The following is a 236,418-nucleotide window of genomic DNA, read 5'->3' on the forward strand; positions in this document are numbered from 1 at the left end:
AGCATATCTTTTAAAACTGTAATCTGGAGAATTAGAAATATCTATATCCCTAACAGAAATGCACCTTCAACCTCACTGAGGTAAGTTAGTTGTTATTGTGTTGTGTATCGGCCATTTCTCTTCTCACCTACAGAAGATATTATTTATGAATTAGTTTGAATATTAGCTGTAACATTTTACTTTAATTAGGCTAGGAAACACAGAATAAAAGGCATGCTCTTTTATTGATTGTTTATTATATCACATATCACAGCCAGCCTCCCCTCATCGCTGGATCCTCTACAGTTTGCTTATCGTCCCAACTGCTCTACGGAGGATGCAATCTCCACCACACTGCACACAGTTCTCTCTCACTTGGACAACAAAGACACTTATGCCAGAATCCTGTACATTGATTTCAGTTCAGCGTTCAATACCATCATCCCTCAGAGACTAGTGAAGAAACTGTCGCTGCTTGGCCCTAACACTGCCATGTGGCACTAACATGCCATTCTGGATTTCTTGACAGAGAGACCACAGTCAGTCCGTGTTGGCAGGAACATCTCTGACTCCATCACACTGAGCACTGGATCCCCACAAGGCTGTGTGCTTAGCCCATTGCAGTTTACACTGCTAACACATGACTGTGCAGCCAGATTCAAGGAGAACCTGATCATTAAATTTGCTGATGATACCACAGTGGTGGGGCTCAGCAGCAAAAATGATGAAACAATGCAGAGGGAGGAGGTCAAACACCGAGAGAGCTGGTACAGTGACAACAACTTGATGCTTAATGTCACCAAAACCAAGGAGATGATCGTCGATTTCAGACGGTCTCAGCCTGAGCACACACCCCTCAGCATCGGCGGCATCAAGTTCCTTGGGGTGCAGATCTCAGACAATCTCACCTGGTCCAGGAACACCACTGGGATTGTGAAACGAGCCCAGCAGAGATTGCACTTTCTGAGGAAACTTAAAGAAGCAACACTCCCCATTAACATCTTAACTACATTCTACAGGGGCGTGGTTGAGAGTGTACTGACCTTTTGCATCACAACCTGGTACTCCAGCTGCAGTGGTGCTGACAAAAAAGCCTTGCAGAGGGTGGTTAGGGGAGCAGAGAAGGTTATTGGGGTCTCCCTACCTTCTGTCCAAGACCTCTTTCAGAGTTGATGCCTCCAGAAGACATGGTACATCATTAAAGACCCCTCACACCCTCTCCATGATCTGTTTGTTCTTCTGCCATCAGGTAGATGCTACAGGAGCATCAAAACAAAAGCCACAAGGTTACTAAACAGCTTCCTCCCACAGGCAGTCAGACTGCTAAATAGCTGTTCTACCTGACTCTGCTTTGGACACTTTTAACTTGCACTGGACACTTTTAACTTGTTTTTAACTGACATGTGGCTGTTGTGTTTTACTATTTATTGTTATGTTTATTATTTAGTGTTGGTTTGTTATGTTATGATTGCACTGCTCCTGGGAAACACTGTCTCATTCTGTCCTGCAGAGCTAATGTACGGTTAGAATGACAATAAAGTTTTTGAATTTTGAATCTTATTAACAGCTAAAGCATAGTTCAACAGTCTATTAATCCCCCTGTAGACAGACATACTTTATTGATCCCAAGGGAAATTGGGTTTCGTTACAGTCGCACCAACCAAGAATAGTGTAGAAATGTAGCAATATAAAACCATAAATAATTAAATAATAATAAGTAAATTACACCAAGTGGAAATAAGTCCAGGACCAGCCTACTGGCTCAGGGTGTCTGACACTCCGAGGGAGAAGTTGTAAAGTTTGATGGCCACAGGCAGGAATGACTTCCTATGACGCTTAGCGTTGCATCTCGGTGGAATGAGTCTCTGGCTGAATGTACTCTTGTGCCTAACTAGTACACTATGGAGTGGATGGGAGTCATTATTCAAAATGGCATGCAACTTGGACAGCATCCTCTTTTCAGACACCACCGTCAGAGAGTCCAGTTCCACCCCCACAGCATCACTGGCCTTACGAATGAGTTTGTCGATTCTACCCTGCTGCCCCAGCACACAACAGCAAACATGATAGCACTGGCCACCACGGCCTCTTAGAACATCCTCAGCATTGTCCGGCAGATGTTAAAGGACCTCAGTCTCCTCAGGAAATAGAGATGGCTCTGACCCTTCTTGTAGACAGCCTCAGTGTTCTTTGACCAGTCCAGTTTATTGTCAATTCATATCCCCAGGTATTTGTAATCCTCCACCATGTCCACACTGACCCCTTGGATGGAAACAGAGGTCACCGGTGTCTTAGCCCTCCTCAGGTCCACCACCAGCTCCTTAGTCTTTTTCACATTAAGCTGCAGATGATTCTGCTCGCACCATGTGATAAAGTTTCCCACCATAGCCCTGTACTCAGCCTCATCTCCCTTGCTGATGCATCCAACTATGGCAGAGTCATCAGAAAACTTCTGAAGATGGCAAGACTCTGTGCAGTAGTTGAAGTCCAAGGTGCAGATGGTGAAGAGAAAGGGAGACAGGACAGTCCCCTGTGGAGCCCCAGTGCTGCTGACCACTCTGTCTGACACACAGTGTTGCAAACGCACGTACTGTGGTCTGCCAGTCAGGTAATCAATAATCCATGACACCAGGGAAGCGTCCACCTGCATCACTGTCAGCTTCTCACCCAGACAGACAGACAGACAGACATTCTTTATTGATCCAGGTCACTGGTGCCTTAGCCCTCCTCAGGTCCACCACCAGCTCCTTAGACTTTTTCACATTAAGCTGCAGATGATTCTGCTCACACCATGTGACAAAGTTTTCCACGGTAGCCCTGTACTCAGCCTCATCTCCCTTGCTGATGCATCCAACAATGGCAGAGTCATCAGAAAACTTCTGATAGGATCCCCCTTCTTATAATCCCCCTTCTGCAGTTTTATGAAAACAATTGGGTTTATTCATGAAAACTAAACAGATCAGAGATTGTCTTAGACCAAGAGGAAACTCTTTGATCTTGATCGACTACATACCGCAACCAACACAAATGGAAATAATTCATTATTCCATTTAATCTTCTGGCTTCATGATTGGATATCACATCATTTCTTTTGAGGAAGTTTTGATAGTTTCAAGCATTGGCTAAAAGGCCCTATGCTTCCCCCAAGCAGCTCTCATTGCCATCACCTTGCCCTGGAGTGCACTGTTGTATGGACAAACAAATGACTACCAGACTATGGCTTTAATTAATTCCTAACTTCCACCGCAGAGCCAAAATCTAAGCACCACCCTTCAAACAGCAGATTAACTTTCACACTTCTGAGGAAAAAAAAACACAAATCCCCCCCAAGAGAGAAAAAGTAAATTCCTATCTTATCCCTACAGTCCAAGTGGAGACACAGCTGGCCTCTGTTGTTCATTATAATGTTCATTAAACATCTACCTGCTTTAATAATGTGTATGTTTTAGTTTATAAATGGAAGTATGATGGAGTTCTATTTCTTTTCTTAAAGTGGTATTGTTTCTGGAGAAGCTGTGCAAAGTTGTAAAATAAATAACCATTTCACACCAGGAAAATCATCACACTTCATTAATTAGTTACATGAGAAATTATGTGAAGTAAAAAAGCACATTTCAGTATTCTTTGACACACATCTCAATGGATGGATGAGCAATTCTAATTGTTAGATATAGTTCTCCAGCAGATGGCACTCCAGAGCTTCTAGAAACTCAACTTTTAACCATATTCAATCATTTATTTACATATTTAATACTCTAGCTATTGCATGATGAGGGTTTTCTATGGGTTTGCAGTATCACAGTAAAAAATATTAATAAGAACAGAAAATACTGTTCACACCCAGTAGCATCTAACAAGGTTATCATTTCAGGTCAAAAATCCTTGATTAGAATTGGGAAAGTAACTCTCTTTGCACAGATGCTGCCTGACTTTCTCTGTGTTTTCAGCATTTCTGCTTTTGTTTCAGACTTCTGCGGGATCTTAACACCAGAATATTTATTTTCTTAATAATATACAATTTTGGATACAGTTTTAAAATGCCAGTACAATTTTGATGTTTTGATGCAAAAATAAACTCCTGGAGGAACTCAGCAGTTCAGGGAACATCCCTGGAGGTAAAAAGATCGTCGACTTTTTGGTCAAAAAGCTGGGAGGTTATAAGTGGAAAACGTAAAGGGCTGCAGAAGAAAGTATCTGATAGGAGTGCAGAGTGAACCATGGGAGAACTGGAGGGAGGAGGGGCACCAGAGGGAGGTGATGGATGGGTGAGGAGAAGATAAAGGATAAGGAGCCAGAAAAAGGAATGGAAAAAGAGAGAAGAGGGAGGGGAGTAATTCCCAGAAATTAGAGGAATCGATGTTCATGCCATCAGCTTGGAGGCAGCTCAGACAGAATATGAGGTATTGCTCCTCCAACCTGAAGGCAGCATCATCGTAACTATAGACAAGGCCATGGACTGAAATGTCAGGATGGGAATGGGAAGTAGAATTAAAATGGAAGCACCACCTTTTGTGGTGGATGGAGAAAAAGTGCTCAACAAAGCGGTTCCCCAATCTGCACAAGGTCTCATTGATGTTGAGGATGCCTAGGGCACAGTAGCTGATCCCGACAGACTTGCAGGTCAAGTGTCATGAATGTCTCCCAGGGATGAGGCGTAGGGGGAGGTGTAGCATTTGTCTCCAGGGATGAGTGCCAGGACGGAGATCAGTGGGGAGGGATGAGTGGGCCAGGGAGTCATATAGAGAGTGATCTCTATAGAAAGTGGAGAGTTATGCAGGGGGGAAAGCTGTGTTTAGTGGTAGGTTCCCATTGAAAATGGTGGAAGTTACAGAGAATGAAGTGGAGGCTGTTAAGGTGGTAGGTAAGGACAAGGGAATTCTATCGCTGATATGGTACTGGGAAGATGGGGTTAGGGCAATGTCCAGGAAAAGGAGACGACATCAGTGAAAAAGGAGATTGCCTCTGATGTTCTGGAATGCAAAGCCTCATCCTAGGAACAGATGTGGTGGAAACGGAGGAACTGAGAAAAGGAAATGGCATTTTTACAAATGACAGGGTGGGAAAGTATTGTTGAGATAGCTGTGAGAGGCAGTGGGTTTATATAAGATACCAGTAGACAGTCTTATCTCCAGTCTTATATGGAGACAGAGAGATTGAGAAAAGGGAGAGAGGTGTATTTACTTGTTAAAATGGTATTTAAAAGCAAGGTAAAAGGCTCAAAGGTTCATTTTATTGTCAAAGTATGCCTATAGAGTACAATTCTGCTATTTGTCTACTCCAGATTGCCATGAAATAAAGCAGACCATGGATGCTGATGAAAGAAAAGACATCAAATCCCTCCCCAGCACGAAAAAGAAACAAAACTCGCAGACCCAGAAATCCACCCCCACACATAAAAAAACAGCAACAATATCCCCTGACCCCCTCACTCACAGAAAAGAACAGCAGCAGTAACACCAAATCCTCACCCCCCCCCCAACACACACACAAAAATGAACAGAACATCGTCCCAACAACTGGCCACAAGAAAGAAAACACTGAGAAACGGAATATTATTTAATAATTTATTTAGGCCAATTTCTAAATAGCATACAGTAGATCATAAGACAATCAGAAGAAGACATAGATGGACCACAGATTCTAAGACATAGCAGCAGAATTAGGCCAATCAGCCCATCAAGTCTGTTCCAGCATTCGATGATAGCTGATTTATTATCCCTCTCAACCCCGTTCTCGTGCCTTCTCCCTGTAACCTTTGACGCCATTTCTAATCAAGAACTTATCAAACTCTGCTTTAAATATATTTTAAATATAAAAATGACTTAAAAATGACACAGCCATTTGTGGTGATGAATTCCACAGATTCACTACACTGTGGCTGAAGAAATTCCTTCTTATCTCTGCTCTAAAGGGACACCCTTTTTGTTCTGGGGCTGTGCACTCTGCAGTCTCTTTTATCATACACAAAAGTTGTCTTAAGGAAACAACAGTTCCCATATTAATAAAAGAATACTGTATTAATTCTGAAAATTAAAGGCAAAGTCTTAAAAATGATATACTCTCCAAAACAAATATCAATAGTCTTTATCCAGTTAAAAACTAATTCTTCTGGCACTGCTTCCATCTGTATAAAGCAGAACAGTGATGAATGTGAAAATTGCTCCTGAAATGAGTTGTTGAGGCAAATATCAAAGATACATTGTTGGGGAAATTGAATAAACACATGAAGAAGAAAGGAATAGGAAGGAACAGTTTTCACAAGTGGAAAAGCCTTGAATGAGGGAACATAATTTCAGGAAAGAACCCAGGTACCTAGAGCTTTCTCCTATGGAGAGTTTTCTACCCCAGAATGATTGGGATATTTGAAGTGGAGGTGGATAATTTTTGGAAAGATTAGGGGATTATCAACTATGGGGATCTGGTTCTGATGAGGCACTGAGGTCTGGGTTAGGTTATCCATGAACGTATTGACTAGCAGGGTAATCTAGGAAATCAGGTTGCCTATGCTTGCTCCTATCTTCTTGTGTTCTTATTCTACTGATGGGATTAGATGAAGGTTAGAAGGGGGTTTGTGTACAAGATAAAGACCAATATAAATCATTTGGAGAGAATGGTCAGTTCAGTTGCTGTGCATTGCATGTAAGAAGAAAGTTTTCTTAAAATGTAAACTTTGAACTTGTAAAAATGAGGTATTAATTTACATATTTTGCCCTCTTTTTGGGCCTCAACTGTTGTTTAGTAAATAGAATGAACATTAACATTTTACAACAGAGTGTCTTATTGGTTAGAAAAGTTCTAGTTATTAAAGCTTAGATCTAAAAACACCCAGGGTCAAACTGTCCACTTTTTTTAACCTCTTGCATTCCTTTTTGTTTGATTTACTGCTATGGTTGATTGGGAAATGTACAAATCAGTAAAGATCACATGGATAACTTCTCAAAAATATGTTTATTCCAACATATTGAGAGGATTTGCATGGTACTAAGTTGCATTTGATCGTATTTTCTAGTTCTTTCCTTTGTTAATGAGAATTTTTAATTTGTGTATCAATATTATTATTAAACTATACTCTTCATGAAGCTCATAACAAAGAAGAACAGTTTATAAGAACACTACCATGATATGCTTTTTAAACATATTTTCGACTAAATTCCTTTTGAGCAGGAGTTCCCAACCTGGGGTTCATGGACCCCTTGCTTAATGGTATTGGTCCGTGGCATAAAAAAAGGGTGGGAACTCCTGCTTTATTGGAATGCAGGTGCTGATTAAAAAGAATCCGTTATTAAAAAAATATTCCCAGTTAAAAATCTTACATAGTAAAAAAAATGAAATTTCAAACTATGACCTTAAATGTTGTTTTCTTTTTATATTATTACATAGACAATTAGAATTTTCAATTCACTGAAACCGCACTCACCACCAAGCATCCACTTACACTAATCAGACATTAATCTCATTTTATTCTCACCACTTTCCCATCAGTTCCACCCAGATTCAATCACTAACCAAACTCATCTACACAGCAGGACCAATTTTCCCAACCCCAAGTCTTGGCATAAAGTAGGAAATGAGAGTTCCTTGAAGAAACTTGCACAGTCATGGGAAAAACATGCGAACTTCACACAATCGGTATTGGAGTTCAGGTTGCAGGACCTGTGAAGCAGTAGCGCTATCAGCTGTGCAATTGTGTTACATAGATTAATTAGACTTCACAAACACCAGAAAGTCTGCAGATGCTGGAAATTAAAAAACAACACACACAAAATGCTGGAGAAACTCAGCAGGTCAGGCTACATCTATGAAAAAGAGTAAACAGCTGACATTTTGGGCCAAGACCGTTCTTCAGGACATTAGTTGTTTTCATCATGAGGAATGTATCTGACCTAAAAGCAATGTTAACTCTAATTTGCTCCAGATTCCAGTTAATCCGTCTCTCATGTGTGCTAAACATAATTTGAGTAGTTTTAGTTACTTTAATATGTTATGCAGTATGTAACTTCATAAATTTATCTTCTATTTTAATAATTTCCACACATCTACTTCAGTTCAATTGGCACGATCATTTGTTTAATAATCCAGGGAAGGCAACGTACAGCCATGATCTATTTTATAAGCAGTTGCATAAGCTTTGCACACAGTAATGCCTAAGAATTTTGGGTCTACTTTTACTAGTGTGAAACATTACAGCTGGGTGGCTTGAGCCTTAAACTACAGGTGAAATCACATTATCAACAACGTTAGCAGAATAACAGTCTTGCTTAATCTTGTGCAGGTTGAACAGCTGCTTTTACATTAAAAATAATGCAAATTATTGCATTCAAATATTTTCTTACCACACTGAGGAAGGTCAGTTTCTGTCTTGGCTTCATCACATAAATATTTATTGTTCTCAATGCAATGTCCAAAATGTTCATCTCTGCACACATATTTACTGTACTTGGCAGTAAACGAACAAAAATTGGATCTTTGCAGTGTGTATGGTCCATTAACATAAGTAATCCTGCTTTTGCTGCCAAGAAATGTGCAATTAGTTCTTTCACATGGGGGCCCTTTTTCTCCAAACTAACTGGAGGAAGTAACGCGGAGCATACACATTCAATGACTAAAGATAATAAGATGTTCGAGGGAGTTTTCAAATCATTCATTGCAAGTAATTGCTCAATAAGAGAGAATTTCTTTCCCCTTTTCAGAAACATCCAACTTCTTTATAGAAGACATTTGTTACTGAAATGTTTAAATGAGCATTAGTTTAATTCTGAGCTAAATATCAAGGAGCTGAGATTTTAAATACAAGAGATTCTGCAGATACCAGACATCCAGAGTAACACACACAAAGTGCTGAAGGAACTCAGCAGGTCAGACAGCATCTATAAAGAGTTGATGTACTGTTGGTACGAGATCCTACACCAAGACCCGAGATTGTATGACTTTTCATGACAAGTTTTGAATCTTATTAAGTTACTATCCAAGAGGACTTTAGAGTCAGTCACTAACTACATTGAACGCAGAATCAACAGCAGATAATCAAAAGAAAACGTTGTGTTGTGAACCCATATGACCAATTTGTCACTGAAGACTGCAGTCCCTGACTCTTCATTCTAGTTATAAAAAAACAAGCGGTGGAGTTACTCAGCAGGCCAGGCAGCACCCGAGAGAAACATAAAGCCTTGGTTTCAGACCGATGATACTTCTTCAGAATCTGCTTTGACATGTTTTTGCAATGCATCTGTAGATCACATGGAGCATGATGTTCCAGTGATAGAGGGAACTGATGTACCTGGCAGTCCTGTGCAGAACAAAACGGGCAACGATAAGTTGGAATCAGTTTGCAACACATTTGGACTTCCACACTGAGACTGGACTCATCACTGACGTATTGAGCTGATGATTTGAATACACTACACATTTGGCCTTTTGTTAAAAGGGCAAAAGCAGGAAAATGGTTTATTTCCCTTTCACTGAAGTTATTTTTTAAAATTATTAAGACTATTTTAACTGCTTTAAAATTACTCTGACAGTTCAAGGAGCAATGATACTGATGAATTTTCAAAGTGTTTTGGGGGCTAGGGTTGGAAGGAGAGGTTGCTCAGGATCCATGATTTGAGATCCATTTAACTTTGTGGAAGGGCTTTTAATGATAGACAGTTTGCTCAGTTGGACTTCTGCCCAGATCAGGATAATGCAATCAGACTAATTTGCTGGTTGGCCTGTGTGCCAGTTATGCCATCTGTTTTGTGTTGGATGGGTTGAAAGTTGCTTGAGGTACACTATTGCTAGGTAATTGGTAAGCATTCCATCATCGTCTTAACATACCTTGTAGCTGATGGACCCACTTGAAAGTCAAATTATGAGGAAGTAGATATTGGATAGACTTGCTCTTGCAATGACTATATCTGTATGACTGTTTAGATAAATTATTGGTCAATATTGGCCAATAAGAGATTGTGACCTCAGTGATGGTAAGTAATGTCAAGGAATATGAAGGAAGGTGAAGAGATTCTGTTGCTGAAGATGGTTATTACCTACTATTCGTGTATCAGGTTTCTTGCCAGTGAAAGACAAAGTTGTCTATATTTCATCAAATGTAGGTATAAACTGCTTCATTTTCTAAAGACTTGATACGGAATTGAACTCATCAGTCACTGAGATGTTCCAGCTGTAATTGAAGATAACCCATTGATGAAACAGTTGAAGGTTGTTGAGGCAAGGGAAGTATTTTAAGGGATTCCTGCAGTAATGATGGGATGAGATGATGATGCTTGAACAACATTGTTTTATTTGTGCTAGGTAAGATTCCAGCTGGTGAGGTGTTTTTTTTCATGTCTCTCTCAGTTTCATTGGGCATCAAATCAAAATGATTTTTTAATTCACAGTTTGAATTCCATGTGGTTCATTGTTCATTACCAGCTCTTTTGTTCATGTTTAGATCAAAGTTGTATTGAGGTCAGGAGCTGAAAAACCCATTAAACGGCAGTTTGCTGGAAAGTTGCCCAGTCACAGCAATAAACCTTGCATCACTCTGCTGATAACTGAAAGTAGACGATTGAGGGGGTTGTTAGCCAAACTGGATTTTTGAAAAATAGAACATACCTGGACAATTTTTCTTTCACATTACCACATGGGTGGGATGTGGTGTAGTGGTTAGCACAATGCTTTACAGTGCCTGGGGTCAATTCCTGCCATTTTCTGTAAGGAATTTGTACATTCTCCCCATGACAGCAGTTTCCTCCCACATTCCAAAGTTAGGGTTATGGCTAGTGAGTTGTGGGCAGGCTATGTTGGTGCCAGAAGCACAGGGATAGGTGTGGGTTGTCCCCCACTGCTCTGTTAAGCGTTGAAGCAAATGACACATTTCACTGTATATTTTTATGTACATGTGACAAGTAAAACTAATCCTTAAAATTTTGTAATTGTACTGGACTGGTCTGCCTGCAGATGTAGATAGTTGTGGAGTGCAAGTCTTCCAGGAACACAGCTGGAATGTTTTTGTATCCAGCACACTCAGACATAGCTGGGCATCATATGGACTGAATGAAATTTGCTGAAACTTGGTTTCTATGATGGCAGGAACATCAGATAGAGGTTTACTTCTAATTCTTGCACTAATTTTCATATTGCCAAGTTTTCCAACTTATGCCGTTAGTAACAACATGTAACCCAACTTCTGGATGTTCACCCTCCCCCTTTAAAATGTTGTGGACTTGATCTGAGACATCCCTGACCTTTGTGAGGCAACATATTATAAGATCATAAGATATAGGAGCAGAATTGAGCCATTTGGCCCATCTAATCTGCTCTGTCATTTCCCCTGATCCAATTTTTCTCTCAGCCCCAATCTCCTGCTTTCTCCCCATATCCCTTCATGCCCTGACCCATCAGGAAACTATCAACCTCTGTCTTAAATATACATAAAGACTTCAGCTTCACAGCTGCTTGTGACAAAGAATTCCACATATTCACCACTCTCTGGCTAAAGGAATTCCTCCACATCTCTGTACTAAAAGGACACTGTTCTGAGGCTGTGTCCTCTGGTCTTAGAATCTCTGACAATAGGAAACATCCTCTCCACATCCGCTCTATCAAGGCCTTTCACCATTCACTAGGTTTCAATGAGGTCACCCTTCATTCTTCTGAAGTCCTGCAAATACAGGCCCAGAGTCATCAAATGCTCTTCATATGACAAGCCATTCAATCCTGGAATAATTTTTTGTGAACCTCCTTTGAATTGTCTCCAGTTTCAGCACATCTTTTCTAAGATAAGGGGCCCAAACCTGCTCACAATACTTCAATTGAGTTTTCCCAGTGCTTGAAAAAGTCTCAACATTACATCCTTGCTTTTATATTCTAGTCCTCTTTAAATGAATGCTAGCATTGCATTTGCCTTCCTCACCTGAGACTCAACCCAAAAATTAGCCTTTAGGGAATCCTGCACAAGGACTTCCAAGTCCCTTTGCACCTCAGTTTTTTGTATTTTCACTCCATTTAGAAAATAATCAACCCTTTCACTTCTTCTACCAAAGTGCAAGACCATACACTTCCTGACACTGTATTCCATCTGCACAGAATCTACTGTCCTGTTGTCTAACTAACAAATTCTTTTTCACTACTTCACACTTCATTTCTTCCCTTCCCTTCTGAGCCACAGAATCAGACTCAGTGCCAGAGACCTGGTTGCTGCAGCCTTCCCTGTTAGGTCTCCCCTTCAAATATTATCCAAAGAGGTATGCTTATTATTGAGGAGAATGACCTCAGGGGTACTCTGCAAGGGCTGCCTATTCCTTTTACCTCCCCTGACAGTCACCCAGCTGCCTGCCTCTTGTAACTTAGGGGTGAAGACCTCCCTGTAGCTCAATTCTATCACCTTATCATTCTCCCATATGAGCCAAAGGCCATTCAGCTGCAGGTCCAGCTCCCTAACATGGTTTGTAAGGAGCTGTAATTGTATGCACTTTGTGCAGATGTGATAATCAGGGAAACTAGAGGTCTCCCAGAGTTCCCACATCTCACAGAAAGCACGTACCACTGGAGAGGCTATTTCCTGTGGTGGGGGTATCCAGAACTAGAAGGCGCAGCTCAAAATTGAGGGCAACCCTTTAGGACAGAGGTAAGGAGGAATTTTTTTTTTGGCCAGAGAGTAGTGAATCTGTGGGATGCTCTGCCACAGACTGCGGGGGAAGCCAGGTCTGTGGATATACTTAAGGTGGAAGTTGATCATTTCCTGATTGGTCAGGGCATCAAAGGACATGGCGGGGAGGCAGGTGTATGGGGTTGAGTGGGATCTGGAATCAGCCATGATGGAATGGCAGAGCAGATTTGATGGGCTGAATGGCCTAATTCTGCTCTTATGTCTTATAGACCCTGGACCCATTCTCATGGCACTAGCTACGTACTAATAGACAAAGAAAGACAAAAACTTACCTCAAGCCTTCACCCCTTCTCACTTAAGTCTCTTGAGCCAAAGCCTGTACAACTCTAACACTGGCCCACTCACACTATGGTCACTCTGCTTAGAACCTGACTTCTTTGTATTGGCATTAGCTAAGTGCCTAATAGAGTGTTATGGTTATGATTATTATAAAATAATAATAATAATAAAAGGAATGCCTAAATTTTAAATTGGGAAAAGAAAATGATAGGTCTTCCTTCACTCTAACAACAGCTTTAACCCCCTGAAACTTGTGTGAAGGATTTGTGGAATGCATACTTACTTCCACAATCTTTGTTTAGAACTGGACTCCCCAGACTCTTCCTAACCACATGAGGACTGATTCTAAGGACTGTTTGCTTGTAGCATCATTTGGTGCAATTGTCTGTATTCCCCAATTGAAGCAAAGTAGAACAACGGAATGGAATAACAGCAAAGGAGAAATAATAGATGATAATGTGTCTGGCTTTCCTTCCTACAGAGATTCAGCAAACAATTCACTCTTCTTTTACGTACACAATGCTATGCGTCAAAACATTAAATGTAAACGTATTAAGTACCTTACACAACATAATTCATTCTTGAGAGATGAGCCACCGTAATTCATGACCACTTAGTTACAGTAACTAATAGATCACTGAATATGATTATTATAATTTAAACTGTGGAAAAGAAGGTGACACATCTTGCTTCAGCATTACTAACAACAGCATTAGCTCCCTGAAATTTGTGTGAAGGATTTCTGGAATGCTGATGAAGGGTCTCAGCCCGAAATATTGACTAATCTCTTTTTCATAGTTCCTCCTGTATTGTGTTGCTTGGATTTCCAGCTTCTGCAGATTTTCTCATTTGCAGTTACAGTAATCAGTGTTATTATCTAGGTATAAATGGTGGTCAATTTATGCACAAGGGCCCAGAAATGTCAAAGTAATAGCAAGGCCAATAACTTGTAAAATAATTTGATCTTAATGCCACAGCAAATTCAGAAGAGAATACTTAGACAACTAATTGCTTCTAACTTTTTCTGCCTGAGATATGCTGCTCCACTGCCTGCTTTAATCAAATGCAACCAACTATGTAAAGTTCATAAGTTACTGTTATTGTGCCTTGAGTTGTTGCAAAAATTCAAATCGTTTCATTTCAGGTATCATATTATTAACAAACATCCAATACGGCATTACATTTATCATTTTCAACATTGCTTGTTTGGGTTGGGTGCTGTTAATTTCAAAGTCCTTCAAGTGGAAGAAATTGGTCATTAGTTGCTCAATTGACTTTGGTCTCAGATACTCTATTTCTATGTCACATTTTCAACACTGGCTGTACAAACCTTATGGTGGTTAAATAGGCATGGACACCTCCAACCAAAGGTAGAAGCTATTCATTGGACAATGACAAAATTTAAAGTGAATTTATTATCAATGTACATATATGTCACCATATACTTTTCTGAGATTCAAAACAAAGAAACACAAAGAGAAACTACACACAAAGGCCAAAAACAACCATTGTGCAAAAGACAAACTGTGCAAATACAAAATAATATTAATAACAATAGATAAGCAAATTAATAATACTGAGAACATGAATTGCAGAATCCATGAAAATGAGTTGATAGGTTGTGGAATCAATTCAGTGTTGAGGTGTGAGGTGAAGTTATCCACACTGGTTCAGGAGACTGATGGCAGCTTCTCACCAGATTCCTTGATGAATGAACTGTTAATAATGCTTTGATAGTGACATCAGAGGATTAAATCTTGGCCAGAATGCAGTTGGGGAAGAGGAGTGGGAAGTTTGAACTACTTAATTTGAAAAGCTGCAGTTGGAACTTTAATGATGACTAAAGAGAGAGATAAAGTCTCTGTTTAACAAGCAGGCAGAAAGGTAGCAACAAGTGACAATCTAACACTTAACTGGTCTGGATTAAGATGCTCAGATCCTGGTGGGTGGGGGTGGGCAATTGAAACTTGTGACTCAGAGGAAAGTTTACTCTTAGCTGAGCTATGCAGTCACTTCTCTTGATGTGGTAATGCCTGCAAAAAATTTTACATCTCTAATGTATGGCTTGAAAACTACAAAATAGCATTAAGCATAACAGAGAAGAGTACATGAAATGTTAACTCATCAATTGTCTTCTAAAGCACATTTGAAACTACATTGCGGTTGTAATTAATGATGCAGTGATAAAACATTTGCAGTTGAAATATGCTTCTTGTTAAAAAAAAGACCTTCAACAACTCCATCTGTTTTTACTTACTTGATGGTATCTTTGCCAGCAGTAACAGAGGGAAGTTATTAAAGTTCATGCTACACATGAAAAATGTTTTCTGTCTGTTTGGCACATAGTAATCTCTAGAATGCTCTGATACACACAATTCCAGCATATCACAATCTGTATGCATGTGTCAATTTGAGCAGGCGTTATTATGGTTAATTTTTTAACAGTTAATATGGTTTGACTAGTCACATTTCACCTTTATGTTCATGTTAATTGGTCTCAATTACCCTTAAATGAGTCCTTTAAATACTTCAATTAAGCTACAGTTTAGTGAAACCACCCTGCAGATAACAGCATGATTTTAATCAAAGTTGAGTTACCAAAATAATCACTGATTTTTATCCCTATTGGCACTGTACTCCATTGAATCTAAATGCTAGTGGCGTTTGTGGCACTTCTCTCTGTAATGCTGACTCAATGGTTATTTGACTGAGCTACATGATGCTTTATAGGCTCCATCATTTGGTAACTGGAAACGACTCCTGGTTGTCTGTGCACAGATGACTCAGATTTAAGTATTAATTTTTCCATACCTTAGGTCATTAATTAGCACATAATTAGTCATCTCTTTTTAAGATAGGCAGATATAATATCTTAAAGCTATTTACAAAATACGCAGATGTGGATTTTATTTAATGTCTGTTGCTTTGCCTCATTTTCTTGTATGCTAGTGCATTCTTGCCACATTTCTACATTTACACATGGGGAGCAGCTGTACTTCTAAATTAATTCTGGGAAGTTCGACAAGTGATCATCTACACATGCACACGTACTGTAGATACAGATGACACCACTGATACTTTGGATGGTCTGCGTGGTTGAACAACTTGCTTGCACCGTAGGCAAGTCCTGTTTATGATATCAAAATGGTCACTGCTGATCTCCAGTAACTGTGGCTTTTTTTGGACTATCAATTACTGGAAGAATTTTAGGGGTGCTAACGCATGCAATTGCTCTGAGTTGAGAGAGGTAAACATCAGAATCAATGTTCTATTTCACATGCATATATAGTAAAGGAGCAGTTATTTCAGCTGCTATCTCCAAACTGAACCCTTCCAACAGTCACTTCCCTGGGTTTCTTATTTTCCATCCACTAAAGCGAGATTCACGTAGCTTTCTGCTCCTCATGTTATCTTTTTTGTCCCTCCCCTCCACTACCATGCCAACATTGACTTCTAGTTCTTTATCTTGGTACTTCCAAGCTCTACAAAATCTCCAAGCTCTTCCAGCTTTGGCCAAGTGATTCAGACCTTAAGCACTTCCTCCCTGGATTTCCATTGGTAAACTTTTTTCACTGTTCTGTCCTCTTACAAGTCTTTGTTCTCGTCCAAGAACCACAGAAATTATAAGATCAGCTGATCCAGCTCATTGTCAGGTGACACACTGAATTAAGCATTGGTTCCTTATTTTCTCACAGTTGCTATATTCAGATACAACCAGAATGTCTAAAACGTGCAAATCAGCACATTACTACTCTTTTACAACTTACACAAAATGCTGGAGGAACTCCATATGTCAGGCAGCATTTACGGAGGGGAATAAATAGTCAACATTTCAGACCAAAACCCTTCATCAGCGTAGGAAGGCAGAAGAAACCAGAATAAGAGGTGGGAGGAGGGGAATGTGTACAAGCTTGTAGGTGATAGGTGGAACCAGGTGAAGGGGAAAGTAGGTGGGCGATGAAGTCAGAAGCTTGGAGGTAATAGGTGGAAGAGGCAAAGGGGTGAAGAAGAAGGAATCCGATATGAGACGAGAATAGACCATGAAGGAAAGGTAAGGAGGAAGGGCCACAGAGGGGAGTTAATGGCAGGGGAAGAGGAGTAAGATGGGAGTCAGAATGGGGAATAGAAAAAGGGGGAATGGGAGAAATTTCTGGAAGCTAGAGAAATCAATGTCCGTGCCTGAGTCTATTCAGGAAATATGAGGTGCTGTTCCTCCAGCCTGAGTGTGACCTCATTGTGGTTGTAGAAGAAGCTATGGACTGACAAGTCAGAATAGGAAGTTGAATTGTAATGGGTGACCACCAGAACATCCCGTCTTTTGAGTTGGACAGAGCAAAAGTGCTTGAAAAAGCGGCCCATCAATTTATGTCAGATCTCACCAATGCTGCACTGACTCAGACATACTCACAGGTGAAGTGTCACCTCAGCTGGAAGGACTGTTTGGTGACCTGAATGGTGGTGAGGGAGAAGGTGAAAGGGTAGGCACAAGCATTTCTTCCACTTGCAGAAATAAGTGCCAAGAGGGAGCTATACTCCAGATATGGGCAGCATAGTGGCACAGTAGTTCAACTGGCTGCCTCACCACCACAGTGACTCAGAAATTCTGACCACAGTTGGTACCTGTGTGGAGTTTGCAACATCCTTCCAGTGACTGCATGAAATTTAACCCTTGGGTAGGTAAGAGTGAATAACCTGCAGAACTACTGAAAGTAAGAGCATAAGAAGGCGACGGATGAGATCTCTCCTGGGAGCCAACATGGCCCTAAATGGGCTGAATGGCCTCTCTTTCTGTTATTACAACCAAGTAACATGGATTTGTAAAGATGACTCAAATCATTTTGGTGTTGAATACCTGTCCAGACTAACAGTGGATGCAATAGTTGTCAACTGGAACTTCAAGGTTCAGCAGGGCATAATGATTATTCAATTCCACATCCAATCAATAACATTGATCCTCTTATTAACAGCTCCTCTTGACATACCTTTATCACCATTGTTAGCCAACATATGTGCCACTCTTTCATGTTCTCTCCAAAACTTAAACCTTCCCTTTTGCTTTTCCCAACTCTCCCTGCTTCCTCTGCAGCTTAAAGCTCATTTCAATCCTAACTTAAAACAGATCAGACTGAAAAGGCTGCTGACAAAACATTAAATCTGCTTCTCTCTCTCTCTACAAATTCTGCCTGACCTGTTGAATATCTCAAGAATTTTCTGTTTTTATTACATTGATAGGTTAAGTTTTGTGACATAAGAGACAGAGGATGTTAATACTATCACATGTGGTGAAGCTTTCATTTACTGTATGTTTGTGGTCAAAGACTATCACAAACAGCAATCAGCCCCTTTACTCTATCTGTAGCCCTCTACATGTGTGACAGGTTTATACATGAAGAGTGATGGATGAATAGCAGTGATGTACATTGGCATGCAATGCACTTTTGTTGTCATTTCAATGAAACAATGAATCCCAGTCCTCGGGGTCGCGTTGCCGATGGCTGTTGGCGGGGCCGTCTTAATACGCTCAGCAGGAGATGGTACTCGGAGAAGCTGTGTCAGAGGAGATGGTCAGAGGCTCAGAGGTTCGACGGACTCGGAGTCCGCTGCGATCAGGTTGCTTTCATTGTCTGCTGCGTCTGCAAGGCTGAGCCGGGTGGCGCAGTGGAAGTCCATAGCGGGAGTATTCCCTTCTGCCATCAGCGTGAGATGACGAGTCTATTGGGACCCTGAAGACTTCTAGAAATTGTGTGGTGGTTTCTTTCAAACTTATAGTCTTTTAACATCTTTGGACTATTTTTCCTTTGCCCATGGTCTGTTTTTTTTTATCAATTATACTATTGTTTGCACTGTTGTAACAATATGTTGTAATTATGTGGTTTTGTGCAGGTCTTGTAGCTTTAGTTTTTGGTCTTGTTTGTCTGGTGGGATTGGAGCTCCTTTCCAGGGAACACACTAAGGTGGTAGCGCGATATTAATACGCAGCAGCCTCTCCGGTCTCTGGATTGGGGATTGCCAAACGTTATGTGGATTTTCTGGTGTAGTCTGTTTTGTCATGCATTTTTGTGATAACATTCTAGATGAACGTTGTCTCATTTTTTAACTGCATTGCATTTGTGGTTTCTGAATGACAATAAACTGAATCTGAATGTTACAATTCAACTCATCCCACTGACTGCAATTTTGCCGAATCAGAATCAGTTTAGCATCACCACACCGGCATTCGTCATGAAATTTGTTAACTTAGCGGCAGCAGTACAATGCAATATATGATATAAATAAATAAATAAAGTGCAGTAAGTACATGTAAGTATATTAGTGGAAAAATTATTTTGCCTCTGCTTGTAAACCAACAGGCTTAGTCCAATTACTCTGGTTCCCATCTCCCTGCCAAATTAGTTTAGACCCTCCCCAATAGCTCTAGCAAACCTGCCTGCAAGGATATTGGTCCCCCTTGGGTTCAGATGTACCGTGGAGAGCATTCTAACTGGCTGCATCAATACCTGATATGAAGGAGCCATTGAACATCACAGGACTGGAAAAAACTGCCAAAAGTTGTAAACTCATCCAGCTCCTTCATGGGCACTAGCCTTCCCGGCATCGAGGACACCTTCAAAAGGCAATGCCTGAAAAAGGTGGTATCCATCATTAAGGATCCCCATCACCCAGGAAATGCCCTGTCCCATTGCTACCATCAGGGAGAAGGTACAGGAGCCTGTAGGCACACACTCAAAAATTCAGGAACAGCTTCTTCCCCTCTGCCATCAGCTTTTTGAATGGACATTGAACCCATAATCACTACCTCACTACTTTTGTCTGCACCATTTATTTAGTTTAACTTTTATATATACTATATTTTTACTGTAATTCATTGTTTTAATTGTTAGGTATAGCAATGTACTGCTGCCACAAAAACAACAAATTTCATGACAAACACAAAATGCTGGGGAAGCTCAGCAGGTCAGGCAGCATCTATGGAAATGAATAAACAGTCAAGATTTCAGGCCAAGACCCTTAAATGTCAACTGTTTATTCATTTCTTTAGATGCTGCCTGACCTGCTGATTTGTGTGTCTTGCTTTAGATTTCCAGCATTGGCAGATTTTCTCTTGTTTAAAATTTCACGACATAAGCCGGTGATTTTAAACCTGATTCTGACTCTGATAATTCTGAGATTACTACCTTGGTGGTCCTCCTCTTCATCCTTTTCCCTAACTTTGTATACTCACTGCATGGGATCTCTTCCCCCCTTTCTACCCTTGTCATTGGTGCCAATGTGCACCATGATCTCTGACTGCTCACTCTCCCTCTTGAGAATATTCTGCAGCCGCAGAGGAAATGGAGGCAACACACCATCAAGGCATCATTTATGTGACCACGGAATCTCCTGTCAGTTCCCCAACGTTCCCTTTATTTTTTCACATCTGCGCAGACCAACTATTGCTCTGAGCAGGAAATTTTTATATGGCACTTTAAATGTTTTTTTTCTCTGTAATATGCACGTCAAACAAATACAAACCACAACTCACAAAACAAGTAAATGATGTCAGGCAGTCAAAGGACTGACAAGTACAATGGCTAAAGTAAAATGTTTTGACTAGTTGGCATTGGCATTCAGCAGACCAAGGGTTTATTAACAATGAGCTACCAACTTCCATTCTGTGTTTATTGTTACAATTTTTAAGTGTTGTAACTTGAAACACTGACAATGACAATGACGCTCTAAAATGGTACACTTATTGTATAGAAAATTCATGATTTATATTCATTAACACATAATTACTTACAGGGCATTTCATAATGATAGAGTGGCATGAAAAAGTTTGGGCAATCCTGGTTAAAATTTCTGTTAAAAATTTCTGTTAAACCTGGTTAAAACTAGTTAAGTGAGGAGAAGATGAGCTGATCTTCAAAAGTCATAAAGTTAAAGATGAAACATTCTTTTCAACATTTTAAGCAAGATTAGTATATTATTTTTTGTTTTGTACAATTGTAGAGTGAAAAAAAGGAAAGGAGCACCATGCAAAAGTTTGGGCACCCCACGAGATTTGAGCTCTCAGATAACTTTTACCAAGGTCTCAGACCTTAATTAGCTTGTTAGGGCTATGGCTTGTTCACAGTCATCATTAGGAAAGGCCAGGTGATGCAAATTTCAAAGCTTTATAAATACCCTGACTCCTCAAACCTTGTCCCAACAATCAGCAGCCATGGGCTCCTCGAAGCAGCTGCCTAGCACTCTGAAATTAAAATAAATGATACCCACAAAATAGGGGAAGGCTATAAGAAGACAGCAAAGCATTTTCAGGTAGCTGTTTCCTCAGTTTGTAACATAATTAAGAAATGGCAGTTAACAGGAATGGTGGAGGTCAAGTTGAGGTCTGGAAGACCAAGAAAACTTTCTGAGAGAGCTGCTCATAGGATTGCTAGAAAGGCAAGTCAAAACCCCTGTTTGACTGCAAAAGACCTTCAGAAAGATTTAGCAGACTCTGGTGCAGCGACATCTGCATAAATATGACCTTCATGGAAGAGTCATCAGAAGAAAACCTTTCCTGCATTCTCACCGCAAAATTCAGCATCAGAAGTTTACAAAGGAACATCTAAACAAGCCTGATGCATTTTGGAAACAAGACCTGTGGACTGATGAAGTTAAAAGAGAACTTTTTGGCTGCAATGAGCAAAGATATGTTTGGAGAAAAAAGGGTGCAGAATTTCATGAAAAGAACACCTCATCAACTGTTAAGTATGGGGGTGGATCGATCATGTTTTGGGCTTGTGTTGCAGCCAGTGGCACGGGGAACATTTCACTGGTAGAGGAAAGATAGAATTCAATCAAATACCAGCAAATTCTGGAAGCAAACATCACACTGTCTGTAAAACAACAGCTGAAGATAAAAAGAAGATGACTTCTACAACAGGATAATGATCCTAAGCGCACCTCCAAATCCACAATAGACTACCTCAAGAGGCACAAGCTGAAGGCTTTGCCATGGCCCTCACAGTCCCCTGACCTAAACATCATCAGAAATCTGTGGATAGACCTCAAAAGAGCAGTGCATGCAAGACGGCCCAAAAATCTCACAGAACTAGAAGCCTTTTGCAAGGAAGAATGGGCAAAAATCCCCCAAACAAGAACTGAAAGACTCTTAGCTGGCTACAGAAAGCATTTAGAAGCTGTGATACTTGCCAAAGGGGGTGTTACTAAGTACTGACTATGCAGGGTGCCCAAACTTTTGCTTCGGGCCACTTTCCTTTTTTGCTGTTTTGAAACTGTAAAAGATGGAAATAAAAAAGTAATCTTGCTTAAAGTATTAAAGGAATGTGCCATCTTTAACTTTATGCATTTTGGAAATCAGGTCATCTATTCACAGTAACAGAGATTTTGACCAGGGGTGTCCAAACCTTTGCATACCACTGTATTAATATACGATTTCAAAATTATATGAGCATAATTTAAAGAATATATTAACATAATTTGAAAATTATATCAACATTATATATAAGAAAATTCCAACTGTGCGGCAACAAAGGTTCTGTGCGTGGGAGCATTTCAGCTGGGCACCTGTGCAGTGTAGGGGGAACAGTGCCACTCCCCGAACTATCAAATCTCCTCTCACTATTGCACTACTTGACTTTATACTTCCCTGTTGAGACTCAGAGCTGGTCATGGTGCCACTAGTCTGGCTGCTGCTGTGCTCTGAGAGATCATTGCCCCCCTGTAGTATTAAAAGGGGTATATTTGTCTCTGAGGGGAATGGCCACAAAGGAACTTTGCTCTAACTGCTTGCTCCCCTTATTACACCTGGTGGTTACTCATCTACTATCAGAAGCTTGCACTCTAGGTGTGACCACTTCAGTGAAAATCTTATCTATGAGGTTTTCAGCCTCCGGGATGGTTCTGAGTACACCCAGCTCCATCTCCAGCTCTAGTTCCTTGATGTCATCAGTCAGGAGCTGAAGTTGGGTGCAACTTCTGCAGATGTAGTCATCAGGGAGATTGTTAGGTACCCTGTGCAATCCCATATCTTCCAGGAGGAGATTTCACTATCTTAACTACCATCCTGCCTACACTAGTTATACCTTTGGCTCTAACTTCTTATACTTAAGTTGTACAATCAACAAGATGACTCCAAAAGTCTCAGCACTTTTAGCCTGCACCTGTTCTCACCCAAGCCCATTGAGCCAAAGCTTGATCACTCAAACACTGGCCCACTCCACAACAACCATTCCCACAACAGCCAACTACACCTCCTTTCTTTTTATTGGCTCAAGTAAGATTCATTCCTGACATGACGCTGTTTTCAAGTAACTTCTGCTCTGCAAGATGTTGCTCCCTCACTTGGTACTTCAAACAATGACAATTGCATGTGTTTAGGATGAACAGAAAATCCAGGAAAGTTTATAACTTCACAATTTCAGGAGTGGCAAATTCTGGGAAATGTGTGCCTACATTATCAGTCTGTATTCTGGGAGGTTGAGATTCTCCACAGTGCAAAAACTCACAGTATCTCTTCATATCCCTGTGCACCTGCGCATTGTCTCTGCTGCTGGCTGCGGCTACCTGCAGTCACCTTCACCTAACAAAGTCTGTTGTACTGGCTCTGACTTTTTAGTCTATTATTGCTTAGTGGCAATAAAAGATCTCAAAGCAAATGTCAAATTAATTTGCAACATCAAAGCTTAACTCACTTAATAAGAATTATTTCATCGATAGCCTTGATGGGCCAAATGGCCTAATTCTGCTCCAATATTTCATGGTCTCGTATTTTGAATGTTTTTGATTTGCGCTGCAAATTCTTTTGAGAAAAGGTAATAGATTTTTAATGGATATATTGAAAGTAATCTGAGCATTTTATGCATGAAGGAGTAAAGGTCTCAAGCTGTATTTAAATTGCTCAGTCATATTGTAAAAAATAGAGGAAGTCTAAAAATATTATACATGTCTGTCCATCAGTTACTTTACACACCTAATCCAAAGGAAACGATGGGAATCATGAATAAAAATTCAGAAATATTTGATCTTAGATTGGGCTTTTCATCCAATCCAGACTCAGATATCTTTTATATCCTGAGGACAATTCAAAGACTCAGTGGCTAATTCAGTATGTACGTAGTCCAGTCACATTTAGCTTCACAGTCTGGATACTAGATAAATTATGATCTTGGGTACCCCACTAGAAAATTACATGCAAGAATTAAGTCAGTTGGGCCTCGTAAGAAAAGCTTGTTGGACCTGTTATTTCGTAATAACAAGATGCTCGTTGAAAAGTCAGTCACAGAACACAATAACTAACACCAATATGGCAAATCCCAGGTTGGACTACAATGGAAAACATTTGAATTTAGAAAGGAGTTAAAACATCAGATAGAAGCAAACAGCATGGACAGAACTGTTATAAATAACATCTTGTGAATAGCATTGGGAAATAGTGTTCATGAGAATCCAAAACAGATAAACACCATAAGACATAGGAACAGAACTAGGCCATTCAGACCACTGAGTCTGCTCCGCCATTCCATCATGGCTGATCCCGGATCCCACTCAACCCCATACACCTGCCTTCTCGCTATAACCTTTGATGCCCTGACTGATCAGGAAAACTATCAATTTTGCTTTAAATATACCCATGGTCTTGGCCTCCACAGCTGTCTGTGGTAGAGCATTCCACAGATTTACTACCCTGTGGCTAAAAAAAAATCCTCATTACCTCTGTTCTAAAGAGTTGCCCATCAATTCTGAGGCTGTGCCTTTTAGTCCTGGATGTCCATACCACAGGAAACATCCTCTCCACATCCACCCTATCAGGTCCTTTTAACATATGGTAGGTTTCAATGAGATCCCCCCGCTTTCTTCTAAGCTCCAGTGAGTACAGGCCCAAAGCTGCCAAATGCTCCTCATATGTTAACTCCTTCATTCCTGGAATCATCCTCGTAAACCTCAGCTGGACTCTCTCCATTGACAACACATCCTTTCTGATATGTGGGGCCCAAAACTGTTGATAATACTCCATGCAGACTAGTGTCTTATAAAGGCTCTGCATTATCTCCTTATTTTTATATTTTTTTCTGTAATTTTTTTATTTAAGTTCATCGAACAAACATTTTCATAAGATGTATTCCAGACATTGTACATATATATCATATAATCATATATATCACAAAATCTCCACAAAGTATTTATCTGGAGTATACACTTATAGAAAAGAGTGGAAAGAAAAAACAAGCAAAAGGAAAGAACTATGTACAAGTAGAGAGTGATCTTTTTTTTAACAACAGATTCATTAATTCATGAGAATAAAATCAGGCCGATGAGGCATTATGTAGTTAAACCATTTTTTCCAGTATGAATCAAATTGTTCCAGCTTATGATTAACAGCTGCTGTTATTTTTATATTCTATTCCCCTTGGAATGAATGCCAACATTGCATTTGTCTTCTTTACCATAGAATCAACCTGCAAATTAGCCTTCTAGGAGTCTTTCACAAGGAGTCCTAAGTCCCTCCTTATCTTTGATGCTTGAACTTTCTCCCTTTTACCAAAATGCATTATCATACATTTCCTAACACTGTATTCCATCTGCCACTTTTTTGCCTATTCTTCCAATCTAAGTCCTTCTGCAATCGCATTGCTTCCTCAGCACTACCTACCCCTCCACCAACCTTCCTATCATCTGCAAACCTTGCCACAATGACATAATTTCCACTATGTAAACCATTGACAAACAATGTGAAAAGTAGCAGACCCAATACTAACCCCTGAGGAACACCACTAGCCACTGGCAGCCAACCAGAAAAAGCCCCCTTTATTCCCACTTGCTGCTCCGACTTGTCAGCCATTCCTCTATCTATGCTAGTATCTTTCCTGTAACCATGCAATTCCATGAGGACGATAAATTAAAAAAAGTGAAAACCAATTGGGAAAAAACCTGCAGTAAATGAGTACAATGAAAAAATCGATTGTTAATAAATTATAAAATTATGAGGGGTTGTGATGAATATGGTTGAACATAGAACTATACAACACAGGAATAAGTTGACGGCCCACAACGTTGACTTGAATTGATCAAACTAGTAATTAAAATCCTAACTAAACTAGTTCCTTCTACCTACACAATGTTCATGTCCCTCCATTTTTTGTATAATCATGTACCCATCATGTGCCATACAGGTAGAATCGGTGGTGAGGAAGGCAAATGCCATGTTAGCATTCATTTCAAGTGGATGAGAATATAAGAGCAGGGATGTGATGCTGAGGCTTTAGAAGGCCCTGGTCAGGCCTCACCTTGAGTACTGTGAACAGTTTTGGACTCCTTATCTCAGAAAAGCTGTGCTAACATTGGAGAGTAATTAGAAGAGATTTCCAAGGATGATCCCAGCAATGAAAGAGTTATCATTTGAGAAATGTTTGATGGCTCTGGATCCGTACTCGCTGGAATGCAGAAGGGTGAGGGGGGATCCCAATGAAACCTTTTGAATGTTGAAAGGCCTAGACAGAACAGATGTGGAAAGGATGTTTCCCTGGTGGGAGAGTCTAGAAAAAAAAAAGAACACAGCCTCAGGATAGAGGGGTGTTCATTTAAAACAAAGATGCGGAGATATTTCTTTAGCCAAAGGGTGGTGAATTTGTGGAATTTTTTACCATAGGCAGCTGTGGAGGCCATGTCATTGAATGTATTTAATGCGGAGATTGACAGGTTCTTAATTGTGCACAGCATCAAAAGTTATGGGGAGAAGGCCAGGGAATGGGGCTGAGGAGGGTAAAAAAGCGATCAGCCACGTTCGAATGGCAAAGCAGACTTGATGGGCCAAATGGCCCAATTCTGCTCCTATGTCTTTTGTTCTTAAGGTCTTATCTAAGAGCCACTTAAATGTGTCTTTATTGGATTTGCTCCACTACACCTAGACAGTGCATTACGGGAATCCACCATTCCCTGTGTTTAAAAAAAACTTTGCCCCACGTCTTTAAATTTACACCCCTCACATTAAATGCATGCCCTCTGGTATAAGACTTCTTGTCCCTGTGGAAAAGATATCGACTGTCTATCTATGTCTCTCATAAGACCATACGACTATAATACACACGAGCAGAATTAGGCCACATGGCCCATCAAGTCTACTCTGCCATTCCGTCATGGCTGATTTATTATCTCCCCTCAACCCCATTCTTCTGCCTTTTCCCCACAACATATGACACCCTGATTAACCAAGAACCTATCAGCCTTCACTTTAAATATACCTAATGACTTGACTTCCACAGCATTCTGTGGCAATGAATGAATTCCACAGATTCACCACACTTAGCCAAAGAAATTCCTCCTCATCTCTGTTCCAAATGGAGATCCCTCTGATCTGAGGCTGTGACTTTTGGTCCTAGACTCAGCTACTAAAGGAAACATCCTCTCCACATCCACTTGATCAAGGCCTTTCAATATTTGATAGGGTTCAATGACATTCCCTCCAATTTTTCGGAACTCCAGCAAGTACAGGCCTAGAGCGATCAAATGCTACTCATTCTCGTGGACGTCTCTGAACTATCCCCAATGCCAGCACATCTTTTCTTAGATAAGGGCTCAGAACTGCCCAAAATACTCCAAGTGCAGCTGACCAATGCCTATAAAGCCTCAGCATTACATCCATGCTCTTATATTCTAGTCTTCTCAAAATAAATGCTAACATTGCATTTGTCTTCCTTACCACTGACTCATTCCTGCAAGTTAAGCGTAAGGGAATCCTGCACAAGGACTCCCAATTCCCTTTATAACTCTGACTTTTGAATTTTCTTCCCATTTAGAAAAAATTCTACACCTTTATTCCTTCTGCCAAAGAGCATGACCTTACACTACCCTACACTACATTCCATCTGTTACTTCTTTGCTAATTCTCCTAATTTGTCCAGTCCTTCTAGAGAAAAAAATAATAAATAAAATAAAACATAATAATAAGTAAACAAGTAAATCAATTACATATATTGAATAGATTATTTAAAAATGTGCAAAAACAGAAATACTGTATATTAAAAAAGAGAGGTAGTGTCCAAGGGTTCAATGTCCATTTAGAAATCGGATGGCAGAGGAGAAGAAGCTGTTCCTGGATCGCTGAGTGTGTGCCTTCAGGCTTCTGCACCTCCTACCTGATGGTAACAGTGAGAAAAGGACATGCCCTGGGTGCTGGAGGTCCTTAATAATGGATGCTGCCTTTCTGAGACACCAGTTTCTAAAGATGTCCTGGGTACTTTGTAGGCTAGTGCCCGAGGTGGAGCTGACTAGATTTACAACCTTCTACAGCTTCTTTCGGTCCTGTGCAGAAGCCCCTCCATATCAGACAGTGATGCAGCCTGTCAGATGCTCTCCACAGTGCAACTATAGAAGTTTTTGAGCGTAATTGTTGACATGCCAAATCTCTTCAAAGTCCTAATAAAGTATAGCCGTTGACTTGCCTCCTTTATGACTACATCAATATGTTGGGACCAGGCTAGCTCCTCAGAGATCTTGACACCCAGGAACTTGAAGCTGCTCACCCTCTCCACTTCTGATCCTGCTATGAGGATTGGTATGTGTTCCTTCGTCTTACCCCTCCTGAAGTCCACAATCAGCTCTTTCATCTTACTGACGTTGAGTGCCAGGTTGTTGCTGCGACACCACTCCACTAGTTGGCATATCTCACTCCTGTACACCCTCTTATCGCCACCTGAAATTCTACCAACAATGGTTGTATCGTCAGCAAATTTGTAGATGGTGTTTGAGCTATGCCTAGCCACACAGTGAAGGGTATACAGAGAGTAGAGCAGTGGGCTAAGCACACACCCCTGAGGTGCACCAGTGTTGATCATCAGCAAGGATGATATGTTATTACCAATCCACACAGACTGTGGTCTTCCGGTTAGGAAGTCGAGGATCCAATCGCAGAGGGAGGTACAGATGCCCAGGTTCTGCAACTTCTTAATTAGGATTGTGGGAATGATGGTATTAAATGCTGAGCTATAGTCGATGAACAGCATCCTGGTGTAGGTATTTGTGTTGTCCAGGTGATCTAAAGCTGTGTGAAGAGCCATTGAGATTACATCTGCCGTTGACCTATTGTGACGATAGGCAAATTGCAATGGGTCCAGGTCGTTGCTGAGGCAGGAGTTACCAACATCTCAAAGCATTTCATCACTGTAGATGTGAGTGCTACTGGGTGATAGTCGTTAAGGCAGCCCACATTATTCTTTGGCACTGGTATAAATGTTGACTTTTTAAAACAAGTGGGAACTTCTGTCCATAGCAGTGAGGGTTGGAAATGTTCTTGAATACTCCTGCTAGTTGGTTGGCACAGGTTTTCAGAGCCTTACCAAGTACTCCATTGGGACCTTCTGCCTTGCGAGAGTTCATTCTCTTTAAAGACAGTCTAACCTCGGCCTCTGAGACAGAGATCACAGGGTCATCAAGTGCAGCAGGGATCTTCACAGCTGTAGTTGTGTTCTCCCTTTCAAAGTGGCATAGAAGGTGTTGAGTTCATCTGGTAGTGAAGCATCACTGCCATTCATGCTGTTGGGTTTTGCTTTGTAGTTAGTAATGTCCTGCAGCCCCTGCCAGAGTTGCCGTGCATCTGATATCGCCTCCAACCTCATTCAAAATTGTCCCTTCGCCCTTGAAATCACCCTCCGCAAATCATACCTGGTTTTCTGGTACAGGCCTGGGCCACCAGACTTGAATGCCACAGATATAGCCTTCAGCAGATGACGTACCTCCTGGTTCATCCACGGCTTTTGGTTTGGGAATGTACAGTAAGTCTTTGTAGGCACACACTCATCCACACAGGTTTTAATGAAGTCAGTAACAACTGCAGCATACTCACCCAGATTCAAAGATGAATCCCTGAATACAGTCCAGTTCACGATTCAAAGCAGTCCTGTAGGTGCTCCTGTGCTTCCCTTGTCCAAACCTTCTTGCTGCTCACTACTGGTGCTGCAGTCTTCAGTCTCTGCTGATACTCAGGGAGTAGAAGTACAGCCAGGTGATCAGACTTCCCAAAGTGAGGGCATGGGATAGCACGGTAGGCATTCTGAAAATTCAAGTAAACAAAACCTATTGACTCTCCTTTGTCTATCCTGTCTGTTATTTCCTCAAGGAATTCCACCAGAATTGTCAAATGAGATTTCCCCTGAAGGAAACCGTGCTGACTTTGACCTATTTTATCATGCAGCTCCAACTACCCCCAAAGTGGCAAAACTAATCCAAAATTCAACAGTGGACACTTGCCTGTGACTTTATACTTTATAATTGCATGATGCGCCCTCAGCTCCAAACCTTTTATTTGGTGTTTTATTAGCAATTAGCAAACATAAAATTAAGCATTATTGAGCATTATCTCAGCAAAAGATACGACCTCCGCTGGTTCCAAGCTACAGACTACAATGAAATAAGCAAGAATACATAACTTATTCCCTTCTCTTTTACCACGCCCCCAGTTATGTGACTAGTTACCATAATAGACGTGCAACACAGAACAGAGAACAGGTGCATGACTCCTACTTTACAACCCCCTAATTATTACACTATAATAGTTACAAGTACATGCTACCAAGATGCAGGAGGCATGAAATCTCAGCAGTTACACAAATGTCCTCTTTTGGTCAGCAGTCTATCCTGGGTTGTGATCTTCTCATGACAAATCAGGTCTTGAATTGCTGCTGCAAAAGCTCATTCAAGTGCAAAACTGAAGCCCCATTAACTCTCAGCTCTGGCCAAGTGTACTCTCTTCCATCACCACGGTTTCCCTTCAACGGTCCAATAACAGTCCAACCCAGCATTGTTCTGATTACGAAGGGTCCATCACTAACACTGCAAATCACTTGCAAGGGCTCCACTGCCTTAGGCACATTCATTCCTCCCGGCAGCTCAATTTCTGGCAAATGAATGTACTTCCGGTGAGACTATTCCTGAAGATCTCTCTGAAGAGGAAAGCTCCCTTTGTTCTCGCATAGAGATGTTCAGCAGTTCACAATAGTTTTCACTATCTAAGCCAGCCACTTCCAATCCCGAAGCGACACAATCTTCTCATGACCCATGGTGCGAAAGAGAATGCGTGTTCTTTTTCCTATCAGGTTGAGCTTGTTCATGAGGCTCACTGTTCAGAACACTGCTGAACTTCCTTGATCTAGGAAAGCATAAGCAACCACTGTCTTTGTTACTATTCTTAGACTTCACCTGAACTGGAAATACAGTTTAGGAAGTTTAATCATAATCATCAGCCCCCATAAGACCATTAGACCCCTGAGCAGTACTCACTGCAGTGTTTGCTTCACTCACGGCTTATTTCGAGTCGGAACCCTTTTGAACAGCTCCTGGTTCAGTTTCAGCTTCACAATCCACAATAGCCACAGTAGTGGCAAAGCTGCTTCCTTTAGCTTGACAATGATTTTGTGATCCTGTTTTGTTCACACCTTTACATACTGCAATAGGGACATGGTATCTTTTCCCAAACAGTGAGAGTGTGGCAGTCTTTATTGCCATTCAATAATATCAACAATGTTAATGAAAGTAACCTTACAGATGTGCCTTTCTTGCAGTTTATGGCTCGTTGATCTCCGTTCGTTCCAAAGTTCATTGGGCTACTTATTCATGACAATACTCATATTAGCAGGCACGTTCATCTTATGCACGTCCTGCTGTCTTCCATGGCATTGCTGCAATCTTGAAGAGCTTTCACATCTTCTGCTTTGATATGTAGCCAAGGAAGAGTCTTTCCCAAGTAGGCCACAGCAATTTTGTGCTCATCCCAAAATGTTTCTGCAGTAAAGCTTGGGTTTTACATATCCTTGCTCTGGGCTGGCCCGCTGGCAACTTTTGACAGACTCTCTCGGATAACCTTTAGTGAACAGTTTGAGAAAATAGAAGCAATCACCATAATTATACATCTTGCCTTCAATGCTATTCTTGAAAGCCCTCATAAATGAGCAATACTGCAATAGATCTCTGTTGAAGGTTTGAATCTTTCTTTTGGGTAGAGATGTAATGTGTTGTTGTTGCATCACTGTACTTGTTATTTTGTTTCATGTCTTTATGGCCTCCAGCACAGCATTTAGATCTTTACCATCTGAAACACGAGTGTCATCATACTGTAAACCAATGTCCTCAGAAGCACCCTGTGCTATTGGATATGGCATAGGTTCAGAGTGCTTTCCTAGAGCAGGCTGAGAGTGAACACTCTGAACTACCCCTTGGGGTTCAAATTCATGGCTCTTAGCCATTTGTGCCTTAAGTGATCTTCTCATCCTATGTCATTTCTTTATAAGAATTTTATTTAGTTCTTTACTAATGGAGCCACCCCAACCCCTCTGCCTACTTGCCTTTCTTTTTAATACAATGTGTATCCTTGGATGTTAAGTTCCCAAATATGATCTTGAAGCTGCAACTCAGTTGTGGCCACAACATTATACTTGCCATCTTGAACTGCACTTCAAGATCATCTATCTTATTCTACTTACTGTGTGCATTCAAATATAACACCTTCAGTTCTGTTTTCATCACCCTTTTCGATTTTGCCCCCATGTTACACTTCAACTCATCTTCAACTGACTTCTCATTTCAACCGACTGCACTTTTGCTCTATCATCTACCTATCCTTCCTCACAATCTCATTACACAGTTCATCAACTTGTATACTTATTGCCCCTTCCTCAGCCCTATCACACCAGTTCCCATTCTCCTGCCAAATTTGTTTAAACCCTCCCCAACAACCCTAGCAATCTTGCTTGCTAGGGTGTTGGTCCACCTCAGGTTCAGGTGTAACATTTCCTTTTGTCACGGTCCAGTCTGTGGACTCCTCATTCCAGTTATTGCCTTTTCCCCATGTTCTGTTGGGCGCCTTGATTAAGGCACCTGATGTTCATTTTGAATGGACAACATAGAAGGTTCCGGGTTACAGCTACTCATTGCTGGACTGTCATGGGAAGCTAGTCACCGGAAGCCAGTCCGGCAATTCACGCTCTGGGCTGCCAAGAAGCCTGGACCATCACCGGGACCACTGAAAATTGTGGACTTTAGTTGCTTCGGTGCCTGTGGCTGTTTAGCGAATTCAGTCGTTTTCGTGTCCAGCTGAGTTGCCAGCCGTTTTGCTGCTGCTCTGAATAAGGTACAAATTCTGTCGTTTTCGTGTCCAGCTGAGAATTGCTCACCGTAGCCGGCGCAGTATGCATGTTCCGAGCCGCTGGGAATAAGGGACCGTCTTCTGAGTCCAGGTTCCAAGCTTGAGTCAAACCAAGTACCGAGCCCGAGTCAAATCAAGTTCCGGGGCCGAGTCAAGTTCTTGGGGTTGAGTCAAGAGCCTGCTGTCCAGCTGAGTGTTGCGGCCGTTATTCCGCCACTCCAAGCCTAGATACGGATGGAATGTAGTTGTATGGTTCTGTCTCTTCGTTGTCTAAGTCCTTCCAGCTGAGTAGGTCCGGCTGTTTGCCGCTAATCCGAGTTAGGTGTTCTGTCTTTCATTATCCAAGTCCAGTCCAAGTTTCAGGCTCGTGGTCCTAGTCCAAGTTCCAGGCTCCAAGCCATGTTCCAGCTCCAGGCTCTGAGTCCCGGCCAAGTTCCAAGTCCAAGTCTGAGTTGAGTCCAAGTTCAAGATCCAAGTTCCGAGTCGAGTCCCAGTTCAAGTCCTAGTCCAGGGTCTATCGGTTTGTTATCCAACATTTACATCCATGTTGACGTGGGTAACAAAGGAGATTAAGGACATCCTGAACGCTAAAAAGAGGGCTTTTAGAGATGGAAATAGGGAGGAGCTGAGGACAATACAGAAGGACCTGAAAGCCAAGATCAGGGAGGCTAAAGACAGGTATAGGAGGAAGCTTGAGTGGAAACTCTAGCAGAACAACATGAGAGAGGTCTGGAGTGGGATGAGGACCATCACTGGGTTCTGGCAAACTAGCAATAGAGGAGCTGAAGGCAGTGTGGACAGGGCCAATGAACTTAACCTGCTTTTCAACAGATTTGACACTGTGGCCCCTGCCCATCCCCCACATGATTAATCTGTTGTCGGCCCCCAAACAAAACATATTCCACTCTTCCCTCCTACCCCTCCTCACTGCCCCCCACCCTGCTCTTGTGACTACACCCCTCCCACACCTGAAACCACCATGGTGGGCTTCATAGCTGAACAGGTGAGAAGACAGCTGAAATGTCTCCACCCAAGCAAAGCTGCAGGCCCGGATGGTGTCAGCCCCAGGGTGCTCAAAGCCTGTGCCCCCCAGCTATGTGGAGTACTTCACCATGTCTTCAACCTGAGCTTGAGTCTCCAGAGGGTTCCTGTGCTGTGGAAGACGTCCTGCCTCGTTCCTGTACCGAAGACGCCACGCCCCAGTGGCTCCAATGACTACAGACTAGTGGCGTTGACCTCCCACATCGTGAAGACCCTGGAGACACTTGCTCTAGAGCAGCTCTGGCCTGTGGTTAGACCACACTTAGACCCCCTCCAGTTCACCTATCAGCCCCGATTAGGAGTTGAGGATGCCATTGCTTACCTGCTGAATCATGTCTACGTGCACCTGGACAAACTGAACACTATGAGGGTCATGTATTTTGACTTCTCCAGTGCATTCAACACCATCCACCTGCTCTGCTGGGTGAGAAGCTGACAGTGATGCAGGTGGATGCTTCCCTGGTGTCATGGATTATTGATTATCTGACTGGCAGACCACAGTACAGGCACTTGCAACACTGTGTGTCAGACAGAGTGGTCAGCAGCACTGGGGCTCCACAGGGGACTGTCCTGTCTCCCTTTCTCTTCACCATCTACACCTTGGACTTCAGCTACAACACAGAGTCTTGCCATCTTCAGAAGTTTTCTGATGACTCTGCCACAGTTGGATGCATCAGCAAGGGAGATGAGGCTGAATACAGGGCTACAGTGGGAAACTTTGTCACATGGTGTGAACAGAATCATCTGCAGCTTAATGTGAAAAAGACTAAGGAGCTGGTGGTGGACCTGAGGAGGGCTAAGGCACCAGTGACCCCTGTTTCCATCCAAGGGGTCAGTGTGGACATGGTGGAGGATTACAAATACCTGGGGATATGAATGGACAATAAACTGGACTGGTCAAAGAACACTGAGGCTGTCTACAGGAAGGGTCAGAGCCGTCTCTATTTCCTGAGGAGACTGAGGTCCTTTAACATCTGCCAGACAATGCTGAGGATGTTCTATGAGTCTGTGGTGGCCAGTGCTATCATGTTTGCTGTTGTGTGCTGGGGCAGCAGGCTGAAGGTAGCAGACAGCAACAGAATTGACAAACTCATTCGTAAGGCCAGTGATGCTGTGGGGGTGGAACTGGACTCTCTGACGGTGGTGTCTGAAAAGAGGATGCTGTCCAAGTTGCATGCCATTTTGAATAATGATTCCCATCCACTCCATAATGTACTGGTTAGGCACAGGAGTACATTCAGCCAGAGACTCATTCCACCGAGATGTAACACTGAGCGTCATAGGAAGTCATTCCTGCCTGTGGCCATCAAACTTTACAACTCCTCCCTCGGAGTGTCAGACACCCTGAGCCAATAAGCTGGTCCTGGACTTATTTCCACTTGGCATGATTAACTTATTATTATTTAATTATTTATGGTTTTATATTGCTATATTTCTACACTATTCTTGGTTGGTGCGGCTGTAACGAAACCCAATTTCCCTCGGGATCGATAAAGTATGTCTGTCTGTCTGTCTGTCTGTTTTGTCCTCGCTCCCTGACCTTCCTAGTAACTAGCAATAAACCCAGTTCTGCTTATACTACCCCTGTGTCTGTGTCCTGCACCTGGGTCCGCTCTCAATGCCCCCCTTGTAACACCTTTTTGTACAGGTTATACCTTCTCCAGAGGGGATGTCAGTTATCCAGAAATCTGAAGACCCGCTCCCTGTACCACCTCCTCAGCCACTCATTCATCTGTACTATCATCCTATTCCTGCCCTGACAAGCACTGGTACTGCAGTAATCCAGAGATGACAACTTTGCAGCTCCCGCCCTTCAGCCTCTTCCCTAACTTCCAATACTCACTGCACAGGACCTCTTTCCCCTTTCTACCTACGTCATTGGTGCCAATTTGCACCACAACATTTGGATGTTCATCCTGAGTACCTTCTGCTGCTGCTCCGAGACATCCTGGACCCAAGCTCCTGGGAGGCAACACCCAATCCTGGCTTCCCTTTCGTGGCCACAAAACTTCCAGTCCCTCTGCCTAGCTATAGATTCTCTTATCAGTGTTGCTCTGCCTGACTTTCCCCTTTCCTGTTGGGCCTCAGAGCCCATCCCCGTCTCAGTGGTATCCAAAGAGGTATACTTGTTCCTGAGAGGAATGGCTACTTATTCCTGGTGGTCATCCATCTATTGTCTGAAGTCTGCAGCCTGGGTGTGACCACCTCAGTAAAAGTTTCAGCCTCCCGGACAGTCCTGAGTACATCAAGCTCCAACTCCAGTTTCTTGACCTTGTCGGTCAGGAGCTGTAGTTGGAGGCACTTCTGGCAGATTTAGACATCATGGAGACCGTTCAGTACACTGAAATCCCACATCCCACACGAGTAGCATTCCACTGCCTCAACTTCCAACCTGCCGACACTTGTTATGCCTCTGATTTCTCAAGCTTAACTTCCAGCCTGCATCTGTTCTAGCCCAAGCTTGTTGAGTCAAAGCCTTACCACTCTACTACTGGCCCACTCACACAATGGTTGCCCCACTTATACCTTTGCATCTTTTTACTGGCTACTGATGAAAGCCTAAAAGACCACAGTGGTAGCATCCCAATGAAAAGTTTTGAAAGGCCCAGAGCTTTATAAACTTCTGTTGGGTCTTTTCTCAGTGTAAAGGGGGTTTCTTTTTTTTCTTTGTTACTGCGTATGTTAATCAAAATGGCTTCTGTGTTAAAAGTAGGAATGTTTCTTTGTTGCGAGAGAGTGTTGGAAGCTTGTTTGGGTTAAAATTTACTGATAACGAGAATTGTATTCCTTTGTAAACCAATTGGGATTAATGTTGTTCATTCTTCTGAGTCTGTAAACTATTGTTGGCGGGCTTTTGGGGAGATCGGCGTGAGGGGGTGAGAGAGAGAGGACGCGATGCTGTAAACTGGGTGAGTAACGGTCCCCAAGCGGGGGTCTGAGGCCAGGAGGTTCAGCGAGGAGAGGAGACGAAGATAGATGTGCTTGGTTGACCATATCAGGTGTTCCTGAGCTGCGAGTCGAGGAGTTCGGAGGGGATCGAATGGTGGCCAGAAGACTTCAGTAATTGAGCTCCAACGGTTGTGCACGAAGTGGTTTGGACTTCGATAAGTTTGGTGCCTTTTCTTTATTTTATTTTCCTTCATATATATTGTATCGTTATTAATCATTTAGTTATAGTAACCTTTATAAATTGTAATCATTTAATCGCATATGGAGTCCTGTCTGTTTTTTGGCGAGGCGGGGACATCACACAGCATCCACACCAGCTGATTACCCAGTTTGGCGGGGCCAAAGGCTGCTCCCCCCAGATGAGAATGAGCTGAGTGAGCCTGAGGCGACACGGGGGTGGGTGCATCAGATTCATATTCAGATTTAGATTCAGTTTATTGTCATTCAGGAACTGCAAATGCAATGCAGTTAAAAAATGAGACAACGTTCGTCCAGAATGATATCACAAAAGCACATGACAAAACAGACTACACCAGAAAATCCACATAACGTTTGGCAATCCCCAATCCAGAGTCTGGAGAAGCTGCTGCATATTAATATCGTGCTACCCTCTTAGCGCATTCCCTGGAAAGGAGCTCCAATCCCACCGGACAAAACAAGACCAAAAACTAAAGCTACAAGACCTGCACAAAACCACATAGTTACAACAGTGCAAAAAAATAGCATAATTGATAAAAAAACAGACCATGGGCACAGTAACAGTAATAGTCCAAAGATGTTAAAGGACTATAAGTTCAAAAGAAATCACCACACAGTCCCCAGGGTCTCGACAGACTCGCCATCCCATGCCAGCAGCAGAAGGGAATACCCCCGCTATGGACTTCCATGGCGCCGCCCGACTCAGCCTCGCAGACGCAGTACACAATGAAAGCTCCATCGAACCCAGCCTCGCAGACGCAGCACACACTGAAAGCAACCTGGCCACAGCGGACTCCGAGTCCATCGAACCTCCGAGCCGACGATCATCCCCTCCGGCACAGCTTCTCCGAGCACCACCCTCTGCTGAGCGTATTAAGACGGCCCCACCAACGGCCATCGGCAACGCGACCTCAAGGACTGGGGGCCTGTTCTTCCCAGCAGAGACCCAGACCTCACAGCAGCAGCAGCAACAAAGAAGGTCTTCCTGGAGATTTCCCGATGTTCCTCTGTGCTCCCACGTCCGTTTTCAATCGATTATGATTGCGCACGGCACCCCACTTCACAAATAACAGATAATCAGCTCCAGAGTGGCCGCTGCAAGCTGCGTCGCGCCGCCATCTTGGAAAATCACAAGGGCAAAGCCTCTGCAACTCCAGAGAAAACAATCTAAGTTTATCAAACTTCTCCATATAGTACATGCTCTCTAATGCAGGCAGCATCCCGATACCTCTCACAAAGCCCTCACGTTCTTTCTATAATGGGGCATCTGAAACCGAATGCAGTACTCTGGATATCGCATAATCAGAGTTCTGTGAAGCTGCAACATAACTTCCAAACTCTCAAACTTAGTGTTTCAGCGAATAAAGAATAATGCCTTTTTTATCACCCAAATAACATGTGCAACCATTTTCAGGGAACTATGGACTTGGACTCCAAGGTCCTTCTAAACATTAACACTGTTAGGAACATAAGAACATAAGAAATAGGAGCAGGAGTTGGCCATCATGCCCGTTGAACCTGCTCTGCCATTCAATAAGATCATGGCTGATCTGACCATGGATTCATTACCACTTACCTGTGTTTTCCCCGTAACCCCTAATTCCCCAACTATGCAAAAATCTATCCGACCTTGTCTTAAATATGCTTACTGAGGTGGCCTCCACTGTTACATTGAGCGGAGAATTCCACAGATTCACATGGGAAAAGCAGTTCCTCCTCATCTCCATCCTAAATTTACTCCCCCGAATTCTGAGGCTAAGTCCCCTAGTTCTAGTCTCACCTACCAGTGGAAACAACTTTCCTGCCTTTATTTTATCTATCCCTCTCATAATTTTATATGTTTCTATAAAATCTCCGCTCACCTTTCTGAATTCCAGTGAGTACAGTCCCAGGTGACTTAATCTCTCCTCATAGTCTAACACCCTCATCTCTAGAATCAACCTGGTGAACCTTCCGTGCACTGCCTCCAAAGCCAGTACATCCTTCCTAGAGTAAGGAGACTAAAACTGCACACAGTACTCCGGGTGCAGCCTCACCAGTACCCTGTACAGTTGCAGCATAACCTCCCTGCTCTTGAATTCATTCCCTCTAGCGGTGAAGGCCAACATTCTATTTGCCTTTTGATAGCCTGGTGCACCTGCAAACAAACCTTTTGCAATTCATGCAAAAGAACTCCCAAGTAATTCTGCCCAGCACTGACCCCTACAGGACACCACTCACCACTGATTGGCAACCAGAAAAACACCATATATCCCACCCAGCTTTTTGCTTTCTATGAGTTAACCAATCCTCTATCCATGCTAATACGTCACCCCCAACTGCATGCATCCTTTTCTTTGGATAAGTCTTTTTTGTGGCACCTTCTTGAAATCTAAGTAAATAACATCCATCTGTTCCCCTCTATCCACTGTGCTCATTATATCTTCAAAGAACTCCAGTAAGTTTGTCAAACAGGACCTGCCTTTGCTGAAACCCTGCTGTGTCTGCCTGATGGATCCATTTCTTTCCAGATGCCTCGTTATTTCTTCTTTAATAACACTGGACAACAAAGATTTTGCTTCCTGGATACCATTAGGTGTATCTTATGAAATTTGGGCTACTGATCATGAAAATTACCATGAAATTTCCCTATCATGCACTATTTTTTAATAAACTCGTTTATTATTTCAATTCATAATTCAAGTCAATTAAAATGTTGCCTACAATGTAAGCTGGAAAGATTCCTATCTTGTTCAGGCAAGCTTGGTATGTTTAGGCGGTGCGGCTGCTGCATGGCAGGACAGGTTTTAGTGATAATTACTGGGTTCAGGACTGTAAGGATGGAATTTGCTATCAACAGGCACAAAAATTTCTATGAAGGATTTTGATATTTGAGACAGATGCTTCCCAGAGTAACTGATGCCAAGATTAAGGAAAGCATTTTTATCAGTCCACAAATCAAACAGGTCGTCAATGACAGGCAATTTGAAGAATTTCTAGTGGGACCGGAGAAAATCGCATGGAAGGCATTCAAAGAGGTTGTTAAAATTTTTCTCGGTATCTACAGAGCACCAAACTACATGCAACTGGTTGAAAGCATGCTTCAGGTATATAAAACCATGAAATGCAACAAGTCACTAAAGATTCATTTTCTGCATTCCCGTTTAGACTTCTTCTCTGCAAATCTCTGTGCTGTTAGTGATGAGCATGGTGAACATTATGGTCATGGAGAAAAGATACCAGGGCAACCGGAATCCATCAATGCTGGCGAATTATTGTTGGACACTTAAGCCAGAAGCCTCAGACATTGAGTACAAATGAAAATCATTAATAAAATATTTTTAACTTAGTTGAACTATTGCAAAGCACCAACACCATTATGAAATTAAACACATTATATTCAATAAAAGTTAATTTGTTGTTTCTCCAAATTCCTACGTGATACAAGTAGTCTGAAATTATATTTGTGTTCATCTTCAAGCAGTCTATCATAAACAAAAAAAATTCTGAGGAAGCAACATTTTAGAAAAAATTTGTTGTCCAGTGAATAGTTTCAAGAATTTTCCCAACAACAGATGTTAAACTAACTGGCCTATAGTTACCTTGCTTTTGCCATTCCTTTTTTAAACAGTGGTATGACATTAGGCATCTTCTGCCGGGATCTGCTCAGAGTCCAGAGAATTTAATAATTTATCACCAAAGCCTCTACTATAACTTCTGCCATTTCTTTCAGTACCCTGGGATGCATACATTTTCCACTTTATATAATTATAAAAACTTTTACTGTCCAATTTTATACCTTTCGTATTTTTGTAATCTATCGTCCCTTTCTTTATTGCTTGTTTAGTGGTTCTTTGTTGCTTTTTAAAGTTTCCCCAATCTTCCAGTTTCCCACTACACATGGCAACTTCGTACACACAAGCTTTTCATTTGATGCCTTCCTTTATTTCCTCAGTTATCCAAGGCTGGCTCTCCCCACCCTTACACTCCTTGCTTTTAACTGGAATATACTTTTGCTCCTTGGTATATTCTGACACAAAGTACTCATTTAGGATCTTGCCCACAATCTCTGCCTCCAAGTAAGTGTTCCCTCCCTTATACATCAGTGGTCCTACCCTGTTCCTTGTTGTCCTCTTGCTCTTGATGTAAGCATAGAGTGTCTTGGAATTATCTTTAATCCTACTTGTCAAGAACTTTTCATGTTCCCTCCTTGGATTCTTTGCTAGCCTCCTTATAATTCTCAAGGACATTGTTAGATTTTGGTTTCCTAAGCCTTTCATACACTTAATTTTCCTTTTTGACTTAATTCACCACCTTTCTCAACATCCAAGTTTCCATTCCCTTATTGCTCTTATTTTTTCTTCATAAGTAACAAAAAAAATTGAAGAAATGTGTCACTCGAGTTCAAATAGAAGGTGAAGTTAGGGTAGAAAGGAAGACATATCCATCTGCAAATATACACGGAATAAAATAGTTATAGAAACATAGAAAACCTACAGCACAATACAGGCCCTTCGGCCCACAAAGTTGTGCCGAACATGTCCCTACCTCAGAAATTACTAGGCTTACGTGTAGCCCTCTATTTTTCTAAGCTCTGTGTACCTATCCAAAAGTCTCTTAAAAGACCCTAACGTATCTGCCTCCGCTATCGTTGCCGGCAGCCCATTCCATACACTCACCACTCTCTGAGTAAAAAACATACCTCTGACATCTACTACCCAGCATCTTAAACCTGTGTCCTCTTGTGGCAAGTATTTCAACACTGGGAAAAGGCCTCTGACTATCCACATGATTAATGCCTCTCATCATCTTATACACCTCTATCAGGTCACCTTTCATCTTACGTCACTCCAAAGAGAAAAGGCTGAGTTCACACAACCTATTCTCATAAGGCATGCTCCCCAATCCAGGCAACATCCTTGTCAATCTCCTCTGCACCCTTTCTATGGCTTCCACATCCTTCCTGTAGTGAGGCGACCAGAAGTGAGCACAGTATTCCAAGTGGGGTCTGACCAAGGTCCTATATAGCTGCAACATTACCTCTCAGCTCCTAATTTCAATTCCACGATTGATGAAGGCCAATACACCGTATGCCTTCTTAACCACAGAGTCAACCTGCGCAGCTGCTTTGAGCGTCCTATGGACTCGGACCCTGAGATCCCTCTGATCCTCCACACTGTCAAGTGCCTTACCATTAATACTATATTCTGCCATCATATTTGACCTACCAAAATGAACCACTTCACACTTACCTGAGTAAAGGAATCTACCTTCTGTGTTTACACAGTTAGGATTATGCCAGTTTTCTGTGTGGACTAAAAGCAAAAAAAGTCTAATAAAAGTAAGAAAAGCAAATAAATTCTGAGCGTAATAAAGCAGAGATCTAAGGAGATGACACTCAATAACATGACAAGAAGGAGAAATCTGAAATTGAAATTCAGTTTAAAATGCTGAGGGAGCTGTGCTCCACATAGCTTTCAAGTAATTTAATGATAGGGACAGATCTAGCCCTCCCAACTTCCATCCATCTTCCAGGATTCCAAAGACTTAATTTAAAATGAGCAAAAGATGGTACAGTCTGTCCCACCTCCCTCTGCACACACTTTGGCAGAACTTCATGTATTTATAAAGGTGTACAGAGTATTGGTCCAGTCAGAGATGCGAATATTTTACTTATTGCACTACAAAAAATATATTCAGACATTGTAGACAATGAAAAGTTTTCTTTCATATGCCATAATTGCAATAAGAGATGAAAAATCAGCATTGTTTATCTTTGAAAGTTGAGACCTTGGGGACATATTATTCAAGCATCTGAGATAACTTAAGAGAACAGTTAAATAAAATTTATATGATTGAATTTGCCATCATGGAAAATAAATCTACAAGCTGAAACTCGGACAATGGTGCAGAGAGAATTCAGACTTAACTGTTTTTGCTAGGGCATGGCTAACAAAGAATGGCAATAGAGACAATGTGGAAAAAGATAAAGGAGAATTGCACAGTTATTTGAGAAACAGGCAGCTGAGGCATTACTTTTTTAATCATAATGTAATCAAGTGTAATGAAGAAATATTTTTTCTTAAATTCAATCTGTATTGTGTGTCTTCAGCAAAACTGAGTTTGTGAACGTTATTACAGTACACAAGTAAACTTTCCTCCTTCCTCCTGATTGATCAGGGTTTATAAGTAGAGCAGCACATTTCTGTGACAATGACACATGCTGTTACTTTTCATAAATTTTCAAAAAACTTTAACTGGTTGCATATGGAAAACCACTACCAAAACCACAATAAAATGTAATTGCTGCATCTTGCATTCCAAAAATGATTGAATATATATAAAGTTGCATTTGTCTGCCAGTGATGTGCCAAATTTCTTAGAAACACAGTTTTGTGTAGCACATCAATCAATAAATAAAAGCAATGAAAAACTATCTTTGCTACTGCCAGGTATATCTAAATAAACAATAAATAATTCATTGTGGAAAATATTATTGAAGGCAGAAGTAATGGCTTTCCAACTGTCTTAAAGTGAAGCAGAAAACAAACTGCTGGAGGAACTCAGCAAGTCTATTGCCATCTGGTCAGGCAACAGTGTAGATGACATTTTGAGTCAAGACCCTGAATCAGGACTGTTAAGAGAATAACAAGAGGAGTTAATGAATGTAGAAACATGAGTGGAAGGTGGATCCAGGTGAGTAGTGGTTGATGGATTCAAGTGGGAGATCGAAGGGTGGAGATAGTGACAGAAACTGGGAGGGGATAAATGGAGAAAACAAAGGACTGCAGATTATGGATTCTGGTGAAGAAGGAAAGGGGTACTGGAATGAAATAATGAAAGGATGCTCGGCAAAATGGGGACAGTAGGAGGATGGGGAACCGAATGGGTGGAGTGTATGTGTGATAAGAAGTTGGAACTTGGAGCTCATGAGGCCTATTGTGTACAGAGTGTAGGTGCTTGGCAAACCAGTAACTGTGTCTGACATAGACAAGGCAACACTGAAAGCTCCAAATACAATAGACAAGGTTACAGAGGAGACACGTGTGAATCTCTGCTCACATGGAAGGGCTTTTCAGATCCCTGGATACTGGTGAAGGGTCTGGTGTGCACCTCTTAAAGTGAAGGAAGACATTGCTGGTTAATGGATTAACTCTTTTGAAATGTTATCTGCTTTGAGTCAGTGCAAGGCCTCTTGGAGGGAAATGGTAAAACCTACTTCCTAGAAGCACCAGAACATAATCTAGATAACTCCTAAATATTGCAGGGAGTGCAACACCGTAAGAGTTATGATCCTCTTGATGTAACTGTTGGAAAAACTCACCAGTTTAACTTATATTCATCTCAAGGGAGGCCTTTTATCAAAGGCAGTAACTGTGGAGAAAGAAAATGAATTAATGCTCTAAGTCCGTTTTGTGTGCAGTTTTTCATTGGTTCTATTGTGATTTTTTGTACTTACTGTGATTGCCCACAAGAAAATGAATTTCAGCATAGTACGTGGTGATGCAGGAGGCCGACTGGTGACGCAATGGCATCAGTGCCAGACTCCGGAGTGAAGGCTCCCGAGTTCGAATCAAAGTCGGGCTGACAAGAATGGCTGACTGTGTGGTGTGACACACTAAAGAAAACATGGTGACGTACATGTACTTTGATAATAAAATTGCATTGAACTTTGAATTATCCATTATATAAGATCATTGACCTGAGGTATTAATCCTGATTTTCTCTCCAGAGATTGATCTGCCGAGCACCTAACATTCTGTTACTTCAGATGTGCAGAACTTTACTTTTGGAGAGATAAATATGGGGTTTCAAATGAGAACTAGTTCAGTCTGTTCCATTTTGAAACAACTGCCCAGTCTCTCTAAACAAAAATAAAAATTTTAGTGTAGCCATCATGGAATTTCAGAATGACACTGGTGTAAGGTCATGATGATTGTTTTGGATATTAGTCAACCACATAAAACTTCAGCTGTGCCAGAGTCCTGAGACACAATGGTTTGGATGGAGCACATCTTCCTTAGTAAGCTGCCCAGTTGTCGTTTCTTGAGGCTAAGTTTGGGAGGTCATTAACCACAGGCTGACAACCTCCCAATCATTTGTGATGGATTTGCAGGGGCAGGAGACAGGAGATGAGAACTGGATTTCTGGTTGTAGCGAAGAGTAGGTGTGGATTGAAAAACAGAGTTCTGGGGATTCTCATGATGGTGAGGTTGGTGGTAAGTGATGTGACGTCAAGAACAGCAACAAAGCAGGGAACAAAACAATTGGAGTGAAATTGGAGCAAAACAATAAGTCATTACATTGGTGCCTGTGTGTAGGAATCAAGAGCTTTGTGGGTAGATCATGGTCTTATGGCCTTAATCATGGGATTAATCTGTGATCTGGTGGAGATGCCAGTCTATAATAGATTATGGGGGATGTTCTTAAAGTATATCTTGTGATATGCCTTAAAGATGTCAATGTTCTAATATTATCTAGAAAGTCTCTCCAGTTCAGTGAAAATAATTTCTACCCAGAGAGTCCAAGAACAGAATAAAAGATCCACATTCTCCAAAATGGCTGCAAGAGGAAAGTTGCACATGTAATGATGTCATCACCAAGTGTGCCTCAATGCAGAAATTATATTGAGGTCATGTAAAACATAAAAATAGCTCTTACCATATTTCAGTCTTAAAAAAATTACAGTTGGATTATCTAAAACAGAGGTTCCCAACCCAGGGTCCAGAGACCCCTTGCTTAATGGCATTGCTCCATGGCATAAAAAATGGTTGGGAACCCTTGATCTAAAAAAATAATGTTGCACCATTGAATGTCCAAGCAAATCTATTCCAATGAATGTCCAGTTCTATGAGAAGCTCATTGAGAAAACTGGCTTTGTAATCTCATAAAATACTTTTATATCACTGCAGGGTGGAGAAACTCTTAAAATCATCTGCTATAGAAAACAATTTGTCTATCTGAAATACTCCTGTAGGCCTGTACAAGAATCAACATCAATGTGAATATCTTCCTCTTGTTCAGGTTTCCAAAATGACTTTGTCAATCTGATCTTTAGTGTATGATTCACATTGTGGTTAATTTGTGTGATAGCTCTTCTGCTGCAGCTTGAATACTGAATTGCTATTACCCCTTAATGTTCATGAATTAAACTATTACAGATGCTAATACATAGTGTAATTTTAATCTAATTGATGAAGATAACTTTCTCAGATACAATATAACCAGTATAAATCCAAATTTTATTCATTCACTTGTTTTTTTTTGTCTTAATCCAATTCATGGTAAGCTATTATCAGATAGTTGATAATTAGCAATTGATTCAATTATTTTGCAAAGAATAATAATGCATGTCTGATTGTGATGACTGGCATAGCCACATTGGCTCTCTTCCAGTCTATTAGTGCCTCTCCAATATGTTTTGACTCCCTTTAAAGATGTCACCACTAGATCCCATTGACATTTTGGCACTAATACCATTATTCCTTTGTAATTGAAATAGTATCCAGTAAAAGTGAGCCTATTATTATGCACTGATCCTGGTATTTGTCTGTTGTGTAACAGAATGTGTTGCATATGGTCAGTACTAATTATGGAAGTGTTGAAAGCAATATTGATGAATTATATTGAACCAATATATTATTCCATAAAGATACATCATGCATGTCCATAGCTTTCTCTTATCAAGACTTCTAAACAAGACTAAATTGCTCAATGGCACTGATTGTGCTGGTAGTAAATGCAGCAAATGCCATCGGTATGACGAGGGAGCATGTAATGGGCAATATCCAGTTGGGCAGTAATAAGACAGAGTATATTAAATGGCTAGTCAGAAGTGGATTGACTTCCATCTCATTGCTTTCAATAAAGAAAATTGCACAAGCTCTGCAATAGATGAACAATCAGTTCCACCATGCAACCAGGCAGCAACAAAATAAAGCTCACCCGAGTCTACACCCTGTGCTGAATAATGGAATTCCATTGCTAAAGGCACAGGCACTAATGGTTAAAATCAAGGAAAAGCAGCCACTTTAAGTAAATGAGCTCAGACATTGATTGGGTTGTAGGGTTAACAGTTCAGATCTTCTCTAGTTTGATTATGTACTGTATTCATAGAGGTGTGCTGCTCAGAAGTAGGCTACTGGGCCTTAGCATCAATGATGACCGTCGTTCCGCTCTGTACTATTCCCATTTGTCTGCATTAATTCTGTATCCCTTTTTTGCCAAAGACCTGAAGTAACGCCTCTTAAATACTGCCGTCTTAAGCATCTCCTCTGGCGTCTCATTCCGGATACAACTACACTTTATCAATGCCATGCATGATTTTATATACTTGTACCTCTCAGCTCACTTCACGTCAAGGAGAGAACTCTACACCCTCAGAACTACATGACTTCTGCCCAGTGGTACTGATGCCAATCATCATGAAGTGCTTTGAACAGCTGGTAATGGCACATATCAGAAACTACATTCCTGCAACACTGGACACACATCAATATGCTTACCAACAGAACCATTCTATGACAGATGCAACTGGCCCTGACACACCGAGAAAACAAGGACACATGTCAGAATGCTGTTTCTAGATTTCAGTTTGGTATTCAACACTACTGTCTGACTGCTACTCCTTGGTCTGAATATTGTGCGACTGTGTGTTGGATTTCCAACCAACAGACCTCAGATAGTCAGGTTGGACAATTGTTCCTCCCTCCCCATCATCCTCATTATGGGTGATCCCCAGGGCTGTGTACTGACCCTATTGCCGTACACTTTGCTCACGCATGACTGCATGGCCAATCAACTGAGTACATTGTATTCCGGTTAATTGAGCCACCAGTTAATCACTTACTTGGGATTCACTTAAAGAATAAAAACTAATCGAGTAAATAGCCGATTCCTTCATTTATTTGTGACACTATTACACTTAATTGGGACAGAAGACTGTTGCCGAAGTTTCTAACTGGTATCAGTTGTGTGCACTTCTGTGGCTGTTAGACAACACACTGTGCTTACAGTGAACTCTTTTTAAACAGCGTGTGTTTGTGTTCAAAAAGCAGTGATGTCTGTCACAGATAGCTGGCAAGAAATAAGCAGTAAGATAACTCAGAACTCATTTGCTCACTCCAATTTCAAGCTTTCAGGCTTGGGATTGTGAGAAGTGGCCAGGAGTAAAATGAAACAATTTCAGTAATTCAGCAAGTTACGAACTATGAAGAGTTTGAAGGTATCGACAATCATCTCGAATGTTACAATGAAAATGAAGATTTGGAGGAGGCAATCATCAAAAGCTTTGTGTGAAGGCAGTTCATTATCTGCACTGATTTTGTTCATTTATAGTTACTCATAAGACAACGAACTCTTGAACATGAACAATGACCTTGAACACTAACTCAGTATTATTTTCCTCTCTTTTTGCACTACTTAATTGTTTTAAGTTTCTTTTTTATTTATATATATATATTTATTGAAATTTATATATTTTATTATTATGTACTACAATGCACTGTTGCCACAAAACAACAAATTTCAGGACATATGCCAATGTTATGAAACCTGATTCTGAAGAACCTGGCAGCATACACTGGATGAATTCCTCCGTCAATAATTATTAGGAACTAATACACACTTTTATCATACTGTAGTAGTATTGGTAGTGTTCTAAATTAGTGTACTAAATTTTTAATTTTAAATACATAATTTGTTGCTCAGTTAGAACTAGTTTGTTTTTTTTTCATACCTTTTCAACTGTTTCCATGAAATGTTGGGTAATTGGGACAGCAGCTTAAATGGGCAAAAAGGTACTGGTCCGGATGTGTCCCAGTTAACCAGAATCCATTGAAATCACATTGTCAAGTTCGCCGATAACTTAACAGTGGTGGGGCTCATTACCAACAGACATGAGACTGCCCAGGGAGAGGAAAAGGAAAAGCTTGAGGCCTGGTGACAGGCAAATAACCTCTTCATCAATGCCAAGAAGACAAAACAGATTTTATCAACTTCAGGAGAATTCACACCACTCACATCCTTCTTTACAATAGCGGCACAGCAGGGTACACTGTCAACGATTTCAAACTCACACAACCTCTCATGATCTCAGAACACAATCTACAGAATCAGGAAAGTTCAGCAACACCTCTGCTTTCTGAGGAGGCTGAAGAGAGCTGAACTACACACATACATACTCATGTCCTTCTACAGTGTGCAGTAGAGAACATCCTGCATCACTGAATGGTATGGAAACTGTACTGCAGTGGACAGCTAGGCTCTCGAATGGGTAGTCAAGGCTGTTCAATGCATCACTGGCACCAGCCTACCTGCCATCAAGGACATATATACAAAAAGATGCCAGAAAAGGGCCAGTAACATCATGAAGGGTCCCACACTCTCTGCTCATGGACTGCTTGTCCCACTCCCATCAGGGAGGAGGCTATGTAGCATCCACATTAGGAGTAGCAGCTCAAAAGCAGTTATCTTCTCCAAGTTGTAAGACTGATCTACTCCTCCACCCACTCACCTATCCTTCGACACCTCCAACCATCACTACTTTATAATGTCCTGTCAGTCAGTTTATGTACAGGCATTCCAGTGCTTAGCATCACTTTATGGACATACAGTCAATCTATGTATATAAGTGACCTTATGCATTTATATTAGTTGCCTTTTCTTTACTTATTGTGTATTTTATCTTATGGAGTTTTTTTCACACTGTATCAAATCCCCACTGGTCATAGGCCTCCAATCTGTAAACAACGACCAATAAGACTCTCTCCCTCCTACTGCCCAGCCCATTTTGTATCCAATTTACAAACTCACCGTGGATCCCATGTGTTCTAACCTTCTGGAACACGCTACTATGTGGCACCTTGTGAAAGGGCTTGCTAAACCAACCACCTTGATCATCTCTTCAACAAAACTCAATCCAACTAATGATCTCCCAAGCATAACATCCCAAATCAACCTTTGCCTTATCAGATGCAAATAAATTCTGTCTCTCAGAATCCCTTCCAGTAACTTTCCCACTTATTGTCCTGAAGTTCCCGAGTTTATGCCTGTTGCCCTTCTTAAACAAAGGCAGAATCCTCCAGTCTTCTACTTCCTCACTTGTGGCTATGTCTCTGCCAAGGCCCCAGCAATCTCCTCTCCTGCTTCCTATATCATTCTAGGATACTGCTGTTCACCTTTGGGCATTTCAACACCTCTGTTATAATATTGATCTGCTCCAACATTCAGTATACAGCCAATTTTTAAGAACTGTATTATATTAATCCTGATTTAACAGACATTAAGATTTTCAGCACTGACAATTGTACTTACTAGCTTTTTGTAGCACTATTTCTTTACCTGATCACTTCTTCTCTACACATCTATTCTTGTTTTTCACGTAAGGCCTTCAGTTGCTTCTTCATTATGATTATAGAGTGCTGCATGATCGGCAAGCTTTGTACTGCATATTTCTGTCAAAGCAAACCACAAAACAAAATTCACATACTGTATTAGTTTTATGTAATCATTACCGTTGCATTATGGAACTATATAATTTTGGCCAAAACAATAGCAGACAAAATAGCAGATAAAATAGCAGATAAAATGCAGTCAATTATTCCTAGGTTTCTGGTGAAAAATTATGAAGCATTTCCAGTAATATGCAATGAGCTTTGTAACAAACTGTTAATAGATTTGTTAGGCATTGTTTTTCAGTCTGACCTTTGTGCCACTTTGAGCTTCCAATTATATTTGCCAAACCAAGCAGATACTCTCCAAATATAAATCTTCATTATTGCCAAAAGAAAACCAATGGCGTCCATCATATTAAGGAAACAGGCTTCTCTGCCTGCCAGGCTTCCTTTCAACTTTACGTTGTGGTGCTTAAACATAAAGCTTGAACTGTGATATTTTTTCTCTGCTTAAATTAAAGTGACAATAAAATGACCAAATAACTTAGTTCCTACAAGATTTTGTTATAACATTTTGATATCATATTTTATTGCTTGCTGGCAATTGCACCAAAAGCAAGTCCATGTAATATTGCCAAGTTTCATGTAGACACATTTTGATCAGAACTGCACTAAATAGTTTTGTGTAAATTAATTGACTTGAATAAATTTTAAGAATATATGCAAAGTTAAGATCTCTAGTTATGTAACAAATATTATCCAATGTGTTTTCCATACAATCATAATCCCTTTTCTATTTTTGTTAAATAACATTCATGTGTCCAAAATCTAATTAGTTCCAGAAATGAAGTATGCCCATGGCTGATTACCATTTAATTTGATTACCATTTTTATTATACCTTCTCTGAAATATTTGCTGTAAATAAACCTTTCAAAGAGATAAAATGTTGAGCAAAATAGTATCAGAGCTAGGTTTTCAATTTTATCAAAGTATGATATAAGGGTTGCAATGTTAGAAATTAATATTGCTTCTATATTTGAAAAGAAGACCTAAAGTACACATTTAAGTACTTCTTTCATTTGATTGATTAAACAGGAAAGACAAAATGGAAGCAGACGATGTCCTACAGTTAATACATATGCTGACACTTCCATGAGAAAGTGACAATTAAGAACTGCCAAATGCAGCATGACTTTCTCAGAAATAAAGATTCTTTGCTCAATCTCTGCACGGAAAGTTGGCAAATTTTCTTTAAATGTTATGAGTTTTGGCTTTAATTCTCAAATTACTTTAAATCTATGCAAGTATTGTTTGCACAAAAGAAAAGAATTTCAATAAAAGCATATATGTTGTGGCATATCTAACAATAGTTCTAGTCTTGGTGACATTAAAGTGTACAATGATTTTATTTATGGTCTTTTATCCCTTTAGCAAATGAAGGAACACCCTGAGCTATAAATCTTTTTATTCTTTTGGCTGCTTCACATACAGAATTCAATATGATATCATTCATATTCTGGCAGTTTTACACTCCAGAGAACCCTTGTTGAGGTAGAGTTTCACTGGTGCTTGCACTTCCCCAGTACCATCGAGCCAGATGATTTTTTTTTTACCAGCAAGCTACTCAGGGAGAAAAATCTTTTTATATATATTTTGCTGCTAAATATAAATGTTATTCAGCATTTCCTGATAACTCAGAATCAGGTTTAATATCACTGGCATATGTCATGAAAGTAGTTGTTTTGCAGCAACACTGCACTGCAATACATAAAAAATATATACATTACAATAAGGAACATATATATATAACTAAATAAGCAGAGCAAAAAGAGAGCAAAAAAGGGGGTAAAATGAGGTAGTTCACATGGTCTCATTGTCAGTTCAGAAATCTGATGCTGGAGGGGAAGAAGCTGTTCCTGAAATGTTGAGCGTGTGTCTTCATGCTCCTGTACCTCCTTGATGGTAGCAGTGAGAAGAGAGCATGTCCTGGCTGATGGGAGTCCATAAAGATGGATCCCACCTTTTTGAAGGTGTCCTCAATGCTGGGGAGGTTAGTACCTATGATGAAGTTACCTGAGTTTACAACTTTCTACAGCTTTTTCTGATCCTGTGGAATGGCCTGTCCATACCACATAGTGATCCAACCAGTTAAAATGCCCTCCGTGGTACATCTGTAGAAATTTACAAGAGTTTTTGATGACATACCAAATCTCCTCAAACTCGTAATGAAATATAACTGCTGTTAAACCTTCTTTGTAATTGCATCAATATGCTGGGCCCAGGGTAGGTATTAGAGATGTTGACACCACAGAACTTGAAACTGCTCACTCTTTCCACTTCTGATCCTTTGATGAGGACTGGAGTATTTTCCCTCAACTTTCCTTTCCTGAAATCCATAATCACGTTTGGTCTTACTGACATTGAGGGCAAGGTTTCTGTTGCAACACCACTCAACCAGCTGATCTATATGCCTCCTCATCTATGCAAGATATTGTTAAAATTACAAAATATATTAGCATGGGAGCAAAGTTTGAGTATAGAACATAGAACAAGATAGAACAGCACAGTACTGGGCCTGTTGCCCATGAGGTTGTGAGGATATTTTAAGTTGGCACAACTTAAAAGTTTTCTAAACACAATTGTGTTTGGGAATTCATTACAAATAGCAAAGGAAAAAAAATTGCAGAATTTTGGATTTTCACTTGTACTAATAGAAGGCATATCCTCTATACAAAGACTAAGTTCACATTTATGTTATGCATTTTATGAGCATTGGAAGTACGAAATGCTTCAGAGATAATGAAGCACTTTTGAAAGTCCAGCCACAATAATACAAGGAAATTTAGTAGCCAGTTTTTACAAAGCTAAATCTCAGAAACAACTATATGAATGATTAGCTGAACTCCTTTCATGTTAGTTGGTAAGAACACTTACTAAAGACCATTTCCCAGTTATCTCACATTTATCTGGGATCTTTTATATCCTCTTGAATTGGGAGCTCAGGGCCTACTCTTTAATAGCTCATCCGAGACTGCAGAGAAAGTGCCACCGCAGACTATGAAACCACAGCTTTCTAACTCAAGTGGATAACAATGCTTCAATGAAGCCCAGCTGTCCTGGTAAAAATGCAGAGGTGGAAATTACTGTCAGTGGATCTTCATGAGATATTTCACTGCTCATTGCTTTTAACAGATTTTCAATTAATTCTAATCGCATCTCAAGAAATGGAATTAAAACTTGTCCTGTACCTGTCCATTTTATTAGATAATTGAAAAAAGATGTGATTGAGTTAGGTAAACAATCACTGAAGCCTCTTCAAACAGGAGAAGAACCTGGACAAACTAGAAAATCGTGAAATGAGGCACTTCTTTTAAAATTCATGAGATGTTGGCGTTATGACGTGCTTATTATTACCTTTTTCTAGTTGCTCTTGTGAAGGTGGCAGTCAGCCATCTTCCTGAACCATGGCCTAACCTTTGCTGCTCAGTAAAGAAACCCAGGATTTTTGTCCAGCAATATTTTTCCAATCCAGGATAGCCTACATCCTGGAGGGTACATTGTTCCTATTTTGAAAGCATTGGAGCTGCAGATTTAACAGGTGCTCTTAAAGGAGCCTTGGGAGTCCTGAAAATAAGGAATTTACATACTGCCACAAGAAAAACTGCATCTAAAACATTTCCAGGAAAAATTCCACTACATACCCCACAGAGGTAAAACTGAAAACCAGAAAGTGACGTCGGAAATAGGTCCTTAGCAACTTCACACCCAATGAATAAGAGAAACAATATGTTTCATACAAACGTCAGAATTGCATATTGCCACTTGGTTGTATATAATTTATTCTAGTAAAACGTTAGGGGTACCCGGAATAATCAAAACAATGTTTCCTTCCAAACTATATTTTCCCTTAATGAAATAGGTCAGACAGCATCTGTGTAAGGTTATCAGGTGATTACATCGTCAGAACTGGGAAAGAGAGATAACAAATAAGCTTTTGGCAACACAACAAAATGCTGGAGGAACTCAGCAGGTCAGGCAGCAGCTATGGAGGGAAGTAAACAGTCAATGTTTCAAGCTAAGACCCTTCAATTTCCAGCATCCCTTGTTTCTCAAATTAGTTTACAGTAGCAAAGTGAAGGAGCGGATGAAGAACAAAGGGTGCATCTCTGATAATATCAGGTTAAATGAGTTAAAAGTAGCAATTCAAAGTATAAAAAAACCCCACAAAATACTGGCAGAACTCAGCAGGCCAGACAGCATCTACGGGAGGAGGTAATAACGACATTTCAGGCCGAAACCCTTCATCAAACCTCCTGATGAAGGGTTTCAGCCCGAAACGTCGTTATTACCTCCTCCCATAGATGCTGTTTGGCCTGCTGAGTTCTGCCAGCATTTCGTATTTTTTTTATTTATTTCCAGCATCTGCAGATTCACTCATGTTGAATTCAAAGTATAACATGTTTTTTTTGTCCAGATAATATATTAATAATAGTGTGGTTGTGGGAAATGAGTCACAGGCCAGACCATATGTGTTAAAAAAAACCAAGATGACGGACAGAATTGGCCTGTTGAAATACAGATAGAAAATGTAAGTTATCTAAAGGGCCTGTATTGTGCTGTAGGTTTTCTATGTAAATTTAGAGAACATGATATTGAAACTCAAAAATTGCAATATGCCAGGAAAATAGAAATACAGAAACATAGAAAACCTGCAGCACAGTACAGGCCCTTCGGCCCACAATGATAGAAATTACCTAGGGTTGCCCATAGCCCTCTATTCTTCTAAGTTCCATATACCTATCCAGGGGTCTCTTAAAAGATCCTATTGTATCTGCCTCCATCACTATCGCTGGCAGCCCATTCCATGCACACACCACTTTCTGTGTAAAAAACTTAACCCTGACACCTCCTCTGTACCTACTTCCTAGCACCTTAAAACTATGCCCTCTACTGTTAGCCATTTCAGCCCTGGGAAAAAGCCTTTGACTATCCACACAATCAGTGCCTCTCATCATCTTATACACATCTATCAAGTCACCTCACATCCTCCGTCGGTCCAATGAAAAAAGGCCAAGTTCACTCAGCCTGTTCTCATAAGGCATGCTCCTCAATCCAGGCAACATTTTGTAAATCTCTTCTGCACCCTTTCAACAGTTTCCACATCCTTCCTGTAATGAGGTGATCAGAACTGAGCACAGTACTCCAGGTGGGGTCTGACCAGTGTCCTATATAGCTGTAACATCACCTCTCGGTTCTTAAACTCAATCCCACAGTTGATAAAGGCCAATGTACTGTATGCCTTCTTAACCACACAGTCAACCTGTGTAGCAGCTTTGAGTGTCTTTTTTAAAAAAATTTTTTTTTATTGAGTTTTCAAATGATTACAGAAAGAAAAAAGATTAACCCTTCCACTTCCCCTTAACCCCTTCCCCCTAACATATCCCGAAAGAAAGAAAGAAAGAAAGAAAGAATGCCTGGTTATCGGAAGATCCCCACATGCTCCACGAAGTTCATAATAGCTTTAGTATATATATTTATTTCTTTCCCCAAATAACCAATAATTTTATCTTCGGAGCACCTATATATTTAATCCTGTCTTTTGTAAATAAGGGCGTCAAATTTTCAGAAATGTGTCATATTTATCTCTTAAATTATAAGTAATTTTTTCGTGGAATACAGCTGAAAATTTTGTTCTTCCAACGATCTATACTTAAGTATGAATCCGATTCCCAAGTAACTGCAATACCCTTTATGGCTACTGCCAATGGAATTTTTATGAAATCTTTCTGATATTTATTCAATTTGGGTTTCGGTTTTATCCCTTCAATATCACCTAATAAGAATAATATTGGATTATGTGGAAGTTGTGTTCCAATAATTTGTTCCAGTAAAACTCTTAACTTTGTCCAAAAAGGTTGAATTTTAGAACAAGACCAAGTAGAATGTAAAAAAGTACCAATTTCTTGATTACATCAGAAACATTGACAGATAAATTTGGGTTTAATTTATTTATTTTTTGTGGTGTAATATATAATTGATGTAAACATTATATTGCACTAATCTTAACTGGACATTTGTTGTATTTGTCATACTGTCAAGACATAGTCTTGACCAACTTGCTTCTTCAATTTTAATATTCGAGTCAATTTCCCATTTTTGTCTTGACTTATGAATTCCTTGTTTAATTGCCTGTTTTTGAATCAAACTATACATACAAGAAATACATTTTTTAATTTTTCCTTTTTGAATTAAAGTTTCTATTTCATTAGGTTTCTGCAATAACATTGTTTGACCCAATTTATCTCTTAAATAAGCCCTTAATTGAAAATAACAAAAAAGAGTGTTGTTTGATATTTTGTATTTATTCTTTAATTGATCAAATGACATTAATATACCTCCTTCAAAACAATCTCCTATATATCTAATTCCTTTTTGAAACCAGTTGTATAAAAGTTGATTATCCATTGTAAAAGGAATAAGTTTATTTTGAATTAAAGATCTCTTTGCTAATAAAGATTTCTTTATCTCACCATCAACATTTATTTTATTCCATAGATCAATCAAATGTTTTAATATAGGAGATTCTTTCTTTTCCCATATCCATTTAGATTCCCATTTATATATAAAATCTTCTGGTGTATTTTCTCCTATTTTATCTAGTTCAATTCTAATCCATGCCGGTTTATCTTTATCAAAAAAAGATGCAATAAATCTAAGTTGATTTGCTTTATAATAATTCTTAAAATTTGGAAGTTGTAACCCTCCTAGATCAAATTTCCATGTCAATTTTTCCAACGATACTCTTGACATCTTACCTTTCCAAAGGAACTTCCTCACATATTTATTTAACTCTTGAAAAAACTTCTGGGGTAGTTATATTGGTAGTGTTTGGAATAAGTATTGTAATCTAGGGAATATATTCATTTTTACGGCATTTACTCTGCCTACCAATGTTATTGGTAATATCTTCCAGTTATCAAGATCTTCTTGAATTTTTTTCAATAATGGTAAATAATTTAATTTATATAGGTTCTTTATATCATTATCAACTCTTATACCTAAATATTTTATACCATTTATTGGCCATTTAAATTGAGTTATTAATCGGCATTGACTATAATCTCCTTTAGTAAGAGGTAGAATTTCACTTTTATCCCAATTCATTTTGTACCCTGATATTTTCCCATATTCTTCCAATCTAGAAGATAATTTATGCAGCGAATACAATGGGTTTGTTAAATAAAGCAGAACATCGTCAGCAAATAAGTTAATCTTGTATTCCTCCTGGTTAACTCTAAAACCCTTAATATCTGGGTCCGTTCTAATTAATTCAGCTAATGGTTCTGTCACCAACACAAATAAAGCAGGTGATAATGGACAACCTTGCCTCGTTGACCTTGTTAACTGAAATGGTGTTGAAATTTGACCATTTGTCACTATTTTACCTTTGGGATTAGTATTTAAGGTTTTAATCTATTTTATAAAGGATACTCCAAATCCATATTTTTCCAATACCTTAAATAAAAAATCCCATTCCAATCTATCAAATGCTTTTTTTGCATTTAAAGCAACTGCAGCTTTGAGTGTCTTATGGACTTGGACCCCAAGATCGCTCCGATCCTCCACACTGCCAAGTCTTACCATTAATACTATCTTCTGCCATCATATTTGACCTACCAAAATTAACCACCTCATACATATCTGAACTCCATCTGCCACTTCTCAACACAATTTTGCATCCTATCGATGTCCCACTGTAACCTCTGACAGCCCTCCACACTATCCACACCTCCAACCTTTGTGTCATCAGCAAACTTACTAACCCATCCCTCCACTTCCTCATCCAGGTCATTTATAAAAATCATAAGGAGAAGGAGCCCCAGAACAGATCCCTGAGGCACACCACTGGTCACCGACCTCCATGCAGAATATGACTCATCTACAACCACTCTTTGCCTTCTGTGGGGAAGCCAGTTCTGGATCTACAAAGCAATGTCCCCTTGGATCCCACACCTCCTTACTTTCTCAATAAGCCTTGCATGGGATACTTTATCAACTGCCTTGCTGAAATCCATATACACTACATCTACTGCTCTACCTTCATCAATGTGTTTAGTCACATCCTCAAAAAATTCAATCGGGCTTGGCAGGCACGACTTGCCCTTGACAAAGCCATGCTGACTATTCCTAATCATATTATACCTCTCCAAATGTACATAAATCCTGCCTCTCAGGATCTTCTCCATCAACTTACCAAGCACTGAAATAAGATTCACTGGTCTATAATTTCCTGGGCTTTCTCTACTCCCTTTATTGAGTAAGGTAACAACATCTGCAACCCTCCAATCCTCTGGAACCTCTCACTTCCCTATTGATGATACAAAGATTATTGCCAGAGGCTCAGCAAAGTATTCATTAAGTACCTCCGCTATCCCCTCCGGTTCCATATGCACTTTTCCACCGTCACACTGATGGGTCCTATTCTCTCTCATCTTATCCTCTTGCTCTTCACACACTTGTAGAATGCTTTGGGGTTTTCCTTAATCCTGCTCACCTAGGCTCTCTCATGTCCCCTTCTGGCTGTCCTAATTTCATTCTTAAGCTCCTTCCTGCTAGCCTTATAATTTGCTAGATCTCTATCATTACCTAGTTTTTTGAACCTTTCGTAAGCTTTTCTTTACTTCTTGACTTGATTTTTAACAGCCTTTGTACACCATGGTTTCTGTATACTACCATTCTTTCCCTGTCTTATTGGAACGTACCTATGCAGAATGCCATGCAAATATCCCTTGAACATTTGCCACATTTCTGCCGTACATTTCCTCGAGAACAGCTGTTTCCAATTTATGCTTCCAAGTTCCTGCCTGATAGCTTCATATTTTCCTTTACTCCAATTAAATGCTTTTCTAACTTGTCTGTTTCTATCCCTCTCAAATGCTAAGGTAAAGGAGATAGTGTTGTGATCACTATCTCCAAAATGCTCTCCCACTGAGAGACCCGACAGCTGACCAGGTTCTTTACCCAATATCCTATCAAGTACAGCCTCTCCTCTTGTAGGCTTATCAACATATTGTGTCAGGAAACCTTTCTGAACACACCTAACAAACTCCACCCCATCTAAACTCCCTGCTCTAGGGAGATGCCAATCAATGTCGGGGAAATTAAAATCTCCCACCACGACAACACTGTTATTCTTGCACCATTCCAGAATCTCTCTCCCTATCTGCTCCTCTATGTCCCTGTTACTATTGAGTTGTTTATAAAAAACATCCAGGTAGAGTTACTGACCCCTTCTTGTTTCTAACTTCCACCCACAGAGACTCAGTAGACAATTCCTCCATGACTTCCTCCTTTTCTGCAGCCGTGACACTATCTCTGATCAGCAGTGCCACGCCCCCACCTCTTTTGCCTCCCCCCCACCCCGTCCTTTCTGAAACATCTAAAACCTGGCACTTGAAGTAATCATTCCTGTCCCTGAGCCATCCAAGTCTCTGTAATGGCCACAACATCATAGTTCCAAATATTAATCCGCACTCTATGCTCATCCACTTTGTTCATGATACTCCTTGCATTAAAATAGACACATCTCAAACCATCAGACCGAGCACATCCCTTGTCCATCACCTGCCTATCCTCCTACAAGCTTCTACAAGCTTTCTCTATTTGTGATTCAACCACCCCTTCCTCCATCTCTTCAGTTTGGTTCCCACGTCCCAGCAATTCTAGTCTGAACTCTCCCCAATAGCCTTCACAAACCTCCCTGCCAGGATATTGGTCCCCCTCGGATTCAGGTGCAACCCATCCTTTTTGTACAGATCATGCCTGCCCCAAAAGATATCCCAATAATCCAGAAATCTGAATCCCTGCCCCCTGCTCCAATCCTTCAGCCATGCATTTATCCTCCACCTCATTCAATTCCTATTCTCACTATTGCGTGGCACAGGCAGTAATCCCGAGATTACCACCTTTGAGGTCCTGCTTCTCAACTTCCTTCTTAACTCCCTGTAGTCTGCTTTTAGAACCTTCTCCCTTTTCCTACCTATGTTATTGGTACCAATATGTACCATGACCTCTGACTGTTCACCTTCCCGCTTCAGGATATCATGGACGTGATCAGAAACATCCCGGATCCTGGCACCTGGGAGGCAAACCACCATCCGTGTTTCTTTCCTGCATCCACAGAATCGCCTGTCTGACCCCCTATCTATAGAGTCCCCTATCACTACTGTCTTCCTCTTCCTTTCCCTACCCTTCTGAGCCACAGGGATCCCTGTGTCAGAGACGCGGCCACTGTTGGTTCCCCGAGGTAGATCGTCTCTCCCCAACAGTACTGAAACAGGAATACTTATTATTAAGGGATACTCTCTAGTATCTGACCCTTGCCTTTCCCTCTCCTGACTGTTACCCACTTATCTGTCTTCCAGGGCCCCGGTGTGACTGCTTGCCTTTAGCTCCTCTCTATCACCACCTCACTCTCCCTAACCAGACAAAGGTCATTGAGCTGCATCTCCAGTTCCTTAATGCCATCCCTAAGGAGCTGCAGCTTTACATACCAGGTTGGGAGTCTCGTGGATATCGCACATCCGACACCCAGTACAGAACACTGGCCTTGCAAATATTCCTATTCTTCACAAGTAACTAGCTACAGATGTTTAAAAAGTCAGATTGGGTATACAATAGTGAATTAAAATGGCAAGCATGTGGAAGCTTTTCACTGTCTGAGTGAAGAAGTTCCCCCTCATGTTCCCCTTAAACATTTCACCTTTCACCATTAACCCATGACTTCTCGTTCCAGTCTCGCCCATCCTCAGTGGTAAAGGCCTGCTTGCATTTATGCTATCTATACCCCTCATAACTCTGTCTATCTCTACCACATCTCCTCTCAATTTCCCATGCAGAATTAAGCATAAGAGAAAGTCCTCTATGGAACGTGTCATGAAATGCGTTGTTCTGTTAAAAGCTGCAAGTGAATCAGTGCTTAACCTGGAGAGACAGCTTGGTTTGTGGATGACAGAAATTAAAGAGGTGGAAAGGTATATGTTACTTGGAAAAGTGGCATTTAACATTGATGAAAGCACAAACCAGTGAGGGGGAGCTCCTCGTGGTGGAATGGAGTGCTTACAGAAGCAAGGGTACAAACTTAGCTTGGTGGAATAACACCTCATATGGGGTAGCTTCCAATCTGATGGCACGAATTTTGATTTCTCTAACTTCCAGTAATTTCTCTCCTCTTCTTTCTTCTCTTTTTTCTATTCCCCATTTTGATTCCCCTCTCACCCCTCTCCCCTGCTTATTTCCTCCCTTTGGTTGCCTTCCTCCTTCCCTTTCTTCAATGGTCCACTGTCCTCTCCTATTCGACTCCTGCTTCTTCAGTACTTTCACTTATCCCCTCTCAGCTTCTCGGCAAATGGGGGAGCGAGCTTGAGTAGGATTGAAACAGAGGCTGTTTCATGCATCCCACAAATAGGCAGGTATAACTTGGGCCCATGTGAGGGCCATTAAATACACCTGTGATCTAGAGAAAATAAATGGATTTGAAGGTAGGCCAAGTGAGGCAAGTGAAGGAATGTAAAAGTGACCTCTGCATTACTAGGGAGGGTTGTGTTCAGTGAAAACTGTTCATATCACTATTTTTCCACAATGGTAACCTACAATATCTGTGCATGCACCAAGAAAAAGAAGTTGAAGTCAATTTTGTGTTAGTTTATTTCCTTTTTTTACATAAGTTCTGTGCGAATGAATTCTACTCTGTATCGTCAGCTCTTAGGTAGAGATTTGTGAATACTGTAAGGACGAATTTCTGTAGCCGATGGTCCACAACACAGAGGTTGCCAGTATTGATCGTGCACAGTGTGTACCACTTGCTAAGCAACAATCAGGGCAGGGGCTGAATTGTCAGGGGTCGCCAAGGTGACTATGGCAATGGAATTTAATGATTCAGGTCCATGACTTGCAATGTTTGCATTATTAGCTGAAAGGGAGGTCACACAACCAACTCTGTAAAGAGATTGGGCCATATTTCAGTTTCTTCTGCCAAAGGCTAGAGAGGAGAGAAAACTCCTGGCTTTGACAGAATTGCAGGTTTCCCTTGTAACATGGTTTGTGAGCACTGCTTCTTGGTTCTGGTCTGTACTGAAACAGAAAGGGTTTCCATGCTCTCAACATCCAGCTCATAATCAGAGTCAGAGAAGCTTGTAAGTTGATATGCCATCATCTGAGTTTATTCACATTGGCTTAGCTTCCCCCCATCCTGAACTTTGACTTGCATGAAGGACAAAGAATGATATCATACAATGATATTACAATTATAATAATACAATTACTTCCTGAGAAAGCTGAAGAAATTTAGCCTGTCCCCTAAAACCCTCACTAATTTTTATAGGTGCACCGTAGAAAGCATTCTTCTAGGGTGCATCACAACCTGGTACGGAAGTTGTCCTGTCTGAGACCGGAAGAAGCTGCAGAAGATCGTGAGCACAGCCCAGCACATCACACAAACCAATCTTCCATCCTTGGACTCACTTTACACCACATGCTGTCAGAGCAGTGCTGCCAGGATAATCAAGGACACGACCCACCCAGCCAACACACTTTTTGTCCCTCTTCCCTCCGGGAGAAGATTCAGGAGCATGAAGATTCATATGGCCAGATTTGGGAACAGCTTCTTTCCAACCGTGATAAGACTACTGAACGGATCCTGACCCAGATCTGGGCTGTACCTTCCAAATATCCGGACCTGACTTGCATTATCTTACTTTCCCTTTTCTATTTTCTAATTATGATTTATAATTTAGATTTTTATTATATTTACTTCAATTTCTACTTCAGGGAGCACGAAGTGCAGAATCAAATATCGTTGTGATGATTGTATGCTCTAGTTTCAATTGTCCGGTGACAATAAAGTATATAAGTATAATGTGTTTGGAAACCATAGCTGCTAACACTATGTGAAGCTGTAGATTTCACTTTTGTTGTGATGGGAAATGTAACGACATACAGAATGGGCCCAGATGATGGTGATAGAATCATGGAATGACAGAATAATTGCAATACAGAGGAAGCCATTTGATCAATCACATCTGCACCAGAATGTTGTTTTTTTGAGTGACAGGGGTGCAATGGTTCCTTAAGGTTGTTATAGCTGGGACTGGTAACGAGGATAAGCTCCTGCTGCCTTTCAAATGCTCCCAATGGTGTGTGTCTCAAACAGCCTCTGACAACCAAGTACTACTCCTGCCTTTCACATGTGGCTCAGCTCTTAAGCCTGGAGGCTTAGATCCATTTCTACTGACAGGAGAAGGGGTGAGGTGGGTTACTGACACACTAAAACCAGTCACCTGGCAGCTCATCTAGGAGGAGAAAAAAATCTAATCTCAAACCTCTGCCATCTTGTGGCTATACCCACTTATGAGGAAGGCTTCAGGAGTAAACCCCGAGGAAAATCCTCAGGCAATCCTACGTTGAGTTCAGTGTTAACTGGCAGCTCCTGCGACTTCGCTGGTGCCAAACAGTATCGATCTCTCCTGTTCCTTTGGATTCAGCAGCTGCGTGGAGAGGTGGGAGCCTGCTGCATGGGCAACAGCTTGCTCTCCATATTGTACTGACCTGGCTTGCGTATCATGTAGACAACTGGGATGTAACATCCATAGTCGACCCTGGCTAGTGGAGGGCCTCCGGGGCAGTGCAGTGATCAGTGTCTGCAACTAGTTGTGAAATTGGCAGATACACCAGACACTCTGACCACAATCACTCCTGTGAAGTCATGTGTCTTTTTTCTGCATGAGGGAATCCAGATTCTTGGGGCTTGATATCTGGCAACGAACTCCAAAACTGGGACCGAACTGTAAGGCAATCTACTCCCACTTCTTCCTTGCCGTGTGCCTCCAGAGCCTCCCAGGTTACGTCAGCGTCCTGTCCTATGAATGAAGAAAATTAGCTTTATTTGGCATATGTACATCGTAACATACAGTGAAATGCCTTCCTTGCTTCAAATCAAATCAGCGAGAACAGTTTTGGGCAGCCTACAAGTGCCACCACACTTCTGGCACCAGCATAGCATAGACTCAACTTGCTATCCCTGACCAAAAAAATGTCCATTTTTGGAAAGTGGGAGGAAGCTGGAGCACCAGTATAAAACTCACGCGGTCACGGGGAGAAAATATGAACTCCTTACAGACAGCGGCGGGAAATCAACCCCAGCTGCTAATTGCTGTAAAGCAAAGAGCTAACCGTTGCATTACCGTACCACACAACTGTTCATAAACTGGGCAGTTCACCAGTCAGATATGCAAATTGAACCGAGTTTCCACATGGCCCCGCAGAGGCCAACAAATATCCTCCACCAGTCTCCCAAATGCCTGTAGACACGGGCTGTACACAAGCTGGGCATACATAAACCAGTGAGGATATTTCTCCTTTACTCCATTCAACTTTCAGAAACCGTGGAGGGCACTCCCTCCTGTGTTGGTCATTGTCCTGTCCACATGGAGAGTCTCAACCATTAATATCAACTGTCCAATTCCTATCATGATGAGTTCCTTCAGCCGTTGTTTTTTTTTGTTTTGTTGACACCTCTGGTCAGCTGCGCTGCCAGTGCCCCCTCCTGCTGCAATGCTCAGGAGGTGCCAGTTACCTTTAAGCCAGACAGATGAACGATGTCTAGTGCCAGCTAGTCACCGTTTTGGCCCCTCACTGGAGTTTCTGTGCAATGAGCAGCACCATTGGTGGTGAATGAACACAGCAATCACTATAATTAGCACCAAATTATCATCTGCATTTCACTGAATCGTTATAGCATTTAGCCCACTGAGGAATTTACTAGACCACATTCACTTCCTGCCCCAGAGCATTGCAATCAATGTCTCTGTTACCAGGATGCTTGAAAGACCAATGCAGGGATTATTAGATGCTGCCTGATCCGTCAAGCTCCTCCAGGATTCGTGCGTTGATCAGAGAGTAATATCCCTACAGTACTGCACCCCTCCATCACCACTGCCTGCTCCAACCGTAGAGGTAATATAGAAAATTAACTGTAAAATAAAGCATAAAGAACACAGCAGATAATTTCAAACCAGCCAAGTGAAAATAAACAGCTGATTACAAGAGAGAAAGGAACCCCGTACGTCAATGAGCAGTTTCGAGGCAACTGGCTCAGCACTGCTGGGGCAAAGGATACGCAAGATGTATTCAGTGAGAATACAACATGGATCACACAGAATACGCCAAGTAACATGAAAATGATGCAGGTGGCAACAACAGGCACTGACAGCGTGGAAAGGCAGTTTCCTCTGTAAGCACCACCATGGGGATACAACAGCAGAAGCAGAGAGCAATGACCAGTGATTGTCTTCCAGACAGCTGGGAAGCAGTGAGTGTAGCCAGTACCAGGACCACTGCTCCTTTTTGGACATATGTGATCAATAATCCAAATTTATTCAGGCTTGCAGATGTTAAAACACAAATGAGACTGTAACAGATCATAAACACAAGGGATTCTGCAGATGCTTGAAATCCAGAGCAACACACACAAAACGCTACAGGAGCTTAGCGGGTCAGGCAGCATCAATGGAGAGAAACAAACAATCGACATTTTGGGCTGAGTCACTTTATTGCTGCAATAGAAAATGGATAGGAAGAATGGCAGTCACTTCACCTAACATGGATTGGTGCAGCTTGGTGGAAAGAATGCAGTGGGGCAATGTAAATATGTTAGTCGGGTTTCTGGAACAGAAAGCCCTTGGGTTATACACACCATCAAAGATAGTAAAATAAGGTTAAAAAAAAGCTTTTTCGAAAAGTAGGTGGTTTAAAATGGTTTTGAGAACCAAAAATATAAAGAAAAAATTAATATGTTTCAAACTAAGTGAATTCCTGCTTTAACAATAATCACTGGTATGTTTATAGGTTTAGTTACAAATTGGCTCTGCAGGAAGTATAAAGCCCTTGGACTGAATAAGGAAAAAGGGAGGCCTTCAAAAGTGAAATGTTGAGAGTACAGAATTTGGGTGTTCCTGTCAGAATAAAAGCCAAGGCTAACAGGTTTTGAGATGCTTGGTTTTTAAGGAGTATTGAGGCCCTGGTTAAAAAAGAAGAAGGTGATGCATATCAGGTACAGGGAGTTAGGACTAAATGAGGCACTTGAGCAGTATAAGTGTAAAGGGGGTTTCTTGTTTTTTCTTTGTTACTGTGTACGTAATCAAAAGGGCTTTTTGTTTGTTAACTAGCAGGAATGCTTCTTTGTTGCGAGAGAGTGCTGGGAGAATTGTATTCCTTTGTAAACCAAATGGGGATTAATGTTCTTTCTTCTGAGTCTGTAAGCTTTTGTTGACGGGCTTTTGGGCAGATCGGCGCGAGGGGGTTGAGAGAGAGGACGCAATGCTGTAAGCTGAGCGAGGAACGGACCCCAAGCGGGGGTCCGAGGCCAGGAGGTACTCCGAGGAGGGGGGATGAAGCTAGATGTGCTTGGTTGACCACTCGGAGGGTCCTGAGCTGCGAGTCGAGGAGTTCGGAGGGGATCGAATGGTGGCTAGAAGACTTCAGTAATTGAGCTCCAATGGTTGTGCACAAAGTGGTTTGGACTTTGATAAGTTTGGCGCCTTTTCTTTATTTTTTTCTCTTCATATATACTGTATCGTTATTAATCACTTAGTTATAGTAACCTTTATAAATTGTACTCATTTAATCGCTTATGGTGTACTGCCTGTTTTTGGGCAAGGCGGGGACATCACACAGCATCCACACCAGCTGATTACCCAGTTTGGCAGGGCCGAAGGCTGCTCCCCCTAGACGAGAACGAGCTGAGCGAGCCTGAGGTGACCCAGGGGGTTACATTGTGGGGGCTTGTCTAGGATTGATTTCTGTGGAAGCTGTGTGATCACCCTCTTTAAATTGTGTCTGCGGCGAAGAGTTGGTGTGCCTTTGTGGGTGTGCGATTGCTGGTTATCTCTGCATGTGTGTTGGGTGGGGTGGCTGCTGTTGATAGCCTGGAGGTCGTTGTTCGAGTTCCGACTAGTGCTGACGAAATGGTGGTGGGACCATGGGATGTCCGTACTGTTTGGAGAGTGAGGAGTGACAGGTTGGGATGTTTCTGCAGTGGTGGGCTCCGCCCAGTTGTTGGAATAATGTCCAGCCCTAAAGGGGCGGAGGCGTGGGCGGAGCAGACCCCTCATTTGTTGGGTGAGTGGCAGTGCTTGGCTGAGGAAAAGCGACAGGGACGGGTTGAAAGTTTGAGTAGGTGGGCTGGTGACTTCGTTAGAACTGTCGGGCTCAATTACCTCTAAGTGACAGCTGCCAGTTCTGGGAAAATGTGGGAAAATGTGTGTGGTTCGACTGGAAGTCAAATGCCGCAGTTGGAGGGCTTATCATATCCGTGGCAGGAGATTGGTGGAAAGTTTTTAGGGTATCCCTTTTGCCTAGGGCGGCAGATAAATTGCTTGTGGTGCCAAGGGGATCTGTCAAGGGGATCAGTTGTTACGTTGATTCGAGAGGTGTCGGGAAACTTAGAGGAGGCCCAGTGGGGGAACGGTTTGGGGTCTCTGGGGGAGCACGTTCCCAGCAATGTACCAAGGAACTCCCGAAAGGAACAGACCCTATTCCTGAAGGCTTAGAGGGACCAAGCGCACAGGTGTTGTTACCGATGGATGGAAGTCAAGTTAAAGCCATCCTCGGCACCAGGGCGCCGGTTAAGTTGCTGTACAGTTTGTTTTATAACCGTTATTGGAAGCATTTACCCTTGACGACATTGAGGACACTGGAGATTTGGGGTACCTGTGCTGGTGATTATCCAGACGACGGTTGTTGGTCAGTGAAAATGGAGTTCTTGGAGGCAAATGTGGAGGAGACTGAGGTTCATGAATCGTTAATGCTGATGTGTCCGGACACTGTTGAGACGGGCAGCGTTTCTGTTCTAGAGAGAACCAATATCCTGCTGGTACGCTTGGGGGCCTGCCCGGAGGAGGCAGGTGAGCGCTGTTTGGAGGCATCGTCGATGCACCCAGAGTTTCGAGCTGCTTGTGCGGACGTGTGTAGCACCATTGGGCCGATACCGAATTCAAACAAGAGCCGGTGGTGGTATGGCCTGGGGGAAATATCTGAGGGTGAGACCCTCTTAGTGGACGCTGCGAAATACCACGAGGGAGGGGAGTTGACTGCTGAAGATACCTCGGAGAGAGAGAGGTTGCGGCGACTGGCCCCTACAGCCGTGGAAGACGTAGGCAGCGTGTGTGTGGGTTGTAGTGCGTTGAAGAGGCGCACTGTCAGTGACCAGAATATGGCCCTGAGGGCCGGAGAGGCGATGGCCTGTCTGAGTGGTGCGACGTGGTTTAAGGTGCTGGATCTGAGGAGTGGATGTTGCCAGATCCCGATGAGTGAGGCTGACAAGGAGAAGACAGCCGTTATAAATTCCCTAGGAGTCTTCGGGTCCGAAAAGATGCCACAGGGCATATCTGGAGCCCTTGCAACCTTCCTGCGGGGCAGGTGGAAGACCATAGGGGATGTGGAGGCGTTTGGAGTTTTGGTGTATGTGGATGATCTCTTGGTATTTGGACTTGCCTCAGGAGAATATGAAGTGAGGTCATTGCAGGAGCGGCTGAGAATTACAGAGTTAAAGTGTTTTCTGGACAAGTGCCAGGGCTGGCGAAGGTCGCAGCTCGTGAGTGACTGTCTCTACGGAATCAAGTTTGAAATGAAGACGGAGAGACTGGAGAAAGTGATCTGGAACCATTCGGAAGACTTACAAGTTGGACAGCATGAAGAAAGTTGTCTGACTGAGGGCAATAGCAAACTGAGAACCTGGAGAGGGGAGTTTGCGGAGGTGAAGAAATTACAGACAAATCTCAGAAGAGAGAAGCGGAAGCTTGAAGGGAACCTGAAGATGACCATTGACAGTTCAAATGAAGTGCAAAACCTGAAAGTTGATCTGGAAGTCATGAGGAAGAAAAAGCTGGAAAGCAGTGCAGTGAATACTGAACAGGAGGCTGAAGAGACTGCAGGAGCAGTGCAGGCCACGTGTTTCCATTTGGAGAAGATCAAACAGCAGCTACCGATCGCAGAAATGAGGAAGAATACAGATTCAATGGATGATGTGCTGGACGTGTGGTACATGCTGCCCTTTGCTGACTTTCCCTCGATTGAGGAAGAGACCTTTGGCCCTTCTCCCATTGAGTCAGGTGTAGCGGGGAGGGTTAGCTGTGTGCAGCGTGGGGCATGAGTGAGAGGTTGAGAGAGGAGTTGGTAGTGGGCCCAAGGTATCCCCAGTTGTGTCCGAGCCTGAAGGGTTTAGGTGAGGGGGTACGGAGGTCACAGAAGGGTTAGGGAACTCCCAGATAGTTGGCCTAAGTAACGCCTGAGGAACAGGGCGTGAGGTTTACTGTGTGGGGAGGAGATGTCACTGTTTGTGCTTGGGTTACGGTGTGTTGGCAGGAAAGATGGCGAGTTATTTAATAGTCATGAGGACATGACTTATATTTGGTGGGGGAGAGTGTAAAGGGGGTTTCTTCTTTTTACTGTGTATGTAATCAAAAGGGCTTTTTTGTTTGTTAACTAGCAGGAATGCTTCTTTGTTGTGAGAGAGTGCTGGGAGAATTGTATTCCTTTGTAAACCAAATGGGGATTAATGTTCTTTCTTCTGTCTGTAAGCTATTGTTGGTGGGCTTTTGGGCAGATCGGCGTGAGGGGTTTGAGAGAGAGGACGCAATGCTGTAAGCTGGGCAAGGAACGGACCCCAAGCAGGGGTCCGAGGCCAGGAGGTACTCCGAGGAGGGGGGATGAAGCTAGATGTGCTTGGTTGACCACTCGGAGGGTCCTGAGCTGCGAGTCGAGGAGTTCGGAGGGGATCGAATGGTGGCCAGAAGACTTCAGTAATTGAGCTCCAATGGTTGTGCACAAAGTGGTTTGGACTTTGATAAGTTTGGCACCTTTTCTTTATTTTTTTCTCTTCATATATACTGTATCGTTATTAATCACTTAGTTATAGTAACCTTTATAAATTGTACTCATTTAATCGCTTATGGTGTACTGTCTGTTTTTGGGTGAGGCGGGGACACACACAGCATCCACACCAGCTGATTACCCAGTTTGGCGGGGCCGAAGGCTGCTCCCCCCTAGACGAGAACGAGCTGAGCGAGCCTGAGGTGACCCAGGGGGTTACATAAGAAGTGCAAGACAACACTTATGAGAGAAATCATGAAAGCTAAAAGGAGACATGAAATTGCTCTGGCAGACAAGGTGAAGGAGAATCCCAAGGGCTCATTAAGATATACTAAGAGCAAAAGGATAACGAGGTACATAATTGGTCCTCGAAGATCAACTGGGACATCTGTACATGGAGCCAAAGGTGAAGGGAGGAGATCTCAAATTATTTTATTTTGCACCTGTGTTTACTCAGGAGACAAACATAGTGCCTTAAGAAAGAGTAGTGAGGTTATGGACTGTGTAAGGGCTACAGAAGAGGTGGTGCTTGCTGCCTTTAGGAGAATTAAGCTGGATAGATCACAAGGGGCTGATAAAGTGTTCTATCAAACCTTGTAGGAGGCAAGTGCAAAAATTGCAGGAGCACTTCAAAAGGTATTTAAAATGTCCTTTGCTGTGGGTGATGCTGACCAAATTAAGAGCCCATGGTATTACGGGAAAGTTGCAAACATGGTTAGAGCATTGGCTGATTGGAAGAAGGCAGTGAGAGGGAATAAAAGGATCCTTGTCTGGTTGGCTGCCAGTGACTAGTGGTGTTCCACACGGGTTGATTTAGTTCCACTTCTATTTATACTGTATATTAATTATTTAGATGATGAAATAGATGGCTTTGTTGCCAAGTTTGTAGATGATATGAAGATTTGTGGAGGGACAGGTAGGATACTGAAGGACTTAGACACATTAGGAGAAGGGGCAATCAAGTGGCAAATGAAATATAATGTTGGAAAATGCATGGTCATTCACTTTGGTAGTAGAAATAAATGTGCGGATTATTTTCTAAACAGGGAGAAAATCCAGGAATCTTAGATGCAAAGGGACTTGGGAGTCCTTGTGCAAAATACCCTAAAGGTTAACTTGTTGGTTGAGTCAGTGGTAAGGAAGGCAAATGCCATGTTAGTATTTATTTCAAAGAGGTCTAGAATACAAGAGCAGGGATACAATGCTGAGGCTTTATAAGGAACTGGTGAGGCCCTCCTTGAATATTGTGAACAGTTCTGGCCTCCTCATCTAAGAAAAGATGTGCTGGCATTGGAGAGGGTTCAGAGGAGGTTCAAAAGGATGATTCTAGGAATGAAAGGGTTATCATACAAGGAACGTTTGATGGCTTTGGGTCTGTATTCGCTGGTATTTAGAAGGATGGGGGGGGGGATCTCATTGAAACCTTTCAAATGCTGAAAGGCCTTGATAGAATAGATGTGGAAAGGATGTTTCCCATGGTGGGAGAGTCTAGGACAAGAAGGCACAGCCTCAGGGTAGAAGGGTGTCCATTCAAAACAGAGATGCAGAGAAATTTCTTTAGCCAGAGGATGGTGAATTAGTGGAATTTATTGCCATGTGCAGCTGTGCAGGCCAGGTCATGTATTTAAGGCAGAGATTGATAGGTTCTTGATTGCACATGGCATCAAAGGCTACGGGGAGAAGGTGGGAAATGGGGTTGAGCAGGAGAAAAAAAAAGCATCAGCCATGATTGAATGGTGGAGCAGACTCGATGGGCCAAATGGCCTAATTCTGCTCCTATGTCTTTCTTATGTGCCAGAGGACCGGGGATAGCAAATATTATTCCTTTGTTCAGGCCATAATTCTTATATAGGCTATAATTCTTACAACAGAATAAGAATTAGATAGATAGATAGATACTTTATTCATCCCCAAGGGGAAATTCAACATTTTTCCAGTGTCCCATACACTTATTGTAGCAAAACTAATTACATACAGTATTTAACTCAGTATAAATATGATATGCATCTAAAATCACCCTCCCAAAAAGCATTAATAAATAGCTTTTAAAAAGTTCTTAAATAGTTTACTGAAGTGCATTGAGTGGTAACTTAAGCTCAGTCCTAACCCCTAATTATATGTCAGTGAGCCTGATGTCGACCTGGGTAAATTATTTGAAGGAAATCTAAGGGACAGGATACTGTATATCCTGGAAACCATAGAAAGGGTGCAGAGGAGATTTACAAGGATGCTGTCTGGATTGGGGAGCATGCCTTATGAGAAAAGGTTGAATGAACTCAGCTTTTTCTCCTTGGAGTGACGGAGGATGAGAGGTGACTTGATAGAGGTGTACAAGATAATGAGCAGCATTTATCATGTGGATAGTCAGAGGCTTTTTCCCAGGGCTGAAATGACTAGCATGAGAGGGCACAGTTTTAACATGTTTGGAAGTAGGTACAGAGGAGATGTCAAGGGTAAGTTTTTACGCAGAAATTGGTGAGTGCATGGAATGGGCTGCCGGCGATGGTGGTGGAGGTGGATACAATAGGGCCTTTTAAGAGACTCCTGGACAGGTACATGGAGTTCAGAAAACTAGAGGGCTATGGGTAACCCTAGGTAATTTCTAAAGGTAAGGACATGTTCGGCACATCTTTGTGAGCTTAAGGGCCTGTATTGTCTGTAGGTTTTCTGAGTATCTGAAATGACAGGGTCTAATGAGGGATAGTCAACATGACTTTGTGTGCAGTAGGTCATGTGTAACCAATCATTTTGAGGAGATCATGAAAAAGGTTGATGAAGGAAAGGGGATGGACATTGTCTATGTGGACTTTAGCAAAGCCTTTGACACAGTCCAACACGTGATGCTGGTCCAGAAGGTTAAGATGCTTGGCATTCAGGATGAAGTAGTAAAGTGGATACAGCATTGGGTTAGCAGGGAATAGTGGTGGATGGTTGTGACTCTGTCTGAAGTCTCTGACTAGTGATATGCCACAGGGATTGTTGCAGGGCTGTTTATCATATATCTTAATGATTTAGATGATAATATGGTAAAACTTGCAAATGACACCAGTGACCAGTGGGAAGGATAACAAAGCCTGCAGGGTGATCTGATCCAGCTGGAAACTGGTGGCCTCTGTCAGATGCAGTTGACCGTGGATGTTGTGTACTAGCTGTTGAAGTTGTTCTGCAAGTCTGATGGAGGGCACTCGGTAAATGCACACCTCACACACGCATATTCACTTACATACAAACATTGAGGCGAGTGCACACACTTCAATGTTTTCCCTGGTATATTCTCATAATTAGCGCACTGTTTTCCCTCAGCACTGCAACATACATTCAGAATCAGAGACCAAGGTTTAGTTTAATTTCATTCCTTATTTGTTCTTGACTGCAAACGTGCCAGTGTATTGTGCATCTGCTGTTCCATGCTGTTGTCTCCCAGCAATTACATGGTGTCAGCTGGGTCTGAAACCAAACTGAAGAATTCAAGTTGGCTTTTTGGTGCCTCTCCTGCCATATGAAGTGGAATATTCCATTTTGTTAGTGATGGGGATTTGTAAATGTGTATTTGTTGTTTATATATTGCATTTAAACAGATATCTGTTTATTTTGTAATCTGATTGTAATAACACTGTGGGGTGCATCATATTCTAATTCATGTGTAGTCTGAAGTTAATTTTGTTGGTAGTTAAAGACTTGTCCTGGTGCCTATGAGGGGAAGGGGAGGGGGAGAGACAGAGATGAGAATAAGTACAGAGCTATTGTTGTGTTTTCTTGTAGGTATTTTTGTAAATATTGATATGTTTCTTTTTATTATTTTCATTCATTTTTACTAGTTTTTGCAAGTTTGAGGCACCTAATAAACATGCTTGCACTAAAGTGCTGAGCAATTCCAGCCATGTTTTTTCATAACCCACATTTATAACAGCAAGTCAGTACAGTATGATATGGAGAGAAAACTGTTGTCCACGCAGCTGATGAATCCAAAGGAATGGCAGAGATTGATGCAGCTTGGCACCAGCAAGGCCACAAGAGTTGTCAATCAGTGATTGTCAATCATCGTCAATCATGGCTTTCAAGGGATTTAATTTTATAACACTTGTTATTTGTTTTCTCCATAAGAATAAATTCTTGGGAAAGTAAAGATACACGGGAAAGTAAAGATACACGGGAAAATAAGAAACTTGCTATTATTTTTTACACTATTAATGCACATCTGTAGGTTTAGAAAAGTTAATGTTAAATATGTTTTATCTATGCAACTTGAGTAAACTTTCTAACTATGATGTAGGTTTGTCTCCTTATTCAGAGATTAATTGCTTTCTCATGTTCTCAGTCTTTGGAAGATGACCTATCATTTCAACCAGTATTAATGTCAGCTTATCAATGACAGATGTAATTTAAATACAATAGCGATATTTTGCCTAAATTCTGAGCAGGTCAGGAAAAAATTCTCTCTTTTTGATATGGGTAATATTCTAGACAACTAACTGAAACTAATGGACAATTATTTACCTGTATGGTGCTACATTGAAGATTCTTCCTCTAAAATTTACGGAAAGTCAGCAGTGAAAGAAAAACAGATTTCTACTAAGATCTTAAAAATTCATGAAGCAGGGTGAGGAACCTTGTGTAAATAAATGGAGAGACTTGAAAATCAAAAAGCTGCAGATGCCAGAAATCTGAAATAAAATACCATCAAATATTGGAAATGTTCGGCAGTGCAGGCAGTATCCGTAGAAAGAAAAGCAGAGTTAAACTTTCAGATTGTGGAACCAGGTAAGTGAGAAAACACGTTATTTTTAAGATAAAGATAAGGTGAGACGGGGCTGTGGGGAATAAAAAGATTATTTCAGATAGGGTGAGGCTAGGAATGTTAAGGTGATCCTACTGTCTGGTTAACTGATGAATGGAGGCACTTAGAGAAAAAAAATCAAACAAAGCAACACAATAAAGATGTAAAAATGCAAGTCAACTGAATGCTGAAACCTGATGCTAAAGTGAGTATGTTTGATATACCCAACAGATCAAGCAATGTCTAAGGAGAATGAACATGTGGGTTACTGTTGCAGATAAATAACCTGATCCTAGAACTAGTCAGTTCTGATGCAACCATGTGCAGGAGGTCACACCAGGAGCACCGGATACAGTATATGACCCCACCAAGCTGACAGGTGAAGTGTCATGTCACCTGGAAGGAGTGTTTGGAAGCCTGAATGGTAGTGAGGGAGGAGGTGTAGGGGCAGGTTTAGCACTTGTTCCGCTTGCAAGGATAAGCACCAGCAGAGAGATAAGTGGGGAGGGACAAATGGAGAAGGGAGTCGCATAGGGAGCGATCCCCACGGAAAGCAGGAAGCGGGGAGGAGGGTAAGAGGTGCTTAGTGGTGGGATCCCATTGGAGGTAGCAGAAGTTACAGGGAATTATGTGCTGGATGTGGAGGCTACTGGAGTGGTAGGTGAGGACAAGAGGAACCCTATCCTTGGTGGGATGGTGGGAGGATGGGGTGAGGGCAGATGTGCACGAAGTGAAGAGATGCTGGTGAGGGCAGCGTTGATAGTGCAGGAAGGAAAGCCCCTCTTTTTAAAAGAAGGAGGACATTTCATTAGTTCTGGAATGAAAAGCCTCATTCTGAGAGCAGTTGTGGTGGAGAGAGAGGAATTGAGAGAAGGGGATAGCATTTTCACAAGTGACTGGGTGGGAATTATAGTCCAGGTAGCTGTGAGAATCAGTGGGTCAAAATAGAGTGGCTGGTTTGGAAGACAAGCGTTGGGCATTTGAAAATTATGGCTTACCCTTTGGAGCTGAATGCATAGAGCCTCGGTCCTGGAAATGTTGTTTTGGGGAGGACCCCGATGTTGGTTCATCTTACACTGAATGTGGAAGATTTTGCAGAAATACCATAGGTATTACTATTCCAGTGCTTTAAAATGCTTTTTGTATTGGAGATCTGTTGTAGATAATCCATGTACTGCTACTAACTACTGTCATAGGTAATTTATGTTTATGTATAGTTTTTCATAAATACTAATGCATCTCTTTTTTTCCTGCAAATGTCTGCAAGAAAATGAATCTCAAGGTCTTATATAATAACATATCTACATACTTAGATAATAAATTTACTTTGAGCTTTGAAGTCTCAGAAACATAAAAAGAGAAGGGATCACTGCTGTCCAGTATATCTTTAGTTTTATGCCAGATCTGAGGTTTCTCAACCAAAGCCTATGCTCATGTATTAAAAGCAAAGGTGAATTTCATCAGGTTGTGTGACACAATCAGTGTAACAACTAGAGTAAGCTGTGTCTAACTGTTTTCTGATGCTGTACATGTGGGTTCACCAGCCATTATAAGCACACGCTGCAGTGGAATACCGGTCCAATATATTGTATATACTTTAACAGGATCAAGGTTGTGAAAGAGATGTTGACAATGCCCGAATCTTTTATACATTACAGTTCACTGCCCAGAAATAAGGAATTTAAAATTTGAAGGCTGACACGCTCTTTCAGTGATCACAAGCCTTGGCCAATATTATTTTCCAGGAGGTAGATATACATTCAGTGGCCACATTATTAGGTACCTCCTGTACCCAATAAAGTGGCCAATGAGTGTGGGTTTGTGGTCTTCTGCTGCGGTAGCCCATCCACTTCAAGGTCCAACATATTGTGCAAGCAGAAATGCACTTCTGCACACCTCTTGTGAAGCGTGGTTGTTTGAGTTACTGTTCCCTCATGTCAGCTTGAACCAGTCTGGCCTCTCTCTTTAACAAGGCATTTTCACCCACAGAACTGTTACTACCTGGATGTTTCTGTTTCTCACACCATTCTCTAAACTCTAGAGACTCGTGTACCTGAAAATCCCAGGAGATCAGCAGTATCTGAGATACTCAAATCACCCGCCTGACACCAACAATCATTCCACAGTCAAAATCACTTAGATCATCTTTCTTCACCGTTCTGATGTTTGGTCTGAACGAAGACTGAATCTCTTGACCATGTCTACATGCTTTTACTTTATGCATTGAATTGCTGCAAAATGACTGGCAGATTAGGTATTTGCATTTGGGAGCAGGTGTACCTAATAAAGTAGCCATAGGGCAATGCAATATATTAGTGAGGAGAGTGCATGCAGAGTATTACTGCCATAAGAGGGAGGAAGGGAGGAGAGAACACCATGGAGTACCTTATTCAGTGAAAATGCTAACAGAACAATTTTCAACGTGCACTTCCATAAAGAGCAGTGTTATGGGAAGCAACTTCAGCAGGGAGATTCAAATGAAGACACTACGTATTCAGTGACTTTAAGGGTCATCATAGCCGTTAACTTTGAAGCAATATTTTTATGGCTGCTGTCGGGGACATTACTAATCTTTCCTAGTTTGAACTGGATCACTGGATCACTGGATCTTCATCTCTCATGTCAGAGAGCAGCTGGCAACATAAACAGGAGGGTTTACCGCTTTCCTGACAGCGCAATGTACCACTGACTGCACCTGTATTGAGTACATTGTACCTGTGCTGAATACATTTGGGTGCTGAAATTTGCAACAATTGCAAGGGTTTCTGCTCCCTTACTGGGCAGTTGATTTGTAATGATACTCCAGTTGCTTTGAAAGCTGCACCATTGATCCTAGTTTGCAGCTGTTATAAAGTAGACGTGCTCTCAGGATGAGGCTTTTCATTCCAGGACAAAGATGTCTTCCTTTTTTAAACAAAGGGGCTTCCCTTCTTCCACCATCAACTCTGCTCTCAAACGCATCTCTCCCATTTCCCGCACACCTGCCCTCACCCCATCTGCCCACCACCCCACTCGGGATAGGGTTCCCCTTGCCCTCACCTACCACCCCACCAGCCTCCAGGTCCAACGTATAATTCTCTGTAACTTCCGCCACCTCCAATGGGACCCCACTACCAAGCACATCTTTCCCTCCCCCCTTCTGCTTTCCACAGGGATCGCTCCCTACACGACTCCCTTGTCCACTCGTCCCTCCCATCCCTTTCCACCAATCTCCCTCCTGGCACTTATCCTTGCAAGCGGAACAAGTGCTACATCTGCCCTTACACTTCCTCCCTCACCACCATTCAGGGCCCCAGACAGTCCTTCCAGGTGAGGCGACACTTCACCTGTGAGTCGGCTGGTGTGGTATATTGCATCCGGTGCTCCCGGTGTGGTCTTTTATATATTCATGAGACCCGACGCAGACTGGGAGACCATTTCGCTGAACACCTACGCTCTGTCCACCAGAGAAAACAGGATCTCCCAGTAGCCACACATTTTAATTCCATGTCCCATTCCCATTCTGATGTGTCTATCCATGGCCTCCTTGTATCCATGTCAAGATGAAGCCACAGTCAGGTTGGAGGAACAACACCTTATATACCGGCTGGGTAGCCTCCAACCTGATGGCATGAACATTGACTTCTCTAACTTCCGTTAATGCCCCTCCTCCCCTTCTTACCCCATCCATGACATATTTAGTTTTTTTTCTCTCTCTCTTTCTGCCCATCACTCTGCCTGTTCTCCATCTCCCTCTGGTGCTCCCCTCCCCCCTTCTTTCTCCCTAGGCCTCCCGTCCCATGATGCCAATCACCTTTCCAGCTCTTAGCTTCATCCCACCCACTCTGGTCTTCTATCATTTCACATTTCCCCCTCCCCCTCCTACTTTCAAATCTCTTACTATCTTTCCTTTCGGTTAGTCCTGACGAAGGGTCTCGGCCCGAAACGTCGACAGTGCTTCTCCCTATAGATGCTGCCTGGCCTGCTGCGTTCCACCAGCATTTTGTTTGTGTTGTTTGAGAACTAGGTTACCTCTTCCATGCAATGACAAAACCTGCAGCTGCTAGAAATCCAAAGCAACACAAACAAAATACTGGAAGAAACCAGCATCTATGAAACAGAGTAAACAATGGACCTTTTGGGCCAAGACCACTAATGAGGGGTCTCAAACTGAAACCTTGACTGTTTACTCTTTACAGTAGATGCTGTGTGGCCTGCTGAATTCTTCCAGATTTTGAGAGTTGCGATCACATCCCTGTGGCTCGAGTCCAGACCACTTACCCAGCCCAGTGACTCATGGATCCTGCTTCTAAGCTGATATACGTATAATGTAATGTGTCAGTTTAAGGTGGTGGCTGATGGTTGCCCATAGACTGACACCTTCACCTTTGCCTTCTTTGGTACTGAGCTGCAGTCACCCACTTGGATTGACTATTTAAAACGAGAATTGTAATGAGGAAGTGGTATAGAGGAGGAATGATGTATAAAAGTCTGAGATTCATGCTTGCAGTTAAAGACAGTCGGATGAGGGGTAAGTTGAATATGACAATTACTTATGAACATCTTCAGTGGCTTCAAGTGGCAAAAGAGGCTGTAATGATTGCTTCACTAAGGACCAGCTCTCCTCCCCAGAAATTTTGTATATCTGCAGTTCCTCCATTACAGTTGGTGCCAATCATGAGTCACCTTTTTCTGCAAGAGTTAAGTGGGTTTGCCTGGCTGTGTGGGGATGATGTGCCAGCCATGGTTGAAGAACTGGGAATTTGAGAGGGCTGTGAGTTATGGGACTGAGGCATTGAGTAGTGGTCATGATGTTATAGTGTGTAATGATGCTCATAAATGCTAATTCCGTGTTCTCTTTGATGACAATAAAGGAGAACTGGTGATGGATCTTCAATAGGAGTTCAGTGAGACTCTCAATGTGGTATCCACTGCTGTTTCTTTGACCTTCTGTCCCCTTCCTATTCAATCCTCATGAAGGATATCATTCCAAGACATTGACAGTTTATTCTCCTCCATAGATGCAACTTGACTTGCTGAGTTCCTCCAGCATTTTGTGTGTTGTGGGGTTGTGGGGGGAAGTGGGGGGAGTAGTGGGGATAAAATCCCACTACCTGTTAAATGCTCTCAATTGTGTGCGTCTCATCATTGTCAACCAACTCCAGTTCCTGGCCTTCATGTGTGGCTTAGCCACGAAGCCTGGTGAAACAGTTTCTACTGACAGGAGAAAGGCAAAGGCATGTTACTGGCACCGTAAAATCTGACACTCCAGGCAGATAGGGTTCATCAGCCATAGTTGGTAGCTCATCTAGAAGATGGAAAACTCTGATTTCAAATCTCTTAATGCCTTATGTCTATGGCCACTCATGGGGAAAGGAGGGAATAAACCCCAAGGAAAAAGCCACAGTGGAGGTCCTAAGGCTGTCCTACATTAAGTCCATCACTGATTGACAACCCTTGCGGCCTTGCTGGTGCCAAGCTGCATCAATCTCTGCCATTCCTTTGGATTCATCAGCTGCGTGGAGAGGGGGAGCCTGCTGCGTGGACAACAGTTTTCTCTCCATATCATACTGTACTGACTTGTACATCAGAGATAATCCTTTTGTTTGACCCATCTCTCCCCCAACTCCTCTGCTACTGCAAACCAACTTGTTTTTACTCGTTCTCTGTTCTTTTTAAGGGTTTGAGTCTGTTGCTCTTCCACTAATGCTGCCTGACTGCCGAGTACTTTTTCCAGCATTTAGTGAAAAGGTTTTCCTTGGGCAAAGATATCCAGAACATGGCACAAAGCATGAGTAAATATGGTTGGGGTAAAGCAATGATCTAATTAAATGGCAGAACAAATTCTAGGGGCTGAATGACCAACATTCCAATGTAATTAAACATTTACATCAATTGAAACAATTAGTGGAGAAATTAATATCCAATTATTCTTCCTGTTATATTCCATGATCAATACCCTAGGATCCAGGCAGCATTCATCCATTCAGAAAATTGGAAGGAAAAGGAAGACTTAATGTCTGAATAAAACCATGTGGTTAAAATTCAGAGAATTGATCCAAACATCTTGAAAGAATTTACACAACGCATAGAAGTTGGGCAAAAATAATTCTCTATATTTTTGACAGTCATTGTACTGCAGATATCTTAAATGTCTCCAAGCCTTGGAGGTGTACCTGTACCATTGATGCAAAAAAAAAACTTGAAATTGTTCAGACAAATGTTCCACATGCAGAAGAAAATACACTCTTCAGGCAAGGATTAAATCATCTTCACTTCCTGTTCTTAAACCTTTCAACTACATAAACCAGACCATGATGTTTCCTTATGAAATGTTTTAATTAAAATATGGCATTTTAAGGGAAACCATTTTTAGTTAATTTTATGCTTGTGTCTTATCTGTTTAGAGAACATTTGCTAGCCACATTTAAATGAAACGACATCAATGGCCCTGGATTTAAGCAGCTGAAATTGCAACCAAGTGTCAGGATGAAATTCAGAAGGCCTCAGAAGAACATACACTTTACACGTGGTTGCTTTAAATTCATTAGCTTGATATACTTGATAAAGGAACTTCCCAAAACAAAAAAATCCTCTAACTGGATATGTAAACAAATAAATTATACTTCAAAAGAAATTTGGTACCTTTTTAATAGAAAATAATTTTTAGTAGAAACTGGATTAAGTTCTGAATTGGATTTGATTTAGAGATCATGATTTATCAATTAAGGGTACATACTTAGGACCCAGACATGAAATGTTGATTCACAGATTATAAAACTAAGGAATAAAGATTTGCTAGGCCCTAGTTATGTTTTTCATAGGCCAAATTTTCCTTTCTTCAAACTAGAGACAATTTAAAGTAGGCTAATACTTACATTGTCAGTCACAAATTCCTAAGAAGGCAATGCTCTTTGAAGTGCAGATTTTCCTTTGTTAAAGTAAAGCAACAATTTATCTGTAAACTGACATTTGCTTACAGGAAATTTGGCCAAATCAAAAAGGACACACAATCTGAAGCAGATGCCCAGCTTCATTGAATGTAATGAACATCCTAGTATCATTTCCAACTTGATCATTGTATTCACATATTGGCCTCATTTGTTCTGTTATCATATCCCAGCTGGCTCAACAGAACCATCAATAATGTTTTAGACAATAGTGTATGTCCTCCTCCGGATAAACAATTATTTTTGCCACAGTAAGAACATACATGCCAATACTTTGTGGAGTCCACATATTAAACATTTGCCTGTTGACCATAAAGCACCTTCCTGCCAAATACAGAGACAAGAATCTGTTAAACAAGTAATGGAATTTTGCAATATATTGTAATTGCAAATTGCTTTTTGTTCATGCATTTTTATTGAATGCTTAAGATTATAAGTGTACCACACTAAAACAAAATTACAGCAGTATATTTCAAGATCCTTCATCTTATCCACATATTAGAACAAGTGAGCAAATGCTTTTTGAAAGAGCAATTTTAAGAAGCAAATTAAAGATGGGCAAAAAGTAGAGAAGTGAACAACTTGGGAAGGGACTTCAAACCATCAGGTCTAAGCAACTGAAGACAATGGCATCAAAGGTCAAATGCTGGCAAAACACCAGAATACAAAAATGCCCAAGGTCTTGAAGGCACAGGACAGAAAAGTTGCGGAGGGTCATAGATTTAGTTGGCTCCATTTTGGGTACTAGCCTACAAAGTACCCAGGACTTCTTCAAGGAGTGCTGTCTCAGAAAGGCAGCATCCATTATTAAATACCCCCAGCACCCAGGGCATGTCCTTTTCTCACTGTTACAATCAGGTAGGAGATACAGAAGCCTGAAGGCACACACTCAGCGATTCAGGAACAGCTTCTTCCCCTCTGCCATCCGATTCCTAAATGGGCATCAAATCCATGAACACTACCTCACTTATATTATTATATATATATATATATATATATAATTTCTGTTTTTGTACATTTTAATCTATTCAATATACATATACTGTAATTGATTGGTTGCTTTCTTCTATATTATGTATTGCATTGAAATGCAGTTGCTAAGTTAACAAATTTCACCACACATGCTGGTGATAATAAACCTGATTCTGACTCTTGCAGTAAAGCCTAGAGATTTTGTTTGGATGCAAATTTTAAAACTGGTGCATTGTCCAATTGAAAACTAAAGAGCATAAGGAGACAATGATGTACAAGACTTGTTAATGAGCTAGGGTATGGAAAGTTGATTTAGAAGATAGAAAGAGAGAACTTGGTTCCATAAGCAAAGGAATAGATAAATCTGGAAGAAACAATTGAATGGGCAAAGGTTTCAGCAACAGATTCATTGGGAAAGATAAACCATATCAGAGTGCTGCTACTCAGTTTTGCTAGTTGAACAATGAATTAGTGAATTTATTAAAATTGTTGGAGCTTCTGTGTATCATATTTCTCTCAGAAATTGATTCTTAAAGTCACAACTGTTGTTACTCATTTAGACAATCCACATTTGAAACATTGCATATTTTTTCAGTGTAACTCTTAAAATTGGAAGATGAATATATGGTTCAAGATGCTTCATAAATGGCTAATCATAAATTAATGTAATATGGATGACAAGTTACATAACTTTCAGAGGTAACCATGGTAAATTACAGTAACTCTGTGTTCACTCACTTATCTTCCACTGCTTTTGATATCCTCTTCATTTCATTCGACCTATCCAAAATCTATCCAGCTCATGTCCAGAAATTAACCTGTGTTATTATCACTCAAGATTCCTTCACAAACATCAAATCCTTAAAACCCTCATCCGTCACCTACGCACTGTCATTAAATTACATTTCCTATAGATATGTCACCAACATCAGCTAATGAATGTTATTCAATCATGGCAGAATTTTAAGCCATGAAGTAAACCATATGGCTCTAAGACCTAGGAGCAGAACAAGGCCATTCAACTCATTGAGTTCACTCTGCCATTCCAATGTGGCTGATTTATCATCCTTCTCAACACCATTCTCCTATCTGCCCCCCAATACCTTTCAAGCACTAATAATCATGGACCTATAAACCTCAAGTCTTAAATCTACCCAATGGCTTGGCCTGCACAGCCAACAGTGGCAAAGAAATCCACAGATTCACCAGCATCTGGCTTAAAAAAATTTCCTCCTCTGTTCTAAATGGATGTCCCTCAGTTCTGAGGCTGAGCCCTTTGACCTTAAACCACCCACTTTAAGAAACATCTTCTCCACATCCGCTCTATCTAGATCTTTCAATATTCAATAGATTTCAATAAGGTTCCCCCTCACTCTTCTAAAATCCAGTGAATAGCAGTCCAGGGCCATCAAACGTTTCTCGTACATTAACCCTTTCATCCCTGGGATCATTGTCGTTAAATCCTCTGGACTCCAATGCCAGCACATCCTTTCTTAAAAAGGGTGGCCAAATTGCTCACAATACTGCAAGTGCAATCTGACCAATGACTTAAAGCCACAGAATTAAATCCTTGCTTTTGTATTCTAGTCCTCTTGAAATGAATACTAACATTGCATTTGCCTTCCTTACCACTGACTCAACCAACAAGTTGACCTTTAGGGAATTCTGCACAAGGTTTCCCACATCTCTTTGCACCTCTGGCTTTTGATTTTTCTCCCCATTTCCAACCTTTATTTGTTCTGCTAATGTACATAGCCAATTTTATTTCCCTACACTATATTTCTTCTGCCACTTCTTTGTCCATTCCCCCAATCTGTTCAAATCCTTCTGCAGGCACCCTGCCTCCTCAATGTTATCTGCCATTCCAGCTATCTTCATATTGCCCACAAACTTGGCCACAAAGCCCATAATTCAATACGACCATAAGATATAGGAGCAGAATTAGGCCATTTGGCCCATTGAGTCTCCTGCTATTTCAGCATGGTTGATCCAATTTTCTAGCCTCAATCTCCTGCCTTCTCCCCATACTCTTTCATGCGCTGACCAATCAAGAATCTATCAATCTCTACCTTAAATGCACATAAAGACTTGCCCCCCCCCCCCCACTGCTGCCTGTTGCAAAGAATTCCACAGATTCACCACTCTCTGGCTGAAGAAATTCTTCCTCATCTCCATTCCAAAAGGAAGCCCCTCTGTTCTGAGGCTGTGTCCTCTGGTCTACCCCTCCATCTACCTTCATATCATCTGCAAACTTTGCAACAAAGCCATCAATTCCATCATCCAAATCATTGACATATAACATAAGAATCAGTCCCAAGACAGACCCCTGTGGAACACCACTAGTCACGAGCAGCCAACCAGAAAAGGCTCTCTTTATTCCCACTCTTTGCCTCCTGCCAGTCAGCCACTGCTTTACCCATGCTAGAATCTTTCTTGTAATACCATGGGCTGTAGCTTGTTAGGCAGCCTCACATGTGGCACTTTGTCAAAGGTCTTTTGAAAATCCAAGTACACAACCTCATCGATTCTCCTTTGTCTAACTTGTTTGCTATTTCTTCAAAGAATTCCAGCAGATTTGTCATGCAAGATTTTCCCTTGAGGAAATCATGCTGACTACGGCCTAATTTATCATGTGCCTCCAAGTACCCTGAGATCTCATTCTAAATAATCGACTCCAACATCTTCCCATCCACTGTGGTCAGACTAACTGGCCTGTAATTTCCTTTCTTCTGCCTCTCTTGCTTCTTGAAGAGTGGAGTAACTTTTTTAATTTTCCATTCCTCCAGAACCATATGATTCTTGAAAGATCATTACTAATGCTTCCAATCTCTTCAGCCAGCTCTTTCAGAACCTTGGTCCAGGTGACCTATCATTTTCCCAAGAACCTTCTTGCTAGTTATGGTAACTTCACACACTTCATGCCCCCCCCCCACCCGAAATCTGGAACATCCACCATCCTGTTAGTGTCTTCCACAATGAAGACTGATGCAAAATATTTATTCAGTTCATTGTCCCCCATTACTACCTTTCCAGCAGTCCGATATCCACTCTTGTCCCCCTTTTACAGTTTGTTAGTCTGAAGAAACTTTTGGTGCCCTCTAATATTATTGGCTAGCTTACTTTCAGGTAGATAGAACTCATCAGCCTGGGAAGGCTGTCCATCTAAGAGGAAAACTCTGATTTCAAACTTCCACTGCCTTGTGGCCATACCCACTCATGGGAAAGGCTTTGGGAATAAACCCCGAGGACAAATCCAGAACTGGAGTCCCTAAGGCAGTCCGATGTTGTCTTCAACCTTGTTCTGGCAACTCCTGTGACGACACTGGTGCCAAGCTGCATCAGCCCTTGCCCTGCCCTTCCCTTGGACAACATCGGAGGCGTGGAGAGGGGAGACTTGCTACATAGGCAACAGCCGGTCTTCCATACAACCTTGCCCAGGCCTGCATCCTGGAGAAGACTTTCCAGGCACAGATAAAAGATCTCATGAGACTAACGGATGCCATACATATTTTCAAGCTCCATCCTTAACCTTTCAATGAGTTTTTTTTAATTGCCTCAGGTTGATTTTGAAAAACTTCCTAATCCTGTAACTTTCCACTCATTTTTGCTCTATTATACTATATTGTATGCCCTCACTTTGGCTTTTATATTGACTTCTCTTGTTAGTCACGGTTGTGTCAGCTTTCCTTTAGAATATTTCTTCCTCTTTGGGATGTATATATCCTGCACCTTCTGAACTGCTTCCAGAAATTCCAGCCATTGCTGCTCTGCCATCATCCCTGCCAGTGTTCTTTTCCAATCAATTCTGGCCAGCTCCTCTTTCATGCATCTGTAATTCCCTTTTCTCCACAGCATTACTGATACATCTGACTTTAGCTTCTCCTTCTCAAATTTCAGGGTGAATTCAATCATATTTTGATGACTTCCCCTAAGTGTTCTTTTACATTAAGCTCTCTAATCAATTCTGGTTCATTGCACAACATCCAATCCAGAATAGCTGATCCCCTAGTGGACTCAGTCATGAGCTGCTCTAAGAAAAAAGCCATCTCATAGAACACTCTAGAAACTCCCCCCTCCTGGAATCCAGCACCTACCTAATTTTCCCCAATGTATCTGCATATTCAAATTCCTCATGACAATTTGGCATGCATTTTTTTTAATCTCCCATTGTAATTTATAGGCCACATCCTTACTACTTTTTGGGGATCTGTATACAAATCCCATAGAACACTACAGCACAGAAAACAGGCCATTTGGCCCTTCTAGTCTGTGCCAAAACTTTATTCCACTAGTCCCATTGACCTGCATCCAGTCCATAACCCTCCAGACCTCTCCCATCCATGTATCTATCCAATTTACTCTTAAAACTTAAGAGTGAGCCCACATTTACCACATCAGATGGGAGCTCATTCCAAACTCCCACCACTGAGTGAAGAAGTTCCCCCTAATGTTCCCCCTAAACCTTTCTCCTTTCACCCTAAAGCCATGTCTACTTGTATTTATCTCTTCTAATCTAAGTGGAAAGAGCCTACTTACATTTAATCTGTCTATACCCCTCATAATTTTGTAAACCTCTATCAAATCTCCCCTCATTCTTCTACGCCCCAAGGAATAAAGTCCTAACCTGTTCAATCTTTCCCTGTAACTCAACTCCTGAAAACCTGGCAACATCCTAGTAAATCTTCTCTGCACTCTTTCAATCTTAATGATAACCTTCCTATAGTTAGGTGACCAGAACTGCACACAATACTCCAAATTTGGCCTCACCAATGTCTTATACAACCTCACCATAACATCCCAACTCCCATACTCAATACTTTGATTTATGAATGCAGGGATGCCAAAAGCCTTCTTTACAAACCAGTCTACCTGTGACACCACTTTCAGGGAATTATGTATCTGAGCTCCCAGGTCCCTTTGTTCCTCAACATTCCTCAGTGCCCTATCATTTACTGTGTATGTCCTACCTTGATTTGTCCTTCCAAAATGCAACATCTCACACTTGTCTGCATTAAATTTCATCTGCCATTTTCTGGCCCATTTTTCCAGTTGGTCCAGATCCCTCTGCAAGCTTTGAAAGCCTTCCTCACTGTCCACAAGGCCTCCAATCTTAGTGTCATCAGCAAACTTGCTGATCCAATTTATCACATTAAGGTAAATCCCATTAAATCCCATCAAGGTCTTTCTACTCTTGCAGTTCCTTAGCTCTATGCACAACAATTCAATACCTTCCGACCCTATGGCACCCCTTTCAAATGATTTGATTTTTTTTTTAAACCAACAGATCACATTGCCCCCTCTGCCTTTCTACCTGTCCTTTTGATACAATGTATCCTTAGACATTAAGCTTCCAGTTATAATCTTTCAGCCATGATTTCATGATGCCTACTAACATCATATGTGCTGCAAGGTTATTTACCTTATTCTGCATACCGTGCGCATTCAAATACAACACCCTTTTGATTTTGTCTGCCTTTTATGTTGCAACTCATCCCATTGACAGTAATTTTGCCCTATCAACAGTCTCTCCTTACTACACATTGGCTCTGTTTATAAACAAACAACTTCATCTTCAGCACTATCATCCTTCTTATATTGAAGCTTATGCAGCTCAGGACTCTAGTTGCACCGTGCTCAATCTTTTGATTTCTGACTTTGTCTGAGGTCTTATCAACATCTGCCTCCCCAAACTCTCCACTAACTGTTCTGTCACTCGGGTTCCTAACCCTCTGCAATTCTAGTTTAAACCCCACAGTGCAGCATTAACAAATCTTCCTCTAGGGGACCCTCCTGATGAAGGGTTTCAGCCCGAAACGTCATTATTACCTTCTCTCATAGATGCTGTCTGGCCTGCTGAGTTCTGCCAGCATTGTGTTTTGCTTTTTTATAATTGATTTCCAGCATCTGCAGATTCACTTGTGTTGCCTTCCTCTAGGGGAATGGCATTTCTGCTTGGGTATTGTGTAATGAGCCAGATTTGATGAGAGAGATTAAGGTGAAGGAACCCCGAGAAGGCAGTGATCATAATATGAAAGAATTCACCCTGCACTTTGAGGAGAAGCCAAGATTGTGAAGTATTACTGTGATTATTACTGTGAAGTAAAGGGAATTAGAGGCATGAAATATGAGCTGACCAAAGTTGATTGCAAGGGGACACTAGCAAACTACTATAACACTATAAAACTATAGTTCCTAATACCTTATCAATGGAAGAACTCATCCAGTGTACATTGCCATGATCCTTTGATTGACTAAATGAACAAAATCAGCACACACATCTAGTGTAGATAATGAATTACCTTCAAGCAATGCAATTGACAATTGCAAACTCCAATTTTCATTTTCATTGTATCACTGCAGATGATTGCCAATTTCTTCAAATTCTCTGTGGTTCCTAATTTTTTGAAGTAGTGAAATCGTTTCATTTTCACTCCCACCCATTTCTGGGATTTTCAAATCTGAGTGTTCGAAGGTGCAGTGAGCAAAACAGTTTTCAATTGTCTTATTGCTTATTTCTTGCCAACTATTAGTGACCAAAACCACTGCTCTTTGAACACAAACACACACACACACAACTGACACTATTTAAAAACTGTTCACTCTAATCATGGTGTAATGATTAATGGCCACACACGTGCATGCCACTGATGCCAATTAGAAACTTTAGTAACAGTCTTTTGTCCAAATTAAATGGCATAGCATCCCAAATAAATGAAGGGAGTCCCTGTAACTTTCTTGATTTTTTTTGCTCTTTAAAAGTTGTCCCAAATAAAAGGCTGCCCCAATTAAGCAATGGCCCAGATAACTATTAATCCACTATATTTTTGTAAAATTTAAGATCCAAGCAAAATCAGCTTTGGGGCATAAAAATGAAACAGATGTTTATAACTGAAGGTTACCATTAGATTCAAACAGATCCGAGAAATATACTTCAGAAACTGGTGAGCTCAAGAGAGGAACCAGATTTTCCCCATAACAGACAAAAATGGCAGTTGGAAACTGGTTAGTGGAGTAACATTTTAGAGCTGAGCAAACAAAGAAAACAAAAAGCACAGCAGCTCCTCATCTTACAGTGTAATCTAGTGAACGTCCAGCAAGGTTCAGGAAGTTAAGACTCTAAAGCTGCAGGAAGATCCAGTGCTCACTTAAGACTTGTAAAAGCACAAAGCAGCCAAGATTTACAGTACAGCATGGAACTGTTGTCAGGAATCCTGGACTTGGAAATGAAAACTAAATACTTGCTCTTTTGGAAAAAGCACATTGGAAAACAGAACAAGCAGGGTCACAGAATGTTTAACAGGCAGCTTTAAACATGTAGCTGATGAACATGAATTAAAGCTGATATACAGCCAGAAACAGAGCAAGTGAAGATGGAAGAAGGTGCAAGAACACAAAAAATGCTAGAAATACTAATTGTCGTCAAAGCATTAACACTTCACCGAATTATAGGAAAATGTCAACAAAATAAAGTGTACAGAGGAGATTTACAACGTTACCTGGGTTTCAGCACCTAAGTTACAGAGAAAGGTTGAACAAGTTAGGTCTTTATTCTTTGGAGTGTAGAAGGTTGAGGGGGGACTTGATAGAGGTATTTAAAATTATGAGGGGGGATAGATAGAGTTGACATGGATAGGCTTTTTCCATTGAGTAGGGAAGATTCAAACAGGAGAACATGAGTTGAGAGTTAGGGGGCAAAGTTTAAGGGTAACACAAGTGGGAACTTCTTTACTCAGAGAGTAGTAGCTGTGTGGAATGAGCTTCCAGCAGAAGTGGTAGAGGCAGGTTCGATATTGTCATTTAAAGAAAAATTGGATAGGTATATGGACTGGAAAGGAATGGAGGGTTATGGGCTGAGTGCAGGTTGGTGGGACTGGGTGAGTGTAAGCGTTCGGCACAGACTAGAAAGGCCAAGATGGCCTGTTTCCGTGCTGTAACTGTTATATGGTTCACCTAGTCGAAGAATCAACTAAAAGGTCCTGTTATTACACAAATAGCAAAAAAGATCAGCTATTACTTGTAGAACCATAGACAAATACACAGGAGTTCAAATTTTGTTTTGCTGTCACTTCTACTCCTGTACAGACTGTCCATTTGCCATTTCAGGTCAATGATCTTTCTTGACCTGGGGCATTAGACATGCTTCCCTCTCTGCAGAAACCAATTAAGTATTTTCAACACTTTATTGTTTTTATTTCAAATGTAATGCAAGGTTTTATTGAAAGGTTTACTGAAGGTTTTATTTAAGCTGCTCTCCTCAATCTACCATTCCAAATGCCTCTTAAATGTTGCACTCATACCTTCCTTTACCACTTCCTCTGGCAGATCATTCCAGATAGTCAGTACTTCCTTTCTCCTGTCTTATCTTGTACCTGTGCCCTTTCATTTTGAACTCCGAGTCTTAGGTAAAAACCTACGGCCATTCACCTTGTTCATACCCCTCAAGATTTTATTCACTTCTGTGAGATCATCCTCATTCTACACTCCAAACAATAAAGATCCAGCACACCCAACCTCTACCTATAACTTAGGCCCTTTGGTCTATGCAGCATCCTCAAGTTTTTTCTACACCTTCTCCAGGTTGACAATGTCTTTCCTCTGACAGAGGGACCAAACCTGTACACAATACTCCAAGTGGTACTCCAATGGTAGCGCGATGTTAATACGCAGCAGCCTCTCCGAACTCTGGATTGGGGATTGCCAAACATTACGTGGATTTTCTGGTGTAGTCTGTTTTGTCATGTGCTTTTGTGATATCATTCTGGAGGAACGTTATCTCTTTTTTAAACTGCATTGCATTTGTGGTTTCTAAATGACAAACTGAATCTGAAGTGTAGTCTCACCAATATGTTTTATATCTCTACTAAACTCTCTGCCCTGACTGATGAAGGCCAGAATGCTAAATGCCTTCTTCACCACTGTGTCTACTTGTATAGCTACTTTCAGCGAAGTGTGAACTTATATCCCCAGATCCCTCTGTTCCACAATACTCATCAGAGCCTGCCATTCACTGTATAGATCCTACCCTGGTTTGAATGTCCAAAATTTTGCAATTCATGCTTATCTAAGTTGAAATCCATTTTCTCTTCCTCAGCCCATCTCCCTAACTCAGAGGTCGGCAACCTGCGGCTCCAGAGCCACATGCGGCTCTTTGATCTCTGTGATGCGGCTCCCCGTGGTTTGTTAGCTTTTGAAATGTAATTCGAAATTTGAAGATTATGGTGATCTTGTACAATCTGAAAACTTTGCGGAGACACCGTTTCCTGGCACATCCGAACCGGCTCACAATTAGCCACCGTTCCGACTAAGGGAGATAGCCTACGGGGGTTTGTGAGTACGTGTCTTTTGGAGCATCCGCGCCCACGGGGGGTGGGTTGAGGGAGGCTTTAAAGCAAGGCTGTTTAGTTCGAATAAAGTTACCTTTGACTGCAGTCTTTATTTTAGCGCTGCGTGTAGCACACCGCTACAACGTGTTTTTTTATCGCTATTAATATACATCACAACTGCCAATGCCTGACACCCGCCAGTGCGCGCATTCTTTTAATTCTTCGATCCAAGGTAGGCTACCTACGGAGTAACCTTCAACCCAACGTCTTTTTTTTCGGAGTTCAAAATGTTTTTGTTGCATGCAGAAATGTAATTTCGTTTTCTCTGCAGGAGTTCATCAATTTCATAAATGCAACACATTATAGTTTGTTTATACATAGCATAAAGGCAAAAAAAAACCCGTTGTATGCAGTGTTATTTCATTTTGTGGCTCCCAGTGTTTTCTTTTCTGTGGGAAATGGGTCCATATTGGCTCTTTCAGTGGTAAACGTTGCCGACCCCTGCCCTAACTGATCAAGATCGCTTTGTAATTCATTGTAACTGGTTCACTATCAACGTGACCCCTAATTTAAATATCAGCAAGCATACTAATTGTGTTATATACAGTACATTCACATGCAAATAATTTACACAAATAATGAATAACAGGTCACAACACAAACCCTCAGGGCATCCCATTAGACACAGCCCTCCAGATGGAGAATCAATCTTCAGCCTCTGCTTCCATTCATCAAGCCAATTCTGAATCCACCTCACTAGCTTCCCACTAAATCCCTTGTGACCCAATCTTCTAGATCACTCTACCATGCAGGACCTTGTCCAAGGTATTGTTAAAGCTCATATACACAACATACACTACCCTGTCACCATCTAGCCCTTTCGATACCTCTTCAATAAACTCCAAAAAATTCATCAGGCTGACTATTCAAGTCAAGGTCGATCTTGTCCCTCAGAATTCCCTCTAGTAATGTCCCAACAACTAAAAAGTCAGGCTCACCAGCCTGTCCTTGCTACTCTTCTTGAATAATGGAACATTAGCTGCCCTCCAGTTTTCTGGAGCTTCACTGTGGCCAACGATTAACTAAATATGACAAGTGCCTCCGCAATTTCTTCCATGGACACAGTGTGGGGATGTACTTGGTCAGGCCCTGGGGATTTGCCCATTTTAATGCACTTCCAGATTGCAAATACCTTCCTCATTGTAATATGCATTTGTTCCAAAACCTCACTACATATGACCCTCTTTTTTGGCAACCATGATATCCTCCTTAGTAAACAGAGGAGAAATAGACATTAAGTATCCTGCCATTTCCTGCAGCTGCACACATAGGTGGCCCTGATGGTCTTTAAAAGGTCTCACTCGTCACCATTTTACTGTTGAAATAACTGAAGAACCTCTTAGGATTATCAATAACCCTGTCTGACAAATCCATCTCATACTCTTTTGCCCTCCTGATTTCCCTCTTAAGACTGCTTTTGAACTTTAAGTCTCCTGACCTGAAGTTATTAGTGGGAAATGATTGTTGTAGACTAAGAGATCTAATGTTGTTTTATCCATAGGACAATATTAGATTTACTTCTCTTTTATAGCATCCAATTCTGGATAGTAATTTTCAAGCACTTTGCTGAGTTCCAAGAGAATTGTTATAGACAGTTAATTCTGAGATCTGATTTCAAATCTCACTGATAGTTATGGAATTTAGGTACAATTAATTCCATGATTCTGGAATAAAATAGCAAAGGAATAACTTCTAGATTGTCATTAACTGCAACAACACTCAGGAAGCTCAACATCATCCAGGACAAAACGGTTGACACTCCATCAATCATCCTGGACACCTATTTCCTCCATTACAGACAAAGCCTGCATGTATAGTGTCACCTCTAAATTATGATTTGCTCTGATTACTCTGATTACTTTGATAGCATCACCTCAACCTCTATCACCAAGGCTGCAGACACACGAGAACACCATCAGCTGCAGATTTCCCTCCAAGTCACACAACATCACAATTTGTAAATATATCACCATCCCTTCATCCTCAGTGGGTCCAAATCCTGGAATTGCCAACAGCATTGTGGGAGCACTTTTACCAGAAAAATTGTGGAAATGCAAAATGTCTCACTTTTACCTCCTCAGGGGTATTTGGGCTTCAACAAGAAATTATGGATGGGATGAATATTGCAAATCACAGCAATATGAGAAGATTTGCACTCCAGTTTCCAGGCAAGCTGTTCAGTATTGTTATAACAGTATCTCATCAAAAATGAGAAAAATTGCTCATACATGCTCTGTCCAGTGATGCCCAATGTTAAACAGAACACTTTTAATGTTCTTAGTGATATTAAACAAGAAAATCAGTTCAACAAGTACCTCATCATAGAGATTTATGATAGCCAAACTGCCTCTAACATTTTTGAACTAAGAAGAAAAATTGGAAAATTGTCAAAGTCTTTACAAAAATTAATTGTTGGAACAATAAGACAGCTGTATGTTCTTTTTCTAGACATTCTTTAATGATCACGGGTCTAGCCACTAGCCTGATGCTACACGTTTCAGTTAATAATGTCACTTAGTATCTTTAAGGGCCTTGCCTCTGGAAATCTCCTCAAAGCTCAAGACTCCTGGCTGAGCTCGCATGAAGAGCTGCCAGAATTTAATCAATCCAACATTTTGAAACAGAGTGACTGTAAAACAGAAACATTTACCCTGAGTGCACAGCCAGATGTGGACTTTTGCATAAATGAAGTCTGGCTTTGCCTTGTACAATACTTCTTGCTCCAAGGTGCAATTTCTTTTTACTCAGTAATACCATTCAAAACTCTATCAACTATTGAACTACAGTGCAACCTGGTATATGCAGTTTTTGATAGATGACTCGACACTGATAATTCTTAAAAACCAATTCAGTGTTTTACTTCAGTTGTCAAAGTTCAACCAAGGTCAAAAGATATTCTTCTGTGTCTTGTGCCATCTGGTGGATTAGTTTTAAATGGGGAAATCTGTGCTACCATTGCACACAAACAGAACCACACAAAATAGTTGTGGTGTAATGTTTATCTACAATAACCAACAACAACAGCAAAGCATTTGTCAACACTTCAGAGTTTAGACCAAACATTTTCTGATAATTGGAGTACTGGTGGCTTTAATGATGACAAGGTGGGAAAGGTCTCAGCCTGAAACATAGACTGCTTATTTCCCTTCATAGATGCTGCCTGATTTGCCAAGTTCCTCCAAAACTTTGTGTGTTGTGCCTTAAGTACTTGGGTCAAGAATGATGCCTCTCAGCTATGCTTTCATTAGTTGATATGTATATTTAAAAACAAAACCATGAAGTATATTAGAAGGTTATGATGATACTCTGAGATTATGTGCATTAACATCTTAAAATCACCAAGTATTTGGTGTAGATAACATGCTTCCATTGCAATAGCACTAGCTTATGTATAGAAAACCTACAGCACAATACAGGCCCATCAGCCCACAAAGTTGCGCCGAACATGTCCCCACCTTGGAAATTACTAGGCTTACCTATAGCCAGCTCCATGTACCTATCTAAAAACCTCTTAATAGACCCCATCATATCTGCCTCCACCACCATTGCCGGTAGTCCATTCCACACACTCAACACTGAGGAAAATACTTACTCCTGGCATCTCTTCTGTACCTACTCCCCAGCACCTTAAACCTGCGACCTCTTGTGGCAACCATTTCAGCCCTGACTATCCACACCATCAATACCTCTCATCATCTTGTACACCTCTATCAGGTCACCTCTCATCCTCTGTCGCTCCAAGGAGAAAACTATTCTCATAAGGCATGCTCCCCAATCCAGGCACCATCCTTGTCAATCTCCTCTGCAACCTTTCTATGGCTTCCACATCCTTCCTGTAGTGAGGTGACCAAAATTGAACACAGTACTCCAAGTGGAGTCTGACCAGGGTCCTATATAGCTGCAACATTACCTTTTGGCTCCTAAATTCAATTCCACAATTGATGAAGGCCAATATACCTTATGCCTTCTTAACCACAGAGTCAACCTGCGCAGATGCTTTGAGCATTCTATGGACTCGGACTCAAAGATCCCTCTGATCCTCCACACTGCCAAGAGTCTTACCATTAATACTACATTCTGCCATCATATTTGTCCTACCAAAATGGTAGGACTTATCACACTTACCTGGGTTGAACTCTACCTGCCACTTTTCAGCACAGTTTTGCATCCTATCAATGTCCTACTGTAACCTCTGACAGCCCTCCACACCATCCACACCTCTAGCCTTTGTCATCAGCAAATTTACTTACCCATCTCTATTTCCTCATGCAGGTCATTTATAAAATTCAGGAAGAGTAAGGGTCCCAGAACAGATTCCTGAGGTATTCCACTGGTCACTGACTTCCATGCAGAATATGACCAGTCTACAACCACTCTTTGCCTTCTGTGGGCAAGCCAGTTCTGGATCCACAAACCAATGTCCCCTTGGATCCCATGCCTCTTTACTTTCTCAATAAGCCTTGCATGAGGTACCTTACCAAATGCCTTGCTGAAATCCATATTCACTACATCTACTGCTCTTCCTTCATCAAGGTGTTTAGTCACATACTCAAAATTCAATCAGGCTTTAAGGCACAACCTACCCTTGACAAAGCCATGCTGGCTACTCCTAATCATATTATACCTCTCCAAATGTACATAAATCCTGCCTCTCAGGATCTTCTCCATCAACTGACTCACTGGTCTAATTTCCTGGGCTATCTCTACTCCCTTTCTTGAATAAAGAAACAACATTTGCAACCCTCCAATCCTCTGGAACCTCATTGACGATACAAAGATTATTGCCAGAGGCTCAGCAAAGTATTCAGTAAGTACCTCCGCTATCCCCTCCGGTTCCGTAGCCTGGGGTACATTTTGTCTGATCCCAGTGACTTATCCAAACTGACACTTTCCAAAAGCTCCAGCACATCCTGTTTCTTAATATCTGTTGTGATGGAAAATAACTGGTTCTTTGAGTCTCAACAGTAGAGGCCTGGACACACACAGTTTTAATAATAAGGAATTTATTTACAAGCGGAAGTCGGGTCAACACAAGCAACTACAATACACAGGAAGCGGTGTGGGGACAGGGTACAGTCACACAAACAAAGAACAAGGGAAAAGCACTACAACAGCTATCCCCCTTGACCTTGGATAGCTGTGGCTCCCTTACCAGGACAAACGATAGACCTTCCCAAACATAAATCAATGCACTTTCCTCCAATGTGGTGGTCTGTAAGAGAGGGCTAGCCAAGGCCAAGTCTCACCTTTTAAAGCATGGGGCTGGGCAAGATAATCCAATTAAGGTGACCAATAATTTAGGTGTGTATTGATTAGTTGGGAGGGACCAAATGTTGATTAGCATGTGGTGTGTCCTCCAACCAGCCAGGTGGCAGTGCATCTGTCACGTGGCCAGTATCTCTGGATACAATACCTCTATGCTCAAGTCATCACTACTATCACTAAGATCCTTTTCCAGAGTGAATACTGAAGTATTCATTAAGTACCTCTGCTATTTCCTCCATTTCCTTACACACTTTCCCACTGTCACATTTGATAGGTCCCATTCTTTCACATCTTATCCTCTTGCTCTTCACATACTTATAGAATTCCTTGAAGTTGCAGTTTTCCTTAATTCTGCCTGCCAAGGCCTTCTCATGGCCCCATCTGGCTCTCCTAATTTCTTTCTTAAGCTCCTTCCTAGTAGCCTTATCATCTTCTAGATCTCTAACTTTACCTAGCTCTCTGAACCTTTTCTAAGCTCTTTTCTTCTTGACTGGATTTATTACAGCCTTTGTACACCACAGTTCCTGTACCCTACCATAACTTCCCTGTCTCATTGGAATGTACCTATATAGAACTCTACACAAATATCCCCTGAATATTTGCCACATTTCTTCTGTACCTTTCCCTGAGAACATCTGTTTCCAATTTAAGCCTCAAATTTCCTGCCTGATAGCCTCATAATTCCCCCTTACTCCAATTAAACACTTTTCTAACTTGTCTGTTCCTCTCTCTCTCTCTCTCCCCAATGGTACTGTAAAGAAAATAGAATTATGATCACTATCTCCAAAATGCTCTCCCACTGCAAGATATGACACCTGACCAGGTTCATTTCCCAATACCAGATCAAGTACAACCTCTCCTCTTGTAGGCTTATCTACATACTGTGTGAAGAAACCTTCCTGAACACACCTAACAAACTTCACCCCATCTAAACCCCCTTGCTCTAGGGAGATGCCAATCGATATTTGGGAAATTAAAATCTCTCATCATGACAACTCTGTTATTATTACACCTTTCCAGGATCTGTTTCCCTATCTGCTCCTCAATACCCCTGTTACTATTGGGTGACCTATAAAAAACACCCAGTAAAGTTATTGACCCCTTCCCGTTCCTAACCTCCACCCAGACTCTGTAGACAATCCCTCCATGGCATCCACCTTTTCTGCAGCCGTGACACTATCTCTGATCAACAGTGCCACACCTTCACCTCTCTTGCCTCCCTCCCTGTCCTTTCTGAAACATCTAAAGCCCAGTACTTGAAGTAATCATTCCTGTCCCTGAGCCATCCAAGTCTCTGAAATGGCCACCACATCATATCTCCAAGTACTGATCCACACTCTTGTCACAAGGGGACATGGAGACTGGCCAAATGCAGGATTAAGGCACTGAAGTACTAGGGGCAGGACAGGAACAACTAAAGGATAGAACAAGATGGGGAGACCATGGCATCTCTGATCCTGGGGTTCAGAGAGTTCATGGCAAAGGCAGGACCCTGGCTAGGCTAAAGGATAGGTCTATGGGACAAGGAATGCTGGGAGGATAGCCCCCTGGGCAGGCCACATAACTCCTGGGCAGGGCCCAACCTCCCAGGCAGGAACACAGGGACCTGGGCAGGATGCAGGGCACAACCCATCATAAGCAAGGGGTAGGAAAGGGTCAGAGTCCCCCCACCAGGCAATGGCAGTCCAGCCTGCTTACCCAACAGAAGCAAGGGATCAGAAGGGAGCTCAGTCCATGGTGACTACAAGAACAGACTTACAGAACTAGATGATTAGCAGTGGGTACTCCAACCCAGGGTTAAACCAGGATAGCCAGACAAACAGAACACCAACACCCCAACTAGACTCAGTCCCAGAGCCCCTTATATACACCTGACAGTCGATAGGTCTCAGGTGCACCTCCTTAAGCCAAGATGATCCTATTTGGGCTTAAGGGTGTAAGGAGGGACAGCTACAAGACCCAGAGTCCACGGACTGGATCAAGACCTGGAATGCGGGCTCTGGACCAGACTATAACAGCTCTAAGCTCATCTGCTTTGTTCACAACACTCCTTGCATTAAAATAGACACATCTCTAGTCTACAATCTGAGTGCGTCCCTTCTCTATCACTTGCCTATCCTCCCTCTTGCACTGTCAACAAGCTTTCTCTTTTTGTGAGCTAACCTCCTCTTCCCTAGTCTCTTCAGTTCAGTTCCCACACCCCAACAATTCTAGTTTAAACTCTCCCCAGTAGCCTTAGCAAACCTCCTAGCCAGGATATTGGTCCCCTTCGGATTCAAGTGCAACCCATCCTTTTTGTACAGGTCACTCCTGCCCCAAAAGAGGTCCCAATGATACAGAAAACTGAATCCCTGTCCCCTGCTCCAATCCCTCAGCCACGCATTTATCCTCCACCTCATTCTATTCCTATTCTCACTATCGTGTGGCACTAGCAGTAATCCCGAGATTACTACCTTTGAGGTCCTGCTTCTCAAATCCCTTCCTAACTATCTGTACTCTTTTTTCAGGACCTCTTCCCTTTTCCTACCTATGTCATTGGTACCAATATGTACCACGACTTCTGGCTGTTCTCCCTCCCACTGCAGGGTATCTTGGATGCGATCTGAAACATCCCGCACCCTGGCACCTGGGAGGCAAACTACCATCCAAGTTTCTTACCTGCGTCCACAGAGCCACCTGACTGACCCCCTGACTATAGAGTCCCCTATCACTACTGCGTTCCTCTTCCCTTCCTTACCCTTCTGAGCCACAGGGCCAGACTCTGTGCCAGAGGCACGGCCACTGTCGCTTCCCCCAGGTAGGCTGTCACCCCCAACAGTACTCAAACAGGAGTACTTATTGTCAAGGGGTACAGCCACAGGGGTACTCTCTAGCCTCTGAATCCTGCCCTTCCCTCTCCTGACTTTTACCCACTTATCTGTCTTCTGAGGCCCCGGTGTGACTACTTGCTCCTCTCTATCGCTTTCTCATTTTCCCTGATCAGACGGAAGTCATTGAGCTGCATCTCCAGTTCCCTAACCCGGTCGCTAAGGAGCTGCAGCTCGATGCCCCTGGCACCAATGCGGCCGTCCAGGAGTCTGGGAGACTCCAGTACCCCCCACATCTGACGGCGAGCACAGAAAACTGGCCTCACACACATACTTCCTACCTCGCCTCATCCTGCTACTGCCCAAGCCCATTGAGCCAAAGCCCTGTCACACTGCTGCCTCTCACTCCGCTGCCCGCTGGATATGGCGGTCTTCTTTTCTTTAAGTGTGTTCAAACTCAAAGAACACAGCATCCATCTATTGCGGAAAGAACATTCAAACATCTCACTCATGGAATAAATGACATACAAATACATTTCCTTCCATTTATTGTTGGAAAGCAATTAAATAGTAGCTTCCTGAATTCCTGAAACTAATCTTTCATGGAAGTACATCATTGATACTTATTCTGAATTATTGTTTGATTAAGAGAAGAAATGGGCAGTGGAGAACATACAGCATGGCAAGGAGTGTGCAAAACAAAGTCCAGATGGCACTAATGCTTTTGTTGTAGCCGAGTTGCATTCAATGCAAAATGAAAATGAGAACTTTAAAATAATAGCTTACCAAGTTCATATACAAATAGTGGCCACTATGATGGGTACATTTGTACACATGTTTGTTAATGCAAATATCTCATCAGTTATCATATAGCAGCAACTCAATGCATCAAAGCATACAGATATGGTCAAGCAGTTTAGTTATTGTTCATACCAAACTTTAGAATGGGGAGGAAGGGAAATATTATCTAACTGACTTTGACTGTAGAATAATTGTTGCTGGTTTGAGTATCTCAGAAACTGCTGAACTCCTGGAATTTCCACCCACAACAGTCTCTGAAGCTTACGGAGAATGGTACGAAAAACAAAAATACACCCAGTGAGTGGTGGTTCTGCAGGTGAAAATGTCTTGTTCATGGGAGACATCAGAGGAGAAAGACCAAACTGGTTCAAGCTGACAGGAAGGTGACAGTAACTCAAATAACCACGTGATACAATGCTGGTGTGCATAAGAGCATCTCTGAATGCACAACATGTCGAACCTTAAAGTGGTACCAGAGGTACCCAATAAAGTGGCTATTGAGTGTATGTGTATTTCAAGAATGGAATCAGTGTCTTAGTTGTTGTAACGCTATCGGCTCTGAAGTCCTTTGGGAGGGAGAAGAGGTTGGCTGAAGTTCTCCCTTTTCAATGCTTTGCCCATGGGGAAAACATCTCTAGATTAAAATGTTGTATTTTGTCCATTCCTTCTGTACCATTATTGCAGGCAAGCTTCAAATGGCTAGGACCAAAATCCCAGGTATTTCCAGCCCTCCTGAAGGATCATCTTTTATTGACTTATTTGCAATCTTTCCTTCTTTGGCTCTGCAACAATTTTTGTCTGATTATGCTTCTTTGCAGAATCTTGCAATGTCATACAATTTCAGTTTATTATGGATTAAGACCACTCCTATTTTGACTATGTTGTCTCACAGTACAGATTTTTTAACCTGTTGCCATATTCTGTAAACACTATTTGTTTGGATAGTGGCATCATCCAGTAATTAGGCAACACAAGTGAATCTGCAGATGCTGGAAATAAATAAAAAACACAAAATGCTGGCAGAACTCAGCAGGCCAGACAGCATCTATGGGAGGAGGTAATAACGTCGTTTCCAGCTGAAACCCTTCATCAGGAGTGAAGTAACATGGGATGGTCGAGGGGGATAAGAAGTGGGGGGAGAGATAAAGTAGAGAGCTGGGAAGTGATAGGCTGGAGGGAAATGGGCTAGGGGTGAAGGTGGAGAATTATGGGATATAAAAGAGAAAGAAAGGTAGGGCTGGGGGGTAGAGATTATAGTGAGGGGGGAAAAAGAGAGTGAAAGAGAACCAGACTAAAATAATAGATAGGGATGGGGTTAAGGGTGGGGGGCAGGGGTATCAACGGAGGTCAGTGAGTTGGATGTTCATGTCGGCAGGAAGGAGGCTACCTAGGCTGGAGGTAAGGTATTGCTCCATCGACCTGCGTGTGGCCTCATCTTGATGGTAGAGGAGGCCATGGACAGACATGTCGGAGTGGGAGTGGTCTGTGGAATTGAAGTGTGTGGCCACGGGGAGATCCCGCCACTGCTGGAGGACAGAGCGCCGGTGTTCGGCGAAACAGTCTTCCAGTCTGCGGCGGGTCTCCCCAATGTATAAATGGCCACCTGCCCCCACGCTTCTTCCCTCACCACATCCAACGTATAATCCTCCGTAACTTCCGCCACCTCCTACGTGATCCCACCACCAACCACATCTCCCCCCCGCCACTCTCTGCTTTCTGCAGGGATCGCTCCCTACACAACTCCCTTGTCCATTCATCCCCCCCCATCCCTTTCCACCGACCTCCCTCCGGGCACTCATCCCTGCAAACGGAAGAAGTGCTACACCTGCCCCCACACTTCTTCCCTCACCACCATCCCAGGCCCCAAACAGTCCTTTCAGGTGAGGCACCACTTCACCTGCGAGTCAACTGGGGTGATATACTGTATCCGGTGCTCCCGATGTGGCCATTTATATATTGAGGAGACCTGCCGCAGACTGGGAGACTGTTTCGCCGAACACCGGCACTTGGTCCTCCAGCAGTGGTGGGATCTCCCTGTGGCCACACACTTCAATTCCACAGACCACTCCCACTGCGACATGTCTGTCCATGGCCTCTTCTACCATCAAGATGAGGCCACGCGCAGGTCGATGGAGCAATACCTTATCTCCCGACTAGGTAGCCTTCTTCCTGCCGGCATGAACATCCAACTCACTGACCTCCGTTGATAACGCTGCCCCCCACCCTTACCCCCATCCCTATCTATTATTTTAGTCTGGTTCTCTTTCTCGCTCTTTTTCCCCCCTCACTATAATCTCTCCCCCCAGCCCTACCCTTCTTTCTCTTTTATTTCCCATAATTCTCCACCTTCCCCCAGCCCATTTCCCTCCAGCCTATCATTTTCCAGCTCTCTACTTTATCCCTCCCCCCACTTCTTATCCCCCCTCGACCATCCCATGTTACTTCACTCCTGATGAAGGGTTTCAGCCCGAAATGTCATCACTGCCTCCTCCCATAGATGCTGTCTGGCCTGCTGAGTTCTGCCAGCATTTTGTGTTTGTCATCCAATAATTACCTTGTGGATTGTGTGGAGCCTCAGATCGTGATTGATGTCGCCTTTGCTACATATCTTTTTAACAGTGACGACAATTTATATCAAGGAAAAAGCTGTTCTATATGATTAAGACTCCAAAGATTCTGGACAATTCATTCTGACTTACAACTATTTCATTTCTCAACCATTCAAATGGCAAACTGATGATTGTGGATACATGATTAATGTTTCATTAAATTTCAACAAACATTACACCTTAATATCTAGATAATCTAGATTTTTTTCAGACTTGTCTCAGGTACCAAGTATAATACAAGCATATATATGTGGAATCATAAAAAACAGGTATACTTGAAATGGTATTCTAATGATCACTTGAGTGCCAATGTTGTATGACCTGTATCATACAGCAAAACAGATTTAAGTCTACTTCTCAGTTTTACCTTATACCTGAATTGGAGGTAGGTGCCTTTTTTGGTGGATGCCACTTGCAGGGAGATTGAAAATGCCAATTCGATGAGCTGTTTTAATGTGTCTCATGTTGGGAACAGAACTTTAAAAATTGACAATTAGAGATGCATTACCCATCAAAATTACAAGTTTACCAGAAATTTTGACTAGAAGTTGTGTGGAACTTGGTTTGCTTATAACACTGTGACCATGTTGGTGAATCAGTGTAGGCAGCACAATGGTGTAGCTGGCACAGCGACTGCTTCTCTGCTCCAGCCACCTGGATTTGATACTGACCTCCAGCGGTGCCTGTGTGGAATCTATACATCCTTCTTGTGACTGGATGAATTTTTCCCAAGTGCTTCAGTTTCCTCCCACATCCTGGGTTAATTGGTGAATGTAAACTGTCCCAAAAGCATAGGTAGACTTTGGAGGAAATTGATGTGAATAGCAGGAGAATAAAATAGGATTAATGCAAGTATGTGTGGGAAAGACAACATGGAATCTGTGGGCTAAAGAGACTTCTTCATGCTGTATAACTCTGACCCATCAGATGAATGAGAATTCTCAAATATGCCAAATTTGGTTTTCAAGGTTTATAATCATGGTTAAAATTTTACCAACAGGAAAAGATTTAACAATGTAAATCACAAAATACTGCATAAAATACAGATCATAGACAGCTGAATTAAATGAAATATTGTGATTACTGAGAAAAGACAGCATCTCTTAATGAAGTTCCACATGGTAAGCTGCTAAGGAAAGTTAGTTTGTGTAAGATCCAGGGAGAGTTAGCTAATTGGATTGATGGTAGAAAATAGAATGGTGTAAAGTTGCTTCTTATACTGAAGGCCCATGACTATTGGAGGACATCGGGGCTGTTGCAGGGCCCATTGTGCTTGTCATCTTCATCAATGATTTAGATGAGCACATGCGAAGTATGGTTAGTAAGTTTTTGCAGCTGGTGTTATTGTCAGTGAAGATGGTTGTCAGGATTTATAGAGGGATCTTGATCAGCAGGGCAAGTGGGCTGAGGAATGGCAAATGTAGATTAATTCAGTAAATGGAAGGTGTGGATTTAGGAAAAAGCAAACAAGGGAAGGACTTTTGCAGTAACCATTAAGGCTCTGGTGAGGGTTGTAGAACAGAGAGATCTAGGAGTAGAAGTACACAGTTCCTCGAAAGTGGCATTGCAGATAAACAGGGTGATGAAAATGGCTTTAGCACTCTGGCCTTCATCAGTCAGTGCACTGAGTATAGAGTTAGTACATTACATTGTAGTTGCACAAGATAATGGTGAGGCTACATTGGGAATGTTGTGTTCGGTTTTGGTCACCCGGCTATAAGAAAAATGCCATTAAACTAGAAAGGGGATTCATGAAGATGTTGCCAGGACTTGAGGGACTAGGATATGGAGAGAAATTGAGAAGGTTAAGACATTTTTCATTGAGCTGAGGAGAATTCTCTTATAGAAGTGTATAAAATTATGAGGAGCGTAGTTAGGATGACTCTATACAGTGTTTTCTTCCCCAAGGTTGGGAAGTCAAGAGGTAGCAGAGCAGACTTGATGAGCTGGACAGCCTAAATCAGGACACCCTTCCAGGCTCAATGAGAAATTTTTCAACTGAGTCTGGATGAAGGGTCTCAAACTAAAACATCGACTGTCCATTTCCCTCCCGAGATGCAGCCTGACCCTCTCGGAGTTCTTTCAGCAATTTTTTTTGCTTTCAGTTCTTCAATTCCAGCCAAATTCTCCAATTTCCAGCATCTGTAACTTATAGCTTTTAATTTTCAGATAATTTGCTTTCTCTGTCAGTATCAGAACTGGCTATTTCTGATGAAAGTCATCCACCTGTGACTCTGGTTCCATGTTTTCTCTATTAGTGCTGTGTGACCTGCCAGGCCATAGACCGCAGCCTTCCCATTTGTAGCTTACTTCTTTGTAATAGAACCCTCTAACTAGCCTCAATAGCCAATTTGACTGGTGGGTTATTACAACCTCTCCCAACAGTAACGCAAGCTTCCCTCTGTTCTGATGCCCTACCCATTCATCAGAGCTCACTCGTTTCTCTCTTTCACAATTCTGATGAAATGTCACCTCAGTATCTCTTTTCTCAAAAGTATGTTTATACCTGAACAAGGATGTGGACCCACTACAATTTGCCTGCAACAGGTCTACAACAGACACAATCTCACTGGCTCTCTGCTCTGCTTTGTTGAACTTAGACAGCAGCAAACCACACCAGGTGGTTGGGTAAAATTTCAAGGAGTGAGACAGAGTGAGAGGAGTGGTTCAGTGGTGCAGCAACAACAAGGTTGCATTCAACATCAGCAAGACTAAAGAATTGATTGTGGACTTCAGGAAGAGAAAGTCAGTCCTCATTGAGGGATTAGTAGTGGAAAGAGTGAAAAGCTTCAAGGTCCTAGGTGTCAATATCTATGAGGATCTATCATGGCCCCAACACACTGATGTGTTCATAAAGAAGGTACACAAGCAGCTCTAATTCATTAGGAGTTTTAGGAAATTTGGTAAGACACCAAAGACTTACATATTTCTATAGATGTATGGAGGAAGACATTCTAACTGGTTACATCATTGGCTATGACAGGATCTTTCCTCTACAATGCCCCATCACAGTCTGGTTCAGAAGCTCCAATACACAGGATCAGAAGAAGCTGCAGAGGGTTGTAGAATTGGCCAGCTCCATCACTAGCACAACACTCACCTCCACCCCACTCCAGAGGACATCTTCAAGAGGCCATACCTCAAGAAGACTGCATCTACCATGGAAAACCCTCACCACGGGGGCATGCCCTCTTTTCTTGATACTACCATCGGGGAGGAGGTACAGGAGCTCGAACACAGACACTCAATGAGTCAAAAATGGTGTCATTAGATTTCTGAATAGTTCATGAACTCACGAACATGACCTCATTATTCCCTTTTTATTTTTGCAGTATTTATTTATTTTGTAATTTATAGTAATTTTATGTCTTGTTGCCATGAAACAACAAATTTTATGTCATATAAGACAGTTATAATAAACTTCGTTCTGAATCTGAAAAGGCAGACAAAAGAAATACTATTTTTAATCATGCTCTAGGCTCTTTGCTAACTTACCTTCCATGCTGTGATGATATGACAAATGATAAACACATTATGACTTGGTGATGCAAAGAAAATTATCTAAACTTCTCCATTTGTAAACCAACCGTTGTAAAAGTATCATGGGGTATTTTAAAACAAATTTGGAATGGCTGTAAAAAATTGAACTGAAGCCAAGATTTTGATCTCCAAACTGAACCTGAGGTTAGTTTCCAAACCCAATGTGCAGATTGCGGTCTTTTCTGTATAGGTGGCCATGCGCAGTAAAGATTCCAAAATTCGCTTTTCCTAACGTCAGGCTGCAGACAATCACATGAAATCAAAAATAACTTCAACAGAATTACACAATAGAACCAAACCCGGTCGCTGCTGGTTCTTGTACTCCACGCAAGCAGCAGGAAAAATCCCATGTGCCCACCTCAGTACTGAATTCCACAGTTTCGCAACCCTGACCAATGGCAAGTTTATTTTGCTCGCCAGCAGATGTTTGCCGGATTCCGGCTGTACCTTACACGTCTAGAAGAGAAGTTAGGTATAACTAACGAAAATCTGACTTAAAATCTGACCAGTACGAAAACTAGTGCCATATGTTCGATATAACATGTCCCATCCAAAGATCTTTGACTGAAACAGGTTTATTTGACAGAATTTGTAGAATTAAATGGCAAACTCTTGCTTTAATAAGTTACAGCGAAGGAAAGCAGTGCAAACGGCAGGCATCACTAATTGCAGCTGTGGGATTGTGGAGAACGCAACAACCATGCTCTACCGCTCCTTGGATCCTTCCACCCATTCCAAGTTTCCCCAGTATATTAAAGCTATGGGTTACTCTGTGGAACAAATGCCGAGATGTGCTTTACACTGCTATTAAATCCCACGGAGACTAGCATGCAGCTATCTGCAGTGCTGAAATGAACTAAAGTTTTCTTAAAAGGACTTTGGAAGGAAGACTGTTCCAATCTGTTAAATGTTAAAAGTATCCACTTAGCTTCGAGATGTACTTGTTTCATATAAGCGGGAACGTATTTGATCTCTTCGCTTGACGTCGCGGAAATTTGGTGAGATCACGAAGTTTGTCGAGATGTCACTCTGTTTCAGATATGCAGAACAATTTAATAACCGGAAGTCTCACAACTTATTATAAGTGATAAGATTAAAATCGTCTTCTTAATTTTCAACGCAAAAGACAAATTCCTGTGAAATTTGGGACTCTTGCTATCTCGCACATTATATAAATGGAAAACAGATTCAGACAAGCGGGATCAAGGCATGTAAGAGAAGAGGAAAATAGAACTCGCTGGTTATGGATTTAAATAGTAAGTACCAGGAAAAAGTTTGTACGGTTAAGCTGGTATTTCTCTTTTTGCTGTTGTTGATGGAGTAGCATTCAGAAAATTGCATTTTGTTAATTAGTTCGTTCAATTAATGCACCGCAGAAGAAACTCATGGATTTCATTTGGATCTTGCAATGCTTTTGGGCTTGCCCGGAGATTGCACGGTGCAAAGAATGAACATACTATAAAAACCAACAACTGAAAGTGCATCAAGGGCTACTAACTGTCCCTTATAATTTGATTTGCAGGACTTTTGCTCCTCGTAACATGCCTAGCACAGACCAGACTTGCAAAGATGATACTGTTACGCCCTCTATGTGATAGTCGCGTAATGGACCGATATATCAGGGAAGCTAAAGACCTATTGAAGGCATCGGTAAGATACTTACTGCAAATCTCTGCACTGAGCTGTACGTTATATTTAATGTTATCAATGACAGAACCGCTACTCCAATGTCCCAAGTGCTTTCTAAAAGAAAAGAACCCATTGCAGCTAACAATACTGGTGCGAAAGCAAAAGGGTGTGAAATCAAGGCAAGCTGTCATGTACCACATGTTGCACCGACAGTGAACTTTCAGCAGCTTTGTAGTGGGTTTACGTTAGACTGTGGCGTTTTAAACGTCCGATGCTTAAAACAATCGGAAAGGGGGCAAATTGTGATTTTTCTCCCCCCCCCCCAAAGGATATGATGGGTAATCCGGGAACTCTTGCATTTGAACAAACGAAACTTAGATAAATAAACGCGAGCGCTGTGATTGTTGGAAAAGCACAGGGGCTCGACATTCCTTTGCTCAAACGTAATTGCCAAAATAAATATGATTTTTAAGTGCCTGTAAAATATATGAAATGTTAGAAATGGCCAGCTGCTAAAATGCGAACCAGGTGAGGGAAGCAAGAAATATGTGGGATAAGACACGTCCCCAGATTGAGGGAATTCAAGATGTGCCTGGGGGAGACAAAGGGGGGGGGGGGTCCAGACCAATATATGCATTCAGCTCTTTTAAAACACTCTTCCAACTTAGTTTCGCAATTTCATCTTTCCATTTGTTGGTGTGTGTTTTTATTTATTGCGTTTTAAGTTCTGTACGTCGCGGAAGCATCTGTCAGAACTGAGTCAGACACATCTGCTAGCTCAGCAATATTTGTGCAGTTTAACAGCCTTATCGCCAGTTCCCGCCTTTTCCGTTTTTACATTTTTGTGCATGTTTTATGTGGAATTATTTCTAGCTTATAAGTAAGTTGCCTTCATAGGCTCTTTCGTGTTGCTGATCCGTGTCACTGGGATCAGCGGCAGCCGCTCCCAGGTACATCAGCAAGCAAAGATAGCGAATGCCTCCGGATTTTTATCCAGCCTCTCTCTCAACTGGCACCAATGACAACGATTACCTTTTTTGTTTTCGCTGCTTGGGAGAACTAATCTATGTTACAACTATCTGCTGGAGGAATTTAGCGGGTGCAACAGCATATCCGAGAGGAAAGGAACTGTCAACATTTAGGGTGAAAACCCTGCACCTATTTTACACTACATTGGTGGTACTTTCGGAGTCCTCAGTAACAAAAAAAAGATAAATGGTGGAAATATGAAATAACGGCAGAAAACTGAATATTTTCAACAGCAATATCTACGAGGGGGAAACCGCTAAAGTTGTCCTGGGTCCTGTACAGGCAATTAAATCAGACAGCCTATGAAGTGAACTCATCTGTAATATTATTGAACAGTCATGTGCAGGAGTGTCCCCAAACTCTTATTTAAAAAATTTTGGTTTAAGGAGAGGGGAGGATCTTCATTCAGTGGCTACTTTAGTAGGTACACCTGTACACCTGCTCCTTAATGCAAATACTTTATCAGCAACTCAGTACATAAAAGTATGTAAACCTGGTCAAGTTGACCAGGTAGACAAGTTGCTGTCTAGACCAAACATCAGAATGGGGATAAATGTGACCTAAATAACTTCGACGGTAGGTTGATTGTTGATCCAGGATAGGGTTGTATCTCAGAAACTGCTGATCTTCTGAGATTTTCACACACAAGTCTCCAGAGTTTACAGAGAATGGTGTGAAAAACACACAAAAAAACCATCAAGTAAGCTGCAGTTCTGTGGCTGAAAATACCTTGTTACTGAGAGAAGTCAGAGGGGAATGGCCAGACTAATTCAAGCTGACAGGAAGGTGACAGTAACTCACATAACCTCATGTTACAACAGTGGTCTCTCTCCCTGAATGCACAGCATATCGAACCTTGAAATGGATGGGCTACTGCAGCAGAAGACCACAAAAAGGAAGTGCCCAATAAAGTGTGCACTGAGTGCATGTCTCTATTTTGCACCCCACAACTCAGTTTCCAATCAAGAACCTCCAATTAGAACTGGTAAAGACGACAGATTTGGAGCAGAAATTTGACCTTGGTCACCTGCGACAGCAGACTTTACATCAGAATAAGGAGGTAGCAGGGAAATCAAACAAATATTTTAGGTCTGTGCTAAAAATATTGGAAAGCAACAGATCTAGAGTGTACAAGAAACTGAAAGTAGTTAGCACTGACATTGAAGAAATTAATCAGACCAAATGGCCAATAAATCTCCCGGACCTGATGACCTACATCCCAGGGTTTTGGGGGTTTTGAAGGAGATGGCTATGAAGATAGCAGATTCACTGACTACCATTTTACAAGATTCCATTTTTCTAGAATGTCCCCACAGTCAAGGAGATAACAAATGTAACCCTGCATTTTATTAAAGGAAGGAGAGGAAACAGAGAGTTATCAAGCAGATAGCTTCACATTACTGCTAAAGAATAAAGAGAATCTGTTATCACAGGGGTGTTGATGGAGCTGATATGTGTGGGTCAGGAGAAATGGTGGAAGAGATGAAGAAAAATATGGAGGGGGTAATGGGGCTGTTAGATTTTCAGATAATAAGGGAATGAAGAATTATGAATCGAGTGCAGGAAAGAGGAGTTGAGGTGAAAGGTCACCATGATCTTTCTGAATGGTGAAGCACACATGATAGGCCAACTTCTCTATTTCTGCTTTTATTGTTTCTGCTGTTATTATTCTTAGGAAATGGAGCTCAAAGATGGCCATTTTTACAATGCATTTATAGAACAGCTGTAAAGGGAAATTCTGCCTCTGTTTTTAAACATGTACAAAGCCAAGGTAAATGAAAAGGGGGTTGGGAGAGGGCACAAACAAGTGCTTGTTATAAAGTGGAATGCAGGGGTGATCAAGTTACAAACAGGAGCAGTAATGGGATTAATAAAGAAATAAATGATAGACTCATAATGATGTAAATAGTTACAGCAAAAACCATCACCGGCACCTTTTGTCAAAGAACTGGGTTGTGACCTAAAAATGTGATATTGTTCCTGAAATTCTCAACCAAAATAGAGGCATAGATGTGCTAACCTGTTTCAGTGTCCTTGCACTAGAGGGAAGAATGTCAGCTAGACTTTATTAGAGCTTGCTATCTACTCATAAAAATAGAAAACATTGGAAACACTGAGAACTGATAAAGGGGTTTCAACAAGAAATATTTTAACTCTTTCCACACATGCTGCCTGATGTGCTGTATTTCCAGCATGTACTGTAAACCATTTGAAGATCAGTTCTGAATTTTCCCACCCTACCTGGATAGATGATCATTATTCATTTTTCTGGGTTTCTACGTGAATGTTACAATCAGACAATTGGACAGAGCAGAATAATCTTCCAGAATGAATCCTACTCTATGGAATGAAAAAAATCTGAATGTTCATACTTGAGTTGGATTTACTGATACTCAAGGAATTTAGCCAATGTTTTTCCCCTTAGAGCCAATTGTTCTTAAAATCGAACATGAAAAAACATTTAATTAAGATCCTATGAATGGACAAAATGGTTGAGTAAATTTACTCCCAACTTTACAACTTGCTTTCTCGAGTAGCTATTTGTGCTACACTTTTCAAACAATGTTGTGAGTATAGAATATGAACTGATCATACATGCAAAAGAATTATGCACTTCAAATGGCCCCCAGAATGAAAATACTCATATGTTCCCCTCAGAGCTAGCTTGAGCTGGAATTCAAGAAATTCACATCAGACTGGTGGAAAATGTCTGAAATAAATCACATTCAGATTTTGGCTGGATTGAAACTCAAGATATCATATGCACGGGAGCTAAATTAATACCTTCTGCATATTTAGGGTAGTCCCTGAGAGTAAATGAGTGGGAACTGCTTATCCAGTCTATACAGTTGAAAGTATAACTAGAGGAATGAGTTGACTATTTGAGAATTGCAGACAAAGCAGTCCAAACTTTTATTGATGTCAGGGTAAATGATTGACGGAGACCATTTCAAGCCAAAGGAATGTGCTTCTGTTCCTCTTGCAGTGAAGGAGTCAAGTAAATATCACAAGACAACAGTCTTTAACATGTTCCACTTGTGTGGCTGTTATAGGCCAGTTGCTATTTTTGAGTATGGTTCCTCTATTCAGTAATGCAATGCAATCTGGATGGAAATCCAGATAAAATACAATAAACTTGGATATCCTTCAGTGTGGGAAAAGGAAATAGGCCATATATCTGTTATTAATTGCTCTACAGCATGCCATGCTGGCATTGTAAATGTATTCAGCATAATAAATGAAGATAGATTCTGGACACAGGAGACTGCAGATGCTGAAGTCTGGAGCAACACACAATTTGCTGGAGAAACTCAGCAGGCCGAGCAGGATCTGTGAGGGGAAAGAAATGGTTGATGTTTTAGGTCAACACTCTGTGTCAGGACTACAAGCAGAGAGGGGGAGTGATGAAACAAAATCCTGAAGTGATTGGTGGATGGAGGAGGGGAGGAAGCTGATAGGCAGGTCAAGCCATGTAGGGGACAGGGAGGGGAAGTGGTGGGGTGGTGAGATAGAGGTAGGTGGATGATCAATAGAGTTAGACAAGAAAAGGAGTAGGCTGGGCTTGTGAAGGCAGCAGCTTGATCGTGATAATCATGGACACAAGGACCACCGGTGCTGGAATCTGAAAAGGAAGGACAATGGGGTTCTTTAAAGAAGAAATGAATGGCAGATGGGAACATAACCTGTTCGCAGAAGGGGGGGAGGGAAGATATCTGTGGGTAAACTATCTGGTAGATAGAATCAAGAGGCAGAGAGTGAACCTCCGCCTTCCCTCCCCAAACATAACTCCAAGTCTGTTTTTCTGCTTGCCTCCATCATCCACCTGTCTTTGGCTCCTAACTCCACCCCTCCTCCTCAACCCTTCCTTACCTGGCTTGACCCGCCCATCATCCTTCACACTTTTCTGTTCACTGATCTCTGGGGGTTCCCATCTCACCAGCACACCCCCTCTCTTCCTTATACTGGCTACTCCCCTCTCCACTCTCAGGGTTGCAGGCCTTTAACATGAAATGTCGACTATCTCTCTCCCCCCATTGTGTTCCTCCAGCAGTTTACAGATTCTGGGATTCCCTGTGTTGTCCCCATGCTGCTCATAAATGAGTAATGATCCTTGAGTTAAATACCTGAAGGCATTCAGTTATTCTCTGAACTTAAGCAGAGCATTAGACAGCTTCAGAATGAGACAGGAATACAGGAAGGAAGCTGATATTAAAAAATGTTCCTGAACTTTAAGGAAACAGAAGTCACAAAATAAAACCTGGTTTTCAGTTACATAATGCGAGATGTGAAAAAAACACTTGTATTTAGGAGACAATGCAATGAATGTATTTCACATTTCTATAAAATTTTCCAGTCATACCTTCATAAAATTAGAAGATTACTATTATGATTTTAAGAAATGATGATCAGAAAGCAACAAATTTATATTTTTGTAAATATGGTAATTCCTATCTTGGTCATTAAATACCTGAAATGAGGCTAGGACTTGCCAGTACTAGTGAACAGATGACAAAGGGACAATCTGCCAACTGCTGCTTTAGAAGCATATTACAATATTTACTTTAAATGGAAAAAGAAAAATTGCTCTGATAAAGCACTCAACTTGAAACAATCTATATTTCCAATGCAAAATCATTTTAATCAGCTGAATTCCCTGAGATGCGGAATGCCCATTTTCCAGGAGCTCTCTGCTAGGTAAAGGGCACAAATCCAAAAGGTGCTGCAAGCTGAAGAGAGCCATCGCATTATTAAAGCCACTACATTGCTTTGTGGCTGCTGTGCACAAACCACATCCAGATTGCCTGTAGCCTCAAAATTTCCAGCCAGTTAAAAAAGTGGCATTTTCCTTTTATAGCCTCCTTGCCATCGCTAACATTTCCATTGAGCAGATCTAAACTGAGGGGTTTTGAGTACAAATATGTTGGCTCTCTAAATGCAGATGAGCTTTGCTTGAGACTGATACCTAAAGCAATACCTGATTTGACAGGTCTCCAATGCAACGGACCAGCTCATCGAACTCATCAAGCATTGAAAGCTTTGGCCCTGCCGCTCAACCATTCCAGGATTGGTGGCCTCCAATTTTCCCGTTCATTGGACTTTAGACCATAAGATATAGGAGCAGAAGTAGGCCATTCAGCCCATTGAGTCTGCTCCACCATTCAATCATGGGCTGATCCAGTTCTTCCAGTTTAGACCACTACTGGGGCTTGCCATCTGCCCATCTGTTTTTGGGTTCCCAACTCAACTGTTTCTGCAGCACATGTCAGGAGCTAAACCAGCTATATTTCTGGTTTGGAGTAATGAACTGCATATGAATTAAAGATGATATTCGATAAGATAAATCACCCCAGAGATCTAATTTAATATCACAATTAAATATTTGGGAAACTGTTTGAAAAACAATTAAATGTTTATGCAGTTGAGAGTTGTTGTCATCTCCTTCACCCTGGAAAAAATATGCTAACTGGTCTTAACAGATTATCACAATTAATAAAGTACATTTAATTTTCCTGCATTTATGCCTATTTTCCCACAAATCAACTGTCTTTTTTTAATTCATTCTTCAATTTATTTTGGAGGTTAGTGATAATCGAAAATGTAGGAAAATGATTGAGATGCAAGGAGATGTAATTCTATGGGCCTTTGAATGCTTGACTGACAAAATGTGGTCTGCTTTTGGGCAACTAATGGAAGTTTAAGAGCAACACTAAAGGGTGATGATATTTTTATGGCACTGATATGAATATTGGTCTTTTGGGCAGAGTATTATAACAAGACTATGGAACCAAACTCCTGGAAGGGAACAAATGCTTTGGAGATGAACAGAATGAGAAAAAAGGGAAAAGAGTTTATTTTTACAGATTTGCACCTAACATTCAGTGTGGGGAGCATGGATTTACACAACCAACCCTCTGTTATTTTTCCAGAATAACTTAGTCAGCCTTTCTGTTTTGTCTTTTCTTTCAGTGTAACCAAAGATTTCAATTTCCTAATGCAATTCCTCTTCCAAGTACTGGTCTTAATCTGCGAGCATGGAGGTCCAAAAGTGTAAGTACCCCTGTTCAGTAAAGATATCACATTTAATCTATGGCTTTTAAAACAATTACATAACTCCTGAGAATTTCTAGCAGGACCTAATTGGAGATGCCAAATTGTTAATATTTTGATGCAGAAATTTGAAGGATGGCACAGATACTCTTCCTTAACATTAATTGTGCTATTTTATAAAGGTATAAAATAAAGGATTTCTTAATCACTTTCCCAAAACAAGCTAAAATTATAGTTGTTCAATTACTTTTCGACTATATATAATTGAAAATGACAGCTAAGGGAAAAAAAGGTAACAAATTTTGTCATAATATTAACTGCTTTTCTTTTCCTAACACATTTCCTCTATTTTCTGTATTTTTGCTCTTATTACTTCTTCTCCCAGTTAGAATATGTTTAGTCTTCCCATTGTCATCACCTTCCATCTCACCAGCCTTCACACTCAATGGACCATTCTCCACAATTTCAGTTACCTCCAATAAATTCCACCACCATTCAGGTCTTCTCTTCTTATTAACTTCCAGCATTCTGAAGGAACTATTCCCTCCATGACTCCCATTGCCATGGTTCCATCTCAACCACACCCTTTTCCATCAATTGTAAGGATGCCCTTTTACCTCATTCCTTCTTACATCCAGGGACCAACTCTCCTGCAATGTGAAGCAGAAATTCACTTTAGTTAGTGTGTTGTATTCCATGCCCACTGTGTGTTCCACAATGGAGAAAGCAAACACAGCTTGGATGAAGAAAGAATACAACATCTTCTGATTCATTTTATGTTACAGCCCTCATGACTTAATATTGAATATAAGTATTTCAGATAACCACCCTTGGCTTTCTGTCAGATGTGAATGTATGTCTCTGTTTCAATTTACATAAAACTTAGAACACTACAACACAGTGCAGACCATTCAGCCCACAAAGTTGTGCCAACCTTTTAACCTACTGCAAGATCTAATACTTCCCTCCCACATGGTCCTCAATTTTTCTTTCATAAGGTGCCTCCGTATCAAAGAGTCCCTTTTATCTCCCTACTATATCTGCCTCTACCACCACTCCTGGCAGTGCGTTCCACACACACACTCTCTGTGTAAAATAACTACTTCTGACACCCTATACTTTCCTCCAATCAAAATGTGTTTACTTCTTCTTCCCGTCTCCAACAGCTACTTTTTAAAAGTGATTGTTACTTTGTCATGCACCCTGACACCCCGACAATTGTCAGCTCACTCCTTCCTCTCTCTGCTACTCAACAATCTTATTTTATCAAATTGTACAGTCATTCACCAGTCATTCTGACACAGCTCACCACCAATATGTGTTTCTCCTGACTGCTCCCATCAGCCTCTGGTTTTGATGCCTATTTGTACAGTACCTCTAAATGCTGCAGTATTTTAATGCAAATAACAATAGCAAGTCATTTCTTTTTCTAGTTAGTTTCCTTCAGGTGGATTAAATCTAAATAACACTTCACTGCGGGGAGGTAAGTAGCTTTCAGTATTGCGGAGTGTATAGTTGTATTGTGTTTATGGTTCAGATATCATTATATAATTTTACATTAAAACACACAACCTTTTAGAGGAACACCAATCTGGAATCAACAGTGCTATAATTATGTACTTCCACTGGGCATCACATTAGCCTGATTACTGCCAAAACCTGCTAACAGGTAAGGCACAAATAGAACAGCACAGTATTTTTGAGCCAAGATAATTACACTGTGTACCTATAAACTGTAATGTGAACTTGAGTCTAGATGTCTCTTAAACAGTGTTGTTATATTATTTTCTTTTATAGAAACATATGAAAAATGAAGAAATCAAGGCAGGCCTAATCATGCTTTCTAATGCAACACGGACAGCAAAACATTTTATCACGAATAATTCTACAGAACCTCTCTTAGATAAGATTTACAGGAATACTAGAACTTTCATCCACATACTACAACTGATGGATGTGCCGGTAAGATGTTAAGTCAGCAATTCATAAACGCAAGAGATTTTGCAGATGTTGGAAATCTTGAGACACACACACACACACACACAATTTGAGGATCTCAGCAAGTCGAGCAACATCAGAAAGAAAATTAACTGTCAGTGTTTTGGGCTGAGACTCTTCATCAGGACTGGAAAGGAAGGGGGAAGAAGCCAGAATAACAAGATGGGGGGGGGGGGGGAAGAGTACAAGCTGGCAGGTGATTGGTGAAACCAGTTGACTGAGAAGGTGAGGGGGGACGAAATAAGAAGCAGGAAGGTAATGGGTAGAAGAAGTAAAGGGCTGAAGAATAAGGAAGCTGTTAGGAGGGCATAGTGATCATGGGAGAAAGGGAGGTAGGAAGGCCACCAGAGGGAGGTGATGGGTAAAGAAGGGGTGAGAGGGGAGCCAGAATGGGAAATGAAAAAAGAGAGAAGCAAAAGGAGGGAGACATTTCTAGAAGTTAGAGAAATTGAGCCATCAGGTTGGAAGCTACCCAGACATACTATGAACTGTTGCTTCCTGAACCTCAGTGTGGCCTCATCGTGGCAGTAAAGGTGGTTGTGGACCAAGATGTCTGAATGGTGAAGGGAAGTTGAATTGAAATGGGTGGCCAATGCAATATCCTGTAGTGGACAGAGCAAAGTGCTTGATGAAGCAGTCCCCCAAACTGCACTGCTGTTCACCTGGGAGCACCAGCTATCGAAGATAACCTCAGCAGACTCGCAGGTGAAGTGTTGCCTCACCTGGAAGGACTGTATAAGGCCTAAATGGTGATTAGGGAGGAGGTGTAGGGGTAGGTGTAGCACTTATCACATTTGCAGGATAAGTGCCAGGAAGGAGACCAGTGGAGAGGGACAAGTGGACAAGGGAGTCACATAAGAGTGATAGACAATAGGTGCAGAAGTAGACCATTCAGCCCTTTGAGCCTGCGCTGCCATTCTGAGATCATGGCTGATCATCTACTATCAATACCCGGTTCCTGCCTTGTCCCCATATCCCTTGATTCCCCTATCCATAAGATATCCATCTAACTCCTTCTTGAAAGCATCCAGAGAATTGGCCTCCACTGCCTTTCGAGGCAGTGCACTCCACACCCCCACAACTCTCTGGGAGAAGAAGTTTTTCCTTAACTCTGTCCTAAATGACCTACCCCTTATTCTCAAACCATGCCCTCTGGTACTGGACTCTCCCAGCATCTGGAACATATTTCCTGCCTCTATCTTGTCCAATCCATTAATAATCTTATAAGTTGCAATCAGATCCCCTCTCAATCTCCTTAATTCCAGCGTGGACAAGCCCAGTCTCTCTCACCTCTCTGCGTAAGACAGTCCGGACATCCCAGGAATTAACCTTGTGAATCTACGCTGCACTTCCTCTACAGCCAGGATGTCCTTCCTTAACCCTGGAGACCAAAACTGTACACAATACTCCAGGTGTGGTCTCACCAGGGCCCTGTACAAATGCAAAAGGATTTCCACGCTCTTGTACTCAATTCTCTTTGTAATAAAGGCCAACATTCCATTAGCCTTCTTCACTGCCTGCTGCACTTGCTCATTCACCTTCAGTGACTGATGAACATGGACTCCTAGATCTCTTTGTATTTCTCCCTTACCTAACTCTACACTGTTCAGATGATAATCTGCCTTCCTGTTCTTACTCCCAAAGTGGATAACCACACACTTGTTCACATTAAATGTCATCTGCCAAGTATCTGCCCACTCACCCAGCCTATCCAAGTCACCCTGAATTCTCCTAACATCCTCATCACATGTCACACTGCCACCCAGTTTATTATCATCAGCAAATTTGCTGATGTTATTCTCAATGCTTTCATCTAAATCATTGATGTAAATCATACACCTTGGTTCACCACAAACCTGTTCACTATGAGGGGTGATGGAACAAAGAGAACCAGGGGTACAAATGCAGGTTGTTGGAAGTGGCATCACATAAGACCATAAGATATAGGAGCAGAATTAGGCCATTTGTCCCAGTGAGTCTGCTCCACCATTTAATCATGCCTGATTTATTATACTTCTCAACCCATTCTCCTGTCTTCTCCCTGTAACCCTTGACATACTTATTAATTGAGAACCTATCCATCTCCACTTTAAATATACCCAATTATTTGGGCTCCACAGCCCTCTGTGGCAATTAATTTCACCGATTTTCCACTTGCTGGCTAAAGAAATTTCTCCTCAGCTCTGTTCTAAAGGGATGTCCTTGTATTCTGAGGCTGTGTCATCTGGTCCTAGGCTCTCCCATTTTTGGAAACATCATCTCCACACCCACTTTATCTAGGCTTTCAATATTCAATAGATTTCATTGAGATTCCCCTTCATTTCTCTAAATGCCAACGAGAACAGGCCCAGAGCCATCAAACATTTTTCATATGTTAACCTTTCATTCCTGCAGTCATTCTTGTAAATCTCCTCTGGACCCTTTCCAATGCCAGCACACCCTTTCTTTGATACGGGGTCCAAAACTGCTCACAATACTCCAAGTGTGGTCTGACCCGTGCATTATAAAGCCTTAGCATTATATGCTTGCTTTTATATTCTAGTCCTCTTGAAATGAATGCTAAAACTCCATTTACCTTTCTTACTGCTGGCTCAACCTGCAAGTTAACCTTTAGGGAATACTGAACAAGGAGTCCCCAGTCCCTTTGTACCTCTGATTTCTGAATTTACTCCCCAAGAACAGATTGTGTTGAGCCCACTAATGAAAAGGCAATTCTGGACTGGGTGTTGTGCAATGAACCAGATTTGATTAGTTGCTTCAGGTAAAGGAACCCTGAGGAGGCAGTGATCATAATATGATAGGATTCACACTGCATTTTGAGAGGGATAAGCTACATTTTTGAGTAAAGGCAACTATAAAGGCATGAGTGAGGAGCTGGCCAAAGCTGATTGGAAGGAGACACTGGCAGAGATGAATAGCAATGTCTGGAGTTTCTGGGAGTAATTTAGGAAACAAGAAGAAGGAGCATTCTAAACGGAGGATGACTAACTATGACTAACAAGGGAAATCAAAGACAGCAAAAAAAGCAAAAGAGAGGGAGAACAATATAGCAAAAATTTGTGGGAAGTTGGAGGATTGGGGAGCTTTTAAAAACCAACAGAAGACAACTAAAAAAGCAATAAGGAGAAGAGATGAAATGTGAAGATTAGCTAGCAAATGATATAAAAGTGGATAGCAAATGTTTTCCACTCAGTAAGAGTGAATGTCAGACTGTTGGAAAATGACACTGGAGAGGAGGTAATGAGGAAAAAAGAAATGGTGGAAGAACTTAATAATTCAGACACCAGCAGCATGTATGAAATTTGAGAGTGTCAGGGGACAGAAGTGAATGTAGCTGCTATTATGATGGTGAAGATGCTAGGGAAGCTGAAAGATCTGAAGATTCATATCCCTCTATTCCCTTCCTATCCATATATCTGACAAATGTTTTTTATACATTGTGATTTTCCCTGACTCTTCCAACTCCTCTGACAGCTGATTTCATCTATCCACCACACTCTGTGGGAACAATTTGCCCCTCAGAATTTTTACAAATATATCCTCTTTCATTTTAAGCCCATGTCCTCTTACTTTGAATTCCTCAACTGTTTCCACCTTCCTCAGGGACAACTCCTTCCTTGACTTCCTGATCTATTCATTCCCTATGACCAACTCCTCTCTGACTCTGGGAGATGCAACACTTTTCTTACACCTTGTCCCTGACCACCATTCTAACATCTAAACAGCCTTCTCAGGGAGGACAAAGATTCACATGCACCTCCTCCAGCATCTATCGCATTCATTACTACCATTGTGGCTTCTTCTACACCAGCGAGATCAAGTGCAAAAGAGTTGATTTGCAGAGCAGATCTCATGGACTGTCTGTACTTCTCGCTGCCTCAGTAATGCAGCCAGCTTAATCAAATACCTCACCCACCCTGGACATTCTGTCTCCTTTCCCCTCCCATAAGACAGAAGATACAAAAGCTTGAAGGCACATACCACTAGGCTCAAGGACAGATTCTAGTCTGCTGTTATAAGACTATTGAATGGTTTCCTAGTACTCTCTGCTCTCAGTTCCAATACAGAGTCTTGAACAAAAACATCAGCAGTTGCTAAATGGATAAATGGAGCATGGTGACTCTTTTTAAGTTGCTCTCTGCAGATGTATTTATTACTTCTATTTACCAGTACATCATTGATTCTCATTAGAAAGGGATATACACCAAGAGCTAAGCATCTGTTTTCAACTCCTGATGTATATTTACTACAAGTATAGAAAAGAAAATCATACCTATCAAAGTGCACAATGACACTGTGCAAGATTTAGAGAACTTACAAAAAGTGTAGTGGAATTTCAGACAAAAACAGCTCAATTTTCTTTCTTTATAACTTCTCCAGAGTATTCTTGTTTCCGTTCTTTTCAGAAATCTGAAGTAATTATGGGCTAAATTATTTTTCTGAAAGCTGTTATAAATCCTTTTAAGTGCTATTAGATACAAATATTACTTTACTACTAAAAGCCTACCTCAGAAACAAAGCAGCCAGACAATATGCCTAACTAATCAAAACCCTAGAGGGCCATTAATCCAGCTGAGGATGTAGAGCAATTTTTAAGTACTTTTGCAAAAATTTCTTAATTTCTGAACCCTAGCATATTCTCCAGTGACAGATATTTTTATTAAAATGATGAAAACCAGGATAACTAAGAATTGTGATTTGCATTTTTCCCAACATACTGCATTTTTATATTTAACATTGCTTTTAAATCAGAGTAGTTGTTTATAGTGATAGAGACATCAGTACCAGTGTGCTATGTATAAAATCATTAACACTTTTATGCATTGTGATGAAGAAGAAATTCTTGATTGCTTGAATACACAAATTAATTGCCCATCTACTTCCAAAATTTGGTTAAATTGATGTGAATTGTACTTTTGAAACAGTGTACAATGTGCAGCTGCTATTTTGTTCATGGTTAGCACACATAGCAGAGGCTGAATATTTATTTATATATATATATATATATATATATATATATATACACTGTATATCTACTGCTTTCACCAACTTAGTTAAACAAAGAGTTCATTCTCTTGTTACAACAGCATAAAAAAACTTGAAAGAAAATACAACAAACAGTAACTCCTGAGCCAAAGTTTTCGAAGGACTTACTTAAATTTTACCAGAGCGAACAGAGAGATTAAGTGTAGAATTCAAATTTATCATTTGAAGTCAAATTTATCAGCTGTGAAATATTTTTCTTAATTTAACACTGGAATATGCACATTCCGCATTATTCACAACAAAGCAAAACTTTTGTATATCATATAATTATGAAGTAAAAGAACACTGTCTAGATTACTCACTTCCACGTTCCAATAATCTTAATTTATGTTTACTGATACCATGCCGATTAAGTGAGTGAATTAGGATTGTCGACTCTGGCAAGGGGGATGTTAATAATACTCCAGCACTTTGCCTAGGAGGTGAAATTTGATGCAGTTCAAACCACCAGGTGGGACTGGACAAGAGGCCCAACTCTGGGGCTCTTTTATTACTATTACTATTGTGTAGGATGTGAACAGAAACTCCAGCCTATCCCTGGAGAGATAGTGAGAAACCACTATGAAGATGGCTGTGCTTCATTACACCACCAGCACAATTAGCAAAGAACTGAAATATGTCAGTTGATCCAAACTGTCTGCACATTGCTTTTAGTCAAATAGATAATTTGAAATTATCTTTTGATTTGTGACCAAACATCCCAATGCCAGAGTGATTAATTTGCCAATAACTGCCTTGTAAGAATGCAAATGATTTTAGTTAGCTAACCCAACCCAGGTTTTTGCTCCTGATCCATATTCAGTTAAACCCAAAGGTTGTTAATGTGTGAACATTGAGTGAAGTCAATATACAATGAGGACACTTGGCCCAGTGCATTCCTGTCTAGCGTTAGTGAAGAAAGTTTGCTTGGCTGAGGAAAGAGAATGCTTGCTGTTAGTCGCAGAAGAGTGCATCATTGTGTGCTATTAGTTTCTGAAAAAAATGGGTATTAAAAATGAAAATGTTCAAGCATGTTAACAGATGTGATCCAGAAGGACAGATATTATTAAAACTCCACATTGGTCTTTCAGAATTTAAGGTGTATAATGGGAACTATGATCTTGTTTTTCAGCATATGAGATGTTGTCTAACAGAAAAAAAGGATTCCAGATGGACATATAAACAAAATGATATAAGTACTGTGGTACTTAATATTGTTGTGAATTCAGTCCCATATAACTTGATTTATTTCTAATACAGTTAATAAGTTGACTTGCATTGGCAGTGGCTCCAAAAAGAATCATGGCATTCAGCTGTTCTCGGCTAAGTCCTGAACTTACACAGACCCACTGTAACTGTAGGCCATGCTGAATGACAGATGTCAGCACATGGCAGCTCTGCCAATGGGCACTTAGAGTACAAAAACGGAACCAGATCAGCATAGTTCCTCAACATCAGAATCCAGGCTCAACATCAGAATTGACTTTCCGTTAATCTGAATGCAATGAAATTTCCATTCACTCTGAAAAGCTATTTAATTTTATGTTAAATATTTTTCATTACTTTGTAGTAATATATTTTCATTAACCCTAATGTCATTATTTTTTATAAACATTTAATTATCCTTTGAATTATTTAAAGCAATTGTTATTATTTTAAATGGTTCTACAAATCGGAGAAATTTAAGTGATTTTACAGTAATTTTAATTTTGTCAGATTGTGCCCCATCGAAGGCAGGCAAGGTATCTGCCAGGAACAGGGCTTGAGTGGTGACTCCCATGGTTAACCTTCCACTGAGACCATCACACCTTCAAGCTGTGTTAGTTTCAGCAACACATATACATCCATGAAGTTGGCCAAATACAATGTAACTTGCTTTACTGTTAACACAATAATTCAGGTAGAAGTTAATCCTTAATCAATATTATGAAATTAACTATATAGTGGCCACTCAAAATTAGTCATATTAAGCAGTGGAAACAAATTTCAGAAGTAGCTGTTACTATATTGATCATTTAATAATACCAGCCTAGAATGAATTTCAAGGTGAAACTTGCTTATATTGTGCAGTTTGTTATTTATTTGGCCATAGCAAATTAGTTTTGACAATCCAAGGTTAATTCACTTTTATGAGATTGCTTCATGAAAAGAGACTTCAATATTTCTCATGCCTTTTCAGTGACATGTACGAAAGAAAATAGGCAGGAACATATGTTATACATTAAAATTATATTAAGCTATGTGTTGCCCCATCCTGATTGATAATTTTGTTTATCTAAAGAAAGTGACTAAAAATATGGTATTTTTACTGTTTTAGTTGGAATTCAGCTCTTTTATTTTCAATGGAATCTATTCAATTTCAGTCTGGAGATTTAATTCTGGAGAGACATGATAGTTTTAGCACATTCTCCCCAAACCATTATAAATCCTATAGGATATTGTTCAATGTCAAAGGATCTGGTGGAAAATACTGGTGCTATTTCAACAAACCATTGCAAGTTATAAACCCGTGTTGTACCTTACAGGACACATCAAGTCAGGTTTATGAACATACAAAGCCATTAATGGGAAGAACTGTACAGAACGTATTATACACATACACCCGCCTGATGTGTGGAAAGATCAATATGTTTTACCGGGAAGTGGCAGAAGAATATTGCAAACAAAGAAGAAGGTGACAACAACCAGATTCCTGCATGTGCGTGTTCTGCACTTTGTGGAGTTCAGCACTGAAACTTTGAGGGTGCCAACAACCAACAACCAGATTCCTTCATGTGTATATTATGCACTTTGTGGAGTTCAGCACTGAAACTTTGACTATTGTGTGCAATTCAAGAGGAAGAAAATGCAAGTTCTGAATTTAGGAGAAGTTGCCAAATGCATGTTGCAATGCCAACAAATTCCAAGGCCTCACTTGGATGCACGAGTTTGTGGCTATAATACAAAACATGGAGACTATTTTACCCAATTTACTTTGACAGTTTTCTATTCATTTTTATAGTTTGTAACCCTAATAACTTGTTACTGTCATTTTTTTTTTTTGCAGAGTAAGTGAACTTGCATCAATCTAATCCAAAACAACACTTTTGAAAATTATCAGTCAGAGTAATCCTTGATGAGTCAGGTTGAGCATTATATTATACATAAAGCATTATTGATGCTTCGTAGGAAGAACTGCTGGGTTATTAATGATATACATACAACTTATTATGTTTGTCAAGTGCAATGGAATCACATACTATTTTAAAGACAAGTAAACTAAGATACATTCTTTCGAACTGGTCACATTTAATCAAAGTGGTCACAATTAGTTGGAGAATGCATGGAAACCATCAAAACTGATTTCTCTACGTTTAGCCCCCATCCAAATTTTTAGTTAAGTTGTCATTTCAGGTCAATACCTCTCACCTGATCCAAAGTACATTTTACAATTTGAGAACACTAAAATTTGAACTTCCAACCTTATTATCAAGCAGGGTTCCCAGCCTTTTTTATGCCTTACACCCCACCAGTAACTGAGGATTGGGAACCTCTGTTAACAGGGACAGCTGATGAAAGCTGTTAACCTGAAATGTTAACTCTGTTTCTGTCTCTACCGATGTTGTCTAATTGGATCAGTATTTCCAGAATGTTGTTTTTGTTTCAGATTTTCAACATTCAAAGTATAAGTTTCTGACTTTGAGGGTATGCTTTGTTTTTCTTTTATCTTTTCTAACTTGATCAAGCACAGCAAGGTGGCCTATGCCATGTGTTATGGGACATATTTATTCTGGCAGATCTATATATTGAGTTTGCCTTTAGAAATGTTTTTAGTGAAAGTGAAGGAAAAGCAATGAGGGAACAAGAGAGGTCAGAGAAGACTACATTCACCTGGCAACCTTCTTCCAACTGCCTATTAGGGGTAGAGGTACACCATCTAGGTGGCATGTTAGTGTAACAGCATAACACTATTACAATGCCAACAACCAGTTCAATCCCTGCTGCTGTCTGTAAGGAATTTGTACGTTCCCCCCCCGCGACCATGTGGGTTTCCTCCCACATTCCAAAGATGTACAGATTAGTAGGTTAATTAGCCACATAGGTGTCATTGGACAGCACAGGGTCATTGGGCTGAAAGGGCCTGTTACTGTGCTGTATCTCTAAAATAAATGAACTAAATTCTGTGGAGAGACAAATAGAATTAACATTTCAGGTCTGTGTCCTTTCATCAGATTTGTAAGCGAGATTAACAGATTTTTAGATGCATAGAGTTGGGGAGGGTAGAACAAAAGGGACGGTTTACGATCGATGGAAAACGGGAGTTACAAAAGGGTGAGAGAGCCTAAAAGAGGTACAAACGTGGAACATTCATTTAACGCTATCAATGGAATTTGGAAGGAATGTCATTTCTATAAAAGTTTTCCAACATCAGTGGTGATTTTATGTTATATTTGGCTGACATTTTTACTTCTTAAAATGGTTCCAAACTGTTAGGAATATTAGCAGTCTTTGCAAAATGTATCATTGCTATTATTCCTTAACCAAGGCATTACTTCAAATTTATACACCACTTTAAAGAATATCTTCAACTCAATTTTTCATCTTTCTCATCTGCTTCCATTTGTTGCCTGCCCAGAATATACAGGGAGATCACCCCAAATGCAAATTAAGCTAAGGCTTCAAGATTATGGACACCCCCAATGAATGCACAATGAAAACTGAGCAAATGGGCAAATAGTTAGAATTGCCCTGGAGAATTGCTCACAAACAGTCCAGTTGCTCCAACAATCTTTGATTTTGATTTCTTCTTGAGACTAAATAGGATGATATTTACGAAACCATTTGAGCTGCTACATAGATATGATGATTGAACTATGATGAGATCATTGGGAGCTGAACTTGCATTCTGTCCAGTGGTGTGACTGAGAAAAACTTTGTGCCTTTTCCACCAGCTGAAGCAAGGTTGAAATAGAGTTGGAGTAAAAAGAAACCCAGAGTGGTCAATTTGTAATTTTTTTCAAATTTCTTTGTGACGCAGAATGACAGGAGCGCTCTCTAGTCTTTCCAAGTCTCCTCTGTCTACAGAACCCTCTTTCTATCAGCTTATAGTGTCAAAAGCTATTGCTTAAGTTTCCATGAACAACATTCTGTTATCTGTTGTTACACACTAGCCCCTGGTCAAGAACTGTCTGCTACTTTGGGCAGACAACTGACTGGGCCAAGCAAAGTTACCCTGAAGAGATAAAATCGCACAAGTATTTTATGGATGACTTTTGGGTGGTTTATTTCTCACCTGTCTGATTCCTATCCTGAGTTAAAATCCAAAATAAATTGCTTCTTCTCAGTCTCCTGGTGGGATGAGATGACTTCCAAATAGAGAGGAGTGTCCAAAATTCAGCACTCAGTCTCTTCATTTTTTATTTGAATGTAACATTAAACTATATTTAAAATAAAAGTATGCTGAAGTTAAGAATAAGATTATGTTTTTAAATATAGGATGCTGTGTTTTGAAATAAATCATATTTGTTGTAAATTGGGCACAAGAAAGAAAACTTCTTTTTCTCAGGAAGAAAACTGACTCCTGCTGTTCACCCAGAATTCTGGCAATCACAATCCATTTGTGTAACAGTATTCTCCTCCTTCCTTGGCTTTTTACAATCTTGCAAAATCCCATGGGACAAAAGCAATAAGATCCAATATTTCTGTGGTGTTTTAGTCCATTTGCTCTGCTCCAATGAGAAAATAATCTTCAATTCAAGTGTACTTGTAAAGTAAAATCCATCCAAAAAAACAGTTTTACTGTTGAAATTCAGTCTTGCCAGTCTTTATGGAAAGTTTGGTTTACATCCAGCAAAATTACATTTTATTTGCATACATCTTCAATTATGATGTGGCTGAATTTTTAACTTCCATGAGTTTTATACAATATTATTCTTTTTACATTGCAAATGCCTTAAGGATAAAAACTGCATTATGAACAACACAAATTATTTCAAGTGCACAGCAGTGGAGAATAAGCAGTTCATTAAATGAAAAGTTCTTTATGGTATTACACAATCCTTTTTTAAAGATTGTTAAATAAAATTCTAAGAAAATGTGTTTATAATTATGTTGTTTAAGGGAAATTAAGACTAAGCTATCCCCATGGCTTCCAATTACTAGAGCAATGTCGCATTGCAAAGGACAAAGAGAGAAAGAGCTGACATGAAAGTTATATTTTATGGTGTAATAAAATGCAAACCTCTTTCAGTTCCTTTTGTTCCATTTCTTATCTGAATGTCTGTAAATTGAATTTACTGCTGTGGAGCAACATAAAGCTAGAATTGCAGAAGCATAACAATTATTTTTGCTAATTCAACTAGTTTTAATGTTGTTTTCAGAACTTCCCAAAGTCTTCAATGTTCAAAGTAAATTTATTATCTGAGTTCATTTCTGTATTCATACACTGACATTCATTTTCTGGCAGGCCTTCACAGCAGACACAAAGAAACACAACAGAAGCATTGAAAAGCTACACATAAACAAAGGACAAACATCCAATTTGCATATGAAGACAGACTGTGAAATTACAAAAAGTGAATACTAATAAATAAATAATATTGAGAACATGAGATATAGAGTCCTTGAAAGTGAGTCCATAGGCTGTGGAATAGTTAAGGAGCCTGATGGTTGAAATGTAATAACTGCTCCTGAACCTGGTGGTGTGGAACCAAAGGCTCCTGCACATCCTTCCCAAAGGCAGCAGTGAGGAGAAAGCATGGCCTGTATGGTGGGGGTCCTTGATGATGCATGCTGCTTTCATGTGACAGCACTTGATGGAGATATGGGGAAGGCTTCTCCTATGATGGGCTGGGCCCTATCCACTTTTTTTGTAGACTTCTCCATTTATTGGCATTGGTGTTTCCACACCAAGCTGTGGTGCAATCAGTCAGTATACTCTCCACTGCACATCTATAGAAGTCTGTCAAAGGCTTAGATGACATGCTGGATGTGTGCAAACTTTTAAGAAAGTAGAGGTGTTGCTGTGCCTTCGTTTGTAATGGCACTTGCGAACTGGTCCCAGTACAGATCCTCCGAAATGATAACGCCAAGGAATTTAAAGTTACTGAACACTGTTCCTTCTAACCTGCGTGGGTGCACAGCCATGCAGCACAGCTGTAAAAATTTCCTGCTCAGAGCAATGATTGTTCTGTGCAGCTGTAAAATAAAATTAGAGGGAGCGTTGTTACTGACCATCTCCACATGCGATCCCCTGATGAGGTCTGGCTCATGGACCTCCAGTTTCTTCCTCCTGTTGTCAATAATTTGGTTTTGTTGATGTTGAGTGTGAGTTTATTGTTGGGTCACCATTCAAGCAGATTTTCAATCTCAGTCCTATATATGCCAATTTGTCACCACCTAGGATTCAAACAACAATGGTGGTATCATCAGGAGACTTGAATATGTCATTGGAGCTGTACTTAGCCTCATAGTCATTAGCATAAAGTGAACAGAGCAGGGGGCTTGTGGTGCATCTGTGCCAATGGAGATTGTGGAGGAGGTATTGTTGCCAATCTGAACTGACTGGGGTCTACAAAAGAAGAAATCAAGGACCCAGTTGCACAAGGAGATATCCAGGCCTAGGTCTTGGAGACAATTGACTAGTTTTGAGGGGACTTTACAGCTACTGACATACTTCTGAAATGTACTCATTGTTGGAGACACAGCTATATTCTACAAACTACAATGTATCAGTGACCAGATAATTGCTTAGAAATCAAACAGTGCTAGTAAATATGTTATAAATAGTCCACTTACTGTATCCCCTCCCAGCTTTTTGTTTCATCCACCCTCCCCTGCCCACCCACTTTCACCTCACCAGTTCTCATCTATGTCCTGCCAGCTTGTACACCTTCCACCCCACCCTCCTCCCATCTTATTTTGTCTTCTGCCCCCCACTTCCATTCTAGTCCCAACAAGGGGTCTCAATCTGAAACGTCGACTGTTTATTCCCCTCCATAAATGCTGCCTGACTTGTTGAGTCCCTTCAGCATTTTGTGTGTGTTGCTCAAGATTTCCGGAATGGTCAGAACCTCTTGTGTTTATGCTATAAATAGTCAGCATGCAGAGGCTCAACCTGCCTTTTTTTTTGTTTGAGGGCCCACTGCTGCCAAATTTAACAGCAAAATGGTCTAAGATGATGTATTTTCCTGAGCATGGCTTACCCTAGGAAAAGTCTTCTCTTGTTAATAATCCAGAGCACAAGTGGAAGATAATGAGATTGTAAGAGACCATGGTCCAGAAGTGCTGTTGGCATTTGGGAATAGAACCTGTGCTAACTCTAGGAGGATGTAACTGGGCTGCAATTGGTAGTCACTGGGGCTTGGGGGGTGAGGGCGGAGGGAGGAGAGAGAAGAAAGATGCAGTGGGTGATATATTGCTACTCAGAAGAGACAATTGGTTCATCAGTAGTAAAAATATGGCTGTTGGATTTTTGGTGGCATTTCAGTTGGGAGGAGGGAAAGGTAATAACAATATTGGTCAAGTAACCTGAGATAGATCTTTCTTTGAAATAAATTTTGCAGTGTGATGGAAACTTTTTCACCTGCCTGTGCAAGTGCATAGAGTCAGATTTATGTCATGTCCAAAATTCTGCCCGCCAGCTATGCAACATTATCTCATAGTGTCAGTCTGCATTTTTTGTGGTCAGCTCTCTCGAACAGGTCTTCAATCCACAACCATGTAACTCAGGGCCAGAATGAGTCATATCTAATTTCATGTTGTCAGAATAATGCATCAAAATATTTCTCAGCTAAATTACCTTTATCCATAAATAGTGTTATATATCAGTGCTCCAATGAATCTCAAGCTCAAAGAACAGAGTCTGCATTATTATTAATATTCTTTCTTACAATTTCACTCTGTAATTTTTTAATGCAATTGTTTCTGGTGCATGATCCTACCTAATATAGATTCTATATTCAGGAAATAGCAATTTCAATGCATTATGTTATGCTAGCAAAATCAATTTATATTTTATCATAAAAATGTAACAATAATCAGAGTTGCTTCATCAAGCCTGTGATATAGCTAAGATTTTTATCTGTCAAGCTGCATCACTAAAACAGAGATTATCTGGTCATTATCACAATGTTTTTTTGTGGGAGCTCATTGTGCATCAACTGGCCACTGCAATTGCAATATTACATTGGTGACCTCACTTCAAAAATACCTCATTGGCTGTAATATGCTTTGGGAAATCCTAAGAGGTATACTCACAATCTCCTCTGGAATGAAAGACTTACTTTCTTGCTTCATTTTCCAGCTGTTCAATAGATAAGGTGGTTACCAAGTTAGAATTACATTCACACTCTCCTCTACAGCATTCATTACCACCAAAGTAATAATCATGGTTCTACGATTTGCATAACAGATCGCAGTAGATGAACCAATTACAAACAGAGTTTCTACCCTTTCCTTGACATTGGCCTTCAGGGTGACATTGAAAAATGAAGTGATTCAGAGGGTTGAAAGGAGTCATAAGGTAATCAAAGGCTCAGCAGAACAGAGGAGCCAACTAATGCATTTTGAAACTCAGCTGGGATTATTACTGGATACAGGCCAGAAAAGCTGGCAGCTGACCATTTAGGTCTCACCAGTCAGCATTTTTTCACAATTTTATTCCACACAAATCCTTTTCCTGTCCTTCAATGACTTCATATCAATTTGAAGTGTAAGAGTGCCCAAGCTTTTACCTTTGCAGGTGTCATAGGTAAGCATAGGTGAATGGGTCAGGACATGTCATATGGTTTGTAATGTGGAAATTATGAAGTCATCTATTTTGGTGACAAAATGGAAAATGCAATGAGATTGAAAAGTGTTACTATGGATAGCTGGGTGTCCATGTACATAAATCACTGAACGTTCACCAGCTGGTACAGAAAGTAATTAGAATCAGAATCAGAATCAACACCAACTGCTGCAGAACTCAGCCGGCCAGGCAACGTCTATCAGCAGTCTCTGTTGTGTCTCAGAAGCAGAATGAGAATCAGGTTTATTATCATCATCTATTATGACATGAAATTTGTGGCAGCAGTACAGTGCACAGATGTAAACATACTGCAAATTACAAACAAATAGTGTTAAAAAAGAATAATGAGGTAGTGATCATGGGTAAATGTACCGCTCTGAAGTATGATGATGGAGAGGGAGAAGCTGTTCCTGAATCAATAAGTGTGGGTCTTCAGGCTCCCGTACCTCCTGTTCTCAGCACCAAGCACATCTTTCCCTTCCCCCACCCACTTTCCACAGGGATCACTCCCAGCACCACTCCCTTGTCCATTCATCCCTTCCCATTGATCTTCATCCTGGCACTTATCCTTGCAAATGGAACAAGTGCCATACCTTCCCCGACACCACCTTACTCACTACCATTCAGGGCTTTAACCAGTCCTTCTAGATAAGGCGACACTTCACCTGTGAGACTGTTGGGATCATCTACTGTATCTGGTGCTCCCGGTATAGCCTCCTGTATATCGGTGAGACCCAAAGTGGGCTGAGAGACTGCTTCACCAAGGACCTATGCTCCAATCACCAGAAAAAGCAGGATTTTCCAGTGACCACCCATTTTAATTCCACTTCTCAGTCCCATTCCAACATGTCAGTCCATGGCCTCCACTACTGCCACAATGAGGCCACACTCAGGTTGGAGGAGCAACACTTTAAATTCCATCTGGGTAGTTTCCAACCTGATGACATAAACACTGATTTCTTGAACTTCCAGTAATTGCCCCTCTCTTCTTCACCATTCCCATTTCCCTCTTTCACCTTGTCTCTTTACCTGCCCATTACCTCCTTCTGGTGCTCCTCACCCTTCCCTTTCTTCCATGATCATCTACCCTCCCCTATCAGATTTCCCCTTCTCCAACTTTTTATCTCTTTCACCATCAGCTTCCCAGTTCTTTATTTCATCCCACTTCATCCCTCCCCCTCTCCCAGTTTCATCTATCACCCACCACTTTGTACTTCTTCCTCACCTCCCCCACCCTTCTTGCTCTAACTTCTCATCTTTTTTTTCAGTTCTGATGAAGGGTCTCAGCCCAAAATGTCAACTCCTTACTCTTTTCCATAGATGATATCTAACCTGTTGAGTTCCTCCAGCATTTTATATGTGTGGCTCGGATTTCCAGCATCTACAGATTTTCTCGTGCTTATTCCTGTACTTCCTCCCTGAGGGCAGTAGCAAGAAGAGGGCATGTCCTGGATGGTGAAGGCCCATAATGATGAATACCAACTTCTCGAATCATCACCTCTTGACGAGGCCCTTAATAGTGATGAGCGTTGATGTAGCTGCCTTCCATACCATGCTGTGAATTAATCATTCAGAATACTCTGCATCTTACAAATATAGAAAGTTGCAAGTCTTCAGTGAATACCAAATCTCCTCAAACTCTGAACAAAGGAGGGCTGCTGACTTGCCTTCTTTGTGATTGCATCAACATGCCACACCTGAACCACATCCTTGAAGATGTTGACACCGATGAGTTTAAAAGAAGCCAAATAATGTGCTACCCTTAAACCCCTAAATCTCACCTTGACAGACAATAGATCATAGGCAATCTTTTACCTCAACATCAGTTTCCATATTCCTTTAATATTCTAAAAATCTATTGACCGCTATCTTGAATAGACTCAGCAACTGAACCTCCATCACCCTTCTGAACAATAGCCTGCGGCATTTCCTTCCATCTCAGTCATGACTGGCCATCCCCTGACTCTGAGAGTGTCACCCTGAAGGATAGCATCACATGTTCTTCTCAAATCCTCTTGCAAAAAGAGAGCTGTATATTATTTAATCTCCTCATATATTGCTGCAACTGCATTTTAACTGTTCAGCTATTCAAGTCAAGTCTAGTCAAGTCACTTTTATTGTCATTTCGACCATAACTGCTGGCACAGTACATAGTAACAATGAGTCAACGTTTTTCAGGACCATGGTGTTACATGACACAGTACAAAAACTAGACTGAACTACGTAAAAAAACAACAAAGTGAAAGCTACACTAGACTACAGACCTACACAGGACTGCATAAAGTGCACAAAAACAGTGCAGGCATTACAATAAATAATAAATGGGACAATAGAGTAAGGTGTCAATCCAGGCTTCGGGTATTGAGGAGTCTGATAGCTTGGGGGAAGAAACTGTTACATAGTCTGGTTGTGAGAGCCGGAATGCTTCGGAGCCTTTTCCCAGAAGGCAGGAGGGAGAAGAGATTGTATGAGGGGTGCATGGGGTCCTTCATAATGCTGTTTCCTTTGCAGAGTCAGCGTGTAGTGTAAATGTCTGTGATGGCGGGAAGAGAGACCCCGATGATCTTCATGTACATGCCCATATATGTCTCTCTGAAACACATTTCAATATTGCATCATTTTCTGTTTTCCTACATGTGGATAACTTCAAATATTCCACTTTATGTTCTGTATGATATGTCCTCAGCCATTCAGGGATACCAACCTTTTCTCAATGACACCCCTTTAATAGCTAGGGTCATTCTAGTTAATCTTCTCTGAAAAAAAAACACCAATAAAATAAAATCTGTCTTTAGACAGGGGAACCAATGTTGCCTACAATATTCTGGATGTGGCCTCATAAATTCCTTGTATAACTGCAGTTAAATTTTGTTGTATTCATACCATAGCCTCCTTGACATCAGAGCCAATATTCCATGAGCATTACATAATATCTGTTGTGCTGGCTTTCTGCTTGCAGCTGCCTTTTTTCATTTTTTTTTACCATTTAAAATAAAATTCCGTTTAATTATAATTAATGTATCCACTACCTTGAAAGCCTCTATTTATAGGATTGTAGGATACAAGTCATTTGGACCAGGGAGCTTTACAGAGTTTACCCTTGTTGGCCTGCCCGATAATAATTCTCAAATCAATGCTTGTCTTTAGCACTCACATGCTGATCTTGCCATCGTTGATGTCAGGGATATTCTTGGACCTTTGTCATTCTGATAACAATTTGATTGTCCACACCTTACATGACTAGTTCTGATGTTTCTCATATCTTCTTCCATTAAGAATGATGCTAAATATCTGTTTAACTCCTCTGGCATTTGCCTATTCCCCTTAACAGTTTCTCCAGTCTCATCTTCTTGTTGAAGGGGAAGGTGGCAATATGTTCTCTCATAAATTTTTTGAGGATGTAACAAAGCACATTGGTGAAGGTAGAGCAGTGGGTGTAGTGTATATGGATTTCAGTAAGGCATTTGATAAGGTTCCCCATGCAAGACTCCTTCAGAAAGTAAGGAGTCATGGGATCCAAGGAGACCTTGCTTTGTGGGTCCAGAATTGGTTTGCCAACAGAAGGCAAAGGATGGTTGTTGATGATTTGTATTCTGCATGGAGCTTGGTGACCAGTAGTGTTCCACAGGGATCTGTTCTGGGACCCCTGCTCTTTGTGATTTTTATGAATTACCTGGATGAAGAAGTAGAAGGGTGGGTTAGTAAGTTTGCTGATGATGCAAAGGTTGGGGGTGTTGTGGATAGTCTGGAGGGTTGTCAGAGGCTACAGTAGGACATCAATCGGATGCAGAACTGGGCTGAGAAGTGGCAGATGGACTTCAACCCAGATAAGTGTGAAATGTTTCATTTTGGTAGGTCAAATTTGAAGACATAATATAGTATAAATCGTAAGACTCTTGGCAGTGTGGAGGATCTGATAGATCTTGGGCCCTGTGTTGATAGGATGCTCAAAGTTGCTGTGAAGTTTGACAGTGTTGTTAAGAAGGTGCATGGTATGCTGGCATTCATCAATCGTGGGATTAAGTTCAAGAGTCACAAAGTAATGTTGCAGCTATATAAGTCCTTAGACAGACCCCACTTGGAGTACTGTGTCCATTTCCAGTCACCTCACTACAGGAAGGATGTGGATACTATAGAGAGAACGCAGAGGAGATTTACAAGGATGTTGCCTGGATTGGAGGGCGTACCTTATGAGAATATGTTGAGTGAACTTGGCCTTTTCTCTTGGAACAACAGAGAATAAGAGGTGACTTGATCGAGGTGTATAAGATGATGCAGATCATGTGGATAGCCAGAGGCTTTTTCCCAGGGCTGAAGTGGCTGACACGAGGGGGCATAGTTTAAGGTGCTTGGAAATAGGTTTCGAGGGGTCGTCAGGGGTAAGTTTTTCACAAAAAGAGTGGTGGGTGCATGGAATGCACTGCTGACGGCAGTGGTGGAAGTGGATACAATAGGGTCTCTTGAGAGCCTCTTAGGTAGGTACATGGAGCTTAGAAAAATAGCGGGCTATGTGCTAGGGAAATTCTAGGCAGTTTCTAGAGTAGGTTACATGGTCAGCACAACATTGTGGGCTGAAGGGCCTGTAATGTGCTGTAAATTTCTATGTCCTATGTTCTATAACTCCCCATCTTCTTTCTTATATAATTAAATAAACTCTTAAGTCCATTTTATTTTACTCACTAGTTTGAGCTTATATTTTATTTTTTATCTTTATTATCTATTTTGTTCTCTTTTTCTGGATTGTGAATTTATCCAGTTCTTCAGTAGTTCAATAGTTCCACTTAATATCAGAGAACGTATACAATCTACAACTGAAATTCTTACTCTCCTCGAAACAGAGGGAAAAAACCCAAAGAATGAATGACAGAAAAAAGACACAAGAACCTCAAAGCCCTCCCAGCACAAGCAGCAGCTAGCAGTATCAACCCTTCCCCCAATATCCTAGCACAAGGCAGCAGCATTCCCACCATCTACCATGCAAGCAACTGCAAAGCCCCCAAAGAGAGACCGTGGTCTACAGCCCATCAAAAGCTAACTGCTCACTCCAACATACATACATATATATATATCACCACCCCCAAAAAAGCCCACTGTGCTGGCAACAGTTCGCTGGGCTGATATGCTACAGATTTTCTCTTGCATTTTCATATTAGAACATAGGTCAGTGCAACACAGTAATGTCCCGACAGCCCACAATGACCAATATAAACCTACTTCACAGCCATTTCAACCCTTCTCTCCCACACAGCCCATAACCCTCCATTTCTTTCCATGTGCCTATCTAAGAATCTTTTAAACGTCATCATCAGTTATTTCTAATCACCTTGCTACACCAGATACTTCTGAAGATTTAGTAATATACAAACGTTCGTATATTAAATTGTCTGATCAAATACATTTTGTGGAAATTACTAATCAAAGAGTGCCATCTAGTGTATTTTCTGGTGAATAAATGCTGAATATTTTCTGAAAGCATTTTCATTTTTACCATTTATTTTCCAAAATGTTTTGAAAAATGAATTAAGCATTAAAGACAGGGTCAGTTCTTCTTATATATTTTTTCTTTCTTATTTACAGTATATAGCATACAGGAACAAATAAAATCAGAAAAAAATCACACTGAAAAGAGAATCCAAACTCTAACCCACCGCATGCATATAGGGTAATCCCACAGCATGGTCTTATATTCACTCATGATGAGGCACCCTAACTTTATCTCATTTCCTTATCATTCCTCCTCAGTTATAATCCCTACTTCCTTTTCAATATCTTCAGTCTTCCAATCTCTCTGAAATCCTTCACTGTCATCATTTGCTATCAACTCATGTTCTTTCCTTCCTTTGCTCTTAAGGTATTTGGCAAAGTATCACTCTTAAGTTTCAAAATTAAGGTTTACAGAATAATGAAAAAAAATCAGTGGTAGTATGGCTTAGAAACTGGTTTAAGGAAAGTAAGCAGGCACTTACAGTAAATAAAATTCAAGCAATTTTAATGAATAATCATTGACACAACGTTTGTGGCAGCTTCAGTGTGTTGCAATGCAATGGAAGATGATTGCTGGTGAGACTGAAGGATGATTCACGGACAGATTCCTGAACTGCCCATGCGCCCATGAATACCACCTCACTCTTCCTCTTTTGGACTATTGATTTACTTTTAATTGTAAAATTATAGTAATTTTTTACGTCTTGCACTGTACTGCTGCCAAAAAGCAACAATTTTCACAACATATGTCAGTGGTAATAAAACTGATTCTGATGATCTGTTCCCCAGAGCCAGAGTTGGAACTATTGATGCCTTTCTATACATGGTATTGACTTCTGTGTGGTTGTGTACATTAGAAATTTAAACTTTGTAATGACACCAAAACTGAGAAGTATGGTTAACGGTGAGTAGAACTTAATATACTTCAATTTTACAGTTAGACTGGCAGAATGGGTCAACAAGTTGAAATGACTCCATTTATCAATTCCATTCTCTTTCTCTCTTTTTTCCATTCCCCATTCTGGTTACCCTCTCACCCTTTCCCTTCTCCTCTCCTGCAGATTACCTCTCTCTGGTTCCCCTCCGCCTTCCCTTTCTTCCATGGTCCACTATCTATTCCTATTAGATTCATTCTTCTTCAGCCCTTTACCTCTTCCACTTATCCCTTCCCTTTCCCAGCTTTTCACTTCATTATCACTGTCCTCCATCCACCCACCCTCCCCCTCAACTGGTTTCACCTATCACCTGCTAGCTTGTACTCCTTCCCTTCTTCCCATCTTCTTATTCTGACATCTTCCCTTTTCCTTTTCTTGATAAAGCGTCTCAGTCCAAACTGAAGATGATGGCATCCGTTAGTCTCGCGAGACCATGGATCTGCGCTTGTAAAGTCTTGCTTCAGTCTGTGTTGGTAGAGCAGCGTCTGTTGTGGCTGTAGAGGCCCACATGGGAGTGATAGTCTTGACTGCAGCGACTGCACTTGAAGGCGTTGTCCTCCAGTGTTGTCTTGGAGCTGTTTTTTCGACGAGTGCGCTTTTCTTCAGCAGCAAGCCTCAGTTTCTCTTTTTAGACCTCTGCATAGTTCCAGCCTCCAGCAAGAGCCATCGCTTGCAATGTCCTCCCACCTCTTGACGTTCATGTTCAGTGACTTCATGTCTCTCTTGCAGACATCTTTGAAATGAAGATGGGGCTGCCCTTGTGCTCTCTTGCTGGAGGCCAGTTCCCCATACAGCAGGTCTTTCGGGATCTTCCCGTCTGATATGGGGTGTACGTGGCCCAGCCAGCAGTGATGGCATTGATGGACAGGGTGAAGGGGCTGGGTATCTGGGCATGGGCCAGGACCTCATTGTTGGTGACTCGGTCCGTCCACTTGATGTCCAGGATGCATCTCAGGCTGCAAAGGTGGAAGATGTTGAGACGCCGCTCTTGTCTGACATTGAGGTTCCAGGTCTCGCTGCTGTAAAGCAGTGTGCTGAGGACACAGGCCCTGTAGACTACAATCTTGGTGTGCGTTGTCAGCTTTCTGTTCTCCCAGACTCTCTTTGTCAGCCTGGTGAACGTTGAGGCTGCTCGTCTGATCCGTCTGTTGATCTTGGGGAGAGACTGTCCGTGATGGTGGAGCCAAGGTATGTAAACTCGTGAACTACCTCCAGCTCGTAGTTGTTGACAGTAATGGCAGGGGGTGTGCTCAACACCTTGGCCCAACATGTTGGTCAAGCTGAAGTCCTGACAGGTACGTGAGAAGCTGTCCATGAGGCGTTGCAGTTGCTCCTCAGAGTGTGTTGCGAGTGCCACATTGTTTGCAAACAACATGTCCCTGATGAGTACTTCACGAACCTTGGTTTTCGCACTCAGCCAGGACAGACTGAACAGACTCCTGTCTGATCTGCTGGTGTAGAGTAGACACCCTCAGTTGATGTTCCAAAGGCGTGCTTCAGCATGACTGTGAAGAAGATGCCAAACAGGGTGGGGGAAAGCACACAGCCCTGCTTCACTCTGCTGCAGATGTTGAAGGACTCTGAAGAAGAGCCGTCCAACTGAACGAAACCCTTCACATCTGTGTGGAAGAGCTGAAAAATCCTGATGAGCCGGGGGGACAACCAATCCTAGCAAGGATTTTGAACAGGCCATTCCTGCTCACAAGGTCAAAGGCCTTTGTCAGGTCAATGAAAGCGACGTAGAGTGGCTGTCTTTGCTCTCCACATTTCTCAGAAGATCATGTCGATTGTGGAGCGTTCTGACCTGAAACTGCACTGAGACTTGGGATATACCCTTTCGGCTACTTTCTGCAGTCTGTTCAAGACTGCGTGGGCAAAGACCTTCCCAACAATACTCAGCAAGGAGATTCCCCTGTAGTTGTTACAGTCACTTCTGTCCCCTTTGTTCTTATAAAGGGTGACAATGTCGCAGCCTCTCATGTCTTGCAGCACTGCTCCCTCTATCCAGCACTGGCACAATCCAGTCCAAATTATCAACTGCTTATTCCCCTCCATCTATGCTGCCTGACTTGCTGAGTTCCTCAGCACTTTGTGTGTGTTGCTCAATGCAACGAATTGTGAGTGAATGCTACATTTTGCATGATAGTGTGATGGTAGGAATATACAATGCCTATAAAAAGTATTCACATCCCCCCTCCCCCCTTGGAAGTTTTCATGTTTTATTGTTTTACAACATTGAATCACAGTGGATTAAATCTGGCTTTTCTGACGCTGATCAACAGAAAAAGACAATTCTTGGCCAAAGTGAAAACAGGTCTCCACAAAGTGATCTAATTAATTACATATAAAAAACACAAAATAATTGATAGCAGAAGTATTCAACCCCCTTTGATAAGACTTGCCAAAATCATCAGTGGTGCAGCCAATTGTCTTTGGAAGTCACAGTATTAGTTAAACAAAGATCACCTGTGTGCAGTCAAGGTGTTTCAATCGATTGTAGTAAAAATACACCTGTATCTGGAAGGTCCAACTGCTGGTGAGTCAGTATCCTGGCAAAAACTACATCATGATGATAAAAGAACACTCCAAGCAACTCTGTGAAAAGGTTATTGAAAAGCACAAGTCAGAAGATGGATACAAGAAAATTTCCAAGTCACTGAAGTACAGTACCTTGTAGTACAATTGAAATGGAAAGAATATGACACAGCTGTAAATCTGCCTAGAGCAGGCCGTCCTCAAAATCTGAGTAACTGTGCAAGAAGGGGGACTAGAGACAGAGGCCATCAAGAGACTTATGACAACTCTGGAGGAGTTATAAGCTTCAATGGCTAAGATGTGAGAGACCGTGCATATAGCAACTGTAGCCTGGGTACTTTACCAGTGGGAGAGTGGCAAAGAGAAAACCACTGTTGAAATGTCAGCTAGTTTGCCAGAGGTACATAGGAGACTCTGAAGTCAGCTGGAAGAAGGTTCTATGGTGTGGTGAAGCCTAAATTGAGCTTTCTGGCCATCAGACTAAATGCTGCACATCATCAAAAACATACTATCACTGCCGCGAAGCATGGTGGTGGTCGCATCATGCTGTGGGGATGCTTCACTGCAGCAGGCCCTGAAAGGCTTATGAAGGTAAAATGTAAAATGAATGCAGCAAAATACAGGGAAATCCTGCAGGAAAACCTAATGCAGACAGCAAGAGAACTGTGACTTGGGAGAAGATCTGTTTTCCAGCAAGACAACAAACATAAAGCCATATCTACACACAAATAGCTTATAAACAACAAAGTTAATATCCTGGAGTGGCCAAGTCAGAGTCCAGACCTCAATCCAATTGAGAATTTGTGGCTGGACTTGAAAAGTGCTGTTCACTCACAATCCCCATCCAATCTGACAGAGCTTGAGCAGTTTTGTAAAGAAGAATGGGGGAAAATTGCAGCGTCCAGATGTGCAAAGCTGACAGACCTATCCACACAGACTCAAGGCTGTAATTGCTGCTAAAGGTACATCTACTTATTTTGACCTTAGGGGTATGAGTAATTATGCAATCAATTATTTTGTTTTTAATAATTGCAATATATTTAAATCAATTGTAGAAATTTGTTTTCCTTTTTACATGAAAGAGTCTTTTTGTTTGATCAGTGTCAAAAAAGCCAAATTAAATCCACTATGATTCAATGTTGTAAAACAATAACACATGAAATCTTCCAAAGCTGGTGAATACTTTTAGTAGTCAGTGTAGTAGAAGAATTAAGAGAGACAATTTAGAACAAATGACAACATTAGAGATTGCCAAGACTATAATCTATAAAACCATATGACTTGGGAGCAGAATTGGGCCATTCAGCCCATTAAGTCTGCTCTGACATTCCATCATGGCTGATTTATTATCCATTCCAACTCCATGTTTCTGCCTTATTGCTGTAAGTTTTGACACCCTGACTAAACAAGAACCTATCAAGTCTGCTTTAAGTTTACCCAATGACTCAGCCTCCACAGCTGTCTGTGGCAATGAATTTCACAGATTCACTACCTAGCTAAAGAAATGCCTCCTCAATGGGTATCCCTCTATTCTGAGGCTGTGCCCTCTGATCCTAGTTCCCCACTATAGCAAACATCTGCTCCACATTCCCTCTATTTAAGTTTTTTAATATTTGATAGGTTTCAATGAGAAATCCCTCATTCTTCTAAAATCCAACAAGTACAGGCCTAGAGCCATCAAATGCTCCTTGTACGTTAAACCTTTCATTGTCCGAATCATCCTCATGAACCTTCTCTGGGGCCTTGCCAAGTCAAGCTCATCTTTTCTTAGATAAGGGGTCCAAAACTGCTCTCAATACTCCAAGTACAGGCTGACTAATGCCTTATAAAGCCTCAGCTTGCTTTTATATTCCAGTCCTCCAGAAATGAATGCTAACATTGCATTTACCTTCCTCACAATTGACTCAACCAGCAAGTTAACCTTTAATGAATCCTCCCAAGTCCCTTTGCACCTCTGACTTTTTGAATTTTCTTCCTATCTAGAAAATAGTCTATGCCTTCATTCTTTCTACCAAAGTGCATGACCACGCACTTCCCTACACTGTATTCCATTGGCCATCTACTTTACACATTTTCCCAATCTATCTGTTTTTCTGCAGACTTCCTGCTTCCTCAACACTACCTGCCCCTCCACCTACTTTCCTATCATCTGCAAACTTAGCCACAGTCGTTAACTCATTCATCCAAATCATTGATGCATAACCTGAAAAGAAGTGACCCTAATACCAGCCCCTACAGAAAACCACAAGTCACCTACACCCAACCAGAAAAGGTCCCGTTTATTCCCACATATCTTGTTAAGCAGCCTTGTCAAAGGTCTTCTGAAAATCCAAATTAACAACATCCACTGACTCTCCTTTCCCTATCCTGCCTGCTATTTACTCAAAGAATTCCAGCAGATTTTTCCTTAAGGAAACCATGCTGACTTTGGTCTATTTTATCATGTGTCTCCAAGTCCCCTGAAACCTCATCCTTAATAATGGACTCCAGCATCTTCCCAATTGTAGAAGTCAGGATAACTGGCCTATAATTTTCTTTCCTTTGTTTCCTTCTCTTCTTAAAGAGTGGAGTTACATTTGCAATTTTCCTGTCCTCAGGAACCAATACTGAATCTAGTGATTCTTGAAAGATCACTACCAATACCTTCAAAAACTCTTCAGCTACCTCTTTTAGAATGCTGGGGTCTAGTCTATTTAATCCAGATGACTTATCTACCTTCAGACTTTTCAACTTCCCAATTACTTGCCCCTCAGTAATGGCAACAACATTCTCTACTGCCCATGATACTTCCACATTTCTGGCATTCTGCTAGTGTCTTCCACAATGAAGACTGACACAAAATACTTATTAAGTTCAACTGCCATTTCTTTGTCCCCCATTAAAACCTTTCCAGTGTTATTTTCCCACAGTCCGATATCCACTCTTGCCTCTCTTCTACTGTTTATATATTTGAAAATAATACAAACAGTATTTTGTATTATTTACTGGCTTACCTTCATGTTTTCTCTTTTCTATCCTTGTGGCTATTTTAGTTGACTTCTGTTAGGTTTTAAAAGCTTCCCAGTCCTCTAACTTCACAATAATTATTGATTTATTATGTGCCCTTTTTTTTTTGTTTTTATGCTGTCTTTGAATTCCTTTGAAAGCCATGGTTGACTCATCCTCCATTTAGAATACTACTTCTTTTTTGGGATGTATCTATCCTGTGCCTTCTGAAATACTCCCAGAAAGTCCAGCCATCCCTTCTAGTCACCCCCTTCCAATCAATTTTGTCCATCTCCTCACTCATGCCTCCGTAATTCCTTTACTCCACAGTAAGTCGCCGGGATCGGACGAAATATACCCCAGGCTACTGTGGGAGGCAAGGGAGGAGACTGTTGAGCCTCTGGTGATGATCTTTGAATCATCAATGGGGACGGGAGAGGTTCCAGAGGATTGGAGGGTTGTGGATGTTGTTGCTTTATTCAAGAAAGGGAGTAGAGGAAGCCCAGGAAATTATAGACCAGTGAGTCTTGCCTCAGTGGTTGGTAAGTTGATGGAGAAGATCCCGAGAGGCAGGAATTATTTACATTTCATTAGGTATAATATGATTAGGAGCAGTCAGCATGGCTTTGATAAGGGCAGGTTGTGCCTTATGACCCTGATTGAATTTTTTGAGGATGTGACTAAACACATTGAAGGTAAAGCAGTATGTGTATATGGATTTCAGCAAGGCATTTGATAAGGTACCCCATGCAAGGCTTATTGAGAAAGTAAGAAGGCATGGGATCCAGGGGGACATTGCTTTGTGGATCCAGAACTAGCCTGCCCACAGAAAGCAAAGAGTGGTTGTAGACAGGTCATATTCTGCATGGAGGTTGGTCACCAGTGGAGTGCCTCAGGGATCTGTTCTGGGACCCTTACTATTCGTGATTTTTATAAATGATCTGGATGAAGAAGTGAAGGGATGAGTTAGTAAGTTTGCTGATGACACAAAGGTTGGAGGTATTGCGGATAGTGTGGAGGGCTGTCAGAAGTTACAGCGGGACATTGAGAAGTGGCAGATAGAGTTCAAACCAGATAAGTGTGAAGTGGTTCATGTCGGTAGGTCAAATATGATGGCAGAATATAGTATTAATGTTAAGACTCAGAGGATCAGATGGATCTTGGAGTCCGAGTTTGAGTCCATAGGACACTCAAAGCAGCTGTGCAGGTTGACTCTGTGGTTAAGAAGGCCTTCATCAATTGTAGGATTGAATTTAGGAGCCGAGAAGTAATGTTGCAGCTATATAGGACCCTGGTCAGACACCACTTGGAGTACTGTGCTCAGTTCTGGTCGCCTCACTACAGGAAGGATGTGGAAGCCATAGAAAGGGTGCAGAAGAGATTTACAAGGATGTTTGCCTGGATTGGAGAGCATGCCTTATTAGAATAGGTTGAGTGAACTCAGCCTTTTCTCCTTGGAGTGAAGGAGGATGAGAGGTGACCTGATAGAGGTGTATAAGATGATGAGAGGCATTGATCGTGTGGATAGTCAAAGGCTTTTCCCAGCGCTGAAATGACTGCCACAAGAGGACACAGGTTTACGGTGCTGGGGAGTAGGTATAGAGGAGATGTCAGGGGTAAGTTTTTTACTCAGAGTGGCGAATGTGTGGAATAGGCTGCCAGCAACAGTTCTGGAGGCGGGTACAACAGGGTCTTTTAAGAGGCTTTTAGATAGGTACATGGAGCTTAGTAAAATAGAGGGCTATACGTAAGCCTAGTAATTTCTAAGGTAGGGATGTGTTCGGCACAACTTTGTGGGCCGAAGGGCCTGTATTGTGCTGTAGGTTTTTCTATGTTTCGATGTAATATGGATACATCTAACTTTAGCTTCTCCCTCTCAAACTGCAAGCTGAATTCTGTCATATAATATAATAACCCCTAAGAGCTCCTTTACCTTAAACCCCCTAATCAAATCTGGTTCATTTCACAACACCCAATCCAGAATTGCCTTTCCCCTAGTGGGCTGAAGCATAGCTTCTCTAAAAAGCCATCTCATAGGCAGTCTACAAATTCCTATTCTTGGGATCCAGCACCGACCTGATTTTCCCAATGTACCTATATATTTAAATCCCCCAGGACTATCATAACAGTGTCCTTTTTAAATATGTTTTCTATCTGCTATTGAAATTTGTGTTCTACATCCTACTTACTATTTGGAGGTCTGTATACAACTCCCATCAAGGTCTTTTTACATTTGCAGTTCCTTAGCTCTATCCGCAAAGATTCTACTGCTTCCAACCTTGTGTCAACTCCTTCTAAGGATTTGAGTTCTTTTTTTTGCCATCAAAGCAACCTCATCTCCACTGCCTACCTGCCTGTCCTTTCAATACAATGTGTTTCCTTGGATGTTAAGCTCTCAAGTATGATGTTTTTTTCAGCCGTAACTCAGTGACGCCCACAAGGTTATTCCTGCCAATCTCTAATTGCAATATAAGACCATTTACCTTATTCTGGTCAAGATGTCACCAGCCAACAATGCTCCCTTGATAAACATCTGCCAGATAGCTCACAAAAATATCTTTTTTATTACTTTTATGTCTGTTTCCCAACTTGAACGTGTTTCTGGGACTGTTAGAGCCTGTGATTTACACTTTGGAGATCGATTGAGTGATCCAGTGCTTTGCTATCTCCATGAAGATTCCGGGAAGTGAGCATGTACTCAGACGGCCTTGAGGCGAAGAAACTCTGAGGCCAGGTGCAAGCCAATGTTTCACTCCACTTTGCTGATTAAAGCATCCAGAAACATTGAGACAATGCGGCAAATGCGGAAGGTGAGTGAGAGTTCTGCACTGACTGCTTGCCTTTTTGTCACTGCTAAGAAAGTGTCTGTGAGTGGCCTATCACTGTGTGGCTTGCTGTGGCAGGTGGGTAAGCCTCTGCACTCGTGTGGCATCTGTCTCTTCATTAATGAATGATATTGCCATAACTCTGTGTAATGATTGGACTATTGTGGTTATGGACTGTGGACTTTCTTGGACTTGTGGTTTTTATATTCTGTGTTTTGCACACATTTCTTTCTGTTTTGTGTGGGGGAGGGGGTTTGGGGTCAAAGTTCTTATCCTTTTTGTGTGGGGGGGAGTGGATGTGGGGATCGATGATCATGGTGCCATTCTTTTTTGTGCAGTGGGGTGGGTTTGATGTTTCTCTCTGAAGGAGTTTCATGTTCTGTCTTTGTTTTATCTGGAGAAGACAAATATCAGAGTTGTACATGGATACAAACTTTGATAATAAATGAATCTTCAAATCTTTTGGACCATATACTGTGTGCATTCAAATGTAACACCTTCACTTTCTGCATGCCCATGCTGTGTCACCACCTACATTTGAAATCTGCTAATTAAATTTGCTGATGACACTACACTGATTGGCCGAATCTCAAATAATAATGAGGCAGCCTACAGAGAGGAAGTCAACATCCTGACACAGAGGTGTCAAGAAAACAGTCTCTCCCAAAATGTTACAAAAACAAAGGAGCTGGTTGTGGATTACAGGAAGAATGGAGGCAGACTAGCCCCTATTGACATCAATGGATCGGGGGTTGAGAGGGCAAACAGCTTTAAGTTCCTCAGCATAAACATCACCGAGGATCTCACGTGGTCTGTACATACCGGCTGTGTGGTGAAAAAGGCACAACAGTACCTCTTTCACCTCAGACTGTTGGAGAAGTTTGGTATGGGCCCCCAAATCCTAAGAACTTTCTACAGGGGCACGATTGAGAGCATCCTGACTGGCTGTCATCATTCAATCATTCCCACAATCCTGACTGAGAAGTTCCAGAGCCTACTCCTCCGTACCTCCCTCCCTGACTTCCTAACCGGAAGACCACAATCTCTGCGGATTGGTGATAACATCTCCTTGTTGATGATCAACAGTGGTGCACCTCAAGGGTGTGTGCTTAACCCACTGCTCTACTCTCTCCATACCCATGACTGTGTGGTTAGGTACAGCTCAAATACCATCTATAAATTTGCTGACGATAGAACCATTATTGGTAGAATCTCAGGTGGTGACGAAAGGGCATACAGTAGTGAGATATGCCAACTAGTGGGGTGGTGCCACAGCAACAACCTGGCACTCAATGTCAGTAAGATGAAAGAGCTGATTGTGGACCTCAGGAAGGGTAAGACGAAGGTACACATACCAATCCCCATAGAGTGATCAGAAGTGGAGAGAGTGAGCAGTTTCAAGTTCCTAGGTGTCAAGATCTCTGAGGATCTAACCTGGTCCCAACATAATGATGCAGTTATAAAGAAGCCAAGATAGGGGCTATACTTCATTAGGAGTTTTAAGAAATTGGGTATGTCAACAAATACATTCAAAAGCTTTTATAGATGTACCAGAGAGAGCAGAGAGCATTCTGACAGGCTGCATCACTTCTGGTATGGAGGGGCTGCTGCACAGAACCGAAAAAAGCTGCAGAGGGTTGTAAATTTAGTCAGCTCCATCTAGGGCACTAGTCTACAAAGTACCTAGGGCATCTTTGAGAGTGGTATCTCAGTAAGGCAGTGTCCATTATTAGGGACCTCCAGCATCCAGGGCATGCCCTTTTCTCACTGTTACTGTCAGGTAGGAGGTGCAGAAGCCTGAAGGCACACACTCAGTGATTCAGGAACAGCTTCTTCCCCTCTGCCATCCGATTCCTAAATGGACATTGAATCCATGAACACTACCTCACTTTTTAAATATATAGTATTTCTATTTTTGCATGTTTATTAATCTATTCAATATACATATACTATAAATGATTTATTTATTTGTTTGTTTTCCTATATTATATCTTGCATTGAACTGCTGCTGCTAAGTTAACAAATTTCACGTCACATGCCAGTGATAATAAACCTGATTCTGATTCTGCATCACTGCCTGGTATTGGAACTATACTTCCCTCAATCACAGGACTCTGCAGAGTGGTGCGGACAGCCCAGCAAAACTGTAGATGTGAACTTCCCACTATTCAGGGCATTTACTAAAACAGGTGTGAAGAAAGGGCCTGAAGGATCATTGGGGACTCGAGTCACCCCAATCACAAATTGTTCTAGCTGCTACCATCTGGGAAATGGTACCACAGCATTAGAGCCAGGACAGCTTCTTCCACCAGGCCATCAGACTGATTAATTCATGCTGACAGAACTGTATTTCTATGTTATATTGACTGTTCATATTTAACCATCCTGTTACTGTCCTGTTGTATATACTATTTAATATAAATTACTATAAATTGCACATTTAGACAGAGATATAACATAAAGATTTTTACTCATGTGTATGAAGGATGTAAGCAATAAAGTCAATTTAATTCATCACCCTTTCGATTTTTGCTGCATGTTACACTTCAGTTTTGCTCTATCATCTGCCTGTCCTTCCTCACATTCTCTCTACACACTGCATCTAGTTGTATACCAACTGCTCTATCACTTGGTTCCCACCCACCCCTGCCAAATTACTTTAAACCTTTCCCAACAGCTCTAGAAAACCTGTCCACAAGGATATTGTACCCCCTCAGGTTCAAATGTAATACATCCTTTTTGTACAGGTCATACTTTCCCAGAAGAGATCCTAATGATGCAGAAATCTGACCCCCTACTCCCTGCATCAACTCTTCAGCCCTGCATTCATCTGCCAAATCATCCTATCCCTACCCTCACAGGCTGCAACCCAGAGATTGCTACTCTGAAGATCTACTTTTCAGATTTTTTTTACCTAACTCCCTATATTCTCTCTCAGTACCTCCTCCCTCTTTCAATCCATGTCATTGGTACCAATATGCACCACAACTCTCCACTTTTAGAATGTTGTGAAGCCAATCCGAGACATCCCAAACCCTGGTATCTGGAAGGCACATACCGTCCAGGTGTCCTTTCACACATATTCTCCTGTCCACCTCTTTAACTATGGAATTCCCTATCACTACTGCTCTCCTCTTCTCCCCCTTTCCTTTCGGAGCCACAGAGCCAGACTCAATGCCAGAGACCTGGTCGCTATGGCTTGTTGTTCCTCCACACCTATCTAAAGCAGTATATTTATTATTGAGGGGAGTGACCCTAGGGATACACTGCACGGCTACCGATTCCCTTTCCCTCTCCTGACATTCACCCATGTCCTTAATGAGCTGAAGGTCATACTGCTGCAACTCCAGTTCCTTAATATGGTCTCTAAGGAGCTGCAGCTCAATGTGCTTCATGCAGATGTACAGTAACGATCAGAGAAGCTGGAGGTCTCCCAGAGTTCCCACATCTTACACAAAGAACATACCACGAACCCTGGACCCATCCTCATCACACTGTCTATGTACTAATAGACAAAGAAAGAGAAAAAACACTTACTAAAAACTTTCTCAGGCTTGTATTTGCCAAAGCCTGACCAGTCTAACACTGTGCTCTACAACTATGGTTTGCGTTTTGTTCAAGTAAAGTTTTGGCAGCATGTGTAGTTTCATCAGTATCATTCTGCCCATCATCCCACTCCTAACCTGCTGATGACATCACTGATGCTGGCAGAATCTCAGGTGGCGACCAGGAGGTGTGTAGCAGTGAGATAGATCAATTGGTTGAATGGTATCTCAACAACAATCTCACACTCAACGTCAGCAAGACCAAGGCTGTGGTCTTCAGGAAAGGGAAATTGGAAGAACATGCATCAGTTCTTACTGAGGGTTCAGCTGTGGAAAGGGTTTACAGCTTCAAGTTTCTTGGCATCAACATCTCAGAGGATCTATCCAGGTCCTCATGCGTTGATGTAATCATGAAGAAGGCATGCCAGCGGCTCTACTCATTTGCAGTTTGAGGAGATTTGGTATGTTACCAAAGACTTGCAGATTTCTATAGACACATGGTGAAGAGTGCTCTGACTGATTGCGTCCCAGCCTGGCTTAGAGGCTCCAATGCATAGAGGTTGCAGAGGGCTGTAGACTCAGCCAGACCAGTATGGGCACAACTTTCCCCACCACTCGGGAAACCTTCAAAAAGGCAGCATGCATCATTAAGAACCCTCAATATCTGGGACATGCTCTCTTCTCATTACTACCATCAGGGAGGAGGTACAGAAGCCTGATGAACCACACTCAAAGATTTAGGAACAGCTTCTTCCCCTCCACCATTAGATTTCTGAATGGTCTGTGAACCCATGTACACTACCTCATTATTCTTTTTTATTTGCACTCTTGAGTTTTGAAATTTATAATTTTTTGTGCCTTTGCACTTTATTGCTGCAAAGCTACACATTTCATGTCATAAATCAGTGACAATAATTCTGATTCTAATTTTGATTTTAACAATCACCTGCCAGTTCCTGGCTCATGCCTCCTTCTAACCTCTTTATACTGGTTATCTCACCTCTACACTTTCAGTCTGAACACCTGAGTTTTGACCCGAAACATCAACAATCCCTGCTCCTCTATAAATGTTGTCCGGCCTTTGAATTCTTCCAGCAGTCTGTGACCAAATGGCCACACCTGCGGATGAGTTTAAAGGTCCTAGAGTAGTGGTCACCAAAGTTTTTAAGTGCAAGATCCCCTACCTCAGCCTTAGTGAAGGCAAGATTGACTCTAAATCTATTAGTTACATGCATGCGCACCAGGGCAGAAAAAGACCGGAAGTAAAACCCCACAACCCAGAAGTAGAAATAACATATAAATACCAGGGGTCACCACCCTTTTTTTTGCACCGCAGAGCGGTTTAATATTGACAATATTCTTGTGGACCGGCCGAGGGGGGGTGGGGGGTGGGGGGTGGGTGTTAAACGCGTTGGGAATACAGTGATACTCGAAACAGGTTCCTTATGTCCCGTCTATTCCACAATTTAGTTGACATGGCTCTCAGCTGCTGTCCCGTTTGCTCACATTTTTTCCACTGGAAAAAAACTCAATGGGTTTGTCTTTCAGTGCAGGGCGCTTGGACTCAGGGTACTGAAGCAGTTTTGAGGGATTTATTGCCTCATTAGACAGCCTCCCACTCGCCCGCCTCCTTGGCCAGGTGCAGCTATTCCTGTACCAGGGCTGCGGTGGTCGCAGTCCAGAGAGAGAGCGACCGACCGAGCAAGGAGTACATTAGGATGCGTGCCCGCCCTCCCTTGTAGGATCTATCGGCTGACAGAAGTTTGTTTCAGTAGATTGCAGTGAGGTAGCTGCTCTGATACTTATGAAACTCTGAGCCCGAATGAGGTCCATGAATATTTTAGCACCGCGTTCCCCGCGAACATTTGGAGTGCTAAACAGGTTCAGAGGCGGCGCCCGTCTGTCCGTGCTCCAGGCCAGTAGCATTGGCACTTCCCGCCAGCCTGTTACCCGAGGCCAACCAGTGATCTTTGGCGTGCTTGGGTAATGACCTCACATGTGTTCAAGTTCAACAGTGAGTGTGACAGGGAATGAGGAAAGGTGCAACTGACTCATATTGTTTCATTGCGGCCCGGTGGTTGGGGACCACTGAATTACACTGTGTAGTGTGGGGGAGCTATACACATGCGCAACCTGGAAACAGTCTCTCAACAGTATTTGTGTATTTATTTTTCTTTTTTTTTTCGGGATCTACTGGGAAAGTCTCCAAGATCCTTTAGTCAATCGCGATCGATGGGTTGGCGACCACTATCCTAGAGAGATGCAGAAATAATTTACTACCATGGTTCTGGGGATATGACTGCAAAGTTAGAACTGATAGAGGTGTCAAGATCATGATAGATTTATAAAGGGTAAATAGAAAGAACTTGTAAATATTCAACCAAAGACCCATCAACTCCACAATGCACATTGGCCTGGATCTTGCAGAATAATATTGATAAATTGGTTAGCATTTGCCAGTGATACTGTGAGCAACTTCAGGATATACACACACGCACACATAGCAGACAGCAGTGTGTTCAGAACAGCGGTGGGATCTGAGCTACAACTGTGCAACACTCAGGAATTTCCGATACAAGCTTGCCAGAAAATTCTGTGCCGAGGTATTCTCCTGTTCACAAGATTAATGGAATGAAACAGCTGCTAAAACCATAGGTAAGAGCTTAGTAACCTAGAAAGATTTATAGATATGTTAGAAATAATCTTCCCAAGGATTATTTTTATAGTATCTAATAGCTTTCTCAGGAAGATTTTTCAAAAGATGCATATAGATCAAAAAATGTCCTGTTTTTTAAGAACATTACTCCATAGGCCCATCGGCCCATGATGTTGTGCTGACCTTTTTTACCCTCTTTAAGATCAATCTAACCCTTTATGTTTTTTTTTGTAACTTAACTTTTATTTTTGGGGTTTGTGCCATTCAGTGTTCTAAAAATTCTTGAACATCTTAAAAATACGTAGAGTCCTTTTTAGAAAACTTAAGACTTTCAACTATTTAAGGATGTGACAGCCAAATGTCATTTTTCCCCTCATTTTGTGGTTGGGGCATGACACTTTTTTAACCTATGATGCAGAAAACTATGCTCTGGAGAATTTTTTCAGTGTTTTTTGCATGGAGTCAAGCGGTGGAGCAGGAGTTTTCAGGAATTCCCAACACTCACATTGGGAATCTACGCTTCCATCCAGTAAAAGTGAAACCTGACACAGGATTTAGAAGCCCATTCATTAGAAGGGTGTGGTGGCCCACACACGAGGGATTCAAATCACCATCGGGAGCCGCAGGCAGACACACAGTAGCGCGTTTGGAACTACCCTCTCAGGGCGGACCTTCCGGGGACAGTCTGACGTCACGTCCACCCCATGGGTCGCAGGGGCCCATGGGAGATTTAAGCGCGCTATTTTTATCAGTAAAGGCATTCTGAGTTCAGCTCTCTCTGCCCCCGTGTGTTTCTTTCGTAGTGTGTTGTGTGTGACTACATTGGTGACCCTGACGTTCATCTGGAGCCGGCGACTCAGCGACCAGACATGAGTTCGAGCAACTCGCACAGCGCGGTCTCTCTGAAGCTCCCGACTTTCTGGGCCACTCAGCCCCACGTTTGGTTCGAGCAGGCTGAGGCCCAGTTCAATATCAGAGACATTACAGCCGACGCTACGCGGTACTACTACGTGGTCAGCACGGTCGACCAGGAGACAGCAGGCCGGATCATCGACTTCCTACGCCAGCCACCAATGGAGGACAGGTACACAAAGCTTAAGGCGCTCCTGATCCGTACCTTCGGACTCTCCCACCTCGAACAGGCCACGCGGCTCCTACACACGGACGGCCTGGGCGACTGCACGCCATCCGAGCTCATGAATGATATGCTGGCGCTCATGGACGGCCATAAGCCGTACCTTTAATTTGAACAGTTGTTCCTCGAGCAAATGCCAGAGGACATTCGCCTCCTCCTCGCGAGTGAGGATTTCAGCGACCCCCGCAGGGTCGCGGCTAAAGCAGACGTCCTTTGGCAGAGCAAGCAAGGCGGAGCAGCCTCCATGGGCCTAGCCACGATCGCGCGCCCCAAAGCCAAAGTTCGGAACACTGGTGTTTCTATCACCAAAGATGGGGCTCAGATGCGCGCTGCTGCCGTCCACCATGTGCTTTTCTGGGAAACGCCAGGACCAGCCGTCACTAATGGCTACGACAGCTGGCCACTGAGACAGCCTCCTGTACCTCTGGGACTGACATTCTGGGCAGCGCTTCCTAGTAGACACTGGGGCCGAAGTCAGCGTACTCATCCCTCGAATATGGACACTCGTAACGCAGTCCCAGGCCCCGAACTCACCGCTGCAAATGGCACCAGTATTCGGACGAACTATCTCACTGCATTTCGGGTCCAGCCGTTTCACTTGGACTTTCACGTTGGCAGCGGTGTCACAGCCACTACTAGGGGCAGATTTCCTACAAGCCAACTGCCTCCTGGTCCACCTAAAAGGCCGGCATTTGGTCCACGCCGAGATGTTCCAGACTTTCCAGCTCGGAGAAGCCAAGCTACCAGCCCTCCACCTGGATTCCGTGACCCTCTCGGGTAATGAATTCTCCAGGGTGTTGGCGGAATTCCCCTCCATAGTCACCCTGCAGTTCTCCATGGCCGACACCAAGCACGACGTACAGCACCACATCCCCACGCAAGGCCCGCCGCTGCACGCCCGAGCTCGCAGGCTCCACCTCGCCAAGGAGGAGTTCCGTAAGATGGGAATCGTACGCTGCTCAGACAGCCCGTGGGCATCCCCACTGCACATGGTGCCCAAGTCTGCAAGAGGATGGAGGCCCTGCGGAGACTACAGAGGGCTCAATGACGCCACAACCTCCAACAGATACCCGGTGCCTCACATCCAGGACTTCACGGCGAACCTGCACGGAGTGACCATCTTCTCCAAAATCGACCTGGTCAGGGGATACCATCAGATCCCAGTGCACCCTGACGATGTGCCCAAGACAGACTTATCACCCCATTCGGCTCGTTCGAATTCCTGAGGATGCCTTTCGGTCTCAAGAATGCAGCCCAAACTTTCCAAAGGCTCATGGACTCAGTGGGATGCGGTCTAAATTTCGTTTTCATTTACTCGGACGATATCCTGGTGGCCAGCAGTTCGCACCAAGAGCACGTGGTACCTTTGCGCCAGCTCTGCCAAAGCCTGAGCAACCATGGACTGGCAATCAATCCGGCAAAATGCCAGTTCGGGCTGACGGAGATTGACTTCTTGGGCCACAGAGTCAACCGACATGGCGCAGTTCCCCTACCGGACAAGGTCCAGGCCATCCGCCAATTCCCCAAGCCCAGCACGGTCAAGGGCCTGCAGGAGTTCATGGGGATGGTCAACTTTTATCATCGGTTCATGCCGTCGGCGGTACGCATCATGAGACCTTTGTTCAGCCTGATGGCCGGCAAGGCCAAAGAAATGGCAAGCAGAGTCCATGGAGGTGCTCAAGCAGGCCAAGGAGGCGCTGGCAAAGGTGGCCCTCCTAGTGCACTCGAGAGTCGATGTACTCACGGCGCTCACAGTCGACGCTTCCAACACGGCAGTCGGCGGAGTCCTGGAGCAGCTTCTCGAGGACCAGTGGCGACCACTCACTTTCTTCAGCCGGCACCTATGGCCACCTGAGCTGAAGTACAGCGGCTTCGACAGAGAGTTGCTAGCGCTCTACCTGACTGTCCGGCATTTCCGGTACTTCCTCGAGGGAAGGGAGTTCACCGTGTATACGGACCACAAGCCCCTCACCTTCGCATTGACCAAGGTATTGGACCCATGGACGGCTCGGCAGCAGAGGCACCTACCTGTCCTTTATTTCAGAATTCACCACGGACGTCCGCCACATCGCAGGGAAGAACAACGTCGTCACCGACACACTGTCTCACCCCTCCCTCCACTCAGTAGGCGTATCGACCTCAGGAATAGACTTCGCAGCACTGGCAGAAGCACAATGGTCGGACACCGAGATTGGGGCTCCAGTTGGAGGACGTCTCCATCGGCCTGGCAGCGGATCAACTCCTGTGCAACGTGCCTACCAGCAAACCCTGACCCGTGGTACCTGCAGCATGGAGATGCCAGGTGTTTGACAAGCTCCATGACCTGGCCCACCCGTCCATCCGGGCGGCCATCAAGCTGGTAGCGGACAGATACGTCTGGCACGGTTTGCGCAAACAGGTCGGACACTGGGCCAGGACCTGTGTACACTGCCAGACCGCCAAGTCCAGCGGCACATGAAGGCTCCCCTCCAGCAGTTCCAGCCGACGCAAAGCAGGTTCTAACACATCCACGTGGACATCGTCAACCTCCTGCCAGTCTCCTGGGGCGCCAGGTATATCTTTACCATGGTAGACAGGCTCACCAGATGGCCGGAAGCCGTACCGCTCGCAGACACGTCCACTGAGTCCTGCGCCAGGACGCTCATTGCAAACTGGATCCCAATGGACATCACCTCCAACAGAGGGGCGCAGTTCACGTCTGGTTTGTGGACAGCACTGGCGCAGCTCCTGGACACCCAGCTGCATCACACCACAGCGTACCATCCCCAGTCCAATGGTTTGGTAAAGCGATTCCACCGGCATCTCAAGTCGGCCCTAATGGCGCGCCTCAGGGGCCCCAACTGGACAGATGAGCTTCCCTGGGTCCTACTGGGCATCCGCACAACCCCCAAGGTGGACCTGGACACCTCCTCGGTGGAATTGGTCTACTGTGCCCCCCTGACAGTCCCAGGCGAGTTCGTACCAGAGGCCAGAGGTTTGGAAGAACTCCAGCAGCGGTGCTAATGAGGCTACGGGACAAGGTAGGGACCCTGGCACTGGTCCCGACCTCCAGGCATGGTCCCACGCCATCCTTCACCCCTAAGGACCTCCAAGACTGTGTGTATGTTTTTATTCGCAGGGGCATGCACAGGTCTCCTCTACAGCAGCCGTAGGAGGGACCCTTCAAGGTGATCCGGCACAACAGAACCATCTGTTTTGTGGAGGTGAGTGGCCGGGAAGAGATTTTTACAGTGGACCGCCCTCAAACCGGCGCACGTGGACATTGAGCAACCGGTGAGGGTACCCGCACTGCGCTGGCAAGGCCGGCCACCCAGGCTACCATACAGACTGGGGGCTCCACTCCCCTGATGGACGTTTCTGGGGGGGGGGGGGGGGGGGTTGTGGCGGCCCACATACACGGAACTTGAAACGCCATCGGGAGCTGCGGGCAGACACGCCGTAGCGCGCTTGGAACTACCTGCTTGGAGCAGACCTTCTGGGGACTGTCTTGACGTCACATCCACCGCGCAGTGGCGCAGTGGAGATGTGAATCTCCCCTCCATGGGATTTTGAATCAGTAAAAGCATTCTGAGTTCAGCTCTCTCTGCCTCCATGTGTTTCTTTAGTAGTGCGTTGCGTGTGACTACAAGGGATATTTTAACACTTGCAAGAAATAAGGATAAATTACACTTTGCAGTTTACAAATGATTTTCCTTCTAAAATTTGTTACCTTCCAACTATTGCTGGCAAGATACTAGAATCAATAATCAAAGAGGAAATAGTTATTGAATTATGAATGCTCTATAGAATTCAATTTGTTTTATGAAAGATAAATCATGTTTGAAAAATGTGTTCAAATATTTTAAGGATGAGACAGGAAAAATTAATAGAGGATAATGTGTAGATAGGTATAATATATAGCAGTGGCCAGGTTTGTGTGCCATTAGTTCCTATAAGGCAAAACGTAACAACATAAATAGCAGAGATGCTTCACTCGCCAATGAACTCAATGCCTTTATGATTTGAAATGGAAAACAAAGCTACATCTATGAGAATCCCCATGGCATCCTGTGATCTGAGTCTTAGAAAATAACATTAGAACATCCTTCAAGAGGGCCAGGAGCTGATGGTTTATCAGGCAGCGTACCAAAAACCTAAGCCAACCAACTGGCTGGAATATTGAAGGACATTATCAACCACTCACTATTCAAAGTCAAAAGTTCCCACCTGCTTCAAAACTATCAATCATACTAATGCCCAAGAAGAGCAGGGTGAGGTGCCTTAATGACTTGCACCCAGCAGCACTCAATACATTCATCCCCTCACTGCTAATCATCAAGCTTCAAAACCTGGGCTTTGTACCTCCCTCTTCAACTGGATCCTTGACTTTCTCATTTGGTGCTCACAGTCACTGTGGATTGGAAATGCTATCATCTCTTCACTGATAATTGACACAGGCCCACCTCAAGGATGCTTAGCCCACTGCTATACTCTCTCTACACCTGAGTGAGAGATCAGGCCATCTATAAATTTGCCAATTGTTGGCAGAACCTCAGATGGCAGCAAAGAAGCATACTGGAGTGAGATAGCTTGGCTGGTAATCTGATGTCACAATAACAACTTTGCACTCAGCTTCAACAAGTCCAACAAACTGAATTTGGACTTCAGAAAGAGGAAGTCAGGAGAACATGCAACAATTCTCATTGAGAGGTCAGTGATGGAAAGGGTAAGCAGCTTCAACATCTCAGAGGATCTATCCTGGGCTCGACATATTGATACAATCAGAAAGAAGTCATGACAGTAGCCATACTACTTTAGATGTTTGAGGAACTTTGGTATGTGACCAGACTCTAGGAAATTTCTACAAATGTATGGTGCAGAGCATTCTGAATGGTTGAATTACTGCCTGGTACAGAGGCTCCAACGGACAGGGTCAAGAGGCTGCATAAGGTTGTAAACTCGGTCAGCTTCATCACAGAAACAACCTTTCCCATCATAAACAACATCTTCAAAAGGAAGTGCTTGTAGAAGGCGGCATCCATCATTTATCCCTCACCACCCAGGACATGCCCTCTTCTCATTGCAGTTATCAAGGAGGAGATACAGGAGACTGAAGACACACACCTAAATGTTTTTAGAACAACTTCTTCCACCATTGGGTTTCTGAGTGGTCCATAAAGCCATGAACACTTCCTCGTGATTCTGCTTTCCCACTACTCATTTATTTATTGTAATGCTTTATGTCTTGGACTGTACTGCCACAATGAAACAACAAATTTCACAACGTATGTCAGTGATAACAAACCTTATTTTGATTTTGATTCTGACGTGGTGCATTTGGATTTTAAAAAGGGGTTTGGCAAAGTGACACATACAAGCCTGGTGCATATATTGGAGAAAAGGTACCTGCATAATGGAAGATGGGCTGTCACACAGGGAAAAAAAATGGAAATAAATGGATCCTTTTCAAGCTGGACGTATTTAACTGTTGGAATGCCCTAGGAATCTATTCTTGGCCCTGAATTGTTTACTATTTACATTAATGACGTGGCGGATGAAATGATTATAGGCCACAGAGAATGCCATGTGGTGATTCTACAATGGGAAAGAGAAAGATTGGGAGTTTGGACAAAAATACGGCAAATTAAAATAATCTAAGGAAGTACAAGGTCAAGGCTTCAAGAGGAACCAGCAAAAGACAACTTATTCTTTATTATTAGAGGGAAACTGTAAATGAGTGATCTAGCAGGTTAGCAAGCAAATCTAAAATGTATACGGAAACTAACAAGAAGAAAAACAGCACATTGTGAAGGGCTGGAATTCAGGAATTGGGAAATTTTTAACAGATATGACGCCACACCTAGAATACGGTAAACAGTTCTGGCCTTCTTAAGCAAAAAGAAGATATAAGACCATAAAAATACAAGACATAGGAGTAGAATTAAGCCACTTAACCTATCAAGTCTGCTCAGCCAGCCATTTGATCATGGCAGATTTATTTTCCCTCTTAACTCTATTCTCCTGCCTTCTTTGCATAACCTTTGATGCCCTTGCTAATCAAGAATCTATCAACCTTCATTTTAAATATATATAATACTGTAACTCGCTCTCCTCAGCTGTCTGTGGCAATGATTTCCAGAGTTTCACTACCATCTGGCTAAAAAAAATCCCCCCCCCCCTCTGTTACAGTAGTAGCACTGGAGGCATTGCAGAAGAGATTCAAAAGGCTAATTCCTGGGAAGACATAGAAAAGTACAATGTACTTGTTAATGCAAATATCTAACCAGCCAACCATGTGCCAGCAACTCAATGTATAAAAGCATGCAGACATGGTCAAGAGGTTCATTTGTTATTCAGGGGAAAGAATGTGATTTAACTGACTTTGTGCAGTGATTGTCGGTGTCATAAATGGTTTGAGTGTCTCAGAAACTGCTATCTTCTAGGATGTTCATGCTCAACAGTCTCTAGAGTTTACAGAAAAAGGGATAATACACTGAGCGGCAGTAGCGATGGGAGGGCCCAGTTCCCAACCCTGCACGGACTCCAGCTGTCTCCCAGACCAACTGCAATGTCTCCTTCCTGGGGTGGATGCAACAGACAACTCTGAAGCATTAGTCTGAGGTCCACATAACAACCAAGCACATGTAGCTCCCAGTGAACTAGACTTACAGTATTCAACATAACCAACATCCAACAGAGGAACATGAACATGTACTCAGTGCCCACTTTAAATGAAGTGGTCACTGAATATATATCTGATCCCTTAGAATACTTACCAATAACTTACCACTACTGAAGTTAGGTTCACTGGCCTATAATTTTCTGGCTTACTAGTAGAGCCTTTCTTAAACAATAGAACAACATTAGTCACCTTCCAATCCTCCAGCACCTCACCTGTGGCTAAGGACATTTTGTATGCCTCTACTCAACTAAGGCTCTTGCAATTTCTTCACTAGCCTCCCATGAGATCCAAGGGAACCAGGTTACCAAACAAACATAATGAAATTAATGGAAATCTAAAATTTAATGCCAAAAATGAATTTATGCAACATCTTTCACATTGCTTTCAGATATCACATAGTATTTTACAATTAACATAACAACTTTTGGAGAGTAGTTGTTGTGATGTAGGAAATCAATTCCTGCACAGCAAGCTCCCATTGGCAACAATGTGACAATGACCAGATCATCTATTTTTTTCCAGTCATGTTGACTGACAAATAATAAATGGCCACAGTAATGGCCTTCTGCAGAATAGTGACATGTTCACTCACCTGAGAAAGAGCCTTGATTTAATTTTTAGAGTTGACAGCTAAAATACTCCAGCGCATCTTAAGTATTCCCACAGTATATCAGCATGGCATTTTTGTCCAGAAAATAATCTGAAGCCATGTACTTTTGGCTCAAAGATGATAGTGTTACCAACTGAACAACAACTGACATGTGATCTTAAGTGTTTCATGATGTTTTTAAATATTATAATGTTTAAAACAAAACTGCACTTTGAGGAAAATCAAGAAAATTGAAGTTCAAAAATTATTTAATAATCCTTAAATTATTTGGATGACAACAAAGAGATTTAGAGAAATATTTGCTAAAAATTTGTTTTTTTTTAATATAAATACTCTACCCCAAGTATTCTTGAATTTAACACACCAGAAAAACAAACTGACCATGAAATTTAAGGTCTATGCACATTTTTGGTTTGGGACTGCCAATGAAGTACCACAGAGTTTAATGGTAAAGTTATCATTTAAAAATGTGTGGTCCAGAGCAATATAACTCTAAAATGCAAATCAAGAGAGGCTTACAGATGTAAAACAGATGGTGAGACAACTTGCAAACTTCTTTATCTAACAAGTTATACCTGCAAACTGAAATGATTTCCACCATGACTGTAGTTGTTCGAGCTGCTGTGCTTCATGTTTGTGAGCTTCACGGTGATTTGCTCTGCTAATATGATGAATTGAAACCGAGGCTTTGGGCCCACTCCAGCTGCTTCAGGGATTCAGATCCGTGGATGCAATTTGGTTTGGTATGCTGTTGCTTGCATGACTTGTGTGTTACTTTCTTCTCTTCCTCTGAACATTAGGTGTTGGTCTTTCTTTTATTCTTTATTTTCCAATATTTTTATTAGTTTCTACATAGAAGAATACAGAGTACAAAAAAGTGTATATAAAAGGTCAAAAAAGATTTTTTTAAAAATACTAATTACATTATATCTGTTCATAATAACAACCTCATTACCCCATATTCATATGAATCAATAGTTATATTGAACTATACTAATTTATTACAAAAAAAAGGATCTAACCCCTATCAAGACCGAAGCTCTTCATTAAGGAAAAAAGAAGGTAAATTACCTTCTCATATGATAAAAATTAATAATAGCCAACAACTGAGTTTAAACAATGAATTGAAGGTTTTGAAAAAAATTGAGAAAAGGTCCCCACAATGTAATTGAACAATAAATCTTCTCTAAATCTAAACATGACATAACGTCACATAACCATTGAGTACAAGTAGCAGGAAAAACATCTTTCCATTTAAAGAAAAGCGTCCTACTAGCTATAAGAGAGCTAAAGGCCAAAATATGTAAATCAGATGCCTTTGGCTTAATATCTTGTCCTGCAACAGTACCAAATAGGGCTGTCAAAGAGTTAGGCTTAAAATTGACTTTAAAAAGTAAGGAAAAAATTTGAAAAACTTCCTTCCAATATTTTTCAAGATTCGGACAAGTCCAAAACATATGAATTAATGAAGCTTCTTCATTATTACATCTGTCACAGTAGGGAGGTATATCCAAATAAAAATGAGATAGCTTGGCCTTAGTCATATGAGCTCTATGTACCAACTTAAATTGTATGAGGGAATGACCAGCACATCGCGATGAAATATTAACCAGTTTAAAAATTTCATTCCAAGTTTCCTCAGATATTGATGTCTCTAAATCTTGTTCCCAGAGATTCTTAATTTTGTCTAAAGAAACATTTCTCATCTCCAGTAACATACCATAAATATTAGATATTGAACCATTATGAAAAGGTGTCAAACTAAAAATTGCATCCAGTAAGTTCTTATCTGAGCTTATAGGAAATGTATATAATTGAGATCTTAAAAAGTCTCTGATTTGTAAATATCTAAAAAAAAGTGAGTTTTGGGTAAGCTATATTTAGCTGGCAATAGCTCATATGAAAAAAGGTTTCCTCCAACAAACAGATCCCAAAAACATTTAATACCCAACCTGTCCCGTTCTTTAAAAACTAAATCAGTCATGGAGGGTTTAAAAAAAGTTTAGAATAAATGGGACTTGAAAGGCATAATATCAATAAACCAAAGTATTTTCTAAATTGTATCCAGATCCACAGAGATGCTTAACTATTAAATTATCAGTTAGTTTGCTTACAGATAAAGGAAGTGAGGATCCAAGAAGAGAAATAGTAGAAAAGTTATTAACAGAGTTAGCTTCTAAAGACACCCATACCGGACAATGTACATGATTAATATAATATAGCCAAAATGTAAGATATTGTATATTAACTGCTCAGTAATAAAACCTAAAATTAGGTAAGGCTAAACCTCCAGACTTATTAGATTTTTGAAGATGAACTGTATTTAAACCAGGATGTTTATTTTTCCATATATAAGAGTATAAAATAGAATCAACACAGTCAGAATAAGATTTAGGAATAAAAACAGGTAAAGCCTGAAAAAGATATATAAATTTAGGTAGAATATTCATTTTAATAGAATGAATTTGTCCAATCAAAGATATTGACAGAGGTGACCAATTTAATGATATCCTTTTTACATGATTAAATAAAGTAAGGAAGTTTTCTTTAAACAGGTATATGCAATTCTTAGTGAGTGTTACACCCAAATAAGTAAATTGATCCCTTACAACTTTAAAAGGAAGATTAGTATTAATTGATACCAAATGATTTAAAGGAAATAATTCACTCTTGCGTAGGTTCAATTTATATCCAGAAAACTGGCTAAAACGGGAGAGTAAAGAAAGTACACAATGTAACGAGGTCTCAACATTAGAGATAAACAGCAATATATCATCAGTGTAAAGTGAAATTTTGTGAGTAATACCTCTCCTTAAAATACCACAAATATCATTAGGTTCTCGAAAAGCAATAGCAAGAGGTTCTAAAGCTAGATCAAAGAGCAAAGGGCTCAACAGACAGCCTTGTCTAGTTCTGCAATGAAGTTTAAATGGTTTGGAATTTTGAAAACTAGTAACAACCCAAGCAGAAGGAGATAGGTAAAGTAATTTAATCCATTGAATAAAATCTGGTCCAAAATTACATTTTTCTAAGGTTTTAAATAAATAATTCCATTCAACCCGATTGAAGGCCTTTTCAGAAACTACAGATATCACACATTCCGATATCTCCTAGGAGGGAGAGTAAATAACATTTAATATATGGCGTATATTAAAATGGGAATGTTGGTGTTTAATAAATCCAGTCTGATCATCAGAAATAATACAAGCCAATAATTCAATCCTATGAGCCAGAACTTTAGAAAGGATTTTAGTATTAACATTGAGTAATGAAATTGGTCTATATGAAGAGCATTCAGTTGGGTCCTTGTTCTTCTTTAGGATAAGCAAAATAGAGGCTTCAAAGAAAGATTGAGGCAAGCTACCCAATTTGAAACAATCTAAAAAGACTAAGTGTAACTGTGGTATAATTAATGAAGAAAAAGCTTTATAAAATTCTCCAGAAAATCCATCTGGACCCGGAGCCTACCCCGAGTGTAATGAATGTATAGCCTCGGCAATTTCCTCATAAGAAATGGGTTGATCCATCTGTTTACATTTATCTGCATAAAGTGCAGGGATACTTAATTGATCTAGAAAATTATTCATTACAGTATTATCTTTATAGGGGAATCAGAACTATAAAGTTTAGAATAGAATTCTCTAAAGGTATCATTTATTTCAGAGTGATCAGTTGTCCTATCACCATTAGTTTTGCAAATTTCTTTAATTTTAACTACATAAGTTTTTAAATGGTTGGCCAATACTTTGCCTGATTTATCTCCATGAACGTAAAATTGAGTTTTATCTTTAAGAAATTGAGTTTGAATTGGATACATTAACAGAAGATTGTATTTAGCACATCTTTTATATAAAACAGGATCTGGAGCTATAGCATATTTTTGATCTAATTGTTTCAATTGATTGTCTAATTCAATTCTTTCCTTATTAGCTTTATTCTTAACACTCGCAGTATAAGAAATAATTTGTCCTCTAATATAGGCCTTGAAAGTGTCCCATACAACAAGATTAGAAGTCTCTTCCTTTTTATTCTCTTCAAAAAACAAAATAATATGCCTCTCTAGAAATTTTAAAAATTCCTTATCAGATAACAAAGTTGTATTAAAATGCCAAATTCTGTTTGTTCGAGGAAGACCAGGGAGATTCAAAAATAGAAATACAGGAGCATGATCTGAAACAGGAATCTCTTTATATTTACAGGAACGAACTGATGAAAAAAGTAATCAATCCAGGAATATGTATGATGAACATGAGAAAAAAACGAGTACCCCACCCCACCATCGAAAGGATGTAAGAAATGCCAAGCATCAAAAATACCACATTTCAATAAAAAAGATTGAATAAACAAAGCTGATTTATTAAGAGACGTTGGTTTAGAAGATGAGCAGTCTAAAATTGGGTCCAGCCAGCAGTTAAAATCTCCTCCCATCACCAAAGAATAAAGACTCAGATCTGATAAAAACCAAAAAAAATGCTCAAAGAATCCTGGATCATCTACATTTGGGGTATACCCATTGGCAAGTACTATTAATTTATCTAGTTTTCCTGAAACTATAACAAAATGTCCATTAGTATCAGACACTACTTTATGTTGGACGAAGGAAAGTGTATTATCTATAAGAGTCGAAACTCCTCTAGATTTAGCCTGAAAAGACAAATGATAACAAAGTCCAATCCAACGGCTAAAAAAACATAGATTATCACATTTGTGTATGTGAGTTTCTTGTAAGAAAGTAATAGGGACCTTAAATTTCCTAATATAAACAAAAATCTTATTATGTTTAACAGGGTGATTTAACCCTTTCACGTTAAAACTGAGTAAATTAATAGCTTGGTCCATTTTTAGTATTATTTAAAGGAAGGGTTAAAATGTAAGTTAAAATCAATCCATAAACCTTGAGAAATGGTAACCAAGCAACAAGTTGGCTAAAAAAAATTCAAAAACAGCTTTTGAGAAAAAAAAATCCCCCCCCGCCCACCTCCCAAAGAAGGAAATCTGACCAATAGAAAGCCGGCATCTACAACTACAGACAAACCCGCAAAAAACCTGATGATTGCTCCAATTAGTTTCAAGGTTGTTTATACTTCAACCTAGACAAAACAATATCTAGACAAGAAATTCAATTCTTGTATATCAAAAATACAGTATTGAAAAATACAAAAGGAAATTAGTTATAAAGGTTTACCAAAAGTAAAAGATACCATTATTCATACAGAAAGACATTAAACATTTAATCTTATATCTTCATAAAAAATCTTTATGCTTCAGCATTCAAATGAAACCATTCAAAGGGTGCATCGTTAATGAGATTCTCAGTCAAACTGGGCAGCCAAGGGACGGGTTAAAACCCTTGTTAAAAAATTCCAACAAAGCTTGCTTAAACTTAGCGCATTCCTGCATAACCTCAAGTGAATAGTCTTCAAGAATCTAATATTCCACACTATAACGAATCATGCCCCTTTGACGTGATTAACGAATTAAAAGTTTCTCATTTAATCTTGTGTCTTCATGTAAGGACAAACTAAACAGCTAGCCTTCAGATTTTAAAAACCTTTGTGCCTCAGCAGTTGAACAAAACCATTCGAAAGAAACATTTTTAAGTGTGATTCTGAGACGAGCTAGATAGCAAAGGGAGGGTTTGAAACCCTTGTTAAAAAACTCGGACATAACTTCTTTGAACTTAGCACGTTCCTGCATAACATCAGGTGAGTAATCTTCAACAATTCTAATCTTCAATCATGCCTCTTCGACGAGATTTGCATATTAACAGTTCCTTTGTTTTAAATTCATGAAAACAAATTATTACCAATCTTGGTCTATCTCTGTTACGAGGTCTAAACATGGGAGAACTGTGAACTCGATCAATCATAGGCAAAGGTGCCAAAGTTTCTGGAAATAATTCTTGCACAAAGTTTGCAAAGAAATCTATAGGATGATTACCTTTGATTAATTCTTCAAGACCCAGAACCCGTAGGTTGTTCCTTCCACTTCTATTTTCTATGTTGATAATCTTCTGTCTTAATTTTTCATTGGACTTTGCTTTTCACAAAGCTTTTGCAGTTCATCCACTTCCATTTCCAGAGACCACAGCATTGCTTCATTATTTTTTATACATTTATCGTGTTCATTAAGAGTTTGCTGAATAGAATCCAATTTACCATCTATTTGTTTAAATTCAGAACCGAATTGTTGAAACTTCTCAGAGGCTTCTCATGTATAACTTTGCAACAAATCTATAATAGAATCCAAACAAGCAGGGGGATCATCCTTTCTAGTACCTCTGCCACCCCTTGATGTAGCCATAATGAAAAAATATCACACTTAAAAAGGAAGTTTCAAGACAGGGTGGAAATAGTAAGATAATTAGAGTTAGAGCAATGGGAGATAGCTGTTACTCTATCAGCCACCACCAGGAAATCTCCGGTCTTTATTTTTTCAAATTGTGTTCTATTGGGTTTCTTGCTTTGAGGCTGTCTGTAAGCAGACAAATCAAAAGGTTGTATAATTTATATATATTTAGAATATAAATGTACTTTGAATCTTTGAAGACCATTCACTCCACTAGACAATAAATAACACTCCATCTACAAATAGAAACTATCTTCTATATAGTTCTTTGACACAGTGGCCACTCACTTTATTATACAGAAATCTTACAATAAAATTCACAAGAAAAATTAATGGGCAAAATCATAAATATCTGAAGCATTGTAGTTCCAATGATTAATTTTCATAGTTTTGGCTTTATAGAGTTGTTTTTAGCAGCAAACAGTTCATCTCCTTTCCAGAATTAAATACTGACTTCTAGAATTAATGGAAACTGATACATTAGCTTCGCAACATTTAGTGTTATGGACAGCTGCAATTTGCACGTCATGACATCTGCTCAATCCTTGCAAAGATGGGAGAATTAAAGGACTGAAAGTCACCATTGTTTATTGCAATATTTCAATAAATGTTTCTGAAACCTACAAGCCTTGTATGTTTAACGGGTAAGTTATACTCCAAAAGAATTAGGTTGCATGGTTAGTTATAATCATAACATCATGCCTTTAATTCATTGGCTTTGACCTCATAAAATTTTGCACATAATACACCAATTAAACAATTCATACAGAGTCTTTGGGGTTAGGCAATCAGGAATAGGTGAAACCCTTGATTTTTGTAAGAAGTGTGAGAGTGCATGGAAGAGGGAAGTCAGGTTAAGAAATGGATCTGACAGGAAGGCAAGTTCCAAGAGATTCTTCAGTTATATTAAGAGTAAAGTGGTGGCTGGGGACTCTTAAAGATCAGCATGTGTGGAGCCACAGGAGATGGGCAAAATTTTTAACAAATATTTCTCACCAGATTTTACTATTGAGAAAATGATGGATGCAAATGAAATGAGGGAAATGAGTGATAACATCTTGAACTGCATATCAGTTACCAAGGAGATTGCCTTAAAGCACATTAATGTAGAGAAACCTCCAAGACATGTGTCAGAACAACCTCAGATCTTGTGAGTAGCTAGAGACGAAATTGCAGAGACCCTTATAGAGATACTTGCTTCATCTTTACTCACAGGCAATGTTCTAGAAGACTGAGGGTAGCTAATGTACTGTTATTTAAAAGAGCAACAAAGACAAGCTTGGGAATTACAGGTTGACGAGTTACTGGAGAGGATTCTGAGATACAGGAATCAGAATCAGGTTTATTATCACTGGCATGTGACGTGAAATTTGTTAACTTAGCAGCAGCAGTTTAATGTAATACATAATCTAGCAGAGAGAGAAAAATAAATAAAATAAAACATAAGAATAAATAAATAAATCAATTATGTATATTGAATAGATTTTTTTAAATGTGCAAAAACAGAAATACTGTATATTTAGAAAAAAGTGAGGTGGTGTCTCGAGCTTCAATGTGCATTTAGGAATCAGATGGCAGAGGGGAAGAAGCTGTTCCTGAATTGCTGAGTGTGTGCCTTCAGGCTTCTGTATCTCCTACCTGATGGTAACAGTGAGAAAAGGACATGCCCTGAGTGCTGGAGGTCTTTAATAATGGACACTGCCTTTCTGAGACACCGCTCCCTAAAGATGTCCTGGATACTTTGTAGGCTAGTGTCCAAGATGGAGCTAACTAGATTTACAACCTTCTGTAGCTTCTTTCAGTCCTGTGCAGTAGTCTCTCCATACCAGCCAGTGATGCAGCCTGTCAGAATGCTCTCCACGGTACAACTATAGAAGTTTTCAAGTGTATTTGTTGACATGCCAAATCTCTTCAAACTCCTAATAAAGCATAACTGCTGTCTTGCCTTCTTTATGACTACATCGATATGTTGGGATCAGAGATCTTGACACCCAGGAACTTGAAGCTGCTCACTTTCTCCACTTCTGATCGCTCTATGAAGATTGGTATGTGCTCCTTTGTCTTACCCTTCCTGAAGACCACAATCAGCTCTTTCGTCTTACTGACGTTGAGTGCCAGGTTGTTGCTGCGGCACCATTCCACTAGTTGGCATATCTCACTCCTGTACGTCCTCTCATCACCACCTGAGATTCTACCAACAATGGTTGTATCGTCAGCAAATTTGTAGATGGTATTTGAGCTATTTCTAGCCACAAAGACATATGTATACAGAGTTGAGCAGTGGGCTAAGCACACACCCCTGAGGTGTGCCAATGTTGATCGTCAGCGAGGAGGATATGTTATCACCAATCTGCACAGACTGGTCTTCCGGTTAGGAAGTCAAGGATCCAATCACAGAGAAGTACAGAGGCCCAGGTTTATTAAAACTCCTCTGTTTATTAAAGAAGAAGGACGCGTAGCAAGGCAAATATAGCTCCTCCTTGTTTAATGAAGGACACTTTTGATGTCATCATTTCTGGTTGATCTGCCACCTTTGTGTCTCTCATTGTCATTCTGGAGATGTGCAGCCCTTTCATCCCTTGTCTCTTCATCTCTTCTGCTGTTTGTTGGTTGTCTCTGATCCTGGAGATGTGCATTTCTCATCTCTTTTGTCTCTTCCTCCCTCCTCCTTCTGTGCCTCTTGCTGTCATTCTGGAGACGCGCCTGCCTCTCCTCCTCTGTCTCTTCTTCTCTCATCTTTTTTGTCCTGACTCTTTGATCCTGGAGTCGTATGGCCCTGGCCTCATCCGATTCTTGTTCTCTCCCTCTCCTTGCTGCTTCCCGACGACGTTTGGCATCATCTCCTGACCCATAATGTCCCCCTTCTCTTTCCACGTGGCATAATTAGACTGACCATATTTTTTTACCCTAATGCTGGATAGAAGATGTGAAGCAGTAACACTAAAGCCTCCAGGATGCTGATTATTCTTGATGATGTGGTTGGCGCTCTCCTAAATGGACACTGTCCTTTGACTGTAGCAAAGGGTTTGATGGGTATTTCAAAGTACGTCATTACAATAAGATTTAATTATCTCTTATTGATGGGTGGCAGTTAGATCTATCACAATCCTGCACGTGCTGATGGTGATCAGCAGTATGTGATGGCTGAAGTAGAGCTGCCCTGCCCTTTTGCTCCGGTTGGTGTCACTGCTGTGAGCATCATGAGTCGCTTCTGAGGATGGCCATGCGCATGCATCATGGTGTCACGTCGCTGTTTCCATCATGGCTGACTTTGGCTCCCGGGTGAAAGTGGGGCTGTTGATTTTGGCAAGTGAGCAATTTTATACGAATATATAACGCTGAACTTTGCCTGCATTCTGTAAGTTAGCACACCTTAAGTCGATTTAGCCAAAAATAGTGCCGCTGTAATGCACCGTTTGCGCTAATTGAAGGTCACAAACAGAGCATGAGAGTTTCAGTAGTATATAGATTGGCCAAATATGGACAAGTGGGACTAGCATGGAGGGCACCATAATGGCATGGATGAGCTGGGCTGGGGGGCCAGCTTCAATCCTATATTACTCTATAATTCTAAGTCAGCTGAATAGATGAGAATAACAGGGCAACAAAAAACTTGCCAAAGGCAGTTTGAGAGGGATCCAGTTTTAGATGGTGCTACTGAAGATGTGAGAGAGCTTGGTGGTAGATTGTACAATAAGAGATTTCACTAAAAACATTACTTGTAGCATTTTTCTGAAACAAACTGTGCTGAACTATCACCGCGGATAGTGAGGAGGCAGGCAGAGGCGAGGCTGGTCTGGGGGATGAGCCATGCTGGGGCATTGTGAGATGCAACGTGTTTGAACCAGGGTCACAGACAGAGTTTGTTTTCTACTGGAGAAGGACTGAGTGATTTGGAGAGGTTTCGATGTGAAAGAGTTTTGATACCCGTCCACCTAACCCTGGTGCGAGGTTGGATCGCTCCAAGTGCTGAGTCGATTTAGTGAGATCAAGGACGGCTTCGGGCTGGATGGCCCAAGCATGGCGCCATGCTAGCATCCGGGTTCTGGAGCATGGCACTACGCAGTGCTTGGAAAATTTAAATGTCAGCCCAGATAAACTGAAAGCCTCAATGTCAGGATCAGAATTAAAGGTTGGGTTGATTTCGCTGGCTCTCCTGCAAATGTCAGGTTATTTTCACCTGCTCTCTCCACAGCACCGAGGCTGTTGTGCGTTTTTGTCCCACTGAATTGGTGATGAACTGGGACCAAGGCTAGGGCCTACCCTGGCGGCTCCAGGAGCAGATCTGGGGGCTCCGTCTAGTTCAGAGTGCTGTTGCTTCTATTGTTTGCATAATGTGTGTGTTTTTTCTGACTCTTTTTCTGCACAGTGTATTTTTTTTTCATTTGGTTATTTGAGTTTCTTGCTTTGTGGCTGCCTGAAGCAGACAAATTTCAAGGTGTAGAATTTATACATTCCTTGATAATAAATGTGCTTTGAATCTGAGGAGAGAAAGGAATCTCAACATTTCTGATTCTGCATCAAAACGGAAAATGGAGAGGGAAGGTAGTCGGAGTGTAGTTGGAGACAGCTAGGAGAGTGATAAGCAGGAACACAAAGACTACCAGTGCTGGAATCTGATAAGAAGAAAATAATCAGAAACCTTAGGATGACAGATTTCCTTTATTGAATAACATCAGTGAATCAGAAAGAATCTTCAAATCAATGCAAAAGTTTCAAAGTGTATGTAACTAAAACAGGCTTTTTTAAAGTTTCAGATTTGTTTTATTATACCTGATTAGTCAACTAGCCTGGAAATCCAATTCCCAGTATTGGTCACTTTGCAGATAGCTATGAGATCGTATCCATTCTTTATCAATTTCAGTTCATGAACTGGGTTAAACAATGTTTATTTTTTTTTTGTTTTCTCTCTCTCATTTCCCTTTCTCTGGCCCAAGTTATAGATGTACCTACCTTCCCCCTCAACACGACTCATCTGTCACTTGCCAGCTTGTATTCTCCCATCCTCCCTTTTTATTCTGGCTTCCACTCCTTCCTTTCCAATACACTTACATCTGTTTTATCAAATCTGTGACCACCTTACCATGCACTGATATCTTGCGGTGGATGTATCTGACAGATACTCTTTTCACAAAGTTTTCCTCCATTCACAACAGTACATTGTGTCCTCAATTTGACCCATTATCATATCCTGTACGGTTTATCTTGTCAATTCCATGGACCTTTGATCTTATCTTCAATCTGCATTGTCCACATTGCAATCTTCAATCTGCATTGTCCACTTGCAATTTTCAAGTCCACATTGCACACACTGCTTCCCATACATAGAATACTTTCTGTGACTCCCCTTGCCTTCTACAATTGTGACACCTCAGCCCCTTGGCAATAGTTTACCTTTTATCTCATGTGTGTAAATACAAAGAGAAAAATATTAACAGTAAAAACAAATAAGCAATGAGTATTGAGAACATAAGATAAAGAGTCTTTGAAAATTAGTTCATAATTAATATGTGATTCAAAATAACAAAAAGGGAAGTGAGAACAGTTCAGTGATCAGTGAGTGAAGTTATCCCCTCTGGTTGAAGAGCCATGTTTGCAGGGTTATAACTGCTCCTGAACCTGGTGATGCAAGTCCTGAGGTTCCTGTACCACCCTCCTGATGGCAGTGGTGAGAAGAGAGCATAGCCTGGTTGAAGGGTGCCTTGATGATGGACACAGCTTTTCTGCGATAGCGCTCTGTGTAGATATGCTCAATGGTGGGGAAAGCTTTACCTGTGATGGACTAGGCCATATCCACTACTTTTTGTAGGCTTTTCTAAAAACATAGAAAACCTATAGCACAATAAAGGCCTTTTGCCCCACAATGCTGTGCCAAACATGTATTTACTTCAGAAATTACCTGGGGTTACCTGTAGTCCTCTTTTTTTCTAAGCTCCATGTACCTATCCAGGAGTCTCTTAAAAGACGCTGGATAGGTAGACGCTGCCTCCACCACCATCACCGGCAGCCCATTCCACGTACCCACCACTCTCTGCGTGAAAAAAACCTATACTTGATGTCTCCTCTGTACCTCCTTCCAAGCACCTTAAAACTGTGCCCTATCCTGTTAACCATTTCAGCCCTGGGAAAAAGTCTCTGACTACCCACACAATCAATGCCTCTCTTCATCTTATAGACCTCTGTCAGGACACCTCTCATCCTCTGTCACACCAAGGAGAAAATACCAAGTTTATGCAACCTGTTCTCATAAGGTATGCTCCCCAATCCAGGTAACATCCTTGTAAATCTCCTCTTCACCCTTTCTATGGTTTCCACATCCTTCCTGTAGAGAGGTAACCAGAACTGGGCACAGTCCTCCAAGTGGGGTCCGACCAGGGTCCTATTTAGCCGTGACATTACCTCTCCACTCTTGAACTCAATCCCACAGTTGATAAAGGCCAATACATCGTATGCCTTCTTAATCACACAGTCAACCAGTGCAGAAGCTCCGAGTGTCCTATGGACTTGGAACCCAGGATCCCACTGATCCTCCACAATGCCAGGAGTCTTACCATTAATACTACATTCTGCCATCATATTTGACCTACCAAAATGAACCACTTCACACTTACCTGGGTTGAACTCCGTCTGCCAGTTCTCAGCCCAGTTTTGCATCCTATTGATGTCCCGCTGTAACCTCTGACAGTCCTCCACACTATCCACCATAATCCCAACCTTTGTGTCATCAGCCAATTTACTAACCCACCCCTCCACTTCCTCATCCAGGTCATTTATAAAAATCACAAAGAGAAGGGGTCCCAGAACAGATCCCTGAGACACACCACTGGTCATCAACCTCCATGCAGAATATGACCTGTCTACAACCACTCTTTGCCATCTGTGGGCAAGCCAGTTCTGGATCCACGAAGCAGGGTCCCCTTGGATCCCATGCCTCCTTACTTTCCCAATAAGCTTTGCATGGGGTACCTTATCAAATACCTTGCTGAAATTCATGTACACTAAATCTACTGCTCTACCTCCATCAATGTGTTTATTCACCTCCTCAGAAAATTCAATTGGGCTCATAAGGCACAACTTGCCTTAGACGAAGCCATGCCGACTAAGCACTGAAGTAAGACTCACTGGTCTATAATTCCTTGGGCTATCTCTACTCCCTATCTTGAATAAGGGAACAATATCTGCAACCCTCCAATCCTCTGGAACCTCTCCCTACCCCTTTGATGATGCAAAGATCATTGCCAGATGCTCAGCAATCTCTTCCCTCGCCTCCCACAGTAGCCTGCAGTGTATCTCCTCCAGTGAATTATCCAAATTGATGCTTTCCAAAAGCTCCAGCATATCCTCTTCCTTAATATCCACATGCTCAAGCTTTTCAGTCTGCTGTAAGTCATCCTTACAATTGCCAAGGTCCTTTTCCGCAGAGAATACTGAAGCAAGGTATTCATTATGTACCTCTGCTATTTCCTCTGGTTCCACACACACTTTTCCACTGTCACATTTGATTGGTCCTATCCTCTCATGTCTTATCCTCTTGCTCTTCACATACTTGTAGAATGCCTTGGTGTTTTCCTTAATCCTGCTCGCCAAGGCCTTCTCATGGCCCCTTCTGGCTCTCCTGATTTCATTCTTAAGCTCCTTCCTGCTGGGCTTATAATTTTCTAGATCTCTATCATTACCTAGTTTTTTGAACCTTTCGTATGCTTTTCTTTTCTTCTTGACTAGATTTTCAACAGCCTTTGTACACCATGGTTCCTGTACATTGCCATTCTTTCCGTCTCACTGGAACGTATCTGTACAGAATATCCCCTGAACATTTGCCACATTTCTGTCATACATTTCCCTGAGGACATCTGCTCCCAATTTATACTTCCAAGTTCCTGCCTGATAGCTTCATATTTCCCCTTACTCCAACTAATCACTTTCCTAACTTGTCTGTTCCTATCCCTCTTCAATGCTATGGTAAAGGAGATAGAATTGTGATCACTATCTCCAAAATGCTCTCTCACTGTGACACCTGACACCTGACCAGGTTCATTTCCCAACACCAGATCAAGTACAGCCTCTCCTCTTGTAGGCTTATCTACATACTTTGTCAGGAAACTTTCCTGAACACACCTAACAAACTCCACACCATCTAAACCCCTTGCTCTAGGGAGATGCCAATCAATATTGGGGAAATTAAAATCTTCCACCACGACAACCCTGTTATTACTGCACCATTCCAGAATCTGTCTCCCTATCTTCTCCTCAATGTCCCTGTTACTATTGGGTGATCTGTAAAAAACACCCAGTAGAGTTATTGACCCCTTCCTGTTTCTAACTTCCACCCATAGAGACTCAGTAGACAATCCCTCCATGACTTCCTCCTTTTCTGCAGCCATGACACTATCTCTGCTCAGCAGTGCCACGCCCCCTCTTTTACCTCTCTCCCTGTCCTTTCTGAAATGTCTAAAGCCTGGTACTCTAAGTAGCCATTCCTGCCTCTGAGCCATCCAAGTCTCTATAATGGCCACAACATCATAGCTCAAGTACTGATCCACACTCAAAGCTAATCCACTTCGTTCATGATATTCCTTGTATTAAAACAGACATATTTCAAACCATCGGTCTGAGTGCGTCCTTTCTCTATCACCTGCCTACCCTCCCTCTCACACTGCCTACAATCTTTCTCTATTTGTCACCCAACCACCTCTTCCTCCATCTCTTCAGTTCAGTTCCCAGCCCCCAGCAATTCTAGTTTAAGCTCTCCCCAACAGCCTTAGCAAATCGCCCTGCCAGAATATTGGCCCCCTCGGATTCAAATGCAACCCATCATTTTTGTATAGGTCACGCCTGCCCCAAAAGAGGTCCCAATGATACAGAAATCTGAATCCCTGCCCCCTGTTCCAATCCCTCCACCACGCATTTATCCTCCACCTCAGTCTATTCCTATACTCTTGAGATTACCACCTTTGAGGTCCTGCTTCTCAGCTTCTCTCCTAGCTTCCTGTAGTCTGTTTTCAGGACCTCCTGTACCAAGGCATCGGTGTTTCCGTACCAGGTCATGACGCAACCAGACAAGGTACTCCCCACCACACATCTATAGAAATTTGTTAAAGTTCTAAATGATGTGCCAAATCTTTGCCAACTTTTAAGAAAGTAGAGGTGCTGCCATGCTTTCTTACATGCTGGAACCGGAACACATCCACTGAAAATTGTAACACAGAAGTATTTAGAGCCATGATGCATCCAGATAGGATGCTTTCTGCGATGCATTAATAAAAATTAGTGAGGAACAGAGGGGACATCCTAAATTTCATTACTCTCCTGAAGAAGTAGAGGTGTTGAACTTTCTTAACCATGGTGGCCAGTATGGCCTAATTCTGCTCCTGTCTTATGTTCTTGTGATTGGATCAAGGCAGGATGCTCATTCCTATGAATTTAAAGCTCTCAACCTTAGCACAATTGATGTCAACAGGAGAATGTGCTCCACTCCTCTGCCTGAAGTCAATGACCAACTTTTCAGTTTGCTGACATTGAGGGAAACTTTGTTGTCATTACACTATGTTACTAGGCTCTTTCTCTTCTTCCTATACTCTGACTCATCAGCATTGGTGATATTGTCTATGGTTTCAAAGGTACATTTAATGTCAGAGAAATGTATACAATATACATCCTGAAATGCTTTTTCTTCACAACCATCCATGAAAACAGAGTGCCCCAAAGAATGAATGACAGTTAAATGTTAGAACCCCAAAGTCCCCCTTCAGCTCCCCCCCCCCCCACGCGTAAGTGGCAGCAAGCAACTATCCTTCCTCAACCGGCAAAAAAAAACATTGGTTCCCGCTACTGAGCACTCAAGCGTGAGCAAAGCAACAGCAGAGACATGGACCTGCAGCACTCCAAAGACTTCACATTTCACCCAGTATTCAACATACCACAGGTTCTCTCTCTCCCTAATAAGGGAGAAAGAGATCTCTCCGTTTCACAGCAAGAGGGGTGACATAACAAATAACTCACTGGTTTACAATATTAAAAGTCCGTTGCGTTGCTTTTTCTGAGCTCTGTGCCCAAACATCTCAGGTCGCTGGGCACACCAGCAAAGATCTTTCAGCACTCATGACACACCAGTTAGGACACCGACCTTCGATCCATCGGTCTCCAGTGCCCAGAGATCTGGAGATGGGCAGTGGTATCACCTGCAAACTTACAGAGGGGTTGGAGCAGAATCTGGCCATGCAGTTATGTGTGTTTAGGGAGTAGAGTAGGAGGGTGAAGATTCAGCCTTGCGTGGCATCTGTATTAAGCATAAATAGGGTGGAAATTTTGCTGCCTTTCCTTATTGATTGTGGTCTGTTGGTCCAGAAATCAAGGGTCTAGTTGCAAAGGGAGTTGTTGAGCTCCAGGTCTAGGAGTTTCAAAATGAGTTTACTTTGAACTATAGTATTGAAAATGGAGCTGTAATCTGTAAACAATAGTCTCCAGATGCTCTGGAGATCATTGTAGAGCCATAGAAATGGCGCCTGATGTAGACCTGCTTTGGCAGTCGGCAAACTGCAGTGGGTTGAGGTTGTTTGGGAGGCTGGAATTAATGCATGCAATGACCAGCCTCTCAAAGCACTGCCAGAGTGACTGGGCTGTAGTCATTAAGGTAGGTTAGCTGGTACCAAAGCAACAAGTGGTCTTCTTAAAGCAGGTGGGAACCCCAGATTGAAGCAGGCAAAGATTGAAAATATCTGTAAATAGCCCACCAGCTGATCTGCACAGGAACTGAGGACACAGCCAGGAATACAAGCCCAGCTAGATGCCTTCTGCAGGTTCACTCTCCAGAAGACTGACCTTACATCTGCAACAGTGACCATGGGTTCAGGTGTACTGGAGGCTGTCGGAGTATGTGATGACATTTCATTCTGTTCTATTCAAAAAGGTGCATAGAATGTGTTAACCTCATTTAGAAGCGATGAGCTTCCTCCCCTATCAGGTCCCTGCTCCTTAAACCCTCCGCCTCAAGACCAAATGACACAGGCCTTCTTTGGTATGACAGTCAACTGGATTAACCAAACTGCATAAAGATTTGAGGCTTTCCTCTCCTCTGGAAAATTTGCTCAGCATCATACAAAAATACAAAGTAAGTGCAGCTTCTCTCCACTGCAAGCCTTCTCCTTTTTCACATAGGATATGAGCTTAAGGACTTCGATTAAACCCATCCTGATGAAGGGTCTAGGCCTAAAACGTCGACTGTTAACTCTTTTCCATAGATACTGCTGAGTTCCTGCAGCATTTTGTGTGTGTTGATTCAATTGCCTCTGTTGTTTCACAAAACAAAAAAAAATCCGAACCCCCTCCATATTGATACATTCTATCTCCAATGTAATCTACTGGAAGTCCATACATAATAGCTCCATTTCCCTTCCCCCTCCCTCTCTGATTCTCTACTAGTCATCTCATTTTTGCCCCTTTCCCTCAACAACCCCTCCCCCATCCCCTTTTACCCACATTCATCCTCCCTCCTACATCTGGTTCAATCTAACCACTAGAGATAAGGAATTCCACACACAGATTTCATTTCCCTCACCCTCTCTGTGGTTCTTGTTCAAGTTCCAATTGCCTTTCCTCTGATGGTTCCAATTCTCACCTCTTTGACTGATCAAACTCCAGCACTGGTGGCCCTTTGTGTTCTGCTTGTCTCCAAACTTCACACTCCCCCCCCCCCCCCACATTGCTCTACATTATTAATAAGAGACAATATCACAACTGCCCCCACAGGGGAAATAATGGAAGGTCTGTCCAATGAGCTTATATGAGTAGAACACAAAAATACAAAAAGGAGCAATCATTCTGACGGGACTTTACTAGATACTCCATAACCACCAGGATATGAAACAACAGATCTTCAAGCAGATTAGGGAAAGATACAAAATCACCAGGTTTGCTGTTGTGGGCAACTTCAACAAGCCCAATAAAGACTGGGACCTCTTCAGCGCAAGAGGCAGTATTTGTTAGCTGCATCCAGGAAGGTTTCTTAAATTAGTATGTAAATAGTCCAACTAGAGGAGGGCCCATATTGAACATAGTATTGAGAAATGACAACATGAGTGAATCTGCAGATGCTGGAAATAAATAAAAACACAAAATGCTGGCAGAACTCAGCAGGCCAGAGAGCATCTATGGGAGGAGGTAGTGATGACATTTTGGGCCAAAACCCTTCATCAGGAGTGACAAAACATGGGGTGGTCGAGGTGGGGGGGATAAGAAGTGGGGGGAGGGATGAAGTAGACAGTTGGGAAGTGATATGCTGGAGGGAAATGGGCTAGGGGGAAGGTGGAGAATTATGGGAAATAAAAGAGAAAGAAAGGTAGGGCTGGGGGGAGATTCAACGGAGGTCTGTGAGTTGAATGTTCATACCGGCAGGAACATTCCCTGCAAACAGAATAAGTGCTATACCTGCCCCCATACTTCTTCCCTCACCACCATCCTAGGCCCCAGACAGTCCTTTCAGGTGAGGCACCACTTCACCTGCGAGTCAACTGAGGTGATAGACTATATCCGGTGCTCCTGATAATACATTGGGGAGACCTGCTGCAGTCTGGGAGACCATTTCGCTGAACACCGGCACTCAGTCCTCCACAGGGATCTCCCTGTGGCCACACACTTCAATTCCACAGACCACTCCCACTCCGATATGTCTGCCCATGGCTTCCTCTACCCTCAATATGAGGCCACATGCAGGTCGATGGAGCAATACCTTATCCCCTGCCTAGGTAGCCTCCTACCTGCTGGCATGAACATTCAACTCACAGACCTCCGTTGATACCTCTGCCACCTCCCCTTACCCCCATCCCTATCTATAATTTTAGACAATCTCCCCCCAGCCCTACCTTTCTTTCTCTTTTATGTCCCATAATTCTCCACCTTCCCCCTAGCCCATTTCCCTCCAGCCTATCACTTCCCAGCTCTCTACTTCATCCCTCTCCCCCACTTCTTATCCCCCCTCGACCATCCCATGTTACTTCATTCCTGATGAAGGGTTTTGGCCTGAAATGTTTTCACTACCTCCTCCCATAGATGCTGTCTGGCCTGCTGAGTTCTGCCAGCATTTTGTGTTTTTATTGCGAAATGAGCTGGCCAGGTAATTGACCTTTCAGAACCTGACGAAGGGTCTCAGCCTGAAACGTTGACTGTGCTTCTTCCTATAAATGCTGCCTGGCCTGCTGCATTCCACCAGCATTTTGTGTGTGTTCCTTGTGTTTTAAAATAGCAATGAATAAATGGGTGTCGTGGAAAGTATTAAATTGGGACCAGGCCAATAACGAGAGTATTAGGTAGGAACTAGGGAGAGTTAATGGAAGTATGCGTTATTGAGCAAATCCGTATTTGACAAGCGGAAGGTGTTTAAAGACCATCTGCACAGAGTACAGTACAGGCATATTCCAATGAGAAGGAAGGACAAGGATGGAAAAGTAAGGGAACTTTGAATGGTAAGAAAAATGGTAATTTGGTCACGAAGGAAATGGAAGCATATGTAAGGTTTAGAAAGCTAAAATCAAAGAGCCCTAGAAAATTATAAAGTAGCTAGAAAAAGACTTGAGAGAATTTGGAGACCCAGGGAAAAGTCTTGCTATGAAAAGTCGGATTTATAGAAGAAGTCTTTATGTACATCTAGAGGAACAGGGTTGACTATGGTGAGCGTGGACCACTTACCATTTTTCAGATGCCGATGTCTCAAGTGAGTAACTTGCCTCTATATCTACGAAGGAAAAAGATAATGAGGATAGTAAGATCAGTGCAGAGCACTTTAATATGCTAGGGAATTTTGAGATAAAGAAGGAGGTAGTGTCTTGAAGAATATGAGCATGGATATGTCCACAGTGCCTGATGGTGTATATCCCAGGTTATTGAAAGAGGCAAGATGTGAAGACTGTGAGATCAAATGTACAGAGACATTACACTGTTAATAGCAAGACCCTTAACAGCGTTATGGTACTGAGGGATTGTGGGGTCCCAGTCCAGCTCCCCGAAAGTGGCTGAAAGTAGTTGAAGGGATGATTAAGGTATGTATGATTGTTTGTCATAATAAATTGAGACATTGAATTCAGGAGTCAGGAAATTATTGGTTAGACTTCACCTGAAGTACTGTATTAAATTTAGGTCACCCTATTATACGAACGCGAGGACTTTAGGGAGGGTGCAAATGTGGTTTAAGGAAAGGTTGGATAAAACTGGGCGATTTTTCTCTGCATTTGGTGAAGCCGAGAGGAGATCTGTTATCAGTTTATAAGATTATGAAAGCCATAGACAGGCAGCCAGCATCTCTAGGGTCTGAAACTAGAGAAACATTTAAGGGTATAATTCAAAAATGTGTGGGCCAAGAGTTTTGCTGAGTACCTGGTACGCGATGCCAGGTGAGGCAAACACGAGAGTTGTTTAACGCACCTTGGCTCTTAACACACGTGAATGGGATGAGAAATAAGTCGATTAAATTCAAAACGCCTCGGGAATATTTCCCAACGTCTAACTATAGATGTACATCCAGCAACACTTTCTAATTTGCAGCACATTAAAGTATCACAAAAGCAGTTCCAGAAGTCTCCTGCTCCTCCTCCAGTTGAGAGCCATTTTACAATTTTACGTTTGCGACTCAAAAAGAACCTTTAATGACGTATAACAATATAATTTATCGTAAGCAATGATTTTCTTTCCCATTCTTCCCCCACACAAAAAAACTTCCAGTTATTACTATTTACCACAGAAGCACGTTCTGTCAGCCATTTTAAGAGAACGTGTCCGTCAGACTTTTGCTCCAATGCTGATTTGCTGCCGCATATAGATGGCAACGCTGATTGGTCAATCCTGATCACAAACGGTTGAATTGGATTGCTCCGTAACCTGGGCAGCAATTGGTGAAGCGAAGACCCACACACTGGCGTGCGATTGGCTGACTGACTTCGGGGGCGGTACAGAACGATAAAAAGCCGATCACGTGCTGGAGGGTGCCTTTCAAAGCGGTGACGTCGGCCTGGACGTTCTCTTTGCTGCGCAGGTCGCTTTTGCTGTAACACGTGGGTCAGCGTTTGTGAAGAGTCGACCGATTTGTTTGCCGGGGGTGATAAAGAAAGCCAGCGATTCTCTTACAAAATGGTGAAATTAGTCAAGGTAAATCTATTAAAGGTTTACTCGCGCGACCGTCAGACGGGAGGTGGGCGGGCGGCTCCGAATAAACGGCGGTTTGTGGCGGTTCTGGCTAGGCGCCGAGAGTGAGGCCTTCACTCGATTTCTTCTCGCTGAGCCTGGGAACGCGGCGCTCCACCGCGTGGTGCTCACTTCCTCGCACCCCCTCCTTGCTGGGGTGGGGAAGAGATCCTGAGGTGCCCCGCAGCGCTTCTGCCAACTTCTCGGCCCCCGGAAAGTTGTGATTTAGTATTTCAATTACTTTTCAGTTGCTGCTCCTTTCACGCACCGTCCATCCCGGCCAGGCCTTGTGTCTGGTTGGTGGGGTTTTGTTCACGCCATCCGGGCTCCTGTTACACATCTCGCGAGTGGATGGCGAAGGAAGCCAGCGCGGCGCTCGTTGTCACTTGCGTTAGTTCACTGTCCATCCGGTTCCTCACGTTGAGCTAGGTCGGGCAACGTGGAAAAGGGAGCTCTGAGCATGTGCTGCCCTTGTGGAAGTAGCCAAGGTTTAGAAAACACGTGCAGCCGCGAGCCTCTTCGGCATTGAAGTTGCTTTTACTTGTTATTTTTTCCCCAAGGATAGTCTGCGGAAATAACACTTATTAGTTATTACGAAATATGTAATCCATGAACGTGGAAATAGTTTGTTACAAGCTATTGACTTTACTGTCATAGCGATAAAGCATTCAGGGTTTACATGCCATGCTGACCGTGCAAAGCTTATGAATTTTTATGTCTTGTTAAGTCAACTGTAGCGTGAGTTTCTGCTACACTCTGGATTAAAAAAGATATCCTTGGCTTCCCCTTGCATAATTTTACCTCTTTAAGCGTGTAGTTTTTGCCCAACTCCCAAGTTATTCTACTTCAGGGAAATCTCTAGCCAATCTATTTTCTTGATGCGTGAAATGCTTCTCAGGGCTAAGTTTCGTGATTTGTACACCAGTTCCAGTGTCACTACATGCTTGTAGTGTGGCGACCAGAATTGTGTCCAGTTTTTGTGGCCAATTATTTTTATGCTGTAGTGCCATAACTTCTTTACCCAGGAGGCAGTATGTTGCTAGTCTCCTTAACCAGTAAGGTCTTCAACCTGAAACATTAGCTTTGCTTCCCACAGCCTTGACCTGCTGACTACTTCCAGTATCAGTTTTTTAAAATTTCAGATTTCCTCCACCCGCAGTTTTTGGAATTGCACCGAATATCTTGTCTCAACATACTGCCACCATAAGGAGTCTGTTGTATAACGAGGTCCTTATGTTCGTCAAGCTCTTTTGCAGTTATTGTGTATTTTTCCCTATATTAGCCATACATTTAAATTTGGTCTGCATTGCTTTGTCCATCATATCCTGCCTAGTACTAGAACGCAAGATTACCTTCCTTGTTATTACTACACCATCTGAACTGTTTGCATCTCCTATCCAAATAATTGAAGTTTATAAAAATTGTCAGAGCAGAAACTTCCCAGGAAAGTTAAGAACTACTTCAATTTGGGGAAAATTCAATCTGTGTTTATAAAAGATAAATCAAGGCCTTACTTATACTACAGCCAAATCAGTTACAGCCAGTCAGATACTTTGTATGAAATGTGAATCTTGAAAAAATAGGTGAACACCTGAAAACTCTTTTGAGAGGAATTATGGTTAAAAGAAACAAGTTCTCAGAATTTTGCTTTAATATGGCAGAGTTAATCAGTAAACTTCACCGGACCTAATACATTGAAATTGTGATTCTGTTTGAACTTTGAATGTAGTGCAAAGTTACAGTACTCACTTTTTTGACCAGGCAGGTAAAAAGCAAGCAACACCCAAAAAGGCTGCACCACCTCCACCCCCAGAAGATTTTGAAGAATCCTCTTCTGAAGAGGAAAGTGAAGAAGAGGTAATGTACTGCTGGGTTCATCGTGGATAGTTCCTTGCAAGATTAACATGGATATCCATGACTGGTCTGCAGACTTGTTGATAAATTTTATTTTGTTTATGAAAATGTGGATGAAATAAAGCCAATATTTTAATTAAAGATTAAGTAACTTTAGTTGTGTGGATAAGCAGCAATCAGTGGGATATTTCTCTTTGAAACTTAAGTTGAGAGAGAAACCAAGAGAATAGAAATAAAAACACACAAAAATGTTGGTGGAACACAGCAGGCCAGGCAGCATCTGTAGGGAGAAGCACTGTCGACATTTTGGGCAGAGACCCTTCGTCGGGACTAACAAAAAGGAAAGATAGTAAGAGATTTGAAAGTAGTGGGGGGGAGGGGGAAATGTGAAATGATAGAAGACCGGTGGGGGGGGGGGGGGTGACGCTAAGAGCTGGAAAGGTGATTAGCGAAAGGGATACAGAGCTGGAGAAGGGAATGGGATGGGAGGTCTTGGGAGAAAGGGGGGAAAGCACCAGAGGGAGATGGAGAACAGGCAGAGAGAGAAAAAACAAGGAACTAAATATGTCAGGGATGGGTTAAGAAGGGAAGGAGGGGCATTAACGGAAGTTGGAGAAGTCAAATATTCATGCCAACAGGTTGGAGGCTACCCAGCTGGTATATAAGGTGTTGTTCCTCCAACCTGAGTTTGAATTCATTTTGACAGTAGAGGAGGGTCTCAATGGGAAGAAGTTCAGGAATTAGAGGGCAAGGAATTAAGTTGTTTGCCAAAAGACAAAATGAATTCCTGAAGGCTCAAGATCTGAGTATTCAAAAGAAAAGTTGAAGGGTTATGAGGAAATTAAAAAAGTTAAAGTTTATGCTTGCACACAGCCAGCACAGTCCAACATTTACCCCTTCTACACTATGCCACCAGCTTCTTCCCTCCTGCTCTTAAGGCAGTACAAAATGGAACTGTCAACTAGTTTTATCTCCAAAGGGCACCATGAGAATGGAATTCTGTACAATGGATGATGTTGATCAACTTAGTGTTAGTAACAGCTGAGTGTGTTTGTGTGGTCAATTTGAGGTGTTAATTGTTTTTTTGCACAGCTGCCAAATGAGAATCAGATTGGTAGTTTTTATGATTAGTCCTGTGTGTTTATGCTTGTTAGGCTACTGCTTCATTGGGTGACTTTTTAAGATTTGCTACACCGTACTACCCAAAGTAACTGCAGTGACAATTTAATTTGCATTCTATTTAGGATCTGCCAGCACCTCCTGTTAAAAAGGCTGCCACTCCAACTGCTAAGGCAAAGGCAACCCCACAGTCTGTCAACAAAAAGAATGGCAAAGCTGTAAAAAAGGAGAGCAGTGAAGATGAGGAAGATGAAGAATCTGGTGAGTATGTAGTGTTGGTTATTGTTATCTAACTTGTTAGTGTAGCAGTGTCTGTTTGTCTAATATTTTTATAATAAAACTCCACACCAACACACTTTTACTAGGCATTGCTATGCCAAATAAGCCAGTGTTTTTAGGACTTAGTCATGTTTTAAGAGGATTCTAGCGCAAGTAGGTCACAGAGTTGAGGCATTTCTTGAATTGGGATCTAGATAGCTGATATATGGTAAACTTGGATATTAAGTCCAAATTTGGATAGGTACAAATCTGAATGTAAACTGGAAGATTAAAGACAAGAAACCCAAAGTGACCTGGGATCTGAATGGAATCAGAATCCGGTTTAATGTTGTTGACATATGTTGTGAAATTTGTTAACTTTGTTAACAATGTGATATATGATGTATAGGGAAAAATGAATTACAGTAATATACCTATATTAAAAGCTAAACTGAAATAAGTGTAAAATAAAGTACTGTGGTGGTGTTTGTGGGTTCAATGTACTTTTATAAATTAGATCATAAATTGCTGAGTGTGTGCCTTCGGGAGGAATACAGAATGGAATTTGAATATTTGCTGTCCCACTCCAAGACCAAACTATATAGCTTACTAAGTAGCAGTGTAAGCTAGTATTGGCTAATGCATGGTTCAGACTTCTGATATACCTGGAATCACACCAAATAATTTGGCATTATTCACTGTCTTTCACTCAGATGTAAAATTTGAAAGGTATTGCAATGTTTTCATGAATTCAGATTTTCTGGAGGACTCGACATTTTCAGGGGCTTTTGTAGTAAATATACTTCCTTTTTCAGAAGACGAATCTGAAGAAGAAAAACCTGTCACTAAAAAAGCTGCTAAGTTGATTGAAAAAGAAGCAGAAGAGGATGATGAAGATGAGGAGGAAGATGAGGAAGAGGATGACGAGGAAGATGGTAAATATTTGATGTATAATGAATAGGTTATAGTCATGCATTGACTGTTAAACCGTGTTTTTGAGAAACATTTTTTCTCATCAGGAATGATTGAAACAAGCCTATTTAAAAATTTCTCTATGGGTTTCTGGGTATCTTTGGTCAAGTTCAAATTGTCTTCTCGTACATTGGGTTACTTGTAACCAAGTGAACCTCTAAAATTGCATCTTGTTTCTGTAATAAATTCAAATTCTTTTGATCTTTAGTTTCCAAATATTTGGGTTTTAGGTGTACAGCAAATGCTGTTCATGCCCCCATGTTAATCCTGTTGTGATTTTTGAATGAGACACCAAAACTGAAGTAGTGGATGCATAAGATTTTTTATTCATCAAAAGCAAGCTTTGTGGAAGAAACTTGAAGAATCTTATTAAGTCATTGAGGTCATGACACAGTGTTCATAGGCCGAGGTAAATTGCTTTAAAAATGGTTAATTACAATGGAAGCAATTTTCAACTGACAGGAATATTCAAACACTTTTGGGAAACCATGTACCCTTTATCATTTGGAGAGATGACTCCCTCTGCAAAAAGTGTGTATTTGCAGCTATCTTTGTCTAGATTGAAGACTGACAATACCTGTAAATTTTGAAGAATATACTTGCCCAGTGATAGCTAGCAGATCAAGTATGAAGGCCTACCAATAGAAATGGGGAGGACTTAGTAGATTTTATATTGGGTTCATCTTGAGAACACAATCTGAAGATGAATGCTGAAATTCCAAGGTATGTGTAGAGTCAGCATAAATGAAAATAATCAGAGAGGTTGCGTCCTGTGGTTTTGATTCTGTTCACTGGACCTGTTTTACACATGGTGCTTATACTCTAGCACTATTTAGAGACTTGGCTTCCCATTTTAGTTTCAAATGGATTTTTATGTGCACTTAGGCAGGTATGAACAGCATTACGGACATGTTTACTGCCTTCCCCCTATTAGAATCTGAGGAAGAGGCGATGGATACAGCACCAGCTCCCAAAGTAAAAAAAGTTACGAATGATGAGGAGGAAGAGGATGATGATGACGAGGAGGATGATGACGAGGAGGATGAAGAGGAGGAGGAGGATGATGATGATGAAGAAGAAGGAGCTGATGGTAAGTTTGCTACCATGTAAGGGAATTTATAGATGTATCAAAAGTGAGAATTCAACATTCCCCATTACTGTCATTCATGATTTCTTGTAGCTTGTTCATGTTTTCAAGCCTAAAAATGTAAGCTAAGGGAATCGGCTTTACAGCCAACTTTTAGACACTGAACATTTCTCGAATTCCACGGGTAGATTTTGGAATTGATATTTTAAGTAGTTCTTTACCCACCCCCCAGTGGATCCACAGATTTGTTGCAGAGAAAAGGTTATACACCTGTCATATTTTGTGATTGGACTGGATGGACTGTGCTGTGCAATCTTTGGGTACTGGCTGGCACTGAAAATCCTCTTATGATTTCATATAATCATGGTGTTTGGCCCATCTCATCCATGCTAACTATGATGCCTTTCTGCACTATTTCCCTATAATCCCATGTCTCTAAGCATTTCCTATTCCATTTGAAAGCCCTTGTGGTTTGAACTGCCTACTGCTGTGGATAAAATACTTGGGAGCTCTATCTTTAAGTCAGTTGCTCCATCTTGATGGATAATTTTTAAATTGGATTTTCTTAGCTGTGCCAGTGAAAGCAGGGAAGAGAAAGAAAGAAGAACAGAAGGCAGCGACACCGGCTAAGAAACAGAAGACCGACAGCGGTGAGTGCAGTGAAACTCATTAAGATAATTTAAATTAAAGCATTCTGTGAAAATTCACCAAAGATTCTGTAGTGTTGAATGTTAATCAACTTATTCAGAATACTGGGGTAAAATGATACAAAATCAAGTAAGAAGTACATAATTTTAAGTAAACATTGAGTTGAAATCATGTGGCATTACAGATGTTAAGAAAAGGTGGAGATTATTTTAGGAAAGGTAGGTAGATGTTGTAAAAAGGGATTAAGCCATAGACCATTTACACTAACATTTTGCAGGCCCTTGGAATGTGCTGAAGATGACTGGCCATATTGTGAACATTTGTGTTGAGAATAGTGCAAAATAAGTGTTTTAAAAAAAGATGTTGAGTTAACTTGAAATGAAAACAGTTGCCATGGGTGCAAAACATGTGGCTTCATCTCAGTTAGAAATAAATTGTTGACCTTAAATATTGCTGGGAATATATTTGGTAGTAACTGAGGATCAGACTTGGCATTATTTTTCATAAATAGAAAAAAATGTTTTATTCTCTTTCATTTGGAAATAATGTTTATCTGTCCCTTTACTGCAAAAGGATACACTATCATAACTCAGTGATTTGCAAACAAAACGAACACCAGTTTTAATGTATGCCAGTATTTCAAATGCCGTCCTGTGTGCTTTAGTTTTAATTTTTATACACTCTTTATCAAATGCATTCTGAAAATCTAAAAGTACCGCACTCCTGTTTTTTCCTGTACCTGTACTGCAACCTCAAAGGCTTTAATTTATTTCTTGTATGTAACCTGTTTCTTAGTAATAGATCTTAAGCACTCTTCTGTAGCGTACTATTTTCTCTGAATCCTTATGGAGTCTACAGGATTTAATTTGCCACTTTATTTTCTGTAGATCAAACCATTACAGAATCCTAAATTTTAAGAACATGACGATGCTTCTATAATCTTTTAAAGCTACCTTCTTCAAAACTGGGATATGGACCATGGTGTCATTGAAATTTATAGGGTTTTCAATTGAATGAATTTTACCAAGGATTTTTTTTTAACCAATTAATGCTACTTACAACTTTTTGGTCTGTTCCATATAGGAAGGCTTGTCTTCATTTTATGGCTGGATAGTTTTGAAGAAACAATTAAAATGTCACATACCTAAGTTTGTTTTGCCAGTTTTGAAGTTGTGAACTGTCTTTATTTCCTGGAGGCTGGTTCTCATTTTAATCTGTGATTCATAAATTCAACGCAATCCCAAATGCTGCCACCTTTTCCAGTATCTTCTGTGTGACATTCCCTCAGTACTGCCTCTTCTGCAGCACGAGTCTCCCTGTGTAGCACCCCTGCCACAGCAAGTCTGACTGGAAGGTTTGTTTGTCTTTTCATATAAAGACATTTTTGATTTGCAGAAGGGTCTGTTTTAACTTTCTATTACCTTTTAAGGTTCTGTGGTAACTTCTAGGATTCTGCTGACATTTTGTGTTTCATTTTGTTTCTTTAAACAAGGATGGTCATGGCTTTGAATTTTGACCCTGCTAGTTATCATGACAATTTAATGGCGCTTTAACAATTGAAATTTCTGCATTGCTTATAATGCAGATTTTCTAAAGTATCACAGCCAAATTGCTCCACATCTTCATAGTTTGTGTAGATAGATTAGCATCCTGGCTTTTGATTATTTAACTTTGTCACATTCACAATTTTCGAAGTAAACTGGAATCAGTTGATTGCCATACAAGCATCTTGGTTAGCATTTGGAAAGCCTTATTTGAAAGAGATTTGAGCCAATTCAGATTATTCAATCTTTCTACTTGCACATATGATGATCATGTGAAGGGACTTAATACTGAAGTATGTGATGCTGCTTCATTCTGATGTGTTGGTAGTGTATCAACTTGATTATTGAAGCTTCAAGAGTGTGCACTTACTAAATTTGCTCATCTGCATGTCTTCAAAGCAGCATTTTCACTTTTCGTTGGAAACCTGAACTCAGAAAAGAACTTTGAAGAATTGAAGAAAGCTCTAAATGACTTCTTCACTAAAAAGAAACTTGCAGTCGCAGGTGTCCGAATTGGAGGGAGCAGGTAATTTTGCCTCCTGATGTAACCCTTAGTTGAGGTTAATGATGACTGTATCTGTTTTTGTGGGTGGGTGTATTAGAGGACACATTGATACTGGCCTACTGTGGGATTAGATTTGAATCCTGCCCCACCCCCAGTGTTGTGATGGATTCAGAATCTGGTTTAATATCGTTGGCATTCATTGTGAAATTTGTTGTGCTGCAGCAGTATGTGGCAATATGTAATGAAATTGTAAAAGGGGGGAGAAAAGTAACAAGGTAGTGTTCATGTCCATTCAATGTCCATTCAGAAGTCTGATGGGGGAAAAAGCTATTCCTGAAATGTCGAATGTGTGCCCTGAGGTTCCTGTACCACCTCAGTGATGGTAGCAAAGAGAAGAGGGCTTGTCCTAGGTAGTTCTCCTCTCTCTCTACCCCCCCCCCCCCCTCCCCCAGTACCAAACAGTGATGGACAATTAGAATGCCCTGTAGAAATTTGCTCGTGTCTGGTTCAGTCTATGGTCAGATTTCTGTTCTGAGCAATGTTCTTATTTTGTATTTTTAAGTCAGTCCTACAGGGAATTTGTTTATACCTTGAGCATTGTTTTCAATTTTTTATTTCTTGATTTAGGAGATTCGGATATGTGGATTTTGAGACTGAAGAACAACTGGAAAAGGCATTAAAGTTCAATGGAAACAAAGTGCTAGGGCAGGTAGTCAAACTTGACAAAGCACGCAGCAAGGAAAGCCATCAAGGTAATTAAAGAACAAGTGGTCTTTTCTATTATTCTCTGGCCATGACTTTTCAGTCATTCTGGTGGACATTGACAAGGAGCCCACAATCTCCACTTGGTCGCCATAAAAGTCATCTTTTGTCACTATAATGGCTATGTTGTGCTTACTGTTGCTCAGTTTCAACCATGCCCCCATCACCCCCAAAAATGAGGATGCGGACGAGGCTCGTGTCATGTGGTCATAATGTAATAGCTTTGGAAAACTAATAAGATTCCTTTGTTTACAGACAGGGATAACAGAACACTGTTTGTAAAGAATCTTCCATTCAAGATAACTCAGGATGATCTCAAGGAGATTTTTGAAGACGCTATCGACATTAGGATTCCTACTGCTCGTGATGGTTCAGGAACTCGTGGGTATGTTTTGTAACTTCTCTTCCTATTTGTTTTATTGCTTTACAAGGTGGTTTCGAACTAACTATTTACATTCTTTCATTTAGTATTGCATATATTGAATTTGAAACTGAAGCTACTGCAGAAATGGTATTGAAGCAGAAACAAGGCATTGATGTTGAAGGTCGTTCCATCGTTATTGATTATGCTGGTGCTAAGAGTACGTTTAACACAAAAAGTGGGCAAGCACAGCAAGGTAGGAATGTTTTAATCCAAAATGTATTTTACTGTTTCTGACTCATTCCTGTGGAATTTGATTTGACTAATTGACAATTCTGCATTGTCTAGAAATCTGATGGCTGGAAATGATGAATTAGCATCTGATCAATGTGATGAAAATTTCTGAACTAATTCCTCTAGATAGTCAAGTACTGATCCAGCTATTGGGGATGGCAGAGAAACTGAATCAAGAACAAATTAGATAAATCACTGAAAATCTTTAATGACAGGATTACATTGTGGAAAGACGGTTATTTTTTTTTAAACTTGTATTTCCTTAACTTTTGTGCTTTCGGATTTCCAGTGTCTTATTGGAAGTTTGACTAGTTCATTTCAAATTTTAGGTTCTGATACACTTACAATAAATAATCTGGCATATTCTGCTACTGAAGCAACCCTTCAGGATATTTTTGAAAAAGCATCATCAATCAAAATACCAGAGAAGAATGGCAAGCCAAAGGGGTAAGATCATTTTTACTTGAACTATTGCACCACTAGTTGGTGTACCTACTTTATCATAACATCCTTTAAAAGCAAGTTAGATTTTTGAGGCATGAATTAATTTTGATTCAATTTTTCCAATTAGTTAAAATGGAAAAATGCCCAGTGTAATATTCAGTTGTAGATAAGTCTATGGTTTCATTTCACAACACTTGAATGTTTTCATGCTTTTCAATTTCCAGATATGCAATTGTCAAATTTGAATCAATTGAAGATGCCAAAGAAGCCCTTGAAAGTCACAACAATACAGAAATTGAGGGGAGAAATGTGAGAATAGAATATAATCAAGGACAAAGAGGTGGTGATGGTAAATAAAGGGCACACATATCCCTTTGCAGTTTTTAAAATTTTGCTAATTGGTAGTTTAACAGTTAATTGTGCTTCCCAATTCTATCTTTAACAGTCAGCAAAACATTATTTATTCGTGGCCTTTCTGAAGACACAACTGAAGAAACATTAAAAGAAGCCTTTGAAGGAGCTGCAAATGCAAGAATAGTGACAGACAGAGATTCTGGAAAATCAAAAGGGTAAACATTTTGAATTGTTCTTTCATTCCTTCTCATTGAGCTCCTTGCTGTCTTAATTAATGACAGTAGATGGATTCGCAAGAGAAGAAAATTGAAACACTGCCTGTCTGTCAGTTGCAATAGTTCAAATTGTGAGAGGTCAGGTTGTGTTACAGATTTTTTTTTCTATAAGGGTACATTTACAGATCACTTTAGTATGCTCAGATAAATTGTATTTTATAAGTTAATACAACTATCATGTGTTTTAGTTTTGGCTTTGTGGACTTCTCATCTGAAGAAGATGCAAAAGCAGCTAAAGAATCCATGGAAGATGGAGAAATCGATGGATGCAAAGTTACACTCGACTTTGCTCGGCCCAAGTTTGACAGCCAGCGAGGTGGTGGTGGTCGAGGTTTTGGAAGAGGTGGAAGAGGCAGAGGTGGATTTGGTGGCAGAGGTCGAGGTGGCCGAGGTGGTGGTCGGGGTGGCTTTGGAGGTACAAGATTTTATTCTGGATTAAGTTCACAATCTTGAACAAATTTGTCTAGAAATCTGTTAGCTGGAAATGATGAATTACCATCTGATCAGTGTGATGATTTTTAAAAAAAATTCCTCAGATAGTCAAGTACTGATCCAGCTATCGGGTGGCAGAGAAACTGAATCAAGAACAAAATAGAAGCATTTGGAGACAATTGTTTGTAAGCTTTTACAGCATTAAAGATGAAGATGGATGACTCTAAATCCAGTCTTCAGTCTGTATTAGCTTAATGTTTGTTCCCCATTTTATAACTGAAATGAGACTGCTCATTTGAACTTACTATGTCATATGCTGTGGACACTCAAAATATTTTGATTTATTTTTCTAGCTGCTTTCTGTTTGCCCACTAAAAAATTCATGTTCTCTCAGAGATAATTTGCTCTACTTTGCAGATGTATAACTTGGGTCTGTACTTTCTTTTCAGGTTTCAGAGGTGGAAGAGGTGGTCCTCAGGGAAAGAAAATAAAATTTGATTAGAGGCTGATAAGACTGTTTTATCATGTTCAGACAGAGCCTCAATTGGACATTCCAGAGTTCTGCAGGTTGGAGTGTGATGGAAGCTCCAGGTTTCTGAACGGACTGGCAATTAAGACAGACATTGTTGGTACACCTTTGTGGATTTTTGTCCAATTTATTATTCTGTTTCCCAATTGTGTAAATGTACTGTTTCTGATTTTTTTTAAGTAAATGCAAAATAATGTTTTAGAATGTTGTGCTTGGCATACTGTAATGGATTAAAAGATACCTTATTTCATGTTTTGGGTATTCAATAGTATGCATACTGTGACATTTAAAATACTTCACCTAAGCACCACCAAAAGTTCAAAGCTGGCACTTCCATTTCAGAATGTTAACAGTAATGTTTGAAATAGATTAATTTTGCCATTCAACTTGGGGCATCTTGCCTGTTGCAATTACGAGACAAGCTAGAAACTGGTCTGGGTTCTGATTCTGGGGTCAGTGCATGGATGTGTCAGGGATTAACTGGTTAGGCACAAGTGCAGATTAAAATACAGCCGCCCTCATGAATTGCTTACTCATTTTGCTGTTATTGAAGATTTTCAAAGTAGTCAACAGCACAGGTTCTTTTAATTGAAAAATTAACATTGGTTTTAATGGCATTGACCAAGAATTATCTGCGCTAGCAACTTATTCCAGTAATGCTAAAGTTGTCCCATTAAACAGTGACTATAATGATTTCACTCTGGGGCATTTTAAGTATTTGCAGTTCAAGAAGGTGATATCTCCAGGTGATCATAGCCAAGAGCTTGCTGCCTTTAAATTGATCATGTAATACCTGGCTGCATGTTCCCATTAGTAACCGGACAGCTTAATATTGGGACTTGCAACTTTTATTTGCCTATCCCATAACCCAGTACTTGTTAAACTTATCAATTGTAGATTTGGGGGTGCTGGAACATGTCAATTGTATATACGTACACGTTTTTAAAATTTAATTTTTACAAAATGAAAGTATCCAAGGTGTGAGATTGTAGAAAATATTTTTTAAAATGGAATAAATGGACTTGCTCTCCTGTTGAATGTGCATTAGTCTTTTGTAAGCTGTGAAAAAAGCCCTTGAGGTTTGCCAGTTTGAGACTAATGTTATTTCTTAAACTCTTATTTATTGACCTTGGGTACAATTTATTTTTTGTTTTCTCCATCATGGCTGAGAATTCTGATGCATTGTTGAGAATCTAAGCTTGAGAAGTGATTCTTTTTTTGTGTGTATATATAATGTTAAAAAAAATCTGCAGGTGGTATAAATGAACATCTCATCTGAATTGTGTGTGTAGGCCTCTGTTAGTCTTGACAGACCTTGGATTTGCACCTTAGACAGTTTTCAGGGCATAAGCCTAGGCAAGGGTTTTTTTTTAATGTAAGACCAGCAGTTGCCCAAGCTACAAGTCTCCCCTCTCCACACCACCAATGCTCATCTGAATTTACATGAATTAGTGTGGTTTACTGAGATTTGGCATATCTTGTATCCCTTAGCAAAGCTGTATTTAGTCTTGTCTAACTTTATGCCTTTTAACACCTATCTAAAAGTGAAGCAGGATAACAATGATTGTTGGTAAGCATAGCAACATTTAACAGATCAGGCAATTTGTGGAAAAAGATGGGTTATGCTTTGTTGAAGAGTCAGGATGGGAATTGTCCCTTTGGCAAACTGAAAGGAGATGGAAGAATATTAGTGGTGGATGAAAATTCCACACTCTATCCTTGCAATAGATACAACAGGAATGCAGAACAAAAATACTAGAAGAAATCAGTTTTGGAGGCAAAAGGTACAGCTCAATATTTTGGATTGCAATCTTACAGCAGGGCTGAGGGAATAGTGCCATTTCTCCAAAATGGTTGGCTAGTATGCTTGCTTTCGCCTAGTTGTGGGCATCAATACAGTAGAGTAGCTTGGAAGGGGTGCAGGGCCATAGATGGAGGTGAAAAGACATACAGAGCTGCGCAAAAGTCTTAGCCACCCTGTATATTTTAGTAACACACAATCTGCTGTGTTCCGGCTTTTTGTGTTGATTGAATTTCCTCCTGTTTGCCTGTATATTTTAGTGTATGGTTTCAGATAGCATGACCTCCAGAGTCCTGATCTTAACAGAGGCTGGGGTTACCTGGAGAGAAAGAAACAACAGACAGCTAAAGTCTGCAGAACTGTGGCAAGTTCTCCAAGATACATGGGTTGTAATCGAGAGAGTTGGCATACTTTCTGGGAAGAGATGTAGTCAAGATATAGTTGAGATGTGAATCCCTGAAATTGAGGTAACTATTAATGCTTTACCACTGCTCAAGAACCAAACAGCCCTTCCTGGTGAGGCAGGATTCACTTGCATCTCTTACAACCTGCTCAACTGCATTTGGTGCTCTATTGGTAAAAATGAGCACGAGCTAGGTGACTATTCTGTAGTATACTTGTTCTCTGTGGCCATCATGAGTAACTGGTTGATATCATTTTAACTCTTCCGCTTCCCACTCTCACTGACCTAGCCTGAGCCTTCTCCATTGCTATGGATAGGTCAATACAAGATGAACAATCATGAAATGCTTCTGAGCTGCTGATAAACGTAATAGAAAATGCTATCTTCCAGACTGCCTGCTGCTCAAACTGGTGTACTGATAATGCCTTCCCTGTCCTGCACGTTAGTATCTGCACTTAGAGCAGCATGCAAGTCTCCCCATTCGTATTCTAACTTTCTGCAGAAGATTGAGAACAATTCTGGTATGGAGGCTGCAAGGCAGCAGATTGCAAGACCATAACGGAGGAAAGTTAAAATTGCCAAGTGGATTACTGGAGTCTACCCCTCTATTTGGGAACGTTGCAAAAGTGCTGTTGAGGATCCCCACTATGGTCAGGAAGGAGGTACAGGAGCATCAGTATGACTTGGGCTGTGAGATTAATGAATTCTCTGCCGAGGTCAGTGAATCACATACTGTGCTGCATGTATTTGAATTAATAACATATTTTGTCTTATGTGGGTGTATTGTGATCTGGAGGAACAGTTGTACAGTTTGATGATAAACGTGAATGTCTTCAATTGTGTGTCACCCAGTGAACTCTGGTTTACTCTCACCAGTCCCACCTCTTGTTCACCCCTCCTGCCATCTTCTATTTGCCTTGAAACCCCCCAACCATCTCATTCCACCCATCACCTCCTAGCCTCTGTTGGACAGTATACTTCATATTGGCAGTATTCTGTGCTCTTCCTGAGTCTCATTGAAGGGTCTCATCCTTAAAGATTACCTTCCAGCTCTGCTTCCACAGCTTGACTTGCTAGCTTCTTACCATCATTGTTTTCAATCTTTGCTTTATGTAGGAGAGGGGTTGATAGTAAAAGTGTAGGAGATGTGTTGCACTAGAGAGGACTTGGAAATAGTTGATGGAAATATCACCAATGATGGTGATGCCTCCAGATAGGAAAGAGAGTAGTAGAAATGGACATGAAGCCTCTGATCAAAGTGACACTGAGCTGCGGTCTCTCAGATTCAGTTTTTAGGTTTGTTGGGATGGTTATGGGACAGGAAAGTTGGGTGTCAGATTTAGCTTTAGGGACGAGAATTTGGGAGAAGTAGAGGTAATTTTAGAGCTTTAGGGATAATGATGTGGAAGAGTTAGCAGTCAGACATTTGGGTATTCTATGTTCGTGTCTGAATCTGGCAACACTTAAGGGCTGTTACTATTGGGTATGTTGGTTGTTAATGCAAATTACACATTTCATTGTAAGATGCACAAAATGAGCAGGGTCAGAGTTGATGAAATTAACTATCTCAGCATGCGTGCATGAAGTACCAATGCAATTGTCAATGTAGCAAAGAAAGATGTAGAAGCATTACCAGGCAAGGCTTGGAGCATGGACTGTTCTACATAGCCAACTATGTAGCAGTGTTTTACAGAGGCAGGCATAGCTGGGGCCCATATGGGTGTCCAGAGCTACCACTCAAGTCTGGAGAAAGTTAGTGGAGATGATCTGTGAGGGTGAGGACATGATCTGCCAGGCAATGGAGGGGAACTAGTTTGCTCTTTTATTGGAAAGGTAGAGAGCTTTAAGGCCTTTCTGATGGACAAAAGTCCTCCAGGAAGGCCTGATAGGAAGATGGGACTGGACATCCACAGTGAAATGAGGCAGTCAAAGCCAGGGAACTGAGTGGAGAGAGCTTGAGAAGTGTCACGGGTGTAGGTGGGAAGGGACTGAACCAAGGGGGATAGAATGGACTTGGTAGGAATACATCGAGTTCAGTGGGGCAGCTGCAGGCAGAGACTGCAGAGTCAGGTTTGTGGAGGAAGTGAATAATGCAGGGCAAGGGAACTATGAATTTCGTGGCAGTGGATGGAACCATGATGATGTGTCGGAGACTGTCTTCTAATGGTCCGGAGTGGGGTCCTCTATGAAAGGGTAGGTGTCTGAGAGCTGCCTGGCCATCTTATTCTTCCCACATCTATTCAAACTCCCTAAGACTCTGGATCTCCTTGCCAATCTACTGGCAAATAACTGCTGTTTATAATTTGGTAAACTCTACAAGACAGATAACAAAGCAGAACATCCCAAAGCTAAATATTGATTTTGATAATATACTAAAACAGGGTAGCTGCCTAATTTGAACTACATGATTTAATTTTAATGTTTACGAAGTAGCTTGAGGCCATCCACTTTAAGAATCCATATTAAGATATCAGGTGCAATAAATGCAAATGCAGCTCTGTTAATGATGTAATAGTTGTCACAGATTAGTCAATTAAAAGCCTGGTATATCCATGCTTATCACTTCTATTACATCTCAATTATGTCTTCAGTTCTTTTATAAATTGAAAACTATCTCACTTCAAAACCTCATGTATTCTATATGTGTTGCTTTGATTGCTTCAGATCAGAAGAATGATGTCTGTGCGAAATTAAGTAATTTCCTCAATAAATGACCCAGTAAATGAAAAACCAAAGGAATATTGTGATTTGCCAAGCGACTTGCTCCCATCCTTGCTGGAATACTGACATCCACAATCTTTTTGAAAAAAAACCATTAATATTAGAGCAAACACGAGAAAATCTGCAGATACTGGAAATTCAAACACACACAAAATACTGGTGGAACACAGCAGGCCAGGCAGCATCTATAAGAGAAGCACTGTCAATGTTTTGGGCCAAGAACCTTAGGACAAACCAAAAAGAAAGATAGTAAGAGATTTTAAAAGTAGTTGGGGGGGGGGGGGGGAATGCAAAATGATAGAAGACCGGAGGGGATGGGATGAAGCTAAGAGATGGAAAGGTGATTGGCGAAAGTGATACCAAGCTGGAGAAGGGAAAGGATCATGGGACGGGAGGCCTCGAGGGAAAGAAAATGGGGGGGGGGGGAAGCACCAGAGGGAGATGGAGAACAGGCAAACAACTAAATATGTCAGGGATGGGTTAAGAAGGGGAGGAGGGGCATTAACAAGTTCGAGAAGTCAAATGTTCGTGCCATCAGGTTGGAGGCTACCCAGCTGATATATACGGTGGTGGTCTTCCAACTTGGGTGCGGATTCATCTTGACATTAGAGGAGGCCATGGATAGACATATCAGAATGGGAATGGAACGTGGAATTAAAATGTGTGGCCACTGGGAGATCCTGCTTTCTCTGGCGGACGGAGCGTAGGTGTTTAGCGAAACGGTCTCCCAGTCTGCGACGGGTCTCACCAATATATAAAAGACCACACCGGGAGCACTGGATGCAGTATACTTTCACCTGTGAGTCGGCTGGTGTGGACCTTTTCCTACCTCTGTCATTGGTACCAATATGTACCACAACCTCTTGCTGTTCTTCCCACTTCAGGATATCGTAGATGCGATCAGAAACATCTTGCAACCTGGCACCTGGGAGGCAAACTACCATTCATGTTCCTTTCCTGCGTCCAAAGAATCACCTGTCTGACCCCCTAACTACAGACTCTCGTATCAATGCTGCCATCCTCTTCCTTTCCCTACCCTTCTGAGCCACAGGGCCAGACTCTGTGCCAGAGGCACGGCCACTGTTGCTTCCCCCAAGTAGGTTGTCCCCCCAACAGAACTCAAGCAGGAGTACATATTGTTAAGGGGGTCAACCACAGGGGAACTCTAAGTCATTGGTATATTGGTCCAAACAGCTCCGAGAGAGCATAATAGAAAATCAATGACCAGAAAGATTAACATTGTTTTTCTCTCCAAACATGCTATCAGGCCTATTACTCCAGCATTTTATGGTTGAACTTGATGCATCGTGTGGTGATGTGAATGAATGAGATTTACAACAAAATCTTTTGACGCAATTATACCAGCTTAAGAATGAGTATTTTCGAGAGGAGTTTGAAAATGATTTTCTGTAGAAAATTGATTTAAAGAAAAGTTACTAATTTGATGAATGACAAAGCAAAATAGCTATCCTGCTATGACCATGAAAATTGGAACAGAAACAGAACATGGTGAATATACAAATGTGCATTGATTCTCCACACATTCAAGGAGCCATGAACCAATGTGTACTGAGATTGCTAACCACACAACTTGAGAATCTATTTGGCTTGACTTTGAAGGATTGAAGGTGTGGGATTCTGCTAGATATGGAAAAAAGGCTTGCATTACACCTGTTTTTTCAAAGAGATTGTGGATTTCAACATTCATTCAAACAAGGATGGAAGCAGGAGCAAGCCCACCTTGCAAATCACAATACTGTATTCCTTTGGTCATTCGTTGAGGAAAGCCGTACCACAGACATCATTCTGCTCTGAAGCAATCAAAACCACATGTATATAAAACATGAAACTCGTGCTCTGTTAAAAATCCCTGCTGCTCAACAATTGTGAAAGGCTTGAGAGCACTTTTTAAACCCTTCCCATCCAATATTTACCAGATGACAGGCAATATTGGGGCATTTATGCATAGTACTGGGATTTCAGGGAAAGATTCACTTTTAGTTCATGTGAAGACTTGTCTTGTTTTGCAAGAAACAACACGGCACAGTACAATCCCTAGGCCTATGATATTGTGCTGACCTTTTAACCTAGTAACTCTATCCACCTACATAACACTCCAGTTTTTTTTCTAATAGAGCTTGGAACAAAACTTAATTTACTGTTTCAACTATTCATGGAATACAGGTTTATTTCAGCCCTGATCAATTCTGATGTTACAGTAATCCAGGGTAAAATGCACATTATTCAGAATTAGCTAACAAGTTGGAAGTCCCTATAGCCAATCTAAACGTGGAGCACCCGACTAATAGATTTGTGTCATCAAACCCAGAAAAACAGACTGCGAATAAGCACCTGCAAAAGCTTTATAAATGTACACCATGATTTACTTCAATGGATTTTCTCTTGTTGTTAATATCTATGTTCATCTGTAAACATTTTACTTTCATGTAGTTTTATTTAAAGAGAGCACCCCAGAGAATGAGCAATCAAGTGAATAAAATTAACCTTAAAACAAAGAGATCAGAAGTTCTCTGATCTAAGCTTTCAAAAAATGAAATTAATATTGATATTAAAAATTGAAAAATGCACCCTGATTTTTTAGAGTTTATCACTAATTTTACGAATTATTTATATTGCTGAGCAGTATTTCAGAAGTTTTCAGTCATTTTCAAAAACAATGTGTAATCCCTCCATGTCATACAACTTCTGTACTGTAGATGGCAGTACAGAATGTAATTCAAAGCCACCTGAAACAACTGCTAGATCAGAAACTGGGAAAGTATATTACATTCTTAATAAACATTCATATGACTTAATCTAATAAGTATTCTAAACAAAAATATTTTGATGAGCTTCCTCTATTCTTCAAAGTTTAATGGTTTGAGATGATTAAATCATTTCACTCAAAAATTGAGAAAGAACTGTTTAGTACAAAAGCTTGCTGATACAAAGGCTAGGCTATTCTATTCAGAGAATGTATACTTAATATTAATTAGGCTTTGTAATGGAGATTTTGTGACATTCAAGGCCATCTTTCTCTTGTTTCATTTGGTATTCTTTCATTTAATTTCTGATTGAAGAATTTAAAAATGAAATCAGTTATCAGCTCTCTCTTTGCCAAATATTTTTCTAGCCTTTAGTCTTAGAGGTTTTAGACAAGGACCTCAGTCTTAGGGCCCATCAAACCTTAGAAGGTATTGGGTTTTGCATTTTTTTTTTGTAATTTTTTTTATTGAAGTTCATCATCAAAGAAACATGTCCATAAGATGTATTTCAGACATTGTACATATATATCATATGATCATATATGCCACAAATCTCCACAAAGTATTTATCTGTGGTATACACTTAGAGTGTAAAGAAAAAAACAAGCAAAAGGAAAAAACTATATACAAGTAGGGAGTGATCTTTTTTTACAACATATTCGTTGATTTCTGAGAATAAAATCAGGCCTATGAGGCATTATGTAGTTTGTAGTTAAACCATTTTTCCAAGTATGAATCAAATTGTTCCAGCTTATGATTAACAGATGCTGTTATCTTCTCCATTTTGTAAATGTCCATTGTAATTTCCATCCATCCATCCATTTAAAGTTGGGCTCTCCTGTGATAATCGTTTCCTAGTAAGAGTCTTTTTACCAGCCACCAACAGTATATTCATTAAATATTTATCTCTTTTCAACCATTCTTGAGGTATATATCCAAAATATATTGTCTTACTCTCTAAGAGTATTTCACATTTAAAGATGTCTTGTAGGGCATTGTGTATCCCCCTCCAATAGTCTTTGATGACAGGGCAGTCCCAAAAAATATGATAATGATTTGCATTTTGATTTCCACAATTTCTCCAGCAAACGGAGGTTACTATCATAATGGGATTTCTGAGAGGGTGTAATAAAAAATCTTATCAAGTTTTTCCATCTGAACTTCCTCCATTTCTGTGAACTGGTACACTTCCATTTATATCTCCATATTGTCTATTCTTCCTCATATCTATTCTTCCTCACATCTCTCCTTCGTTCTCCCATTTTGTTTTAATGTATGAAATCGAATGTGTTTTAAGATTTGACAAACCCTCATACATGCTTGAAATGATTCTACTACCATTATCTGAATTATATGCTTTTCTAAATAGCTCTATCAAGCATGTATTTGCCTTAGTTACATTTTTAAGTGTCCTATTAACATATTGTCGCATCTGTAAATACCAATAAAAATCTTGTTTGTCTAATAAGTGTTTCTCTTTAAGCATTTCAAAACTGAACAGTGTTCCTTCTTTCATTATGTTGCAAAGAACTGTTATTCTTTTAGCTGTCCAGTCCTTAAATCTAGTTTATTCAGTGTAAAATTCAAGACATATGCACACCATTTAAGAATTGCAATATCTCCCTCTAGATTACATTCTTTTATAGTAGTTTTCCATATTTTAAGAGTCAATTTCACCCATGGGTTATCAATAGTATTTATGTACCTTTGCAGGTTGTTATCAGCCAAAATTGCTTGTATGGGGATGGTAAGTACCCGCTCCTCAATGTTTTTCCATTGAGCGTCATATGATGGGTTGCACCAACATATCACAGCTCTCAACTGAGCTGCAAAATAATAATCTCTAAGAGAAGGTAGGCCCCATCCCCCCTGTTCCTTGGCTAATTGCAAAGTTTTGAGACAAACTCTAGGCCTTTTACCCTGCCAAATATACTTTGATAGCATCTTGTTCCATTCATTGAATTGATTTTGATTAATCTCTATTGGTAGGGTCTGAAAGAGATATAACAGTCTGGGTGGTATATTAATTTTAATAGACTCAATCCTTGAACTGATACTGAAAAAAGGAATCAGGTTCCATCTTGACACATCTTCCTTAATTTTTTTATATAAACGCTGATAATTACATTCTGATAATTTTGCTAAATCTTTTGGCATAATGATGCCCAAATATTTGAATGACTCTGTTTGCCAAGCCCAGGGGTATCGACTTTCAGTTTCTCTAGGTGGGCTATAGTAATATGAAAGTATTTGGGTTTTATCTATGTTGACCTTGTATCCTGATAATTCACCATATTGTTCAAAAGATTGCATCAGTTTAGGTAAAGAGTATGTTGATTGCCCTAGATAGATCAAAATGTCATCTGTGTAACAAGCTAATTTATGCTCTGTTCCTTTAATAGTAGTTCCCCTGATATCTTCATTTTGTCTGATGTATTGAGCTAATGGTTCCAGATATAATGCAAAGAGTAGCGGTGATCATGCACGACCCTGTCTTGTGTCCCTTTCTAGGGTAAGACTATTTGATAAATATCCATTGATTTTAATTCTAGCAGTAGGGTTGTCATTTAGTGTCTGTATAGTTTTAAAAATTGTGTCTTGGAAACCAAATCTGTGTAAAACTCTGTAAAGAAATTTCCAATTAACCAAATCAAATGTCTTTTTAGCATCCACGCTTATCACTATTGCTTTGATTTTACTTTTTTGTATGTGATCCATAATGTGAAGTGTCCTTCGTATATTGTCTTGTGTCTGGTGTTGTCGTATAAAACCTGTCTGATCGTTACGTATCAGTATGGGTAGAAACTCCTCTAATCGTTCGGCCATGATGGAGGTAAATAATCTATAATCTACATTAAGAATGGACATTGGTCTAAATGACCCGCATTCCATTTTATCCTTGCCTTCTTTTGGTATAGATGAGATTATTGCTTCCTTCCAACTGGGTGGCGTTTGTGCATTTTTTTAGAGCCCACTTCAGTGTGGGGAGTAAAACAGGAATTAACTCATTTTAAAATTCTTTGTACCACTCTGCCATATACCCATCTGATCCTGGTGACTTGCTTAATTTAAGCCTACTAATTGCAGCTTTTAATTCAACTTCAGTTATGTCAGCAGTTATCGTTCTATTTTGTTCTTCGCTTTAAGTGGGTAACTCTAGAGAATTCAGGAATTTGGGTTATGCTTCCCCCTGGTTCTTTGGAATATGGAGTTTTGTAAAACACTTCAAAAGCTTCTTGAATTTCACTTAGCTTATTTTTTATCATTTTTGTTCTTGGATCCCTAATTCTATGAATTGTATTTTCTGCTATCTGTTTTTTCAGTTTCCACGCCAGTATTTTCATAGATTTAGATCCACTTTCATAATGTGTCTGTTTCAGAAACATTAAATTTTTCTTGATCTCTTGCGTTGCCAAACTATTAATTTCATTCCTAATGTTTAAAATTTCCTCTAATGTATCCTGTGCCAAATTCAATTTGTGTTTTTTCTCTAGTTCCTTCAGCCTATTTTGTAATTCCTCTAATGTTTTATTCCTTATTTTTTCTTATATGAAGATATCGCTATAATTTTCCCTCTTAAGACAGCCTTCAGATTATCCCATAAAATGGAGGTGAAACTTCTCCATTATCATTGAATTCTAAGTAGAGACCAATTTCTTTTTAAATTTGTTCCTTAAAGTACAGATCATTGAGTAGGCTTGAATTTAGTTTCCAAATTGTATTCTTTGGTTGTAGGTCAAAATCAACAGATAAATATATAGGTGCATGGTCACTTACATCTATTGTCCCAATTCCAAAGGTGTTCATTTTGTCTTTGTCTTTTCTAAATGTTATGAAATAGTCTATTCTTGTATATACAGAATGGGGAGCAGAATAATGAGTATAATCCCTTCTGTCGGGGAAAAGGTTCCCCATATATGAGTTAAACCAACATCCTCAAAAAGTGTATTAACTTTCTTATGTGAAGATTTTGTTTCATAGGTTTTTCTATTGCAAGAGTCTAACTTTGGTTGTAATTGTAAATTTAAGTCTCCCCCACATATCAGGAGACCTTCTGTTTCCGCTACCATAATATCAGTAATTTTCTGAAAGAAACCAATATCATTTCCCGGGGGTGCGTATATATTCAATAGAGTAACTGAATTTCCATCTATAATCCCCTTTAGCAGAATATATCTGCCCTCCTTATCTCCCATTTTGAATACTTTTTCAAAATTTAGCTTACTTGAGATAAGAATAGCAACCCCTCTCTTATGTCCTAATTTCTATGAGGTGAAAAACAAATTAGTGAAGCCCATCCTCTTTAGTTTTCTATGCTCATTATCACTTAAGTGAGTGTCCTGTAAATATACTACATGGGCTTGTTCTTTTTTCATTTTGGATAAAATTCTATTACGTTTGATTGGATTTAATAATCATTGGATTAAAAGAAATGAATTTTACTTTGGGGGTTTTGCATTTTCAACTGTTGTTCTATTTATAGAATTCAGGTGGATACAATGCTTCCATATGTAACATTTTACCAGATATCTATGTTAAAAGTTTTTACTGTCATTATTCTTTCTGCTTATGTATTTCGTTTGACCTACACTGAGGATATTTACTGCCTTCAGGATGCCTTTTAGTTGATCGACGATGAACAGTGGGTGCCAGGAGGTTCAAGCTGCTAACCATTGGCTAGTAAAAAACAGGATATGAATGTACACTTGAAATCAAAATCCAACATATCCTGAGTGTTTCAGCCTAACATCTGAAAAATTTCTTTCAGCCTCCCCTGTACCAGTTTGTAACCTGACATGCAGACACCTCTTGGACAATACAGCAATGATAGATCTGTATCGAGTATCAATGCAAGTTAAAATGCGTTATTTGCTGAAACCATAAGCTGGTATGGGTAGGACAGACCCTTCTAAATCAAATTTGCATCAGTTTTCCCTCTAGCCTGTGACCAAAATGCACCAATAATCTTGATTGGTATTACCAAAATTCTGGCCCGAGTAGATATTTTTCACATTTGTTTCAATGGTGGAGTTCATTGTCCTTCATATGATATAAACTACTCATTTACAAAATAAAAATATTACAAATTACATTCAGGGACAACATTTTGGGTACATCTTCTCATTAATACAAATATCTAATCAGCCAATCATGTGGAAGCAACTCAATACATAAAAGCATGTAGACATGGTCAAAGGTTCAGTTGTTGTTCAGACTACATAATAGGGAAGAAATGTGATCTAAGTGATTTTGACTGAGGAATATTGTTGATGCCAGATGGTGTGGTTTGAGTATCTCAGCAACTGTTGATCTCTTGGGATCTTCACGCACAACTAAGAGTTTACAGAGCGTGGTGTGAGAACAAAAAAAAATCCACTGAGTGGCAGTATTGTAGGCAAAAATGGCTTATTAATAAGTCAGAGGAGAATACCCAAACTGATTCAAGCTGACAGGAAGTCGACAGTAGCTCAAATAACCACGTGTTACAACAGTGGTGTGCAGAAGAGCATTGAACACACAACATGTTGAACCTCTAAGTGAATGGGTTACAGCAGCTAAAGACCACACTGGGTTCCACTCCTATACCTAGTAATGTGGCCACTAAGTGTATTTTACTTTCTTAAAATAGGAAAAGCTATTGTTCTCAAAGTTGTCCTCATCTTCAAAGTACAAAATAAATTCCTCCTCCAGTATATTAGACCACTCTCCCCTATCCAGCCTTAAGTCGTACACCAATGTAAAGTTAAGGTAATTTAAAACTCTGCTAAAATTTTCTAAACTGCACAGAAACCTGATTGTCTATTACATCTAAGCTCAAGGAGCTACATCCAATAAAGATCCCAACCAGCTCTCAATTCTCCATGATTATTCTAGAATTCAGTGTTCTGAAGCACTTTGAACAGTACTATATTCCAGGTACTTCAGAAGGACTATCAAGCAAAACCTAACACAGACATACCAAAAGTAGAAATATCTTGGTTAACTGGTTGGGTTTTAAGGAAAACCTTAAAAGAAAATTGAAAGGCATGGAAGTGGAGTGGTTCAGAGTAGTAAATCCAAAGCAGAGGGTTTTGTTGGTTGAAAACATAGTTTGGTATGTAAGGACCCAGGATTTTGCTTGAACTGGAAAATCAGACGCCAGTAACAATATCTAAAGGTGACAAAGGGATAGGTGGGTGGAGAGCAAGAGTTAAGGTTAAGGTGAGATGGAATCAATGAATGAGAAGTATTAAGAATCACATGATTCTTTGAAGTCACCAGCCTCAATAACTTTATATCACGTTTTGTGCTGATTGTAGCTACTGAGAAATAGTGGAACTATACCACAGCTACAGCTAAGAACATAAAAATCCAAGTTCATAGTGCACTATTGGCACTATTGGTTGGGGGTGAAATGGGCTCTGGCAATTGCCGCTTCTTCTGTCCTCATCCAAATCCCCACCATCCGCCATATCGTATGAAATGATGGGTCCTTCATAGTTGCTTGATTGAGTAAGTTTTAAAACCAGTATTATAACATTGGGCCCCTGGACTAACATTCATTGCTTCGGCATGAGAAAAAAAAACCTGCCATTGATAGAGTGTGTAAAGTTGTTGGGGGGATAAGTAGATTCAGTGTCTAAATATTTGGTCAGTTATACAATCAGTAGCTGCAAAAAGCATCAGAACAGTTTCCTTTGCTAATAAACCACAAGGCAGCATTAATTTCAGCATTCATTACTTATTTTGATGAACAAATGAATGGTGGGTGAACAGTAACTATTCCACACAAGTTCAAGAAGTCAATACAATAAAACAGCAGCATGAATTTGTCTTCCAAGTATAGAATGCAAGCAGAAAGGGCAATTGCAGAGCATTAATCCTTTGGATGTCATAATATGTAGCCTTGGAAAGATTCTGATTGTCCTCAGTCACCTGTAACATAGGCTCCTTACCCACAAAATAATGGTTCTGATGCAACACACACAACATGCTGGAGGAACTCAGCAGGTCAGGAAAAATCTGTAAAAAAGAATAAACAGTTGACGTTTTGGGCTGAGAACCTTCTTCAGGACTGGAAAGGGAGGTGGCAGACACCAGAATAAGATGGGGGGAGGGGAAGGAGGAGAGCTAGAAGGTGATCAGTGAAGTCTGGTGGGTAGGAAAGGTAAAGGGCTGGCGAGGAAGGAATCTGATAGAAAAGGAGAGTGAAGCATAGGAGGAGGGGACCCAAGGGGAAGTGATAGGCAAATGAGGGGGTAAAAGGGCAGAGTGGGGAATAAAAAAAGAGGGGAGGGGGAGGAAAATATTATTTTACCAGAAGGAGAAATTGATATTCATGTCATCAGGTTGGAGGCCACCGAGACAGAATTTAAAGTGTTGCTCCTCCACCCTCAGGGTGGCCTTATCTTGGTACAAGAGGCCATGGACCAATATATTGGAATGCTAAAACGAAATTTACATTGATTCTGATATTTGAATCATTGCAGATAGAACTTCTTTCCACATACTATTCAAATCTGTTGCTGTTCATTTCTCACTTTTACTTCTCAGTTAAAATTTGTATTGCTATTTGAAAGTAGTTCATTTCCATATCACTATAAGTTCAAGATCATAATTCAAATCAATCTGCAGTAATTTCTTCTATATTGAAGTACAGGCTTCACCTAATGACATTCCGTCCTCAGAAAGAGACTCAGAATTAAAGTGTGCAGTTTAAATTTGAGAAGCTGGAGCTTGCAGAACTGATTTTGAATCTCCCTAGGAGTCAGGAAATAAAAATCACATGGGATATAAACTGAGACATCAACCATTTCCAGTCCAATTGGATTATGGAAGTTTGAATGTAAACTCATTCAGAAGTGAGCTTGACTTACATGCAACAATGTGCCAGAAGAACCAGCAGGTTGTACAGTATCTGTAGAAGGGAAAGAATCATTGACATTTGGGGACAAAACTCTTCATCAGGGCCTACCTGTTTTGACCAACATGTTCAGGCCTTCGATATCCATATTAGCCCTTCACAGGGCTGGTAGCAGCTGCACTGCATAATTTCATTTGTAAAGAAAGAAGACCAACCAAATACAGAGGTGAGCAAAATAGGGCAGCAAACACATTTGTGAGGCATATGGGAGTCTTTGCTTGAGCCAAACCTCAACGTTGAGGTTTATTGCCCATTCAAGATCTTAGATTAAGTGTAGGAAATTAGAACATCATTTAATGAACTAATAATATGTGAATTTGGGAGGTTTATTTGACAGAAAACCTAAAGAAGTCCAAGAGATCAAAACCAAATGTTGTACAGAGATAACGAAGCTTAATTACGTTGTTGAAAATTGGCTTCATAAATTATCCTGTTTCATCGAGAGAAAAATTATAAATTTATAAACATTAAAGCTGTAGTACTGGAGATAGTTATATTATTTTCTTACTGATTAAGTTTGGAACTTATCCCTTTATTTTACCTTTACTACAAGGTCTTGTATTGAATAAAATTTACTATCTTACATTTCCAGATGTAGACCTTTCCTGTTTCCTTAAGAATTCTTCTACCCTTTTGTGTAAAGGCACATCCTTCTGCTTAAGCTGTTCTCAAAAATCTTTGTTCCCCTGTGGGGGTGGAGGGGTGGAATAGAAAGCCAAAAAGGATCTTGAATTATCACACAGCATATAAAATTTCTATGCAGCTGTAAGCACGTGAATAGTGTCAGATATTCTTTGCTGACTGCAAAATTAAAAGCAACATACTGTATTTAATTTTTTCCACAAATGTTTGCTGTTATGTCCTTCACATTTCCAGCTCTCCTCTAAAAGATGAGAACCCACCTTCTTGAACTACAGCAACTGATGTAATGGTTTCATGAACTCAAGGCCAAACCAAGAACAACATCATGCCAACCTCATCAGACAAAGCAATTCATGCTGTCCTCCCCACCCCCCCTCCCCAAAATGTTTATATAAAAATGACCTCAGGATATTCTTTGTTCTCAGTTCTGTATTGTATAATATACTGCTATCAGGCTAAACAAGTAAAAAAAAAGGCATTCATTTAACAACTGGTAGCATATTCAGATTAAGTTGTAAAAAATACAATGCTTCAATTCTAGAAAAGAAATGCTTTAGACAATGTTTCTGCTTCAACAAACTATCACTTTTCCTGCTTAAATATTTGAAATGAAATTAATACATTTAAGTAGGAATGATGGACAATAGCCGGTGCTGTTACTTCCAAAACTTAATGACAAATGTGGTGAAGATTAGGTGAAATGTAATAGCAGCTCAAAACTAAAGCCATGTTGTCCTTACAGCCATGGACCTTTAAGGATCCAAATGCTAGGATACAAATTGCAATTGAGTTTGCTCTGCAAAAATCTATTAAAATAAATAGTAATTGAAAGAATCTCTCGAACAAGGAGGCTATAGAGGAAAAGCTACCACAAGTTGTATTGTATTACTCTGTTATCACACTCAGCCCAGCCTACTCAATCTCTCTGTGCTCTGTCCACTCGAAGATATCATCGAAGGAAGAACAGAAGCTCAGATTATTCAATGTTTGCATTTTCCTGTAACAGAGAAGGGGGTCATGTATATGAGGCGAACATCGATAACAACTCGAAAGCAATCTATGGTTTCCATTCCACTTCTGAAACTTCTACAGTGGTTCAGAATCAGAGTAGAAAGCACAGCCACTACTAATCACAACTAGGGATGACTTGTTAGGTATATACTTTCACTAGTAAATACATGGATTCCATATGCGCTTCAACAGTCTTTCCAACTTTCCATGAAACCTATCTACAGACATCCACACAGCATTGTTTCTGCATTCCATTTTAAATTGCCTTTCCTCATCCTTGCTACTGGAACGTATCACTTCACATTTCTCTGCCTCTCTTACCACAAGTCTCTTAGCTCCATCCTTCAAGTCTTATTAGTCCAGCCACATTTCTGACACTCAAATTGAAAAATCCATATCCCAATTAATGGATAACAACCCTCAGGAAAAAGCAGAGATCCTGTTGAATTTCTAATATAAGGCTGTGAGGAGTTTAATTCAGAAATCCAGAACCCCATCATCCACATCTGGGAAGGAGGACATGCCAAGAAATCTTAATGATGCCATCATTATGACCATCTTCAAGCAAAGAGATAAATCCAACTATGGTAACTACAAAGGGGACTCCCTGTTGTCAGCTGGAAAGTCATTGGCACAGACCACCCAGTGGTTGAAGAACTGTTCCAAAAATGCAGTATGAATTACATCCATTGAGTATCATAGCAGACATCATCTTCACCTTGCAACATCTCCAAGATAAATATAGGGAGTTGGACTGCACCCAGGCAGTGAGTGGGAGCACAACAACAAAGTACAGTTTCATTTAGGTTCGTGATTGGAGATTAAAAAGGTAGCAGTTTGCACCAGTTTTTCTGAGTTAGACTGTGCCCAATCAGTGAATGGTATTCATTAGAAAAGCCAAATAAAAATAAGGCAGGGACAAGTGGAGTAGCCGTCATTGTGAGTTGGCTAGTGTTATAGTGGCTTTGACTCATCAGGTTTGGGCAAGGTAAGTATCTGTTAGGTTTCGTCTTCGTCTTCTTTATTGTTCATTCCTCATCAGTGAGAGCAATGAGAATGGCTCCAGGGGCTGTGTTTTGTTCTGTGTGTGAGATGTGGGAATTCTGGGAGACCTACAGCCTCCCGGTTAACCACATCTGCACCAGAATGTGCTAAGGCACTGGCTTTTGTAGTGGCCTTTGGCTCACACAGGAGGCTGAGGAAATGATAAATAGGAGATACAGGGAGGTGGCCTTGAAGCTTGCATGAAGCTAGTAACTGTCAGGAGAAGGAAGGGAAACGAGCAGCCAGAGCAGAGTATCCCTGTGGCGGTTCCCCTCAATATTAAGTATACCACTTTCGACACTGTTTGGGGGGGGGGGGTTGTGAATCTGCCAGAGGGAAGCCACAGCGACCAGGTCTTCGGCACTGAGTCTGGCGCTGTGGCTTAGAGAGAACAGGGGTGAAGAGGACTGCAGTGGTGATTGGAGATTCCATAGTCAGAGGAACAGAGACGAGATGCTGGATTACATCTGGTTGGTATGTTGCCTCCCAGGTGTCAGCGTCAGGGTATCCCAGATCAAGTCCATGGTATTCGAAAGGGGAAGGGAGAACAGCCAGAAGTCTTGGTACACATTGACACTGATGACATAGGTAGAAATGTGAGGAGATCCTGAAGAGAGATTTTAGGTAGAAAGCTCAAATACAGAACCTCCAGGGTAGTTTTCATTATTAAATGAATTTGAATTGAATTTATTTAAATCTTACATCCATCCCACAACATGAGGGAGTAAAAGTCTTTACATTGCAAAGAGTAATCTCTAGATTGCTGCCTGTGCCAGATGCCAGTGAGGGTAGGAACAAGATGATTTGGCTGATGAACGTGTGGCTGAAAACTTGTGCAGAGGACATGGATCATTGGGATCTCTTCTGGGGATCTCTCCTGAACAAAAGGGATGGATTATACCTGAGCCTGAGGGGAACCAATACCCTTGTGGGCAGGTTTGCTAGAGCTGTTCGGGAGGGTTTAAACTAACTTGGTAGGGGGATAGGAAGCAGGGTGAAGGTGCTGATGATGGATTAGTTGGTTTACAAACAGGGGCAGTGGGTGGTGAGACTGCTAGCAAGGAGAGACTGATAATAAGGCAAAATTGTAGTCAACAGGATGAGTTGCAACATAAAAGGTGGACAAAATCAAAAAGAGTATATACAGGACTGAAGGTGTTATATTTCAATGCATGCAGCGTATGAAATAAGGTAGATGAACTTGTAGCACAGTTACGGATTGGCATGTATGACATTGTGGGCATCACCGAATCATGGCTGAAAGAAGATTGTAGCTGGGAGCTTAACGTCCAAGGATATATATGTTGTATTGAAAGGACAGGCAGCTAGGCAGTGGGCAGAGGCGGTGGTGTGCCTCTGTTGGTAATAAATTAAAAAGAGGTTCTATAGGATCGAAAGGTGTTGAATTATTGTGGATAGAGCTAAGGAACTGCAAGGGTAAAAAGACCCCATTGGGAGTTATATACAGACCCTCAAACAGTAGTAAAGATGTGGTCTACAAATTGCTATGGGTGATAAATGCATGTCAAAAGGACAATGTTATGATAGTCATGGTGGATTTCAATATGCAGGTAGAAAGGGAGAATCAAATTGTTGCTGGATCCCAAGTGGGGAGTTTGTAGAATGCCTACAGGATGGCTTTTTAGAGCAGCTCATGATTGAGCCACAAGGGGATCAAATATTCTGGATTAGGTGTTGTGCAATATACCAGATTTGATTAGGGAGCTATTCTAAAAGCATGATGACACAATCGTGGCTAACAAGAGAAGTCAAAACCAACATAAAAGCCAAAGAGAGTGCATATAATAGAACAAGAATTAGTGGCAAATTAGAAGTTTGGGATGCTTTTCAAAACTATCAGAGGCCATTAAAAATCATAAAGAAGGAAAAGGTAGAATACAACGATAAGCTAGACAATAATATTAAAGAAGATACCAAAAGTTTTTTCGGGTACATAAAGTGTAAAAGAGAAACAAGGGTGGATATCAGACTGCTGGAAAATTATCCTGGAGAGATTGTATTGGAGACAAGGGAACTAGTGGATGAACTGAATAAGTATTTTTCATCATTCTTCACTGAGGATGACACTAGCAATATGCTGGAAGTTTGAGAGTGTAAAGGGAGCAGAAGTGAGTGAAGCTACCATTACTATGGAGAATGTTCTTGCGAAACAGAAAGTCTGAAGGTTGATGAGTCACCTGGACCAGATGGTGTACACCCCAGGGTCTGAAAGAGGTGGCTGAGGAGATTGTGAAGGCTTTAGTAATGATCTTTCAAGAATCAATGGATTCTGGCTTGGTTCCAGAGGAGTGGAAAATTGCAACTGTCACTCCACTCTTCAAGAAGGGAGAGAGGCAAATGAAAGGAAATTATAGGCCAGTTAGTCTGATCTCAGTGATTGGAAAGATGTTGGAGTTGATTGTTAAGGATGTGATTTTGGAGTGTTTGGAGGCACATGATAAAATAGGTCAGAATCAACATAGTTTCCTAAAGGGAAAATCTTGCCTGACAAATCTGTCGGAATTCATTGAAGAAATAACAAGAAGGATAGACAAGGTGAATAATGTGTATTTGGATTTTCAGAAGGCCTTAAAACAAGGTGCCACTCATGAGGCTGCTTAACAAGTTAAGAGCCTATGGTATTATGGGAAAGATAATAGCATGCATAGAACATTGGCTGATTGGCAGAAGGCAAAGAATGGGAATAATGGGAACCTCTTCTGGTTGTCTGACAGTGACTAGAGGTGTTCCACAGAGGTCTGAGTTGGGATCACTTCTTTTTACGTTATATGTCAATGATTTGGATAATGGAATTGATGGCTTTATGGACAAGTTTGTGAATGATATAAAGATAGGTGGAGGAGCAGGTAGTTTTGAGGAAGCAGAGAGACTGCAGAAAGACTTAGATTAGAAAAATTGGCAAAGAAGTGGCAGATAGAATACTGTATCAGGAAGTGTATGGTTATGAACTTTGTAGAAGAAATAAAAGCATAGACTATTTTCTAAATGGAGAGAAACTTCAAAACCTGAGGTGTAAAGGAAATTGTGAGTCCTCGTGCAGGATTCCCTGAAGGTTACTTGCAGGTTGAATTGGTAGTAAGTAGGCAAATGTGATGTTAGCATTCATTTCAAGAAGACTATAATTTCAAAGCAAGGGTGTAATGTCGAGGCTTTATAAAACCCTGATGAGGCTTCAGATAGAGTAGCATGAGCATTTTTGGGACCCTTGTCTAAGAAAGGATGTGCTGACATTGGAAGGGGTTCAAGAGGTTCACAAAAACAATTCTGGGATTGAAAGGCTTGTCATATGAGGGGCGTTTGGAGGCTCTGAGCTTCTACTCATTGGAGTTCTGAAGAATGAGGGGTGACCTCCTTGAAACCTACGGAATATTGAAATGCCTCCATAGAGTGGATTCGGAGAGGATGTTAGCTATGGTAGGGAAGTCTAAGGCCAGAGGACACAGCCTCAAAATAGAGGGACGTCCTTTTAGAATGGAGATAAGGAGGAATTTCTTCAGCCAGGGAGTAATGAATCTGTGGAACTTGTTGCCACAGATGGCTGTGGAGGCCAAATTTTGGGGTATATTTAAGACGGAAGTTGATTAGTCATGGGATGAAGGGATACAAGCAGAAAGCGGGAGATTGGGGCTAAGAGGGAAAATGGATCAACCATGATGAAATGGTGGAGCAGGCCTAATAGGCCAAATGGCCTAATTCTACTCCTATACTTCATGGTCTTATGGGACAGCACCAGCCGTTTTGATCAAAATCCTTGACTTCATTAGCTTGAAAGATATATGGAGCACCGTGCTCGAATTTTGTTGATGGAAAAGTTCACACTAGTTTTTTGATGGCAACCTGCCACTCATGATGTCAACTAACAAATGGACAACAGAGTCGATCTCAGTGAAGACCAGCACCAAGCAAGGCACCATTACTGCGGTAACATATTTCTCACACACAAGATTCTTGTTTAGGAAAGGCATCAAGGTTTATAGGGAGAAGGCAAAAGAATGGAGTTGAGCGGCAAAATAAATCAGCCTTGATCAAATGGTGGAGCAGACTCAGTGGGCTGACTGACCTAATTCTGATCTTAGTTTTTGTGGTCTTAATTAATCTCTATGACAAATTGGAAATTGTTTAAACTACAGTATTTACACTCCAGAAGCAATATTATATCAATCTGTGGCTGAGCTTCAGTGTGCAAATTACATCAGCATTTGCACATTTGGAGGTTGTGTCACTGAAGCACATGAAAGGATGGGCTTTACTCAACACTACCACCCACAGCAGCTGTACAACACTTCCCTCCAACAATAAAGGTTCACATCAAGATCCTGGAATCAGAGACCCCCTCCCACATCTTAGGATGTTTCTCTTAGTCGAGGCAAACATGACTGATAAAATTCACCATCACCTTCAATGAACAAACTTAGCCTATGTCCGACTGGGCAAAAATGTTTTTGAAAATCATGAGCTGAAATCTGTCACTATACTCGCAGTCAATTAACCCTGACCTTCTATGTTCTTCTGAGGCTCAAAGTCCTCCAAATCTGGATGGGATTTCTATGGTGCACAGCTGGTAGACATGCTGTCTCACAGTTCCAGCTACCTAGGTTCAATTTTGACTTTGGGTGCTGTCTATCATCCATCACCAAGGGCTAAGGCTAACTAGGTCATGCTCTCTTCCCACTGCTGCTATCAGGAAGAAGGTACAGGAGCCTCAGGACTCACACCATCAAGTTCAGGAACAGTTATTACCCCTCAACCATCAGGCTTTTGAACCAAAGGGGATAACTTCACTCAGCTTCTCTTGTTCCATCACTGAAATGCTTCCACAACTATAGACTCACCTTCAAAGACTCTTCATCTCATATCCTTGATATTTATTGCTTATTTTTAAATATTATTATTATTTCTTTACTTTTGTATTTACACAGTTTGTTGGCTTTTGCATAATAGTGGAATGCTCAGTTGGTATGTTCTTTCATTGACTCTGTTATGGTTGTTATATTATTATGGATTTATTAAACATGCCTGCAAGAAAGTAAATCTCTGGGCTGTTAATATGTATGTTGATAATAAATTTACTTTGAATTTGAGCAATGTGGACTATGCATATTTTCCTATTTGCTCCTGCATCCCTAAGATGTGCATGTTGTTCAATGAATTGGAAAAGAAGCCGTCCATTCAACCCAACTAGTCCCATCAACTTGCACCTGGACCACAGACTCTATACTCCTCCCATCTATGTACTTAGTTTTCTTACACAAAGAATATTTCTCTTAAATATTGCACTCAAACCTGCATCCAACTATTGCCAACTCTTTCCACACTCGCACTTCTCTCTGAGTGAAGATATTCCCCTTATTATTTCATCTTTCAGCCTTAACTAATAACCTCTAGTTCTAGTCTCACCTGACCTCAGTGGAAAAAAACCTGTTTGCATTTACCCAATCTATGCAGCTCAACACTTTTTGTACCTCCATCAAATCTTCCCTCATTCTCCTATGCTCTAGGGAATAAAGTCCTAGCCTTTTCAACCTTTCACTATGACTCAGGTCCACAAGTGCTGGCAACATATATGTAAATGTTCTCTGTACTCTTCAATTTTATTGATACCTTCCTACAGGCAGATGACCAGAATGGTACATAGTACTCCAAATTAGGCCTCATCTATGTCTTACATAACTTCACAATAACATCTCAACTCCCGTACTCAATAACTTGATTTATGAATGCCAATGTGCCAGAAGGTCTCTATGACTCTATGTACCTGTGATGCCCCTTGAAGGAATTATGGATTTATATTCCCATATTTCTTAGTTCTACTGCACTCCTCAGTGCTCTTCTGTTCACTATGGTCCTCTCCTAGTTTGTCCACCCAAAGTGCAACATCTCACACTTATCTGCATTAAATTCCATCTGTTGTTTTTAAGCCCATTTTTCCAGCTGGTTGAGATCCCTCTGCAATCTTTGATAGCCTTCCTTGCTGTCCACTATACCCCCAAATGACCACCACAAATTTCTTTTCATATAAGCAGGTGGTAGAATTAATGGGACAGTTGGGAGAATTGATTACAATGAAAACTGGATTCTTTTTTGAGCCAATATGGACTCAACATGCCAAATGGTTTCCTTCCCTGATAAATGAAGATATGAAATACAAAGTCCAGTGGAAGGACAAGTGAACCAATACCCACACTCTTCACGGAGGCCAATATCTTCCACCTGGTTGCTTCATCATTCCCATCTCAAACAGTCACCAGATATAGACACACTATTTTAAGATGAGACATGAAGAGAATACAAAGCAAATGGGGGCAAAAGTTAAAGAATATTCTCAAAACCTCACTAACAAACTCCAGCCTCCTCACAGAATCCCAGAAAACATTGGCACATTTTCCAAATTTGAAATAATGTTCCATGCACCGAGTTATTAACAAATACTGAAACGACCTGGGAACACTGCTGTTTATGTCCCTCTAGGCAGGAAAAACAACCAGCCATCATCACTTCCTGCTCATGGCCAATTTTACACACAACTTAACCAGAAATCAATTTTGTTTATCGATCACATTTACAACAACTAATGAGTTTTACAAAAGACATTTATTACTACAGAAATTATTTTGTTATTGCGTCTTAAAAATTAAAAGAAAATGCTAAAAACCTTCAGCAGTCCTGGCTCAACAGAAATGGGAACAGAGTTATAGAATGGGCAATAAACCTTAAAATGATTTTTGCAGTTTATTCCTTTGTTCATTTATTTTTCACAAATATTTGATTTTCTTTTTCATTTAACCTGTCCAAAGTTTTATTAACCCTTTCTTATGTTTGTTAACTAAAAATTGTAAGTTTTGCATGACCTGCTTTTCTGAATCTTGACAGAGAATGAGTGGAACCTCATTAAGTTAGTGTACATTCTATCCATGCCTGTACAAATTATCTCTGGTAGTCTCTATTAAAATGCTTTCATGCTCTTTAAAATGATCTTTCTAGCTTTTAGTCTGTTGCATCCCAAGCAAAGACCTTTCCTGGAACGTAAAAAAAAGGCAAAGAATATTGTGCACAGAAATTACACTCAGTGTTCCTTTATCAAGTAATCTCATACACCTTTCACCTTTGTTAATGTAAATATCTTAGAGAGTCAATGATGTGGCAAAACTCAATGTATAAAAGCATGAAGACATGGTCAAGAGTTTAGTTCTTCAGACCAAACATCAGAATGGGGAAGAAAGGTGATCTAAATTACTTTGACTGTGGAATGATTGTCGGTGCTAGACAGGGTGGTCTGAATATCTCAGCTGATCTCCTGGGGTTTTCATGCACAACAGTGGCCAGAGTTTACAGAGAATGGTGCTAAAATTAAAAGGAAACATCCAGTGTGTTGCAGTTCTGTGGGCAAAAATGGCTTGTTAATGAGAGAGATCAGAGGAGAATACACAGAATGGTTGAAGATGACAGGAAAGTGACAGTAACTGAACTAACCAGGCATTACAAGAAGAGCATCTGAATGCACAACACATCACGTCTTGAAGTGGATGGGCTACAGTGGCAGAAGACCACAAACATACCAGATAAAGTGGCCACGAAGTGTATATTTGACTGTTTTAGGAGGGGATCTTTTAAACATGCAAAATGATACACATGGGTCTATCCTTAGAGTGTGCAGTGATTATGCTAGAGAATTCACCACCACCCATCTCCTGTCTCTAACACTCCCAGCCCTACATAAATGTCCTAAATAAGTTTCCAGTCTAAGGTCCCTACAAATCTGAGGGAATCTACTACAAAAATAAATTAAGCCTTCCCATATTTTCTTCTTTCCACTCTATAAAATACATTGTTGATTACTCTCACAGTCGCTGCAGTCTGTTATGTGAAAGTATCCTTTCTCAGAGATAGCCCACACCTGATTCAAGTGTACATACCTCTATTCGACTGAAAACATTTTTTGTGTGTTGCCCACAGCATTTTTGTTCCAGCTATGATATGGTCAGTTTTTCATATAGTGGATATAGTGTTTAACCAAATGCTGCAACAAAAGGATATCTCTTTAGAAAAAAAAATAGAACAATGAGGCACTATTGAAGTATCAACATCTTTTCACTCTTGCAAACAGATGCCAAGTTACTGTCACAGGACTTTTGTCAGTACCGAAAAGAAAACATTATAGAGTCATAGAACACACCAGCATAGAAATAGGCCATTCGACCTATCTAGTCTGTGCCAAACCATTAATCTGCCTAGTGCCATCGACCTGCACACAGACTGTAGCCATCCATGCCTCTCCCATGTACCTCTCCAAATTTCCCTTAAATGTTGAAATCAACCCCACATCCACCACTTGTACTGGCAGATCATTCCACACCCTCACTACCTTCTAAGTGAAGAAGTTTTCCCAACATGAGAAAATCTGCAGATGCTGGAAATCCAAAGCAACACAGACAAAATGCTGGAGGAACTCAGCAGGCCAGGCAGCATCTGTGGAAAAGAGTCAACAGTTGTCGTTTCGAGCCAAGGTGCCACATCAGGACTGGAAAGAAAGAAGAGAAGTCAGAGTAAGAAGGTGGGGGAGGAAAGGAACAAGTACAAGATGGTAGGTGATAGGTGAAACCAGGAGAGCGGGCAGGGTGAAGTAGAGAGCTTGGAGGTTGATTGGTGGAAGAGATAAAGGGCTGGCATCTGATAGAAGAGGACAGAAGACCTGGAAGAAAAAACAAAGGAGGAGGAGCCCCAGGGGGAGGTGATGGACAGGTAAGGAGATAAGAAGAGAGCGGGAAATGGGAATGAGGAATGGTGGGGGGGGTGTGTGGGGAGCAATTACCGGAAGTTTGAGAAATCAACGTTCATGCCATCAGTTTGGAGGCTGCCTAGAATGAACATATGGTGCTGCTCCTGAACTTCATCACAGCAGCAGAGGAGACCATGGACTGATACGTTGGAATGGGAATGGGAAGTAGAATTGAAATGGGCGGCCTCTGGGAGATTTTTTTGAATACTTTCCTGTAAGATTCCAGAAATTAAACTATCTCTCTGTGCATCATTAAACCTATCACTGACCTGGCAATGCTCAGACAATTGCTTCAATTCAGCTACATACACTGAAATAGACTCCCCCTTTTTTGATTCTGCTTATGAAATCTAGTGTTCTACAACCAATAATGGTTTGGTTCTAAATGCTCCAGCAGTACTTTCACAATATCTGCCAGCTTGGTTGGAGCGGTTAAGCTTCTAAGCAAACTGTATGCTTTTCCATCATTTACACTCAGCAAAACTAGCACTCATTTCTTTTCAGCTATTCCACTTGACTTTAAAATACTGCTCAATTTGTTCAATGTACAGCCAGATGTCGTGGTGCGCATCGGTACCAATGACGTAGGTAGAAAGAGTGAGTACAGAGAGCTTGGTAGGAAGTTGAAAAACAAGACCTCAAGGGTAGTAATCTCCGGATTGCTGCCTGTGCCACGTGTCAGTGAGGGTAAGAGTAGGATGCTCTGGAGGATGAACACGTGGCTGAGAAACTGGTGTAGGGGGCAGGGTTTCTAGATCATTGGGACATCTTCTGGGGCAGGTGGGACCTGTACAAGAGAGATGGGTTACACCTGGAGTACAAGGGGACCGATATACTTGCAGGGAGGTTTGCTAGTGTTATTGAGGAGGGTTTAAACTAGATTTGCAGGGGGATGGGAACCAGAGTGCCAGAGTAGATAGTGGAATGGGGGTAAATATAAATGATGTTAGTAGTTCATGCAAAGTCATAAATAGTAAGATTGTGTATGGCAGTAATAATCTTCTGAAGGGTGTATATTTCAATGTGAGGAGTATTATGGGAAAGGCAGACGAGCTGAGGGCCTGGATTGACACATGGAATTATGACATTATAGCCATTACTGAAAATTGGCTACAGGAGGGGCAGGACTGGCAGCTTAATGTTGCAGGGTTCCGATGTTTCAGACGTGATAGAGGCAGAAGGATGAAGGGTGGCTTTGCTAGTCAGGGAAAATATTACCGCAGTGCTTTGGCAGGACAGATTAGAGGGCTTGTCTAATGAGGCCATATGGGTGGAGCTGAGAAACAGGAAAGGTATGACCACATTAATAGGGTTGTATTATAGTCAGCGAGAATTGGAGGAGCAAATCTGCAGAGAGATAACAGACAACTGCAGGAGACAGAAAATTGTGATATTAGGGGATTTTTAATTTCCACACTCTGACTGGGACTCCCATACTGTTAAAGGTCTAGATGGGTTAGAGTTTGTGAAATGTGTTCAGGAAAGTTTTCTAAATCAGTATATAGATGTACCAACTAGGGAGGATGCAATATTAGATCTCCTATTAGGAAACGAGTTAGGACAGGTGACGGAAGTGTGTAGGGGAACACTTTGGCTCTAGTGATCATAACGTCATTAGTTTCAACATGATCATGGATAAAGATAGATCTGGTCCTCCGGTTGAAGTTCTAAACTGGAAAAAGGCCAAATTTAAAGAAATGAGACAGGACCTAAAAAGCGTAGATTGGGACAGTTTGTTCTCTGGCAGGGTGTGAATGGTAAGTGAGAGGCCTTCAAAGGAGAAATTTTGAGAGTGCAGAGTTTGTATGTTCCGGTCAGGGTTAAAAGGCAAAATGAATAAGAATAAGGAACCTTGGTTCTTGAGGGATATTGGAACTCTGATAAAGAAGAAGAGAGAGATGTATAACATTTATAGACATCAGGGAGGAAATAAGATGCTTAAGGAGTATAAAAAAAGTAAGAAAATACTTAAGAAAGAAATCAGGAGGGCTAAAAGAAGACATGAGGTTGGTTTGCCAGTCAGGGTGAAGGATAATCCTAAGAGCTTCTACAGGTATGTCAAGAGCAAAAGGATAGTAAGGGATACAGTTGGTCCTCTTGAAGATCAGAGTGGTCGGCTATGTATGGAGCCAAAAGAAATGGGAGAGATATTAAATGTTTTTTTTGCATCTGTATTTACTAAGGAAGCTGGAATGGAGTCTATGGAAACAAGGCAAACAAGTAGGGAGGTCATGGAACTTATACAGATTAAAGAGGAGGAGGTGCTTGCTGTCTTGAGGCAAATCAGAGTAGATAAATCCCCAGGACCTGACAGGGTATTCCCTCGGACTTTGAAGGAGACTAGTGTTGAAATTGCAGGGGTCCTGGCAGAAATATTTAAAATGTTGATTTCCACGGGTCAGGTGCCGGAGGATTAGAGGATAGCTCGTGTAGTTCCCTTGTTTAAAAAAAACTCAAAAAGTAAGCTGGAAAATTAAGCTGGAAAGTTTGACATCGGTAGTAGGTAAATTATTGCAAGGAATACTAAGAGACATTTTCCTTGACAAGTAACACTACCCCTCCCCCTTTAATCTCTCCTGCTCTATCATGTCTAAAACAATTGAACCCCAAAATATTGAGCTGCCAGTCCTGCCCCTCCTGTCATCAAGTCTCACTAATGGATACAATGTCATAATTCCACATGCAGATCCATGCCCTAAAATCATCTCCCTTTCCTACGATACTCCTTGCATTGAAATATACACAGGTCAGAACATCAATCCCACCATGCTCAACCTTTTCATTCCTGATCTAGTATGTCTGTAGGTTTCACGACATCTTTCTCCACGACCACCCCACTACCTGTTCTGGTGCTTTGGTCCTATCCCCTTGTAACTCTAGTTTAAACCCCCAACCCCCTCCCCCCACCCCACTCACCCCATGCAGCACAAGCAAACTTTTCGACTAGAATATTAGATCCCCTCGTCAATTGCCCCTTCTGTAAAGCTCATTGATCCAAAAATCTAAAGCCCTCCTTCCTACACAACTTTTTAGCCACATGTTGACCTCCTTATTTCTCCCTCTCCGTGTCATATGCTGGCCTCACCAGCATGTGTCATGGGTAATAATGCTGAGATCACAACCCCAGAGGTCCTGTCCTTTAATTTAGCACCTAACTCCCTGAACTCACTTGACAGGACATCATAACCCAAACTACTCATGTCATCGGTACTGATGTGGACCATGACCTCTGGCTGCTCACCCTCCCACTGCCGACTCAACCTGAGATGTCCTGAGTCTGGCACCCAGGAGGCACCAAACCATCCTCGAACCTCGTTCTCATCCACAGAACTTCCTTTCTGTTCTCCTAACCAATGAATCCCCTATCGCTGCACCTTGTCTCTTCTTTCCCCCTTCCCTTCTGAGCCACAGAGCCAGACAGTATTGGTTTTCCTCTGCTAGGGCATCCCCCAGCAGTGCCCACTGCAGTATACCTGTTTGTTGAAGGCAACGGCCACAGGGGTAGCTGCTTCTGACAGTCACCCAAGTACCTCTGCCCTGAACCTTGGGTGCAGCTTCCTCTCTGTACGTCTCATCTATTAACTCCTTAGCCTCCCGAATGATCCTGTGTTCATCCAGTTCCAGCTCCATCTTCTTAACACAGGCTATTAGAAGCTGCAGCTGGATGCAACTGGAGCTCTCCCAGCCTTCCCACATCCTGCAAGAGCAGCATTCTGGTATCCTGTCTGACATCCCCACTGCTCTAAATAGTCTGTAAGAAAGAAATAAAAAACAAATTACAAAAAAAATCTATCTACAGCCTACGCCTCTCCTTTCCAAAGCCTCAATGAGCCAGAACCTCATCTCCCCACTCTAACACTGGCCCACTTGCACAATGGCCACTCCCAAAATAGCCACTCTGCTTAAACCTAACTTCTTTCTAATTGGCCCTTGTCAGTGCCTAACTATGCACAATCCAATGTCTCCTGGGAAATATGCAGAATGTGCCGACTGCCTTCGCTCACTTCTTTTAAACTCTCTCTCCCTCGACAAAATCTGATGATACTTAGGGCCATGGTGCTCAAAATGTCTCAGCACAGATCTGGACATGGCATGGATGTATCTAACTATTCTGTTATACGAAGCTGAAAATACTGGGGATACGCAGCAAGTCAGGTAGCATCTCTGGAGAGAGAAACATGATTCGCATAAGCAACCCTTTATGAAACTTATTCTAATTGTGATGAAGAATTGTTATTTTGGATTTCCATGCATCTTCTCTTTTTAAAAAAATTTTTAAACCTTTACATATTTGCTGAATCCATTATTAATAGCAGCCAGAACCATTGTAAGGAGGGGACTAAATTATTCCATCAATAATTTTGTACGGCATCTATCACTACAACTGAGTAATAACATTCCCTGAGTTTTACTTCAACGGTGCAATACATTATTGCACACCTCCCACTGTCAGTGCACTCAGTGTATCCTCTCTTATCAGCTTGTATGCTCCAGGTTGCTTCATATTTTACCGTGCATTCATCTTTTAGGACTTCATTATTACTCTGATACATTGCCAAACTATTTTTCACCCACTTGCCACATAATCTCTGTAAAACATTTGTGATGCCTTTGAGACATGAAAGGACCAAATAAAATGTAAATAGCACAGCAAAACTCCATTAATCTGGCAGAGTTGAAACCTGGGTCATGTGGGAATGAAAGATTTTTCAGGTTTCTGGACATCCTTATTAATACTCCAACACAATTTCATTCAATTTCCTGTAAACCTTACAAAGTGATATAATAAAATTTCCAGTGAACTCCTGACAGGTTTAAAGTGAACATGAAAATGGTGCCCCAGTGAATTTCAAGGGAGTGTGGTAACTGGAGCCCCAGTGAGTTTACAGGGGGTGCAGGGAAAGGACCCCATTGAGTTTTAAGAGGACAGGAGAATTAGGATCCTAGTGCGTTGAAGGGAGAAGGAAACCGAGGGCCCAGTGTGCTAAGCGGAGTGCGGAAACTGGAGCCCAGTGTATCAGAGGATGCACAGGAATCAGCCAAGATGCCAATACTGGGATTTCTGAGCCATCTTATAGCAGATTATCAGAAAGTAATTGTGTTATTAATATTGACTCATGTGAAGTATTCATGCTAGCTGTGCTTCATGTGTTCTATGTCCTAGAGACTTGAACAATTCTTTGGGTAGATACATGAATGGTAACTCACAAACTCTCAGGTGTAACCTTGATATCAACTTCAAAGTCCTGGAGGCAAGGGAGGACAATGAAGGCTTTGAAATGTCTAGCAACTCATTAATCACAGTAAATTATTTCCTTTTGGTTGATACACTTTAAAACAAGCCACTTTGTTTCTGTATCATGGAGGGATGCAATATATGATCTTGTTCCTTCAGAGCATAAGGGAATTAGCTTGCACTAAGATCCTTACTTGTGTGCCACAATCTGAATTCAGAAACTAATTAGTTTAAGACTCACTTGGGGATAGTGAAGTGGTTGGCATTGTTTTCTGTTTCCTCGACTTAAGGCCTCTGATTTTCTCTTCTTGAGAGGAAACTGGGGCCAAACTCAAGAGGAAAATTCCATCCTTTTTTTACGCATTCAAGTTTAATTGCCATTCAACCATACACAATGTATACAGCTAAGGTGCCGTCACACACACAGTCACACACAGCACACAACACATAGCAGAGAGGGTACACAAGGAAGCCAGAGTTAATGAGAAGACACAGGAATAGGAAGCTTTTAAAAACTTGCAGAAGGAAACTAAGAAGGTCATTCAGAAGGAAAAGATGAGAGGAAGACGGTGGCTATTATCAAAGAAGATACTAAAAACTTTTTTAAGTATATAAAGGGTAAAAGAGAGTTGAGGGTAGAGAAAGGACCAATAGAAAATGAGACTGGAGATATTGCAATGAGAAATGCAGCAATGGCAGAGGAACTGAAAGCGTATTTTGCACTGCACAGTGGAAGACATCTGCAGTATACCAGACATTCAAGAGTGTCAGGGAAGTGAGGTTTGTGCAGTGAAAATTACGACTGAGAAGTTGCTCAGGAAGCTTGAAGGTCTGAGAGTGGATAAATCTCCTGGACCTGATGGAATGCACCCTTGGGTTCTGAAGGAAGTAGCTGGAGAGATTGTGGAAGTGTAAACGATGGTCTTTCAAGAATCGATAGATTCTGGCATTATACCGGATGACTGGAAAATTGCAAATGTTACTCACTATTTAAGAAGGGTGGGAGGCAGCAGAAAGGAAACTATAGACTTGTTAGCCTGACATCAGTGGTTGGGAAGTTGTTGTAATCTGTTGTTAGGGATGAGATTACGGTGTATGTGGAGACACATAACAAGATAGGCCAAAGACAGCATAGTTTTCTGAAAGGAAAATCCTGCCTGATAAACCTACTACAATTCTTTGAGGAAATTACAAGCAGGCTAGACAAAAGAGATGTAGTAGACGTGGTGTACTTGGATTTTCAGAAGGCCTTTGACAAGGTGCCGCTCATGAGGCTGCTTAGCAAGATAAGAGCCCATGGAAGTACAGGGAAGTTACTGGCGTGGGTGAAGCATTGGCTGGTCGGTAGAAAACAGAAAGTGGGAATAAAGGGATTCTATTCTGGCTGGCTGCCAGTTACCAGTGGAGTTCCACAGGGGTCGGTGTTGGGACTGTTACTTTTTATGATGTATGTCAATGATTTGGACTATGGTATTAAGGGATTTGTGGCTATACTTGCCAATGTTACAAAGGTACGTGGAGAAACAGGTAGCATTGAGGAAACAGAGAGCCTGCAGAGACTTAGATAGTTTAGGGAAGTAGGAAAAGAAGTGGCAGATGAAATACAATGTTGGAAAATGTATGGTCGTGCACTTTGATGGAAGAAATAAATGGGCAAACTATTATTTAGATGAAGAGAGAATTCAAAATGCAGAGATGCAAAGGGACTTGGGAGTCCTTGTGCAAGATACCCTAAATTTAACCTGCAGGTTGAGTCAGTTGTGAAGAAGGCAAATGCAATGTTGGCATTCATTTCTAGAGGTATAGAATAGAAGAGCCAGTGTGTGATGTTAAGGTTCTATAAGACACTAGTGAGACCACACTTGGAGTATTGTGTGCAGTTTTGGGCTCCTTATTTTAGAAAGGATATACTGACATTGGAGAGGGTTCAGAGAAGATTCTCGAGGATGATTCCAGGAATGAGAGGGTTACCGTATGAGGAATGACTGGCAGCTCTTGGGCTGTATTCCCTGGAGTTAAGGAGACTGAGGGAAGAATCTTATAGAAACATTCCAAATGTTAAAAGACCTGAACAGATTAGACATGGCAAAGTTACTTCCCATGGTAGGGGATTCTAGGACAAGAGGGCATGACTTCAGTATTGAAGGATATCCTTTTAAAACTGAGATGCGGAGAAATTAGTTTAGTCAGGAGGTGGTAAATCTGCGGAATTTTGTTGCCACGAGTCGCTCTGGAGGCAAAGTCATTGGGTGTATTTAAGACAGAGATAGATAGGTTTTTGATTAGCCAGGGCATCAAAGGGTATGGGGTGAAAGTGGGGAGTGGGGATGACTGGACGAAGTGGATCAGCCCATGATTGAATTGCGGAGCAGACTTGATGGGCCGAATGGCCTACTTCTGCTCCTAAATATTATGGTCCTCCAGTCACAAAATAATATTAGCACCAGTCCCTGAGTGGCACGGCCTGAGGATTAATGGAGCATGGGATGTTGTCCTGGAGCCACGTTACTGCAAGAAGTGCACAGCGGTTCCTCATCTCGTGCTGTGTCAGCCTCAGATGAAGGCTATCTATCCAGTTTGTCTTCCAGGCAGCAAATACTGGAGTGAAGCACCGACGGGAGGGGCAGCTCCCAACCCAGCAGTGTTTCCAGTGCACCTGCCCAGCCTCTCTTCTCTCCCACACTGCCTCCAGTGCCTTCTCCCCTGGGTGGCCGTAACAGGTGATGCCGGCCATGAGGGCCTGGTCCATGCAGCTCCCCAACCATCGGTCTCACCAATGAACCAGACTTGCAGTGTTTTATCCTACCAGGTTTTGTGATCACAAGACAAGTGTTCGAGACAAACATTAAGGCTGGCAGCTTGAGGGAACTGATATAACCTAAGGTAGCAATAACTGTCAACACCAGCACAGACAGTTTTTGGGATCAGTACCAAGCACATCACTTGCACATTAGATACAAGTTTATAGTACCATAAGACATAGGATAAAAATCAGGCCCCTTGGCCCATCGAGTATTCTCTGCCATTTCATCACGACCGATTTATTATCCCTGTCAGTCCCCTTCCCCTGCCTTTATCCCATAACCTTCGACACACTGACTAACCAAGAACCTATCAACCTCAGCTTTAAATATACTCGCTGACTTGGCCTCCACAGCTGTGAATTCCACAGATTCACCACCCTCATCATCTCTGTTCTAAATGGACATCCCTCTATTCTGAGGTTGTACCCTATGGTCCTAGACTCACCCACTAGGGGAAACATCACCCCTACGTCCTCTCTATGTGGCCTTTCAATATTTGAAACAACACCCACAATACAATGGAGGAACTCAGCAGGTCAGGCAGCATCTTTGGAAAAGAGCAAACAGCCAGTGTTTCAGACTGAGATCCTTCAGGACTGAGAAGAAAGGGGGAAGATACCAGAATAAATAAGATGGGAAAGGGGTAAGAGGCCAGCTGGAAGGTGGTAGGTGAAGCCAGGTGAGTAGGAAAGGTCAAGGGCTGGGGAAGAAAGAATCTGATAGGAGAGAAAAGGGAAGGAGGAGGGGACACAGAAGGGAAGCATTATGCAGTTGAGAAGAAGTGAAGGGTAAGAATGGGAATAGAGGAAGGGGAGGGGGAATTTGTTCACTGGAAGGAGAAATTGATATCCATGCCATCAGGTTGGAGGGCACCCAGACAGAATAGAAGGTGTTGCTCCTCCATCCTGAGGGTGGTCTCATCTTGTCACAAGTAGAGGCTATGGATCAACACATTGGAATGGGAATGGCAATTTGGATTAAAATGCTTGGCCACCGGGAAGTCATGCTTGTGTGGAGGTGCTCGGCAAAGCAGTCCCCCAATTTACGATGGAACTCACCAGTGTAGAGGGGACCGCATCACTAACTCCGGACACCATAAACGATGGGTGAAGTGTTGTGCCTCATCTGGAAGGAGTGTTTGGGGCCCAGAATGGAGGTGAGGGAGGAGGTGTATGGCCAGGCATAGCACTTAAGCCACTTGCAGAGATAAGTACCTGGTGGGAGGAATGGACAAGGGAATTTCAGAGGGAGCGGTCCCTACAGAAATCTGGGGGGGGGGGAGCAGGAAGTAAAGATATATATAGTGGCAGGGTTCCTTCGGAGGTAGTGGAAGTTGCGGAGGATATTATGTTGGCTGAAGGGGTGGTAAGTAAGGACCAGACAGGAAATAGTGGTGGGAAAATGGAGTAAGCACAGATGTTCGGGAAATGGAGGAGATGTGGGTGAGGGAAGGATCACCAACAGAGGGAGGGAGAAAAAGAAGGACATCTCTGATGTCCTGGAACACAAAGCCATGTACCAGCAACAGATGCAGCAAGGGTAAAGAAACTGAGAGAAAGAGATCGGGTGGAAAGCGGTATAGTCAAGATAATCATGCCAATCAGTAGGTTTATAAAAGATGTCAGTTGTCAGTTTGTCTCCAGCGATGGAGACAAAAGGGATTGAGAAAGTGGAGTGAGGTGTCAGAGTTGGATCAAGTCAATTTAAGGGCATGGTGGAAGTTAGAGGCAAAATTGATAAAATTGACTGGCTCAGCATGGGTACATGATGCAGTGCCAATGCAGTCATAAATAAAGTGGAGGAAGAGTTGGGGAGTATAACCAGGGAAGGCTTTGAACAAGATTTTTCTAAATAGTCAACAAAGATGCATGCATAGCTGGGGCCCATGTGATAGTCCATGGCTACCCCTCAGGTCTGGAGAAAGTGAGACGAGTTGTTCAGGGTGAGGAGATGTTCTGCCAGATGGAGGAGGGTGGTGATGGTGGTGGTGGAGGGAGATTGGTTGGTTCTTTACAATATTCAATAGGTTTCAATAAGATCCCCCCTTATTCTTCTAAACTCTAGAGAGTACAGACTCAGGGCCATCAATGCTACTCATATGTTAACCCTTTCATTCTCAGAATAATTCTCATGAGCTTCCTCTAGACCAGGGGTGTCAAACTCAAATACACAGTGGGCCAAAATTAAAAAATCGGTACAAGTCGAGGGCCGGACTGGTTCAGCGTTTATTGCAAAACTTATTGAAATGAATTTATTACGCATATTAACCTGGAACTAACAAAGCTTAGGTTATTGCCTACAAAAACAACATTGAACATTAAATAAATAAAAAATCAGTTGCAGTTATTTCTTATGGCTTTATCTGCAGATTTTCCGGAGTAATTTCTAATGAAAACATTTTTCCACAGGCCAACACTCTGTGATTCACACTAGTCTAAGCCAGATACTTGGCATCTCATCTTGGATGCAAGTTCATCAATGTTTGGAGTCAGGCTCTGAGCTGAGGAAATCCTCAGAATTGAGTGAAGGTGTTCATCAGAAAGACGACTCCTGTGTGATGTTTTGTTTATCTTCGTCAAAGAGAACAGTTGTTCACACAGATATGTGCTGCCAAACATAGAGAGCATTTGAGCAGCTTGGGTACGCAGCTGGGGCATTGTGTCGGGAATGAAACGTAGAAACTGTGCAGCGCCCACCGAGTCATACTTTGCCTTGAGTGTGTCACTACATTGGAGTTCAATCAGCTCCATTTGTATGTCGGTTGGTGCGCTTTCCACGTCAGCTGCAAATGGATTACTGAGCAGTTCAAACCTGCTTTTTTGGGCTTCAAAGTCGGCAAATCGCCGTGTGAAGTCGGCACCAAGTATGCTAAGTTTTTCAGCAAACTGCACGTGGGAACACTGCGGTAGAAAACTGCTCTTTCATAGTTCGGCAACACGGAAAATGGCTCAAGTTTTCTTGCTGCATCTGCATCTCCCACAGGCGCAGCTTGGTTTTAAAAGCCCTCACTGCAGCGTACATGTCTGTGATCACACGACCCCGCCCCTGAAGCTGCAGGTTGAGCGCATTGAGATGGCTCGTGATGTCACACAGAAACGCCATTTCACAAAGAAACTTTTTATCCCGGAGCTCTGTTGTGTCTTTCCCTTTGCTTTCCATGAACTGACAGATCTCCTCACGCAACTCGAAACATTTTCAGCACTTTTCCTTGGCTTAACCATCGCACCTCTGTATGATAGGGCAAATCATTATATTCTGAACCCAACTCCTCCAGAAACGACTTGAACTTGCGGTGATATAAACCTTTGGCTCTTATGAAGTTAACTGCTCGTGTTATGGTGCTCATTATATGTTCCATTTTCAAGGCTTTGCCACACAACGATTCCTGGTGTATGATGCAGTGATAAGCTGTCAGCTCACCTGCGCCGTTTTCCTCCCACATCTTCTCCAGGATCCTGCTCACCAATCCACTCTTTTGACCGCACATCACGGGCTTCTGTTTCTTGTCCAGATGCTTGTATTTGTTGTGGTGTTTCGTTTCATAGTGTCATCTTACGTTATATTCTTTAATTACAGCCACACCGTCTCCGCACACAAGACAAACAGGTTTGCCCTTTATATCTGCGAACATATACTCTGCCTCCCACCTGCCTTGAAAACCCCTGTTTTCAAAGTCCACCTTTCGTTCAGCCATTTTTGGGGTGAGGGATAGCTGAAAGTTGACCACACGTGACTAGCGCCATAAGGATGCTGATGAGAGAGTAAGGCAAGCGCAAGCAATGCACTGGCAGTGCATTGTGGGATTTGTAGTATTAGTGGTGCATGCAATATACCAGCGGGCCAGCTGTAATAGAAAAAAAATGTATTCATTAATGATATTCAGGAAATAAACCAGGGAAACTGAATAAACACTAAAAACCCTGAAAAGCTGGTACCTGAATAAACTCAGCATTAGCCATATCATACACCATAGGCGCTTCGATTACTGGGGCCAGCTTTAATAGTAATTAGATATTATCTCGCGGGCCAAAGATAATTCCACCATGGGCCGCATTTGGCCCGCGGGCCTTGAGTTTGACATATATGCTCTAGACCATCCCCAATGCCAACACATCTTGTTTTAGATAAGGGGCCAAAAATGCTCATGATAATCCAGGTGCGATCTGACTGATGACTTATAAAGCCTCAGCATTACATCCTGGCTTTTATATTATAGTCCGCTTGAAAAGAATGATAACAGTACATTTGGCTTCCTTACCACTAACTCAGCCTGCAAGTTAACCTTTAGGGAATCCTGCACAAGGACTCCTAAGCCCCTTTGTAACTCTGATTTTTGAACTTTCACGCTGCTTAGAAAATAGTCTGCACCTTTATTCCTTCTACCAAACTACATGACCATACACCTCTCTATATTCCATCTGTCACTTCTTTATCCATACTCTTAATCTGTCCAAATCCTTCTGCAGACTCCCTGCTTCTTCAACACTACTTGCCACTTGACCAATTTTTGTATTATAGAAACACAGAAAACCTACAGCACAATACAGGCCCTACTTTAGAAATTACTAGGGTTACCCACAGCCCTCTATTTTTCCAAGCTTCATGTACCTTTCTAAAAGCCTCTTAAAAGGCCCTATTGTATCAGCCTCCACCACCATTGCCAGCAGCCCATTCCATGCACTCCCCGCTCTCTGAGTAAAAAACTTTGCCCTGACATCTCCTCTGTACCTACTCCCCAGCGCCTTAAAACTGTGCCCTCTTGTGGCAGCCAATTCAGCCCTGGGAAAAAGCCTCTGACTATCCACATGATCAATGCCTCTCATCATCTTATACACTTCCATCAGGTCACCTCTCATCCTCCGTCGCTCCAAGGAGAAAAGGCCGAGTTCACTCAACCTATTCTCATAAAGCATGCTCCCCAATCCAGGCAACATCCTTGTAAATCTCCTCTGCACCCTTTCTATGGTTTCCACGTCCTTCCTGTAGTGAGGCAACCAGAACTGAGCACAGTACTCCAAGTGGGGTCTGACCAGGGTCCTATATAGCTGCAACATTGCCTCTCGACTCCTAAATTCAGTTCCACAATTAATGAAGACCATGTGTCTTCTTAACCTTCTAATCTTCTTAATCATCTACAAACTTAGTCAAAAAGCCATCAACTCCATCATCTAAATCATTGACACATAATTTGAAAAGAAGTGATCCCAATACTGACCTCTGTGGAACACCAGAAGTAACCAGGAGTCAACCAAAATAGGTCCTTTTAATCTGAGACTTTGCCTCCTGTCACTCAGCCAATCTTCTATCCATGCTAGTATCTTTCCTGTAATACAATAGACAATAGGTGCAGGAGCAGGCCATTTGGCCCTTCGAGCCAGCACCACCATTCAATGTGATCATGGCTGATCATCCACAATCAGTACCTCGTTCCTGCCTTCTCCCCATACCCCTTGACTCTGCTATCTTTAAGAGCTCTATCTAACTCTTTCTTGAAAGCATCCAGAGAATTGGCCTCCACTTCCTTCTGAGGCAGAGCATCCCATAGATCCACAACTCTCTGGATGAAAAAGTTTTTCCTCAATTCTGTTCTAATTGGCCTACCCCTTATTCTTAAACTGTGGCCTCTGGTTCTGGACTCCCCCAACATCAGGAACATGTTTCCTGCCTCTAGCGTGTCCAATCCCTTAATAATCTTATATGTTTCAATCAGATCCCCTCTCATCCTTCTAAATTGCAGTGTATACAAGCCAATTCGCTCCAATCTTTCAACATATGACAGTCCCGCCATCCCGGGAATCAACCTCGTAAACTACGCTGCACCCCCTCAATAGCAAGAATGCCCTTCCTCAGATTTGGAGACCAAAACTGAACACA

General features: G+C 41.3%; 2 protein-coding genes, 1 long non-coding RNA gene and 3 other non-coding genes across 12 annotated transcripts; 5 read left to right on the forward strand and 1 right to left on the reverse strand.

Annotated features, from left to right (window-relative positions):
• Positions 1–8,012: 8,012 nt before the first annotated feature.
• Positions 8,013–183,670, reverse strand: LOC132378366 (uncharacterized). 6 transcript variants are annotated; one of them, XR_009507007.1, is made up of 6 exons: positions 183,535–183,670; positions 163,039–163,311; positions 130,536–130,700; positions 64,191–64,501; positions 50,532–50,644; positions 8,013–9,265 (listed from the first exon to the last, which is right to left on the reverse strand). It is a non-coding gene; the product is annotated as an uncharacterized LOC132378366 (long non-coding RNA). The 6 variants fall into 6 exon arrangements; XR_009507003.1 differs by lacking the exons at positions 8,013–9,265; positions 50,532–50,644; positions 64,191–64,501 and adding exons at positions 168,404–168,696; positions 182,492–182,537 and having other exon boundaries at positions 126,444–130,700; XR_009506999.1 differs by lacking the exons at positions 8,013–9,265; positions 50,532–50,644; positions 64,191–64,501 and adding an exon at positions 182,492–182,537 and having other exon boundaries at positions 126,444–130,700.
• On the forward strand, positions 108,635–126,379 carry LOC132378360 (erythropoietin-like). Its single transcript, XM_059945219.1, has 5 exons — positions 108,635–108,674; positions 109,120–109,244; positions 116,220–116,300; positions 118,098–118,262; positions 125,849–126,379. The coding sequence occupies exons 1-5, from the start codon at positions 108,635–108,637 to the stop codon at positions 125,999–126,001; spliced, it is 564 nt and encodes a 187-aa protein (XP_059801202.1). The 3' UTR covers positions 126,002–126,379.
• Positions 183,671–183,808: 138 nt separating the features above from the next.
• ncl (nucleolin) lies at positions 183,809–195,667 on the forward strand. Of its 2 annotated transcripts, none has more exons than XM_059945201.1 (15): positions 183,809–183,943; positions 185,741–185,836; positions 187,078–187,213; positions 188,026–188,145; positions 189,117–189,272; positions 189,839–189,919; positions 191,861–191,987; positions 192,594–192,718; positions 192,984–193,113; positions 193,197–193,345; positions 193,713–193,830; positions 194,052–194,176; positions 194,273–194,396; positions 194,645–194,871; positions 195,338–195,667. In XM_059945201.1, the coding sequence occupies exons 1-15, from the start codon at positions 183,926–183,928 to the stop codon at positions 195,388–195,390; spliced, it is 1,785 nt and encodes a 594-aa protein (XP_059801184.1). In that variant the 5' UTR covers positions 183,809–183,925; the 3' UTR covers positions 195,391–195,667. The 2 variants fall into 2 exon arrangements, with proteins under 2 accessions (XP_059801184.1, XP_059801188.1); XM_059945205.1 differs by having other exon boundaries at positions 191,864–191,987.
• On the forward strand, positions 191,716–191,783 carry LOC132390651 (small nucleolar RNA SNORD82). The gene has a single exon (XR_009510969.1). It is a non-coding gene; the product is annotated as a small nucleolar RNA SNORD82 (small nucleolar RNA).
• Positions 193,450–193,529, forward strand: LOC132390652 (small nucleolar RNA SNORD20). Its single transcript, XR_009510970.1, has one exon. It is a non-coding gene; the product is annotated as a small nucleolar RNA SNORD20 (small nucleolar RNA).
• LOC132390653 (small nucleolar RNA SNORD20) lies at positions 194,936–195,012 on the forward strand. Its single transcript, XR_009510971.1, has one exon. It is a non-coding gene; the product is annotated as a small nucleolar RNA SNORD20 (small nucleolar RNA).
• Positions 195,668–236,418: the final 40,751 nt, after the last annotated feature.

The sequence above is a fragment of the Hypanus sabinus genome, chromosome 2 (genome assembly GCF_030144855.1).
Source record: "Hypanus sabinus isolate sHypSab1 chromosome 2, sHypSab1.hap1, whole genome shotgun sequence".
NCBI classification, from domain to species: Eukaryota; Metazoa; Chordata; class Chondrichthyes; order Myliobatiformes; family Dasyatidae; genus Hypanus; species Hypanus sabinus.

Excerpts from the sequence above, each read along its gene's own strand:
- LOC132378360 (XM_059945219.1), top strand. The coding sequence starts at position 108,635 with ATGCAGAACAATTTAATAACCGGAAGTCTCACAACTTATT. Across the intron at positions 109,245-116,219 it reads AAGACCTATTGAAGGCATCG|TGTAACCAAAGATTTCAATT; the intron begins GTAAGATACTTA and ends CTTTTCTTTCAG. Across the intron at positions 118,263-125,848 it reads TACAACTGATGGATGTGCCG|GACACATCAAGTCAGGTTTA; the intron begins GTAAGATGTTAA and ends TGTACCTTACAG.
- ncl (XM_059945201.1), top strand. Across the intron at positions 187,214-188,025 it reads TGAGGAAGATGAAGAATCTG|AAGACGAATCTGAAGAAGAA; the intron begins GTGAGTATGTAG and ends TTCCTTTTTCAG. Across the intron at positions 192,719-192,983 it reads CAGCAAGGAAAGCCATCAAG|ACAGGGATAACAGAACACTG; the intron begins GTAATTAAAGAA and ends CTTTGTTTACAG.